Source organism: Diabrotica undecimpunctata, chromosome 3 (assembly GCF_040954645.1).
Source record: "Diabrotica undecimpunctata isolate CICGRU chromosome 3, icDiaUnde3, whole genome shotgun sequence".
Lineage (NCBI taxonomy): Eukaryota > Metazoa > Arthropoda > Insecta > Coleoptera > Chrysomelidae > Diabrotica > Diabrotica undecimpunctata.
This window is the reverse complement of record NC_092805.1, coordinates 152,398,890-152,687,247: the sequence shown is the minus strand read 5'-3', so window position 1 is coordinate 152,687,247 and position 288,358 is coordinate 152,398,890. Positions and strand designations below refer to the sequence as shown.

The 288,358-nt window shown below is 32.9% G+C and overlaps 5 protein-coding genes and 1 long non-coding RNA gene across 8 annotated transcripts in view; 3 read left to right on the top strand and 3 right to left on the bottom strand.

Annotated features, from left to right (window-relative positions):
• Positions 1–12,808, top strand: part of LOC140437594 (probable metabolite transport protein CsbC) — a 15,731-nt gene extending 2,923 nt beyond the window's left edge. For both annotated transcript variants that reach the window (XM_072527197.1, XM_072527198.1), the window contains exon 2: positions 5,914–12,808. In XM_072527197.1, coding sequence (XP_072383298.1) covers positions 5,914–7,250 — 1,337 coding nt within the window. In that variant the 3' untranslated portion in view covers positions 7,251–12,808. The remainder of the gene's footprint in view (positions 1–5,913) is intronic.
• Positions 12,809–15,035: 2,227 nt separating this feature from the next.
• On the bottom strand, positions 15,036–17,523 carry LOC140437597 (uncharacterized). Its single transcript, XR_011950391.1, has 2 exons — positions 17,262–17,523; positions 15,036–17,196 (listed from the first exon to the last, which is right to left on the bottom strand). It is a non-coding gene; the product is annotated as an uncharacterized lncRNA (long non-coding RNA).
• A 4,362-nt stretch (positions 17,524–21,885) lies between these two features.
• On the bottom strand, positions 21,886–47,372 carry LOC140437595 (facilitated trehalose transporter Tret1-like). Its single transcript, XM_072527199.1, has 3 exons — positions 47,279–47,372; positions 27,787–27,887; positions 21,886–23,600 (listed from the first exon to the last, which is right to left on the bottom strand). The coding sequence occupies exons 2-3, from the start codon at positions 27,875–27,877 to the stop codon at positions 22,267–22,269; spliced, it is 1,425 nt and encodes a 474-aa protein (XP_072383300.1). The 5' UTR covers positions 27,878–27,887; positions 47,279–47,372; the 3' UTR covers positions 21,886–22,266.
• A 2,582-nt stretch (positions 47,373–49,954) lies between these two features.
• On the top strand, positions 49,955–61,612 carry LOC140437593 (facilitated trehalose transporter Tret1-like). The gene is made up of 2 exons (XM_072527196.1): positions 49,955–50,224; positions 57,289–61,612. Exons 1-2 carry the CDS (start codon positions 50,077–50,079, stop codon positions 58,623–58,625), a joined length of 1,485 nt encoding a protein of 494 aa, XP_072383297.1. The 5' UTR covers positions 49,955–50,076; the 3' UTR covers positions 58,626–61,612.
• Positions 61,613–63,536: 1,924 nt separating this feature from the next.
• On the bottom strand, positions 63,537–69,977 carry LOC140437592 (facilitated trehalose transporter Tret1-like). The gene is made up of 2 exons (XM_072527195.1): positions 69,750–69,977; positions 63,537–65,308 (listed from the first exon to the last, which is right to left on the bottom strand). Exons 1-2 carry the CDS (start codon positions 69,877–69,879, stop codon positions 63,954–63,956), a joined length of 1,485 nt encoding a protein of 494 aa, XP_072383296.1. The 5' UTR covers positions 69,880–69,977; the 3' UTR covers positions 63,537–63,953.
• Positions 69,978–134,340: 64,363 nt separating this feature from the next.
• On the top strand, positions 134,341–283,918 carry Gld (Glucose dehydrogenase). 2 transcript variants are annotated; one of them, XM_072527193.1, is made up of 11 exons: positions 134,342–134,513; positions 207,146–207,186; positions 257,349–257,610; positions 262,577–262,722; positions 268,690–268,948; positions 270,343–270,606; positions 270,671–270,901; positions 272,620–272,808; positions 280,076–280,207; positions 280,266–280,453; positions 283,566–283,918. In XM_072527193.1, the coding sequence occupies exons 3-11, from the start codon at positions 257,349–257,351 to the stop codon at positions 283,764–283,766; spliced, it is 1,872 nt and encodes a 623-aa protein (XP_072383294.1). In that variant the 5' UTR covers positions 134,342–134,513; positions 207,146–207,186; the 3' UTR covers positions 283,767–283,918. The 2 variants fall into 2 exon arrangements, with proteins under 2 accessions (XP_072383295.1, XP_072383294.1); XM_072527194.1 differs by lacking the exon at positions 207,146–207,186 and having other exon boundaries at positions 134,341–134,513.
• Positions 283,919–288,358: the final 4,440 nt, after the last annotated feature.

Here is a 288,358-nt window from a genome sequence, read left to right as displayed (position 1 = left end):
GGACCGGGAAGAAGACGCATTTCCTGGCTTCAAAATTTGCGAAAGTGGTATAACACGACTACCACTGAACTGTTCCGCGCTGCAATAAGCAAAGTGAAGATAGCCGTGATGATCGCCAACGTCCGGAACGGATAGGCACTTTAAGAAGAAGAAGTTCGTACAAGATTCGTAAAGGTTCGTGTAGGTTTGTTATAATGCGAACCTCTTGCTAACAGGGCGAATTTATTCATTAGTCATGTATTTGAAACGGTACATTACAGAGTTTTTTTTTTTTAAATTTCACTAATATGGCATGGGTGGCAGAAAAATCACTAGAATTTATTGAAGCGTTGCAATTAGAAGAAGTAATATGAAATCCAAAACACGCGGGCCATAAGGACAGAAACGTGTACGAGGCATGGACAAGATTACAAAATACATTTGCAATACCAATGAAAGAACTAAAAAAGAAAAAAGATGGATTATTCGCTACATATAGAAAACATGCAAAAAAGTGGCAAAATGCCAAAAAAGTGGGAGTGGATTAGATGACATTTACACGTCGACTTGGAGTTTCTATGAACCGATTGACAGATTTTTACATTCAATTTATGTTCCATGGAGGACAATAAATTCAGTGGTAAGTTTTTACTTTATAATAATTTATTTCGAAAACTATAGTAAGTTTATTATGTATAAAATTCAAGGCTTTTTACTGATCTTCTTGCCACGGTACTTTTCCATCGTTGGACTGGAAATATTCTGAAAATTTATCACTAACTTCTTTTGCGTTCAAAGATGCTTTTCGAGGTTGCTTTTGTATGGGTAAAAAGGAGTTTATTTCACCTTGACCCTCACGCCATAATTCTAGAATAAGTCCTCGATTTTCCTCAGAACAGAAAGATACTGGTGGCGAAATGTTGACCCGGATACGTAACTTTTTCTCAGATAAATATGAAGTAGGACGCAGTTCATAATAATTAATGAGGCCTTTTTTGGTTCAAGCAGAATAGGTTTTCGAAAAACTCTAAATACCGACGACAATAATGCCAAAGACATTTTCCACTATGCGTCTGGCTCTTGATAACCTGTAGTTGAATACTCTACTAGCACTACCCCATACTTGAACACCTGGGTATGGCTTCATAATATTAGGACTAAAGGCTTAAAGGCATTGGGGGTTTTGCAGGAGGTAAATGCAGTTAGTTTGTGTTCAATTTCTTAAATAGGACTGTATTACGAAAAACTCCACCATCACTAATTCGTCCCTGACATTCTACGTCCGCAAGTGTGACTAAATAATTGGCATTTACAAGTGCAAATAGAACAATACTGAATGTTCCTTTGTAATATTATGTAATATAATTCTAATACTCTGTTGCCCTGTTTTTTGGTGCTTGTATTAATACATGTTTCCCATCCATTGCACCTACGCAATGCGGGAAATTCCACCTTTGTTCAAAATCTGCAGCTTCTTCTATCCATTGTTGTTCAGTTTCGGGAATCTAAAAAGAAATAATAAATCATCGTAAAAATAAACAAACTACTGATAAATTATTAAATATTATTTATTGTATCTTTTCAGGAGAAAACAAATGAGGGCTCTGAAGACGAGTCTGTTTTAGAACCTATTGAGAACGAATATGCACCATCACATTCACTTTCTGCTTCTAGTGCTATTTAAAATCAGGATGATATAGAAGGTGGAGATAAAATAACTGCCACACCAGTTGTCATAAAAACGGCTAAAGGAAAAAACAGAAAAGTAACTCCAAGAGAGCAAGTACAACATCAAATGGATGAGGCCCTTCAAATTTTAAAGGCAAATGTTGATTGCAAGCTGAAAAAGGATAATTTGCAATTATTCGTTAAACTGCTTCTCACCAAATTAAGGGCAATGGATGGTAACACTCAAGAATTAGCCATACATGAGATAGATAACATGATGTTTTGGTTGAGAAATTCAAACCTTTATAGGTCAATTCTAGAGAATAATATAGTACAACAAACATCAGCTCATACATCACAATCACATTTACATTATTCTCAACCTTCCCCATTCTCTACCCTCTCAAATGTCTGAACCAACTACCTATTCTCAAAACTTTGGTGACTCTACACAATGGCAACTTCAAGCATATGATCCACGCTATGATGGATCATCCCAATTAACTTTAAACAATCAAACAAACGATTCATAGAATGCCTATTAAAACTAGGTTATTCGAACTAAATATTAATATTTTTCGTTTATAATTTACTGCTAAATGTTTAGTTTCGCTTACGTTGTAATAAAAAATAGATGTTATAACTAAAATAATATACATACCATTATTTCATCCCTTAGTTTTTGATTTAAAGCTTTACATACTTCTTGAACACAATTTGCAACAGTTTATCTGGAACATTTGAAGAGAAATCCCAAATTTCTATAACTATTACCTGTAGCTAAAAATCGTAACGTAATCGCCAGTCTTTGATCGATTGGCACACTCATGTGTGCCACTCACATTGCCACTTAATGGTAATTTTCAAAATATCCGGAAGGCTCTATTAAAAACTCTGATAACATGTGGGACGCACTGTATCTGCAGTATCATAAAAACTCAAATAAGTATAATATTTTTTTTTTATAAAATACAGTCTTAAACCATTATTGGCATAGTCTAAAAAATAAATTTACAATGGATGTAATTTAGGTTAGGTACACAATTTAAAAGTCTTATTTTTTTACTTACCTCTGCCGACCTCTCATACACGATGCCACCCACCACCTCTTCTTTTTGCGTTTTTTCATTTTATTTTGAAATATAGTTCCCGCATAAATAATGCACAAGCTAGCAGACGCAATAACTTGTTGTCTAGCGTCAATGGCCGTTGTTGCATCACTGATTTTGGTTTCGCATTGGAAAGGCGAACTAAATGCGTCTCATATCTGTACGAACCACATATCATTTTGACACACCTGGTGTGCACAATGGCAAGCCAATGCGAACCACGCACCACTTCGCCGAACCACACGCCTTGTAACTACGCCTTAATGGTGAACTCGTGTACAAGAGCTCTAAAGGCCTTGAAGAAGTTGTCAGGCATTTATATTGACTTCAATATTCTTCCAATTATTTTTTTTTTATTTAATTTAACGTGCTTGTGACAGCTTTGGCCATTAGCACGAGACACCGTGGATACAATTATAAAGGTACAATTACATATTATATACTATAGTTATATATTATTTAATAAGTTTTCTAGCTTCAGGAACTGGATAGCTGTGATGACTTGGCTCTGGTTCGATAATATATCTGTGATGTCGCCCTTCATGCCCAGTTCTTGGCGTCGTTTATTGTAATGAGGGCAGTCCACAAGGATGTGTAGAACGCTTAGTGGAGATTGGCAATAGTGACAGATTGGCTTAGGTGTAGAATTCATTAGGTGACCATGTGTAAATCTGGTGTGACCGATACGCAATCTTCTAGCAACAACCATCTCATTTCTAGTTATACCAGGGATAACGAACCGCTCAATCGTCTGATCTATTTGGTGTAAAAATGTAGTGGATTGGTTCCAATGATTCTGCCAGTAATTTCGTACGAGTTTCTTTATACTAGTTTTTAGGTCACTGGCAATTTGTATATTACGTGGTGTACAATTGGATACAGCAGCTTCTTTGGCAAAGCGATCGGCGTTGTCGTTACCCATAATCCCGATGTGGGAGGGAATCCATATGATAGTGATATGGATGTCGTGGATGATAAGATTTTGGTAAATATCATGGATTTTTTCTACAAGAGGGTGATTAGTAAATAGATTATTGATGTGGCAATATGTTGATTGGGTGCTGTACAGAGTTTGAAGGCTTGGTAAATAGCATACAGTTCACCAGTGTGAACGCTGCATGTGGCAGGTATTTGACATAAACTAACGACTGTTTCCCTAGTGGTAACAGCACAACCAACCCCCGTTTCGCTCTTTGATGCGTCAGTGTAGAGTACCCGATCGAATTTCTTAAAATTAAGAATTTCTAGTAAGGATTTCCTAATCAAATCCTGGTTGGTTTCTGCCTTACTAAACTTTGTAAGTGACACATTAAATTTCGGTAAAGTTTTGGTCCAAGGAGAATTCTGCGGGATCGGGAGAGGGTTAGTTAGAGATAAATTTATATGTGGTATTAAAGTTAGAAGTAGGAGGGCGATAGTGTGTATGCGTGGAGCAGAAGGGTGTGTACTAGTATAGTTGGGTAATGTCAGCAGTGTGTGTACTGGATTAGAAAGGTTAGCTGAAGTAGAGGCAGCAAAAGAAAGGAGGAGATATTGGCGCCTAAGCCAAAAAGGGGGTTCGTTGGCTTCGCCGTAGAGGCTCTCAGCTGGACTGCTACGAAAAGCTCCTAAACAGAGGCGGATAGTAGTATTATGCACTGAATTAAGGGTTTGTAAGGATGTTTTGGATGCTGACATATATATAAAGCTGCCGTAATCGAGTTTAGAGCGAATAAGAGACCTATATACTTTTAATAGTGTACATTCGCTAGCGCCCCATTGGTAATGGGAAAGTGTTTTGATAATATTTAAACGTTTTAGGCACTCTGCTCTAGTTTCCTGAATATGTAGTTTCCAAGAAAGTCGGGAGTCGAATATTAGTCCTAGAATTTTGCGGTGATCGAGAGGGGTGATCACTGGGAGAGGGTGGTTATTCACTAAGACTTTAGGGACAGTGGAGAGTGTTTTTCTGGTGATCTTCCAATTATTGTTCCTCGGCATTCTGTAATAAAGCGATAAATAGTTTAGAAGAGATGTGTCTCGTTTTCTAATACCCTTCTCCAAGTAAAAATTTTACCAGTTCCTCTCCTACAACATGAAGTAGTACCAATAAGTGCCTCCTTTTAAATTTAATATCTGTTTTGTCCTTTTAATTGTGTTCTGTTTGTCCCTAAGTGTCCTTAATTGTTTTAGTTTTAATAATTTTAACATATCTGACATCACAATTTTCTGCCAAAACAGAAATCAAATTCACTTTGTCAAAAAATTTGATGATTACAAGTTAAAGAAATTGCACACCCACAAAATTGTACATCTAATTTCATTCATTGCCGTACAACTGTCCTTTTATTAAAAAAAATTCAATAAATTAAAACACATTTCTAAAATATATCTTTCGAATAAATATAAATATCATCATTTAATTTACTTTGTACCGTTTGACCTGAAGATGCTTTGCAAAGTGTAGAAAGCGAAACCGGTCGTTTTGGTAGTAAAATTAAATTGATTGTAAGTCTTATGTCTTTTTACCTATTTGAAATGGAGTCACACAGGCAACACATTTATGATTTGTATTAGTAGTTTATTTTATTTTGTTTTAATTTACTCGGTATAACGTAAAACAATGATCATGAACATTTACTAATTGAAATTATTAGTAATACTAAAAACAATGTTCATATAATAAAACAGAACATACAACAAAGTTGATTAAATATCAATATAAATATGAAGTTAGAGATGTCTTTTTTCTTTCTACACGCAATTTGACATGTTATACCAAAATAAGGATTCTTTAAATAAAAGTTCTCTGGCCTGTATTCCATTTAAATACAAGCGGCGTTTATTTTATTAAACACAGATATGGTAAGATGATTGTATTAAAGGATGACATAAAATAAATAAAATTTAGCGCACTATGAATACCAAAGGAAGCTATGATTAACAAAATAAATAGAGAGTTATTAAAGACATTTAATGGTGATCAAATTTGGTGAAATCGTTCTGAAGTGATGCCCGTACAAACATTTCAGCGATTCATATATTTATTAATATAGATAGAAGATATTTCACTAATATAGATAGATCGAAGATCGATATATTAGGCAAACATCCATTAAGTCAAATGTAGGCACTCATGTTATTATTAAAACCACTGTAATACCTTTTTGTATTTCAGCAATGCTAGTTATGTTTTCTGGTGCAACGACTCTGGCTTGGCCTTCTCCAGCATTAGTGAAGCTGAAATCTAACGACACTCGTGAAAATCCACTAGGAATGCCGATCAAAACTATAGAAGTATCACTGTTAGTAGGAGTTCCGTACTTTATAGCAATATTTGGGTCACTTTTCCTACCCAAATTATCAGACTTAGTTGGACGAAAAGGAAATCTTCAAATTTTGGGCACTGCAATATTTTTAAATATTCTTGGAGTAGCTTTCAGTACTAGAATAGAGTTAATAATTATTTTTCTTTCGATAGGGACAGCTTGTTTTTCGGCTTTGTATACTGTTATTCCTGTGTATTTCACAGAGATTTGTGAGGATCACAATAGGGCAAAATACGGTTGTGTAATGTTAGTATTTTTACCATTAGGGTCCCTTTATACGTATGTTCTTGGAACGACATTTTCTCTTAAATTATTCACTATTTTAACAGCAGTTCCACTAATACTTTTTCAAATCCTTTTTCTGTTCGCACCCGAAAGTCCAACCTTTTTGTTATCCAAAGGAAAGACAGCTGACTGTATTAGCACAATAAAAAGACTAAGATGCAATAAATCTAAAGAAGAACTCGCTGAAGATTTTAATAAAATTATGTTAAATTTACAAGCTATAAATAGAAATATAAAACCAAGTTTTTTTGCTTTTTTAAAAACAAAGGAAGGAAGGGTTGGTTACTATTTGTCAATAGTACCAATGATAATACGTTCTTCATCTGGAGTTCCTGTTGTAACTGCACTGTTAGCTCCAATTCTTAACGAAGCTGGTACAAAAATATCAGGTAATACAGGTGCTATTATTGTTGGAATAGTGTCAGCTCTTTGTTCTGTTTTTCCTTGCTTTGTAGTTGAGAAATTTGGTAGAAAAGCTTTGTTGATTCCATCTACTTTAGGAACTGGATCTTGCTCCTCAATTCTGGGTGTATTTTTCTATTTAAAATATATAAAATCTCCACTTTGTGCTTATATGCAATGGTTACCTATTGTGTGTGTTTCACTATACATCGTATTTTATTTCGTAGGACTTGGACCAATACCTGTAACTATACCAGGTGAATTGTTTTTATCAGATGTAAGATCAGTTGGAGTAGCTTTTGTTATGGCATCATCGGCTATTGCATTATCTCTTATAGCTTTTACGTATCCACTTTTAGCTGATGCCATTGGAACATATTGGTGCTTTTGGATATTTGCTATATGTTCGTTTTTGGGCGTGTTATTTATATACTTTGTACTTCCAGAAACAAAAGGAAAGACAATAATTGAAATTCAACAAATACTTAAAAACTACTAGGATTGATCGCGGTAAAATATAAGGCTATTCGAAATGATGTTATTAGACAGTATTTATTAAACAATATTATTTTTATAATTTTTACAATTTACTCAAGTTCGTAAAGGAAATACAACTTACTGCCTCCATACTGCCACCATATTTACTGGTAACACGTTTTACTCTTGGAACATAAACAAAATTTAACCATCTTCACGACTTATCAATAGCCGGAGATTTGAGTTTTTCCGTTAATAAAGTGTGTTTTTTTAGAATTAGAAATATAAGTTGGCAACACTTTTTTAACTGTCGGTCATTTTGACAGCTGTCAAGTGATTTATATTAAGTTTGGTTTGGCATTTCGGCATGAATGGACTTAACGCCCGAACAGTATATCAAAACAAGTAATTCAATTATTAATCATGGAACGTTTTTGCACCACGTTGACTCTAAATGATAATATGCATTCACAGACATGTCGTACAGTGCGTACAGAAGAAGCTGTTGCTATTGTAGAGCGTAGCATACAGGAAGACCTAAATCAGTCTACCTGCCATCGTGCACAGCAGTCGAATACGGATACGGAAGGCGTAGATTCGGTGAGTGGGTCCAAACGATTGCCGTTGATTTTCATAAGCGAATTTTGTTAGTGATGAAGCTTACTTTTGGTTTAATGGCTACGTCAACAAACAAAACTGCCCTATTTGGAGTTAAAATAATCCTCAAATGTATGTTAAGAAACTATTATATCCAAAAAAACTGACTGTTTGGTGTGCTTTATAATCTGGTGAAATCATTGGACTATACTTCTTCAAAAACGACGATGGCCAGAACGTTACAGTCAGTGGTGACCGCTATAGAGCCATGAGTACTGCCTTTTTCATTCTTTAATTGAACAACCAGGATGTGCAGGAACTGTTGTTTCAATAAGATGGCGTAACATATCACACAGCTCGTATCACAATCGATTTATCGAAGGAAACGTTTGGTTACTGCATAGTTTTACGTTTCGCACCGTGAATATGCCTCCAAGATCGTGTGATTTAACACTGCTAGAATATTTTATGTATGTATATGTTGTTCTAGTCTACACCGATAAGCATGAAACGATTGACCACTTGAAGAACAACATTCACCGCGTTATTGTCGATATACAGCTACAAATATTGGAAAAAGTGATCGAAAATTGGATCTCCAGATTAGACTACGTCAGAGCCATAACGGTCATATGCCAGAAATCATATTTAAATTATAATGCCAGAATATTGTCTTTCGAATAAAGTCAATTTCGTGTCCATTTATACAAATCATCTTTGTTTTATTCCATTTCAGTTCTATACCTCTAAAAAACACCCTTTATATACCTATAATAAGCAAACCTATACGTATTCTTCAGAAATTTAGGCTTGGTTTTTTTAATTATTAACAATTTAGCGATTTCTTTAGAATTTTTTTCACCGTTAAAAAGTTACCTATTTATATATTTTGTAAGAATTTTGTTTTTTAACAAGTTAACTGCCGTGCCGGGCCCATGGGACCGGCACCACAATGTTTCAGCACGCCACATCGGTCCGATGGGACCGGCACTACAATCCTATTTTTAATGCAGCTTACCAGGCTGCCGGCATAACTAACTGTGTATAAATCGTATGTAATGGCCCGGCACAGCCTGTGCAAACATTATGCACGGAATATTTTCAATGGTAAACATTTTTTTTTAAATAAAAATGATATAAAAATTAAGCTTAAAATTTATTTTTATTTTGAAATATGTTTACAAAAACATTACATTTTATATTTCATGTATCTATGTAATTTATGTATTATGTATGTAATTTATTAAAACATTGTAAACACAAGAATGGTGTTCCTTCACACTGTGTAGTAACTTTTTAAGTTTTATTCTTTACTACTATACGACCTTCATTTTTCATATTTGAGAATATTTGAGAATAATACCAAAGAATATAGACGCTTAAGCGTCTATATTCTTTGATAATACTGAACTATTTGAGCGATTCAACATGTATCGACAAGTACTCTAGCTACACTTCACTTATGTTAGGTACACGGTACACTAATCTCTGCGTGGCTGTGGCATACCAAAGCCAAAACTCTCTCCCTACTACCGTCTACTACCTCCGAAAATGGACCGGCGTGGCGTGAAGTGACTTTCAAACTCAAGTGACAAGCTAAAATCAACAGGGGCTCCAGATCTGAGCTTTTCCTACCGTTCCGATCGTCTAGTTCTTTAGTAACCTTAAGGGTACCTACAAGTCTACAAGTCTCCTAAGGGGTACCTCCTTCATTCAGTTCGGTTGCATAAAGGCCGAACCCAGGGTCTGCGACCTCTAATATACCAGTACCAGTATTAGAGGATATGTGAGGACGTTTCTAGATGTGATGTTTTTAAGAGAAGCATGTAATTTCTCTTGAATCTACACTGGTCGGTAAACATACTGATCACCAGAGATCATCTTTTACAGTTTAAAAGGAGAAATTAGGCTCTATGATTTTTTAATGGCCCCGCTTTATAGAGGCTAGCCTACCTCATACGTCCACCAGTAGTCTAGGATTCCTGTAATTTTCGCAAAGGAAGATTCCACTGACAGGGTGGATGAGCTTTGTCGTCCCAGAGCGTAAACCTGTATTTCCCAGTACCCACATCAGGTTGACCGTGGTGCTCAGCGCAATATCAGCCAGTGCTTCCTTGCACTTAAAAACGAGCTTAGAGCTGACTATGGGGGCTTCTAAATTCCTTAGCGTTGCTTAATTCTAAGATCAGATAGAGGTGATCCTGCCTAAGTAAACTCTATCTATTATTTCATGGGCATATACCAGGATCGCTAAGGTCTTGGCCTGAAAGATGATGCATGAAAATTGAGAGACAAGGTAGACTTAAATCTGATTCCACTGCCATGTATTCCAATGCCTGCCTGCTCGTCAACGTTGGACCCATCTGTGAACCAGGTGAGCCCAATCCGACGGATCAGTACAAGTTCTCGTTTCATTCACTCATTTCTGCAAGGAAATTTAACCGAGAGGACGGATGAGAACTCAAACTGTCTTTAACCGTTTTCCTATCGATCACCTTGAGACGCGCCTAAATCAGTTGGTTAAAAAGTAATTAATTTTTTTTTATTGTAAGTAAAGTTAATACTTTGCTTTTAATGTGCACTAAAATAGTTATAAAAACATTTTTATAGTTAAATATTGTTTATATGGGATTAGGTCACAATTGATTGTAATATAAATTACATTTTTAAGTAACATTAGACGTTTCGATTTTCACTCCGAAAATCGTTAAAAAAAATTTTTACTTCTGTGGAAATGTATAACCAGCAAGTTGTTAATGGATCATGTTTTTTAATATTGATAATTGATTTACATGGCCTCGATCTTGTAAGTAATAGCCAGCTTTTGGTTAAAAAAAATCTGAGGGTGGTGTTTTTACACAAATTACACAAACAACTAATACGAAAAACAGTGGTACAGTAGTCGGTACTGTAGACCAACGCGATGATTTAAACTATGTTTTTTTTTGTATTTTTAAAATTTTATATATTTTAATATAATAAAAAGTTTACAGGTTGTTTAACCGACATCCCTCGTCACGTAAATGGACTCTTCACAATTATTTAATGTGACTACTATTCCTTAAACAGTCATATATAATAGATGCTAGTTAGAAACCTTTTACAAAGTATAAATATGAGAGTTTAACTTAAAATGTCGCACAAACTCTTTTTGTAGCAGGTTAATACTACTTTTGAAATGATAATTGCAAAAATCCAATATTTTATTTATATGAAATTATTTTTTAGTAGTTTTGCAAAGCTACTGTTTTTTAAAACTCATAAACAATTAGAAAGAAAATAAACGACATTAACGAAAACACGTCGGACATAATAGAGAGATGGGATAAATCGAGTGAAGCAATCCAAACAACATGCGCGACTCTATTAAAGCGTGACAGACAGAAGAAGAAAGAATGGATGTCTGATGAGATAATGGATATGATGGATGAAAGACGTAAATTTAAGAATAAAAATGCAGAAAAATACCAGCAGATCCACAAAATCATAAGAACGAAAATTCGAGAAGCCAAAGAAAAATGGTTTTCCAACGAATGCAGGGAAATAGAACAATACGAACGAAAATACGACAGTTACAATATGCACGAAAAAATAAAATCAATGACAAACAAGAGGAAATTCAATAAGTCACCCAACAGCATAAAAGATGGCGATGGAAATCTTATCTCGGAGCCATCAACGATCTTAGAAACATGGAAATCATACATAAAAAAATTATTTGCATCTGACAGGACTGATGATCACCTATATGGAGAAGGAGAAACAGGACCTTCAATCCTTAAATCGGATATAGAAGATGATATTGCAGCACTAAAAAACAATAAGTCAGCAGATCCGGACAATGTACCCTGCGAAATATTAAAGATCCTATGTAAATCAGATAAACAGTTCCTTGGTAATCTAGTTTAACTTTTTAACAACATATATAATAGCGGTAAAATCCCGGAGAACTGGCTGCAGTCAACATTTATTACAATCCCGAAGAAACCAAATGCCCAGATCTATGATGACTATCGGCTTATAAGCTTGATCAATCATGTCACTAAAGCGTTCACTAAGATCATTCATAGAAGAATATATGATAAATGTGAGTCAAATATTGATAGATCGCAGTTTGGCTTTCGGAAAGCACTTGGAACTAGAGAAGCAATTTTCGCTCTCCAGGTGCTTATACAGCGGTGTAGAGACGTTGATAAGGACGTGTATTTGTGTTTTGTGGATTTTTGAAAAGCATTTGATAATGTCAATCATGAACAATTGATAGATATTCTGCGAAAGACAGGTATTGACTACAAGGGCATTCGAATTGTGGCAAACCTATACTGGGGTCAAACAGTAAGAGCAAAAATTGGCAACGAACTCACTGAAAGTGTGTAGATCAAAAGAGGTGTCCGTCAGGGGTGTATATTATCCCAACTCCTATTCAATATTTATTCCGAAGAAATATTTAACAAATGCATGGAAAATGCAAATGAGGGCATAAAAATAAACGGCGAGTTAACGAACAATATAAGATATGCCGACGACACGGTGATCCTTGCCAGTACCATAGACGAATTACAGCAGGTAATGGAAAGAGTTTATTCAGTTAGTGAGGAATACGGCCTGAGCCTCAACTTCAAGAAGACAAAGTCGATGCTGATAAGCAGGAAGCAACAGCCTGCTCCACAGTTACGGATAAGTAACATACTAATTGACCATGTAGAATCTTATGTGTACCTTGGCACCAACGTAAATGCAAAATGGGAACAGGCCACAGAAATTAAGGCGAGAATAGAACGAGCTAGAGCAGCATTTAGCAATATGAAAAAGCTCCTCATAAGCAGGGATTTGTCTCTTCCCCTAAAACTACGTCTAGTTAAATGCTACATTTTTCCGATCTTACTGTATGGTGTGGAGGCCTTGACGCTGACGGAGACGTTTTAAACTATTATAGATGAAATTTTTTTACATATTTGAAAAGATGAAAATTTTTACATGGACTTTTACATGGACAAGAAAAATATAGTTATTTTGGGACGATTAGATAAAAAGTAGGATTTTTTTTAATTGGGCAGCTAATTTGTTTAGAATAATTAAAGAAGTAATTAGTCTCATTTTAAAGATAAAAATTTTAAGTTTTATTACACAATAAAAAATCAATTAAAATACAATAAAAAATTTTAATTTTTTGGGAAAAATAGATTTTTTTAATTGTTTAAATAAATAACATTGTTTATTTATTAATAATATTACTAAAAAACATTGCATATTTGTAAAAAAAGGTCAAAAAGAACCGGAGATACAGAAACTTTTACGAAGCTACTTTTAAGTTCTTTTTCAATCTTTGAACTCTTGAATTTTTCATCATCACGCTGCGACTTAATTTCATTTCGGTCCTATTTTTAACGCTCACAGACATAAAATGATTCTAATGGTTTACAAGTTAAGAATAACTTTCACAAAATATATAATTTTTGGTTATAAAAATGACTAAAAATTAAAAGTTTTCATCTTTCATATGGTTTCAGTCGAATTACCATATCAACATTATTTTGTGTCTTATGTGATAACAAAACAATTACCTATGCAATAAACAATTTAAGTATCTTTCAAACTAATATATAGATCGGGCTAAAATTTTAGCGGTGCATAACAAGTGACCTCTTTGGGAGCAACCACAAAACTGTAAGTTAACTTTTACGAAAGTTAGAAACAATTTACGATTTTTCCGATTAAAAAATAAATCATAATAAAATTTATTTGTTAAAAGATACAATTTTTATAGTAAAGTATAAACAGATATCTTTTTAGTGATAAGCGGAATTCGAAATAATCCCATTTTTGCACTAAATAGTTAATAATTAAAAATTTGCCATGAATTTTCTGTAGAAAACGGACATATTTGCTTACCATATGTATATAATTATCGGTAAATACCTGGCTTTTAACGTCTTAAACTTAAAATCTTAAACTCTTACAGCATAACTAATAAACCAAGTATAAAACTTATACTCAGAATAAATCAGGTATAGGCAAAATCACTACCAATAAACATGGAATAAGATATAGGTTATACTTGATATAAGAATTTATTACAGGATTATACCGACCCACACCCTTGTTTAAGTCTAGTATAACCTATTTTATGAATGTCATAGTCATCAGTGACACGAATATATTATTTTTTGTATTGTTTTGTGAGTAGCTATATAATAAAAAAATGTGTTTAAGAGGTGTTGCGGCTGTCGAGGAAGTTGATAATTTAATTAACATGATGGAAAATACACGAAAAAGCAAAACTTTTAAAGAATAAATCCCTTTTCAAAATACACTGATCGAGAATTTAGAATAAGATATCGCTTTTCTAAAGATGGTGTAAGGTTTTTAAAATACTCAAACTCAACATATAAGATAACAAATAAAGATATATTTGGTGTCAGTTTCAAAGAAAAATTAAAATCTCTATCTATTTAACTCAATATGTCGTTATTCTATATATTTGTGCAAAAGATTGCGATATTGCCAAACTATTATTTCGGAATAAAATGGGAATACTTCTAACTAACATATACCGAGTTTATTTGTAAAAAATTTAAATAAATAAATAAAATAAAAATAAAAAATATAAAAAATGTTTTCAAATTATTTTAGTATTGTATTTACCTTATACTTAGGATAAATATTCTAGGTATAAATACGGAATAACCTTAGAATACGAGTGTTTTATTAGTAAGATAGTTAAAATTAAGACGTCCTGAGAAAATCTTATTTAACTGGACTATTTCGCATTATAACGCGTACCGGTTTAAGGCTCCCCCAAACCAACGCGGAAAATTCGCATTACCTGCGGAATTCCGTACCGCATACGATTCGCATTGAATTGTTTCCACTGTGGTAAGTATACAAGTTCAGACAAGTACGATTTTCGTCGTTCGGGCATGCGTTTTGTCTGCGTATTTATTCGTTCGGAATCTTAGTTCGCACTCGACAGCGTTTTTATCAGTTTCGCAGTGGTTTCGCATGTGAAAAAATTGAAAATGGAGAGAATTATTGAGTTGGTTCGAAAGTATCCTATTCTCTATGACCTTTCTCATGAAGATTATAAAAATGTAAGGAAAAAGGACAAGATTTGGACTAGAATAGGAGAAGAAATAGGCGAAAATGGTGAGTAGTTTTACGATTTGTATTGGTTTATTTTTCTACATCTAAGACTAAAGAAAAGCAGAGGCCTAAACAATACTATATTTACTGCAAGAAGAGTCCATTATTTTCATCGTGAACAATCTATTCATAGTCCTGAATTAAAATACGTGGCAAATTTTTCTCGAACAGAAAATGCCAGTCTTGCAGCTCTCCTTGGGTTATTGTCCAAATTTTGAAATGCTCCAAGTTCAGGCTCTGGTGGATCTAAAAGTTCTATGAATCTATCATCACATTTTTTTGTCCTTAGAAAATTATGCAAAATACATGCAGTTTTCACAATGAGAATACTAGTATCAATTTTTGTTTCCATTGGTCTGTAGAATATACGCCATTTTTGTGCCAATATTCCGAAAGCGTTTTCTACTACTCTTCTCGCTTTACAGAGCCTTACATTATAATTTTCCTTGAAAATATCTGTTCTGCTTTGACTGTATGGAAAGGGCCTCAACAAGTATGGTTTTAGTGCAAAGGCTTCGTCTCCAATTAAGACATGGGGGGAAAGTTCATTCTGGCCTGGGAGATTTTTCGGCTCAGGTACACCCATCTGATTTGTTTCAAATCTTCTTCCCATGTTGGAAGCTTCGAATATTCCACCGTCGCTGTTTTTACCAAAACCGCCAATATCAACTGAAATGAATCTATAATTTGGGCCAAAAATAGCCATTAATACTGTAGAAAACTTATTCAAATAACACCAATAATTAGATCCTGTTTTGTCTGGACACTTGATAGTAACATGCTTGCCATCCATGCTACCAATACAATTTGGGAATCGCCAGGTATTTCTAAAACCTTCTTTAGATTTTTTCCATATTTCTGTAGTTGGTTCGGGCAATTAAATATGTTGCAAATTTCTACATAAAGCTTCACAAACTTCTACAACTATGGCACTTACAGTCGAAAACCCGACTCTAAAACTATGGCCTATTGTATAAAATGTATCTCCGGTAGCCAGATACCTAAAAAAGAGTATTTTGTTTCAGGGGATGAGATTAAAAAAAATGGAGGAATCTGCGCGATACGTACGCTAAGTACATAAGAACTAATAAAACTAGAACTGGACAAGCGGCAAGCGATAAAAAAAAATGGATATGGGCAGATCATATGGAATCGTTCAAACCGTTCCTAAATTTTGCTAAGACTGCATCCAATGTCACAGATGTTGATACACAAGAATCTGAAGCATTCCCAAATATAGAATCACCCGAAAATATATTAACGGATGAAAATTCCGCAGTACAGAAACCAACGTGTAGTAAAAATCTACTAACAACTCAGACAGATGATTCCCAGAATAAGATTCAACCCTCCTCATCGAAACCTACTCGAAATGAAGCTCCTAGGGTTACTCTTTCAAATGAAACTCCTTCTACAGGCAGAACAAACAGAAAACGCAATTCTGAGCCATCCACATCTGTGAAAGATATGATCAGTTATTTTGAGAGCAAAAAGAGAGTAGTGCATGATGCTACCGATCAACTGTTTTTGGCTCATGCTTCTACGGTAAAATCTTTCTCTCCTAGAAGGCAAATTGAAACAAAAATGAAGATTGCGCAAGTTATCATGGAGCAGGAGTTGCTTTAATTGGAGGAAAGTTCTTTGAATAGCCATCAATCTAGAGCTGAAAGTACAGACACCTATCAAAACCCCTCTTCCGTCGGAAGTATTTCGGTTGTATCCCTACCTTCACCAAATGACACTGCATTACCTAAACAATCGAATACTTCTGGGTTCTATGAAGTGAATTGTGAAAATAATTATGTTACACTACACAACTTGGCGCAGAGTTGCAACCAAGCAGCTTCTCATAATCCATCAGTTTCCAACTATGTCAATTCCTTTGACCCTTACAATACATAAAGTATATTTTAGAGTTATTTTGATCCTTATTCTCTTTGACTGTAGTAAATTAATGATATAAATAATGCCTGCAGTTTTTTTTTTCATTTTCTTACCTTAATGTTATGGCCAACCGTTCTTCGGGAGAAATAGCTTCTCGGTAATTCGTGTCTGATTTTCTAATATCATTTTCTACAAGGTGCAACAGTTCATCTAAACAATCTATTGTCATTCTAAAATAAATGTAGCATCTTTTATCGTCTTTTCGTAATTGAGGCATCAGCGTGTGATATTCCCCACATTTCAGTCTTTCTAGATTGATATCATGAACCCATTTTCTTCTTTTCCTAAGATTAAATTCATAATATAGTCCATATTGTTGTTTTAGGATAACTATAGATAATAATTTTACCTTGAATTGTCGTCCTCCATTGCTAACATTACAAGAGCTTCTTCTTCATCTGATGATGTATACATTTTTGTGAAGAATTGAGATCACTGAGTAGTATTCTTTGTTTTTCGTTGTCACCAACTCTTCTCAATACTAGACACATACGAGTATGACGCGAATATATTCGCTTCAATATGAAGTTCTTTACGAATTCCGTCAGGAATTCGACTGCGAACTTTCCGTCACGAATCCGCTGCGAATAATTCGCGTTGGTTTGGGGGAGCCTTTAAGCTGATGTTCTCCAAAATGGTTTCATGACCGATCAGTAACATATTGTTTGTTTTTTTATTAAAATATGTTATAATGAAGTACTGTACTTTATTCGAACAATAAATTTATTCATTAGCAAGAAATAATTTTATACCACCAACCGTTGGGAAATTCCATAATTCCAGCAACGTCGTTATATCATTTTTTTAATTATTTTTAGAACTGAACTTCATTATGATGCCTCTGTGGGTAGGGGAATATCGACTAAGACACCAGTAATGTATACTACCAACACAATCTTCAAAATACCGTGTTTAGGCTGCGAAGGTTGTTATATTGGACAAATAAGCTAGGGGTTAAAAGTGTATAGTGGTTAAAAGTGACTGCCATAAAAATAAAAATACATGCGCTATTGTCGAACACTTCATCAACACAGGTTACAAAATTAACTATACTTATTATAGTATTGTTATATTACCAACAAAAAAAATGTAATAAATTACAAAGCAGATATGAATCAGTTAAGCAGCATCTACATCAATATTCTGCAATCCATTTTATTCATATATGGTAAATTAATTTACCATGTACCTGCTACTTTATTTTATGTATACAAATAAAAATAAACTCGTCTATCCCACTATACACTTTTTGTGTTTTTATGTGTATTTTTATATGATTTTAAAATTATCAGTCTAAGTGTAATAAGTGTAGTAGAAAAATTAGTGTTGTTTTTTTTTGTGAACAGTTCTACTTCTGTGAGTAAATATCTATGTAATTTTATCTTATTGTTATTTATCTCTTTATTTTAATAAATTTATGGTGCACTTCTGATGAAGCCAACAATCAGTAGGCGAAATATTAAGTGACCAAAATATTTCGACAGAACCTGAAATACACCAAAGAAGATTATATATATATATATATATATATATATATATATATATATATATATATAATCTTCATTATATATTGGGTTTGCAACAATAAAAAATGAAACGTGTACTCTTTTAAATCTTTATTTCAAGCTTTCGGACATTGGTTATGTCCTTCATCAGGGAGCTACAAATGTGATGAATAAATTGTTGGCGTTGGTATAATTAATTAAAAATTCACTACTTACAAACATCAAGATGCCTTAAAGACCGCATTACATCCCACAAGTCAGATAATAGACTGCATCCTGAAAAAAGTGCATTGGGTGAACATACATTTAAAAATGGGCATCAAATAGATTCTAATAACATCAAAGTAGTAGAACAGGAAAGTAACATCACCAAAAGACTTTTTCTTGAAATGGCCTACATTTGCCAAAATAACAATGCAATGAATCATAGAACGGATATTGGTCATCTAAATGAAATGTTCTCCTATTTTGTTACTACTAGACAAATGCAATAATAACACAAACAATAATTTATCAATTGACATTTAAAAGAATTTTGTCAGAATAATGTCATTTATGTATTTAGAATAATTAAGTGTTTTTGGATGTAGAGTAATTTTTAAAAAAAATATAATTTGTTATAATATGTTTTGTATATTAAAAAAGTAGGAGTAAGAAACGAAAGAGGCGAAATACTTACCAACTTTCTACTGCAACACAAACTGTATGCAATGAACACCTTTTTTAAGAAGAAACAGAGTAGAAAATGGACGTGGGTTAGTCCAGATGGAAGAACTAAGAGCGAATATGATTATATAATAACAGACAAAAAGCAAATTATTCAAGATGTCACTGTACTTAATAAACTATCAGTAGGAAGCGACCACAGACCAGTAAGAGCTAGAATAACGATAAACCTACAAAAAGAAAGGAAATTTGTTTGGAAAAAGGTTTGGAATTCACCAAATCAGCCAGAAGCGTACATAAAAAATATAGCAGAAACTTTACAGAGTAATAATCCCAAACCTCTAAGTATCGACGATCATAATAAATTAATTACAGACTCGGTTAGAAACCCACAACTCAAATTTTGCAAGAAAAATTACACCAAAAGTGCAAAGATTAGCAAAGACACAAAAGCTCTCATGGAAATACGACGAAACCTAAGCGAGAAAGAAAAGGGAAACAAAGAAGAATATAGAAAACTAAATAAAAGAATTTCAGCGGATATTAGAAGAGATATAAGAAGATATAATACTAATGTAATTACTCAAACAGTAGAAAAGAACAAAGGTTTAAAGATAATGAAAAGAGAACTCACACAAAGTAAAAAAGAAATATACAAGCTAGAAGATAAAGACGGAAAGGCAACAACAGATAAACAAAACATTCTGAAAATAACTAGAGAGTTTTATAAAGACCTCTATACCAGCCAAAGATCACAAGAAAATTTACCGACACGAGTAAAGACTCTCATAAATCAGGGATCGGAAATACTTTTACCCATTACTGTGTCAGAAGTAAGATCAGCTTTAAAGGAAATGAAGAACCATCGATCGCCTGGTGACGATGGACTCGTTATTGAGGCAATAAAAGCAGGAGGAGAAATTCTATTAAAATCAGTAAGCAAACTGTTTAATAAATGCTTACATGCGGGTACGATTCCTAAAGACTGGAACAATGCAGTGATAGTCTTGTTACACAAAAAAGGTGATATTACTAAATTAGAAAATTATAGACCCATCAGCCTCTTGACACATATGTATAAACTCTTTATGAAAATCTTAACAAAGAGACTAACACCTAAACTTGATTTCTATCAGCCCAAAGAACAGGCAGGCTTTGGGAGAGGATATGGCACAAATGACCATTTGCACACCATAAAGATCTTAATTGAAAAATGCATCGAGTACAACATACCACTGGTTCTTGCATTTGTCGATTACGAGAAGGCTTTTGATACTGTAGAGTTTGAAACCGTACTGGAAGCCCTAAATCAAAGCCGAATAGATTACAGGTACACGTCACTAATCAAAAACATCTACGAGAACGCTACATCAAGTATACGACTACACGAAGACACAGAAAAATTCAGCTTAGGTCGAGGAGTAAGACAAGGAGACAATATTTCACCAAAATTGTTCACAGCAGCTCTAGAGTCAATATTTAAGAACACCCAATGGCAAGATATGGGCATCAATATAGATGGAGAAAGATTAAATCATCTGAGGTTTGCAGATGATGTCGTATTAATCGCAGATAACTTACAGGATACGGTTTCTATGCTACATTCGCTTAAAAGTCTGTCTGAAAGAGCAGGATTAAAGATAAACTTTGAGAAAACTAAACTTATGACAAATCTCGTAATGAGTGGAAATATAACTATCGACAATAATACCATACAACAAACAGACACTTACAAATATCTGGGACACGAGATCAAAATAAACAGAGACAATCAAACAAATGAAATACAGAGGCGAATAGGCCTGACATGGGCAGCATTTGGCAAACTAAGCCATATTCTAAAAAGTTCAATTCCCATGTGTCTCAAGCGAAAAGTTTATAACCAATGTGTTTTGCCTGTACAAACTTATGGAGCAGAGACTTTAACACTCACGCAGAAATCTGCGAATAAACTAAGAGTTACACAACTAGCCATGGAACGTGCAATGCTGAATGTGAGCCTCCGAGACCACATAACAAACCGACAAATCAGGCAAAGATCAGGAGTTCAAGACGTCATCGAAAGAACCACGAGACTTAAGTGGAACTGGGCAGGACACTTAGCCAGAACACAAGATGGACGATGGACAAGATGAATTATGGAATGGAGGCCCAGAAATTATAAAAGAAGCCGAGGACGACCACCGACTAGATGGACCGACGACATAAAAAGAGTAGCGGGAAACTGGCTACAAGCGGTCCAGTGTAGAGAACACTGGAAAGAACTGAGGGAGGCCTATGTCCAGCAGTGGACGGGATTGGCTGATTGATGATGATGATATTAAAAAAAGATGAGAGACTGTGATAAATTTTATCAACATTGTAATACATCTTCGTTGATACAACCTCATTAAGTTTGTAAGTAGTGAATTTTTAATTAATTATACCAACGCCAACAATTTATTCATCACATTTGTAGCTCCCTGATGAAGGACATAACCAATGTCCGAAAGCTTGGAATAAAGATTTAAAAGAGTACACGTTTCATTTTTTATTGCTGCAAACCCAATATTTAACGTTTACTTCCTTACGTTGTCAGCAAATACTTCTGATTCATTATATATACATATATATACATATACATATATATATATATATATATATATATATATATATATATATATATATATATATATATATATATATATATATATATATATATATATATATATATATATATATATATATATATATATATATTATATGTATATATCTTCTTTTGCTGTTCTATGTTTGAATCAAATTGTAAACTGTATTTAGTTTCAATTAATTGTTTATACAACCTAACTATTTAATATCTAGTATATTAAGCTTCTTTACATATGAAGTAACACATTTATAGTGACTTTTCTATGGATGTTTGGTTTTTCATATTGTGCTTTTTAGATGAACTGATCATGCTTTCTGATCAGAGAGCGAAACGTCTTCAAATTCAGAGAGCGAAACGTCTTCAAATAAATAGATGAATCTATAAAATCTCAAAATGAAAAATAGTTGATGGTAATTATTGATATATAAAAACAAATAAACATTAATTTTTTTTTATTTTATTCATATAAGTAATGGTACGTATAAAAATATTTTGCATAATATAAAATTATATGTAAATAAATTTAAATATTTTGCAATAGCAATAATATATTATTACATTTTTTTTAAAATGTCTTGTATTTCTTCTATACTCTTTCCTTTGGTTTCTGGTAAAAACATGTACATTAGAAAAGAACCAACAAAAGAAGTTGTTGCAAATAGCCACATGCACCAGTAAATTCCAATAGCTTCAGATACTAAAGGATATAGTGCAAGGTACAAAGCAACCAGCGAGTACGTAGTGGTGATAACAAAAGAAGTCGCAGTAGATCTAAGCTCTACCGTGAACATGACACTGATCATACCTAGAGGGATTAAACCTAGTCCTAGAGAAAAAAAAACAATAAATGATAATATGCTTATCAGAGGTATCCAGTGCATCTGGGTAATTAAAGAGTAATTTATATGTTTCAGATAAAAAAATGATCCTAGAATAAAAATGGAAATACCTGCACCGATAGACGATAAAAGCAATAACGGTTTTCTTCCAACTTTCTCGACTACTAAAAAGGTTAAAAAATAGCATGTTAGTTTTGTCGCTCCTACACATATTGCTATGTTATTTCCTGACATATTTGATCCAGACTCATTAAAGATAGGAGCTAAAAGTGGTAGTATGACTGGCATCCCTGATAAAAATTGTGTACACATTGGGATTAAAGCCAATAATACACCAATTCTGCCCTCTTTGGTATTAAATAGCTTAGTAAATGTGTTTCCATATTGTACATTTGCGTCTAATCCCGATTTAATGCAAAGAAAATCTTTTTCTAGTTCTTCATCAATTTTATTGCTTCTTAGTTTTCTTATAGCAAGCATGCATTCATTTTCCTTTTCATTTTTTAGTAAAAACACTGGACTCTCAGGTACAAGAAAAAATAGTGCCATAAAAGGAATTAAAGGTGCTGCTAATAGAAGGGTGTACCATTGAATACTCAATAAAGGTCCAATTAAAAATGTGTATAGTTGACCTAAAGGCAGACAAACGGCCATAAGACAACCATATTTAGCCCTATTATGATCTTCGCATATTTCAGTCATGTACATTGGTAATACACCCATAATACCAGCAAAAAAACTTGCCGTCAGTGTATAGAAAATGATAATTTGGTTTATATTGTCACTAAATGCTAATGCTAACATACTAAGAAACATTGCTGATCCCATTAGATGTATACAGCGCTTCCTTCCCAATATATCAGCCAGTTTTGGTAATAAAGCAGAACCAAGTAATGAGACTGCGCTCTGGGTTCCAAGCAACATTGATATTTCAAGGGTGGTAATAGGTTTGCCCAGGGGATTTTCGGCTGTTACATTTGATTTTAGTTTGACTATAGCAGGGGAGGGCCAAACAATTGATGAACCTCCGGAAAGCCATGTTAAAATACCTGAAAATAAAAAATTGTTAAATTAATATTATATTAATATTTTGTTTATAAAGAATTAATGAAATAAAAAAGTTGATTAAATTTTAAATAAAAAATCTATTATACCAGTTTCTATTGGTCTGAATTCTTCTTAGATCCTTCTTTTAGTTATCCATTTCTCCGAGTAATACTCGTCATAGGTAACTCTATACAAAAAATTGTATACTAGTGAATATTTGTCAAATCAAATTAACAGAATTGGTCTTGTAGGCCAGATAGTTATAAATAACCTAAACAAAAATGAAATGGTCAATGTTTGGCAAAACACTAAGAAACAGTGTAAGAAATAAGAAGATAGGTAGATTGTCAAAGATGCATAGTGTTTTCGAACGCATTACAAGACTTGTAGCTGGACAGGATATGTAGCACTTTTACTGGATAGAAGATGGACAAGGAAAATTCTGGAATAGAATACAAGGAATGCTAAACCTATCCAGATAGACCTCTAACCGCATGGTTAGTTAACATCAAGGAACTCTCGATAATTTGGAGTGCAACATAGAAATGACAGAAATAAATAGAAAAATCTTGAGGATGCCTATGGCCCACTATGGACGCAAACAGAGGCTGTGTGATGATAATGATCCCTATCTTTCCCTATTCATCGTATAATTCTTTACAAAATTTTGATCATTATTAATTATGAAGATTGTAGCATTTCGATTTGCCGCGTATATATTAAAACACCGAAAAATATTTTCAATCTTTTTGCGTCGCTGAAATTGATAATATAAATATTTTTTATGGGAGAGGAGAACGCCTCATAGAATTCTGCCTAAAACATAATCTTGCGGTAATGAACACTTTCCTTAAACTACCTAAACGACGCCTTTACACTTGGAAATCGCCAGCTGACAAGGTCAATAAAATCGTTAGAAACCAAATTGACTATATTAATAAACCACATGTACTGAAACGCAATACAATCGGTGAAAGCTTAACCGTGCAGACGTGGCGTTGGACCAAAATCCTCTTGTAGCAAAAATCCAACTTCACTTAAAAAAGATACAAAAAAACTACAAAAGTGATAAACTAAAGATATAAAAATTAGAATCAGAAGACATCAAAGAAAAACTGTAACAAGAAATTAATGCAAACCTAGAATCTAGCCCGGAATCAATTGATGGTGATGTAGAACAACAGTGGCAATTCTTTAAAAATGCAATTATCGAACCAAGTCGCAGAGAACTCACAACAACCAGATGCAAAAAAGGAGACTGGATGACAGAAGAAATCTTGGAAATGATGGAGGACAGAAGAAGGCAAAAGAATATCAACATAACTCAATATGAATAGCTGCATAATAAAATAAGAAGAAAAATAAGGGAAGGTAAATAGACTTATTTTTCTGGAAAATGCCAAGAAATAGAAGACTTACAAAACAAATATGATAACTTCAATCTCCATAAGAAAGTTAAAGAATTAGCTGGCTAGGCGAAATTTATTTCTAGCGCAATCAGTCGCACTTAATAAGACTTGCAAAGTATTTTTTCAAACCTTGAGCGGAATGGCTGCTTTTTTTTTCTAAATCGTCCAAAAGGCCACATGCTTTAGATGTCATTTTTCAGAAAAGGTTCCCTCGAGCAGATAGAACTACAATGGGAGATTAGTAAAAACAGTTTCCCAATATCGGCAATCCCTATAGTGTATTTTTATGTATGAGAGAGTAATAAAACAATAAATTATGTATGCAAATCACTAAACTGTTGATACGGGTGACTCAATGAAAAACAGATATTTGTCAACAAGTTTACAGAAGTATATAGGAAAACAATTTTAAATTGACTATGACCACCAGGTATAAAGGTTGGAGCAGAATAGAATACAATAGTTGTGAGGGTTACTAATCCCTAAATAAGGTTGCCAGTGTCGGAGTGATGGAGGTTAACAGGTACTAATGAATTTGCAAGAAATGTAAGATGTTTATTTTATTGGTTATATATAACCAATAAAAGTTTAATAAGTACCTACCTATTTGCAAAATAAAGTTTAATTCTTTAGATAAAATAAAACGTTTTATTTTATCTGAAATGAGTGCATTCCACGAAGTAAGGGTTTCAACAATCAAACATTTAATTCTTTAATTCCAGGAATCTACGACAGTAATTGACTAGATAATTACCTTCTAAACTTATTCCACAGAAAATGTGATAGTGGGTTTTTCCATTTTGTAGGAAGGTCCAAGTGGCGTATTCAAAATTCTTAACAGTTCACTAAAAGTAGGTACTTCAGTTGCAAGGTGCAGTTTATTGTGTATACTAGTGTTATGGAAAATTTGGAAGCGCCGTGTAAACGCCGAAAAATTCGTCCTTTAACAGTTAATGAAAAAACATTAATATTTAATTGTTTTAAATCATTTACAGACAAACGTTTATGTGAAAGTGTTGATGAGACCGTTGAGTTAGTTAGCAGTACACTTGGTGTTGGGAAATCTACGATTTACAGAGTTATTAAAGAAGAGAAATGTGGTAGTTTTCAAATGCCACGTAATGCTCCAGGGAAACCAAAATTTCAAATAGAATATCATTTTAAGAAGGACTTCTTTATCTGAATTCTTCTGAAACTGTGAATTCCTCAAAAGATTATTTGAAATTAGTCAAACGAGATTTTGATTTTAATTTTTTGCTTCAAATATTTTCTTATACAGACATTTTATTTGATGTATTGCAGACTAAATCGAATGCTATTGGATTTTGTGTTATAAAAAATTAACGAATTCGAAGTCCAAATCAACAGACAGAGGGAGCAATTTGATATCATGTGGCAAAAAACTTGCGACCTCGAAGAGATGGAACGATAAAACGATTATGTAGGCGACACAAAAATATCTTATAATCGACTTTTATGTGAAATAATAGATAATATTTCTCAGCAGCTTAAAGAAACATTTAAAAACCTTTGTGGGTTAAGATTTGTGGAGTTATGCAACTATAATAAATATGTCAACTGTAGTTTCCCGGAAGAGGCTTTTAATTGTCTAAAAAACATTATGCAAACTTTTTTGACATTTTTGCCCTGCTTTCCTAACTGTGCGTTTTGTATGCTTCTTAACACTCTGTACAAACTGATACTAGTTCTAAAATGCTGACATTTCTTAAACAAACTAAACTGGATGAAGCATATAGTGAAGTTTCAAAATTATTTGACTTAGTGATGACAATACCTGCTACAAGTGCGTCTGTAGAACGAAGTTTTTCTGTACTAAAGCGGATTAAAAACTTTGTCAGAAATTCCACAAGTAAGAAAAGGCTAGCTAACTTAGCGATTTTATCAACTGAAAAAGAACTTATTAAAGAAATGTCTGATAATTCCAGTTTTTATGAGTTTGTCATAAACGAGTTTGCCAAGGATGACAGAAGAATAGAGCTGCACTACAAGTAAAAAGGTTAGTAAGTCTTTTTATAATTTTCTTTAATTTGCATCCCTTTCTTCAAATGTCACGACACGCCACTGCTCCATACCATAGGCACTGCAAATCTTAAAGCTTTTTTTCTTTCTTCGGCCACTTCTTTAAATCCTCAACACAAACATAACATACATTGTGAGGAGCCCAACCTTTGTCTTTGTCACCAATTTTCACACCAAAATATGAAAAATACACCTTTTTACAAAGTAACTAATGTTTCTCTGATGTTTTTTAATAATAAAGTCACCACATATGTAACAAAAAGCGCATGAGTCAAACATTTAAAAATGAGGTTATGTTTATTAGAATAAGGCTGTTAATGAAGAGGATGAAGAACAAAGAGTGTTGTACAAATAATTAACAGTGCTACCAACCAAGTAACATTAGATTTCTCTGCTCGTTAAAAAAATAAAATGTAATTATTCAATTTTAAATGTTAAATTGTGAAAGAATGGTGGGTGATACAGCATTTTTAATATGATTTTCGGACTCAGCACCTTTAGGACTCAGTACCTGTATAAAATTTGTTATGATGTAGTCTATTTTGTTCGGTTTTGCTACCTGGGGTTTGCCAAGTCCTTTTTTATTGTTTTTTTGTAGAAGAAGCTGTTCATTTGGAATAATTTATTCTGAAGAAAAAAACCAACTGGGGTTTCGCCTCTTTCGTTACGTTGGTCTGACCCCATTTTTTCTATAGATGTTGATTACTTATATATGATTAAAATTAATCAATAAATTTACCAGTTATCATGGTAAAATAAAGAAACCAGGTGTCCCGTTTTTGATCCTTTAGATTCTTTAGTTGTTCTTGTCTGACCGGTACATATACCATTATTTGGATCCTAAAACAATTAAAATACTTGACGTAATCTTAATATTTTATTTGCGATAATTCAAAATATGTAAAAATAATAAAAAATAAAATCCGTTAGTATTTAAAAGTAAAGTTAATTAAAGTTAGTTATTTAATAATTAAATATTAAAGTTTATTATTAATATTTAATTTAATCAATAATTCGGTACTAAGAAGCTGAAAGATAAAAATATTTAAATGAATGCCGGTGAATCTACTAACAGAAGATTGAAACAATGAAAGAGGTGTACGATAGATATTTACACTGCCTTCATTAAAATTTAATATAAGTACAGAGCACTATTAACTTAATAGATCTGCAGGTCTTACCTTAAGAATGAAAGAAGAAAGAAGAATTCTTTTAAAATCAAAAAAATACCATAAAATCTTGACAACCATTAACCTAACCAATAGTTAACAGCACAGACCATCAACTACTGCTATTTTGATATGATTTTAAACGAAAAGTAGGAAATAGAAAAGACAGTTAACTTAGTCTTCTCGAATAGTACCTCTACAATTCGCTTCTGAGAATAAAATCAAAATTCAGATTTTTGCTTATAAATCTGTGCCTTCAATAATTTTCAAAGCAAGTAAATTCTGAATAGACTGCCATAGGGATCTAAAACTGCACTTCTTATTAAGCCGATTCATCTAGCCGCCATCAGATGGCGTATACGTCTGTATGAAGTTATTTTATTATTACTTCTTTGACTTTGGAAGAGTATTGATTTCACGTTCCGGGTTTCTTACCAGTTCTCAGAGGATGCCCCAGATGTCCAACCTAGGGAAGAAAACAACTCCAAAAACAACAAGCCCTACAAAAAAAGGCCGTAATAAACATCAAGCGGACCTTCCTACAGCTATAGGAACAATAACACAGGAAGATCAGGTGGCACAGCAATATTAGTGAAAAAAGGCATAAGACACATTAGAATTCTAACACCACAACCAAATACTATGCAAGCAACAATAGTAACATGACTTAAACACGTTCCTAAACGACGAACCCTCAATTATAATAGGAGACCTAAATGCAAGATCCTCAAATTGGAACGACAGAGCTACCAACAGAAATGAAAGACTAACTACTAAATACATATTTAAAAACCAAGAACGACGTTATAGCAATGGGACAGAATTACAAACATTAAATGAAGGCACAACAGACCACAACCCCATCCTATTAGAACTAGGAACGTGGGAAGAGGAAAATATAATCAAAAGAGTAAAAAAGAAAACAAAGTGAACGAACTTCAAAACACTCAGGAGCACTGGAATAAACATAGCTCCAGTGATAGAAAATTCACGAGAAATAAAAGACAGAGTCTTAGAGTTGGAAAACATCATCAAACAAGCACTCAGAAACATCACTACAGAAGAAGAAGTAGAAATGCACACGGGAAGATTTAAGGATATACCGCAAGAATTAAAAGATTTGGTAAGGGAAAAGAACAGAGCAAAGCAGACAGCAAGAAGGACAAAGAACCAGAGCAAATAGATTAAACAGAGAAGTCAAAACAGCACTACAAAAACACCGTAGTGAAAGCTGGAAAAACCATATCAGAGACATGGAAAAACAAGACATTTCAAAGAATACTTAGAAATGACAGAATGCCAATCCCTCCACTACACAGAAAAAATGGAATAGTGTATTCTACCGAGGAAAACGCAGAAGTAATGAGGAATACTCTCGAGAGAGATTGTATACTAAATTACCACGCAGACGAGGACATCGACTTCGTAGAAGAGGTCAAAAGACAAAGAAAAAACCCAAAAATCCAAATAAAGTCATCCCCCCACGTCACCGGAGGAGTTAAACGAGCTAATTCAAAACAGCTCGCCGAAAAAAGCACCTGGTCCAGATCAAATAACGAACAGGGCTCTACAATACTTACCAGCGAGAGCCATAGTATATTTAACAAATATAATTAATGCGATGCTAAGATTGAGAAATTTCCAAACAGATAAAAAGAGGCCCATGTCATAATGTTACCAAAGTCCGGAAATATAGCACATTCCTGCAAAACTACAGACTAATAAGCTTGCTACCTGCAATCAGCAAGATTGTAGAGAGAGTAATACTCAGCAGATTTCAAGCTAAAAGAGACAGATTAGATATAATACCCGAAGCCCAATTAGGTTTCAGATCAGAACACTCCAGCGAGCTACAAGTTCTCAGAATAACAGAGGACATAGCAGCTGGATTTAATGATAAACAATATACAGGAGCTTGCTTCCTAGATGTAAGCAAAGCTTTCGACAGAGTCTGGCATAAAGGACTGATCTACAAAATGAAAATATACGGTTACAGCGGGGCAATGACAAGACCCATCTCTTCATACTTGAGCAATCGCAGTTTCAGAGTTCGAATAGGACTATCAGAACTCGGAAACCCGGAGGCTGGAGTGCCACAGGAAGCAGTACTGTCACCTCTACTGTACACAATATGTACAGCAGACATACTCACAGGTACATTACTAAGCCTCTATGCCGACGACACAGCAATAGCGGCCCAACATAAAAACGTAGACATAGCGCTTACTTACAAACAGCGCTAGATGATATAGAAGAATGCAGCTTAAAATGGAAAATCGCTATAAAATCCGAAAAGACGTAGGCTGTGCTTTTCAAAACGAGGCACCAACAATCAGAAAAACAAGTGACAAAACAATCCCATCGAGTGGAAAAGCGAAGCAAAATACCTCGGAATAATCATGGACAAAGGCTTAGCGTTTAGTAAACACGTTGATGCTACGATACAAAAAGCCAACATGGCGAAAGCAATAATAAAAGGCCTAGCAGGAAGAAAAAGCAAACTTAGAATGAAAACTAAAATAAAAATATTATAAATAGTATAATTCTTCCTATACTAACATATGCATCTCCCGCATGGGGACACACATGTAACACAACAAAAAAGAAAATACAAGCGGCACATAACAGCAGCCTAAGAGAATCAGTCAACGTACCGAAATACGTTGCAGAAAGATTCATCTTCCGAGAATTGCAACAAATTAGACTGACTGATATAATGAAGGAAAAAGTAAGGACAAAGCTCGCGGAGATAGAGAACCATCCAAGTCACATATTTCGAGAGATCATGAGGTACGACGCTTTCCACAGATGGAAGCACAAAAGACCCAAACAACAAATAGTAGAATAAAATTACACGTACAAGAGAGAAAAATCAATAAATACACTAGAGAGAAAACACCAGAGAGAAATCACTACAAAAAACAACAATAACAACACAAAGAAGATAGTTCGTAGCTCAAAAGACTAGTGCACAATCGCAACGTACAGCGTGGACCCAGTTGATTTTAGGTAGATAATTATTATATTAATATGCACTAATTCTGATTTTTTGTTTCAGGCATCCTACAAAAAGAATCCAAAAAAATCATAAGAAACGGCTTCGGCCACCAAAAAAAAAAAATTAAAAAACTACTAACAAAAATCCGACACAAGCCACAAGCCACAAACAAATATTAACAAAAACCTTTAAAAATTTTTAGTTCGCGGATACGCCACATAAAGATAACAGGATCATAGCGACAATGCGCTGTTTTAAGTTTGATTTCGGTTAGGAAACCATGTTGGAGTTCTATTACCCAGGACTCCCACATGAAAAGCATTTGGCTGATAGTTGTGCCCCTATCGCTCATCAGAGTGCTATAGGGGGGAAAGGGATGGTCTGGAGCATTGGAGCGCGGTGGAGTGACTCCTGTTTTTTCTCGAGTTAATACACCTCGCTCCAATTAATTATTACACCCGAACGTAATTCTTAGGGATGAACATGTCTCACAGGCTGGGTTTAATTAAATTGCTTGCTTGCTTTCTTGTTTCTAACCAGTCGTTTTAATAAGTCCTGGTAGGGTGAAATACGTATAAGCGAATCGTAAGGGCACTATACGTGAAGTCAAAGCTTTACTGTTTTTTTATATCTTTTTTATTCGTATTTTGAGTATAAGAAACCAGTTCACGAAAGGTTCTTGTTTAGATAAATCGATATGATGTAGAATGCAATTTTAGATTCACCTTGCCAGTCCATTTATCGTTTGCTTGGTTTGCAATTTGTAGATAGATAGATAGATAGTTTATTTGACTATAAGTTACAACAAGGTTTATAGCAAGTCAAAAATACAAAATTATGAATATAATACATTACAAAAAATGGAACAATACATTTAAAAAATTTAAAACAATAAAATACACATAAAGCATACAATATAGAGAGCGCAATATAATAATAATTAAAATAATATTAAATTTGGTTTTGTTGCAGCTTGGGCATTCACAGATACACTCTCGTACTTAAAATATCAGGACACATGGTCACTAGATACTCTTTACCTTGGTTTTTAAAGGCTGTAGTTGAATTAATGTTTTTAAATTTTTAAGGACGTTGATTATACAGTAGTAAACCGCAGGCAGTAGATGACTTCCTACTTATTACTAAATGTCGATAGGGTACTACAAACTGTCTCTTATTTCTTGTGTGAGTGAATATTACTGTTACATAAAAAAGTTATTTGATTCTTATAAATTAGTATCAATAATTCCAAAATGTAAATTCCATACACTTTTAATATATTTAAATCCCTAAATAGGCTTTTACAAGACCAACCATACGAAACACCTGCAATACATCTCACAAAATGCTTTTTGGCCTTTTTACTAGGTGGGCCACCCCAGACAGTTATACTCACTTCAGCAAAATAAAAAATCCTAAGATATTGTGGACTAAGTATTATACACAAATTTCTCAATTGAGAACACTTAGAGTTGTGTTTTTACACACATTCCAACAATAAGTCTTAAAAGTTTAATGAGAGTCGAAAGTCACTCCTAAAAACTTCACATTACTACTATACTTCTTTTCTTTGTATAGCTGTTTTCTCTTTTTTAACGTTTCCCTTACTTGTGTTTGTAAGACGGTTATTCTATCTATTTCTCTATCCTCCAAAGCATCCAGGATAATATTTGAGAGAATTAGCGTTTTCCATACGAGGCAATAAAATTCATTGATTAATGGTATTAAACACCTTTACTAGTTTGTTTGATTGGTCTTCCTGTGGGTGCGTATATTTGGATTTCCTCGTATATTGGAACAAAATATGTACCGTGCTTTTTTATTTGTTTATTTAAAATTATATCAGCAATACGTCAACTGAATAGTATACTTTGGAATAACCACATCACCCGAAACACAAAAATTAGGATATACAAAAGTATCATAGAAAGCATTGCTACATATGGTTCAGAGCTTTGGGTAATAAATAAAAATGACGCATCCAAAATAAAAGCAATGGAAATGAATTATTGGAGAAGATGTTGCCAACTCACTAGAAGAGATAGAGTAAGAAATACTGAAATCAGAGAGCTTATGGGCATAGACATTGACGTCCTGTAAACTATAGAATGCAAAAGGCTGAAATGGTATGGCCATGTAGAAAGGATGAATGATTAACGATGGCCAAAGAGAATATTACAGTGGATCCCCACCAACCGCAGGAAACAGGGAAGACCGAGAAGATCGTGGAGACAAGAAGTAAAAGGTGCAATGGAAGATAGGGGTCTACAAGTAGATGACTGGAACCATCGCAAGCGTTGGAAGCTGGGTTGCGAGAAACGGCGGCAGCTGTAATAAACTCGTTATATATATATATATATATATATATATATATATATATATATATATATATATATTGTTATGATGTGTTTTTTGTTTGAATGATGAGCAATGAGTATTTTTAATAATATAATATATAGGGTTTTTATCGCGGTTCTCAAAGAATTAGCTTGTAAGTACTTTTTAAATTATCTTTATTATAACTATTATGAAACACACATATATATCTAACCTAGTCAATGTAAATTTAAAATAAACTATCTTTAAACTGATATTCTTATAAAACTAATTAAATTCTATAGACAATCTAAAATTTAAACAAACTATCTTCAAAATTGAAATTGTTATGACACTAACTAAATTATATTAACAAAATTTTGTACCTTTCTTTCACTGAATGCCTAAATGAAATATTATCCACTAAGTATATATATTCTAATCACCACTGAATGTCTTCGTACTTCAGTTATCCTTGTTTTTTTGTGAAATTACTTTTTTCAATTATCAGCTTCTACCAATTTAAGATATATTTTTCTTCACCAGCATCTATACACCACCAACCAAACCAGCAAACAGCATTTATATTTATTCTTCTTTTCAATATACCAATATCCAATTATTATAAGTTGATTTATACTAATCTCCAACCATAATATAATTTAATTTCTTCCAATATACCTTTTTTTATCTTCAATAATTATTTGTGTATAATTATAAATGTGCATTAAATTATATGCATAATTTTTAAGCTTCATTTAACTCACTATATTAAACTATTGGACTATTTGTACTTGATTCACTGACTCTAACTAACTTTCATAATAAACTGCTTGACTTCTGACTAAAAACTTCTAAAAACTGCTTGACTTCAGACTAAAAACTCAAAAACTCCATCTTGAATCCAAATCACGGGTATTTATATCTTTTGGACATTCTAGAACCATCTCGTAAGATATCATGTTCTATTCAGTTCTATTTAATACATGTCTGAATTTTCTGGAACAAACCATTTCGCAAACATGGCCATCTCCGGAGATCCAGAGAATTCCATTCTTTTCTATTAATAATTTTGTTGACATTTAGGCTTTTCAGATCAGAATATATAATTAAATTAGTAACTAACACTCTAATTTAATAAAATACACATTTCAAACAATATATTATTATAATAACCCCACTTATATTCGTATTATGATTCTTAATTTGACACTTGGAGTATGTATAGTTGGTTGCCTAGGCACATGGCTCACTTAAATCTATTTACAAAATTAAAATTACTAAATAAAACTTTTTACAATTATTATATGCTAATTTATTAAAAATGCCCTCACATAAATATATTTTTATAAAATTCTCTAGTATATAACTTATTTAAAATAATCAAATACTTTTTTATATCTAATATTATGTAGTATATAACTTATAAATTATTTTCTATAAACCCCAATCGTTACAATACCCCAAAAATAATATTTAAAATAAATAATTTACATATTATTTTTTAAATATTAATTTTCTCATACCTTATTAAATTTAATAAATCAAAATTTTTTTTTTTTATTTATTTAAAATGTGTTAAATACATCCCTGTTCGCTGTCTATGTCAAAACAGAGAACAACGGAGCACAGTTCGGCTATTCTATGGTCAAACTGTCATGTCAAATGGAGCAATGGATGCGATATCAGAGAATAAAATATAACCTTAATTAAAAATATAATAGATATGGTGTTCTGTTTATTTATAGACAAAATCTAGGAATTATTTCCATTCAAAATAACTTTCATCAATATAAATTGGTAAGTTTTTCCACTTTATTATACTAGAAAGACATTTTTATAGCAATTATAGTATCAATTTTGTGCCTAACCCCAAATTATGATTTTTAGGGTACCAAACAATTTCCATATGTACAAAATTCAACAAGTATGATGTCAAATTTATTCACAACAAAGAAATCTACCATCTATCTATGAAATGGATCTATCAGTAAGTTTTTTTTTTTTACATTCTTTTCTTTGTTTAGTTGACATATTGGGCATTGGGTAGTAATTTCTTTTGATATACTTATGTCATTCTTTGCAAAATAATTGTCCCTAAATAGCATCCATAGCTTTCTTGAACCAATATGCATATAATCGTTATGTAAATTTTTCAATATTTTCTTTGCTAAAGTTCTAGTTATTACATATACTTCTATGCCATTTATTATTTTATAATATACTCCATCTTTCCTAAGGACTTTTTGTTTTTCACTCAAATTGATCTGATCTCTTATAATTTCTTCTTTAGAATATAATCCAGTACTTTCTACTAATTGATTTAATCCAATTTTTATTGTTCGCTGCCCTTTTTGTGGTGTATTTTCTAACCTTGATAAAGCATCTGCCACTATATTGGATTTTCCAGAAATGTATTTGATTTCAAAGCAGTATTCACTAAGTATTAGACTCCACCGATGTATTCTACTGTTTCCATATTTGTTATTTAATATAGACGTTAAAGCTTGGTGATCTGTTTCTATTGTAAATTCATTACCCAACAAATAAAATCTTAATTTTGTGACACAGTGTATTATACTTGCTAGTTCTAATTCTGAAACTGAGTAACCCTTTTCATGTGGCTTTGTAATTCTTGAAATGAATTGTATTGGGTATTCGACCCCATCATGTATTTGTAATAATACCCCTGATAATCTCTCTATGGATGCATCTGTTCTTAATATTAATGGCTGTGTGTAGTCAGGATAGTATATTTTCAAATTTGACAGAAAAATGTTTTTAATCTCTTGGAATGCTAGTTCTCTTCTCTGATCCCATCTCCATTTTACACCTTTTCTCAGTAGTTCAAGTAATGGAATTTCTTTTATACTTAGATCTGGTATCATCCTTTTATAATAATTAATTATTCCAATAAATCCTCTTAAAGTTCTTAAATTGTGTGGTGTTTTATATTCCTGAATGACTTGTGTCCGTTCTGGATCCATTTCGATTCCCTTAGTGTTAAGTTTATAACCTAGATATATGACTTCTTTTTGAAAAAATGTACATTTTTCTTGATTTATTTTTAGTCCAACTTTGTCTAATCTATTTATTATAATTTTTAGGTGTTTCTCATGATCTTCAGCCGTTTTAGAAAAAATTAATATATCATCAATGTAGTGAATTACAAAATGTTCATATTGATCCAGAATATCATGAAGACATCTACATAGAGCACTGCAAGATGATTGAAGTCCAAATGGTACTACTTTGAATTGATATACTACTCCATCTATCTGAAATCCTGTATACTGTCTACTTTTTCTTTCTAGAGGTATTAACCAGAAACTATGCTGTAAATCAATTTTAGTGAAAAATGACATTCCTGTAATTCTTCCTAATATTCCATCTATACTCATTGGTGCTTCAAATTGCTTTTCAGTAATCTTGTTAATATTCCTTGCATCCAAACATAACCTGATTTCACCTGATCTTTTTCGTACTACTACTATGGGGTTAATAAAACGTGTGTCTGCCTTCTCAATGATCCCATCTTCTAACATATTATTAATTGTTTTGTTTACTTCTTCTCTGTATTTATATGGTATTGGGTATGATTTTGTTTTAAAATCTTTTTCTTCTTTAACTTTTATACTATGGATATAATTTTGTGCAATTCTATTTTCTTTATTGACAAGTCCCTTGTGTTGCTGCAATATGGAAATGACTATTGATTTATATTCTTCAGGGCAATTTAAAACTTTCATCATATCTTCTTCTTTACAAATAAAATTATTCTTCATTATGTACTCATTATTCCTTGCTTCCAATTTTACGCACTCCGCCTCGTAGGCATCCATCTGCTTAAAATTTCCATTCCTTAAATATTCACTACAATAATTATTCTTTACATTCTTTTGGGACATTTCCCTATCATCAAAATACATTTCTTCTTCATAAACATCATTATTTTCTTTTAATAATATCCTATCAACTCTTATTCCTTCTTCTACCTCATCTTTCTGCATAAATTTAATTATTTGCCCTTCCAAAGTTACCATTTTTTCTTCAAAATCTATCTTTACTTTCTTCTTTTCCAATTCATCATTTCCCATTAATATATCAACACATAAATCCTTGACAATAAATCCTTGCATATTAATTTCTTTATTAAGAATATTAATTTTAAAATTGGCTAGTTTATCAATTTCACCCAACTTCTTATTATTTGCACCAATAATTTTAATTTTTGGAATCTTTATTATATCTGATAGTTTTAATGTATTAAAAATAAAATTCTCCGAGACTAAAGTACTTTCTGAACCAGTATCTATCATAATCTTAATCATTTTATTTTTGGCCAAAGCATTTATATAAATTAAATTAATAGATTCAATAATTTTATCTTCATCTAAAGAAATAAATTCAGAAGGTTTTTCATAATAGCAATGGCCTAACTTGTAATTCAGAAAGTTTACTGCACAAAATTTTGATTATTAGAATTGTCAGATTGTATCTGACCACTTGGATCTGATGTACTATGTCTTTCCCTACTATGACTTCTACTCACATTTTCTTGCCTTGTACGATTTCGTTCCCTGTCTTCGCAGCTTCTATTCCTTCGAACACAATTTACCTGTCTGTTATAGTTAGGTCGCTCTGTATTTCTTCTATTATTAAAATCTTGTCTATTATTATTAGTACTGTCATTAAAATGTTGTCTATTATAATTAGTATTATTATTAAAATTTTGTCTATTATAACTAGTAATATTATTAAAGTTCTGTCTATTTGGATTACTGTTAGTATTATTAAAATTTTGTAAACTATCACCATATCTATTATTATTGTTTTTCCTGTTGTTATTATTACTTGTCATATTGCCTCTTTGTATTCTTTGAATAAAATTAATAAAACTATCTATTGTTTGAATATTTTGTACAGTTACGGTTTGCACAACATCAGCATCAAAATGTCTAGATACATTTAAGACTGTTTCATCCTCTCTAAGTGGTGGTTCTAAATATTTTGCAACTGTTATCAGTTTTAATGCATAATCTACCATATTTGATTTTAAATTTTGATTATATTTTCCAAAATATAGAATTTCTCTAAACTTGGCTTGCTCTAATTCACCCCAATAATAATTTAAAAATTTATTTTCAAATGTTTGAAAATTATCTAAATCATTCTCAATACTAGCAAACCAAGTTGCTGCATTGTCATTTAATGTCATTCTAATATAATCTTTAATATCATTAATATTATTCACAAATCTTAATTTATGTTTTAAACTATTTATGTATACTCTAGGATGCAAATTTTTTATATTACCAGAGAATTTAATCCCAGTCTCATTTGTTAAATTTAAGTAAGGTCTCCCTATGTCTCTCATTTGTGAAATATCATCTATTCTCTGTTCCACATTTCTTATTTGATTACAATTTATTTGGATATTTTGTTGTATATCGTCTAATTTTTCTTCTGTGTTTCTCCTGTCTTCGTTAATTTTTACTTCTAAGTTACATTTCTGTAACTCTATTTTCTGTTCTATATCTATCTTATTATCTTGAATAATCCTCTTTACTTCTGTCCTCTCATTGTCTATCCTTTTCTTGTAGTCATTCCGTATACTTTTTATTTCATTTGCTACTTTTTTCTCTGCAGCTTCAAGTTTTTTATCCATTTGTTTTACAATTTTATTATTATTATCTTCTATTTTCTTTTCTAATTTTCTATAATTCTCTTCCAATTTCTGTTCCATTTTTTTCATGTCTTCTTTGACTTCTTTTGAACTCTCTTCCAATTTTTTTATGTCTTCTTTGATTTCTTTTGAATTCTCTTCCATTTTTTTCGTATTCTCTTCCATTTTCTGTTCCATTTTTTTCATGTCTTCTTTGATTTCTTTTGAATTCTCTTCCATTGTCTTGTTCATCTGCATCATTAATGACATCAAAGCTGCCATATTGACATTTTCCTCTCTTTCTGGATTCATTTCTGCAGTATCTTGTGGAACTTGAACTAAACTCTCCTCTTGTATAGGTTGTGTTTCTACTTCCACATCTTCTTCATTCTTTTTGCTTCTTGTACCTTTCTTTCCTTGAGACATTTTGAGACTTTACTTGTTCAAATATAATTAAAATTAAAATCTATACTTTTTTCTTTCTACTGATAATTAATTTAATTATATGAGAGCACTTATCTTCCCAAACTAATTCTTTTAAATAGAGAGCCACCGCGTTGGGTGCCAAAATTGTTATGATGTGTTTTTTGTTTGAATGATGAGCAATGAGTATTTTTAATAATATAATATATAGGGTTTTTATCGCGGTTCTCAAAGAATTAGCTTGTAAGTACTTTTTAAATTATCTTTATTATAACTATTATGAAACACACATATATATCTAACCTAGTCAATGTAAATTTAAAATAAACTATCTTTAAACTGATATTCTTATAAAACTAATTAAATTCTATAGACAATCTAAAATTTAAACAAACTATCTTCAAAATTGAAATTGTTATGACACTAACTAAATTATATTAACAAAATTTTGTACCTTTCTTTCACTGAATGCCTAAATGAAATATTATCCACTAAGTATATATATTCTAATCACCACTGAATGTCTTCGTACTTCAGTTATCCTTGTTTTTTTGTGAAATTACTTTTTTCAATTATCAGCTTCTACCAATTTAAGATATATTTTTCTTCACCAGCATCTATACACCACCAACCAAACCAGCAAACAGCATTTATATTTATTCTTCTTTTCAATATACCAATATCCAATTATTATAAGTTGATTTATACTAATCTCCAACCATAATATAATTTAATTTCTTCCAATATACCTTTTTTTATCTTCAATAATTATTTGTGTATAATTATAAATGTGCATTAAATTATATGCATAATTTTTAAGCTTCATTTAACTCACTATATTAAACTATTGGACTATTTGTACTTGACTCACTGACTCTAACTAACTTTCATAATAAACTGCTTGACTTCTGACTAAAAACTTCTAAAAACTGCTTGACTTCAGACTAAAAACTCAAAAACTCCATCTTGAATCCAAATCACGGGTATTTATATCTTTTGGACATTCTAGAACCATCTCGTAAGATATCATGTTCTATTCAGTTCTATTTAATACATGTCTGAATTTTCTGGAACAAACCATTTCGCAAACATGGCCATCTCCGGAGATCCAGAGAATTCCATTCTTTTCTATTAATAATTTTGTTGACATTTAGGCTTTTCAGATCAGAATATATAATTAAATTAGTAACTAACACTCTAATTTAATAAAATACACATTTCAAACAATATATTATTATAATAACCCCACTTATATTCGTATTATGATTCTTAATTTGACACTTGGAGTATGTATAGTTGGTTGCCTAGGCACATGGCTCACTTAAATCTATTTACAAAATTAAAATTACTAAATAAAACTTTTTACAATTATTATATGCTAATTTATTAAAAATGCCCTCACATAAATATATTTTTATAAAATTCTCTAGTATATAACTTATTTAAAATAATCAAATACTTTTTTATATCTAATATTATGTAGTATATAACTTATAAATTATTTTCTATAAACCCCAATCGTTACAATATATATATATATATATATATATATACATATATATATATATATATATATATATATATATATATATATATATATATATATATATATATTATTTAAAATTATTTCGACGCCATTCTTATGTTGAATGTCTGTACTTCTGTAGTAAGATATTTATTGGTACTCGTTTATTTGACATTTTTCGACATAAAGACCATAGATGTGTTTTAGTATCCAATAAATAAAATATATAACATAATATTTGGTACTTATATAATAAACAAATTGTAAAAAGCTTCTATCGACACCTCAGGTCCTATTTTGGAAACGATATTTTTAATTCTAACCTAGTTATGATAAGAAATATACGTTTGGTTCGGTTAAATAGTAGTAGGTAAATATATTTAGAAAAATTCATGTCAGCTTATCAAAGCCAACGTATTTATTAGCACCAAAGCCAATTAGCATTGTATTTACCAAATCATTATTTTTGTTTTATTACCATAACTATCATCAACAATTTAGATGTTTATTTGCAGATATTATACATTGAGAATAGTGTCTACGATTTTTATATCCAATGCTTTATGACTTAGATATGTTATCATTTTTTCAGCTTTTATCAGGAGTTGCTAAAATATTCTATTACTTGCCAAGCAAATTTTTTGAATTTTTACCTCGTTTAAACGCACATTTTACGTCAAAGTGACGTTAATTACCAATGGCGAATCCAGAATAGGTTGACTAAAATTAAAAAATCAAAATAAAATATATTTATTTTACAAAATGTAACAAAATGGAAATTATGGAGTATTTTATTATTTAAAAAAATATGGATTATGTTTTTAATAATGACAATAAGAAAGTTTGGGTTAAAAATATCCATTTATCCATTTAAATCTATTTTATATTACTTAATGATAAAAAGTAACACAATTAGTATTTGATAGAAGCCACATTATTGTCAATAAAATTTTGCAATCTTCTGTTGACTCCGGGAAAACTACTGAAAAAAATTAACATGAGTGTCTTCCAACGATTTTTGAACAATTCTACTCGTATGTACCGGGCAGTTGTCATATTGAAAGATGAAGTTGTTATTGGAAAATCTCTGGATCACCGATGGCAACATTATGTTCTCAAGAATGTGTTTGAAATACAATCCTGTTAATTTATCTTCTATATCATAATAAACGCCCGAGCCTTTAGCACTTATCGATCGCCATACGTTGACTGAGAATCCTCGACTATTTCTTAAATTATGAGTATACCGTTCATCAGACCTATGATTTCTTGGCTTATAAAGTCTTATTCGAAAATTGTTATATGACTGAAACACTTTTTCATCGAAAAATTCAACGTTAGACTAAAAGTTGTCTTCACGGTTTATAATTTCATTATAAACTGTAACTCGTCTCCTCTTATCATCCTCACTTAAAAAAGGTTTCCTAGCAGCTTCACAATTTATCAATTAACTTGCTTTCTACGTGCAGTGGGAATGCCGCTCGGAAACGCTGTCTCTTCTCTAGCTTTTTGAGCTGTGGCTAAAGGAGCTTCTCTCAGATTATCTACTAAAGTACATTTGGATAGCAAATTCGCATCTGTAAACACACTCACGTGTTGATATTCTCTCTCTCATTCGTCAAGAGGCTATTAAATATAATTTATTGCTTTAAGCCAGACGGATTCTCATGTTACAGAGCCAAACTTGCCAGTCTGTTTAAATTCAAATTGTACCGTGTTGGTTTTTAAGTTATATATAAGTGTTAAGTTATATAAGTTAAGTTATATAAGTGTATTATATTGTTTGCTATATGTTATAGTTATTGATAAGTTATTTATTGGTCGTGTTATTTTTTAGAGTTTAGTTTAATTGTTTAGTATTAAGTTTTATAGTGTGTAATGAACTTTTGGTATCCAAAAACAAAGTATTTGTTAATTAAAAGTAAAAATAGCTTGCAATAATCACTTTACTAAAGGTAAAAGAAACCAATATTTTAATTTATTAATGTTTCGAAAAGTTTTATTTCCTTTTTAGTCCATTTATTCACTGTTTTTGCTGTAAATATTAAAAAAACCGCTTGGATTGACATGAAATTTGGCATATACATAGCTAACGGCCAAGTAAAAAAGTGATATTGTGCCGATGTCGTGTGCTTTTGCCATGGAGGTGAGTTTCATCCCTTTTCGGGTGTGAAAAAACATGCGTTCAAAATAAGTCCAGAATAGAATAAACTGACTAGTTTTAAGCAAATTTTATTTTATATAGTTTTTGCACAAAGTCGATACTTATCGAGTTATTTGCGAGAAAATATGATCATTTTTCAATAAAAAAAAACAAGTTTTTAGATGGTTTTCCGCAAATAGCTCAAAAAATAAGTATTTGATTGAAAAACATATTCTTAGCAAAAATATATCTTATAAAAAAGTTAAAAAAATGATGTACTTAACCTTATATGAAGTCTGTCGAATCAGTAAATGCAGAGTTGTAGCTAATGAAAAGTAATTCAAATTTCAAATCGAATATTTCAACGAGAAATATCAAAAAAATGAAGCACTTTTCGGGGAAAACTCTCTGTCAGGGATAGTAAAGTGCTTGTTTTTTTTTATTCTTTCACGTTGAAATATTCGATTTGGAATTTGAAGAATAAGAACCTACTTATCATTAGCTACAAATGTGCTTCTAGCTTTATACGTACACAATTTTTTTTGCTATTCTATAAGCTATATTTTTGCTAAGAATCTTTTTTCGATAAAATACTTACTTTTTGAGTTATTTGCAAAAACCGTCTAAAAACCTTGTTTTTTTTTGTTGTTGAAAAATAAACATATTCACTCGCAAATAACTTGAAAAGTATTGAATCAGTGAAAAAACTCTATAAAACAAAGGTTACTTAGAATTAGTCAATTTATCCAATTCCTGACATATTTTGAAAGTATGTTTTTTCACAACTGAGAATGGGTGAAACTCACCCCTAGGGCAAAAACACACATCGGCACAATATAACTTTTTGAAGTTATACTTCTATGCTCCACGTTGGAAATTTGTATGGGAGTGAATCTGTGAAATCATTACATATGTAAGATAATGAGTAAGAGAGAGACAGACGATATATTTTCTCTCTCTTCCTCTCTCGAATATAAAAATGTCCCTTTTGTATATATAATTTAATATTATATAAAGATATATATATATATATATATATATACATATAATTATATATATATATATATATATATATATATATATATATATATATATATATAATAAAATATTTATTAATAATATTATTTATGTGATATGTTTTGTATTATTTATTAAATGTTCATAATTATATTAGTCTTTTGTATTTCAAAATAATCATCTCAATAAATCACTGTATGCTGCAGAACTGTCAATTTTGAAATACATTTGTGTCATGTCCTCGGTAGTATAGTAGTCAGTATCCCGGCATGTCACGCGGGAGACCGGGAATTTTACTGCAGAGTATGTGTAAAAAAATTTTTGCATTCAACTTCTTTCATACATATATGAAAATAAAAGTATATATTTTCATCAAAATGTTGATTCAATCCTTCATTTACTACTCATATACTCCTATTAAAGGTTAAAAGTTGTTTATTAATTCTGTTTCTCTTTCTGCTATGTCTTACCTATAGCATTACATATGTAATGATTGTGCAGATTGACTCCCAAATAAATTTGTAACGGCGAATGCGTGTATAGAAGTGTAACTTCCACCGGCAGTCCCACTGGACTGTCACACCCGTTTTTTTTTATTTAACATGTTAGCTATGTGTATGCCAAATGTCATGTCAATCCAAGCTGTTCTTTGGGAAGGTTTTATCGTAAGTGAATAGAATATTTCTGGACTTGAAAAAGTATACATGTTTCATGTTACATGTTACATATACAAAAGAATGCAGTTTCATAAGTTTACCGATATTATATTATGGCAAGCAGTGATACAGCCGATGAACTCCTTGATATGGATTTAACCCTCACTCCACCTAAAAAAGACCAGTTAAGGGACATTTTGACGTTAAAACGAAGAAAATGATTATAAATGTATTTAAAACGGAAATACAGGAGAACCCTATAATGTCGAAAAGTGCGATTTCTATTAAAGTAGCAGATAAAACAGGTACTGATATTGTTTCCCCATTATTTATTTTAGAATGCGCATTTTCACTTTATTTAATAAATATTGTTACTTTTTATTCATTGCAGGCGTGTGTAGTCGTAAAGTGGTGCATGAATATGCAATAACGGGAACATTATCAACACCAAAATCAGTTGAGCATCGTAAAAGTATTGTTAACTCGCTGGATGAATTTGACAGAGAAGCAATAAGAAGAATAATCGATCAATTCTTTTTTAGAAATGAAATACCCACAATAGACAAAGTTCTGGGGGTTTTTAATGAAGATACTGTTTTGCCTAACTACAAAAGGACTGAGTTTTTTAAATTATTGAAAGAAATAAATTTTAGGTTTCAACGTCGTCAGCGAAACAGCATTTTGATGGACAGGGATGAAATCGTCTTGTGGAGACGAGAATTTCTGATAAAAATTAGTCCTACAGAAATGAAAACCGCAAAATTTACTACTTAGACGAGACTTGGCTAAACGCTGGTCACACTAAATTTAAAGTATGGGTCGACAATTCCGTAACGTCTTATAAACAAGCGTTTTTAGATGGAGTTTCTACAGGGTTAAAACATGTTTATGTGCTTTTTCACTTCAAGTAATTTTTAAAATAATAAAATTTTTGAGAAAAAGTAAAAATACTTTTCCTGAAAATTTAGTACGACCCAGAAGGGCTGTGTGTGTTTGAATAAAAAAAGTGGGGTCTACCATGAAGAGATGGACAGAAAATCTTTCGAAAATTGGTTCAAAAATATACTGCCCCGATTAGAAGACAACTCCATCATCGTATTGGATAACGCGTCTTATTATTCCAGAAAATTGGAAAAATTCTTACTACTGCTTCTATAGAAGTTGACATCCAAGCGTGGCTGAAATCAAAAAATATAAGGTTTGAGGACTCCATGTTAAAAGTGCAACTGCTGGCTATCGTTAAGGACCATAAGGGATAATATAACAAATACATCATGGATGAAATGGCAAAAAGCCAAAACAAAGTAGTGTTAGGGCTGCCCCCATACCATTGTGAGCTCAATCCAATTGAGCTTATCGGGGCAGAAGTAAAAAATTATGTAGCAGCCAAAAACACTGCTTTTAAATTTTCAGATATGAAAACTTATATTAGTCTAACTACGTGGCAGAAATATGTGCAACAAGTTCAACAAAAAGTCGAGTCCAAATTGTGGAAGTTGGACAATATAATATAGAACCCATAATAATAAATCCAGACGAAGTCAGCAGCACATGTAGCTCGGCAGACTCTGAGTAATTTAAATGGTATGTTTTTATGCTTGGATAAACTAATGACAATGCTACTTTATTCAAAATGTTCACTTTGTTATGTATGTCTCAAGTAATGAATCTTTTATTTTAGCACATTTTTCTTCAATGGAACATTAAATTCTGCTCACAATGATTAAATTTCGAGAAAGTCTTACACTAATATTTTCAAAAGTATGTAAATATTTTTAAAAATCATATGATACACCTTAATACGACCCTGTTTGGCTTTCACGTGCGTTTGTTGACAATTGGAAATATGTAAAATGAATGTAGTTTAACCTTGTGGCTATATGGAGATCTTCTTCCCTCTTGAACCACCCAACTATACTATAGAGTTAAAATGATCCCTTGTTTGATTTTTCATATGCACATATGGTTCACATTCAAATCGGTATCAACTTGATGCAGATTAAGTCAAAGCTCTTTGACATTTAGCAAATCCGTATGACACTGCAATTTTACAGTATTACAATGTAAAAATGAAGATGTAAACTCTTCAATGATCGTAGCCGCACAATCCGCGTGTAAGTTATATTATTTATTAAAATATTTTTGAAAGAAGATAATGAAAATTACATTACAGTTTTTGTTTAAAGAATTCTAGGTAGATATTTATTAATCCAAGAATTTTTCAGATTTGATAGACCAGAACTAATATCAAAACAAGATTACACTGACAATGAACACAACCTTACAAAAAAACAAATACTACATTCAGAAATCACCTACCTCTAGATGCTTCACGACAGTACTTTAGTTAGATATAAAATTCAGCGCTCCAAGAGAGATTTGCATCAGAACTAATTCAAGTAAAGTTTAAAATATTTAAATATAATTTGGAATATTTGAAAACAAAATTGCATTTGAAATTTTAAAATGTGCAAATTATTTTTAAATTCAAATATGCACAATACCATTTACGAAAAAATTAGACAAAATATAATTTATTTATTTATTTAATATATGTAAAACAACTTTATATACAGTGAACGGCTAAATTATGGAATATTATCCTTATTTCGAGAACCGTCGAGTTTTGAGGGAAATCCCAAAACAGGTCGATTTTTGTTATAAAAACCCATGTTATAACGTACATGGAGTAGTGATGATGTCACCGGTGTAGATGTAGTGACGTAATCGTTAATTTTTTTAAATAGAAATCTGTATAATGCGACACTTCATTTAAACGAGAATTTAATTCTCTATTTAACGACATTACATTTTTAATTAAAATATTTTTTTAAGGGTACAAAAACAATTTTATTTAATTTAAATTCAACTAAATTACAACTAATGGTTTAACTAATAATGTACTTTAAAGTAACCAAATTATGCATAATAATTATTTTAAATTAAATGTCCGAAATGCCATCTATCGGTTTCTTGCCAATATGCGAATCTACGGACACATTCATCAAGTACATTGCAGACTTTCTGGAGTAATTAGACTCTTCATGCCTAATTCTATCGTTCAAGTCCTGTAAGTTTTGGGGTAAATTGACATAAACTTTTGATTTTATGTAACCCCACAGGAAAAAGTCTAGAGGTGTTAGATCTGGCGACCTTGCTGGCCCCTCTATAAAACCTCGTCTTCCGATCCACCTCCTGGGAAAGCAATGATTTAAAAAATTGACGTACTTTACCTGCGTAATACGAAGGGGCGGCATCTTGTTGAAACCAGATATTTTCACTAGGTAAATTTGGATTATTGGCATTTGGATACATGCTAGCAAGGACAGTTATAAGTTGATTTCTCAAAAAAGTTAAATAACGTTCTCCTGTTAGATTTTCTTCAAAGAAAAAAGGGCCAATGATTCTGTGATTAATGATCCCTGCCCATACATTTACTTTCTGAGGATATTGTGTGTGTGACTCAGTCATCCAATGTGGGTTTTCTTGACTCCAATATCTGCAATTTTGACGATTCACGGTACCATGTATAAAAAATGTGGCTTCATTGGAAAAAAGGATTTGATTGATGAAATAATGTGGATTGCGGATACATAAATCCTGCATAATTTCAGAAAATTGAAGCCGGCGATGGGGATCGTCGTCGTTTAATTCCTGATGTAGTTAAATTTTGCAGGAATGGTATTTTTCTGTATTTAAAATACGTAATACCGATCGTTCGGAAACTTCAGCATATTCACCCATTTGTAAAAGGTAAAAGAAATAATAAATTAGACTTACTCACAATCAATTAATTTAACTATCCATACGACCGGTTTCGCTTTCTACAATATGCAAAGCATCTTCAGGTCTCGATACAAAGTTAAATAAATGATGCCGGTACTCTATTAATTGATGGTTGAAAGAACATGGTTCAAACTATCCTGTATTGTTGATTGGAGAACTCAAGTCTACTATTGTAATTGTTTGACAGTAAACGGGAAAGTTCTTGAGGAGACAGATTTTATCCAATGAAGTAGAGATAGGTGTAATGTAATTGTTTGTTTGATGAAAGTAATGTTCTATACCATTGAGTTATTTAAAAGTTATTTATATTTATTCTAGAGATATATTTATGAAATATGTGTTATTTATTGAGATTTTATTTTTGAAGGTGACCACTGACCACACGTAGCACTTAGTATACCTTAGTCTCAGTTGAAGATCGAACTCTGAACAAGTCAGTACCTTCTTGAATTTTACGAAAGCTTGTCGAGCTTGCTCAATGTTACATTTTACTTCCCTGTCCGATGCCCAGTCTTCAAAAAGCCACGATCACAGGTGTTTAAATTTACTCACTCTTTCAATGGACTTAGTATTCAGTGTTATGGTGGAGTTTTCGAGTGCATCCAAGTTTCTGGAGATGATCATAAATTTGGTTTTTTTGGTATTAATCTCTAATCCCATTCGCTTACTGTATTCTCCGATTATAGTGACAAGTTGTTGAAGATCGACTATGTTGTCACAAATTAAGAAACCATCATCAGCATATCGTATGTTGTTGATCAATACTCCATTCACTTTAATTCCCATCTTTGCATCCTCCAAAGACTCTTGAAATATGGCTTCCGAATAAATGTTAAATAAAAGAGGGGAAAGCACACATCCCTGTCGAACGCCCCTTCTTATATGTATGGGTTTCAAAGAAAAATTAGTTGACGAAATTTTATACCATTAACAAAATAATTAATTATTTCAAACTACGGCATTTAAAAACACAGTTAAGATTGTGCTTAGTAATATTAACCTAGTACAATCCTAAGCTTAAAAAAATTTAAATGGCTCTTCTGAAACAACACGAATTTTGATTTGTGGCTTTTTTCTTACGAAAAGCGATAGATTGTAATTGTAATAGTTTTTAACTTGTATCTGCTTTGTTTAAATATATTACATATTAATTAGTGGATAACCCTAATTAACATTGTAAATCCACAACACACATTTTCCGTTATATTTATTGTTAATTAGTAACTAACGGAGGTTTCCGTTGTAAAACTTATTTTACACTTATAACTTCTTGAAAAAATGAGACAAAATAGACTGTAAGTAAAGAAGGTAGCGACGAATTACAGACGAAAATGGATAAAGTACAATATGTACACTATTATGAGCATGCAGATAATGAACATGAACAAAAACTTATTTTAAAGAAAGATGAAAGTGAGCAGCAACAAAATAATTTGAGGCGACCAGATACGTTATTTTTATACTTTTCAATAATCTCAGGTAAATCTTTATTTTAATTTACAGTATTTTGTATAATTTTTTAATTTGTTTTAATGTGCATGCAATAGTTAATTGTTTTAAGTATAAACCCTATATTATAGTATCAATAAAGTCGTGTCATAATAAATTGCAAATCAGTGGTATTCAAAATTTTTCTAATGTAATAATTTTTTTTATTTAAAATTAGACGCTTTAACCACCTGGGTCATTAGTTATTACATTGTATTAAATTATCTAAAAATGTATCTTTAAGAAAGCCAAAGTTTTTGGTAGTTAAATGTTCATCTAATACTGTTTTTAAATCTTCGGAAATATTATTATTTTGTTTGTTCACTGTATATTTTCCACATTCTGTTAGAAGATGTTTAACAGTAATGTTGACTTGACAATATTTATACACTGGAATGTCTATTTTAGTAATTAGGTACTTATGCTGTACATTGTTTCTTTGAGCAGTATTTGTTCTTACGATTGGTACCCTTTCCAATCACCCTTCACATTTTATCCGGGCTTGGGACCGGCTGTGGTAACCGCAGAGCCACTGAATCCACCCCGCAATCACCCCAGGCAGTGTATGAAAAAGTAAAAGTGGAAAAATAACTAACCGATTTTATTGAAGCTGGCAATGGGACAAGACAGGGGCCCTGATTCTAATTGAGATTTCGACTCAAAACATGTCGAAATTAATATGGCGACGTCGAAATGCGACTTTGCGAACCTTGTGGATTTCAGCTGAACTAACCAAACGACGTCACTAAATTTCGATTTATCGAAATTAATTTCAACTTCAAGAAAGTGGTTGAAATTTAATTTCGAGTCGAAATTAATTTCAACTTCAAGAAAGTGGTTGAAATTTAATTTCGAGTCGAAATTAATCTGACATGACTGACTGGACTGGGAGAAGTGAACTTAGGTTCAGTTTAGGTAGGCGGTGTTTTGATCCTTGCAAGGAAAACTGAGGCAAAAAGTATTAATATGGCTGTGTTTTACGGACATTTGCTAGTTTTGGAGGAATTAGAGAGGATAGATATCCGACGCTCATAACGGAGGATAAGAAGAATGTTACGGGGTACTCAAAATTCTTTTTCACTAAGTGATGCTCAATTTAGGCAGCAATTCCGGCTTAATAAACAAGCTGCAAATTATTTAATAAGGGTATTAGAACCATATTTGGAAGAAGATGTTTATGCCTCTAGGATACCTAAAATGTTTAGGGTTAGTATTACTAAGCTGCAGTAAATTTAAAAATATATTAGAATATAACCACTAAGTCAAATCTTAGTGGTTATAACTTAAGGATCTCCCACATCGCCTTTTTTTTCTTGCCATCTTTTCTTTCAATTCAAAATATAATTGAGAATGGCCACTATTTATGATTTAACAACTCAAACAAGAAAAAAAAAGACGTTCACGTAACGTAAACAAAACAAATATTCAACAAGCGTAGTGCAGCCAATAAACAACAGGGCCAACCCAAATGTTCAGCAGTGTCAAAATGATAAAGTAAATATCCCCAGTTTTAACTACAATCGAAATGAATCAGAATCGCTAGCGATTGCGACTGTCATGGCGTAGTCGCTTTTAAATTTCGACATCGAAATGAAATAGAATCAGGGCCATGGAGATTCCCTGAGTCCTCTATTGTTCAACCTGATGATTGATGAAATAATAAAAAAGGTAAGAACTAAAAAGGAATACCAAATGGGAGAAAAACAACAAAATAATCTGCTATACAGACGACGCAATACTATTCTCTCAAAGTTAAGACGATTTACAACGTATGCGGCACCAATTTATTATAAGTGCCAGAAAATTGAACATGTTAATTGATCCAAAAAAGACAAAATACATGGTTACAACGTCAAATTTAATAAGATGTAAATTGGAGCTGGAAGGTCAGATAATAGAAAAAGTGATGGAGATTAAATATCTCGACATCACATTATCTAGCTAGGGAAAGCTCGAACCTGAAGTGGAAGATCAAGTAAATAGAGCAAACAGAGCCGCAGGCATCTGAGCACGGAGATGCAAGGTTGAGAACATCAAGAAGTGGGTAAGAAATAAAAGAATAGAATGGAATGATCATATAAGTCGAATGACAAGAAATAGAGTAGTAAAGACGGCAAGAGACGGTTCCCCAATAGCAAGACGATCAGTAGGAAGACCACAAAAACGATGGAACGACAACTTACTGGAGGGAGATTGAAAAACACAGAATCATGTCTACATAAAAAGAAGAAAAAGAAGAAGAAGAGGTACTTATGCATAATATTAGTATGACCTAATCGAAGTCGAGAAATTTTGACTTGGTAAGCTCTTTTAGGTTTACTAGAAGCCACGGTTTCACTGACGAATTAATTTCTTTTAATATAGATTTCGATAGTTTTGTTAGCTTCTTTTGCTTGCAGGTCTGCTTTTTCATTACCTTGTATTCCAATGTGATATGGAACCCATATCAATTTTACGTCAAAACTTCTTTTAAAACTGCAAGTTCTTTCTTACATGTAAGACTATAGGGTTCTCAGTATATGTATAGTTGACTAAGTTGTTAACGGGTTTAGAGAATCTGTGATAATGGCAGAGGAAGAATGGTTTGTACTTTTGATATTAATGATGGCTTGTTATATTGCTTATATTCTGCTATGTATATAGAGGTGGCTGAAATTAATTTAAATTGGGAAGAGTCCAGATTGGAAGGCATCTGTATAAATGCAAAAACTTTCGCTTCTACTTGTGTTGTTTAGTGTTTTTTTACCCTCTCGTCCTATAGTACATAACTATGTTTCTCAAGGTAAAGGATGGTGTTGTACCTTGGGACAAAAACTAAATTTAAAAAAAAAATTTCAGTAGTCATAATCAAAATAGAAATTTAAATGATTATGGATGTGTGACAGATACTATAGGAAATAGGTATGCGTCAATTTACAGTACGTAAATCTTTAAGCTGGGCATAGGTAATATACATTGAGGTATTTGTGGCAACTGCGCTTTTTTAAGCCCACTGCTGTTGTCAAGGCTACCTGTTGAACAATCATACAATTCCAGAGGCGTGGTTATTTCATTATTTTTTTAAAATTGAATTATTTTATTCTAAATTAATATTATGTCTCTCTTAGTGCCTTTGTCGATCTGTGACTTTCGTAATTATCTGATCTTACTTTATTGTTATGGGAATATAGGTACATGACTTTCTACGATTAAAGCTTTTACCGAATCCATTTCTTAAATCCACACATATCATTGAAAAATGATTCATGTTATCTAAAAACTGTTATCGAAAAGTAAATACATGCTGCGACGGTGAAGATAGTACTACCATGAAATTCATACTTATCATTGTATTACATTTTTGTTGATTATTGAGAATTAAATGGTCTGGATAATATTTTAGTGGGAATTGTATAATTGGTAAATGATCATTATTATTCGGCAAAAATTCGGCTGTTAAATTTGTGTTCGAATGCTTGGTCTTAATAGTTTTCGTACTTATTCTGTTAACTAGTTTTTTATTTTTATTTTAAAGTTAGACAAAGTAATAAATTAAAGTAACACGATTTTTAACATCCACGTCATATACTCGTCTCGCAAGAGATAAAACAAATTTTGTGGAAGGTATATGATTGACTAAAAAACACTACTTTCAACTGAAGCTGTTAGTCGCTATTCTTTTTTAATAGGAGTATCAGTGGCAACAGTTCAACGTATTTTACGTGAGAAAAAACTAACAAATGATTTTAATTTAAATCTCCAGTTGCAAATCAGCGCTAACGAAAACCTGTTAAGATGGATGAAGACCAAAAAAATCCCCCGCAGAACTGTATCTTTAATATTTTTCCTTTAAATAGGGCTCCATCTCTAAAATCTACGTGAATTATTATGAAAAGCATTATAAGATCATAACTTTTAATAAAGAAAATGATCCGGAATTCCATGTTAACAGACAAGGAGAAAAATATATCATGGCGGCGTAATTATCTACGCCCCATTTGGAAATATTGTCCAGTAAAACGAAAAATGTATTACCTCGACGAGACTTTAGTTAACGCTAAACATACTGTCGCCAAAGTTTGGCAAGACACAACAGTAACAATGCACAACACGCCATTGGTAAAGGTTTATTAACAAAATCCACAAGGAAAATAATTCCTGCAGCTGGCTGTATACCACGTATCACAAAAAAGAGGTTAATCTTTGTAAATGGGTATATTTTATAAAAACCCTTAAAAGGGCTACATCAAAAACACGAACGTTTTCGGAACAACAGTTCCATCATCAGATTAAAAATACAGGTTACCATGCCTGAGCCACCAAAATATTAGGGTAAAAACCCTTTAAAATATATAAAGTTACCAAAGATTGTACATGATGTTATTAATATTATTTGACGTTTAATATTTTAATTAAATTTTACTTCAGGTAACATACACCCATACTTTGAGTGAGTTCCAGTGTCCGGAGAGTAAACCTCTTCAAACGGACTTCAGCTGGTAACTGGAGCTGGAGTTACCAAATATACCCATTTACAAAGATCAACTTTTTTTTTATTAACAAGACTTAGACTAACTATGTCATAGTATTGGATAATGCATCTTATCATAGACGCCTAGTTAAATGCATTCCAACGTTGATTGATACAAAATTTATCATGCAGAGCTGGCTACGAGAAAAATGTTTTTCATTTAGAGAGCACAGAGGATATAGTCAAAGCAGAATTAATGACAATAATCAAGGAGCATCGTGGTAGACTTCACGGTATTACTATTTTGGGACTTCCACCTTACCATGGTGGACATTAAAAAAAAAGCTGTTACAATTTTAATATATTGTGTTTGTGTTTTAATCTTTGTGTCATCCACAGAAAATTTTTATTTAATTAAATTAATTTATACATATTGATACAACAGCTAAAGACAAAATATACAGTACAAATAAAAAAGAATAAGAATAACATCTTGATATTCAGTGTGATTTGAAGATTATCTCGAAATTCATAAGTACAAGTGAATGTATTCTTTAAAGGGGAAGGTGATTCTCAGAAGAGCTTTCCTGTATCTGACCTCTTTTAGTATTTAATACATATAAAAATAACGCACTGGGGCCTGATGAAGGGGCAAATATTGTAAGCTTTGAAACCGATAGCCCAACGGTTCATCAACTTTATTAAATAAAAACTACTTAAGATTGTAAGTATTGACTTATTTTCCATATACTAGATTTCAATTAGAACGATAAAAGTACGCAAGACTGCATACCTTGGACACATACTAAGAAATAATAAATATAGTCTTCTGCAGGTCATCATGCAGGGTAGAGTCGATGGCAAAAAGGGAATAGGTAGAAAGAGGAAGTCATGGCTGCGAAATATTCGAGACTGGACAAACATGACTGTAGACGAATTATTCCACGTTGCAAAAGACAGAGAAGCTTTTAAAAATGTGGTCGCCAACCTCCGTTAATGGGGATGGCATAGGAAGAAGAAGAAGATTTCAATTGAATTAATTTGGGCTCAAAGAAAGAGATATGTTGCCCAAGAGAACGTAACATTTAAAATTGGCGATATTAAGCGCCTATTACAAACCAGTATAATTATCGTATATGCTACAAATTAAAAGAACGCAGAACGAAAAAGAACGAAGAATAAAAGAGAAAATGTGGAAGCTGGATAGGATAATGGAAAATATTATTAAATCTGTAATAGTAAGGATCGGCGGCAACGAGTCAGAAGATTCCCAATGAATTCTCAGGATTCTGGTGATTTATAAACCAAGCTGTAAGTAAAAAATTTATTTTTTAATATACATATTTTTATTGTTGTAATATATTAGATAGTAATATTTAGCCAAGACGGTTAAGAATGGATTTACTTTATTTGTGCTAAATATGCTAGATATGATAACGATAATTTTAAATTACAAAATAAAAATTAATTTTTATTGTAGGATTATCTATTTAACTATTTATTAATCTTTTAAAAATACATAGAAGGCTTCTTTACGACCAGAATAAAATCGTGGGTCAGATAGACAAGAGGCTGAGACTTCACTGTGAATGATCTATTGAATTGATTGTTTAAATCCTGACCAGAAAACAAAAAGTGTTACGAAACAGTATAAAGATTAAATAGATTGTTACTTGGCCTAGAATACACTGGTGTATCGAAATATCTATGGATAAGCAATACTACAAAGGATAGGAGTTTGCAGCTTAGTGTTCAAATCCCATCCAAGTGTTTACCGCAAAAAACCAGAATATAAATAGTTAAATAAAGACGTTTTTACTTACAATCGTTATAATTGTTATTTGACAATTAAATATTATCTAAACATATTATTAAAAAACCTGTTGTCTACCTATTTTCATTTTATAAAATAGATACAAATCTCTTAAATAAATTCAAATTTCGATACAAGACTTTTAAGATGCCTTTATGACTCGCCACTAATAAAGAGTAAATAATAATTAAGAATTCGCATAAATTGTGCTGACCAGATATTAATTTGCTAAAACGTATCGTGAATTCGTTTATTGTTATAGCTGGCTCACTGGAAAAGACCGTATATTACCCATTAAAATGTAAGGAGAACTATCAAAATGTAAACCGATATTATTTTAATTCACTTATTAGTAAACGGCGTATTTGATTTACACCTCGTACAATTCGAATATCGTATTACATTCATTATTCACATTTTTTTAAGTTATTGTCATAGTATTTGTAGGCTATCGCTTAGAGTTGTAGGATATTGGCATAGACTCGAGAAAGCGCAGTTGCCACAGTTACCTAAATGTTTATTACCATGTCCAGCTGAAAGATTTACGTACTGTATATCTAATTTATTAAAAAAATATATTAACATGCGCTTTTTTTTGAAAAGTGCCCCACAGTACTCTTCCCTATTTAAATTAAGTGCACATTAGGTATAAAAATTATTATATTTTGTACACCTATAAGCAGCTACTCCTGAGGAATGAAAACTTGACAATAACTATTTCTTATTTTCTCTTTATACCTAATCAGTTTTAAATAAGTAGGGATTAATATTTCTAATAATTTCTTATTTTAGGAATATTGTTATCGACAAGTACAGGAATCTTAATGACATGGTCCTCGCCAGCTGTTGTTTTATTGTCATCCAAAAATACTAAAATAAATCCTCTCGGACGGCCCATAACCACTGTCGAAATTACTATGCTATTAGGCATTCCTCAGTTGTGCTCTCTTCTAGGTTCCTTAGTGTTACCAAAATGTGCGGATATTATCGGACGCAAAAGAATTCTTCACTTTTTAGCTGTTGGAATGGTAATAAGTACTGTGGGATTGGCACTAAGCAATAACGTTGAATTGCTGATCACTTTTTTCACGATATATTCCTTTTTGTGGTGCGGAGTCTTGCCTATATTGTTTATTTATGTGTTAGAAATTTGCGAGGATCATAATAGAAACAAGCACAGTTGTTTTATAACAGTTGGATTGACTCTTGGACAAGTGTACAGCTACTCGCTTGGATCTTTTCTTAGTTTTAGATACTTCACACTTATTTTAGGAATACCGATAGCGCTTTTTGTAATATTTTGTTTCTTTTTAGTAGAGTCTCCTACTTACTTAATGATAAAAGAAAACGTAGACGAGTGTAAACAAGCTTTATGGAGACTTCGTAGTAATAAATCAAAAATTGAAATAGAACGAGATTTTATCGCTATCAAAAATTATGTTAACATAGACAAAACTTCAAACAAATTCTTTATTATTGAACTTTTTAGAAGAAAAGAACTACGAATAGGTATATTTTTGGCCATGGTTCCAATACTCACCAACATTTTGTCAGGTGTACCTACGTTTCTATCTTTACAACCTCTCATTTATAACAAGATTCAAACTATTTTTTCGCCAAATGTATTTGCTATATTAGCAGGCGTAATGCAAATAATCTCTGGTATACATATCGCATATACTTTAGGAAAATCTGGAAGGAAAACTCGTTTATTAATATCTTCTTTTGTGGTAGGAGTATCGATAGCAATTTTTGGAATAACTTTCTATTTAGATCATATTCAATCTCATTTTATTAACAAACTTCCTTGGTTACCTCTTGTTGTTTTTATTTGTTATTCGCTTTTATTTGCCGTTGGTTTAGGTCCCATTCCTATGGCAGTTACTAGTGAATTGTTTTCTCCTAAAGTAAGGACTTCTGCTCTAGCGTTTATTGTAACAATAAGTTCTATATTTTCATCAATAACTACTTTTGGTTTTCCTTTTCTTGTTAACATAATGGGAATTTATTGGTGTTTGTGGATATTTGCTATCTGCAGTTTTGTTGGATTCGTACTGATATTTTACTTTTTACCAGAAATAAAGGGTAAATCTCTTTTAGAATTACAAGATGTACTTAGAAATTACTAGCATAGTAAATATATATCTTATTGCCGTCTTACTGCCAACAATATTATGATTTTTTTACCTTTAACTGTATGTTGAGTCAACTTCTTCCTCCCCATTCCTTGAGGTCTTGTCAGGGCGTAGTGGTGCTTTAAATGCATTTGCGATTCTGTGCCAGATGCGTTATGAAGGGATTTCCCCTACTACCTTTCTTTCTTTCCTTACCTTTCTTTCTACGATCAATAGTTTCATGGTCAGCGTTCTTCTGGCTATGTGGCCAAAGTAATGTATGTACGCTCGGTTTAATTTTTGTAGTAGACTATGTAGACCCAAATTTTAAAGACTTCGATCTTACTTCCATCGATTTTTTAAAAAAATCACGTTTCAGGTACCTATGTAGCAATAGGAAAAATAAGGGCAATGAGCAACCTGAACTTAGTATTCAACTTATGGTGATAGTATGTAGCCTTGTCTAGTTTCTTTTTTTGTTTTGAACGTATTTCAAAATATTCGTGTAATTTAACTTTGGCTGAGTTTTTATCGTACAAATTTCTTAATAGGTTAGATTAGGGTTTACCTTGGATAAAACCTGTGCTAGCAGTATAAAGGTAGACTATTATTATTTCGTATGTTAACTAAGTGGTTAGATACTCCCATATTTCTTATTATATAATATATTTTATCAAAAAGGGATCCCATTTTACTGAATCAAGAGCCTTTGTGTTCCCTCACTTTTTCTATCATCTATCTCGTGTTCAATATCTTTTCGCGCGTTTCTTTTTCTGCTACAAATTTGCATTGTTCTTTGGCTATCCCTGAGAGTAGAAAGTTATTTAGCCACTGATTGATGAGTTGCAGCACGATTTTGTTTATATGAGGAATAAAGGCAATGGTTTTCTAGATTCGATTTTATGGATAGAAAAAGGATAGGGATAAAGGTTAATTCCCACCACTTATGCCCACACCATTTCCCTGTGTTCCATTTGATGTTGCTCATATCCAGTATTATATCTACTCCAATATCGTCCATTGATTTTAGAGTCTCTGCTAGTATGCCACCGATGCCTGGGTTTTTTTTTGTTTTTTAGTTGATTGAAAGCCTTCTCTCCTCCTACTCTTAAATGATTAATTCTGTCTCTCTCATTGCACGGTTCTTGTGTTCTGAGACTGATACATCTTTTGAAGTCTTTTGCATAATTATTAGAAGTATTTTTCCGTGTTTGTGCTTAGCTCCGCTATTTCTTGTATGTTATTTTTGTGGTTTGTTGTATTATTTCTTCTCTTTTTCACTAATTCTAAGGTTTACTCTGATATCCAATGTTTGTTTTTGGGGGTTTTGCGCAGTGTGCTTTCTTGTTCCTCTAAATGTATCCAGATTTTTATTCTATTCCATGTTTAATTTATTTTTCTGTCTAACATTTGTGGTATTTTCTTGTATATTAGTGTCATCTGAATTATTCTGCATAATTTACCTTTAGCTGTATTGTCTGACGTATTTTTATAGTTGTGTGTAGTTTGAGCCTGCAGTTCAATTTTATCAACTTATGATCTGATCCGCAATATGTTTGACACCGTTAATTAAAATTTCACCTCTTCAGGACGTGGTTTGTTTTGTGAATAGTGGCACTGGGATCGTTGTGTATCACTGATGGTGTTGGCTTGGTGGATGTTGTTGTTTTGCGGAGGAGGTTGTTTTCAAAGGTTGTCAGAGGTAAAACGGCTTAGGGCTTTTAAATTTATTATTGCGTTGCGGGTAGCTGTGGCTCTATCGTTCGTAAGGATAGGTATAATTGTGCGATGCGATCAGGAAACCACACAACACCGATCACTCTCCTTCCGTGGCAAAGCTTGAAGTAAGCTATTTGCGGTAAAAAAATGGAGTTGCTTCAAGGTGTCCATGTATTCATTAGGGAGTTCTTTGCTGGCTAAGATCAGCAATTTTGTTTGCTAGGAGGAAGGTTAGTTTCATTTTAAGTGTCTGATGAATACATTACCGAAGGATGGGCATATAGTTTTGATTAGTGAGCCACTTATTTATGTGCTAGATGTTCGATACTAGATAAATCTGGGCTAGGATATAATCGTATCATTTGTAGTTTACTTTACACATTATTTTTCTCTCCAGTTCTAAAAGATGTGTTAGGTTGCAACTAAACGAGCCATATATTAGCCTTGTAATTAATTATGGGTTTGATGTACGTTTTGTATATGAATATGAGTTTACATGAATATGTTCGTCTGAATTTTCTACATAGAGCGTTAAATAAACCAACTTTTCTCTTCACCCTTATACGGGTTTCTATCGGATTTATGCCTCCAGCTCAGTGTTTCCGTAAGCACTACGCCAAGTACTCGATCTGACCATGGAGTTCTTTGTGTGATCTGAAGGCTGTGGGGAGATCAAAGTCGATCTCCCCACAGCCTCTGGGCAACTCTTTGAACAACATTGTGTGTGAATTGTACTCTAAGATTAACATATCTAAAGAGTATCATTTGTTTTTTATATAGGTTAGAAGTTATTCTTTATCTCTCGCACCACCTATTGACAAGGTTAAGGTGATTTTGAGTAAACCTTAAGAGGACATCTGCGTCTCGAAATGTTGTTACGAGAACAGTGTCATCTGCGTAATGTTAAGTGCATGTGCCTGTATTTCTAGGGTTAGGAAAGTCTCTGTTTTATAAAGTGTAAAGAATTGGTGCCAAGACGGAACCCTTTGACACTCCTGCAGTAGGAGTGAAGGGAGTAGAGAAATAACTTTTCACCTTTACCGTGATTTTGCCCTGAGAGACATATGGATTCATTAGTCTGACAAAAGGAAACGGCAGGCTGATGTTCAGTAGTTTCTTGACCAATCCAGAATGCCAAACTTAGTCAAAGGCTTTCTGAATATCGAAAAAAAATGCTTACTGATAATTTTTTGTCATTTACACTTTGTGAATGATCTTCTCCAAAGCCGAATTGAAATGGAGGGATAATATTGTTTTCTGTGGTAAAATCCATGAGTGATGACTTTTCACTGTGATGGAAAGTAGCAGAGTTTAAGAGTAGAGTTAACTTTTCGTCAGGTAGAGTGTGACGCTTGGTCAAATCTATGGTCGTTTGGAATGGTAAATATGTTTTGTAGATATGTCTGGAGGGCATCGGCCTTCTGTTGATCTGAATTGATAATTAGTCTGTAACAATCAAAACTCTTCTCACCTTGCTTATGTTCAGTTAAGTAAGGATTTTGAATTTAATCCAGAACGTATCACCGTTATTATAGTCAAGGCTAGAGACGGCAGCCCGCCATTGACTGTTTTGACAAGCGAGTCACGAGTACGTTTAAATAGACGTAGGAGTATTCTCTTTTGTTTAATTATATTGACTATGTGAAGTGGAAGTGGCGGTCTAGATGGGTTGGTAAGTCTATTGGAGACTGATATCTCAATTTCTTGATCAATCCGTTCTTAAATGACCGTGATACTGTTGTCGATATCGATTGGGTAGTCTTGCAAATATCCTGCAAGTTCCCTAACTGTCGAATATTATTAGACAGAAAATGTTTGTAAAGGTTCTAGCCGGCGTGTTTGCTAGTCAAATATATGTGCTTACTTATAATCTTAATTACTATTTAAATGGGAATAAGCCACAATTAAAGGTTAAAGTACGTTAATTGACGTTTCAATTTCCACTTCGAAAATCGTTCTCGAAATACAAACATTAATAAAAATAATTTAATAATAAATTAGTCAATTTACTGATGTTTGTATTTTGAGAGCGATTTCTGAAGTGGAAATTGAAATGTCAATTAACGTACTGTAACCTTTAATTGTGGCTTATTCGCATTTAAATAGTAATTACTCTAACATGCCACAAGAAAATAGCTTCAGAACTTATAATCTTAGTTGATCTAGCGGTAACAGTAGGACAAGAAGTGGGAAGAAGGTCTTTAAAAATGGCATACGCATTAGCTACTTTGCGGCGCAGTAGCCATTGATTAACGAAACTACAGAATAGTTTCGTTTCCTTCTAGTTAAGATCATATGTCTTCAAAACTATAAGGTAGTTAAAAATCAAGCCAATATAGCAGTAACAAAATCTAAATCTAAAGCGTATAAATCTAAACGATCACCTTAAAAGATGAAAGAACAGATGAAGCTATAAAAAGAAGAAGCTAAATAGGGACAAAAATTTCCAAACTTTTCGAACCGCCTTGATTTGTTTTGGAAAAATGCCATTGTATTCAATTCGGCACGTAAATTCTCTCATAACATCAAATTCCTTCTAGAAAAAGTGAATTTGCAGTTTACGGCCTCATTGCCTGTCCAAGCCAGTTTAAATAAGCAACGATGAAAAAACTTTTTTTGTGCTCCACCGGAGGTTTCCTCGTCTTAGCTTTGGATGATGTTTAATAGTTCTTTGGTGGATAATGCTTTTGAACTGAGTTTTCTTTTTTCTCAAACACCTTGAAGCTGCCTCCGCTTGGTATTTCTGACAATTGGTTCTTGTATCATTTGTGCTGAAGTATTCTACATTAATTTTACAGACGACCCTTTATAGTCTTCGCCATTGCCTTTTTTCATGTTAAAGGCATAATCCTCGAGAATGTTTGCTAGTTCCGTTATGGTAGTACATCTTTCAAATGTAACATTTCTCACCCGTAGGGATTCCGAAAATTGGGTCCACATAGAGCTTCTGGACCTGTGCATGTGCAAAGGTACATTTTCAGAAACCAATTTTCTGATGTCTTTACCTGACTGGCACCCAAATCTAGATTTTTCGTCTGGATTCATTATATCTGTCTAAATTTGATTACGCCTCAATGACGTTTGTCAAACTGACAACAATGGAATTACCAGACACGGTACTCCAACAAAATAAGTGTTTTGTCAGTAGGAAACGTGGCGTTGATATGACGTTTTATCAGTTTTCGTCGCATAAATAAAACATAAATGCTAATTTAAAATTTTTTATATTTATTAAGACCAAAGTGTGTATATACATCATCATCTCACAGAGATTGCGAATAACATAATAATAAATAAACTTATAATACTGAATAAATATTGTACAATAAATGTTAACCTACTTTGCGGTGAAGACATTTAACAGAGAATTCAACGTTTTTAGTGACGACAATTAAGCCCTTAATGAGTCTATTTAGAAATGGATCTATTAACAAAAATTTTATTATAACAATATACATATTGTTTCTATAAACTGTATAGTATAAAATAAAGTAATAGCACAAAATCAATTTATACTATGCACTATTATAAATATAATGTTTTTGAAAAAGAACATCTCTATAAATGTACACAGCCTTTATATCTACCTGTTCAAATATGTAGTACATTTCTGATAATATAAATCTATTTTTGCAAACCAAATTTGTAATTTTTCAAAATATCCTGAATCTCAGCCAAACTCCTTCCTTTTGTTTCGGGTAAAAAGAAATAAATTGAACCTGCTCCTACCAAGCAGTTGATTGAAAACAACCAGAAACACCAGTGCAGTCCAATTAGCTCAGCTGCAATAGGAAATATAGTAGCGACTGCGAATACAGCGAAACCTGCTACAGTCATAGTAATAGCAGATGCGGCTGCCCTTGTATCTGTTGCAAATAATTCTCCTGTGAGAGACATAGGAACCGGTCCAAGGCCAGCAGCATAAGAGAATATCACTATTATAACTGATATAATAGGAAGCCAACTTAGTTGTTGCGCAAGAGGAGACTTTATGTGTTGAAGGTAGAAATAGGTACCTACTAAAATCATAGATATACTGCATCCTAAACTAGAACAAATCATTAGTGGTTTTCTACCCGTTCGTTCTACTATAAAAGTAGGAATAACGAATACAAAGCATTTGACTGCTCCTACAATGATAGCTATAGTATTGCCAGACAAACTGGTAGCAGCTTTATTAAAAATGGGTCCTACAAATGGCATAAGTGTCGGTGCCCCTGACAAAAATTGCGTCATCATGGGAATAAATATTAAAAACAGTCCAACTCTAGCTTCTCTTATTTTAAACAGTGCAAAAATTCCTGGATTTACAGTATTTACTTTGATTTCAATACTTTTGGTTATCTCGCTAAAATCATTATGTAACTCTAAATCGGACTTATTATTTCTGAGTTTTTTTAAAGTTTTTATACAGTCTTTATCTTTTCCCTTAGATACCGAGAAGAAAGGAGATTCTGGGGCAAAAATAAATGATATTAAAAAGATAACTGCTGGAATATTTGAAATCAAAGTAAAAACTTTTACACTAAATAACGGACCGAGAATGTAGGAATACAGATTACCCAGAGGAGAAAATAAGCCCACAAGGCATCCATACTTAGCTCTATTATGATTCTCGCATATCTCTGTAACAAATATTGGAACTACAGCCATTATACCAAACATACCGACAAAAAAGATGCATCTAAGTAATATTATATATAAAACCCTGTTACTGAAAGCAATGAATATATTGCAGAGAAACATTACAAATGTAAAAATTTGCATGCATTTCTTTCTTCCCAATTTATCCGAAAGAGGCGCTGCCAAAAGTGAGCCCATTAAGCCTGTAAAACATGGCAATCCTATTAGCATTGAGATTTCTACTGTAGTTATTGGTCTATCAAGAGGATTGATAGATGAATCGTTTGATAGTAATTTCGGCAAAACTGGAGATGTCCATGAAAATGCTGATCCACCAACCAATATTGGAAGAGTACCTACAAGAAAACACCAAATAATATTATTTTAAAAATAAACAAAAATTTTGAATAATCAAAGCTTTAAGTGCATTCTTCAAGTATATTTTAGGGATTATTACGATAGTTGACTGTGTTAAAAACTTAATAATACAAATTCTAGATGCAAAAAGACTAGACAAGAATGACAGACATGCCCTGCTTTACCTAGACACCAAGTGATAAGCGGATTGGTTAAGTCTTAGGCGTTGATGCTAATTGCTTTATGCAGATAAAGTAAAATTGAACTCTTAAGATATGGCAATGAAAAAGTGTCTAAATTAATGAAACTTAACTTAAGTTCATTGAGTTTAAAAGAAGAGAGGTAAATATTAAAATTTAAGACAAGTTCATTCTGGTTATAAAAAGTACTTGCAGTTAATAGTGTTGTATGGTTTGGATTCAACATTTTCTGAAATTAGTAAAGTTTTGACACATACACTCGTAAGTACAGACCAATGAGGGTCTTGAAATTATTCCACCAGTCATCTAACGGTGGAATGGCACTGCCGAATCACCAAAATTCGCAGAAATAAACAAAAAAATCGGGCGGACTCAAGTGACTGAGCAGAAATAACACTTTTCCGTTAACTTATTATTCGATCAACAAATAAAAGTCCGGAGCGGACTTAAAATTGTTTGTTGAATAGTAAACAAGCTGAAGACGTCACCCTACTGTTCGTTCACTTTTATTGAAATACAGAAAAGTCTAAAAGTCTTGACAATTATTTCATATATTTTGGTACTTATATGACATTTTCATATATTTCCTATGTTGCCTTTGCCGATATTCCTTATTATTGAGGAAGAAGATAGCGAGGAAGATGGAATCGAAAAACCTTTTTCTACTTACGGTCTTTATTATGTCTTTTTTATCGAATCTTGTAATTAAGGTTTTGATAACCAAATTTAATTGGTCATGATGGTGTTGTAAATTCGCATGTAAATATCTTTCTCTGTGTATCGGTTTTCGGTATACTGTATATCCTGTGCTTCCGTTTTCCTTTTGTATAGGTAATCAATGGATCTAAAAATTTAAGTTGTTGGTTCTTCTCTTGTTCCATGGTAAATTGTATTTCCATGAGATGAGGTATATTGATGTGTTCCAAAAAATTGTTATCAATGTATCAAAGTCATAATTTGGATTTATGCTCTAATATTTTTATTTCTTGTATTTTTATATCCTGTATGAAAATGTGTGATATTGTGATTGATGTGTTATTCAGTCAGTGCCTTGGCAGATTAAGCTGTATGTTATAGTATTGGATATATTCTGCGTATATTTTCTAATGATTCTTACAATGGAACATCGGTAAGTTAGACTGCGTCGAAATTAACAAGTGTCCGGGCTAGGGAGTAATATCCTTTATGCAGTCAATAAAACGGCTTCTTAACTAAAGCCGCGTTTACACGATGACAATTGGCGACACAATTGTCATTGGACAATTGTCATCACGTGGTTGCGAATTGTCGGAGGCCAGTCTAGTTGAACGAGAAGATGTTTATACGGGGCCAACTATTGCCATGGCAGTAGACAGCTAAAACCTGGCCGACTGCTCGTCATCTGTTGTGTCCGGAGAGGGAACTGGCAAAAAACAAGACAGCACTACTGGCCTACACCGTTCACACAGCGCCAATTGTCGCGACAATTGAGATTTCGAGTGGTGGGGGGCTCACTGGGCGCAGCTCATTGTCCTCAGTCTACTCCCGGAGACAACTGAATTTTGGGCCAATTGTGAGGGCAGTTGGCAAGGCAATTGGCCTGAAGTGTTTAGACGAAGACAATAATTTCATGCCAGTCAGTTGTCTTCTGACAATTATCTCGCCAATTGTCATCGTGTAAACGCGGCTTAAGAATCCGTTGTAGCTGGTGAGTCGGATATTTTAGCTTTATTGAGATGATCCGAAAATTATTCGAAAGATGCTTAAACGGAGAAGAAGTTCCAGAAGAATGGAGACAATCGTATATCTTTCCAATACATGTCTCTACAATACAAAGATGGATCCTAAAAACTATAGAGGGATCGCAGTGATTGCTACTATAGGCCGACTATACTCAAAAGTACTACGAAACCTGATAGAAAATGATATTAAAGACAAACAACCCGAAGAACAAGCGGGATTTAGGGCCGGACGCTCCACTATGGATAATATCTTCACATTAAAAATTGCAATGAAAAAACGAGTGCAGAGAAATAGAGAAACTCATATAGCTTTAATAGATTTGGAAAAAGCATATGACAGTGTACCGATCTCCCAACTATGGATAGAAATGGGTAACTTGAAAATAAACCCAATTCTTATTAACGCCACTCAAAAATATTACGAACAAAACTTTGCAAGAATTAAAATGGGACAAGAAATCACCTCTCCTTTTCAAACAACAAAAGGACTAAGACAAGGCTGCTGTCTGTCACCCACCTTATTTAAAATCTATTTGGACATATCCTTAGTGAAATGGGTAAAAAAATGTAGAAACATGGGAATAACGGTGGAAGAAAACAAGCTATATACACTTTTCTTTGCGGATGACCAGGTAGTAATTGCCGAAGATAGCTACGATCTTAGCTATATGGTAAGAAAACTACAAGAAGAATATGAGGTGGCAGGTCTAAACATGAATATGACAAAATGTGAATATCTCTCAGTGGGAACAGATGAAATATGTGACCTAGTCTTGGAAGACGACAAAATCAAAGGCGTGCAATCCTGCAAATATTTGGGGGTCATTTTCAACAAGAAGGGAAATCGCGCAGATGAAATCAGGGAAAGAATAAACAAGGGCAGAGCAGCGACCCATGCCTTAAACTCTCTTCTCTGGCAAAAAACAATTCGACGAGAAACCAAAAAACACATTTACGGTAGTATAGTCCAAAGTATTACACTTTACGGTTCGGAAGTATGGGACGTCACCAAAGCTAATAGAAACAAACTTATGACGACAGAAATGGATTATCTGAGACGAAGCTGCGGTAGATCGAAACTGGAGAGAGTTAGAAACGAACAAATAAGAAAAAAATGAAAATGGAGAGGTACTAGGAGAGTACTGGTATGGATCCCTCCTGAATGAAGAAAGAGAGGACGACCACGGAGAAGTTGGCGCAACGATATTGATGAAGCAATGGCGGCAAGAGACTTAGAAGAGGCAATTGCATATGACAGAAAAAGATGGAAATTGGGAGCGGAGAAGCGGCGACAGCCGTAATAAATCCGTTATTATATTATATATATATATATATATATATATATATATATATATATATATATATTATATATGTAACGCCGAGCCGATAGAGCCGACTATTAGTCGCAATGGTAACTTTGCCTTATGAACCTTGGGAAAACCGTAAAGTTGTGGTTGTCTTGACAATTTTTTTGTGAAATAAACTGGAAACTATTATTTTTTTCTTAATTATTGGCTTATTTTTTGGCTTTTGTTCTTTTCTCCAGAAATGTTCTTCGGTCTGACAGATATGTAGAAGACGAAACAGATACAGCTTGTGTCCGACTTCACGAAAAAACCAAAAAGATTTAGATAGAACGTGAAATTAGCCAGTGTTTTACTATTTTTACCAAATTGTTTAGAGCTGTACTTATTGTTTCATCACATAAAACGTAAAAAAATGAAAAATATTGAATTGGTGGGAGTGAGTGCATTTTGCCTTTTTTTTTGCCTACGGCCTACGGTGGTACTTTTTAGGACTAACCTTGTAGTAAAAGACAAAAGTCAAGTTAAAGGTCATAGCGAGGATCAAGTAACAGCTTACAAATATCTAAGGCATAAGATTCGGTTAGGCGCAGACAATCAGACAACTGAAATACAGGATAAGTTTCACATGGACTACTTTTGGCTGATTAAACAACATATTTTTAAGTTAACAACATTAAGTTAAAAAAAGACATATTAGAAATATTTCAGCCTATTTAAAGAGAGAGATTTTTAACTAACGTGTTCTACCCATTATCATATATGACATTAGTAAATTGTTTGATTGTTTGATCATATATGACGCAGAAAGACTAACTCTGACGGAAAGAACAATAAATAAAATAAAGGTTACAGAACATGTGATGTAAATATCAATGTTAGGCATTACCATCAGAGAAAAAATACAGGACCTAGAAATAAGAAAAAGGGTAGGAGTTACAAATTTAGTTTAAAGAATAGCCATGAAAAATTGAGCAGGGCGAATAAGTTGCCAGACTGATGAATAATAGATGGACTAGAAATATTCTGGAATGGCGTCCAAGACAAAACATATCAAAGCAAAGATATGGACGGATAATATAAAGCGCATCACTACAAATTGATTGAAAAAGTTTAAGATACAAAGAAAGATGTTGAAAAGTTTACGGAAAACCTACATTCAGCAGTAAAGAAAAATAGCTTAATTACTGTGAAATAAAATTAAAAGTGACTTACCTGTTATTACAACGAAATAGAAGTAAAAAGTATCAGACTTCTTTTCTTCACCTATAGGTTTTAGCTCACCATTATCTACTGGTATATATTTCACCTGGTTTAAGTCATTAACACGGCCTTTGTCCACCATATTTTATGGTATAAAATAAAATAATGTTTCAATATTGTATTAAAAATGTTGAGGTATGTATTTATATAAGCAATATTTTTGTAATCTCTTGAAGATAAACGACATTTATTTTGACTTAATTTAAATAATTGTTTTAGATAAGTAATTTTGCAGAATAAAAGTTCTCCCGTTTTAATTGTGGAAGATAAAAAAGTTAGCTATAACGTTCTTAATTTGTCTCATTTATTTTATTATTTGCTGAGTTAATTATTTGTGTGCTGTCGTTTTTTTTTGACTGTGGACTTATCCATTAGCACAACTGAAATGACTTTAAAATATCTCTTATAATTTGTTGTATTATAGAATGTTAATAACGTATATCATGATCTTTGTCTTTAATAGGTTTAACAGCAGACCAAATATTTGACTTTTATTTTCAACCAGTCGTATGACATCAATTAACTCTTCTTGACTATTTGCAACAAGAGCTGCATCATCTGCAAAACGTAAATTGTTTATTTTTTGGCCATTTATTAAGTTTACCTTTTCCCATCCTTCAAGTCCCTCTCTCATAATATGCTCCCCATGCATATAAAATAATTATTCTGGTTCGAATTCGTATGAGAGTGAATATGTGTTCTATGAGCTGGTTCGTTGGCTGTAGGCAATAGTGGTTTAACTCAAAAATTGACAAAATTGAGTTAACATCACCAGAGGGCTTGAAAAAGCTTTATTTATGACCTGCAAAACTGGCACGATAATAATAGCAAAAATGTACCCTAGAGGTCAATAGTGTCGCTACGACATGTTGTCGGTTAAGATAAATTGTTTCTTGCAGTACTGACCCTTTTTAGCTGTGCAGTAGAAGTCGAACCGTGTCGATATCAAGTTTTTATGCAATACCGGCACTTTTGAGCTGTGCCACTATAGCAGACAATTTAAGATATTTTTAAACTGTAGCAGTGAGAATTTTGGAGTTGTGTCACATTAAGTATAAGGAATAAATTTATTGTTTTAAAAATGTTACATTCAAAGGGTTATCAGAAAAGAAGTGAATTAATCCTATCTCGTGCAGGACTAACGTAAGTAATAATATCAATATTATTTTAATGTATAATTTCAAATAATCGATTTAGTAGAAACCTCTCAGAAGTACCTTAGTTTATAGAGCTTTCATGTATCTGATATCTTGTAGTTTTTAATAAAAATAAGAATCACGTACTGGGGCCTGATCATGGGGCAAACATTGTAAGCCTTAAAGTCGGTAGCACAAAATTTACCAACTTTATTAAATAAAAACTACTGTTTTGTATTGTAAGGTTGTGAGTATTGACTCATTTCCCATATACTAATAAAAAATAAAAATTTTAATTAAATATTTAATTTTGTGAAACGAAATACCCGGCGTGGACCAAAATCTAGCAAAACAGTAGCGTCTGATCCAGAGTGGACGGCTACGAACAGTATCTGACCCAGAGTGGGCGGCTGATACAGAACTCACCAGCCCGTCTGGCAAGCGAGGTGTTTTAATGCCAAAAAACCCTCTTCTGGAAACATGTCAAATTATGAAACAAACGGAATAGGACCCCAGGTGGGTAGAGTTACTAACTCAGAATCCCACACCGGGAAACCGGTCCGCCTCAAGAATTCTGGGGGAGGCAAATATTCGACAAAAATAAATGAAGGAACGTATAACATCAGATCTATGAACGAAGACACTAAAATCCACGAACTAGAGAAAGAACTGATTAAAATACAGTGGGATATTATCGGCATATCCGAAGTAAGAAGAAAAGGAGAACAAAAAATACAGCTAAAATCAGGAAATTTGCTATACTATAAAGGTAATGAAGAAAACACCAAAAATAGAATAGGATTTATAATAAATAAAAAAGTAGTTAAATACATACAATCTACCAAGGGCATATCAGATAGAGTAGCATACACGACGCTTAAATTAACAAGAACGTCCTTAAAAATCATACAGGTGTACGCTCCAACAAGTACCTACAGCGATGAAGATATTGAACATTTCTACGAAGACATAACAACAGCTATGGAAGAAAAGAAATCAAATTTAACGCTAATAATCGAGGACTTCAACGCCAAAATAGGAGAAAAACTATTTAAAGAAGAAGACAAACTAGGACACCATGGATACGGCAAAATAAATGATAGAGAACACACATTGATGAAATACTTTGAAGAGAAGCAACTATATGCAATGAATCCATTCTTTAAGAAAAAACCCTAAAGAAAATGGACATGGATTAGTACCAATGGTGAAACTAAAAACGAAATTGATTATATTCTTTCAACGAAAAATCCATGGTCCGTAATAGGGATGGGAAAAACCTACCGGTTTTAACCGAAAACCGGTTTTTTTATTCCGCAATAACCGGTTTTATAGGTTGTTTTTTTGTCCCGGTTATAACCGGTTTTTTATTTTTAAAGTAAAAACCGGTTATTAGGTTTTTAGGGGTGATTAGGATTAGGTTCGGTATTATTTTGGACCCCAATCATAATTATTATTCTCAAGTAATTATTCCAAACAAAACTATAATTCACATTTTATTTTATTTTATAAATACACAAGCAAACTTGTAACCTATTGGATTAAAAAAACCGAAAACCGGTTTTTGCAAAAACCGGTTTTTTTGGCCGGTTATAACCGCCAGGTTAAACCGTAAGCACAAAAAACCGGTATAACCGAAAACCGGTGTTTTGTCAAAAACCGCCATCCCTAGTCCGTAACAGTCCTAAATCACTTCTCAACGGGTAGCGACCATAGACTAGTCCAAGTCAAGCTGATTATTGATAGTAGATTTGAAACAAGAAAGAAAATGGAAAATAATCAGAAATTAAACATGGAAAAACTAAAACAAGAAAAACAGATGTACGAAGAGAGAATAAAGGAAAAATTGCCGACCAAGTAAGATATAGAACACAAACATATCGATGAAATAAACATGATATATACTGAAACTCTAATGAAAGTGGGTAAAGAAATAGCACAGACAACAACAAAAAAAAAAAGTTTCATATCCCAAGAAACAAAGATTCTTATAAACACAAGAAGAACATTACTAGAACAAGGGGATAGAAATAAAATGGAATAAAAAGAAATAAACAAAACTATTAGAAAAAATATCAAAGAGTGTAAACGGAGAGTACAGGAAGAAAAGATAGAGAAAACAATTGAAAAAAAAATAGAAACATGAAGTGCTAAAGCAGAACCTGGGAAACCTACAAATTAATAGCATAAAAAACAAAGAAGGAGTGGAAACCAACAATATAAAAGAAATTTTACAGATAACGCACGAATATTATACAAATCTCTATAAAACAGAACAAAAACCAACCCAAGAAATCCGTAATCAGTTACAACTGAAAATAAAAAACGTTAACTCTGACCTACAATTAGAAATCAGTAAAATTGAAATAAAAAAGGCACTCAAAGAAATGAAGAATAACAAATCTCCTGGGAAAGACGGAATAACTATGGAAATGCTTAAAAATGGGGGGAAAACTGCAGTGGAAGTCCTTTGTGTACTAATGAATAAAATATTGAACACAAAACAAATACCCACCACATGGAACGAGGCAATAGCACTATTACTATTTAAGAAAGGCGATAGAAAAGATCTGAAAAACTATAGGCCCATAACGCTACTGAATGTAATGTACAAACTGTTAACTAAACTACTAACAAACAGATTAACAACTAAGTTAGATAATTACCAGTCAAGAGAGCAAGCCGGTTTTAGAACAGGATATAGTGCAAGCGACCATCTGCTTAAGATAAAAATATTAATTGAAAAGGCCAAACGGTAGAATAGACTATAGATATACGGACTTAATTTGCAATGTATATGATCAAGCAACAACATCCATCAAAATAGTTGAACAACGACACTTTATCACCCAAACTATTCAATCAAGCGAAGACATTAAGAGGAAATTACAATGGGAACACTGGGTATTAACATAAATGGCCAATACTTGAATCACTTGAGATATGCAGATGATATTGTATTAATAACGGATAAAAGGAAGAATTTCAAAATATGATGGATGAATTAAATAGCGAATTAACAAAAATAGGTCTACAAATGAATTATATTAAAACGAAATTTATGACCAACCAACCAGAAAAATTAATAATTACAATTACACAAAAAACAATAGAACAAGTATATTTGGGACAACTAATTAAATTAAATAAAGAAAATAAGACCTGAGAAATAAAGAGCGGAAAACATTTCTATATACTAAAAAATAGAAAATATCCCCAATATTTGAAAACAAGAGTCTTGAACCAATGTATACTTCCTATTCTCACTTACGGTTCTCAAACTTGGGCGTTTACAAAGGAAAACATGGAAAAAATAGCAAAAACCCAAAGAGCCATGGAAAGGCAAATTCTAAACATCAGGCTATCAGACAAGAAAAGAAATACTTGGATCCGCAACAAAACAAAAGTGACCGGTGTATTAACGCAGATAGCAAAACTTAACTGAAACTTCGCTGGACATATAATAATACAGAAAGACGACAGATGGAATAACATGATTATACACTGGAGACCATATAGTCACAAAAGAAAAAGTGAAAGGCCACAAATGAGATGGTCAGATGAACACGCAGGCCCGCAGTGGATACAAACTGCCTACAATAGAGAGATGTGAAAAAAGGAAGAGGAGGCCTATGTTTAAAATTAGACAGCAAAGGCTGTATAGATAGATAGATGGATTTAATTATGTACCAGAAAAGTTTAGCCGCCGCACGATAGCTTAAAGCAGAACTAAGCAAAACCTATCTTAAGATCTTAAGAGATAACGAATGTCAACTCAGAAATACTTCCTAACATAGAATCCTTTGAAATAAAACAAGCTATGGCACAACTAAAGAACAATAAGGCTCTGGGCCCAGATGGAATACTTGTAGAAATGTTGAAGGAGGGAAGTGAAATTATTCTTAAAGAATTCAAAAAATTTTTCAACGAATATCTTCACAGAGGAGAAGTCCCAGATGATTGGAATGAAAGTTTGAGAATACTTTTCTTCAAAGAAGGAGACAGGGGAGATCTGAAGAATTATAGACCAATCTCCCTGCTGTCTTAAATGTACAAACTGTTGATGAGAATAATAACTAACAGGTTAACGTCCAAGCTCGATAGCTATCAACCGGTAGAGCAGGCAGGATTCCAAAAAGGTTATAGTACAGCGGATCATCTTCTTACAGTCAGAATGCTAATAGATAAAGCCAATAAATATCACTTGAACTTATACATTGGCTTCGTTGATTATGAAAAGGCATTCGACTTCACAGTACTTTGGGCAATAGAGAGAGCTATGAACAACTGCAGGATAGACTTCCGATACAGAATGCTTATACATAATATTTACAAGAGAGCTACAATGAAAGTACAAATAGATGCGAAAACTAAAGCTATACCAATCAACAGAGGAGTTCGTCAGGGAGATGTTAAGACTAACAAAGAAAATCAAACTGCCGAAATTACCAGAAGAAAAAGGTTAGCGTAAGCAGGATTTGGAAAACTGAGTTGGATCTTGAAAGGCACTAAAATAAAACAATATTTGAAAACCAGAATTAACGATCAGTGTATCCTCCCTATACCCACGTATGGTTCACAGACGTGGACACTCACCAAGTCTAATATGGATACAATAGTAAAAGCACAAAGAGCGACGGAAAGATCAATGCTCGGGGTGAGACTTATATCCAAAAAAACAAACAAATGAATTAGAAGCAAAACCAAAGTAAAAGACGCAGGAGAACATGCTGTCAAATTAAAATGGAGCTTCGCAGAACACAATGCTTGAAAGAAAAGCAGAGGAAGGCCACAAAGGAGATGGATTAATGACATTAAGAAGATCGGAGGACACAACTGGAAGCAAGTGGCTCAAAATAGAAAACAATGGATTGATTTGGAAAAGGCCTATGTCCAAAGTTTGATTACTTAAGGCTGAAGAGAGAAGAGGGCGATAAACATATTAAAAATTATCGACCCATAAGCCATATATGACATATTAGCCTCTGTTCCACAAGTTATGTGACTTTCTGATCGTAATGCTTTATTACTTTTTCCTAATATCCTTACTAACTAAATCCTTCTATTTAACTGTTCAACAATTATACAGTAATGCATTTACGTATTGGTTATAATATATCGATAATTTTAGTTGAGATAATATCTTAAAAGTAACTTAGTTAAAAAATTTAATAGATTCTTTTATAAAAACTCCTTTTGGGTCCTTTAAATCCTTTAATTTCAATTATATAACTATACACATGTATGGATTAAAATAAAAATATAATTTAATATTAGGTACATATTTGTAGATAATTAAAATGGCTAAAAATTAATCGTTTTTATTTACATACTTTTATGTAACGCTTTTGTGCGAAATTTATTTAAAAATTAGCGTTAATTTGTCAAGCGTGTTACCCAATAACCCATATATTTTATCGGTCATACTTTAACAAAATAAGCTATGAGTTAGATAAAGTGCGAGTGACATCTGTATTTTTTACATGAAACTGTATTCCTGAAAACGTACCAAAACGTTTTTTATAGCGTGTCTTTCAATTGAACTGCTACTACAAAATAAGTCATCGAAATACCAATGATGTTTAATATTGTTGTCCTGCTAATCCGATAAAATCCAGCTGCTGTAAACTCAGGCAGTTCAGTGGATTTTAATTCTATGAAGTCTGAAATTAGGTGGTAACTCTTCGAATTTATGGATAATTTGCTGCAAATGACTGCGCAGTTTTTATGAAAGTTTCTAATCTCCTTATGTGCAAGATCACAAGACCATATAAACATTATTGTCGCCACCTAAAAACAATAGATATGAGGGTCCTAGTACCAAAGGCGGCAATCACCATCATTTTGACTTTTGAGTAAAACGCAGTAAAACAATGATATGCCTTTATTTTAGGTGATATCGAAACAAATATAGTTTAATTTATAAGGCAATGGCAAATGACAGCAAATAGTGAAGAAACTTTACCTTAATTATTCACAGTTTTTTTTTTAATTCAAAAAAATAATGGAGAATGCCGGTTTTGATACTAAAAGGTGAATATTGCCGGTTATGATGCTAAAATTCGGTAAGAAAATAATAAAAGGTTTTTATGTTACCTTGGAGAGTTTTAGAGATAATTCTATTTCTGATAGCTCATTAAAATAAAACAGGAACATTTTGTTTTCAAAATAATGTAATTTAAGAAACAAAATATTGTATATTATACTAAAATAGAAGGAAGTTCTTCAAAAAACTCAAAAGCTGCTTTCTCTATGTGAAGATAATATCTTTATAAAACTTGAGTTCTTTTATGGTTCTCCAAGTATTTCCAAAGTGCTTGATGAGAAGATTATAAACATCTTGTAACATTTTTTTATAATTAAAATATTAAATAGTTTTTAATACCTTTACCCCTGTTGCTGAGACGCCCATTGCCATATTCGCGAATATATACGCGGGTCGCCCATTATTGGGAAATTTTATTGGATCCTACCGACTTCTCAGATTCCGGAAGAATCTACTTATCAAAATACACCGATTTGTTTAATCCTTGAATAGTCCTTTCCGGTCAGGCGGTTTCTTTCTGATAAATTTCGTAAATATCGTCATAGGCACGTTATAGTAATTTTGTGAGAGAACCTAATCCAAAAGGATTTATCTTTCATCACGTCCTAACTATAAGAATCCTGTTATTTTCGATATTCGTTCGAACCTTTTATCTTCTTAGAAATGGATACTGGCTGGCCTGTCATTTTTAAGTGGGAATGTGACACCTTATTTTTGGGGAAGCTTGCGAAATTTTGAGAGGAGGAACTTCACTTCTCGCAGGGCGATCTTTGAGTAAAGCAGCTTGCTTATATTACCGTCTCTGTGAAGTTTTTCTTTAAGTGTGTGTACACTTAAATGTTTCAGTTTCTTAATCTAATACCATATTAGATTAAAGATTGGTATGAACTACCTTTAATTTAATTAACTTCAGTGTTTAATACAAGTAAAGTATTTAGCTTCAGTGAGGAGTGCGTCAGTCATCAACGTTTATCGTTGTCATAATCATATTATCTTTAACTATCTGGGCGAATCTCCGTCGACTATTTCTTCTCCTGTAGTTGCATTTACTATTACAGTACTATTACATAGTTAACATTTAATAATTTAATACGACCTTTAAATCAGCTATTAAGAACTTCTAAATTACGAACATTTAATTCTCAGTTAATCATTAAACAACAGTGCGAAACAGATTACTATCTTAAAACCAAGTGCGGTTGGTTTAATTTTTATAATACAGAATTCTTGAGACCTTTTTGTATTCTTTAGAATTTAAATTTAATCATTTTGTTATTTGCTATAATTGTTGTACATTTTTAACTCGTTATCTCGAGATAAGCCCATAAACAGCAAAGGGAGACTTCTTTAATCAACTGTAGTTGAATATTTTTAAATACTCTCTTCGTTGATAATTTAATTTGTGCCTAATTTTATTATACTGCATTTGTAAAGATATTTCCTAATTATAATACTGTTTATTGTTATATGTATACCACCGTTTAATAATCGATGGTGCATTTTTTTACATGTGTGTACATTCAGCTGCCTATATCATAGTGGTATTAAATATATTTTGTTTTTTGAAAAAATTAAAGGCAAATATCGACCACAATTTTAATAATCAAATCTTACCCAAGTACTTTCGCTTTCTACAGTATTATCAGGGGCATCTGAAATAAGCCAAGAAACGTTTTTTTTAAATGAAGAAAATTGATTAACTTCGATAAAAAACTCGAAGTTAATGGATGATAAAAGTTTTTTGTGATTAACGTTTTAGACTTACTTCGTCAAATTTGGGCTATCCAGCAAGCGCAGAATGTAATAAACAAAAAATAAACATAAATTATACATAACACTACATTAAAACAAGGACAAACAGTTTAAAATTATTTAAAAATTATTCTACGCTACATTCTTGTCGGCAACAGGAGAGAGAATGATATTTAACGGAAATGTTAAGGTGACATGTGACATATGACAGCTTTTATGGGCAGTCACACTCATGGATATGTGATCTGTACATATTAACATTCTGTGTAAGTAAGCTGGCATTGACCAAAGGTCCAACTAACACTAATATAGAAAATCAGCCTATGAAATATGGCATATAGAATATTTTAATTTAACTAGATTGCATAATCCAGATCTCACACTTACACCTGTCTGTATGTATGTCTCTAATTTTTCAAAGTTCATTTATTCGAGCATTCAACCTTATATTAATATTTTGTTTTGTTTTATCAATGAATTTTATTTTTCGACTCCTAATAAGTTTCCTGATATAACAATACCTCTGAATGTTTGTTTATTATATTAAATAATTATTATACCTTCGACTAGAAGAAGATCAGGCTGATTAAGTTTCGTAGGTAAGTAGGTGGACGAAGTCCACCTAACATATTTATTATTTGTTTATATAGTATGTTGACCAAATTTATTTAATAATTGACTGTTGATATTTTTCCTTGGATTTGGTCTCAGAACCTAAATATCTGTCCTTATCTCTTTTTCGTTTCTAAGGTTTCTTAATTTTCTTCTAGAACCCAAAAAGTTAAATGGCGCCCTGTTTCTATCTTATCTTATTTTTGGTAATATTACCCGTCTATTTTTTTGTTTATTTCTATATCTTTTCTAATATCTCTTATCCTGTTCTACCTTTACTTATTTCGTCCGTTGGACCCATTCCCGGTTCCAAAAGCTAGTTTCGAACCCACGACTCGCTCTCCACCAACCATCTGGCTGTCGTCCGCAGTGTGTCTATTGGTGACCTTTCTAGCACCATCCAAAAAAGGTTTCCGAGGTTACAATCTTTAAGCTTAAGTGAATTTACTTTTTGAAGACCGCTTTCTGTAATAACGCCATCAATCATATAGATCGTACAACCTATCTTTAAGACACTTTTAAATGTTTGCAAATCATTTTTGTAATTAATTTCTCTTCTAATGGTAATATTTCCAGTTTTGCGCTTTGTATTTTTAAAAGAAAAATGGCATATACCAGTGGATCTAAAAACACTTGAGACTGTTTCTTTCCAATTAAACACTTTGCAATTTTGTCCTAAGTGAGTAACTGTAGCTATTTTTGAAAATAATTCCAAACACGAAGTTAAATGTATCGATAGCAATTAAAGTAAACTATATACCCAAGCTTAATCAAGCCATTCAGAGCGATGCTGGGAATATTTATACTCCACTATGCATCAACAATTTACCCATATAAATTACTATCATTCTTGTACTCATTGCGTCGAGTAAGGACCATAAGTATACGAAGACGGTTGCGTTTCGATTTAATTTGAGTCTCTTACCACTTCCTAACGCGTGTTTCTGGGTCTACCCGTCATCGGAGAGAGTTTGTAAGAAGACTCAAACTAAATCAAATCGCACCGACTACTCTGGCAATTATAGGAAAAATAATTACCAGAGTAAGTAAGTAAGTAAGTCCTTACTCGACGCAATGACTACAAAAATGATGGGAATTTATATGGGTAAATTGTTGATGCATAGTGGAATATAAATATTCCCAGCATCGCTCTGAATGGCTTGATTAAACTTGGGAATACAGTACTTTAATTACTATCGACACATTTAACTTCATCTTTTCTCACTAGAGGTCTCTAGTAGCATACTCTGGTAATTAGTTTCCTATAATTACTAAAGTAGTCTGTGCGTTTTGATTTAGTTTGAGTCTTCTTACAAACTCTTTCTGATGACGGGTAGACCCAGAAACACGTATTAGGGAGTAGTAAGAGACTCAAATCAAATTGAAACCCAACCTTCTTCGTAAATTCCAAATACGTTTTTACAACATATTACAATTAGCGTAGTGTTCTTATTTTGGCCACTGCAGCCATCCGCCATTAGCCTAATGGTGGTTACTTCAGAGTGAAAATCAATTTTGTTAAACCTGTCAAAAACGGCGAAAGAAATTTCTTTGGAACCTTTTCCAAATTCGTTCTCTGTCCGATAATACGAAAATAATTTTTTTTGAGTAAGCTTTGATTGAGAGGTTTCCTGAACTACAGAAATTATACAAATACAGTTGCCTAGAGTAGTAGGGTAGGCACTTTGGTCGGGGACCTTAAGAAGTACAAAGTTTTGTTGGCAATCGAAATAAAGTGTTATCAAATCATCTCTTGACTCTTTAAGCAACTCAAAAATCACTCATCACTCTTTCTGATATTGGGACAAAATCCTTTGTTGACTTGTTGACCTCTGTATCGACAATAATTGCTACTCCACGTCTATGCTAATTGTCAATGTTTTACGAGTAATATTAGGTACTGGTTTCTGTCGAAAGGTATCCTGAGTTAGGCCACCATGTTTCGCTTACACCTAATATATTTATATTCATTCTTCTTACTTTTTGAAGGATGTTATGCATTTTACCAGGTTGATATATGCTTCTGATGTTCTACTTACCTATTTTTGCTTTGATATGGATATGATTTGGATAATTTTGCCAAGAAAAGACAAGACAATCTAACTGCCAGTGTGATTTATACAACACAAATCAAAAGACATAAAACCTAGCCGGTAAACAAAAACAAAAAGAAAAAATCTGGACCTGAGCGAAAGTACTCAATACAATACTTTTTGTAAACTGTCTCTGACGCTAAAACTTCTGCATGTTTAAAGTTTTTTCGCACTGTTATTGGTTTTGGAAAAACTGAAATAAAATACTTAGCCAAGCGCCAAGCAAAGCCAAGCCAAAGTGCATTCTGGGTTTGCTGTTAAAGAGAAAGGAGGAGGGGACACTATCAAAAATAAGAACTATGTGAAGAAGGAAAGGGTTAAAGAGTACATAAAAAGCTCAGAGGAACTAAATAACATAACAGTAGAAAGAGGTCCAAAAGATTATATCTGAGTAGTGAGTTAAGTATTAGTAAACTAAGTAAAATATATAATGATCAGTGTGAAGAGGAGTTAAAATTGAAATGCAGCATATTTATGAGGATTTTGTATACGAGTTTAACATAGGTTTTAAGTCTCCTGCCTTCAATACTTGCATACTTGCAGTACGTACTGTGCTGCCTTCTCAAAGAACAAATTAAAAGTGTACCAGCACAGTCTGCTTAAAGTGGCGCAGCTAATATCTGAAAAGCGGATTTATTCAAGAATAGCAACGAGCACATGAAAATGGATGTTCCTAATTCTGTTAGCCTTTGTTTTGATCGTTAACAAATTCAGTCACTACCAAAAAGTCCAATTCAAGAATCTTATTACGCGAGATAAATTGGATTTTATAACTTTTATATTACTGATTATGCAGGAAAAGGCAGTGTGGAAATATCATCGGCTCTCTTAAACTATTTAACTAAAGCTGATTTTTATCTGATGATGTTTCAGCTGATGTTCATCGAAGAAATTTTGTTGATCCTAAAATTTTGGCCCAGAATATGGCGAATAAGCTTACTGATAAGACGACGTCACGCAAAAGTATATAGAATCAGAAAACTGGAGGAAGATACGATAAAACAGAAGGAAGTCAGAAAAAATTGAGTGTATTGACTGTATATGGCAATTGATCGGATCCCCTGCATAACGACGGGCAAAATTACTAGTCGATGATAAATACCTTGAGTGATTCAGATAAACCTATAACACAAATCACCAACTTTTGTTATCTGGGTGCAAACTTAAATGAACAGTGAACAAAAATGAAAAAAATCTTTAACAGCCACGATATAAAATTGGAAATAAAAGTTCGTGCTACGTATTCTCCGTTCTTTTATATGTCGTGGAGTCATGGACCTTAACTGAAACATCACTGAAGAGACCCGGAGCATTTGAGATGTGGTGCTATAGACGCATGTTGAGGATTTCTTGGATAGACAGAGTTACCAACGAATAAGTACTACATGGAATGGGTACAGAGCGCGAACTAGTCATAACTATAAAACGTCGCAAACTAGAATACCTGGGCCATATAATGCGCAATGAACAACGATACAACCTACTTCGGACCATACTTCAAGGTAAAGTGCATGGGAAAAGAGGTCCAGGACGAAGAAAAATATCCTGGCTGCATAACCTGCGAAAATGGTTTAACTTAACCACTACCGGACTTTTCAGGGCAGCAGTCAACAAAGTCAGAATATCCATGTTAGTGTCCAACATCCGTAACGGATAGGCACCATAAGAAGAAGAGGATTCAGATAAAGAAGAAGGACAATTTCGTCAAAATATGCACAAAAAATAACCGTTCAGTCTTCTTCTAACAGAAATCTGATATTGACTAACCAAAACCAAAGAACTAGGTTCTAAAACAGGCGAAATTGTAAGGAATGCTATAAAAAGATGAGCAATCAATGAAACGTAAAGACGGCGACAGAAGGGTAAATAAAGTCACTACATATTGTAATATCTATGAGGGAAAACCAGCTTTGTGTATATCGTGTTTTAATCACAATGTATACATTTTAATATTAATAATAAAAGAACCATTTATTTTTTTTAGAATGTTTTATACAAATATGTATTTTTTGCACAACATTTTACAATATTTATTCACAATAAAATTTCAGTTTTCTTTGTTTCATGTGTTTTAAAGGTGTTAAACAAGTTTAAATACTAAAACGCCTTAATGAAATCGTGTTACAAAACAGTAAATTTATTAAGTATTTTCAAAATTAAACTCAATTGTATGGTAGTCAAACAGGTAGTATAACGTAGAAAAATAAATAATAGTACTAAGAAGAGTTAAAATCAGACAACTGCACCTAGTAATTTGGATTAGGAAACACAAAATAAAAGTTAAAAAATGATATTACAGGAGTATTGTAGAACAGATTGCGATTTACGGATCGAATGTGTGAAATATTATAAAAAAAAACTAAAAACAGATTACAAACATTCGAAATGCAGTGTTGGCATCTAAGTTGCTGGTTAACTAAGTTGGACAGAGTCCAGTCTAAGAAATAAGAGTGGGTTTCCTCAAGTTTCCTAGGGCTCCTGGTCTAGATGGTGTCAATTCTGAGGCGGTTTTACGTCTGGACCGTTTGGAGGTTGATGGAGCACTTGGACGCTCTTCTTGCCCCTCAGTCGTTACCGGATCCTTGCAAAATCTCGAGGCTCGTGCTCCTGCCTACATTCAAGGCGGAAAAATATCGACTCTCTTCCTCGCATCGGAAAGTTGTATGAAAGAATGCTGCGTGCACGTACCAAAGAGATGCTTGTGAGTTCTGGAGAGTCTATGAGGCAATATGGGTTCTACTAGAGAAAAAGTTCAGTAGATAAAAGCTATGCTAGATTTTTACTATATTTTACCAGCCTAGTCATTGTTTCCTTAACTACCCTAGTTAAAAACATTCTGTTTAAATTATTATCACTTTTGCTAATACAAACCATTTCCAAAAAAGTCCTTTTGAATTTATTAATTTCACTACATAAAATTTTAATGTTATCAAAATCCATAATATGGTCTTTATCGATTACATGCTCTGCCAAAGCACAAGATGGTTTTTTTAATTCTGCAATCACTTTTGTAAGAAATAATGCGATTTGAAAGATTTCTTCTGATCTCACCAACATACTCAGCTTCACACTGAGTACAACTAATGCTGTATACTACATTCGTTTTTTCAAATTTGTCTATAGGATATTTAATTTTGGAATATAAAGATGAAAAAAAATAACCTTTAGTGTATGTATTAATTTAGGTGTTAATGATGGTATAAAAGGTAGTGAACGATAGTAGATGTTCTCATTGTTAGATACAATGTTTTGAGATTTAGCAAAAAATGGTGTTAGGTTATTTATATTAACAATATTAGAAAAAAGCATCCTATGTAGCATATCTGGAGGATAAGAGTTTTCAATTAAAATATTTTTTAACAATTGAAGATCTTTTTGTAGATAATCTAGATGAGAAAGCTTTAAAACACGTTCTTTTAATCCTGTTATAAGGTCCATTTTCATCTTATTTGGATGATGAGAGTAATAGCTTATAAATCTATTACTACATATGGGTTTTCTGAACCATCTGGTTTTCAACATATTGTCTGTATTTCTTACAATTCTCATGTCAAGGAATGGTAGAGCATTATCTACCTCTTTCTCAACTGTAAATTGTATATGTTGATTATGATTGTTGAAAATGTTGACTGTTTCATGAATTTTGTGTTTAGGAAGTGCCAAAACTAAATCATCTACATATCTTTCAACAAAAGGAATGAAAAAAGTGCAATTGTTGATACAATCACTGATGACATCATCCATGACATAACTACTTAGAATGGGTGAAAGACTAGATCCCGTAATATTATCATTATTATCTCTTGATAATAATTGTAAACACAATTGAAAGCTCGAGATAATAAATAGTTAACCAATAGCCCCTTTTATTGACTCCAACCCATCCAAAACATTTATATATATATATATATATATATATATATATATATATATATATATATATATATATATATATATATATATATATATATATATATTGTTATGATTCATTTTATCCACCAAAGATAAAATTAAAATTACTAAATAGACCATCTAAATAGATTTTCAAGATATCCTGGAGAGTTGTTATGCTATGTAAAATTAAAAATAATATTGGTTTGCTCTTAATATATTTCAAATTATAAAACATAATAATTCAAAATATTTCAACTGATAAACTATGAAAGATATTTCAAAGAAATGAAAGTCCATTATCTTTGGATTACCTGTAGTAAACAAAATTTAAGATATGCATAAATTATTTTCTTTGTAAAATATATTTGAGTGAACGTAGTGAATTGAACAATACGACCGAGTTTTCCAAATGGACTTGTACAGTGAATAAAGACAATAGGGTAGAATTTAGAAATTATATTTCTCCGTTAGTTTTTAAGAATTTGTAGAAACGATTATTATGTTAATAGTTTTTAGGAAAGTTATAATTGTAGTTAAGGTTGTTGTTTGTTATCTAAATGGGGATAAATATGACGAACTTTGATTGGCAAAGAGTGAAAAAAAGTGGGAGAGATAGATGAATGAGAGTTTAGCTAGATTTTAGAGGAAAAAAAGATCATCAGTTGTTTTCCAAGGGTGCAAGGCGAACAGTCGTAGTTCTTTGGCGGTTCTCAAATGATAGTAAGCATTAGAAGTGAATGTTTGTGAGTTTTCGTGGACTAAGTGTATCCTGACGGAAGCTGATCCAGTAAAATATTGTAAGTCATACTTTTCTACTTATATATTCCAAGAGTCACTGTTCAGGCCGGAACGAGAGATTCAGTTTATCGAGAGGAGAAGAGGGTAGTTTTTTTTTTTAACGATACGTGCATCTGAAGGAGATCATTGAAGACGAGAGGCTCGCAATAATTTGTTGTAAGATTGCTGATTAGCTAGGGAACTGCTAAGAATAGATAGTGTAGGCTACAAGGAACAAGGATTTGGACAACTCATCATCACAGAGATAGTTTTTTTTAACATTCGTCAGTTTTTGAAATTTTGAAGGTTCACGTACGTAGAACAAAATTTTGATAATCCTTATATGAGATATTTTTTGTTTAAGATATTTGAGTGTGAATTTTATTTCAATATATAATTTTGTATTATATATGACTATTATTCCGATATTCCTTAGACCTTACCTATCATATGTATAGCATATATATTGAAGCACGACTATAACCCTGAGATAAGAGAATTAAATAGTGTGATAAAATCATAATTGCATCATTTAAATAAGTTTAATTAATTAATTAATTAGCTAATTAATTGCTTGGCGCACCTCTGTCTTTTAATATCACATTAATAGATATATATATATATATATATATATATATATATATATATATATATATATATACATATAAAATTAACACTTCTTACCACCGACATACTCATCATAATCCAAAATCTTATAAACGTTTTTATAGTGAGATCATTTGTACTGTATAACAATAAAGAAGCTTGATTAAATACTTGTAAAATTACATAAAGATGTCTAAACAATAATCTGAAGCCGAATACACGATTAAAGAACTCAATGTTCTTTTCCAGTTGCAGATATTTGCTGAATATAGTCCACAAAATATCAAGTTTTCCACAGTCAGTTGGTATTCTGATAGCTGCTTTCAGATTCTTAGTTAGTTCTTTAAATTGATTTCTATATATCAAAATCAGATGGGAGGTTAAAAGGCAAATATAAATAGTATTGTATTTTGAAACGAGAGCTAATGAATAAACAAAATTGTAATTGTAAGTTATTGACATATAGACCTCTATTGGTACATATACACCAAAATATATATGGTAAATAACTTGCTCGAAGGGAACTCTTTTTTGTTCCGGTAGGTTCTTAAAAAGTTGTAGCCATTCTCGTCGGTATAACAGATTTGCACAAATTCTTGTTGTATTTACATCCAACGTCGGAACCAAACAAAGCAACAAAACAGCGTAAGTTTTCTTTGTCCCAAATTCTCTTAAATAAGTTACACAATAAGTTATTAGTATAGAAATACCCAACAATATCATACATATGCAGTATAATTTGTTGACTATTTCATAATTAGTCCACGGTACCACCCCTAATATTTTACCCCAAGTAAAAAGAATAGTATTTGAAATTTTTTTAATCCTAGGATTTAAGCCTACGTGGTTATACATTTTTATTTCAGATTATTGTATAATAAAATTAAAACTATTCTTCAGTTGATACTGGATATTTTGTGGACACTATTCTGTGGAACATGCAAATTAGCGTGAGAGATTTTAACGATACACATAACCATCGAAAATATGTAGTTAAATAGACTGTGTTAAAATAATAACATGAGCAAACAAAAAAAATGAAATATTCAAAAGTGAAATAATGCATATAGTTAACTGTCTATAATATGCACCAATATGCCTTTTTATTGATCGATAACATATCGCTGTAGATTGTCTCAAAGTGACTAGTCTGTACAGGGTAAATGCACAACATCGATGCCATATTTCTTTGCAAACTTGCATTAAAGTAAACGTCACTTCTTTCTACTTTAATTCTAATCCATCTTTTGTGTTGAGGGTAGATTAAATACTAATGCCCACTAACGACCCTGCCTGGCTTCCTTCTGTCAGTGGTTCTCAAACATAAATAATATTTGCTACAACATACTTGGGATAAATTAAAATAAAATAGAAATTAAGAAATGCCTTTTATTTATGTCTCACAAGCAGTTTGTTTTTAATTCTACAGAATATGTTAGCGATACAAACCATTTGTTTATAGATTTAAATAAAATCGAATTAAATAAAACTAAACTATAAAGAAACATTTTATTTATGTATTGTTCCGTTCAAAAGGTAAGGGGGAAAGTTGGCAGTAATAAAACGTAGGAATATCCGAAAATAAAACTAATAAATAAGTTGAAAATAAAAGAAGTCATTGTATTTAATTTCGTGTGTAAGTAATCGTTATTGTACACCATTATATTTAGTTCCTTTTTCTGTCAATCGCTGCCACATTTAGTTTCTACTTCACTATCATCATCATTATTATCGTCACTGTCATCACTATCTCCGTTATTTATATTTATAATAATTGGTTCGATATCATTCAACAAATTGTCAATTTCCCACATTTTTTTTTCTGTTGCTATTGCGTGGTTTACTTAGTGTTTCCATTTCTCTGGCGTAATGACCTGGTACGCTGCTGTAATTAAATTTCGCATTTCAGCTTCTTTAAAATTTGCGTTGCGTGTAGCTATATACCCTTTCACTTCACTCCAAACCATTTCGATGGGATTGAGTTCACAGTGATAGGGTGGGAGCCTCAGAATCTTCACATTGTGATTTTTGGTAATATCTTTTATTATATACCTATCATATTTTGCTTAAAGGCCTTGACTACATCAAGTAACTTGCATTTTAGCTTCACAGAAGCCATTCTTAAATATCTTTTTTTAGTGTTGAACTGTTGGGAATTTGTTCTGGCTTTTTGCTATGATAGAAGGCATTGTTCATTACCGCAATAGTTTTTTTCTGGCAAATTTAGCATTAAGTTATTTTCGAACCAATCTTCGAAGGTCGGTCCATCCATTTCGTCGTGGTAGTCCTGAGTATATTCCTTTGCCAAAAACGTGAGCTCTGCTCCATCCACAAATCCACTGGTAGATCCTGCGTGCATTAAAACGAATCTTGCACCACGAACTGTTAAAGCCTTTAATCTTGTTTTCAGACCACGAACAAAAGCATTGAGATGAGATGTTTTCACACTGTGCCCGATATTTACCCATGATTCATCCAAATGCACTATGTTGTATCCTTCTGCACGGTATTTATGAATTGCGCGTAAATAACGATGAGGCCACGAGATGATTTTTGGGTTTTCAATCAAAATTGAATTTCTGCCGCGTTTTATAAACACAAAATCCATATCATTCAGCAACGATGTAGCGTGGCCCGTAAAAAGTTGGGCAAAGTTTCTTCGACATTTACAACAGCTAATATGGTGTTTGTTGTTGGTGGTATGTTGTCACGAAAAAATTGATGAACTATTCTACGAATTTGACCCCTGACACCTTCATCGTACTTGTTGTCACGAGAATTACCAACCTTTCGTTTCTTAGGCTTGCTCTTTGGAGATTGTAATTAAGCAGATGATGAATATTCCTGTCGTATGTGAAACAGAGCCTTGTCGCAAACACCACTCATTTCTGACACTTTTCCAATTACACTTGATACAGAACCGTTGTTATCCTGATTAAGATGATAATTAATAATATTCATTAGTCTCTGCTTGTCTGAAAGTTTCAGAGATTTTCCACGTTTCCATTGAACAATGTTCTCCATTTTGCGGTAAAAATTCGGCGTCAAATATAACAATAGCCAACAACTAAAAATAACAATAATTGCCAACAGCAAATCACTACAATAGCCACCAACAAATAATAACAATAACAAAAGAGTAACAGTACATCCAAGATGGTACAAATAATCGTAACTCGAATATGTTTACGCGCTCCGAAGAAAAAATAAAGACTAATTAAGACCCTGGATGTATTAAGCTTTTAAACATATCCTGTACTAGAATTACACTTTTTGCTTTTTAATTACTGAATAACTTAGAAGAAAGTATTTGCAGTTGATATCAACCAAAATTGCAAATTCCTTACACATTATGACAGTAATTAGCACCGCAGGGACATAAATAACATTTTAAATTTGGCAATTAGTAAAAATTACCGGAATTATTTTAAACTTTGAAACAAATGTTTATTTAATGCATTTTATTATGCTACTGCTACTAATAAAAGATAAAAGGATAAGTTACTATTAGAAACAAATAGTGTATAGTATTATGAAAGATAGAAAGATAGACAGATAGAAAGATAGAGAACGCCATCGCTCACTGCATAAAACTGGCAACGTCTTGGCGAAATTCCCATAAGGTAAGCATTGCATATTTTACCCTGTACAGACTAGTCACTTTCGGACAAAGTATAGTACCGTCTTTTCATAAATTATGCTCTCCATTATATTTTCACTTTATGCTGTCAATAACGCTTTAATTAATTCGTGCTTTTACGCACAGATATATACACTTACCCATATACAAATTGATTCTGAAGGTATATATATGCCCAATAATTCTCAAATGTTTACTTTCTTATTTTAAATACACCGCTCTGTATATTATTACATATTTCAATAGAACATTTTTTTTAATTTTTACAATATAGGGTAATAGTACTTCACAAATATTGTTTTACGAGATATAATCAATTATATTAGGAGTCAGCAACTTTTTTCGGTCGCCATGGCATTTTCAACATAAAACTTATTTATGCACGCCGCACATTCAAATGTAACTTAAATAGTGCTTTTATATCTGCATCGTCATCAATCTGGCTGTTCCAGAAATGAACATATCGTTTTAAAATATAAAATAAAAATATAATTTCTTAGACTTAGACTTCTTAGAATAAGTAAAATAGTCATTTCATCAAGTTTGCTCGGGATACCCGACTCATTGGCGCCACAGCCTCTTAAATAGTTTTCACACCTAAATACAAGAGGGATAATCTTCACTTTTACGCATCAAGTAGTATTTTATTAGTTCGTTCTCACACACCGCCCTTTAGGCATGTGCATTTTAAAACACTCTCAATTCATGTATAAAATATTTCTCTACGCCGAAATCGGGCATTTTTCTCATAAATACGGTTTTCTCTTTTACGTGTGATAAAGAAAGAATTATTTGATATTGTACAGTCAGCTACGGCCATGTTGAGGCTTCTTTACTCTAAAAATAGTTAATTATAAGTCGATAAACTTAAAGTGAATTTTATTCTCTGGAGCTATATTTGCTCACATTAACAATCCTTATCCTTCAACGGTCACTGAAGAACCAAACCTATGGAGATACATCCACTCACAAGTCCTTTGAAGTAAGGCTTGGAATCAAAAGATTTCCAACCCTCTTATGTAGGGAGCCAGTTACAAGGCTCCCCACTCACTGGCTTTACAACCCTGCGTGGGTCCTAGCCTTCTCAAGAATTTCTCTGCAGTCGTCACTATCCATCGCCATTCTCCGCCAAGCACGTATTCCCATATTTCTCATTGTTCATTGATGTTATCACGGAACCTTGTTCGGGATCATTATATTCTTCTCTGGCCAATGGGTCTATCAAGGAGCGTTTTTCTTGCTGGGACATTTTGTTCCATCCGCATTATATGCCCTATTCACCTCAGACGTCCTATCTTAATATGTTGTACGATATCAGATTCCTGGTATATTCTATAAAGTTCGAAGTTGTATCGTGTTCTCCACACTCCATTGTCATTCACTGCTCCATAGATTCGCCTTAGTACTTTTTTTTCGAAAGATCCTAACATGTTTTAATAATTTTTTGTTAGAGTCCAGATCTCTGAACCATATCTTACGACTGGGCGTATTATTGTTTTATAGAGTTTTATTTTTGTATTTCTCGATGTAATTGTGGATTTAAGGGGCAAATTCTGCGGTTCATCTCTGCGATGTTATTTTTACAGTGATAAGGAGCGCTCCCAGGTATAAAAATTCGTTCACTGCTTCGATGACATCGTTTTCTATAACAAGTGGTCGTAGAATTTGTGGTTTCGTGCTTATTTTCACATAATTTATTTTGTTGGTATTTATTATTAAACCTATTTTTATAGCTGACTCTTTTAATGCCTCATACGCCCCTCGTACAGCGTTTTCCGTTTTTCCAACAATATTGATATCATCAGCATAGACCAGGATTTGCACTGATTTATTATATATTGAACTTCTCCTTCTTCTTCCTTTGCCCTATCCGTTTCGGATGTTGGCTATTAACAAGGCTATTTTGACTTTGTTTACGGCACCTCTGAACAGTTCGGTCGATGTTAGTCCGAACCATTATCGCAGGTTATGCATCCATGAGTGTCGTCTTCTTCCCGGTCCCCTCCTACTGTCGATTCTTCCTTGGACTATTAACTGTAGCAGCCGGTACTTAGTATGTTTCATGACACGAAGTACTCAAGCTTCCGTTTCTTTACGGTGAAGATTATTTCTTTGCTTTTGCCTATTCTCTGCATTACTTCCACGTTAGTGATGTGGTCTGTCCAGGATATCCGAGGAATACGGCGCTATATCCACAGCTCAAAGGATTCTAGTTTCTTCAGGGTGGCTTCCGTTGTGGTCCATGCCTCTGCTCCATAGAACAAGACCGGGAAGACATAACACTTGACCAGTCTTAATTTTAGTTCCATTAAGATTTTGCTTGTGAACCACTTTTTCATATTGTTGAACGCGTTTCGCGCTTTTTCAATTCGTGATCTTATTTTTGTTGACTGGTCGCATTTTGTGTTGACTGTGGTTCCAAGGTATGTGTATGTCTCCACTTGTTCTATTTTTCGGTTGTTTAATGTCAATTGCATCGGAGGTTGTTGTGTTCTGCTGATGAGCATGCATTTATTTTTGGTTGTATTGAGTTCTAAACCATATTCTTGACTTGCTGTGTGTATGCTTTGCATGAGTCTTTGAAGCTCGTTGCAGTCATTTGCGATAATAACTGTATCGTCAGCATATCTAATATTATTGATTACCTCTCCGTTTACTTTGATACCCTCCGAAACTTCTCCCAGTGCTTCTCTGAAGATTTGTTCAGAGTATATATTGAACAGGAGCGGCGAGAGGACGCATCCCTGTCGTACACCCTTTTTAATATCTATCTTCCCACTGTGTAAGTTACCCATCTTTATCTCAGCACTTTGGTTCCAATAGAGACTGGTTATTATGCGCAGATCCTTGCCATCAATATGCATCTTCCTGAGCATTTCCATGAGTTTATCATGTTTGACCTAGTCAAACGCCTTGGAGAAGTCGATGAAGCATAAGTGGACGTCCTTGTGCATGTCTCTGCATCTTTGAATTAAAACTTGCAGACTGAAGATGGCATGGGCCTGCGTAGCGCAAGCGGTAGGATGCTTGACTCGCAAGCCGGTGGTCCGGGGTTCGAATCCCACCGCCGGCAAGAACATCTAGACATTTTAAAAATGTCTATAGACCCCAGGTCGACTCAGCCTGAATAAAAATGAGTACCTTGGGTAAAACCAGGGGTAATAATAGACGGTTGAAGCGTAGCACTGGCCATGTTACCTTCCTTGTATACCGTAGGCCCTAGATATAGCAGACTACCCTGCTATACTCCCAAAGCCGCGACAGCGGTATAAAACGAGAGACTATTATTATTACTGAAGATCGCCTCTCTTGTACCCAATGCGCTTCGGAATCCGAACTGTGACTACGATATATTTGCTTCGCATTTGTTATTGAACTAGTGGTTGTGATTTATGACATACGTATTACTTGTTCCAAGAGCCATATTGAACAGTATACAGGATAGAGGGTCTCCCTAGCGGCCAGTTATTTGTTTTAAAAGTTTTAGACAGTTCCCCCTAAATTTTTACTCTACATTCAACTTTGATTACTGATCGTTACTGATTACTGAATAAGTAGTATTAATTGTAACATAGTGTATTAGTGAATCGCTTGTTTTAATAAATCAAAATAAAAATTTATTATTTTACATTTTTACCTCTGGTACTAGTATTAATTTGGTAGCAGTTACTCATGCGAAGAAAAACTATTTTAACCCAACTTATGTGTGTGAGATTAGAACGAGACTCCGCAGAGAAAAGATGGACAAGATATTAGTAAGAAAGAACTTAATGACATTTTTTAGACACCCAGCATAAAAAATAAGTAGAAATACATTTTTTAAGAAAACGTTGAATATTTGAAATAATTCTTACCCCAGAAATAATCATCAGAATCCCAAACCGAATAAACTTTGGTAAAGTGAGACCATATCTACTGATAAATAATATATAAGCTTGATTAACTATCTGCAAAATTACAAACAAATGGCTAAACAATAATCTAAATCCAAATATATTATTAAAGAGGCCTATATTTTTTTTCAGCTGTAAATATTTGCTTAAAATTTTCCACAAAATATCAAGTTTGCCGCAATCAGTAGGTACTTTAACAGCTGCTGATAAATCATCATTTAGTTCCTTAAATTGACTTCTGTATATCAATACCAAATGAGAGGACAAAAGACAGATATACATTGTTTTGTATTTTGTAAAAAGACTTAAGGTATAGATAGGATTACTACGATGAAAAATTGAAAAATACGCCTCCAGTGGCAAATATATGCCAAAACATACATGATAAATAATTTGTTCGAAGGGAAATCTTTTTTGTTCCGGTAGATTATTATAAAGTTGGAACCATTGTCTTCTGTAGAATAGATTTGCACACATTCCCATAATATTTACATCCAAGGTTGTAACCAAACCCATCAATAAAACAGTGTATGTCGTCTTGATCTCGTATACTGTTAAATAATACACACAAGAAGCTATAAGCATGGTTATATCAAATAATATCATACAGAAGCTGTATACTTTGCCTAGAGCTTTATGATAAGGCCAGGGCACTACTGCCAATATTTTACCCCAAGTAAAAAGAAAACCATTTGAAAAGGTATTAACGTTATTATTATGTTGAGTTTTAAAACTCCAGTGGTGGTACATTTTAATATGAGTTTTTTAATAGAATAGAAAATATTCTTCAGATAATACTGGATATTTCATGGAAATACTTGTATAAAACATGCAACTAAGCGTGAGAAGTTTCAATAATATCCATCAAAAATAAATAAATAATTTATTTTATTTATTGACATAAAGTACCCCGACAACTATTGATACATACTAAATAAATTGTTTAGTTTTGATTTATTATTACAGATATTAAATAATACGTAAACAGTAAAAAATTTAAATATTTTGTTTTATTTCAATTAACCGCATCAACTAAATAATGGAAAGTCTTTTTTCTTTTGATGCACTCAATAACTGGACTTTTCAATCAATAAATTAGTTTTCTGTCTACGTCTCAGTGGCCTTCTATCTTCACTTTAAATATTAGTCTTTGCAAGTTATATTTGTCATTTCGCGTTGTTTGGCCTAGGTACAAGATTTTTGTTATTTTCTTAATCGTTAATATTAATTCTAGCTGTCTATGTGTATTGTTTTATGTAAAAGGTTCAACATAAAAGCTTGTAGATATATTAAAATGCAAAAATATTGATAGTCATGATATGAAAATTATATCTAATCTATATTGGAACCAAATTGCCAAGTTAAGAGATAGCAAATAACCAGAACACCTAAGATATCAAAATATAGAGACGTGTCCGCCAGGATTGCGTGCTGTCCCCACTACTATTTAATGTCTACAGTGAAACTAGAAAAAAGTTGTTTTTGATATGAAAAAAAAAAACTAGAAAAAAATAGAATTAAATATTATTAAGCTAATGCCAATAAATAATGAGTAAAACGACCAAAAAATAAATAAAAATTTCGTCAAAAACCACATAAGAAAGCCCTGAAATTAGTACTTGCACCACTTGAGAAAAAACCTACTACCTTCTGCTGGGAAAAAGAAAGGAATAACACCAGCCTTCAGAGCAAATAATAACTTATTAGGCAAATATATTAAAAACAACAAGAACAAATAAAAACCACTTATACAGTGGTGTATACAAAAATTACATCGATCAGACTGGTAAAACTTTTAACAAACGGGTAGCAGAACATAAAAGGGTTTTTAATAATAGAAAAACAGATTCTAGACCCAATTAGACCCTAGAATACCCAATTTCAATATATTGAAATATATATATATATATATATATATATATATATATATATATATATAAGCTTGTAGCTGGCCGTTTCAGGCTCATAGCTTAGTAAATTTCTTCCATCTTCTTCTGTCTTTAGCTTTTTTCCTCCAATTTTCTATCTTCTTTACTTGTAGATCTTCCGCAACTGCTTCCCTTTATCTTTACCTCGATCTGCCTCTTTTCCTTATCTTCCGGTGTTCTCCACGCTATGATATTTACCTCTTTGCTGTCTTTCATTCTAACAAAATGACCTAGCCACTACAATATTCTACCTTTGACAAAATCGCTTATTCTCCCTTTGCCGAACATTTAATAAATTTCAGCATTTGTTCTTCGCTCCCATCCTATTTCTGTCAACTTTCCTCCAAAAATTCTTCTTAATATTTTTCGTTCCCATATTTCAATTTTCTGTTGTAATTTCTTTGTTAACACCCATGACTGGCACCCATACGTTAGAGTAGCTCGCAGGATAGTTTTATACAGCCTTATTTTTGTATTTCTCGATACCTCTTTCGATTTTATTATTCTTTGCAAACTGCCTGCACATCTGTTTCCTTTTACTATTCGTTGATCTATTTCCTTTTCTTTTTCGCATTTATTTGTCACAAGAACTCCCAGTTGGGGAGTCTAGGTATAAGCGGGAACACAAGATGCATAAATACTCATACGCTTATGAAACGCACCTGGTGCATCATAAGGGCCTTCACAAATTACTCTTTTTCAACTTGTCTTGAGTGATATGTCTTTAATCCTTCTTATCAGCCTCTCTTGGTTAACTTTTGTTTCTTCCGACCCCGAATAGCTATTAGATTTTCGAGGGCAGACGGTTCACTATATTTCCTTCTACCTCATACTCTTCAGTGTGGCGAGTCATGCACCTAGCAATTGCTGGTATAAGCAATCCCCCATTTACTGACCAACGGCTTCGGACGCAGGAGTTGGTAAGTGGTAGGGCACTCTTTTGTCCTGACGTTGTGAAATCGGCCTCGAAGGCAGATGAACCAAAGATTTGATCAACGGCATAAGGATGGGGAAACACAAGTAGGGCAAACACTCCATTAAAGATTCACAGCGATACGCCCTAGTCAATCAATTATGGCAATGCTCAATACTTAAATAAATTTCTGAGTAAGTCCTTCGATCGGGTCTCCGGGAAGGAAAGTTTTGAGTTTACCAAATGATAATAAATTAAAATGCAGAAAGGATATAAAGATCTGCACATGTAATGCCAAAACTTTATACACAGCAGGAAAAATCCACAATGCAATACAGGAGATGAAGAGAATGCATATTAAAATCATGGGAATAGCAGAAATGAGATGGCCAGATTCTGGAGAAATACAAATAGAAGCTCACAAGGTATATTACCCAGGAAAAAGTAATGAATCACATGAATATAGAGTCGGAATAATCATATCACCCAAGGTTGCCAAATGCTTAACTAACTTTACAATAATATCAGAGAGAGTGATGTTACTACAAGTAGAAGCCGACCCTATTAATATTAACAGCATCCAAGTCTATGCTCCCAATGCAGACAAAGGGGAGGAAGAAGCTATGAGAGCATCAACAGGATCATACACAAAATTCCTCGACAGGAAGTTCTCATCATTATGGGCGATTTTATTGCCAAGATTGGAGCTGAAGATACTACACTACTTGGAGCAGAACTAGTTGTCACCAATACATTCTTTCAATTACCACCTCGCAAGCTGTACAAGTGGAAATCCCCTCAAGATGCACCCGGGAGAATTATTAGGAATCAAATATACTACATTTTAGTAAATAAAAGATTCCGAAACCTTTACATCTGTCAAGACTTATACTGGAGCAGACTTACTGGACAGACCACGTTCCACTGGTGGGAGTATTTCGAGTCAAACTCAAAACAGTACAGAAAAGGAAAGCACAATGATACGACCTACGTATAATGAAAGACCTTGATACAAGGATGAGATGCTGGGATGGGACTTAGACAAAGGCAGAAAGGAAATATAAGTGATTCTGACGATAACATCATCTTGGACAAACAGAGTAAAATAAGAACGTGGAAAAAATATCTAGAAAAACTATTTGAAGACCAAATAGATCACCAAAGAGAACACATTTGAGCTAGAAGAAGAGGCGAATTATGGACCAAGAATATTACAGCAGAAAGTTTATTCCATAATAACATAGTTAAAGGATGGCAAAGCGACAGGCCCTGACAATATACAAGCAGAACTACTCAAACTAATGGAGAACGAATCAATAGCAATAATTGCATAGATATTCAAAAACATATACAACTTTGGAGAAATACCAACAGAATGGCTGAAATCTGAGTTTATTGCACTCCCAAAAAAACCACGAGCCAAAAAATGTGAAGATTACCGTACTATAAGCCTTATGAGTCTTCTCCTAAAATTGTTCCTAAAGGTAATTCATAAGAGAATTTACAAGCTATGTAAAAGTTAAATTTTCCCCAACCAAAATTTTTACAAATAGTAAAAGAAACAGGAATTAATAACCACGATCTGAACATGATTAGAAATCTTTACTGGAATTAGAGAGCAAATATCAGAGTTGAAGGTGAATACATAGACTATGTGAAAATTATGCGTGTAGTAAGGCAAGACCGTATTTTGTCTCCTTTAATCTTCAATCTGTACTCTGAAAGAATATTTAACGAAGCTTTGCACGAAACTGAAAAGGGTATTCTACTAAATGGTTACCGGCTAAACAACATCAGATATGTAGCTGACACCATAGTATTTGCGGACAACTCAAAAGACCTACAAGTTCTTATGAAAAAAATCACGTATTACAGTCAACAATATGAACTCAATATAAACGTTAAGAAGTCGATAATTAGCAAGAAAAGGATAACAGAAGGTCAACTCTACGTCAACCAATCCCCTGTAGAAAGAATGACGCACTACAACTACCTCGGCACCATAATAAATGAAGTATGGACCAACAACCTGGAGATTAGAGCACGCATCGAAAAAGCTAGATCGACCTTCAATCGGATGGGGGCCTTCTGCAAGAGTCACAACCTCTCTCTTAATACAAAAGTAATAATGCTGCGTTTAAGTTTGTTTGATTTAGTGACGACGAGTTTGTAACAGGACCAAAATGAACCCAAGCGTACCATTCAGGTGACAATTGTTAGTCAAACAGTGCACCAATAAACTCTAATCATCATCATCATCCAGCCTCAAGAGTCCACTGCTGAACATAGGCCTCTTCCTTATGTTTCCAACCCCGTCTATCTTGCGCCGCTCTCATCCAGTTTTTATTGAGTCTTCTTAAATCGTCAGTCCATCTTGTAGGTGGTCGACCGATGCTTCTCTTGTCTTCCCTTGGCCTCCATTCCAATAACCTCTTTGTCCATCGCCCATCTGTCATTCTGGCTATGTGTCCTGCCCATCTCCATTTTAGTTAGGCTATCTTTTCGATGTCAGTCACTCCGGTTCTTCTCCTGATGTCTTCGATCCCTAACATGGACCGCTCCATTCTTCTCTGCGTGACTCTCAGTTTAGTAGCTGCTTCTTTTGTTAAGGTAAGTCTTTCTGCTCCGTACGTCAAGACTGGGAGGACGCACTTGTCAAATACCTTTCTCTTTATGGATGTAGGCAGCTCACTTTTAAAAGTTTCTCTCAGTTTTCCAAATGCTGCCCACCCAAGGCCGATTCTTCTCTTCAGTTCACGTGTCTGGTTATCCCTGCCAATCATAATTTCATATCCCAGGTATTTATATCTATCTACGAGTTCTATTTCTTTCCCATCAATACTGATATTCTGGTTGGGTACCAAATTGGTCATGATTTTTGTTTTCGAGATATTTATATTTAAACCTACACTTTCTGTAGCCACAACGAGTTCCTGTACCATCTCTCTTGCCAAACCTAGATCTTAATAAACTCATAAACTCTAATGCTAATAGCGATCTCTAACGAGGATAAATGAAGTGAAAGTCGATAGCGGTTACAGTAAACTTTGAACCTTAAATTGTAATCTAAATTTAAATCGTTACACTTTGAATACATAATTCTACTACTGATAGTATCATAAATTTAATTCTATTGTTACCTTCTTACCAGAGACAGAATCATCAGGGTCCAGCACCGAATATAGTTTGCTAAAGTGAGACCAGTTTTATTATAAAACAATATGTTAGCTTGATTAACTACCTGCAAAATTATATAAAGATGTCTTAGTAATAATCTAAAACCATATATCTTATTAAAGAAACTTATGTCTTTTTCCAGTTGCAAATATTTGGTGAAAATTTTCCACAAAATATCAAGTTTTCCGCAGTCGGTGGGTACTGTCATAGCTACTTGTAAGTTATTACGTAGTTCCTTGAATTGACTTTGAAATATCAACACTAAATGCGATGATAAAAAGCAGATATACATTGTTTTGTATTCTGATATTAGGCTTAGAGTTAATATAGGACTGTATTTATAAATTACTAAAAAATACGCCTCTATTGGTAGGTATATACCAAAACACACATGGTAGATAATTTGCTCGAAGGGACACCTTTTTTGTTCGGGTAGGTTATTAAAAAGTTGGAGCCCCTGTTTTTTGTATAATAGAGTTGCACATATTTCTGTAATATTTATATCCAAAGTGAGAACCGCACATAACAATAAAATACTGTAAGTTGTCTGCCCTTCAAATGCTATTACAAAATATAAACAAAAAGTTGTTATTATACAAATATCGAATAATATTATACATATACAGTACACTTTGTTTACAGTTGTATGGTGGGTCCAAGGTACCAATGCTAATATTTTACTCCAAGTAAAAAGAATAGTATTTGATAATGTATTAAGTTTAGGTTTGAAACTTTCGTCATCGTTCATTTTTGTATGTGATCGTAAATTAAATAAAAAATATTCTTGAGTTGACACTGGATATTTTATAAAAGCATTTATATGAAACATGCAAAATAGCGTGAGAGGTTAACTCCTATCCATAAAAAAATTACATGCACTTTGAAATTATGGTAACAATAACTAAAATATTACATGAATAAACTAAAAGAAAAGTAGAAAAAGGATTATATTTCGTATATATAGTTTGGGTCCTTTCTTGTTCTGTATACTGTATATATTTTCTCTTTTTTCGTTTTTTTGACAAGCCATTGTAGGTTAGAGTGTGACAGTTCTTCTTTTATTTATTAATATTTTAAATAAGGTTAACCAGTTTATGATTTGAAGTAAATAGATAACTGAAATAGTAATTAAATATTTAAACAGAAAGTTGACATGAATAATATTGGCATACTTTTAACAAAGACTAAATGAATTAAATTTAACAATTGAAATAATTTCTTGTATAAGAGATATACTTGAAAAGTCAGTATTTGGTAATAAAATATTAATATTATACAAGAAATTATTTCAATTGTTAAAATTAATTCAATTAGTATTTGTTAAAGTCTGCTAATATTATTTATATTAGATTACAACTTTCTATTTAAATATTTAATTACTATTTCAGTTATCTATTTACTTCAAATCATAAAACTGGTACACCTTATTTACAATAATAATAAATAGAAGAAGAACTGTCACACTTTAACCTACAATGGCTTGTCAAATTTAACTTTTAAAAATCTAGTAGACAAACAAAAAACTAACTTTTTGCCAGTTCCTCTTCTATAAGTCATGTAGTACCACTAAGTGCCCCCTTTTAAATTAAAAGTCTGTTTTGTCATTTTGATTGTGTTCTGTTTATAACTAAGTGTCTTTAATTGTTTTAATTTTAATATATTTGACATTGACATCACAATTTTCTGCCAAAACAGAGACCAAATCAATTTATCACAATTTGATAATTACAAGTTGGAGTTATTGCACACCCACAAATTATACATCTACCTTCATTTGTTGTCATATAGCTATCCTTTTTAATAAATGATTCAATAAATTAACACACATTTCTAAAATATATCTCTTGAATAAGCGTAAATAAGTTTTTAAATAGTATAAAACATCACTTTCCTTTTAACAAACAATTACTCAATACCTACTTCCTATTTTATTTGTTAGTATCTCTCCCCTTAAGAACTTGCCCTCTAATTGTCAAACAGTTACAATAAAACCAATGATCACCCATCATCAGCAGTACAGGATAGTTTGAACTCTGTTTTCCAAATCACTAATTAATAATTCTTGTACCGACATGTAAGTAGTATTTTTTTGGTTATTTACTCTTATATTTCAATTTATTAGATTATTTCGTGCCATTTATTATTGTTACTTTGTCTGCTTTAATCAATTTAATTCATATTAATATTCGCAGACATATATTGTTGACATAATTGCTGTATTGTTCTTTATTAGACAGTACCCTAATGTGGGTTTTTGTAATTTCAGCATTTAATTTACCAGGTAACGTAAGACCTGAAGATGCATAGCAAATGGTAGTATGCGCAACTGGTCGTTGGTGGTATCATTAAATAGATTGATAAGTCTTATTTTATTTCTTTTTACCTATTTGAAATGGACTCACACAAGCAACACATTCAAGATTAGAAAAGAAAATATCGTTTGCTCCATTTTTCAAACACAATCCTGCCGTCAGGAATAATCGTGCCAACCTCAACCGAAACCAAGTCATTTTTCATCGACGGTATAAATGAACCATCAGCTGACCCCAGTCAAAGTAGGGCAGTGATTGGTGAACAATGAAGTAGTGTCTGGGGGCTCCGGAAACTGACCTCGGAAGCTCTGCAAAAGACGTCAGAAAAGATGTCGAAAACTCTGTGCAATGATAATTGACGCGCTTTAATATGGAAGCCTGGTGATTTTAATATTTACTTACCAAAGAAACAATCATCACAATCCAAAACCGAACGAAATTTTTTAAACTCATTCCAGATGTTTCGTAAGCGAAAACGCTAGCCTGATTAACCACTTGTAGGATTAAATAGAGGTGTCGAAATAACAATCTAATACCAAAAATATTATTAAAGGCTGTTATCTCTTTTTCTAGTTGAAGATATTTGCCGAAAACTTTCCACAGCATATCCAATTTTGCACAGTCAGTGGGTACATTAATAGCAGCTTGTAAATCATTACTTAACTGTTTAAATTCACTTCTATAGATCAACGTCAGATGTGTTGATAGGAGACAAATACAAATAGACATGTATTTTATAATAAGACCTGAGGCATAAATATTATTATAATTATATACCACAGCAAAATAAGCTTCGATTGGCAAATAAATACCCAAACATATATGGACGATAATTTGTTCGAAGGGAAATCTTTTACTTTTCGGTAGATTTTCAGCAATTTGGTACCACTGATTTCTGTATAATATGTTTGCACAAATTCTTGTAATATTTACATCCAAAAAAGTAGCAAAAGTAAGCAACAATATAGCGTAATTATATCTAAGTTCAAATTCTTTTAAAAGAGTTAGACAATTAACTATTAGTATGAAAATACTAAATAATATCATAAATATGCAGTACATTTTGTTTAAAGTTGTATGAGTGTTCCAAGGAACCAGTGCGAGTATTTTACCCCAAGTGAAGAGAACAGGATTTGATAATTTATAAGTTTTCGTTAATATTCCGTTGCCGTACATGTTAACAGACATGTTCGTATAGTATATTATGCAATAATTGTAATTGGTTGCCGTTAGATATTTTATGGAAACACTGAATTAAAAAAAGGCATTTAAAAAATTATAATTTTTAGCTTAAAACCTTTCGTGTTTATGTACATTAAATCGCAATTTATAATAAAATGAAAATTATAAAACAAATTACTAATTTTGGCTAAATATTTGATAGAAACATTGGTCATCAACATGCAAAATAGCGTGATTTATGAAATATATATTTCACTTTAACGAAAATAATTAGTTTAGTAAATAGTTAATATAATAAAGTCTCAGTGAATATTGAGGTCTTTAGAATATGCGCGATTTTTCGAAATAGAGCAAGTGTTGTAAAGACCAGTAATAATCCATGAATACTTTACGCTATTTTGTTTTTATTGGTACACTTTGAAATCATGTACTATTACTACAAAAAATTGAAATAGGAGCTAATGTAAAATGGTTGAATTTGTTATGTATTCAAGGAAGAAGGAAGAAGTTTTACAGTTGCTGATGTTTTTTCTTTGTTATTTTTGGTATTTATCTTTGTAACTATCCCCACTCCCATTGTTTCAGTCACTTATCCATGACCCAATTCTCCAAATAAACCCTGAGAGCCGTTCGCAACAGTTTCGTTTATTTTACTTGCCCTATCTCTACACTAATAACTTCTATCCCCAATTTTTAACCCCCTATAATAATACCCTATGTCGTAGGCAAAATATTCGTTAAAATATATATATATATATATATATATATATATATATATATTTATATATATATATATATATTATTTTATTCTTTGTCTTTTATTTCTCCACTTTGACCGAAAAACCCACCACTCTTCGAGTGTACCTTAGTTTATTTTGGATTGACGGTCGTACTCCTTTTTTCGATATATATATATATATATATATATATATATATATATATATATATATATATATATATATATATATATAAAGATTTAAACTTTTTTTCCAAAAAGTTCGCTTTGACAATAAAAGTTTACGGAAGCTAAGTGCTATACAAAAAAAATTTAAATATAATACACTAAACTTTAAATATTCTGTAGAATTTATTGTATACTTTATATTTATATAATATACCTATGTACCTATATATTGTACCTATTGTACCTATGTTGGAAAAGTACCGCAGGTTATGTTAAAAGTTACTTGGCAGAATAGTGGAACGGGTGAAAGACAAAGTACAGAGGTTCTTTTGAACACTCCTTTTAGTCTGATGTGTCCAGTTGTGTAAGTAACAAGGTAAAGTTTGTTTGAATTTGTGGCACCGAGTCGACCAAGAAACCAACCAGACAATTAAAAAAGAAATACGAAGAGCCAAGGAGACATGGATGCAAGAAAAATGTAAACTAATCGAGGAGCTCCAAGAGAAACACGATCATATAAATATCCACCGAAGGATTCGTGAAGCCACTGGTCAATACAAGAGGAGAAACACACACCTCCTCATAAATAAAGACGGTAATCTGGCGACAGTGAATGAGAAGTTGGTTACCTGGAAAATATATATCGAAGAACTTTTCTGGGACGACCGCGGCAACCTTCCGGAAATAAATTGCATGACAGGGCGGTCAATTCTAGAAAGCGAGGTAAAGGCTGCTTTAAAACAGTCTAAGAATGGTAAGGCTACAGGTCCGGACGAAATACCCGTTGAACTTATTAAGGTGATGAGTGAAGTGAGCACGAAGGAGTTAACTGAACTGTTCAACGCCATATACGATTCAGGTAATATCCCAGCGGAATGGCTATTGTCAACATTTGTAACGCTACCAAAAAAACGATCTGCGGAAACGTGCGAAAATTTCCGAACTATCAGTCTTATGAGTCATGCACTTAAAATTTTTCTTAAAATCATACATGCCAGAATTTACAAGAAATGCGAAGAAAATGTCGGTGAAATGCAATTCGGATTCCGCAATTCTATGGGTACACGTGAAGCACTTTTCACCTTACAACTCCTACTTCAGAGATGCCGCGATGTCAGTTGTGATGTCTATATTTGTTTTATTGACTACGCCAAGGCATTTGACCGTTGTCAGCACCAGAAGATGGTCACCGCACTACAAAGAGTAGGATTGGATGAGAAGGACATTCGGATCATCATGAATTTATACTGGAACCAGCGTGCTCAAGTCAAGGTCGAAGACCAGCTGACCGACCAAGTGAAGATCATGCGAGGAGTAAGGCAAGGATGTGTGCTATCGCCGACTCTTTTCAATATATACTCTGAGGAGATTTTTAACGAAGCCCTCACAAACCTAGACATGGGAATCCGAGTGAATGGTGAATACATCAATAATATCCGCTACGTCGATGACACCGTGTTACTAGCAACCAGCCTAAACGATCTGCAGGCCTTACTAGACCGAGTGCGAACTGTGAGCGTAACATACGGACTGAACCTTAATATTAAGAAAACTAAATTCATGGTTGTCAGCCGTACAAATTTAGATCCCGGGGCACTAATGGCAGGTAGCGAAGAGATCCAGAGAGTCGACAGATTCACTTACCTCGGAACTACCCTCAACGTACAATGGGACTACGCTCAAGAGATTAGATCCAGAATTGAAATGGCACGGTCTACATTTATTAAGTTGAGATCCTTGCTGTGCTGCAGTGATCTCAGTTTGGGAACCAAGATGCGGATAGTGAGGTGCTACGTTCTTCCAGTGTTACTATATGGAGTTGAAGCCTGGACACTGACGCAAGCCACTGAAAAACGAATTGAAGCCTTCGAGATATGGATATACAGAAGGATACTAAAAATATCTTATGTGGACCATGTCACCAACGTTGAGGTCCTACAGCGCATGACAAAAGAAAAAGAAGTGCTTAATTTAATTAAACAACGTAAGCTTGAGTACCTCGGCCACGTGATGCGGAACGAAGAAAAATATCGAATTCTTCAACTTGTTATGCAGGGTAAAGTATTTGGCAAAAGAGGACCGGGACGCCGTCGTATCTCGTGGTTGAAAAATCTCCAACAATGGTTTGGGATGACCTCAGCGGAGCTGTTTCGCAGAGCAGTCAACAAAACCATGATAGCCTTGATGATCGCCAACATCCGGACCGGATAAGGCACTGAAGAAGAAGAAGAGTCGACAAAGGCACCGATTGTTAATGGGCGACAATTTGTAACGGAAAAAATTAGAATTGAAAAATAGCTATTTAAATAAAACTATGGATAGAGGTTAACCCTTTCTAAAAAACAAAAACAAAATCTCAAATATGATTAGGTAATTACCAAATTTCAAAAATAGTGCTAACTGTCATATATCAATACTAAATCTTAAAACTGAGAACAATTGAAATGACAGCTAAGCCACACCCTAAGATCTACAATTTTAATTGTTACAATTTCCTAACCTGTATGATAGCAATTATTAGTGAAAAAATTTCTATTTTTACTTTAAAAGTTCAAACAAAAAAAGTTACCTGGGTTTCACTAAAATTTCTGGAGTTAGAACTCGAGTTACGTTCACCGCCACACGAACAAATTAATCTCCAAACTGCGAAAATTGATGTTGAAAGTTGGCACTAGATGCAAACTTTGAAAATCTGCTTCTTAAAAAACTGGAATAGGTACAACTGAACACAATGGCTACATGTGGTTATCCTTCAAAGTTGTTGTAGACGACACAAATCTCTTAGATACTTAGGAACATAGAAACAGTGAGTACTCTTTCAAAACTTGCACATTACATTGAGTATAATTTACTCGCTCAACTTGGTATAAACAAAACATATAAACGGGAATATTTATTTACCGCGCAATTTTAGGCGGCTTAACGATCAAAGAATACCGAGGAAATACGCCTCTGTGATATATAAACAAACTTTAAAAATGTGTTTATTATCAACTCGTCGACGCAAAAAGGATTTAAAGAATATTTCAGTGTTTTAACATATACGGGGTGATTTCAATACATATCAAAGAATTTAGAAATGATACAACCTCAACCGAAACCAAGTCATCTTTCATCGACGGTATAATTGTACCATCAGCTGACCCCAGTGACATTAGGGCAGTGATTGGTGAACAATGAAGTAGTGTCTGGGGGCTACGAAAACTAACCTTGGAAGCTCTGCAAAATACGTCAGAAAAGATGTCGAAAACTCGGCGCAGTGATAATTGACGCGCTTTAATACGGAAGCCTGCTGATTTTAATATTAATTTTGACTTACCAAAGAAACAATCAACACAATCCAAAACCGAAATAAATTTTTTAAATTTATTCTGAAATTCTAAAGATGTCGAAAACTCGGCGCAGTGATAATTGACGCGCTTTAATACGGAAGCCTGCTGATTTTAATATTAATTTTGACTTACCAAAGAAACAATCAACACAATCCAAAACCGAAATAAATTTTTTAAATTTATTCTGGATGTTTCGTCAGCAAAAAGGATAGCCTGATTAACTACTTGTAGTATTATACAGAAGTGTCGAAATAACAATCTAATACCAAATATATTATTAAAGGCTGTTATCTCTTTTTTTAGTTGAAAATATTTGCCAAAAACTTTCCACAGCATATCCAATTTGCCACAGTCAGTGGGTACAATAATAGCAGCTTGTAAATCATTAGTTAGCTGTTTAAATTCACTTCTATAGATCAACGCCAGATGTGTTGATAGGAGACAAATACAAATAGATATGTATTTTAGAATAAGACCTAAGGCATAAATATTATTATAATTATATACCACAGCAAAATAAGCTTCGATTGGAAAATAAATACCCAAACATATATGGACGATAATTTGCTCGAAGGGAAATCTTTTAATTTTCGGTAGATTTTCAGCAATTTGGTACCACTGATTTCTGTATAATATGTTTGTACAAATTCTTGTAATATTTACATCCATACAATTAGCAAACATAATCAACAATAAAGCGTAATTATATCTAAGTTCTAATTCTTTTAAAATAGTTAGACAATAAACTATTAGTATAAAAATACTAAATAATATCATAAACATGCAGTACATTTTGTTTAAAGTTGCATGAGTGTTCCAAGGAACCAATGCGAGTATTTTACCCCAAGTGAAGAGAACAGGATTTAAAAACTTATAAGTTTTCGTTAATATTCCGTTGCCGTACATGTTACGTGGCATATTATCATGCACGTTGCGTTTCCAGCACGTATCGTTTAGTTTCGGAAAAATATAATTTAAATGGTTTTAAATATGAACAACTCACACTGTCCGGAACGTTAGTATCAGACACCTAACGTTCCCGTTCAGTATACTCGAAAACAATATTTTACGAATGAGGACGACTACGTCTACGAACGAGTAAAAACCTGTTGGTACGGATAATGTGAATTGGGTGTCTGTCGTTGTATCCTCATTGTTTATTTAGGTATTTGTTCGATTTTGATACAGAATATTTAAAAAAATAATTTTCGAGGCTATTTTGTCATTTTGTGACAATAGAATCCTATTCATTCTAAAATATCCATAATATTTTTCATCGTCATCAATTAAGTCTTTGTATAAAGTCTTTCTTTATATCTTTCTCTTAGCATTGGATGTACTTCAAACCTTCTTTCTTCATCGTTAAGTAGAAGAGCAACTGCACATAATTTTTATCGAGAAAAGCGAAATCATATCTTCACCGAACCAAACTGAAACGTACTGTGTATGAAAATGTGAACGTGCAGTCCGATTGCTGGACTGGCGATGCTACATGCCGGAAACTATATGTGCATGATAATGTGCCGCGACCTTACAGACATCTTCGTCTAGCATATCATGCAATTGTAATTTATTGCTGTTAGATATTTTATGGAAACACTGAATTAAAAAAGGCATTTAAATAATTATAATTTTTAGCTTCAAAGCTTTCGTAGATATGTACATTAAATCGCAATTTATAATAAAATGAAAATTATAAATCAAATTATTAATTTTGACTAAATATTTGATAGAAATACTGGTTATAAACATGCAAAATAGCGTGATTTATGAAATATTTCACTTTAACGAAAATAATTAGTTTAATAAATAGTTAATATATTAAAGTCTAAGTGAATATTGAGGTCTGTAGACTACGCGCGATTTTTCGAAATAGAGCAAGTGTTTTAAAGACCAGTAATCCATGAATACTTTACGCTATTTTGTTTTTATTGGTACACTTTGAAATAATGTATTATTACTACAAAAAATTGATATAAGAGCTAATGTAAAATAGTTGAATTTGTAATGTATTTATTGAAGACGATTTGTAGAAGTTTTTCACAGATGCTACGGATATTATTAATTTATTTTTGAAGGTGGTGGCCATTTGCGGTGTCTTTGGCTCCAAAGGAAGAAGTTTTACACATGCTGATATGTATGTTATTAAGTGTGTGGATTTGGCGAAGAAGTATTTATTAGTGCGCCCCAAAAATGTAAGTAGAGATAGAGTTTTCTTCTTCTTAGAGTGCCGTCTACCTACGGAGGTTGGCACTCATAATGGCTATTTTTATTTTTGAACTTGCTGCTCTAAACAAATCAATCGATCTGCATTGGTACCGATCACGTAGATTCTTTAACCATGAGTACTGCCTTCGGCCAACAGATCTTCTTCCTTGAATCTTTCCCTGTATTATGAATGAGTCTCAAAACTTGATATTTTGGTCCCCTCATCACGTCACCTAGGTATTCCAGTTTTCTGGTTTGTATTGTGGTGATTAGTTCTGTTTCTTTACCAACCCTCTCCAGTACTTATTTATTTGTAATTCTATCAGTCCATGATATTTTTATTACTCTGCGTTATAACCAGAGTTCGAAAGCCTCGATTCTTTTTAAATTGCATTTTTTTAATGTCCAGGTCTCAGCTCCATATAATAATATTGATAATATATAACAGCGAATGGTACGTAGTATGATCTCCAAATTTAGATTTTTGCACGTTAGGAGTGCCTTCATTCGTATAAATGCTGATCTGGCAATCTCTATTCGCCTGTTTATTTCTGTAGTATGATCATTGGTTTCATTGATTAAAGTTCCCAAATACTGATATTTTTCTGCTTGTTCTATCACGTTACCATTGATTATCAATAGGTGATGTATATTTTGTGGTCTTTTGTAATTAGCATGTACTTTGTTTTTTTAGCGTTTTTAGTAATTCCCATCTCAGCACTATTTATACTTAAGCTTTCGATAAGATGTTGTAGATCATCTATACTCGTAGCTATGATCACAGTGTCGTCTGCGTATCGTAAGTTGTTAATTAATTTTCGGTTAAGGGTAAGTCCCGCTTTGATATTATTGAGCGTGTTTTGGAAAATTTCTTCAGAATACAAGTTGGTCAAAAGTGACGATAAAACATATTCCTGTCTAACTCCTCTACAGATCTTCATTTCTTCTTAGTGTTGCCCATCAATTTGAACTATAGCACTTTGGTTCCAATATAATGCCTATGTTCCTATATAGATTGCACTATTTTTATGATTTTAGTGTCAATGCGCTTGTTTATAAGTATTGATATTAGTTTTTCATGCCTTACTTTATCGAAAGCTGTTTCGTAGTCAACAAAGCACAAGTGTAAATCAACGTTTACATCCCGGCATCGCTGAATCAATATGTTTATGGCGAATAGTCCTTCTCAAGTACCCATTCCATTTCGGAACCCGAACTGCCTCTTGCTAATATCTTTCTTTAACCTTTCGTATATTCTCTTATGTATTACTTTCAGCAGTACTTTTAAAGTATGACTCATGAGGCTCAGTGTTCGATAATCAAAGCACTCTTTTGCTGCTTGTTTTTTAGGGATGGTTATAAATGCTGACTTCAGCCACTCTTGTGGTATTATTCCCGTATCGTACACCGTGTTGAATAAATCTGCCAATACTTCCAAGTTATCCTCTTCCACTAGTTTTACCAGTTCTACTGGTAATCCAGCTGCCTTATTGTCTTTAGAGTTTTTGATAGCATATTTGATTTGATCTATCGTGATCTTCTGTCTCTCTAAAGGATTTAATTCTTGTATTTTCTTCATTTCACCTTTCATCTGGGAAAAGTTCTCTAACGTACTCCTCCCATCGTATTAATTTATCTGGTAAATCTATTAGTAGTACTGCTTTTTTGTCTTTTATGTATCCTTGATGTCTATTTCGACTTATTCCAGTCACTTCTCTTATTTTTTTGTGCATGTTTCTCATATCATATTTTGTTTCTAGTTCTTCTATCTCTTTAAATTGTTTCATCAAATAGATTTCCTTAGGTCTTTTGATTTTTTTCTTAATTATTCGTTGTATTTCTTTTTACTTCTGTAGATCTTTTCCTTTATATTTCCTTCTTTCTTCCATCTATAATAATAGTAATAGTATTCCTTCTGTCATTCACTGCTTTTTAGCTTTGACCTATGTTGTATCAAACTTTCTTGAGCTGGTTTCAGTAATGGGTTTTTTTATATTGTACCACTTTTTATTTACATCCAAATTTTTTGTTTTCCGAGTTTTCTTATGGTATGACAAAGGGAGGTGCACTAATCTAGTAGTTGGTATACATTTGAATCATGACACTTGCAAATTTCACGGTATTTAAAATTGGACGATCCTTAAAAATATATATGACATGCATTTTGACGTACATCCGCAACAATTATGGCAAACAGTGGCATTACAATAGATCAAATCCAACAAGTAGGATGGAAATCGGCAACTGTGGTGACTGGGTACGTTGAAGAGAGTATTACCAATAAGAAGAACATTTCAAACAGTATTAAAAGTGCTATTATTGGAAGTACAACTAAACTGGCTGTTTTGGCAAAGATGGTGAATTTGAGCTACCAAGTCAAGCATACCATGGACCATTACCAATTTCCCAGGCTAAATATAACAATTTACAAGTTTTACAACAATTTTGTCTTTCAAATGCTAAAGAATTTTATGAAACATTGCTATGCAAATGAAAAGTCTGTATTTAAGTTATGTCGAAAATGGACAACGTTGGTTTTCAACAAGTTATTTGGGACCTTAACGTGTAATTTTATTTGTTCAACTAGAATCTAATAAAAGTAAATTCAAATCCTTTTGTTAAGAAGTTAACAAAACAGTAATAAACTACGTTCAAAATATTGGCATACAGTTTTATTAATTTCTAAGATCGCAACAAGCGGTTTGGTAACGAATTAACTTTTGTCTGTAAGTTAATTTTGTTACATCGTTTGTTTTTTCATCTTACCCTTTAAATAAACTAGCCTGACACGTGGCGAGAATTAATGACTCTAGATGAACTAAGCACATAATGGAGTTGCATCGTGGATTTCAAGAACAGAGAGAAAGGAATGGATCCCTGACACGGAGGACAGAGGATATACAGAAAGTTATAACACACTAGATTTGCACGGCATAAATTTAGTACACGAGACACAACTGAGAGAGTTCCGATATTCAGCATTGGTCGCTCCAGAGATCAAACAGATGTTGCGATGATTCGTTATAAGGTTATACCCCCATCCTTCTTGAATATTTTTTTAATATAAAATAACTGGTAGCTCGTTTTAGTGTATCATACTTTTTGAATTATTAATTTAACTTTGTACATTGGTCAAGTATTTAATTAGGCCCATATTTTGAGTTTGTTCTACACCATTTTCCAAAAACAAACTATTTTTTTGTTTAATTTAATAACAAAAATGTAATTTTTTATTAAATGCGCAAATTATTGTTAGTCCATTATACCTATTATATTATTCAAAACTCAAGTATGGTTGCATACCTCTTGGGTATACTCATAAAACAATGTTCATTTTAATTAGCAGTAACATTAATTACATTACTAATATTATTTCCAATTTTATAATATGTAAATCTGTAATAAATATGTGCGATCTGCTGAATTGTTTTTAGTTTAAATATATTAAAAATTACACATATTAAAGACCATATCTAATATTTTACTAAAACTATATTTGACTTAATTGTAATTTTTGACACTGATTCGAAAAGCTCTCTTTTAGCAACTTTTTAAGAAGATGCAAATTTTTTTTTAATATAAATCCTTTATAATTCATTTGTTTTAATTATATCTTGGGTTAAACTATAGTACTAATAAGACAATATTTTATAAACCTTCAATTTATTAACAGTTATTAAAATTGATAAATAGACAATAGTATATTAAAGTCTACAAGTGCATATTAAGGTCTTTAAAACACGTGTGATTTAGAGCACCTAAGCCCAAACAAGTAATAGATATCAATCGTTTAAATGATGAAACAATTAAACATCAGGTAGAAACAAGCATTCAGGCAAATCTTGAAAAACTTGAAAAGACAGAGAAGATACCAGAACTAGACATTAATAAACACCGGGCCACTATTAAAAAGAACGTGCTGGCGCCCGCTAAAAATATTCTGAAGAGAGAAAAACCAAAGAAACAGAAAGAATGAATGAGTGACGAAATTTTGTTATTGATGAATTCTCCAAGACTATCGAAAGGCAAAAATGATGAACACTAAAAGCAAATTAACACAGAGATCAAAAGAAAAATCCGCGGCGCTAAAAAACAATGGTTACAAGACAAATGTAAGGAGATTGAAAACTTGGAAGCCAAATATGATTCGTTCTATCTTCACAAGAAAGTTAAAGAAATGATCAACAATAGAAACAGGAAGCAGACAGTACTTATAGACCAACAAGGGAACATGATAATAGAAACAGTGAAGAAACTAAAACATTGGCAGACATGCATAGAAGAACTGTTTGACGATCAAAGGCAGCCTCCTTGTGATAATTTTCCAGAGGAGACAGGTCTAGAAATAAGCAAAGAAGATGTAATGCAAGCGGTGAAGTCATCAAAGAATAGCAAAGCTCCAGGAACAGACAAGCTACCAGCGGAGATACTAAAGTTGATAGACAAAGATCGAATCCATTTGTTAGTAGACTTATTTAACAAGATTTATGAAAACAGTATAATTTCTGTGTGAGATACTTTGAACATATTTCAAGATGATAAGCCATAGTCTGGTTCTTATTTTGTAATATATGATTTTCAAGAAAACAATGTAAAATACTTTCTATACTACTAATAACAAATTTTTTGCTATGGTTTTCTGGTGCATAAAATAAGATTTCCCGGACCTGCTCTCTACAACACAAAAGTTGTATCATTAGATTGTATGCTATGCAGAAGATGCTGTATTGCTATGCCGACGATACTGTATTACTGGCCAGTACCGAATATACATAGAGGATACTATTAATTTACCAAAATATCAAAAGAATACCAGATAAGAAAATTAACAGATAAAACCGAACGTATATCCAAAAAACCAATCATACGTTAACTAGATATCGAAATGAAAATATTAAACCAAGTTATATCTTTTAATTATTTGAGAGTAAATATAACAAGCTACCGAAATATCTAAAGCGAAAAAGCAGCAAGTACTGCAGGCCAGTACTACATTAGAAACACAAGCATCTAGGATTGAAAACAAAAACAAGAGTTTATAAAATCTTCGTTAGACTAATACTTGCGCGATAGAAATAGGAGCTGATACTAAGAAAACAAAACGGGGCCCAAAAAGAGCTGATATGCAGACGTAAATCTATCGTAGGTAAACTAAACGGGATCGAACAACTAACGAAGATATTAGACAAAACCCTGATGTCCAAGATCTAGTGCGATGGGGAAAAGAACGAAGAAGAAATTGTACTAACAAATCAGAGGATAAGTTTAGAAGATGAACAACAGGATTTTCGTAGTGAAAGATTGTGTACAGATGCAATATTCGTTATAAAGCAAATTACTGAGTAATCACTAGAGTACAATAGACCAGCATATCTCTGTTTAATTGACCTAAAGAAAGCGTTTGACAAAGTAAAACTCAAAGATGTAATCCATCTTCTGTATAATAGAGAAGTTCCTCAAAATATTATAAAAACTATCGAAAACATCTAACAAAACAACAAAATGGAAGTCAGAATAGATGGACAACTTACAGAACCTCTAGAAATAGGCAGCGGAATAAGACAAGGGGATTTATTCAGTTCCATGCTCTTTAATTTGATCGTGGATGAAATCATCAGAAGCGTTTACAAAGGAAGAGGATACAGAACGGGAAACAAAGAAATTAAAATAATATGTTACACAGACGACGTAATTTTGATAGCCCAAGATGAAGACTGTCTGCAAAGACTGGTCCACAGATTTAACGTAAGAGCAAAAGAATTTAATATGACAATCTCATCTAATAAAACTAAAACCATAGTAGTCAGCAAAGAACCAACCAGATGTAATAGAAATTGATGTCATTAATATTAGACAAGTAATGAAAATAAAATACCTGGGAATTTCACTGTCTAGCTATGGAGACCTGGAAAAAGAAGTGAGAGATCAAGGACAAAAAGCAAATAGAGTGGCAGGATGTCTTAATAACACTATATTGCGAAACAGGCATATTAACACTGAGATAAAGTCAAGAATTTATAAAGCCAGTGTAAGACCAATAATGACATATGCCTCAAAAAATAAGAGCCGACACAGCCACAACGCAAAGGCTACTGGAAACGGCAGAGATGAGAGTGCTGAGAATAATTACAGAAAATACGCTAAAGAGAACTGAGGACACTAGAAGAAAATGTAACGTACAGTGTATAAATGATTAGATACAACATAGAAGAAAAGAATTAAATAACCAGATAAGCAGAATGAAGGAGACCCGTGTCTTCAAAATAGCAAGAGATAAGTCACCAATCGGGAGAAGAAGTATCGGACGAACGGGCAAAAGTTGAAGTGGCCTTCCATAGAGGTATTAATCCGACAATATACAAGCAAAATTACTTATAAAGAGAAACAAGCAGAAGAAGAAGAAAAATTGTAACAAATAGAGAACCAATCAGAAGAATGCTTTAAGAAATATTATTAAAATGTCTACCAGATGGACTTCGAAATCGCAAATAAGACAAAAAGAAGACATTTTAAGTTCCTCATTTATTAAAATTGTAAAGTTTTTTTCAGAATCTATAAAATGCCAAATATTTTATTATAACAAATATTTTCCAATACCTTAATTTTTTTCTCATTATTCACTTATTTATTACCTATTGATTTGTCCGTGGTCCGTCGTTTTTAATTATATTGGCGAGGTCATATCATTTAAAGTAGATCAGTGTGTCTGTCCGACTTGATTTTAAATTTTAGTACGACACAATTAAAGAAAATCAATAAAGCTTAATGTTTTAACAAGGTTTACCTAAAAATTTATCTCAGATAGGTCACAACAACATTTATCGAAATTTAATGAATTTAACAACTTTAAGGAGGTCAGTTATAAAATTTTAATAAGTACACTGTATTCCGTATTGTTCGCTTTATTTCAAACACAAATATTTTTTATTTTCACTGATAAAGGTTCTTTTCACTGGTAAAGGTTAACTTTGTGATGTTGGGTATCCATGTTGGTCTTTTAGTCGTTATCTGACATTTTATCAATTTATATTTAAAAGAACCTTTTGGTTTTTTTTGCGAGAGGTTTTGCGTTAGCTTCATTTATTTTTACTTTCTCAAAAAAGCTTGAAGAGAGAATTTGCGAAGGCAAGAAAATATATTACGAGATCTTCATAATTTAATAACACAACAGCACGAGTGGTTATAACTTAATCATCGCTTTTAGTTTAAGAGTCCATGCAATGTAAGAAATATTTAGACAGATTCTTATTTTATATATTGTTTCTTGAAACACAACAGAAGCCTGTGATATGTCTTAGGGTACAAAGACAGTGAAAGCAGATTTTCGCTCACCGGCAATCAGGGCCGAGCCACGTCTATAAATTTTCAAAATAAATGCATGTTTTTAGATTTAAAAGTACACAGTTAAAGCAGGTCTGCGCCAGTAATCTGTTTTAACCAGCGTTCTTACTTTTACCGGAATGACAATTTAGTTTATTTCGGCTTGAAGTATGCGCTGGTTTAGTGGTTATACTATGGATCAGAAGGCATCTATTGCTGACATTTTTGAAAGACTTGGAGCAAGAAGGATTGCAACTATTGCTAAAATATAATTAAAAGTCTCTGTCGTCGTTCACATAAATATATAGTAAAAATCATTTATTATTATATTTTTTTAAATTTTGGAATCGATGATGATATTCTCCCTTAATTATTCTTTCGTGGTTTAGAGATGTATACCAATTGTTTTTCTTTTTATACCAACTGTTTTTCTTTTTAGTTTAGTCAAAAAAAATCCAAAGTATTTACGTCGTCATCAGAAGACTACATTTTATTAGATATTGTTAACGCAACTAATAAATTTATATGATTTTTCACGCTTTTACAGGTATTCACTCTGATAACACATAGGCGCGAGACAAAAGTGCAGATCAGCGCTGATTACCGGTAAGTGGAAATCTGCTTTCACTGTGTTTATACTTTAAGTTTACAAATCATTTTTGTCTATGTATTTAGCAGAGCACCTCGCATAGAATAATCTCATAGCTGCGTAACTTGGGAAAATGTTACGGGTGCACATAAATCGAACTACTCAGTGCAATCGAGTCTAAGATTAGGATAGCAATGACGATTGTCAACCTTCGTCGAGGATATGGCACGCAAAAAAGAAGATTTACTATTAGCGCTCAACCTGTGGTATTTAAAATATTATATTCAAAAATTTAATCCGTTTAATTGGAACATAGAGGTATTTTACAGAGGATCGGACGTCTTCTTTAAAATATCCACATCGAGCGTCATAGACGGGAGATGATGCTAGATAACTGGTTCTTGTATGACACCTAATTTGAACTTGAGGCTTCACAAACCAAACCTTGAGCAACTTTATTCAAATGCATTTTAAACTAAGCTAGAATAATCAGATGTAGCGAAAAGTGATTATTATATAGGTAATCTTCCACTTACTGGTCAACTGGTAAAGGAACTAATAAGTGGGAAGACAGCAGAAGGTATAAAGGTTCAGAAGGCAGTAAAAAACTACTTCATTAAAGACTCCTACTAAAGTATCTCTGTTATAACAGGAATGGTTAAACGTATGAATGTTCATTATGTAAATCAGAAATGAAAATCTGGCAGAGAAAGAATATTAAAATATCACAAGACTAAAAGACTTTCTCTGCCCTAGCCCTAAAAACTCATTGTGTTAGAACAAGCAAGGCACAGCCTTAACGATTTAGTTATTAAGATGTAGATATTAGGTACTACCGACACACATTGCATAGAGTCTGAAAAACATTCAACACGAAATTACGGAATGTTTGACTATCCCGGAATCGATAAGACTTTTTAAATCTACGAAGATGGAGTTATTATATAAAAGAAATGGAAAGCTTTACCAATACATTGAGATATATTCTGTCTAAATCTAAAACTAACAACTTGCTTTGAGTCTGTCCAGCGTAGACTGTTTTTCTTGTATCTGTATCCCGTCAGCCAATGTAAGTGCGGTTCTGGCGATCGGAGGATCCATTCGACAACACGAGCAGCTCTAATTTTATGTGCAGTGCTGTAGTAGTTTGTCAGTCCAACCTGTTAGTTAATTTAATGTTTTTTTTTATGAAAATTCAAAAGAAATCTGCAGTACGATATTTTTAATACTTAGAAATAGTATGTTTTATTACGATAGGGATAGAGGGAAAGCAGATAAAACTTCAAGGATGAAGTTGTAACAGATGTGGAAAAAAATTATTATTTGATTATGATTAAAATTACGATGAAAAGCATCGTATCTGAGCCACGTAATTTAAATCGATAAATAATACTCTCTTCTACACGTCATCATGCAAGGTAAAATAGAAGGAAGAAAAGGCTTGTAAAGAAAGAAGAAATCTTGGCTGAGGAATAACAGAAATTGACTACCCTAAGTGCTGAACAGATATTTTACGTTAAAAAATGGGACACGTTTAAAGAAGTGATCGCCAACCTTCGTGAAAAGACGGCACAATAAAAAGAAGAATCGCGTTAAAGAGTCTGACTTAGATCAGAAAAGAAAACGTGGGATCTGTCTAACCATGGCTGTCTTCCTACAAGATCGAAGACGAGTAATTATAAAAATAGACAGTTTGGAAATGATAGAAAACTGAAAAAAAAGTGAAGAATTTATATATGCTAACAACCTAAATGAAAGAACTACAAGAAGATCAAAGAATATAAAGCTGAAAAGACGGAAGACAATGAAAATCTGAAACAGAAAAAGAGAGAAACCAAACAAAAATTGGAAGAATTCAAAAATAAAATAGATAGAATGAAAAAGGACAAAAGGTTAAATAATATAATACTACAAGGAAATAGAAATAGATACAGAATACTAAAATGTAGTATAAGAAAATGTCTAATGTTTCTTGGGAAAAGGCCTAAAAATTAGCGGAAAAAAAAGAGAACAAGATAAATTAAAAGTAAAGTCTACTTAATTGAGCTCTTAAACTCACTGGACAAAAAACAGTAATTAATGAAAGTAAACTGAGAAAAATTAGGGGAAAAGAAATATATATTGATGATGACATAGACAAAACTGAACGTATGATACTGGGAAAAATAAGAATCAGGCAAAAGATGTTAACGCCAAGGGAAAGAAGGTCAAGGCAGGATTCCAAAAAATAAAAATAAATGATGAGATTTACATATGGAATAAGGAATAATAATTTACCAAAACACAAAACTAAAGCAGAAACCAAAAAACTAACGAAAATATGTCACAGAAGAAGAAAAAGATGGATTGTATTAACAACTAGACAGAGAATATAAAAAACTACCAGGATTTGATATGTTGAGCAATGTCAAAAAATAGCAGAAGCAATAAGAAAAATTAGAATAAAAATTTTGTAAAATATAAGTGACAGTATCAGATAATAATAAAGAAAAGTGAGAAGAATTGTGAAGAAAATATGAAAAAACAAAAAACAAAAAGAAAACAACTTCACGTGGAGCAAGGAGCAAATACATGCATGTTAAGAGTTTTAGAATTTTTTTACCTCGATGTACAATTAGATGAAAAGAGACATGAAGAATAAGAAATAAAGGCCAGAATAGCAAAAGGAAACAAAAATTTTGAAGTATTGCGATCATTAGTGAAAATCAAATAGGTTTCAAGAAAAACAAAACTTGGAATTTACAAAACAGTTATCAGGCCTACAGCTACACATGCATGCGAAACATGGGTGCTTAAAATCAGAAATAAACCTTTTAGAAGGGGGGGGGGGGAATACAAAAAGCAATATAGGGGAATGTGAAAAAAGATCAAAAGTCAATGGAGAAGAAAGAATAATAAAGAATTATATAACGAACCAAAATAACGACGGTAATCAAAGCACAGATAATACAATATTTAGGACACATTGAAAGAGTGGGAAAAGAAAGAATGTCAAATATGGTGTTCTTACGAGAGATAATACAAAAAAAAAGACAAAGGAGACTGTACCGATGTGCTGAACGTTCAACAGTTTGAACCGTGGGAGTGTCGATAATCACGCACCCATTTCCACGACAAGACGACGAGGTGGGATCCAGAGCGGCTATTTAAGGCGAGCGACTGGCGGAATTAAAGGAGTCTTGAGGTTCACGCTCTAGGCTCCCTGGCTCCCTAGTGTATTAAATCTGCGTGAGGACCCAGACAAAGAGACTTCCGTAGTGAGGATTATACTTTGTCCTCAATCAAGCAGAACCCGTGGGTATCGTGCATTGAACATTACCGTCAACTCTGACTTAAAGTATAGCGTGGATCTGCACAACCGAATATTTCGATTGCGAGTACGTTTGGCGCTTCCGCTAAATTGAGTTGGAAGCGAGTATAAGTCTGCGTGCAATTGAATTCGCGTATTCCATTTTTTTTTGTTAGTTATAATAATTTTTCTTTTACAGGCGTCCGCCAAGGAATTCACTTTCGCGGGATCCAGACGGGGACATAGAATACATTTTATTTTTATTTTTGTATGTACATTGAAATTAATAGATTTATTTTTATTTCAACCTGTGTTTTACTGAGTCTATCGCTTCGAAAGAGCTACCCGTTACAAACTGGCGCCCGAGCAAAATTGAGGAAGTGCTAAAAGAGACCGAAAATTAATAACATGCCGACAGATAAAGACACAGACTCAGTAACAGGTACATCGTGGATAAACCGCCTTTGCAAAGAGGAATTGCAAACAAAAAAATTTCCAAGGGAGTAGAAGGTCCGAGGTCCGAGGTCCGACACACTGACCCAGGAAATTTCGGTCATCCGAAGACAATTACAGGAATTAACAATACCAAAACAAATGGGGCAATCAGAATTGCTAAATCAAGTACTAAAGTGGAACACACACTTCGACAAGAAACATTTGGATTCAATAGAATTCTTAGAAAGGATAGACGAATTAAGCTTGGCCTACAAGATCGATAAACAAGATCTACTAAGAGCATTACCAAAATTGTTAGGAGACCACACATTGTTATGGTACCGAAACAATAACAAAAATTGGAAGTCGTGTACAGATTTCAGCAAAGATTTTAAAAAAGCTTTCTATCCCAGAAAATATTTGCTACAACTAAAGGAGCAAATCCGAAACAGAAAACAGAGACAAAACGAGCCAGTGGATAGATATATCACGGAGATTCAAACATTAATCAGACGCGAAGGATCATTTTCCAGAAACCAAGAACTCGAAAGGATATACAAAAATGTGTTACCAGAATATAAGCTTTATGCTCGCCGCCGGGATTTCGGAAACTTAGCCGAATTACAAGATTTAGCCCAAGAATACGAAGCTTTAGAAGACGAAAAGACCCGAGCAAATTAGATTTGTCGTGGAAACTGGAGACGTACGGGCCAAGCATAGTACGATGCCAAAACGACATGCTTTAGATGCAAGATGCCAGGTTACAGCCGTAAAGACTGCAAAAACCCATGGAAAAAGTTTTGTTCGCGTTGCGTCAGAGAACGGGTTTACAGCAGAGACTGCTGTGTCAGTCGTCAGGGAAACGAATTCCAGACTGGAGAAACAAGGAGTCGTCCCTGTCTGTAAGGCAAGATTCGACTCCATTCGTTTTCGCCATTACACAGCCAGCAAGCAATGACGTTCGACTGTTCGCATCACTGAAAATAGGGCAAAAAACACATACAGAGCGCTCATCGACACAGGAACCACTAAAAATTACGTCGGGGATAGAATAGCTCAGATATACAATGACTCTTTAGATAGCTACAGCGGAAGAACAAGACTAGCAAATGGATCGTCAAAGGAGCTTAACCAAAAGTTAACAATTGACTGCGAGATCGATAAGTTACAAACCCGACAAACATTCATAGTAATGCCAGGGTTGGCGGAAGACGCCTTACTAGGAGTGGAATTCCTCAGGAACCATTCTATCGAACTTAAATTCGATAAACATACGGCCAAACAATACAAACAACATCAAGAAGAGACAAGAAAGAGATGAAAAGAGAAAGGACAGCATAAATGAAGAATTACAAATAAGAAATTTTGAAAATTAAAAAAAAGCATTCGACAGTAATCAATGGAAGGAAGTGGGTAAGAAAAGCATGGAAGGTCTATAAGAATAATTAAATTTGTTTTATATAAATAAATGTAAATAGTAATTGTAATGGAAAAATAGGATTTTTGTCTCTATGCCTTTAAGTAGTGTTGAGCTTTATAAATAAAGTAAATAGATATCTTGTTTTCTTATTTTATGTTAAAATATGTGTCTCTCCAATGTTTTATACAACCCAATGCAATTATCTACATTAAAAAATTCAAAATTTTACTTTGCTGTAAATATTTGGATCATTCAGGTCGATCTATATCTGTTAGTAAACTAAATCAGATACGAAATCAAATAGAAATTCCAGAGAAAACTTTTTCTTAAAATATTCCCCCGTAAGGAAGTAGATAAATACTTTTCAATATCACAAAGTGTTTCTTTTAGGTACTGTATGTTAACGATTTGTTATTGCAACTTAATTGTTAATATTGTTGTTAATCATTTATTAATATTGCTGACGTGAAGTCATAAAACCTTTAGAAAATAATATTTACCTTGTGTAAGCGCTTCAATGTTAATGATTGGCTAATTACACATTTATACAATTTTTTTTATTATTTTGTGCTATTACCTAAAGTAGAAATCCTCATTAATAAAATTATCATTCATTTTTTAAAGAAGATTAGTTTTATCTTAAAGGAGGATGTTGAATTGTTTTATGTAAATTCTTCATTGTTTCCGTCTTCGCAGATACCATCAGAAGCTATATAAACAATCAAATAATCGAAACTTTGTTGACGTGTAGACCTTGTTTTCTTCTAAATCCTGATCACGATCTTGTTTGAAAGGGAAAGTCATAGATTTTGGATTGACCTTAAATGTACATTTAAACTGCTAATATTTTTATTTAAACATAAAAAATAAATTATCGAGGCTTTCGGATAGTATAAAGATGAGGGATTACCATTATAATAAAATAATTATATTGTCAACAAGAAATTCCAACATAAAAGTAACATATTTATAAGATAACGCAGTGGGCCATCATATAGATCAAAAATACTACTCTGAATAAAAACAATACGAAACAAAGTATATTAGATCATGTAGAGAAGAAAATGCTGATTGGGAACACATATAAGTTACAGCAAAACTAAAGATAAAAATATTAATTCAATATAACAGAAGTAAAATCTAGAATTTAGACAAACTAAAAAGTAAAAGACGTAACATATGCGGAAAATTTTACCAGAAAGCTAAAAGCTTCAAGCGGAATGTCTAGAAAATCATTAAAATAATATCAAACAAAAAAAAATAGAAATTGCTAAAAAGAAAATAAGCCATAGGTTTAACTAGAAGTGTATGGCAAATCGACGAAAAAAAAGCAAACAAGGCTTGCATAGATAAATTCTGCAATAAAAAAAGTGATTAAAAAACGAAACAACCAGATAAACCAAAGTTAAGGAAATGTATACTCCATCAAGCACATGTCAAAATGAATACTGAACGGACATGTACTAATAGAATTGAAATAAGTACTGCAGAAAAGGGCAGAAGTCAACTCAGATAGAGCATAACAAGATTCTTTGTTACTAGACATGCCCCAGTTGAACAAATTGACACAGAAAGAGACTATTTCATGGTGATTTAAAATGCAGATTCGGAGGCATAGAACTTAAAACAGTGAACAATATTTTGTACGACTGGGAGGCACTAGACCTTAGGCGAAAAACCCATTTTGAATGCCACTAATGGTCATTAAAAGGGGCACTAAAAACAATATTTACATTATTTCGGTAAATTTTATAAATTTTTATAAAGTTTTGATACTGTTATTATGTATATAGTGTGTAAAAGCCAAATGGAATAAATTCATTATTTAGGTTACTGTACATATTTATAAAAAATCCCGAAACACGTCAAATTTAAATTATAACTTGACATTCTTTAACGTGAAAATGCAACCCCTACCTTCAACCCCCTTAGAATGACAGGTACAACCCCCAATTTTTAAAATAGGAAGTATAGGCTTGTGATATATCGTTTGAAACGTCTTTTCATTTTCCATTCAAAAATGTTTGTCGCTTTTAAGTTTATTAAGATTAATTAAGATAAAATAAATTAAAATCATGTGGTTACCGAAATTCGCTAAAATATACTCAAAACTTATTTCCCGTTTAGGTCTTGATAATGAGAAAGTGAACAAAAACCATAGCAATGTGGTTCTTAGATGGTAACCATTAAAAAACTTTAAAGAATTTCCGTGGCAACGTTATTTTAACACGCATTAGTAAATTGTTTAATTTAAGTTGTCAGTATTTTAATTTAAGTAAAAAGTTCGTTCAATTCAATTCTAAAAAATGGTTAGATTAACGGAAATGCATAAAATAACAGTTTTACACATGATTGGTTACGGGGATGACACCCGAACACAACAGGAAGTAACTCGCCTATTTTATGAGAAATTTCCTAATTTACCACCTATATCCCAAGGAACAATAAGTAAAATAGAGAAGCAGTTTCGCGAGTTTGTTCATGTAAGGCAGATAAAAAAAGCAGCTGCCAATGCACTGAGTGATGAACTCAAATTAGATGTGTTGCTTGAGTTTCAGGAAAATCCACATACATCGAGTAGACAGGCATCCACTACATTCAATGCTAGCCATACATCGATAGTAAACATATTAAAAGAAAATAAATCGCATCCCTATAAGATGATACCTACTCAGGAGCTCATGGAAGACGATTTTGATAGGAGAACTTTTTTTGTGAGCAAATGATGGACATGTTGGATAACAATATTATCCAATTAGAAGACGTTATGTTTTCTGATGAATGTACTTTTTCACTTAACGGTCATGCTAATCGGCAAAATTGCCGCTACTGGGCCACGAAAAATCCTCACTGGATGAGAGAAGAATACACTCAATACCCTCAATGTTTGGGCAGGGATTGTAGGAAACAATATCATTGGTCCCTTTTTCATTGAGGGCAACTTGAATGGCAACAATTATTTGGCACTACTTCAAAATGATGTCATTCCAACGTTGGCAAATTTATATCCTGATCCAGGAAACCCTCAAGTTCCAGCGAATACGATATGGTTTCAGCAGTATGAAGCACCACCACATTACCAACTTAATGTCCGGCAGTACCTCGTTACAATATTTCCCAATCGGTGGATAGGGAGGCGAGGATCGATTGAATGGCCAGCGCGATCACCTGATCTTACATTATTAGATTTCTTTTTATGGGGATATGTGAAGAGCCATGTGTACAAAACTAAACCTTCTGATTTAAATGACTTAAAAGAATGAACAACGCTTGCGATTAGGTCGATCACGCCTATTATGTTAAATAATGTTAGAAGACACTTTTATTTGAGATTAGGATGTTGCCAAGACGTTCGCGGTGAACATTTTGAACATCTACTTCATTAACATTCATAGTTCTTTTTCGTGTTCTACATTTTATTACGTTTTGCATTATATTTTAGTTTTTGATTGTATTGTAGCGGATTTCGGTAACCACATGATTTTAATTTATTTTATCTTAATTAATCTTAATGAACTTGAAAGCCACAAACATTTTTGAATGGAAAATGAAAAGACCTTTTAAACGATATATCACAAGCCTATACTTCCTATTTTAAAAATTGGGGGTTGTACCTGTCATTCTAAGGGGGTTGAAGGTAGGGGTTGCATTTTCACGTTAAAGAATGTCAAGTTATAATTTAAATTTGACGTGTTTCGGGATTTTTTATAAATATGTACAGTAACCTAAATAATGAATTTATTCCATTTGGCTTTTACACACTGTATAAAATTTACATATATAAAAATATCACTAAGGGTACTACTAGTATTATGTCCACGTTGCATGAGACTTAAAATATTAGATTTAAGTAGAACATGCTTCATGAAAAGGCATGTGTTAATAGAGCGTTCAAACACTGGTGGATTTCCAGAACTCATGAGGTAACCATACCTAAGTCCAGTGTGGTCTATTCTTATTGTTATAATTATTAGTTAGTCTCTTCATTTTAATATACGAATATAGAAATATTGTATTCTTTGTTGAATTTGGTGTAATTTGAACGAGCTTATATTTCATTGATTTTACTAATTTTCCAATACCAATTGCTTGAGGGTATATTTAAGGTCTTGACATAGCTGTATTCTTTTGACTGAAAGATTCAAACAATTAGCTTTTTTCACTGCTTGATCCGCTTTTTCATTACCAGTGACACCTACTTGTAAAGGTAATCAGATTATGGAGTGTTATTCGCTCGTAGATCACCGGAGATAGTGATTGTTTGTCTCATTAACTACTCGGTGTTGTAAGCTTAAAAACTAAAATAAATCAACGTAATGGCAGTACGTCCGGTAGAAATTTGCATATTGTAGTTTTGAACATTCAAAACAATTTACTTTAAACTTTTAATACCATCTCCAGTAACTAGGCAGCGTAATGTAATCTCCAATTTCACTTTCGGTGGAATAGCTAGTGGACATGTAGTATACTGCTTTAAAATGTGAGGATAAATATTCATAAGCAAATAACCAAAATTTTCCGGCGTAGTTCGTAGCATTTATTTGTAGTTTTCTAACACAATCATTCGTATCTACATTTTTTTTTAGGTTTAGCCAATACCACTATGTTATGTGCATATATTGGGTTATTTATCACAATCCCGTTGATTTGGGCAGCTTCTGGGTGTTTCCCGAAAGATTTCTTGAGAATATGTGCCTCATATACGTCAAAGAGAAGTTGAGATAGGAGGCACCTTTGACAAACTTCTCGTTTTATGTTGACATCGTTTGACTTGCTCTATTCATTACGAACACACACCTATTATGATTTTAGTATATATTAAGGATAATAATTATGTTCCATTCAATCTCTTACAAGATTTGAGTCATTCTGTCGAGCTTTATACGGTCTAATGCCTTCCGGTAATCAACAAAGCAAAAAAGCTTTGTGTTTCCAGATATCTTTTCACCAACAGGGCTATCTTCCCAATTAATTGCTTCCCTAGTGGATGTTCTTTTTAGAAAACCACAGTAGGATCGACTAAGATATCGCATTTATTATGAATACTGTTACAGGACTGAACGTCCCTGTATTATATATGTCATTGAAGAAGTACGTTAATTTATTTATTGCTGTTTCGCTGAGATATTTGAAGTCTTCTGCTACTAGAGAGTTTTCTCCAGGAGTTTTGTTGTAATTTGTTTCTTTTGTAGCGAATACAATTTTTGCTGTCAATATGGGAAGATTGTCTGCTTTTTCTATAGGTAGCTATCATCTGGTCTGTTATCTGTATCATTTTTTATTTTCGTCTTCAATTATAAAGACATTTTGTAAAAAGATGAAGCGAAGTTGTGTACAGGAACAGGCAGTATATGCCTAATCACTGGAATGAAGAATATAAAGCTCTTTTTTTTAAATCATACATCAATAATATCAAATTAAACATTATAGTTACTTATTAAAATATTGAAGACGACCTACAACGACTTATAAACAGGGTAACCGAAGCATGTGATGAATATGGGCTAAAACTTAATACTTCTAAGACAAAACTTATGGTTGTCAGCAAAACGGAGTCACATCCAACGAACATCAGAGCGTATGGAATAGAGTTAGAAAGAGTCCACAATATTACCTATTTGGGTGCAAACGTTAACGATAACTGGGATATAAATAAAGAAATAAGAATGCGCATTGAAAAAGCCAGAGCCCCCTTCTATAAAAAAAGAAAATTCTAATCAATAGAGATATTATACGTTAAACCTTAAAATCAGATTAATACGCTGCTGCATCCACATTGCTGTATGATATGAAGAGCTGGACCCTTACAAAGACATAAATAAAAAAATGGAGGCCTTTGAAATGTGGATTTATCTACGAGTATTGCGGATAAGAAATGAAACAGTTTTACATCGAATGAAGAAGGGCACAGAAATAACAAAAACGATAAAAATTCGAAAGTTACAATATTTCAGTCATGTAATGAGATATCCAGAGAGGTATAACCTTCTGCACCTCAGAGTACAGGGTAAGATCGCCGAAAGGAGCTTTCCAGGTCGAAGAAGAACACCCTGGCTCCGAAATCTCCGAAAATGGTATCAAGAGACCACCGCTAATTTATTTAGAGCCGCCGTAAATAAAGTTAGTATTGCCAATATTGTCGCTAACGTTCGATAATCGGACATGATGTTGAAAGAAAACGAAGATTAAAATATGACTACAGGAGCAACGCAGCTATTTTATGTCATTAATTCTAGAAAATTTTGTTTTTTAGAACAATTTTAAAGTACCCAATATAATTTATCAAAAAAGGATAGTGTTACGGCACTGTGCCTTCGGCTGCAATCGATTGCGTAGCACTCGACGCATTTGACAAAAACAGATCACTGTCAGCCATAGAACGAACGGCATATCGGAGTGAATTGTTTACATTTAAATTAATACAAACTGAGTTTATTCGAGAAGTTTTATTTAGAATAGTCAAACTAATAAAAAACGTTGTATTCACACAACATAAAATGGTCCTTCGAGCCAGATATTACCAGTAAGTAAACAGTTTACTGTAAGCTCCGGTATTTTCAACTCAAAGGCAAAATACATCACAATGGCTGGCATTGCTTAGCCTCCTACAGGGGACTTCACAGCGACAACATTTGGAATATAATTTGGAAGATAATTAACACGACACTTCTGCGCCGCCACAGAGGCTAGCAATCGGTATTTATTACAAAAATCTCACAGCAGTGAATTCATGGTTTATTATGGTTTGAAAACAGCTGATGACTTTGGAACAAATTAAAGTATTTCTGGTAATAGTGATAGGTTTACTCAAATATCAACTAAGAAAAAAATTATTACCGTAAAGCTCACATAAATGGTACGTCAAGGGTTGAAAACCATAGGGTTCCAAGCTACAATTCCAATATTTTTAGAAAATCGATTTTTAAAGTTTGTAGTACGATATTATGTGCTTTAATAGAGAAAATCGGATTCAAACGGATTTAATCTAATTTTAAATAATTTAAATAATTTCTAAATTTATAAATCTAAATAATTTAAGTAAAATAAATTAATTTAATTTAAAAAATAATATTTCGAAAGAAATTAAAGTAGAAATGGAATCACAAGATAATGAACTTTTCTTTATTATTTTATTTCATTTTAACAACCAAAAAACAACACAGAGTTTTTAAATTTTAAGTTTTTATAGCAATTATTGCTAATCCTTTATCCGAGAAACTTGCCATCTTTTCAACAGATCGCTCGCCGAAAATAATACATTTCAAGTGTGTACGAACAGATGAAAGGAATAGTTCTGTGACGGAACGGTACTGGTTCGGCGCCGGAACTGTGGCATGACTGTGGCATGATATGTTAGAATCGACCTTAATTTCTACAATACAGTCAAGTCCCCCAGTGCGACAGAGAAACTGACGAAAAGCAGTCCCTGCAGCTCTTTCTAATGGACTTATTTTATCGACCACGTGATTTTCCCATTGGTCATTTAGGTCACCTGGTGCTAAACCTGGCAAATTAGAAAGAGATGCAGTTTTCTCTATCGCATTGGGGGAATCTAACTGTATTGTAGCAGTCAGTTTATTTGTATTATATGTCTATATATAATAAAAATAGACTGACTGTTGCAATACACGCTTGTTCCCCCAGTGCGACAGAGGAAACTGACGCAAAGCAGTCCTTGCATCTCTGTCTATTCGGCCGGGTTTATCGTCCACGTTACCTTCTCATTGGTCATTTAGAGCACATGGTCGATAATCTAGCAAATTAGAAAGAGATGCAGGGACTGTTTGCGTCAGTTTTCTCTGTCGTACTTGGGAAACGGGCTGTAATTGCAACGATCAGTATATTTTGTATTGTATGTCTATGCTTGATACCTTATGATTCTAACAATACAGTGTACTGGTAACCATGTTTCCCTATACATTTTGATGCCATCTATTAACGTATTCAAGAGTTTCTTGGAGGAAACGATAGAGAATGTTTGTTACAACAGATTTCTGCAAAAAAGTGAATTTTGTAAAGCTTGTCGCTTGGAACCGTATGGTTGTCGGCCCTCGATATATAAAAGTATGTTGACTGCCACATAAAAATGTTTTAAACAGTCCATGGTGCCAAGTTGAAAAAAGTGCATCTGGCAACCAACTGAAATACTTCCATTACTAATATTTCACCAATTTCATTAATTAGTCCCAATTTTTGAAAAAATAGGTCAGCGGTCGAATACGACCGCCTGGGCGTAGGCGGCATACTTATTCCCCTGGTGCCAAGCGGTCGGTCGGGCGGTCGTTCTGTTCATGATGAGACTTGTCGAGTATTATTTTGTTGAGTGGTTGTTTTGACCAATATTTTTTCTGTAGAGGTTTGATTGTTAGTAAGACAAGTAAGTTAATTGTGCTCGTGTTATTTTTAGAGTTAGATAATAGTAAAAACAATTATTATTTCTTGAAATAAAATGGGAAGTCGCGGTAAAATGATGGTTGGTATGGTTTTGGAAAGCAATGAACGTTCAGGTAAGATATAATTTTCATATTTTCATATCATATATTCCTATTATGTTTTCAGATGTAAATCATTGCATAGGATTACTGTTTGAAGTACGTACCTACACAATAAGCAAGATAATATTCTGAAAAATACACATTTATTTATTAGTAGAATAGCATAGAAATATGCTTTATTGTCATTGAAAGCTATATAGACAATATAGATATCGAAAGATTTATAGCAAAAGTTTACAAAGCGTCAGAAAATAACAATAGCTAATACCATTTACTAAAATCATACAAATCGTTAATATAAATAAAAAATAATGAAGTAAAACAAAACCAATTTATTGCAAAATTTAAATAAGTTGCAAATAATTTACGTTTTTTTGACAGTTTCACGGTTAAAAATTTTGTTTTTTTTTTCAGATGACGAACCTAATGATTTTTCCTTTGATTCTGACCTAGACCCTCTGTTCTTACCGTCCAGCGATGAAGAAATTCTATATAGCTCCGATGGATCAGAAGCGGAAGAAGAAATAAATTTGAAAAATAAACGTAGAAAGCTAAATACTCTTGTTAAAAAAATGGAAATTGGTAATGAGCCATGCTGTTCTAAGTCACTTTCCAGCCTGGATAACATTCATAAAGAAATACACTCTTTGGATGAAAATTCAAAAAATATTGTCCAACTACAGCCTTTGGAATTGAACAGCGCTATTTCCTTAGAAGAATTAGATGACTTTTTTTAAGTTACAATCGATCAACAAAACCAACAAAACATATTATCATTTGAGCAAAATGAAGATCACCAAAGCCAGGAAAATTCTGCTGATGATCTAGCCGATAACTACTATACAAGCCTAGAGTTAGCTAACATTTTACTTGACAAGGAAACTCACTATATTGGGACGCTAAGAGCAAGTAATGTTGTTCATAAACCTCAGGCTGTAATCGAATACAATGAGGCAAAGTCCTCAATTGACCAGTCAGACCAGATGGCAAGTTATAATTCACTTCTACGAAAGTCACTTAAATGGTACAGGAAGCTCGCTGTAGAATTTCTTCTTGGAACATCCCTCGTAAATTCTCACATTATTTTCAACCAACTAGCCGATATAAAGATGAAAATAACTAAATTTAGAGAGCATGTAATAAAGTCGCTCTTAAGTTATAAAGACAACATTGAGTCACAGAATGATTCCGAAAGGGAACAACAACAAATACGAACTACAAGGAGATCGATGCAAACTCATACTTTGGTGAAAAAAGAAGGACCATATGATAAAATAAAGAAATACCGTAAAGGTTGTTATAAAGAGAAGATTCGGGGAAACATAACAAAAAATCAGGTCAAAAAAGTAGTAACTTACTGTGACACTTGTGAAGGTCAACCACACCTTCGTTTAGATTGTTTCAACAAACACCCATATAACAAATAACCGATAATTTTTAATTTCTTTTGTGTTCTTATTTAACTTTTGTATGTATTTCAGTTTGTAATGGATATTTTTTATAGTTTTATATTTTTTACTCTAAATAAAGATATGTCAAAATTTCAATATCATCTTAGTCTCCCCTATTCAGCCAAAATGAAAACTGATATGTATATACGACGACTGTATGACACAATGGTCGAATACTGCAATAATTTCACTTCTCTACACGATCTCTGGCAAAACAGGAACTATATTGTCACCTCGGGGGAACAAATAAGGGTCTAACCACCTTCTGTTGTCTCCGGGTGCTCTGTAGAGGGCTTCGAATATACTGTCGAGAGCTCCTCTACTTTAGTCCATTTTCGGGTTATGGACTTGGAAAATATTTATCTTCGGTGTCTTGCCTTGAAAAAGGCAAGATATTTCTTACATGACAATTTCTTCGTCGAAATAAAACACCAAGTTAAGTTGAAACAATTCTCAGCCACAGAGTATGGAAAATAAATGCAGGAAGTAGAGCCCCGAGAGCATTAAGCTCTCGGAGAGCCCGTGAGGGACTGACCTGAAAATCGCCAATATTTATATGCGCTGTTCGAGCGATAAATAGAGATTTCCAGGTCAAGAGCCAATGGGAAAATTCGAGGCGAAGCGATGCGCATCGAAATGCGTACTAGTCCACAGACTATCGCAGTCGATGACAATATCACAGACCGTATCAAATCGGTCGTATACGACCGCCTGGCAGTCAACCTGTTAAAAATAAAATAGATATTTTTTATCATTTATTTAAATAGTTAAAAAATCGTTTTTGAGAATTATTTTCTAGTTGGTATATTTTTAGTTTCGTTATTGTGGTTTGATCCTCAGTTATCAGTAAAATTGTTTATTCCCTTGTGGTTATTGCACCTGTTCTACTTCTGTACATTTATTCAAAATATATTTTAATTTATTAATATACATTATAATACAACAGTAATATAATATTTTAAGTTATACGAAAGTTGTAACTATAAAAATAGTTATGTATACCTTTATAATCAAATTCCATGTAGTTTTACAAAACTCTTTTTTGCAAGAGTACTTTGGTAATCTTCGCACTATCTACTGTTCCGTAACCGTGAGAAAAATCATCCCACCAGACGGTACCACTAGAAACAGAATCGAGATAGTAAGTGAATAAACTCTTCGCCGGTACTCCTTTCATTTGTATTGAATACTTCGCATAGTGGTACTACGCGGTACGATACGCACACTTAGCTAAATTGCACGTGCACGCGACTTAAGTGACTGGCTACCTTCTGAAGTGTGGGTGCAATTATATGCGTTTGTAAGAATTAAGGTGAGTTTTTAGTTTTATTTATTGTGAAAGTGGTGACATTTTCGAATCTATAAGCATACAACCGTAAAACAATTGTTTTCATATCAGTTTTTTTATAGACATTTATTATTTTATCGTCTTTTTTTTATTGCAGACATTTTATGGTATTCTCTTGATTATTTGTCTTTTAATTTTTATTTACATTTTTTTTTATTTTGCTACTTATTTAATTATTTTTTATTTATATTATTTTTCGCCACAAAATTCCACCTTTATAAAACTCAAATTTATATTATATGCTTCACATAAACGTGTAAAATTTTATACTTTATCACAAGAAGATATATAATTTTATAATTGAACCATAGAATGTATTATTTATTATTATATATACAACAGCGCTACAGATGTTGTAGGCCCCTAGCTTCCAAAACCTTGATTATTTCCTTCCATCTTTTCCGATCACTTGCTTTTTTGTTTATTTCTGTTAAATCTTGCTTTTCTGCTTTTCGAATGATCTGACCAAGCCATCTAGCTCTTTGAGCTCATATTTTTGCTGTAATTATTGGTTTCACACACATCCTCATTATTTCTTCATTTCTTCGTATTCCTCTTGATTATTTGTCTTTTAATTTTTACTTACATTTTTTTTTCATTTTGCTACTTTCAACCCATGTTTATATCACATTTATTTCTTTCGTTTTGGTCATACGACCAATTTCAACTTATAAGTAAGTTCATAAGGTCATAGGTGTTGTAATAATTGTCTTACACTTACAAGCGCTTTTTTTTATATATTTTAGCAAGCATAATTCTAAATTATTTTTTATTTATATTATTTTTCGCCACAAAGTTCCACCTTTATAAAACTCAAATTTATATTACATGCTTCACATAAACGTGTAAAATTTGATACTTTATAATAAGAAGATATATAATTTCATAATTGAACCATAGAATGTATTATTTATTATTATATATACAACAGCGCTACAGATGTTGTAGGCCCCTAGCTTCCAAAACCTTGATTATTTCCTTCCATCTTTTCCGATCACTTGCTTTTTTGTTTATTTCTGTTAAATCTTGCTTTTCTGCTTTTCGAATGATCTGACCAAGCCATCTAGCTCTTTGAGCTCATATTTTTGCTGTAATTATTGGTTTCACACACATCCTCATTATTTCTTCATTTCTTCGTATTCTTCAAATTATCTCTGCCGTCTGTATTCCCCCGAAAATTTTTCTAAGCACCTTTCTCTCTTAGATCTCTACTTTTTTTCCTGTTAGTTCATAATCCATGTTTCGCTGGCGTACATCACTATCGATATTATTACTGTTCCGCAGACTCGCAGTTTCGCTGTCCTTGACACATATTTTGCATTCAGTATTGAATATAGTGACCCAAGCAAGCAAGCAAGCAAGCAATTGAATTAGACCCAGCCTATAAGAAATGTGTATCCCTAAGAATTACGTTCTGGTATAACAATTCATTGGAGCGAGGTGTGTTAACTCGGGTAAAAACAGGAGTCACCCTCCGCGCTCCAATACTCCAGACCATCCCTTTCCCCCCTATAGCACTCTTATGCGCGATAGAGGCACAACTATCAGCCAAATGCTCTTCCTGTGGAGGTCCTGGGTAATAGAACCCCAACATGGTTTCCTAACCGAATGCAAAATCAGGACAGCGCATTGTCGCTATATTCCTGTTACCTTAATGTGGCTTATCCGCGAACTAAAATTGCTCACTTGGGCCTCAAGTCTCTGCTCTGAGCTAGGCTCAGTTCGGTGACTTGGTGCTCAAGGAGTTGGACCCTACGTGCTCGGATTTTGGGGTTTTTGTTAATTTTTTTTGTTGGCTTGCGCCAGTTTTTGTTAGTATTTTTTAATTTTTTTGGTGGCCGAGGCCGGTTTTTTGTGTGTTTTTTTTGTTTTTTTTTTGTAGGTAGCCCTGCAAACAAAAATCAAAATTAGTGCTATATTTATACTATGACACTGAAAAATATATAAAAATATAAAACAATATATTAATATAGAGCTTGTCCTCTTTAAGGCAACTGGACCTACTTTGTATTTGGCGATTGTTCATGGGTGTTTTTGAGCTACGAACTGTCTTCATTGTGCATTGTTGTTGTTTTTTGAAGTGATTTCCCTCTGGTGTTTTGTTTTTCTCTGATGTAATTTTTAATTTTCTCTCTGGTGTTATTGTTTTAGTCTACTATTTGTCGTTTGGGTCTTTTGTGTTTCCATCTATGGAAAGCGGCATACCTCATTATCTCTCGAAGTATGTGACTGGGGTGGTTCTCTATCTCCTCGAATTTAGTGACCCTATCGTTGTGCATTCCTTCATTAATCTTTTATTCCTTATTTTCCAGTGTTTGTAATAGTTACTCTTAAGTATTGAAATTCTGTCACTTTTTTCAAAATTTATTGACAGCCTCTGCTCCTTTCATTATTGTATAGTATGTTTGCTATCATTTATTGTGTCTTTTTTCATTTCCGTGTACTGCATTTTAGATTGGTTTATTATTAGTCCGTATTATTTCGCTGCTTTTTCAGATTTCTGGAAAATCTTTTCCAAATGTTTTTTTATGCACTGTTACTTGCTATTAAATATGGTCCTACTTGTGCTCATATTTGATCTTCTTACGATTTGTTCTAATATTCCTCGTGTTCCTAAGTGCCATTTTTACTAGCCTTATAAGCTTTTCTGGTATTTTTAAATTTCTCATGGCCTCATATAATATCTTCCGGTTTATAAAGTCGTATACTTATTTATATAGTCGTATACGGTTGAAGCGTAGCACTGGCCATGTTACCTTCCTTGTATACCGTAGGCCCTAGATATAGCAGACTACCCTGCTATACTCCCAAAGCCGCGACAGCGGTATAAAACGGGAGACTATTATTATTATACTTATTTAAAATCGATAAATAGCATAGCAATTCTAAATTTTGTTCATAGCTATTGTTTTTTATTTATTTTAACTTATCTATTTACTCAGTAGTTGTTCGTCTTGGTCTAAACCCCCCTCGTATTCTCCGATAACTTTTTCATATTTCAATATTATTTTCCTGATAATTTTTCCTAGTATATTATGTACCACTTCTAATAATAGTGCTATACCTTTATAGGTTTTGCCCTACATTTTATCATCTTTTGATAAATTGTGCAAATAAAAACGCTATTCTATTATTTCGACATTTCCTTCTTTTGCCAAACTGCTAATTTTAGGCGGAATAGTTAGACTTTCTTGTCTTTCGCAGTATTCCTGAAAATCTCAACCACATCGGGATAGTATCTTGAGGTATTTTACTGGTTTTTTTCCTTATGATTTACATGGGATCACTAACAGGAGAATTTTACTGGCATCATTTCATGTGGTGGTCTTTTTGAGGACGAATCACATGCTATAATTTTTTCTGATGGATATTCGTAAGTTAAATTTGATTTCATGTAATCGAATGAACTATCTTACAATAAAGTTGTCCAAGTATTGCAATTAACAATATCATTGGAGAGTCATCTACTTAAAAATGTGTAATATATGGTTGAATTGTCAATATGTTTGAGTCAGATAAAAATTAAATTATTTGAAGAATTTTTTAACCAAAATTTGATTTGTATTTTGAGATGTTAAAAATCTATATGCTCTATATGTTAAAAATCATTACCACGAAATGGTTGGACCATCGCATACTACACAAGGTCTAATACAAGGCTCACCTTTAAGCCCAATATTATTCAATATTTATCTTAAAAATATATACACAATAATACCTGAAAATTGTGTACTTCTGTCATATACAGATAATCTAATTATCTTAACAAAAGGTAGTAATTTTAACCATATAGCAAATCAGGTAAACTTTATCCTATATGAATTATCCAAATGGTTTGATACACATAACCTTAAACTATCCTCATCAAAATGCGAGACTTTGTGGTTTAAAATGAACCGTCCTATTAGTAATCCACCAGATATAAAAATTAATGACTATATAATCCCTAATGTTCTGTCGAAAAAATATTTAGGTATAATATTTAAGCACAATCTAAATTGGTCAGACCAAATAGATAACATGATTAATAAAGCCCAAAAGGGCATTAATATAATACGTGCTCTTTGTAGAGTATGGTGGGGATCAGACCCAAGAACACTAAAATTAATATATAATGGCTTGATACAATCACAATTAGATTATGGCGCTAGTATAATTAATAACTTCTCTCAACAAAATTTTATGAAATTAAACAGAATACAATTCCAAGCTTTGAGAACAACACATGGGATGATGAAATCTACTCCCACTAATGTCATTTTAGCAGAAAGTGCAACTATCGATCTACACCATAGATTTAAATGGATTGCCACGAAATACATAGCAAAGATTAGCACAACTCCAAATCACACATTATTAAATATGCTTCTAGACTTAAAAAAATATCATGGTTATCAACAAGGATATTGGAAGGAAAAAAATCCAACATATTTGATTGACGCTCTAACAGAAGTTAAAAAGTTTTTACCATCAATGAACACAAGTGACATACCAGCCTGCTACTCAAATGAATATGATATCTACACTTATAATGTACCAATTATACAAACATTATTAAAAAAAATAGTTCCCATAACCTTTGGAAATATTACAATTTTGTAAATTCGTATTACTATAATTACATACAAATATTTACAGATGCTTCAAAAAAACAAAAAAATCAAAACCTTGAGGAAGCCAAAACGGGCATAGGAATACACATACCTAGTATAAATTATTCCTTTTCTGAAAAAATTCTTTCACTTATTAATATCTCTACAGCAGAAATAATAGCTATTCAAAAGGGTCTAATGATTTGTGAGGAAAAAAGTTTTGATAAAGCTATAATATTTACGGACTCAAAGAGCGCTATAGACAACATTAATAACAATATGATAACTGCAACAAAAGATTACAGAGTCTTGCAAGTTAAAAAGAAACTATACTATTTAAATAAATATGGGAAAGATATTAGATTATGTTGGATTACTGGACGTAATGATATCAAGGGAAATGAAATAGCTGACAAACTGGCAAAGATTGGGGCTGAATTAAATATTCTTGCTAAAATTCGATTAAGTAACTTGGATATCATGCCATTATTAAAAAATAAAATATGTTCTATGCATCAAAATAATTGGTTAAATTCTTTTCAATATAAAGGCAAATGGTATAACAACATACAAAATTTTTTTCCTAATAAACCATGATTTGACACAATCCCATACATAGATAGGCGGCATATTACTACCATTATTAGAATGAGGAGTGGTCATTGCCTGACAGGAGTACATTTATATAAAATCAACATTCGCGATAACCCATACTGTGAATGTGGGCAAATGGATACACTAGAACACATATTTTGGGAATGCCCAATAAACAAAATAAAAGATTATGATGTCTATCAGGAGCTGATCAAAATTAATATTAAAACCCCAATTAATATATCAATGCTTCTATGCGAGATTAACCCTAAAATTATCAAAATTCTTCTCACATTCCTACAGATCAACCATATAAAATTATAACCTTAATAATAACCTATCCAATATTAACATTTAAACCTTTAAACCAACTATAAAAAAATAGAAAACATAAATAAAATGTAGATATGTAGAAAAAATGTCTATATGTCACTGATAATTGATAATAGGGCATGAGATATTCTCAGACTCACGACAGTGGCCCAAAAATTAACAAAACAAATGTACTGGCTGATTATTCAGAAGAATAAAAGCCAAAAAGAAGAAGAAGAAGAAGAATGTATTTTGAGAACTATTTCCGTAGAAAATGTGGAGTGGATATTGAAATGTCAAAATAAACTTATTTTAAAGTAATATTGTGAATTTTTATTTCCAATAAAAATGGTAAATTGCAAGATGCCACAATAAAAAAGCTTTAGGACAATATTTCATCTGTCGTGGACCTTCTTTCACGAAAACCGCTTATAAATCAGCTATTAAAATTAAATTATTATTAAAAAATATTTTTGTTTTTCCAAGTAACAAAATTCTCTCTGCTGCTGTTACCCACAACGTAGCTTCTTAAATTTTGAAAAAAACTTTAAACTATTTATAGAAATACTGGATAGCCTACAATTTTGACGAAATGTCCCTGAAGATGGTCTGTAAGTACTTGGGCAAGATTTATTAAAAAACTGTGCTCGATATCTGCCTTTTATTTGATTAAAGTTCATTTATTCGAGCATTAAACCATATACTATAAAGTAGTTTGTTTAGTTTAAAATTTTGGAAAGCAAAACACCAAAATAAACATATTTTCAACTGAAATTGTGTTTAGTTACCATTAAAGATAGTTAGCTCCTGTATGTTATTTATGATATAAATGTTCGGAAATAATCAATCGAATCCATGAAAATTAATTTACTTTAATTATACGAGAATAGTTAATTAATATAAATATGAACTATAATACAAGACATGAAGAAGTTTTCCACGCCATATTTTGCAATTATTTCACGTTCTTCACCTCTGGGCGTTCCTTGCCAATATACGTTACGAAGTTTGTTGAGAGAGCTCACGTTATATTTGCGCAAGATGTGTCAGCAGGCAGAGACGATAGTTATCAAGATTTTAGTTTACCTAAAATTTAGCGATAATATTGACAATGAATTGCAAATTTTATGCATCGTGTTTGTGTTAGCTAACTCTTGCTAAGGTAATAGTCAGTGCAAAGCAAATCAGTATAATATTAGTATAGATATGGTTAAAAATAAAGGGAAATGGTAATCGTTTCATAAATTACCAAAAATATAGACTTTCTTTCCCGATATCTTTATTTATTTATATAAGAATAGATAAGGTTTGCGTGCACATACAAACAAATAGGTTATGTATAAAAGTTTATTATAATGTCAATGGTTAAGTGAAACACTACTGCAGCAACTGTAGAGATAATTAATTAACTCACATAAATTTTCATTTGTGTTTTTTTTTCATTTACTGATGTTTTTTATTTCCATCTTATATTCATTATATTCGTCTGCGTGTCTCAAAAGATTCGTTTTCTTTAAAGAAGAATCGTCATGTGGTATAGGGTCCTCATCGGCTAAGACAACCGATTATCTATGTTTAACTTTGGAAAAATAAAGATTGTACTTTTTTTTCTTTATTGATAAATTCAACAGTAGAGCGTAACCTGGACCAAGTTCGTTGGCGTAAATAAGAAATGACGCCGACGTCTTAACTCTACTTACGTTTTAAAAAACTAATAATAAACTTGCTTTCAAATACGTACTTAATCACACATATTTTCTGTTCACTCTACATGATCGCGCAAGAAGTTTCATGAATGTTTATTCACGTTTTGTTTATTTGACATTAAATTGAATCAAACTGTGTTTTGGTTATTACGATATATTCCCAAATATATTATTCATCATGATGATCATCATAAGTGGCTCGACAATCCGTTGTGGATCTTGGCCTGCTCACAAAGAAGTCGCCACTCCTGTCGATTGATAGCAGCTTTCATACATCTTCTGACCCTTAAGGTCCACGTTTCTTTGGTTTTAAATGTTAATCTCTTCGTGTATTCGTGATCTGACATCCTAGCAGTGTGTCCAGTTCAAAGTTGTATCTTCGGTGCCATAGCCCATTTTCATTTACGGTTACAAAAATCTTTCTAAGAATTTTTCTCTCAAACATACCGAGAAGTCTTTTATCATTTTGAGATAAGGTCCACGTTTCAGCTCCATATATCAAAACCGGTCTTATTAATGTCTTCTATATATTGAGCTTTACTGCAAGTTTTATATTTTAATTTTTTAAATGTTTCTGGAGAACTTAAACAGTTCTGTTTGCTATTGCTATTTGTCTTTTTATTTTGCTTGTCGTGATTGTTGCGTTTACTAGCGATCCAAGATATGTGCATTCTTTGACTTTCTCAAAGGTATGGTTGTTAATTTGAGTTCTCTGTTGGATATTTCGGGGGATTTTATAAACCAACATATATTTGGTTTTTTCCTCGTTTACCATAAGTCCTAATTCACTTGCCGCGTTCACAAGCCTTGTGAAACACTGCACCATGCCTATCATACTTCTGCCCACTATAACTATATTGTCAGCGAATGCGAGAATTTGCATAGATCTATTAAAAATAGTGCCATTCATTCTAATATTTAATTGCCTGATTGCCTTTTCCGAAGCAATATTAAAAAGGGGACGCGCCAGCGCGTCCTCTGTCTTAGATCATTATTAATGTCAAAGAACTTACTCCTTCAATTCTAATGCATGAGCTTAAATTTTGGATTGTTAGTTGGATCAACTTAACCAACTTAGGTGAGATCCCAAAGTCTATCATTGCATTATATAATACAGTTTTTTTCACACTGTCATAGGCTACTTTAAAGTCAACGAAGAGATGGTGTTATATTCTAGTGACTTTTCTAGAATCTGCCTATGCGCTTAAATTTGATGTGTAGTTGACTCTCCAGAAGTGTATCCTCATTGATATTGACCAACAATATCTTTTGTAAAATGTTTAAGTCTTTCAAACAATACATTGCCGAAGATTTTGTACGCAGATGCTAACAGAGTAATGCCTCTATAGTTCTTACACTCCAGTTGATCACCGTTTTTATGCACTGGACATATTATTCCCTTTAGCCACTCTTCTGATACCAATTCATTATGTCATATAAATACTAATAGTTTATGGATTGTTGCAAAAAGTTGATCACTACCTTTTTTATACATTTCCGAACAGATTTCATCGATTCCTGGACCTTTACAAATGGGGATTTATAAATATACCATTATGTCGTCCATATCTACTAAAAGTCGGCTACAGTTTTCTGATCTTTATTAATAATTTACCTACCTAGTCACCCGGAGTTTCCTATGAGTGTGTGTAGTTTGTGAGATCGTCGGTTAATAAGTCCCGTGCCTAAACATGAGATAAGGACTATTTATACGACTTTTTGGTAGTGTCAATCTTCATAATTATTATTTACTGAGTTACAGTGCTTAAAGTGACGCTACTTTTGTAATTTTTATAAACAATGGATCAAAGCAATTTGGGGTGCTGATTTATCACTGTTACTTTAATGCGAAAAAATACCGTTTAAACTAAACAGTGGCTTAAAAGTGTTAACTGGACTGTACCTTATAGCTTGCAACTATAAAACGATGGTTAGCTGAATTCAAATGCGGTCGTTCCGACACCAATGATGCCGATCGCTCTGGAAGGCTAAAATAGGCCGAAAAACCCTAAAAATTATTATGCCACATCGCAATGTAATGTAAAGGAGTAAAATATAGCTAATACTCTAAAGTTATCAAATAATAGTTTTTTTACTATTATACATAAACATTTGTGTATTGAACGCTATTTTCCAAATGGGTGGCGTTTTCCACGTTTCCATGGCATAAAGCAAGATGGACCATACATAGCGTATTTTGAAATTTAGGTTTTGATTACATAGGAGCGGTCTGAATTTCACAAAAGCTTGTCTTGCCATTTGTATTCGGGTTTTTATCTCTTGTTGTGGATCCGATTGGTCATTGATTGTGGTGCCAAGGTATTTAAAAGTTTTCACGCGTTTTATGCGATCGTCACCAATGCATATTATCGGGTTTTCTGGAGGGTTTCTGCTAATGACCATATATTTCGTTTTCAAAATGTTGATTTTGAGGCCATATTTTTTACCTATGCTATTCACCCTATCAAGTAATAACTGCTGATCTTCACATATAATCACTGTGTCGTCCGTATAGCGTAGGTTGCTAATTAGTATGCCGTTCACTTTAATGCCTAATTCCGTGTCTTCTAATGCTTCCGCAAATATATTTTCAACATATAAATTAAAAAGCATCGAAGAGAGTATGCAGCCTTGGCGAACACCTTTTCGGATTTCAAATTCATCCGTATATTGGTCTTGATCAATCCTCACCTTTGCCATTTGGTTCCAGTATAGATTCTGAATAATTCTGATCTCCTTCTGGTCAATGTTGGCCCTATGTAGTAGTTCCATCATGATATCATGTTTAACATTGTCAAATGCCTTCTCGTAGTCGATGAAGGTGAGGTAGACATCTTTTCGTTGATCTAAACAGTTTTTTATTGAGGTGTTCAAACATAAAATTGCCTCTCTTGTTCCTAGTCCTCCCTTAAAACCGAATTGTCTTGACCCGCTAAGTTCTTCTAGTATCTTGTACATTCTTGAGTGTAATATCCTAAGGAAAAGTTTCTGCAAGTGACTCCTTAAGCTGAGTTACTGATTAAGCGATGTTCATTGCATTTTGTGGCATTAGCTGTTTTTGGGATCATCACAAAGGATGACCGCAGCCATTCTCGCGGAATGTAACCAGTATAATAAATTCTATTGAACAGCTTTACCAAGATTTCGATATTCTCCTCGTCTAGTAGTTGTATTGCTTCTATATTAATTTCATCTGGACCTGTTACTTTATGCATCTTTGTGGTTCTAACTGCATATTCTATTTCACTTCGCATTATTGATGGCTCTGATAAGTTTTCGGAAGGAAGTTTGCGCGTTGGTTGTGTTGGTCTTTCGTCATTAAAAAGTCTTTCTGCGTATTCGTTCCACGCCATTGCTATCTCCTCTTCTAACTATGTATTCGTTTCTGTCGTTGCGTATTCTTGTTGTGTGGTGGCTTTTGTGTATATTCGATATTTCTTTGATCTTCTTATGTAGTCCAAAACTATCTCCTTTTTCCTGCAGTTGTTCTATTTCGTTGCACCGTTCCACCATCCAACATTCTTTTGCTTTCTTAATTTTCTGGCGAATTTCTTTGTGTATCTGTTTGTATTTATCTTGATTACGTTGTTGTTTATGTTGCCTACGCTTTTCCATTTGATCCATATTTTCGTCCGTCATCCATTCGTTATGCTTTCTCTTTCCGATCTGTGTTTTAACTTCCCTGTTTACTGCCAGAATCGTTACTTTAATATCATTGACCATCTCTTCGATATCATCATTTTGTTCTATTATTCACATTCTTTCATTAATTTGATTTGCATAACTCTTGTTCAGATTTTCGTCTCTCATCAGTTCTCTTGTATTTATAGACGTGCTGGTGTTTGTATTTGTTCTCTTAATTTTTGCTAGTTTTAACCTCACATCTGCTATTAGCGGGTTATGATCGGATGCAATATCAGCACCTGGATATGCTGCGATTCTTTTGATAGCGTTACGAAATCTTCTGTTTAATAAAACGTAGTCAATTTGGTTTCTAATTATTCGATTTGGACGGTCTTCTGGTGATTTCCACGTATATTTATTATAACTTACGAAATTTCCTACTCATCTTCCATTTCAAAAGCACATTCTGTTATGATTTAAAAAAATCTATTTGTTGTTTAATATTCTTTGATACTCTTTCATTCTCCATTTTTACCTGTATGTAGAACATATTTTTTATCTTTTTTTGTCGGCGTATTTTATAGCTGCATGTACATTTATTAAGTTAGTGTTTCGATGAATTTCCTTTTACCTTAATAATACACATTATATCAGATATTGTTTGGAAAACCATTATTTTTTTTTACAATAATTCCTGTTTCTGGTATTTTAGTGTTTCCTATTGTCATATCCATTTTGCTACCTTATTTCTCTGAAACTATAATCACTTAATACAAAAGTCACTGTTTTTTAAGTTCAGGGAAGAAGTAGGATAGAAACGTCAAAGAAAACATGGTTACATACGGTTATACACGACCTAAATGAAAATGGTATTAATAATGATAAGATCCAAGATGGATCTTGGCAAATTGATCGAAAAATGTAATTAAGGAGGCCTACTAGAGATGATGATATTTATCTGTAACTTCCAAGTCACAAGAAGCACACTTTTTAAATAATTCCTTCATTTTCACTGAATCTTATATTTCTTAGGTACCTAACTAAAATAATAAATATCTTTGAATTCTATCTTTATGATTAAATTAAGCAAACTTTTCTCCTAATATGATGGTGATTTTAAAATTGTTAATATGCCTTGAAATAGCATTTCAAAACAGTTTAACTTTCTCGTTAATAATGTTTAGCCTCTAACTAAGATAAAAAAAGACAACTTTGTCCAGCTTGCAAAACACAGTTGATGAAAATAATTTGTTATAATAATTGATATCAAATTTGTTAAATCAATATTAATTTTTGTTTGTTAAGAAAATCTATAAAAGTTAAATCAGATAATTAATATCTATTCACGGTATGTAGCACACGAATCAGTTTGCGTGGAAGAAGTAGATGTTCTGGCTAATGAAACTCAGTGCTAATAAAACAGACATATTAAATAAAGCATCAGATTTGCTGTTTAAAAAACGATAAGAAAAAAGATATATTCATACTTCTGGGACCGCCATATACTATACTTAACCAAGTGAATATTTCTATCTCATCTACTAGTATCTACGAAATTCGTACTTAAAATATCCTTGAACGTTCTATTTGATTGAGTACTATGAAAGCAGACAACTATTTTAAGTAATCGTAACATGTAATTTAAATTTTAACGCACTACTAACAAACTGTATCTTAATGCATTTGTACCAAACTATGCTATCCTATAAAATGTTTTTAATAATTGTTTAAAATGACTACCATTCACTTCCATACAATAGTATAATATATTTTGAAATTCTTTTGCATTTTATTGACGACAGTCCTCATCTATTCTTTGTTGTAAATCATCCAGATCCTCTGGTTGAGTAGCATAAACATTTTTGTTTTTTAACATCTATAAGAAGAAGTCTAAGGTGGTAAATCCGGTGATCTAGGTCGCCAATCCATCATCTGTCCTCTTCTACTTATCCAACGTGCGGGAAAAGTTTCGTATAAAAATTGTCGCACAAATAGATCACAGTATAGAGGAGCTCTATCATGTTGAAATACCACCAAATCTTCGGAAAAATTATCACCATTTTCTACTACATATTATTCTAATACGATCAACCACTTGCCTAAGTAACTCAAGATATGATGCACGATGTAAGTTTCCAGTGATAAAGAAGGGTCCGATAATGTGATCAACTAGGATACCACACCATACGTTTAAGGATGCTGTGTTCGAAAATCATGTACAATATATGGATCACTCTCAGCTCAGTATTGGAAATTACATCTGTTTACCAAACAATTTAATGAAAATGAGCATTCATCCGAAAAGCAAATACTGCTTAACGATTGTGGATTGTTAACCCGCGATAAGTCCCGTTAAGTACCGTTACGTCATAGGTCCCGTGTAGAGATTTTTTCTCTCTTTGTAAAAAAAATTACAGTCAGCATTCTTCTTCTCATCGCGCCGTCTCCTTTCGAAGGTTGGCGATCCAAATGGCAATTGAAGTTTTGGAAACTGCTGCGCGAAAGATATCTGCGGATGAGCGGTCGAACCATCTCCTCAGGTCTTTCAGCCACGAGTTCTGGCGTCTTCCTACTGATCTTTTGCCCTGTACTTTTCCTTCCAGTATAACTTGAAGTAATTCATATCTTTCGCCTCTCAGCACATGACCCAAGTATTGCATTTTCCTCTCTTTGATTATTCTTAGTAATTCTTTTAGTTTACACATGCGACGAAGTACCTCAACTTAATAACTCTTTGTACCCATGGAATCCTCAACATTCGGCTGTATATATACATCTCAAAAGCATCTATTCTTTTTTCTATTTCGGAGTCCATTGTCCAACTTTCACAGCCATACAGTAAGACAGAAAAAACGTAACATCTGATCATTCGGATTCTAAGCTGTAGACTAAGGTCTGATCTTGTAAAAAATGTTTTAATGCTCATGAATGTTTTCCTTGCTTGTTCGATTCTTGATAGGATTTCTTTTTTTGGATTACACTGACTATTGATATTTGTTCCCAAATATTTTATGGAATTTACCTGTTCTATTATTTGACCCTTGGCGTACAGGTGTATGCCAAGGGTCAAATAGACCCTTGGCATACACCTGTACGTTTATTGGTGTCTTTGAAAATACTAAAGTTTTAGTTTTGGAAACGTTTAGATGTAAACCGAACATTTCGTAGTGAACTACCGCATTTATTATATTTTGTAGTTCTTGTGCATTGCTTGCTATTAACACGGTATCATCAGCATATCTGATGTTGTCTATGCTGATTCCGTTAATCTTAATTCCGCCTTGGACCTCGTCTAATGCTTCTCTGAATATAGACTCTGAATGCAAATTAAAGAGTAGCGGTGATAAGACGCAACCCTGTCTCACTCCTCGTCGGATTTGTATATCTTCGGATGTTGTGTGCTCTATTTCAATTGTTGCCGTTTGGTGCCAGTATAGTTCTGAGATAATTCGCAAGTCTTGTTCGTCAACTCCAGTTATTCTCAGAATTTCGATCATCTTTTGATGGTTATCGCAGTCAAATGCTTTTCGATAGTCAATAAAACATGCATATACATCTACATTCATGTCTCTGCATCGTTGCGTTAACACATTTAAAGCAAAAAGAGCCTCTCGTGTTCCCAATCCGTTTCGAAATCCGAATTGAGTGTCACTCATCTGGAACTCGCACTTCTTGTAAATTTGTGTATGGATAATTCTGAGAAAAGTTTTAAGGACATGAGACATCAAGCTTAATATTGGATAATCATCGCATTGTGAGGAATTCGATTTTTTTGGTAATGCTACGAATGTTGATTTTAGCCAGTCTGTTGGTATTTTACCTGTGTCATATATCTTATTGAATAGTGCTGTTATTAAATCTAGGCTTTTACTTTCATTATCTGCAATTAGTTTAAGTATTTCGACATTGATATTGTCTGGACCGGTGGCTTTTCCATCTTTCTGAGATTTTACTGCATGAATCACTTCTTCTTTGGTTATTTCTGGGCCTTTTTAATTTATTCGATTATCTGTGGATGGTGGAGAACAAGGTCTATCGTCGTCAAAAAGAGTTTGTATGTATTCTTTCCATCTCTCTAGTTTGTCTTCTGTACCCATAATTATTTCGTTATTATCATTTTTTAATATTGTTGCTTGTCTCTTTTTGTGTCTACCTGTCATTTCTTTTACTTTTTTATGAATATTAAAGGTGTCGTATTTTTCCTGAAGTTGTTCGATTTCTAGGCATTTTGTTGACATCCAGTTTTCTTTCTCTTCCCTGCACTTTTTTCTAATGATTTTGTTGATTCGCTTGTATTCTATTGGGCTTGTTTTATGTTTTCGTCTTACGTCCATGAGGTCCATGATCTCTTGCGTTATCCATTCTTGTTTTTTGTTGTGTTTTATGAACCCGATGTCTTCTTCTTGTCAGAGCAGACAGTCAGCATAAAAATGCTATTTTCCTGTCTAATTAAATATATTCTTTTTCTTTATATTACAAATTTTCTGATTACAAAATTTAAACCATACAGCTAATTCGAACCACGTTTGGCAGACAAATAAGTATAAGTATAAAATAAATTAAGTATAAAATCAATAATGGTCCTATAAAATTGAACTCTGTGGGCTAGTTTTTGAAGGTTAAGTCAAAAGTAAACAATATTATATTAAGCACAATGTATTACATTTGTAATATAAGTAACATAAGTTTTTATGCAGTAACTTAGATTTTACTATTATAATTTATAATTATTCAGATGCCCACTCTCAGGAATCAGAATGCAATCACTACACACCAATGTTGTTTTTCCAGTGTGTTCTTTTGCATATTGCCTTTGTGCAAGAACTATAAGAGTGTTGTGTGTATCTATTTTTCTTGGTAGGACAATATGAGCGCTTTATTTTGATATTTGAAGTTGTCGGTAGTGAAACTGGATTGATCCTGATCTGTAGAATATCCCGAAGCTTAGGCTAATGGAAAAAGTTGTAATTGAAGACAGTTTTTCTAAATGTGGTTTTACCAACTGTTTTGCTAAGTTTGAAATAAAAGTTCTTCTTTCTAATAAGGTCTTAGTATTACTCCTATAAATTATTTGGCCATTTGCAATAGCTATGTTGAGAAGAGTACAAAATAGAGTAAATGGCCATCTGTTACTAATTCTGGTTACATTGTATTCTGAGTTCATCCTATCTACAACATCCACGCCTCCTTCAGTTAAATTATAAAATGTTATCATTTCTGGTTTCTTCTCACTAGACTCTATATCAATTGAATCATCATCGTGCATCTTTGCGTAGATTTTAATGCCATACTTCTGAGGTATATTTGCTATATATTGACGAAAACGGCAGTTAACACGAAAACCTTCCAGCATCTCGTCAATTGTGATGCGTGACCCTGGCGTATAATATTGAGAACATTTATTTTCAAAGTTTTCAGATAGCTCTCTAATAGGAGCTGAATTATCAACAGCTCTTCTTTCTGGTCTGGTTTGACGATCATCAAAACGAATACCTCGCACAAGGACATGAAAGCGCTTCTGTGTCATAGTGGCAGCAAAATATGCAGGTGCTGTTCCATCGGTCGCCCACAATTCATGAGTGCCCTGTTTTATTCCAACCAAATTAGAAGCCCAATAAACGCACATATTTCATGAAAATCTGTAGCCGGACAATATTTTTTCAGTTTATACGATTTCCGCATAACCGCAAGTTGTTTATTTGTATATTGTACGATATTTTCTAGAGTACTTTTAAAAGAAAAAATGTTTTCAACAGTCAAGAACAGTACAACACTTTGATGCTACTGCTGTTACACCTGGTAGTTGAATAACAATATTTTGTCTTTTTGTTTTGATACAAGTTTTGTCATTTTATGTTTTAACCAAACTGTTCCATCTTTGCCAATAAATTGAGGAAATTTTGAGGGAACTGTAGTTATTGCTATAGGTTCGTCAATTGCGTCACATAATTCAAAATTCGCATCGTTTTCTGACTGCTCCGTGTCCGTCTCATGAATGCTATATGTAGAAGAAGCGTCATTTTCTGAGTCAGAATATTCTGATAATGGTTCTGCTTCTACTTCTTCGTACCACTTCAAAAGTTAATTCCTGGTTGTAATGTCAAAAATATCCATTCTGGAAAAAAATTAATTTATTTATACTATAAGCATGGATTATATTAAAAACAAATAATATATTCATTAAACAAAAAATAAGTAAATAAAAAGCATATTAAATATAATAATAATTGTTAATATTAGGTAGGTATTCTTAAAAATCTTACTTATTTTTTTTTCAATCAGCTTTTTGTGACAAATCGTTAACTTAACAAATTTACGTACGCACACAGTCACGTGTAGATATTTTTTCTCACCGTCCGTCACCCACAAGATATCGATAGGCACTAAACAATAACGGTCGTCTTCACACCACTCAAAATATTACAAGCCTGATCCCATAGACGTAACTGAGGCATTGCTAAAGGCCCAAGACGTTAAAAAATATATTATAAAATTTATAGCAAGAAATAGTAAAAAGTGAGATTTTTTCTCACCGCGGGATCGATCCCGGGTTAATGATACATTATGTCATCAATTCGCAAAATTCAAGACAACAATCAAAATCTCCTTTATTTAACTCTTGAACCAATTTAATTTTATATGGATGGAACATACATTTATGGAGGATACGGAAGGTTGTAGAAGGTAAAACACCTATTGCTCTGATTATTGTTAACAGTGACTGTGATTGCTCAGCCTCTAAGTTAACTTGCCCTAAAACGGCTACTGGATTGCTTCCTTATTTACGAGTCCCTGGCTGTTATATTTTTTGTTGCAAACTGACCATGTTGCTCTAAATTTGTGCATCAATTCAATCACATACTTATGATTTGCATATCTATTGTGGTGTGTTTGATTAAAAATTTTAGCAGCAGCTCTTACACAATTATTATTTTTGTAGTAAAAACCCACAATTTCGATTCTTTCTTGCAAATTGTAAACCATTTCAGCGATCAAATTGCACACGTATCAAAATACTCGTTTATCAGTTATAACAAATAGTCATTGACTATTAACCGATTTAAATTAATGTCCAAAAATGAAAAGCTTTGATCAAATTTTAATAAAAAGTGAAGTTTTTTGTTCCTTGTTTTTTAAAGGTACTACAAATGGTACGGTTAAATATTTAAAAAGTTTAAATTATCCTACAACCTATTTGGTTACAGTCAATTAAGCTTAGAGATACTAATCACTTAAAATCAAAGGTATTATACATTTTTGAAATCAGCACAAAAAGAAGAATCCAAATATAAAATAAAAATGGGAAAAGTAATTAAAAAAATTAAGGGATGAGACGGGGGTGATAGGATGTCTTTCCCAGCAAGCCAAATATGACATAATGTCTCCCCCTTCAAATATTAATTGACGTGTTTTGCGCTTTTGCTAAAAATTAGAAGTTGAAAAGGTATTTGACGGCGACAATTTTATCTGAAAAACACTGTATTTATGTAAAGTCCAATATTACTGGTGTAATAATTTATAAGTATTTAATTCTTTTGTTTACTTAAGCCAGTATTACTTTACCGGTGGCAGCTTCTTGCTTAACCTAACCTTATCCGCATAATATAGATTTAAAACAAGTTTTTACTACTTTTGAGATAAATAATTCAATTAACTTGTGCAGATATGTATGCAAATTATTGCAACTACCAACATTTACTGTTAATGACTTAGCTACGCAACATATTAGTCAATTATAACATTGGTTTTTAGCACATACATTTATATGTAATATGTCACGAAGATATCCGTTTATTATAGGTAATTCAGCTTACCTTTCAGGTAGCCTTGTTTTTTTGAATTATCTTCACGGTACAAAAAAAATAATTATATTTATTAAGTTATAAGTATATGTAAGTTATTAAAAGTTAATTACCTTATTATAATAATTAAGATAAAATTCTATAATTAAAACTGGTTTAAAATTATTCTCTCTAATTTGAGTATCAGCGAATAGATGCATATCGAGGGTTCAAAGACAGTACCTCGTAAGTGACATTTTTTATTAAAATCTGTTTTGTCATAGAATCTAGTTTAGGACATACAAATCCATCTATTGGCAGTTCTAAAGAACCAAATATTTCAGGCCTTAGGTAGAAAACTGTAAGGGAACGTTAACTCCAGGACCTCGTATAGTGCAGTTTGTACAGTAGGTACGTCAGTGGGCATGTTTGAGTGTTGTTGTTTTGATCGCCGTTATTTGAAGTTTAAAGGTAAAATGGAGATTTTATTGAAATCAACTGTATTTATTCTGTTAAATACAACATAATTTGGCTGTCTAAAGCAGTGTTTGTGTTGCTGTTGATTAATATTTCTCTTATAAACTGTTTTATTTATGGATGCCACTTACGAGGTCCTGTATTTACAGCTACGAGTTACTGCACTTATAAATTAAGTTTCGGTGGCCATTATTGTTGTGTTGCTCGACGCAAGCGCAGAAAAAATTAAATACCCAGTCTAATTCGGTTTTATTGGAAATAGATAATGCTCAGTCTATTGCACCAGTTCTTTTTCCAAACTAAATGGAAGACATAATTAACAACGCTACTGTGGTTTTTGATGACAGTTTTAGTTGCTTGGAGAATATACACGAGACATTAGACTTGCTGGAAAATAATAGTATTATAGAAAATTCTTTAGAAAATAATCATACAAGTCTACAAAATGTTATGGAAAAAACTACCAACAATGAACTGATCGACATTAGCCAACAAAATTCTCAAAGTGAAAATAATACTTTAGTTGAATCTACTAATCAAGATAAAGAGGATAGTTGCGAAAGTTATGAGCCAGAAATGGACGATGAAAGATCTGACACAAAAAAAGTTTCGAGATTGAACGTGACGCATCAAATGCAACAGATCAAGAAATCAATCAACCAAAGAACAAGAAAAAACAAAAAGGAGAAAATAATAAGGAAAAGATCAAAATGCTAAAAATGCGTGGTGAAAAATATTTAGGATTTAGAAAACCTGCAGGTCAGTGAAATACATTTCATGATAAAAATAGAACCGATAGAAAGATGAAAACAAGATGCAAGTGCAAACATAATAAATCTACACCAAAATGTTTTCTTATCTCGGAGAAAAACCGTAACAAGTTATTTAAAATATTTTGGGAGAAAATGTCTTGGGATCAGCGCAAAATTTTTGTGTCCAACACCGTTGCTGTAACTAACAAAACAATGCCAAAAAAATTAGACCATGAGTCTCGCCGTAATGTAACATTTCAGTATAGCCTGAAAGTTAATAATGAAAATGTTCCTGTATGTAAATCTATGTACCTTGGAACGTTAGCTTTAGGAGAGTGGTCTGTAAGATCTTGGGTGATGGAAAACCAAAATGGAATGAATGAATAATTTAAAAACAAAGTTAGTACGCGGAAGCCACGAGTAAATATATTTAAAGAAGATCAAGAATTTTTAAGTAGTTTTCTGAACAATCTCAATAAACTGCCATCTCATTACTGTCGCAAAGACACCGATAGACTTTATCTGGAGCAAGTGTTTCAGTCTGTTCAGATTTGTAGAGCACTCGTTTAAAAACTATGATGGACACAATGAAGTTGTCTATTTTTCATCCACGCAAAGACCAGTGTGACAGTTGTTTTAAATTTAAAAAAAAAAGTTTCCAAAACCTAAATTCTAGTATTTTTAAAGATACTAACAAACGTAAATTTGTAAACCAAAGGGACAAATAATAGAAAGGTAACTTCCATAAAATATTTGGGAGCAAATATCAACAGCTAGTGTAACCCAAAAAATGAAATCCTATCAAGAATCGAACAAGCATATGTCGAGAGGTGAAAGATATGAATTACTCCAAATCATATTGGAAGGTAAAGTGCAGGGCAAAATATTAGTTGGAAGACGCCAGGACTCGTGGCTGAAAGACCTGAGAAGATGATTTTACCGCTCATCCGCAGAAATCTTTCGCGCAGCGGTTACCAAAGCTACAATTGCCATTTGGATCGCCAACCTTCGAAAGTAGACGGCGCAATAAGAAGAAGAAAAGTGAATAAAATTTTTCATCTTTCTAAAAATGTTGCAAATTGCGTGAAACTTTAAATACTCAACCTTTGTGAGTGTCCATTATATCTGTCATGATAGGAGATACCAAAAAGTTATCTACTCGTACAAAAATAAGTAACTGTAAGCTTCATATTTTAAAAATTTTAAGATTAGTTGCAAATATACAAGGTCTTCCTATAAGGGTCTATAACATCTAAGATTGGTTTTTTTAATAAAAACTTTGTATTTTATTTTAATTTAAAATTCACTTCACTTCCTTGTTACAATCGTATTTAAAAAGTTAAAACCAAATTCCAATGAAAATCGTAACAAGTTCAACGTCTTGTACCATTGAGCAAAAAGCAACAACCGATTATAGCTATACTTTTTGAATAATTGTCAAAATTCATAAAAATAATTTATTTTTCTAATATTCTTTACAACCAATACAGGGTAACTAAAAACACAAATTTATTGTTTGTTTAGTATTTCTAGATACAAGTTATTTCACAATAAGCGTACACTATCTATGTATACCATGCGGCCCATATGTATGGAATAAATTCATTTTTGGCGTTAATATGTACTATTTGAAAAAAACCTGAAATAGGTCGATTTTTATTCTTAAATTGACAATTTACAGTATGAAAATATTATCCCCTTCCAGCACTCCCTTTGAATTATAAGCACCCCCTTTGAATTATAAGCACCCCCTCAAAAACTTTAAATAACAAAGGAGGTCGTGTGGCACCTTGTTAGAAAGGGATTTTAGTCCTCTGTTCAGAAATATCAAGTTTTTTAAGTTTGGTGCAATCATCACTGAGAAAATTGATTTTGAAGATGTCAAATTTTGATAATCTCTCTTTTACAAAACTTTAGGTTGAATAAAGATAATAATGTCACATAATATTTAGAATGTATTTTTCTATGTAATTTTCAATTAAATTAAATGTTCAAAATGACCACCATTCACTTCTTGACAATAGCCGAGGCGATTTTGGAATTCTCGCACAACATTTTGTACGACCTCGGGGGTTATTTTGTTAATTTCTTCCGTTATCCTATTTTTTAAATCAGCAATACTGTTTGGTCTATTAAAATATACTTTAGATTTTAAATAACTCCATAAGAAGTAATCGAGAGGAGTCAAATCGGGGATCTAGCCGGCCATTCGATCTTTCCACGTCTTCCAATTCAAAGGAAAAAATCTTCGTAATGTAGGCACTAAAAAGTTAATCAAAAAATCTAGATAAACCTCACCATTAAATGAAACGTCGCCTCATCAGAAAAAACTATTTTGTTTATAAACTGCAAATCTGTGTTCATTATGTGCATCATCATTTCACAGAATTCTTGCCTTCTATCGGGATCATCTTCATTTAACTCCTGAACCAACTGAACTTTGTAAGGGTGGTATTTTTCTTTATGCAAAACTCTCAAAATGGATGATTTCAGTTTTCGAGTTGTCTTATGCGGATTTTCCTCAATCTCTAGAAGTACATCTAACTTTTTTTCATCAGTAAATTTAACATTTCTACCTTGTTTTTTAATATTTTTTACATGTCCAGTATAACGAAACTTCTGTTCAATTTTTCTAACTGTAGATGGCGAAACTTGTTGACCAGGGTATTTATTATTAAACATTTCACAAACCTCCTTTTGAGTTCCTGTTTTCTTACCAAAACCAATCATAATTAAAATGTCTATTCTTTGAGTCTCATAATTAAATTTAATATGCGCACAAATATTATACTGACGTCTTTTAGTAACTTTAAATACCCAAATGACAGCAGCCTACTAGATTCATATCAATTGTTTATTTGGCTTTATGACTAATATTTTATTATCTTCAAAGGTTTTTCCCTAATGTGTAGCAGAACAGATTCGAAAATACCTGGTTATTTCTAAAGTATATTTTAATAGACCTGGCAATATTGCTGATTTAAAAGTTAGGATAACGATAGAAACTAACAAAATAACCTTCGAGGTCATACAAAAAGTTGTACGAGAATTCCAAAATCGCCTCGGTTATTGTCAAGAAGTGAATAATGGTGGTCAAGTTGAACATTTAATTTAATTGTAAAAATCAATTTTCTCAGTTTGCACAAACTCAAAAAAGTTTATATTGATGAACAGAGGACTAAAATCCTTTTCTAACAAGTTGCCACACGACCCCCTTTGTTATTTAAAATTTTCGAGGGGGTGCTTATAATTTAAAGGGGGTGCTGGAAGGAGATAATATTTTCATACTGTAAATTGTCAATTTAAGAATAAAAATCGACCTGTTTCAGGTTTTTTTCAGATATTACATAATAACGCTTTATTCCATACATATGGACCGCATGGTATATCGAAACTGTTTGGAATATCTAATGGTGCATTTTATTGAACAAGATATTACTCTAAATATATAGATAAAAATAGTGTAGTTGACGAATTTAAAAAATCGTAACATTTCAGCGACGAATAATATTTTAATGTGTTATTATAATAAATTTTTGATGTCAATCTGAATTTTTATCTTATTTTTTATATATGTGACTGTTGCTACCCATATTTTTCTTATCATCACGCAATAATTTAATACAAAAACCAACGTAACTCGTTTCAAAAATTTACTGTTTTAACAAATATAAAAAAATTATTTCAAACAATTTTAAACTGTTATTTATATATGAAAATATCAATGCTGCGAATTAAAAAAAAATATATGAGAGGGGGGCCCCGATTAAAAAACTTGGCTAAGCCTATGATTCTACCTAAAGTAAGACTGGAAACAAGCAGCTTTTAAATGTTATTCATGACTTAAAAAAATTGAAGAGGTCTACAAGATCACACTTTACTTTACGATTAAAAGCTTTTTTATATTCCCTATTTTTTTTATTTCCTGTTAGTTTAAATACATGCTTGGTTATCAATTTTAACAAAAAATAAATATGTAAAACATATATTGTGCAGGTTTAATGTTAAAATATTTCATTTTTTTATGGGCCTGATTAATGGCGTGAGATTAATTACATATTTGGAATAGACAGCAAGGATAAATATTCAAACTGTGTGCAGCGAACCAATTAAGTTTGGTAACCTCTGATATAGGAGCAATGAGAGCAGAAACATTGCCAGGATTTTAAAACAGAACAACCAGGAAGATGGGTGAAAAGAAAAACTTAAAATATTAAATACGAAATTTAAAAAGAAAAAATATTTCCTTTTTTAGATTTTTATTCGAATTTGAAATGATTTTTCTCCCATTTGTAATTATTTTTACCCATTGTTTAATTTTCACTTTATTTTGGGAAATAGTGAGAGCTAACACAATAGCTCTCATCTTCAATTTCAGCTTTCATATTTCCTGTAATAAATTATACATTTTGAACTGTTGATTAAGTTATAAAGTTGCTGTTTGTCAATAAACCGTTTTCAGCTGATCTTTAAATCGATAAAACGTAACTCTTTTTCAAAACACAATGGGTGCTTAAAACGCAATACCCTTCTTTATATTTTTTTACGCAACAATACTTTCTAACGTTCGAATGATTATTGACCTACACCATTAGAGTAACCTTAACAGAAATAAATCTTTAAATTATTAGTTTCAACTAATTATTTGTTGATTTGACAACTTTAAACTTAAAAATTATAAAATTCGGTAATCCGTAACCACAAAACAATCAGTGACATCAAAATTTGTAATAAGTTATTTAATTGCTACATAAAGTCAAACTGTTGATGTTTCAATAATTAATGTATAGTTTGTTTCACGAAAAATGGTTGAGTGTTTAATGATTACCTAAGTTGATCCTATTGTGTATACAAGAGTCTCTCAATAAACTATCGAAGTACATAGGGTCGCAATTCAAAAAGTTTGTTATTTAATATATTTCATTGGTAGCTGTGTAATACACGATTATAAAAATTTATTAAATTATTTCATATGGTATTTTCAGGTTGTTCAAGTGAATATACTTGATAATTGAACAATTTTTAACATGAAGAAAGTAGTTTTTTTGTTCTACGTGAATAATTGTAGTACATGGTTTTAAATTCAGAAAGGAACTTTCCTTCACACTTTTTACAGGCTTAGGACTGTCAGCAAAAAACTGGCGTGTTTAAAAGGTTTTGCTCTTCCTAATCGGATATCGTTAAAAATGTACAGTAATAACAGTTCTATTTACAGTATATACATACAAACAAATACATTAATATTTACAAAAAAAAATACCCAAAATAACCAAAATATATTTATGAATTCCTAAATACCTAATTCTGTTTCGCTGTCGCTATCCTCTTCAAGATTAATAACAATTGGTTTAATTATGTGATTCAAAGTAACATGAATTTTCTACGTTCATTACATAGCGTACTGAATTTTTCCATCTTTCTGGGGAGATATCATCAACACATTTCCTTATTAATTCGACTACACTACCACTTAAAGTCGGAGAAACATTTTGTGACTTAACATTTGACTTTAGTTGGTGCCACATATGCTCTATGGGATTAAATAAACAATAGTAGGGCGGAAGCCGTAACACTGTATGTCCCATGTCCTCGGCCAATGCGTCACAAACATATACTTTTTTAATAGAAAATGATTTAACACTTCTAGCAGTTCATTTTTTAAATAACTTTCTTCAAAATATATATCGTTTTCTAACAGGTAGTTTTGAATTTCAATTTTCGTGTTATTTGCACTTGGAGACTTATGTAATTGACGACTGTGGTAACTTGCATTGTCCATTACTATCACACTATTTTAGATATTTTATCGCACTATTTTGAGGAAGGTTAGGTATAAGACAATTCTTAAACCATTGCTCAAAAAGCTCTGCCGTTGTATTCTCATGGTAGTCCACGCAGGAGTCTTTAATGTTCTTTGCAGAAAGCCATAAGGCATTTGGGACCCAACCATTTTCTGATCCTGCATGTAAAATTGTTATTCTTTTCCCTTTGTTTGATGGAGCTTTTGTTTGACACCTGTTGGAAGAATCGGACCATCCTTTGGATGGTGTTTCATGAGTGTCAAACCATGTCTCGTCCAGATAAATTATTGGTCGATCTTCTGTACGGTACTTTCTTATGGAAGTTATGGAAGTGTAAATTTTTCGTCTTATTAAGTCCCTATCACTTTCGTCAATACATTTGGTAGAACCGGCATCCTTACGCTTCCTTCTTGACTTAATGGGATTTGATGTAATTCTTTTCACTGTGGTTAGAGGTATTTTCGTTAAATCAGATATTTCACTGGCAGCAGTATTAACAGTAAGTCCTCTTGTAAGTAAAGAACTATATATTGTTTTTACGATTTCTCTAGCGTCAGCAGATAAATGTTTTGTCTTTGCTGGAACACTGGAAGAAGCACCATCAATGTTTTTCCACGGACGCCACATAATGCTGTTTTATAGGTATAAATAGGTATAACACTGGTAACACTTGTAACACTTTCAACTAAATGAAACAAAATGTATATTTAAAAATTTCTCATCGGTTTTATATACTTTTACAAATTATACAGAATAGAGCGAACCTGTATAATTATTCCAGGAAATACTTAACGATCAACAAATTTATTGTGGTCATTAAAAGATCAACCATTGATAGTGAAACTCACTGTTAAAATGTTTACAACTTTATGAAATAAAATGTATTCTAATCGTTTTTATAATTTTATACGATTTTTTAATCGTTTTTATATTACCAGGAATTTATTATACAAACAAGATAACGACACTCCACAGTAGCTTCAATTTTACCTGAATACTTACCTGCTTAACTAATGTTGACTAAGCTGGGGTACTTGCGGTCGGGTTTTATTGCAATCATTAAGCACTCAACCATTTTTCGTGAAATAAACTATAAATGAAATCAACATGTAAAATATATATATTTTTGAGAAATTTATATTCTCCTCGATGATATTAGTAATCGTTATTGAATACTGTTTTCTATGCTATAAAACACAATTAGTAAAATCTTTTAAACGTCTTAAATGTTGGAATATTTTAAATTTCTACATTGCGGCATTCATCGGCGTCATTGGCGCATTCCTAAAAAGGGAAAATAATTATTGTGAACTTACATTAAGATCATGAGAATTGCCAAAGTCTAAAGTCTGTCGACTGGGCCAGTTAGATCAACAATAGATGATAAAGCCATGCGTTTAATCCTGCGGTCGTTGGGCCTCTTGATAAAAGAGAAACGTCGGTTGTAGCGCGAATTCTGGGCAACATAGGTAATGTTTTTAAATGGCTTACAGAAAGATGCTTTTCTTTTGAAGTTGTCGATACAAAATCCGAACTTTATGCAAAAATTAAATTAAATAAGTCAACATGAACATTATGTAGTAGACAAAATACAGTGATGAGTGCCTTAAGAACCGGCAAAATAACGCAAAAGATAGAAAACATAATACGTTGTGAAAAAAAAAAGAGATGAAAGTAGTAGAGGTGGGAAATTATCGATAGAAACGTCTAATTTACATTAAATTACATTAGGACTATCGATAGTTTCCCACCTTTAGACGTTAGCTTATGAGCTAGTTGACTTCAGTCATAATATTACAAGTATGACGTCGAACATTTACATTTTTTAAATTTCGCATAAAATAAAAACTGATTGAAGGCAATAAAGCAAATGTAAGTAAACAGTTTAATTAGTAGTTATTTGATAATTAATTCTGTGTTGACGAATACAGAATAACAAGCTATGATAATTCTGTATTGAGAAGAGTGTATGCGACGTCTCAAATCATAGTTTATTATTGATCAATACTTTAATTTTGGATAAAAAAATACTCCTACTTAAACTGTTTTTACTTAAATTACGTGATACGTATTACTATGACTGAAGTCAACCAGCTCATAAGCTAACGTCTAAAGGTGAGAAATTTTCGATAATTCTAATGTAATGTAAAGTAAATTATCTTTTGCGTTATTTTGCCGGATCTTAAGGCATTCATCCCTGTATATCCGATACAACGAACTATATCCGATTGAGAAAATTTGGAGAGTAGTCAAAAATCATGTAGCATCAAAAAATGTGTCGTTTAAAATATCAGATGTTAGGCAAATAGCCCAAGAAAAATTCAACAATCTCGGAGCAGATGTGTGGAAAAAAACTTGTATTTTACGTTACTGGAGTAGAAAAGAAGTACCTTAGAAAAGAACATTTAATGTTTCCGGCAATTCGTGGTCGTACACCGGCTACTATGAAGATGACCTAGGATGTGAATTGTTATAGTGACAAAACCAATATTATTTTCTTTGCTTTTGTAAAAACTTAGATACTTTTTATTGAGATATTGATGTTTTGATGTTTTTAATACTAATATTGCATTTTTTTCTTATTCCTTCTCTTTATAAGCAATTCTGCTTGTTCATTGGCGGATTAATACCTATATGAAAGGTCGTCTCTCCATCTTCTGCGCGGTCGTCCGATACTTCTCCCAATTGATGACTTATCTCTTGCCATTTTGACGATACGGGTCTCCTCCATTCTGCTTATTGTTATTCCATTCTTTTCTTTTTCTAGATACTGTATGTTACATTTTCTTCTAATTTCTTCACTTCTTTTTCGATCTCTCAGCGTATTTCCTGTAATTCTTCTCATTACTCTCATCTCTGCTGTTTTCAGTAGCCTTTGCGTTGTGGCTGTGTCGGGTCTTGTTTCTGAGGCATATGTCATTATTGGTCTTATACTAGCTTTATAAATTCTAGCTTTATAAATATTAGTTATACAGTCTGTCTCAACTCAAACTACCAAATTAAAAATATAAACTTATAAATTACATATAAACGATCACCAATAATTTTTCAATAAATAATAATAGGGATTGTGTCACGTTTAGTACCGAAAGTTCAAAACAAAATAACAAATAACAGCCAGTTTTAAAAAAATAAATTTTGAACAAAAATCATTGAAAATATAAACTAGATGCACTTACAATGCATTTTTGTTATGCACCGATGCAATTTATTTATTCTTTCTTCTTCTTGTGGTGCCTATCCGTTACGGATGTTGGCTACTAGCATGGCAATTCTAACTTTATTGACCGCAGCTCGAAATGGTCCTGAAGTGGTCAAGGAAAACCATTTTCGTAAATTCTGGAGCCAGGATATTCTCCTTTTTCCTGGTAGATTCCCCTCTTTCCGTAGACCTTTCCCTGTAATATAAGTTGCAGCAGGTTATATCTATGATCGTTTCGCATTATATGTCCAAGATATTCTAGCTTGCGCTGTTTCGCTGTGGATATAATTTCACATGTTTTATCCATCCGACGTAGAACCTCAATGTTTGTTATTCGGTCCACCCAGGAAATCCTCAGTATCGGTCTATAACACCACATCTCAAACGCCTCGAGTTTTCCCATGGATGCCTCGGTTAGTGTCCATGATTCAACCCCATAGAGTAGCACTGTAAACATGTAGCATCTCAATAAACGGATTTTCGTTGTTAAGGGTAGGTCGTGGCTCTTAAATATCTTGCTCATTCTGACAAATGCTGACCTGGCTTTTTCAATTCTTTGTTTTATCTTAACTAAGTGGTCCCATTGGTCGTTTATGGTGGTTCCTAAATAGTAGTAACGGGTCACTTGGAGTATTGTTGCTGAACTATCAGTATGATGACCATGTACTTTGTTTTCCTGATGTTAAAATCAAGCCCGTATTCTTGACTGATTCTCCACAATTACGTTACTAGTGTCTGTAAACCTTCTAAACTGTCTGCAAAGGGGATGGTGTCGTCTGAATATGTGATGTTACTCAGGCGCTCACCATTTATGAGAATACCGTCTTCGATATGCTCCAAGGCTTGGCTCATGACGTGTTCCGAATAGACGTTAAATAATAGGGGAGAGAATATATAGCCCTGTCGTACTCCTCTCTTTATTGCAACTTCTTCTGTTAGTTGGTCTTTCACCCGAAGGGTTGCTGATTGGTTGTAGTATATGTTCTTGACTAGTCGAAGATCTTTGTTACCCAGAACAGTTGCCTTTAGTATATCCATGAGCTTATCGTGCTTGATTCTGTCGAAAGCTTTCTGGTAGTCGATAAAGCATACATAAATATTGCAGTTGAGTTCTCTGCACCTTGAAAATAATACCTGAACCGCGAACAAGGCTTCTCTTGAACCTAACGCATCCCTAAATCCAAACTGCGTTCGTGAGATCTGTGACTCGCATTTCTGATCAATTCTTCTTTGTATTATCTTTAAAAAAGGTCTTAGGAATGTGGATGATTAGACTGATAATACGATGCTTTTCGCATTTTTTTGCAGTTTAGGTTTAGCAATAAATGTAGATTTTAACCAGCTCTCTGGGATTTTCCCGAGTCATAGATTTTATTGAACGTTGTCATAAGTCATTTTACTCCTTCGTCTCCCATGATTTTTAGAAATTCTGAATAAAAGTTGTCGGGCTCTGGTGCTTTACCTGCTTTGGTTGCTTTAATTGCGGCTTTGACTTCGTCTTGAGTGATTGGTGGTCCTGTGTCTTCCATAATTATTATCTGGTTGTTATATCTCTCGTCGATTTATTTATTACATGTGTAATTACTATTAAAATGAGAATAAGCCACAATTAAAGGTTAAAGAAAGTTTATTGACGTTTCAATTTCCCATTCGGAAATCGTTCTCAAAATACAAACATTAGTAAATTAAACAAATCTTGTTTTTGTTACTTGGTGATAAATTCTTCTAATAATTTAGTTTTATCTGACTCATTTATATTGACCTACATATTATAATATTCAGACATACATTATACATTTTAAAGTAAATGACTTTAAAATAATCTTGCCAATATTGTTGACTGGCGTTCCTGTGACGATTTTACTTGTAAGATAGTTTATTCGATTACATGAAATGTTTAACTTGAGAATATCCGTCAGAAAAAATCACAGCATGTAATTCGTCTTTAAAAAGACAACCACATGCTATGATGATATTAAAATTAGTTAGTGATTCCGTAGTAAATTATAAAGGAAAAAACCTCATAATACTATCCCGACATGGTTAGTATTTGGTTGTATATTTAGTTTACTCTCAATAAACACCAAATTCTGATTTTATAATCTTTGTCATTTAAAAAACCTACTAATACCTACTAATACTGGTTTTTCTTTTAATAAGTTCCTCTTTTAATATGGGTAACCAGATCCTACTACATTCTGCCGAAGAATTTTCGACACAATTGGTAAATAAAACACAGATTGAAGAATTGAGATACGAATTGGACGCCAACTATTTTTAAAATAAAAATAGTAAAATAAAAGATAAAGTTAATAAATACAATCAAAAGAAATTGAAATAAAATAATTGTTAAAAGAAAAATAACAAATATGTAACGTTTATAATGTTACACACTGTAAATTCATTGGCGTGGGATTTTTTTATTCTTCATTTTTGACTAAAAAAAATTATCCTAGTATGCCCTGGATATTTAAACATACACTTTAAATTATGTCCTAAAGTAGACCTTTTATTACATGATATTTAAAGAAAAAAATAGTTAAAATCGATTAACGACCCATTTGTTTAAAATATAAATGGGTCACACTGTACAAAATAACAAAAAGAGTAACATGTAATCAATATACTTACTCATTTTACAGTACATTGGTAAATAATATAATTTTAAATAAAATAATTTTTATTGTTTTTAACAACTAACTTTTGAACTAAATTTACATAAAAAGTTTCATAATGTGATATTACCGCCGAACAATAAATTAACCTTATTGTTTGATCTCTCAAGGTACCAAACTTGATAGTTCTAGATAGTTCTAAATCTAGATCTAATCTTCTTGGCAATTGCAAAATTAAAGATGAAGAAACAGAGCATAGTAAAAGTGACCTTTTATATTTAAGCTTTTGTTTTCAACATTCCGCCCGTACACTTTTGAGAAAGTAGTTTCTAAAAGTGTATTAAATAATCACCGGTTATTGAAAAAGCAGATTTGTGAATTGACGTGTTGAAAATTAATTTGGAGAACACCTTTATTCGATTAGTTAGTGCGTGGTGAAATCAGAACATACTTTTTGGAACTATTTTGTAATATTTAAGTATTCACACCTATATGAAAACTTACGATCTAAAAAAACTATTTACTGTTTGACTGTATATATGTATGTTATGTTAACACAAATTTACTTTATTGAAAAGTGTACCTACTGTTTATAATGAAAAATACAAAAAAAAATTAATTTGATGAATTATCAAATGTCTCACTTCTGTATTGCAAGATTCATAGAAGCCAAACAAAAATAAAACCCAAATATTAAAAGAAAACACAATTTATTGACATTCATTTACTTTTAATAGTCTACAATGAAATGAGTACTAGTTTTCTTGTTAAATAAAATTATATTTTTATCCGGAGAAACTGACTTTACCAAGTCAAAAAAACAGTCAATACTTTTATATGGAAAGTATTTTTCTAAATAACAAAAAAAAAATCAATTTCCCAGTAATACGACATTCAATTTCTGGCCTCGGAAAAAAAATCATTTTTTTTTCAAAAATTTGTCAATAGTTTGTCTCCTCTGAACAAAAAAAAGCAGGATAAAAAACTTCTCGAAAACAATCAAATAATTAAAGGAAATTATTTACAGTTTATCTTCCCTTCTATATTTTTAGACTTCTTCAGCAAAGATACACCAAACACTTTCACTAAACTCTTTTTCAATTTCTTCCAATATCCCCTGTATCTTTTTATCGTTCTCCGTATTTATTTGACATTTCTAATTGTCACTGTCAAAACTACATTGTAACATTTTTTTATTTTATTATTTTGTTACATAGTTAATATATTAAATTATTTCTAATCCTTTTACCCCTGTGGATGATACGCCGATGGCCGTAATTGAAAAGATATACGCTGTTGTTCGGTTGGCCATTAGGAAATTTTATTGAAAATTACCGAAATATTAAGGAACAATCTACCTACTTATTTAAAAACGACAGTTTAGGTAATCCTTGGTTAATTCCTTCCGGCTCTAAGGCCGGGTTCCTTTATGATAAATTTCTTAAATATCGCCGAAGGCATATTGCCGTAATTTTTCTGAAGAGAACGTAATTCTGGGATTTTATATTTCATTACGTTCCTAGCTAGAAGGGTACCGTTAGTTTCGGTGATCATTAGAATCTTTTTACCTTCTTAGAAATTCATCTAGGCGGGCCTATCATTTTTGGGGGGAGATACCCTCACCTTTTCTTGGGTAGTTTGGTAGAATTTTAGAGGAGCCAACTTATTTTCGGGTGGGCATTCGTCGAGTAAAGGTGCTTTGTTCATCATCATCTCTGTGTCACTTTATCTGTGCATTTTCTTTCTAAGTGTGTATACACTTGTATATTTGAGTTTTTTGATCTAATAGCATAATTAGATTAAATATTGGTATAGAGTACCTTTAATTTTAATTAACAGCAGTGCTTGATACAAGTAAAGTATTATAGTAAATTAAATTAACTCCAGTGAAATAGTGCAGTAGTCATCAGGAATTACTGTAAGTTACCATAATCTTAGTATCTCCTATTATCTGGGTAAATAATATGGTATTCTATCATATTTTTTTCAATCATCTGGGAAAATCTAAGTTCATCCATATCTTCACCTGTAGTTGAGAGTAACTACTGATTTTTACATTCAATATTTTCTTACAAACTTTCCACCAGCTACTAAGAAATTTCAATAAACATAATTACGAACATTTAGTTCTCCATCATTAAATAACAGTGCGAGATAGATAATCAACTTAACCAAGTGCTGTTTGGTTAAATTTTTATTTCGGTAACCTTTTTGTATTCTCGTAAATTTATATTTGATTAATTTTTGTTATTTGCTATAATTGTTATGCATTTTTAACCCAGTGTCTCGAGATATGCCATTAAACAGCAAAGAGAGACCTTTAATCAACCTTGGTTGAATTTTTTCTTACTCACTATCAGGCTCTCTTCGCTGATAATTGAACCTGTGCATTATTATATTGTTGTATTTGTAAACATACTTATTATTCATATTACTGCTTATGTGTACACCACCATTTCATAGTTGATGGTGTATTTTTATTACTTGTATGTACATTTAGCTACTGTCATCATTGTGTTGTTGAATATATTATTTTTGTTTTATGTATGTATTTTATTTGTCGACTCCTAACAAAGTTTCCTAATATAACCATAACTCTGAATAGTTGCTTTTTACCTTTAAATATTACTATACCGTAGACCAGTAGAAATATCAGGCCGATTAAATTTCGTAAGTAAGTAGATGGACCTAGTCCACCTAATATATTTATTATTTGTTTATGTAGAGTGTTGACCAAATTCATTGAATAGTTAACTGTTGAGATCTTTCCTTGGATTTGGTCTCAGAACCAAAATATCTTTCTTCATTTCTTTTCTTTTCTAAGGTTTCTTAATTTTCTCCTTAAACCCCAAAAAATTAAGTGGCGCCCTGTTCCCTATCTTATCTTATCTTTGGTAATTTTACCCATCTATATTTTTGTTTACTTCTGTTTTTTTTTTCAATATCTCTTATCCTATCTTTACTTATTTCGTCGGTTGGACCCATTCCCGGTTCCAAAAGCTTGTTTCGAAGCCACGACTCGCTCTCCACCAACCATCTGGCTGCCGTCCGCAGTGTCTCCATTGGTGACCTTTCTAGCACTATCCAAAAAAGGTTTCCGAGGTTACAACATATCTACATAAATACAATAAATAATTTGTTTTTTTTTTATTAATATGTCCACTCCATTGAAGCACTCACACTATTTTTGAAACGTGACAACTTCCCGTCATTTGATGAACCAACAATTTGCCTCATATAACAAATTTTGTGAATTAAATATTCTATTAAATTTGCTCATTATCCTAGAGGTATAAATTACTTTATTTGCAACTCAATTAAAACACCTTCAAAACTTATAACAAAAGAAATCTCCGCCCATGACCATATTTCTTTTTAATCTATCCAATTTATTCATAATATTTGTCGATGTCCTGGATATTAAAAATTTCACGAACCTTTCCTGTTTCGATATGTTCCAAGACATAACTGTTTATCACATTTTCTGTTTGAACGATATAGGGGCTTTCGAATACCGGCAAAAGTTTGAAACATACGATACTCGTGAGATTGAACATTCGTAAAGCTCTCACCATTAACTTTCCCCCTGTCTGAAATATCAGTGGTCTTTGTTTTCTATTTCTTTGCTGTATCTGCAAATATTTCTGACTGTTTCGACGTAGCCATCTTTGAAGCATTTCTATAACCTGATGATATTTTCGTGGTTCCCGATCTTTCCATGGCCTTGCAGGCGTCATTCCTCTAATGATATAAATAGGATTTTCTTTTGTGACCGTGTTTGGCATGTAATTTATATAATTGTCAATTTCTGTCATTTTTCTGTTCCATCGCTTGTGCTGTCCATGTGTTGCAATTCTAAGAAATTTTGTAACTTCTTGGATAAACCTTTCAGAAGGGTTACTTTGAGGATGTCGAATGCTGACAAATTTCGTGTCAATTCCTCTTTCTCGCAGTTTTCCTTTAAAACAATAATCCTAAAATATGTGGCATTATCCAAAAGAATGTTCCTATGTGTTCCCAGTGTATTAATGAAATCATCGATTATTCGCAATATATGCACGCTTTTCTTAGTTCTGCAACTGTATAAACGCACACATTTCGAGAAAATGTCGAGTATGACTAGAATGTGCTTATTACGTTTTGTTGTAACGATCAGATCGCTCAGCATATATATCGCTACAATATCCAGTTTTGCTCTAGAGGCCACACTTTTTGTCAAGTTTTGATTTTTAATGTTTCGACTTTTGTATCTCTGACATCGACTGCATTTTCTATCATATTTTTGGTTATTCAATAACCTTGTTTACAGATATAATTTTTTTCTCTAAAAACCAACCAGACTTTTCTGCTGCCAATATGTCCATTATTTTTGTGGTATTTTTCATCAGTTTTTCTGCCAATGTCTCTATAATAAAATATAACTTCTTGCCACAATCCTTTTGAAATAGATCTCATTTTCTCTTTCCGCTTTTCTGTTCTCGTCATCTTTTAACTTTTCCTGATCTTGTTTTTAACGTATTTTACTCAAAGAAAATAAACCGTTCTCGTCATCAACACAATTTATTGACCTATTAACAAATATAGAAATATGAAGTATACCGAAATAAAAATTTACACAAATTACAGTATTACTTTGTAAATGTAAAAAAAAATAGATTCCTAACAATTATCTGATCAGATTTCTAAAGCTACTTAATGACAATATTTTTTATCCTTTAAATATTACCTAATAATTATAATTGCTTTTTAAAAGTCTACAATGAAACAGTAGTACTAGTTTTCTTGTTGAACAAAATTATACTTTTATACGGAGAAACTGACTTTTATAACCAAGTCAAAAAAAGTCAATACTTTTATATAGAAAGTACTTTTCTACATAACAATAAAAAAATCAACTTCCTGATAAAAAAACCTACAATAATTTCTGGCCTCTGATAAAAAAAAATTTTTTTTTCTTCCAAAATTTGTCCAAATGTATTACAATGAAATCCGCGATAGCTTGTTTTATTCGGACACAAAAATCAGAATAAGAAACTTCTCAGATCTAGTCAAATAATTCAAGGAAATGACTTAGAGTTTACCTTTCCTTCTAATATTTTCAGACTTCTTCAATACACGTACATCAAACACTTTCACCCAACTCTTTTTTAATTTCTTCCAATATTCCCTTTATGCTTTTATCGTTCTCACTATACTTTTGACATTTCTAATTGTCTCTGTCAAAACTATCCATCTACATAATATTCGCTCCGTGCGTAACCATGGTAGGGGTATCTTGAAACGATGCCAGCGTGCGTAGCGGCGAAATATGACAAAATTGAACCTATCTTTTTAGGCATAAATTATATCAAAAATGGGTGCAAATACATGTTGCGTATTTAATTGTGCTACTAATAGCAAAAATGGTGAGTGTAATTTTTATAGGTTTCCAAATATTACAAATAAATTAAAAAAACAAAAAAGATGGATTCGTGCTATTAATATGAAAAAGTAAATATCACATAATTTCATTTTTATGCAATTGAAATAGAAAAAATTTAAATAATTTACCTTAAATTATATTTCACAAGGCTTCAAGCTAACTGCAGCGTGCCTGATGACTTTAGCTTTTATATCATAACTTTTACTATTATTGTTTTTAATTACATGCTCTTCCACATGAAAAACTTAATTTGACAGTACTAGATTTTTTCCTTTCTTTTCCGTTTGGGGTTGCAAAGATAAATTACGATAAATTTTTAGAAACCCAGTTTTTAATACTACATTTATTTTGTACATAAACTATAATATAAAACATATAATAAAAAACTAATTATTAATAATTATCAATTTCGTATGTATTTAACATAATATGTTTAAACTCAAATTGGGAGGTGAGGTCCAAAACTGTCAGATGAAGGCGGTAGGTGTCACGTCAGTCACGCGAAGCGAATACAATAGATATTTTGTTTTTTTTTAATAATATTAATTTTTAAAGCATTGAAACACACACTATTTTTGAACCATGACAATATATATTCACTAGCTGACCGTATTTACAATTAAATAATGTGTCTATAAAAAATTAGAAAAACCAACCAAAAAATACTTAAATATATTATGTATGAAAAAATGAAAACAGAAAAATTTAATGTATTTTAATTTAATTAAATATATATGATAAACAATATTTATATTTATTAGAAGACTCTGCAACTGTTCACAACTGTGTGTACGTGTGTGATAAATAAAACAATTGTTAATATTTTTCGGTTTAAAATAGTAAACGAAAAGCTTAAAATTTTATTTATTAATAATTCGCTTTGTAAGAAGCTAAGCAAGTACCGATAAAATAGTTGGTGTAATTGACCTATAAGTTTATGGAAAAAGAATTTTTTTAAAAGTTGCAAAAGTATTAATATTAGCTGCAGGGATATTGTATTATCATAATAATTGTCCCATAAGCATAGAACTAGTGAACACTGAACTAATTATAATTAATGACAATTATTTCCTGTCTTCTAATTTTATAATGACTATAATACAAATAAGCACACAGTTATAATAATTGATCATTAATTATTGTCACAATTATTATTGATATTGTTTGTAAAGGTCCAAACTGTAGACATAAAAAAATATATACAAAAATCTGCCGGGTCTAGAAAACAATATAGGAAAATTTGATATTTCTTCTTTTGAGTTCACTGCTAAAATAATTGAAATGATTCGACAAATAAGAAAAAATATGAATAATATCTGAAATACAAAAACACTGCAAATTTCTTAAAGTAATGTAAAAAATGAGTATAATTACACCAGTATCTATAATTGAAAGATACGAGTAAGAAATAGCATACAAGCCACAACTGTATTAAACATATTATATGAGGTATCATTTGGTGCACCCCATTTTTACCCTTAGATCTTAGACTCCGAGCAGGGCCCAACCATGTTATATATTAATCCTGCATCGAAACAGTAGACACTTCGGAAAAATTAGGCAAGCTTGGGTGAGGTTATGTTATGTCGATGAGCAGCTCAGAATGTCCACGCTACTACGAATTATATGTAACCGTTTTATAAGTTAAATAGTTATGTTTTGTTAGTCTGTGCTTCATTAAATACATAACAATTTAGTCTATCAAACCTTATTTTATACATTTCTGGACATAAACTTCATATTATTTCTTTCGCTGATCTAATTTGTGGACTTTCTTTCTTTTATTTAATTGGTCACCAAAATTATCTCCTTTTTTATCACACATAACTAAATTTTTTAAAACATTCAGTTATTTTGAATCTTTATTATTTTTATGAAATATTACACGTTTCTAGTTATAGTCTACTATAGACTAACTAGAAGAAAAAATTATCCGCTAATAATAGAAATGAAAATATTTCACAATATAACTGTACAGTCTGAGGAAAGCTTAGTTGTCTGAGGTTACCCCCATATCTATCGTCCACCCCTATAGCACGCTAATGCGCTATAGAAGCAACTATCATCAAAATGCTTATTATATGGGAGTCCCCATATGAAACCTTCCCTATGTTCTGCAGGCACCGTAAGACGTTATAGCCCCGTTATCTTCTTAAACTGACGTATCATCGATTTGCTGTTGTTTGCTCGGGCGCCAAGAATCCACTTAAGTACTGATTAATAAACAGATTTTGAAACTGTTCTAGATTTATAGACTTCAATTATGAGATTATAACAAAAAAAAGCAATTATAGATACTCAATAGTATTCTAAAACCGAATAAGGAATATTATAGGTGCTTCTTGGTATATTTGTATATAGATACGTTAAAGTCGAATATACTCAACTAAAATTAAGAAAATATTGAGAAAATAAAAAATACGCTTTACAAATATCCTAAGCTTGAAATGTTCTAGCTTCTTCAGAACCAACCCAAGATGAAAAACACAAAGAAATAAACCATTTGAGCTTGTGGCAGGAATGAATGAGTATAAGATAGTACTGTGTATTGTAGCTACAAAAATTAATAATGCGTACTGTCTTGTGAACGCCTCAACAAGTGAACAGTGAAAGCTAATAGCAGAGTCAGTGATCTGCAGTGTAACCATGCCAAAGAAGTAAGCAGTCTAGGTAAAGGAATTGAATGGATCTAGAATGGACATGAATAGATAACAGCCAGATTTAAAAAAAAAATCTTGAAATTTTATTTAAACGAAAAATACTGAATAAAGTTGTAGATTACGTGATTTCTTATTGCCAATAAAAAAATTAGCTGCACGCTTGAGAAAAGCTTATGCGTTTATAAAATATGCGTTTATTTCGTCAATTTTCTGTTTGTTCGATTTGAATTTTTTATTTATGAGGTATCTCTTCAGATTTAAGAATATAATATTTAAAGGGGGCTCAAAAGCTGGATAAGAAAGCAACTCAAATCCCAACTCATAAATGTTTCACAACATTTTTTTCTTTTGCTTATGAGGCGGTTTTTGACTCAGTTCCTTCTTCAATTTGTCTAAGAATATGCAAACTTAAGCCTTTGCAATCCCAATTTATAGTGGACTTTTCCGACCCAATGTGACACTCTTCAGTGCACTTTTACCGGCTTCAGTCCACTGTTGTGCTTCTATTCTGCTCTTTATTGTATGGTATTGGATCCAGTTTTTATCAACGGTTTCCAATCGACACCAAAAGTCTAATAAATTGCACTTCATAAGGTCCGAATACTGCTGAGCAATTGTCACTTGTTCATGTTTTTGGTCAAATGCTGCACTCATCGGCAGAATAACTTTTCTTCTTCTTCTTATTCCTATTGTTACCTCTATGGAAGATTGTTACTCCATCTTTTGCGCGGTCGTCCGATACTTCTTTTGCCGATTGGTGACGTATCTCTTGCTATTTTGACGACACGGGTCTCCGCCGTTCTGCTTATGTGGTTATTCCATTCTTTTTTTCTATTTTGTGTGCATTAATTTATACACTATATGTTACATTTTCTTCTAATGTCTTCACTTTTCTTCCTATCTCTCAGCGTATTTGCTGTAATTCTTCTCAGTACTCTCATCTCTACCGTTTTCCAGTAGGCTTTGTGTTGTGGCTGTGTCAAGTATTGTTTCTGAGGTTTCATTATAATTCTTATACTGGCTTTATAAATTCTTGACTTCATCCCAGTTTCATGTCTGTTTGTCCAATGTGTCTGTTTGCTTCTTGTACTTGATTTTCACTTCTTCGTCCAGGTCTCTATTGGACAGTGTAATTACTCCACCTGCAGTAGTTTTTTTGTGTCAATCGGGTAGCTCGACAGAACTGTTGCCGGCCCCAAGCCCGGATAAAGGAGGAGGGGGTCTATAGCCAGGTTAGGACCCTACTGATAGACTTTAAAACTATACAGCTCATAAAAACAGGATTATGCTAGAATGACTGTCCAGGATAACTTTTTAATATTTAAAATAACGTTCAACGAGCAAACATTAACAAGGTAAAACACGTAAATCGATATAAATTTGATTTTATTGAAAAAAAAAATGTTTATATAATAAAAAAAAATAATTATTATGCTATATCTCGAGTTGTCTTGTGTTTAAATGTCATGAGTAATTCTTAAGAAAATCCACAGTAATTAACAAAAAAAAAACAAGAAAATCCACACCCATAATAGTAAAAGGCATATGGTTGAGTCCAATTATTAACATATTATAATATATATGTATCAAAACAATATAACAAATACTCATATAATACAAATACGTAATAACAATAATTATTTCACAAGTTCTTTCCCATTTTATTTGAACTTGGGTAAGTACCGCAAATATGTTTAATATGATTTCACGACCTTCAAAACTTAAATTAAATTGCAATATAGGCAATCAGTTGTTATATCCAAAAATGAAACAATTCATCTTGAAACCCAAGGTCCATTACGAATTACAGTCAAATACCCACCTACAATTTTCAAGTTGGGTGGAACAAATTGATATTTTAAATCGTGAAATGAGATAGGTAAGATTAAATAAAAGTAATTGCTTTAAAATTAATACACTTATTATAGAATATATAAATAGGATAATATTAGTGGTTTTGCAACAGTAAAAATGATAAACATTAGTTTAATATTGCCTCGGAATTATCAAATATTATTCACCCTTTTAACATTTTGTTCGATCCTTTTCGATCGGGACATTTACCCATAAGCAAATTATTACATGTTAATAACAAAACTAATAAATGATAAAAATTAAACAATTGCAGAGATCCAATAACCAACCATAATGATAGAACACGATTACCAAGCAGTCTGAGTGAAAAGCAAAACCACCGCTAGGTAAAGAAGTAAAACATCTAATAATATTAAGTTAAAAAAATCGGTTGCCTGTAAAGTCGGTTTTACGGGCGAAGATTTTACGTGACAACGTCTTTTTCTCGGTAGAATATTTATTGATATGAATATTATTAAATTGCACAATAGGAACAAGGAATTGAATGAAAATAAGAATTGCATTACCGATTTATTAGGTATTTTATATATTATTTATATTTTATATATTATATTTTTATATATTATTTTATATATTATTTATTTTATATTATATTATTGATCTTATTATTTTCTACAAAATTTATTTGAAAATTTTTTCGATATATCAATTAGTTGCGGAGATATCGATCATTGAAGTTATTGTTTGCTACCAGTATTTTATATATTTATTTTTTTCAGTTATAAAAAATTACTATTTCCAATTGTGTCTACCAAGTATGGTCACATGTATTTGCCTACATATTAAATAATAATAAGTACAGATAATGTTATGTGACGTTCATTTCTGATTATATATATTTTAATATTTTTAATTTTAAAGAATCAATTTGAAAATCAAGACACTTATTCAGATCGAAGGTTCAAATTTTTGCTAAATAAATTTGAAATTAATTAAAATTTGTAAATGTAAATGGTAAAGTTGAAAATTAAAACATTTACTAAAATTGGAATTTGAAATTCTTGCTAAACACAGTTAAATTCTAACTCCGCGCGTGGTGATTGGTCGGTTTAGTTCGTTTGTTTGGTCGCCCTGTTTTGACAGGTTAGAAGTTATAATTTGTTATTTTAAATGTTTGACTAGCAATACGCGCTGTTTCTTCCCAATCGACTGAATTACGATTGATTGCAGAGTGATTTAAACTAATAATTTACTTAACACTATCAACATTTGTCAATAGTATGACATAACCTATAAACTCAGTTTCTCAACTTTTGTGTCAATCTAACAATTAATCAATCAATCATAGTTTACGATAATGAAATATTAGTGTACAATTATTTACCTTTATTGTTGTAGTTGTTGTAAATGACGAATCTAAGCACTCCACATTTTCACTACAGACACAGCTGACGATACTTTCAACGATTTTCAACTTTAGCGATTCAACGCGCCTAATTCTCTAGTGCCGCGCGCAGCGGACCGATCATGTTTGAGTGGGAGAGAGACGCAAGGCATTCGCCGGTCCGGCGGGCCTCTCTCTCGTTCGGCGACTCACTGTAACAGACGTGAGCGGGCGTTACACTTTTTCTTAAATGACTCCGAGCCACAACCTAATTTAAGACGTTGTCACGTCAAAATGTTGGATATGAAAATATCCTAGACATAACAGATTAAGTACTGGTGATGAACACTGCTAAATAGGAGGGGCTTATGGTAAAAAGAAATAGTAAAGGGTGTTTTTTTAGAGGTATAGAAATTTGAAATGGAATAAAACAATGATGATTTTTATAAATTTACATAAAATTGATTTTATTCGAAAGATAATCTTTTGGCATTATAATTAAAATTTGATTTCTGGCATGTGACTATCATGGCTGGCTCTGACGTAGTCTAATCTGGAGGTCCAATTTTCGACCATTTTTTCCAATATTTGTCGCCGTATATCGACAATAACGCAGGTAATGTTGTCCTCCAAGTGGACAATCGTTTCATGCTTATTTGAGTAAACTAGCACCTTTACATATCCTCATACAAAATAGTCTAGCAGTGTTAAATCGCACGATATTGGAGGCCAATTCACGGTCCGAAACGTAAAACTATGCGGTTATCAAACGTTTTCTTTAATAAATCAATTGTGGCACGAGCTGTGTATCACAATTGATGTTGTGCCAAAGGTTAAATCCTAGATATACTTAGAACAAAAAATCGAACTGTCAAAACATAACCTAGAGACTGATTTAAATAGATGTTCCTTAGAATAGAAGCATTTCGAAGATGTCAAACAGTCGTTGAATTAAACTAACCAAATACTTTAAAGGCAAAAGCTTTTGACCAGTATGTATTGCCGGTACTAACATATAGAATTGAAACATAGGCTTTTAACTACAACATAGTCCACACAGTTAGAATGGGCAACATTAAGTTCACCATATCTATGAGGAAATATGTATGTAATCAGATCTAATCCAAAAGTTTGCTATATTAAAATGGAACTAGGCAGGATACTAGAAGGAATGGAGGACAACCGTTGGACGAAACGAATTGTCGAATAGGTACCAAGAGCATGTACGAGGAGTAGAGACAGACCTTAAACCAGAATAACTGATGACATCAAGTAATCAACTGGTCAAGAATGGATGCAAAAAATAACAAACAGAAATGAACGGACAAATCTAATGAGACTTATATCTCACAATGGATGGGATCTCTTAGAGCGTGCCTCCAAACAAATTTAGTTATTTTTTTTACCAACAGAATGTTTGAGCTGCCTATCCCAGTAGCTTCCTAACCCGAGTCGACCTTTTAGCCTGTAATGTGTTCGGTTGCTGATAAGTTTTTGCCTGTGCGGTATCAGCTATTGTTTTTGAAACCTGATTTCTCACACCGTAGTCACTACTCACTTCCTAGTATTTTGAAATTGAATCCGTACAACCGTCTAATAATCGTACTACCTAAAAACTGAGGCAATTGGAGCAACCGGAGTACTTATTTTTGCATTATCTACCAATGAAAACTCCCCTTTGGGAAAAGGTTTTCACTGTATTTTCCCTTAAGCGGTTTCAATTTCTATTGCTTTACCTTCGTTTCGATGATTTGACTCCCAGTACAGATGGGAAGCTTCTTGATAAACTCGCTCCCATAAGAGACCTTTTTGAATTATTAGTTGTAAAAAACTGTGTCAAATTTTTCGTTGTCAAAATACGTAACTATAGATGAGATGCTACCCGGTTTCAGAGGCAAATGTCCGTTCTGTTAATTTATTCCCTCAAAACCACCGAATTAAAATTGTGAACCTGACAAGATGAAGGTTTGACAAGGTACTCCCAAAATGTGGGAGTACAACTAGAAGGACTTTTTGTCAAGAGTAACTCCCCAGCGGACGTAGCAACTCGTTTGTTTGAACCTATTAGCAGAAGCAAACGTAATGTATCTATGGATATATGGTTTACTAGTATTTCGCTATGCAAGACGTTGTTAATTGAATGTGAACTTATTATGACAGAAACTATATGCAGTGATAAAAGAGGACTACCTTTGCTTCCAAAAAAATTTCACTTAGCCCAATAAAGCCCAATTTACAACCCAAACCAGAAATTTTTCGACAGGAGCTGCAGGTCGTTGTAATGTGCGACTGGAAAAAAATCGAAAAGCTAGATTCTCCTGTAGCAAGAGTAAAGAATCTCTGTACCTTGAACACTTGATCGGTATTTGCGCAAATTGCCTAGTTTTATTTTTCCAATTATACATTATCGACATAATATAATATAATAATTCATAAGTTATTATGGTGTTTTATCTATTATTACGTATAATAAATATTTTAAAAAAGAAAATAAAATGTTTGTTCTTTTTTCTCCAAATACAAGGCTAAAGCATAAACATGGTTTGAGAGACCGTGGTCACGACTGCAATGTTTGATGATGACAATATAATAAGGTATTTGTTTAAATTCAAATATGGTTGTATAAATTAATCATTACATTTTTCCTCCCCTGTATTCATCCGATCCTAATAGTACCGCTGAGGGCTCGGAAATACATATCGCCAAGAGAAGAGCACCAGTCGTTGAAGAGAAAAGACGCAACCCGGCACGGGAACCCATGCACGCATATTAAATTGATTTCGTTCGTTGTTTTGTAGTGCAAACCCTGGTAATTAGACCCAGCGGTAAGTTTTACCTAGTTTTACCTAAACCTATAAATTGTTTTTGATTGTTTATTGCAACCATTTAAATTTTAATAATTATTTGCACCAATGAGGAAAAGTCCATTATTTTCTCGCCAGAGTTACCGAAGGAATAGTTCTGTTAATTAAGTACTATTAATTTGTAATAGTACATTTGTTTGTTAATACCCCACATTGGCCTATCTAGCCGGATTTGAACTCATTTATTGAAAAAATATTTTTTGTTATATTTAAATTTGAATGGTTGGTTTCGTCTCGTCGTATTTTTTATCGTTTTGAGGGTTCTTATCTTAAGTTTGCGTCTCTTGTCGTGGCTCGAGAATAATTTATGACCTTTTTGTAAAGTCGACCATATGGGACTTTTTAGAAGGGAATTATCGTCGTTTTAATAAAGTATCGAATTACAAATCGGTAATTTCGGGGTTTTAGACCACATTTTGTACATTTTCGTTTGTATAATATTATTGGAACTTGTTAGAAATTTAAAATGGAAAAACTTGAAGAAAAGAATAGGAAGCTCAAATTTTTAAGAAAAACTGCTTTAAATGATATTCAGTTAATTTTCGATTTAGGTTTTAAGTCCCTTTCAGACGTTTCTATTCGCCCTTTATTTAAAATTAGACTAGAGGATTTAGATTCGATTCGCGAAGAGTTCTTAAAACATCACACTAATATTATTAGTAATATTCTTTCTGTACCAGACGCGGATACGAGGGTTGAAGAAAATGTTCGGGAATTATTTTTGGAACAATTTTATAAAATAAAACTATTCAGTGCGGAATTATCTGAGCCACAATTTGAAACTCCAGAACCGTTTAGATCAGTAGTAGTTCCACAATCAAATATTCGCTTGCCTAAAATAGAGCTGCCTAAATTTAAGGGTGATTTTAAGGAGTTTAGTTCGTTTTTAGACTTATATAATTCGGTTGTACATAATAACGCAGGCCTAGCAGACGTAGAAAAGTTTAAGTATTTGAAAGGATGTTTAGAAGGGACTCCACTTAGTTTGATTCGTAATTTGTCAATAAATAGCGATAATTATCAAATTGCTTACGATCTAATTGTTAAACGTTACACAAATGTTCGTCGTTGTGCGACCGCGCATTGGGATGCGATCTTGGGCGTACAGAAAATATCGGTAGTTAATTCGAAAAATCTGGCTAAATTAGTAGATACGTTTTTAGAAAATTTAGCCGCATTGAAAACATTAGGTCTTCCGACAGAACATTGGGATTTTATTATGTTTAATTTACTTTTGTCGAAATTAGACGCGGATTCAGTAAAGTTATTTGAGTTAGAAAATAAATCGAATAAAATCCCGTCATTTCAAAAATTGGTAGAGTTTATTGAAACTCAGTACATTGCTTACGATAATTTGAATAGTAGCTTAAGTGAATCTAAGAAATCGTCGAGGGCTCCAACTTATACGGAGCCAAAGTGTAATTATAAACATTCCAATGAGTCAAGGCATAATAGTAGTTCATCCTTTGTTACAAATTCGTCGTCAATATGTTGTGCTTTATGTAAACAAAGTCATTTTCTTAACCATTGCTCGTTGTTTTTGAAAAAATCTCCAAAAGAAAGATACCAATTTTGTAAAGAATCTTCCTCGTGTTTTAGGTGTCTTAATCAGGCTAATCATTCTGTCAAGTCGTGTCCAAAGGCCTTTAAATGTAGTAAATGTAATAGTCACCTTCATAATAGTTTGTTGCACTTTGATAGAAATCGTTCCAATAGTCAGTCGTCCATAGAAAATACTAATAATCCAGGGGCATCGGGAGTCGAACAAAATTCGCCTGAAATATCACATTGTGCTGCTAGTTTTATAGGGAAGAAAAACGAGTCAAAAAACGAAATCTTGCTCGGTACCGTTTTAGTTCACGCGATTGATAGTAAGGGGTGTAAACAGCCCTTGAGATGTCTTCTAGATTCAGGTTCAATGAGTTCGTTCATTAGTCGTAAAGCTGCCAGTAGATTAGGTTGGCCTAAAACTCCTTGTTCATTTGAAGTTAACGGACTCAATTCGATGCAAACGAAACTGAATCAAGGTCAAATAAGTTTTTCTATCCAACCTCGTCATCAGGAGTCACCGGTGTTTCACTTGGAGGCTATTATTACAGATCGGGTTTGCTCGGATTTGCCGAGCACCAAAATTGACATATCGACGTGGAATTATATTAAAAATTTGAAGTTAGCCGATCCCGAATTTAACTGTAGTCAATCTATAGATTTGTTAATTGGTTGTAGCATATTTTCGAAGGTGTTGTTAGAAGGTAAAATTGAAGGTAAAGCGGGACAACCAGATGCCCTAAATACCGTTTTTGGTTATATTTTGTTAGGACCTACTAGCACACCTAACCTTTCGTCGACTTCGCTTGTTTGTCTTTCAAATATTGAAGACCCACTAGATACTTCGTTAACGAAATTTTGGGAACTGGAAAACGTACCGGAAAAGCCAGTTTCAGAACCAGAAGACGTTCTGTATGAGAACATTTTTCTGGAAACGCATAATCGGGACGTCTCGGGTAAATATGTTGTGTCTTTGCCTTTTCGTGAATCGCCGCCTTGTTTGCAAGATAGCTATGATATTGCTTTAAATAGACTGCTATCATTAGAACGGCGCTTATCTCGTCAACCAAGTTTGAAAAAAGAATATTCTTTTCATATGCAGGAGTATCTTGATTTAGGTCATATGCATTTAGTCTCTAATGCCGAAAAGAAAAGGGGAAAGTATTATATTCCACATCATTGCGTTGTGAAACCAGATAGTGTTTCAAGTAAAATTCGAGTTGTATATAATGCGTCTCAGAAAAGTCCCAGTCGCGGTAAATCTTTGAACGACTATTTACTGGTCGGTCCTAAGCTGCAACAGAACATAGTCTCGCTGTTGTTGAATTTTAGACTTAATCGTTTTGCGCTGTGTGCGGACATTCGTCAGATGTATCGTAATATTTTAGTCGCTCCTGAACACACGGACTATCAACGCGTGTTATGGAGATTTTCTAGCGCTGAGGAAATTCAGGAATATCGTTTATTAACCGTTACTTTTGGAATAGTATCTTCGCCGTATCTCGCTTTAAGAACTCTCCAACAATTAGCATTAGACGAAGGCTCTCGTTTTCCTAACGCCGTCTCGCTTATTCGTCATGCTTCGTATATTGATGATTTTGTTTTTGGTGCTTCGACTCTCGAAGAAGCACAAACTTTAGTTGACGAATTAGTCGCTTTGTTAAAGTTAGGAGGCTTTGAATTACGGAAATGGTGTTCGAATGAATCCAAATTGTTGTCGCAATTTCCTGAATCCCATATTAATCCTCACTCCATTAATTTTGATCCAGAAGCAAATGGTCCTTCATTAAAAATCCTTGGTTTGAAGTGGATTGCACAGTCCGACGTCTTTCAATTTTCAGTCAAATTGCAAGACGTCCCTTGTACCAAAAGATCGTTTTTGTCCGAATTAGCTCGAATTTATGATCCTTGTGGTTACTTAACACCTATTACCTTTTTTATTAAACATTCAATCCAACAACTTTGGGCAACCGGTCTTAAATGGGATGATCGTCCTCCTTCGGAAATAATTCGGGTATGGGAACAATATAAGAGCGAACTATCGCTTATTTCACAGTTCAAAATTCCTCGTTTTTTGAATATTTCCTCATGTCCCATCTTGGAGCTTCATGGATTTGCCGATGCTAGTGAAAAGGGATATGCTTGTGTCGTTTATATTCGTAGTATTGATACTCGTAACCTAGTTCAAGTTAATTTACTGTGTGCCAAATCGAAAGTAGCTCCTATAAAACAGATTACTATACCTCGATTAGAATTGTTAGCTGCTGTTCATTTGGTAAAACTTATGTCGTTTGTGTTAGAGTCGTGGAAGCATATAATATTTCAAAATGTGTATGCTTGGTTAGATTCTCAAATCGTATTGCACTGGATCAAAAGCTCCCACTCGAGATTCAAAACTTTCGTCGCAAATCGCATTTCGTATATCCAGTCCCATAGTCAAAATTATTCTTGGCATTATATCGAATCTCGAAATAATGCAGCCGATGCGCCTTCGCGAGGCATGCTACCGGCTGCTTTTCTATCAAAATTAGACTGGTTAACAGGTCCTTCGTTTTTGTATAATATTCTATTAATTTTTCCAGAGGTTCCTCCCTCATTGCAGGAAAAATCCTCTTTGGCAGAGATAAAGAAAGCTTTAGTGTTTGTTTCCACTCGTGAGGAACATTTTTTGTCTTGTTTTTTAAAAAATAAATCGTCTTTTACCTCGATCCAAAGAATTTTGGCTTTTATGTTGCGATTCGCGCACAACTCTCGTTATAAAAGGTCGAAACGGTCAGGACCCTTGACTTTCGTAGAATTAGAAGACTCGTTGATTATCCTCGTCAGATTTACACAAGAAAAGTATTTTGAAGAACATCTTCAATCAAATTCTTTTTCAAAACCATTTCGTAAGTTGGGAGTATTTTTAGATGATAGTACTCAGTGTTTAAGAGTAGGTGGTCGTCCATCTCAGTCTTCGTTATCGTATGAAGCAAAACACCCGTTTTTGTTACCAAAAAAATTTCGCCTTACTACTCTTCTAGTTCGTCATTATCATGAGAAGTATTTACATGCTGGATTTAAGAGTACTCAGTTTTTGGTTAGTCAAAGCTTTTGGATAATGTCTTCTAAACAAGCCGTTAATTCGGTATTGTCCAAATGTATTAGATGTTGGAAACAATCTCCTAAAAACTTACAACCCCCTATGGGTAATTTGCCCAAATTTCGCCTCGGTGCCATTAAACCCTTTTCGATTTGTGGGTTAGATTATGGTGGACCGTTTTCGATAACCATGTCTCGTTACAGGGGAGTTAGAACTCAAAAGGCCTATTTGTGTCTATTTGTATGTTGCGCTACAAAGGCTTTAAATCTTGAATTAGCTAGTGATTTGACCGCGGAAGCTTTTTTGGCCGCTTTACAACGTTTTTATTAATTTTGTTTTGTTCGGCTTTTGTCAATATAACCGCGACGAAACCACCATTTTAATTTTAATTTTTTTATTGTAGTTTAAGCTTTGAATATTTGTTTAAGATTTGTATAGGAATTGTTTGTAATAATTATCGTTTTAGTTGTTTAAGTAATGATAGTATTTAAAATTTTAGAATTCGTTTTGTTTTTTAAAGACCTTATGGCCTTTAAAGGGGGGAGAATGTTTAAATTCAAATATGGTTGTATAAATTAATCATTACATTTTTCCTCCCCTGTATTCATCCGATCCTAATAGTACCGCTGAGGGCTCGGAAATACATATCGCCAAGAGAAGAGCACCAGTCGTTGAAGAGAAAAGACGCAACCCGGCACGGGAACCCATGCACGCATATTAAATTGATTTCGTTCGTTGTTTTGTAGTGCAAACCCTGGTAATTAGACCCAGCGGTAAGTTTTACCTAGTTTTACCTAAACCTATAAATTGTTTTTGATTGTTTATTGCAACCATTTAAATTTTAATAATTATTTGCACCAATGAGGAAAAGTCCATTATTTTCTCGCCAGAGTTACCGAAGGAATAGTTCTGTTAATTAAGTACTATTAATTTGTAATAGTACATTTGTTTGTTAATACCCCACAGTATTAATGGGGAACTGTCGTAAATTTTTTACCATTTCCAATCTTCGTTAAATATCTTTTCTTTCAACGCTATTTTTATTTTAGATTATCTCATTTCAGTTTGGTGTTTTTCTAACTATAAAAAATTTAATTAGCACTGAGAAATCATTATATTTAAACTTATAGATACAATTAATTGCGAAAAGATTTAAATGATTATTTTGACATTTGTAAAAAGATAATAACTGGTTATTCCAGTGTGATTTGCAGATAATTTAGTTAAAAAAACAGCTGCGAAATTACTTATAATTGCGTAAGAAAAGTTTAGGTCAGCGCTGATCTAGTTTTTTTTATTATTGTTATTCGAAACCAAAGTAAACAACGTGTAATTTTTTAATAAGCAAAAAATGGATTTTAAAACATTCAATGTAACTCACATTCCATTTAAATGATCGATTAGTTACTCTGTAATCAATTTGCAGAATTCATAGGATTATTTTTTCTTTGTAAGATTCCTTAATTATTGTAATTAACCAAATATATAAACTAAGGTAGAACAAGAATGTGGCTATAATTGGACAAAACTTTTACATATATATGTCAAGGCGAATATTTTTCTTCCTTATTTTTAATTATTACTAAATTCTTAAATTTTTTTAACATGTTTTTGTGATAAATTATAAATTGTAAAATATATTATTTCTTTAATGCCTCAACAAAAAAATTAAAATATACTTTAATCATTTTATAAAAAATATAAGCAAGTAAATGATAAAAATAAATTCCTAAACTTCCTAAAGTTTCTAAACTGAATATACAGAGCTAGCGAAAAGTTCCCTGCCCTTCGTATGTTTTGAACGGTTATACTTATAATAGTAAAATTTGATGAGCAGGTAACGTAATAGTCATAGATTACGTTACAGAGCCGCTGTGATCAATAATTTTAAATGGGACCTTATGTCAAGTAATATCTTTAAAAGGTATTGAAAATATCTATCTATCTATCATTTAATTAATAAAGATTTAAGAACTAGTTCTTATATTTGGGTTCAAAATACCCTTCATCTACTTCCTGAGAGTAATGCATCCTATTGCTAAACTCTTATCGTATCTGTTTAATTATGTCGGAGGAAATTGACCTATATTCTTTAACAATTCTATCGAACCTCATCATCCAATGTATCTACCACGATATTACTAATCTAGGTAACTGTACTAGAATAGTATGCAGGTGCACTATCTTGTTGAAACGTTATTTCCAAGTTGCCGAATTCCTCTGGATTATCATCCAGAATTTCAAGAATTAACGGCTTTTGTAACATCTCTAGATACACTTCACCATTAAGTTAGCATGGAAAAAAACAGGTCCGTCCAACTATGTGGTTTCCCAAAATCATCATTATCATTATTGGTGCTATAGCCCTATAAAAGAGCCTCGACCTTCCCAAGTCTATTACGCCAGTCAGTTCTATCCATTGCCAACTGTTGCCAGTTTGCTGCGCCTATTTGTCTACCATTCTCATCTTCACCATCCCTCCATCCGAGTTTTGGTCTACCCCTACTTCTACTTCCCACAGGTTGTAACATAAGGATTTTTCTAGGAGGGTTGTTCTGCTGTGATCTTGCCAGATGCCCTGTCCATCTTAGTCTTCCTATTTTTATAAAGGATACTACGTCTTTACCACCAAATATATGTTTATATCTGTGATATATCTCTTAGTTGTACCTCCTTCTCCAAACACCATTTTCACAGAGGCCATCAAATATTCTTCTCAGGATCCTTCGTTCAAATATAAGCAGGAGATTTTCATCTGCCTTGGAAATGGTCCATGTCTCCGACCCATATGTTAACACTGGTTGTATAAGGGTTTTGTATATGATTATTTTTGTTTTTTGGCTTAAGTTTCTGCTTCTCATATGTCTACTCATTCCAAAATAGCATTTGTTTGCTAGGATTATTCTTCGCTTGATTTCTTCCGTCATGACGTTCTCCTTGATGATCAGGGAGCCTAAGTATGTGAATTTGTCCACCACTTCAAAGGTAGAATTATCAACCGTGAATTGGTGGCCGATGTTTCTGGCTCTATTGTTGGGTGTTGATGCCATTATCTTAGTGTTATTTTCATTTACTTGCAGGCCCATATTTTTTGACGCGTTTGACAAGGTGGTATACATTTCTTTTAGCTTGCGTGTTGTGCGGGCAACTAGATCAACATCATCTGCATATGCCAAAATTTGGGATGATTTACTAAAAAGGTTTCCCAAAATACCTACCTAAATATTTAGTTTTTCCGAAAATTGAGTATGTTTTTCACAAAAGACTTGAGGATGTGTGTCACTCTAATACTTTACTTTGTATGTGTTAATATTTTCATTGAGAGAGAAAAGTACTTTTGGCACTTAAACAAACTATTTTTATGTAATCTTTTTATTGGTTAATTTGATTGGATATACTTTCATAGAATTCTAGTCTTTGGTCGGGGACATCTTCTGAAAGTTGATGCACAATTTTTAATTTGTATGGATGAATTTTGTTTTTAGCCAACATTCGGTGAACTGTCCTTTGGCTGATTCCACAGATAAACGCAACAAAGGCTGTAGAAGAAGAAGTAGGGTTCACTACCATTTCTGCAATCATGTCTTTTTTTTTTGTCGTCACGAATGGTTGGCCGACTAGATCATTTGGCATCTTGAACATTACCTGTTTCTTCAAATTTCCGAAGAAGCTCCCTCAAATAAGTCCTTGATATAAGGCAATGAAGGTACCTCTTATTAAAAAGACGTTCCTCTACATGGAAATTGTTTCTACATTCTCCAAATATTAAGACAGCTGCTACTTTGTTGGCTACTGTATGTACAATTCTGCATATATAAACATTTAAAAGTATCGTTGCACAATCAATAAACGAAATGTTCGAGCTTTAAACACTTTTTTGCAAAAACTTAGCTAAGTAAAAACAACTAGAGAATTAAAAAACGTTCGAATCTTTATTAATTAAATGTAAACTATAATTTTAGTCTTTATTTAATTTATTTATCAAAATCAGCTTAAACCCAAACAAAATTAATATGATTGGATGGATAGGTATGTTCAATACCCTTCAAACGAGATAAAACTTGCCAAGTCAAAATTTCACTATTATAAGTATTACCGTTTGAAAGACACGAGGGGGAAATGGACTTTTGGCTAGCACTATATTACTACAAATTATTGATACATTTGTTGGGTTAGTTGGTTTCCAGATTTTTAAATACCAGGTTAAAGTATTTTATTGTGTATAATCTGCAAAATAATGCAAATAATATAAATTTGCTACTCATTCATAGACCAAACCGACACTTTGAGGGCCATTAACTTAGATAACACCACTTAATTTGAAAAACGTCTATAACGGACTAAATACATACGAAAACCATCACGCTCCATTAAATCCAACCTTCATTTTAAGTCCAACAAAAAAGGAAAGTATGATGGTAAGGATATCTTAATTACTGCAGTAAAATCATTTGTTAAAAAGCAAAGATTAACTCTTTTCCCATGGGGCATTAGCGTCCAGTCAATGAGAAAATAAAGTGAATGTAGAATTTTAAATGGTATTGTGTAGGTTTATGATATTAACATATACATGAATGGGTTAAGCAGTTTATGTAAAGAGTCATTATTAATAACTTTTATCTTAAAATTAAGTTTTAATGGTAAATGTTTTATGGTTTAATTTCACTTTAATAATTTTCGCTAAATTCGCTTGAATTATGTGACCATCTAAACATGATTATCATTTGTTCTATTATCGTGAACAAGAAAAATTAGTTTGTCAAAAGAAGCTTTATAAATCATCAAAAAAAAAATAATTAAATAGTGCAATACTGATCGGATGTGCTAAATATAAATATTTCTAGCTGAAATGAGTAAGTAACTAGGTACATAGGCAGTTTTTTTATGAGGGGAGTGGTCCAAATATTCTAAATATATCTCGGTCCTAGTAGGTGGGCAGAACCGTCTTCCAGCGTCGAATATACAGGACTCCTCCATTGTGGCCACGATGATATCCGAGATCGCACGCAGGGATTGACCATCGCCGTTAATGCCAGAGACTTACCTGCTAAAAACACCCTCCTCAACCGTGAATTGCCGGCCAGACCGCTCTTATTGAGACGCAACGTCGGCACGACATTCACCCGATCTCTCATTCACGCATTCTTGCATTTTTTCACTACTTCTGAATCCTTCTCTTCCTCTTTTTCTCCCTGTTTATGTGCAATCTCGCCTCTTCTTATTCTGTCTTATTTTGTTACTTGCTATGCCTTCGGGTCGCCTTTCTTCCTGTTCCTTTCTCTCCAACATTCTCTTCACATATCTCTGAACTGCTCTTCACTCAATCTGATGACCCAAGCATCTCTTCCACAAGTTTTGTGACTGATTGCACCCTACTTTTTAGCTCTCTTTCTAACTATGACCTGTGATCATCAGCATCAGGAAGTAATCCAATCGCCGATACCCACAGTCCATCCATCTTTTCAAATTAGGAATCAACGACTTCATCCACTGCGCCACTCTTGGCCTTGGATTTTTGGTTACTAGTACGTATTTCATCTTCTCTTCATTCATTCGAAGACCCCGACTCTCTGTTTCCTCCTCGAGTTATGAAAACATCTCTCTCACGTCATTTGGAGAATGAGAGAATATGAATCTGTCACACATATTAGTGCTAGCTCCATTAATTTTCTATTCCCATTTCTAGCATTACTTACCATAGTCTACTTCTTTTTATCGAATCATATGCTTGCTGCAAATCTATGACAATTTGGTGTACATGTCGGGTAAATTTCCAGTTTTTTTCAGAACCAAACTCATTAAGTACCTCGAACTACTTCTCTCTCGTAAAACCTTCATTAGCTGGTTCCATTTTAATGTGTTAAGCGCATTCCGTACGTCAAACGATAGTAGGATCGCCCACCTCTGGTTAACTCCCACCCCGAGCAACTTCCAGAAGACTTCCATCACCGCATCATTATATATCTATGTATGGGTGAATCACCGCAATTTGCATAGTCAGTCTTCAGCAAGACTATAAGGGAAGGTATTGTACCTTGGGTATGCGTGTACCTTGGTCCACTTGCTAATACTACTACAAAGAAAGGACTGTTAACGGCAATAGCTTATTGTTCCTACCAGTCATAGAGGGCGATAAAGTGCTATTTGAACGTTATGATTGAATATTTGGATTAACAGTGCTGTTTATGTTTATTTTGGTGTAGCTGTGTAAAAATTTAGTTTATTTTAAATCTGCAATCATCCTATCTGATGGTAAGTAATTTGTACTCAATTTTATGCCTAATTATAAATTGTAGTTTACATTTTTATTTGCCATAAATAGTTTTTCTTAAAAGTATATTTTTCACATGTTTTATTTTATAAAAAATCAGGACGTCACCACTTTGTACCTCGGACCTAGTTTAGGGCTTGTACCTTGGACCGGTCCAAGGCACAATGCCATAATTTTTGAATTATTTCGAATTTCTTTTCGAAGAACACTAATTTCTCACCTCTTATGTTTCGGATCGTCCACTAGAAAACAACAACAATGGTGTTAATGCTCAATCTGAAAGTACCGAGAACTTTGATGTTCAATCTAAAACTTCAAATGGTTCATGTGATGTTGTAGCCTGTTCAAATGTTGCTTTAGCTAATCAGACAGAAATTATAACCGAAACCAAATTAATTCTCCTTCGACATCTGTTGCTGTTACTCCAGAAATGCTACGTCCATTTCCTAAAGCACCTCCCCGTAAAAAAGGTCAGTGGAGGAAGACCACGAGGGAAATCTCGCATATTGACACACACTTCCGAAAAATAAGAAACATCACAGTTAAAAAAAGTTAAACCAACTACTCTTAAAAATACTAAATGGCAAGTTTTTGGAGATTCTACGCAAAAGAATTTATCAAAAAGAAGAAAAACTTTTACTTCTAAGAACACCAAGAAGGAATTATCATCAAGTTCAGAATCCGAAAATGAAAACTTATCCCTAGCAGTGAAAGCAGTGACGAAGAAAATTGGAAGGAGCATATTCAAAGAGAGAAAGAAGCAACACTGTTGGAGAACAAGTTTGGAAATGCTGATTTAAAAGCTGCGACTTTGTATTGGTGAAAGTTCAGGGGGAATCCGTTATTATTTAGCTGAAATAATACATTGTGACGACGAAAATTAACTAAAATATTTACGTCGATATAAAAACACCGATAAGTTCTTCAATAATGCAACTACAAGCTTTAATTTTCTCGAAGAAGATGTAATTGCAAAATTACCCCCCCCCCCCCATTTACGTTAGTTACGAACAGCTCGTCAAGCTGTTCAGCTCACAAATGTTGAGATTTGGAATAATTTTTAGACAATATGGCGTTGAATGACCACAAATATATTTAATTTTGCTTTTTTTCTTTATAAAAATAATTTTAAGAGTTTCGTTTGAATAAAATTTAGATCTGAAAGAAGCAGTTTATTTATGCTTGTCGAAAATGTTAACCCTATTTACTATTTTCATTTTTATGCATTTTAAGTTGTAATATAACTATTTTTAACATCATTTTGGTAACTGAATTAATGTTCCAAGGTACAATACTAGGAGGTCAAAGGTACAAGACCAAATTGTACCTCGCTCCATTCTACACCAAATTAAAAATGAATAAATTTATTTCTTAAACATATTTCTTTAAATCTTTTAAATACATTGGTGCTTAAGAAACATATTGCTAATTTGCTATGTTAAATCCCAAATCAATACGTTAAATAGTAAAATAGTTACAGGTCATTAAAAAAATGTGTCCCAAGCAACACTCTCCCCTACTTTATTCAAAACCAAGATAAGCTCGAGTTCACACCCTAAAAAATATTGACATGTATTAAAAGTTTACAATAGTATTAAGATAGTTGATTTTCAAATTTATTTTGTACTCTTGTTACAAAATTTTAATAAATGTTAATATTTATTGGTAATTGTAAGTAAGTAAAATATTTATAAGTGCAATAGAGACGCGTCATATAGAGCGGCACGGCGGCCTAAACATCGAATGGACACGCATAATTAACAGTAAAAAAACAACGAGCTAAATTGAAATAAGCTCCGATTGTTTTTCAGAATCTTGAAACAGGAAACTTCAATTTAGGCATTTGGCACTCTCAAAAATAATAATTTACATATATGAGTTTTCAAGCCTCGAAAATGTGTATTTTCGCATTTTCCATATTTTAAATCGCCTATAACTCGATAACTGTCAACTTTCGAGAAAAACGTCAAGAGACCTTTTATTTAGAATAATACAAAAACCTAAAAAAAATTTCGAAGCAAAAAGGTGATTTTTAAAATTTGTTAAAAACAATTCTTTAAACAATTTCTGACCAATTATTTTGCCTGGGACCCTTCAGATTTGTTTAAAGGGGACATTTTTGAATGAAAATCCGTAAAAAAAACCGAATCACAAACATTCTTTCTACGGGTGCGGCCTTAGAACATGGACTATACTACTACTGACTGTTTATTGATTTATCTTCTCAGAAATTTTTTCTTTTGGTGTAATTTACATCTCTACTTTTTTTTTTGTTTTTTTGATACTCAGATCTGTCCTAAATTCGATGTTTGGATTATGACACGTTTTGCTTACTGCACAATTTTTACTGCTTATGTAGAATGTAGGAGCAAAAATTGAATGCTTATTCACGATACCACACAACGTTGCCAACCAAACACATATTGTATACATGTAAACAGTGCCGGATTTAGTTCATGGACCGCCGGCGGCTAAGTCATACTATACCGCCACTGAAAGAGAAAGAAATCACGTTATCCTCTGAAAGAGGTAGAGAAAATAAAAATGAGAAAGTGATGGCAAGATCTTCATAAGCTTTTGCTCTAGATTTCAGATTATTTGCTAAATAATCAATTGTTTTATACAGAACTTGAATTCTAATCTTATTTTGCGGTGTAAGGATCTCTTTTGTATCTGCTTCGTCAAACTGTAATTTTCTTTTGCGACTTCTAATTTCTTTGCTGTATTCCGTTTGTTGTGATAAGAGCTGTCCCTTTTGTTCAAATAAATTACATTTATCACGAAGAGACTCATAAAAATGTTGTAATGAGCTATACAAAGACGAACATGTATGTAAGTCCATATTTGCGCTTTGTAAATATTTACTCGCTAGGTCAGTTCTTTCCAGTATTTCGAACCAAAAGGCAACATAAATACCAAATTCTAACGTAGCCATTTTTTCGTGTAAATTGTTTGCTTGACAGCCAACTGGCATCTTCTTATCGTCATTAGAGGATAACTCTAAAAGTGCTTGCTTTATATCTTGATAGCATAAATTAAGAGCTTTTAATGCATTAAATCGTCCTGACCATCGAGTCACATTATCTCTTTTTGGAACAAATGTTGTATGGCCACAATTTTTCAATAGATCAGTGAGTCGTTTCTATCTGTAAGTTGAAGCTGAGAAAATCAAATTTCTTCAGCAACAAAAAAAAAGTACTTTCCATAGTGCATTCTGTTGCATAATCAAATTTAGTGGAAGCACATGGTACGTATTTTGCCAAACTATTCCTAGATTTTATTCGAGCTTGAAGACCGCTATAAACGCCAGACATGTTATTCGCATTGTCATCTGCAGTCATCGATATTTATATTCAGGTCGGACAAAATTTTTACAATGCTAGCCGAAGATATGGAAATATCTTTGGCTTTGTGGCCAGTTTTGTCTAAAAACTGTATGAACCTCTCGACAGGTGTTTCGGTGTCCGAGAAATACCTAATAATGAATGTCAGTACGTGTTATATTAGGTGTAGAGTTAACACTGATTGAATAATATTTGCCACAATTAATTTGTTTTACAATTTCTTCTAATATATGGTTCGAAAGCACCTGCAAACATTCAAAAAAAATCGTTTTTGATAAATAAAATACTGAACCACAGCCTTTTGAAGCATATTTTCTTTTAAACGAGGATCATATTCCGCCAACAACTCTAGTTATCCAAGGTAGTTGCCACTGCTAGTAGAACCAAAATTTTCGGTTCCTCTAAAAGGTAGTCCCCTACTAGCTACGAATTTTATGATAATAACGACTCTTTGTAATATGTTTCGCCAATATGTGGTCTCATATTTAATCTGTTGCCACAGAGAATCATCGATCTTCCTCATACTCAATGAATTTCTTGAAATAAAATTTTTAAGATGTTCTAAATGAACGACTGACCTTTCGTGACTGTCACATTTTTCTTTAGCCTTTTTTCAGTCGTCAAATCCAGTAAAAAAGGAAAAAGTACAATTTCCACTTGAAAATCCTTCCACAATATAAGCAAAATAAAGAGCCTGTACTTTTGGAATAAACTAACCACTCACTCCGAATTTTTTCACCATTCTTTAAAACTTTATAGAATAATGATTTAGTGCAGTACCTGTTTTGTTTTCCTATTTTTCTTTTTAAAGATTCAAAGAGTTAAGATCCTGTGTTTTGAATTCTTTCAGCACTTCGTCTACACAATTTGGACAGAATTTTGGATCTTGTAAATCAACTTAACACCACTTTCGATTAGAATTTGACGTTCAGGAGAACTCTTTTCAGGATGAAAAATTTTCAGATTTGGTAAAAAAAAGCTGAATCTTGGGTTTTTTTTAATACTTCATTTAATTTTTGCTGTTTATCTAACTTTTGTCGTTTCCAAAATGCACCTCCTTCCTTTCCGCTCATTTTTTCGAAACGTCACGAAAACACTTCACTAATAAATAAGTAAAATTTGAGACTAGTCTCGAAAACTGCTCTAACACGACTGAGCACTGACGACATGGCGTGTTGGAGCCGGACACGCTGCCGTCAGGAGCAGTGGCGCTAGCCGATTTCCCGGACACATGAAACGAGTTTTTGTGCGACCTGCTACCGCAGGCACGGATCTTATCGGTAACGAGTCGAAGTTTTATTACCATGATATTTCAGAAAATCAACGCCATAAATTTGAAATATCCACATATAGAATTAAAACGTACTGGGAGCGACGTACCGCCTCTCAAAATTTACCGCCAGGGGCTAATAGTCCCATAGCCCCCCCCCTTAATCCGGCACTGCATGTAAATGATATGAACTTTTCGTTTACAAATATTAAAACATCTTAATTCAAGAGACTTCTCGCCTTTGGTGTTTCTGCAACAGGAAGTATGATTATTTTTATTACTGTGTAAGTTTATAATTTCTCCGAACAATTTACTTATATAACAAAATCTAGGCATTACCAAAATAGTGTCGATTTAAAACATTATGACGAATTTATTTCAAAGATAAATAATAGCCATAAAAATTGGATTTTTAAATTCAATTGTGTAGTGTGTCTAACGAAGATACCCACAGATCAATCCTAATATATTTCTTCATATTACCATGTGTTACTCAACAAATACATATACATCATTTGCTTTCTTTTTCAACTAATAAAAGAGATCAAGCACTAAATACGACATAAAAGAGTCACGATTTGACTTTTAGCAATATGTTGCTTCAAGTAAATATATCGGTGTCTCGTCTTTGTAAATTTAAATCATCGTGTGGCTGAATCAATCAATAACTTTCAAAAATTAGATAATAATCGTCACAAAAGAAAATTATAACAGACTGGTTATCTTTTGTATAGTGCAGAGGGAAAAAATATAACCAAACTGAAGGTTATTATAAAAGCAATATATAAAAAACGGTTTTATGAATTACCAATATTATAACGTTAATAACAAAGTGCGATCAAATCAAAATGATTTGTTGATACTACTGCTCAACTGTTCAAACAGTCAAGTAGGTGTCACTGTTACCTTCAAATAAGTTTGTTCTGTATTCTCTTGTATACGCATGTTTTATTGACTATAATAAAGCATTCGATAAAGTACGATACAACCAATTAATGAATGTCCTGAAATCAAATAAGATTGACTACAACGACCTCAGAATCAAATATCAAATTTATACTATAAACAGCAAAAGTACGTGTTAACGAACAGCTGTCAGAAGAAATTGAAATTAGACGTGCAGTGAGACAGGGATGCGTATTGTCGCCAATTCTTTTTATTGCCTACTCCGAAAAGATCCTGAAAAACGCTCTTGAGGGTGAAACAGCTGGAATAAAGGTAAATGGAGTTCCCATTAACAACATTAGATATGCGGACGACACTGCGATCTTAGCCGAAAATATTGAAGATCTTCAGAGACTGGTGAACAGAATAGCGGAGTATGGAAAAGAGTACGGTCTAACAATGAACGTCAAGAAGACGAAATTTATGAGAATATCGAAAACTCAAAGAAATAACAAGAATCTTCTAATAAACGAAACCAACATCGAACAAGTGGACAAATATGCATATCTGGGAACAATGATTAACTCCACAAATGATTACATTTAGGAGATCAAAATCAGAATAGAAAAGGGTAGAGAAAATTTCAACAAAATTAGAAGAGTGCTATGTATAAGGGATTTAAAATTGGAACTATGAGTTAGGTTGGCGAGGTGCTATATTTTTTCGATTTTGTTTTATGGAATGGAATCTTGGACCTTGAATCCGTCATCAATGAAAAAACTGGAATCATTCGAGCTCTGGGTGTATAGAAGAATTCTGAAAATATCGTGGACAGAACACGTCACAAACAAAGAGGTTCTGAGAAGGACGAATAAAGAAATAGAAATTTTAAATACAATTAAAACAAGAAAATTGGAATATCTCGGACATATTACACGTGGAGAGAAATACACCTTGCTCCAACTGATTATGCAGGGAAAGATCCAAGGAAAAAGTAGCATAGAGAGGCGTAGAATGTCATGGCTGCGCAACCTGAGAGATTGGTATGGATGAACATTAAATGAACTTTTCAGAGCAGCCGTCTCAAAAGTCCGAATAGCTATGATGATTGCCGACCTCTGACAATTAGATGGCACTTGAAGAAGAAAAATGATACTCTTATTTTCTAGTATTTAGGACACGATTTCCCTACAAAGACATAAATAAGGGAACTTGGATATCTTCCGATAATGAAACGATTAACCCAATAGATTATATATTCATTGAAGCAAGCAACTGTTCCAATCTTTTAGATTTTAGACCTTTCAGAGTAAACATAGACAGTGATCACTAGGATTACTGCTGAAAGCCATCCTCAGAGCTATGCTACGCATGGCCATGCTACTTCTGAGGATGGCTTTGTAAGGCCATAGCACTCAGCTGGGAAATAAATTTTAAACACTTCAAAAATAATTTTCTTTTCCATTGTTGAGCAGAAGTACGAAATACGTAGTGCAGTGTTTTAAAAAGTTTACAAACGCGGCAAATGAACTAGATTTTTGTAAAACAGAAAAAAACGTATGTTGGTAACTAAAAACCCTCAACATGTTAAACAGAGAATCCTTTGTGCTATAGTTGAAACAAGTATACCTCTGAGCAAGTCAAAACATTGTCATTATCAAAACCCTTGCTGTTTGTGACATACGTGGCAGTTAGATAAGTGCTTAGCCTTTCCGCCCGATGGCGCCACTATCCCAAGAGAAATCTACTATCGCGCAATACGTTCCTAGCAATAATTCCTAGCATTCGAAACGACGGCGAAATAGGTCGGTCTAGTCATCAACGAAGATGTAATTAAGTTCATGTTGGTGACTAAGGATTCTATAGCAAATGAGGAAAGGAAAACAGCTTTTGGAAGTCATATCTTTGACGTGTCGACAGCTGCACATACCTTGGCTCACTACCGACTACTACCAATAAAACAAGCGAAGAAATTAAAAGACGAATAAACCTTACAAAGGCGGACTATTGACTACAAAAACAATTCCATTCAAGAAATATCCAAAAAAAACTAAAATTATTATATACAAAACACTGCTGAGGCCGGTTGTCACATACGGGGCGGAAACATGGACTTTAACGCAGAAGGATGAAAGTTTTCTGAGAATATTTGAGCGTAAGATACTCCGCAAAATATTTGGAGCTCTAAACGATCAAAGACAGTGGCGCAAAAGATTTAATTTCGAATTATACCAACTCTTTAATGTACCAGATGTCGTTATGTTCATTAAAACACAGCTACTTAGATGGGCCGGACACACAATACGAATGCCGCGAACATGATTGCTAAAAAGCTAACAACAGGAATAGCTATAAGAAGAAGAAGCAGAGGCCTACAGCGAATTAGGTGGTTAGATGACGTTAAGACCGACTTAGGGATACTAAAGATCAGAAGAAACCGAACATAATGGCGGCTAGTCTTAGAGCAGGCCAGGATCCACAGAGGATTATCGAGCCAAAGATGATGATAAGCTGAACGTAAATGGTCATAGACAACGACGTACGTTTGTTTAATGGGCTCTGAAGCAGTTGGGAACTGACCCACGATTTTTATCAAAAATTGTCTTCAGCGATGGGGCCCATTTTTTGATTAATATTTCAGTCAACAAACAACATTGTCGAAATGGACGATAACAATCCAGATGAGATCCAAGAGCGTCCATTGCATCCCGTGAAAGTCAATGGTTGGTGTGGATTTTGGACTGATGGCGTCATTGTCTTATATTTATTTAAGAACAACGTCTTTCAGGCAATCGTCCTCAATAACGTGCGCTATATATACAGATAAAAAGCGTTTAATTATAGATCCTATAGTCTATACAAAATCTCTTTGACAGTAAAGTTTATCGATCTAAAAAAATAGTAGAATTTTTAACAACTAATTCAAATAAAGCTTGACAACTCAATGTGCTTTTTTTGTACTACTAGCAACCCTTTCTTTTCCAATGAATACAGTTTATCCCATTTCAGATTACAGCGTCAACAGTGCTCTGGTCAAAATCTAGCTGAAACTTTCAAACCTTCTGTTCAGACATATTTAAACTAATTCGCGTTGGTCGGATCCCAGTAGTTCTTGATTAGACTGCGTAAGTCTGGTATCTCTAGTTAAAATTTAATGATTTAATTGATATAAGCCGCATAAACATGAATAACGATAATCCCACTAATGTAACGAGCAAAATGAACTAAAATTTTTTCAGTCAACAACTTCCAGTCATTTCTAATTGGTATCAGTATTTATTTATAATTACATAAATATTAATAAGCAATATATAAAACGAGGTTATTAAAATAATCAATGCTACCGAATAGTAATAATTGGTCCCGCTTACTTCCATGATTTTAAGTAGATTGTATGCATTCCATATTCGTATTATAATCTACATTATTGTAAACATTTTGCTTAATTTCTATGTTTAAACTAAAATAATGGGTATTCGTAAATAATTACTGGAAATTTTCTTGCCGGAAATGAGATGCTCTTTATACATTTGGTTGTTACCTTTTCGAGAATTACAAAATTAGAAATTATGACCTAAAGGTACACTAATCTACTACTAGAAATCAGCTAACCAAGTTAAAAATATAAATTACTTAAGTAAATATATACGGTATTAAACTGTAGTATAGTTTCAAAATCGTAGACAACGAATTTCAAGAAATTGTGATGAAGTTACTGCGTTATTCTTAGACTTTCAGTGAAGTACACAAAATTTTTCTAAGACTAACGCTAGATGTATTGAAGAATTTTAACAAATTATGCTTACCATTATTCTCTTCCTATAATCTCTTCCTACAAGCTTCTTATGTGTACTAGTATTCTCTTCCTGTGCACCAGCATTCTCTTCCCTTATAACGCCAAGAAATTTTTAAACAAATATGTGAAATCGACCATAAGGCCACTGAAAAAGTTAGACATCGGATTACATGGACTAATAAAAAGGCAAAATTTGCATACAGTATCCTCAAATAAAATAAAATAATCAAATTTATCAAAATAAGATTTACTAGATGTGTAAGAAGTAAAATGATTGGATCAGTTACTGTAATAAACTTTGGCATGACGTCAGATCCAAAAAATCTGTTTTTTTTTGTGGTATCGTCAAAAGCATTATCAAGGTCCTACACATGTAGGACCTTGCAGTGTATCTGTCACTCTAGTTAGCGAAAAGGCATTGTCAATGAACCCATACAGTAAAAATATTTAGTCTATTATGTCTATTATGTTTAGAATTTGTTTTATATGAATCGATATTACAGCAATATAAATCCACAAAATGTATTTATTTACTCTTACTCTTTACGGCAGTTTCGGAACATGCTTTCAAACAGTTAGAGTGGGACATCAAAGGAATAAATATCGACAGCAAAATGTACGTTCGATTTAAGGACGACATAATTCTAATAACAAATAACTTAAAAGAGATTGGAACTAAGTAAGATCTCGCCAGTAAGGAAATTGGTTTGAACATAAAATGTGAAAAGACGCAATAGATGATAGATCTGGTACCAAGCAAAAATCCAAAAGTCGACTGCAACAAAATAGCATTAATTCACAAATACAAATACTTAGGTCGTGAAATTCACATTTCGAGGAAAAATCAAACCGTTGAACTGCAAAGAAAATCACTTTAGCATGGGCCGTATATGAAGCTCTATCAGACACCCTCAAGAGCATCATGCCAAATTATTTGAAAGAGAAGACGTTCGATCGATGTGCGCTTCCAGTCATGACTTACGGCTTTGAAATACTTTCTTTTGCCCAGGCTACAGCAACCAAACTTGAGAAACCACAGCAATCAAACATAGAGTGAACAAAGAAGAATGAAATGGCCGTTACTTGGACTGACTCAGAAACAGGGTTATAAACGAAGAAATAAGGAGAAGGACAGGCGTCACAATGTCATAGAGCGCATAGCATGCTTAACGTGGAACTAGGGAAGCCATGTAGCCAGAGTGAATACCGCTCAATGGACCCAAAAATTACAGTGTGAAGATCAAGAGCAGATAGAGCAGACAAAAGAGACAGACGATGGATAGACGACGTCAAAATATTTGCTGGGAATTGGCTGCAGAAATCTCAAGACCGACAAAATTTAGAAGAAGAAATTTAATGGATACAGAAACCTAAAATATGACGATGATAGATGCACCAGTTGTGCTATAAATATTAATAGAAGGTATTTAACTAAAAAAATTCAAACTACTTGTTTTATTAAATAAAAATTTGCATAATTTATTACTTATATAATATAAAACTTTAAAATAGCCACCATTTGCATGAATGCAGCATCAAAGTCTATAAGGCCATTCATCGATTTCTATACGAATAAAATCTAGAGGAAAATTGTCCACAGCTTCTACCAGCGCTTGCTTCTGTAACTCCAGATTATGATGAGGTCTTGTATAGATCATGCCTTCTAAAACTGATCACAATTTTTAGTCAAGTGGAGTAAGGTTTGGACTTGCTGATGGCCGATGGTCACTAATAATAAAGATTGGGTTTGAGGTTTGAATTTGAGAACATAATTTTTAAGCCACTTTTAAGCGAGTAGTTTTGACCTTATCTGCAGGTGGAAAGGTCTATTTTGCAACACAATGTAGTTTGGAACCCCCACTACATTTATTAAAATGTCCCGCAGATAATTTCTAGTAGCTGCTTTAATGCCCTTTTCACAAGAACTTAAAGAAGTCATGCTATCTCTGGACACTCCTCACCAAACCATGACTGCTTACGGCAGGATAATGACCTATGTTCGATCCTCGTCACCAAACTGTATCGTTTTGCTTATTACAAGTTTCCTCCATAGAAGAACTTTGTTCATCTGTAAAGATGACTTGCTTGTAACGTATTTTACAGTAAAATGATAACAGGAGTCTTGATTTCTGTTCCTATTTTGTTCTAATACAACGGTAAGGTGTTATCCTGTTTGTCGTTTGAAAGCCTTAACTCCCAAATTGTGTTTAAAAGTGCGACTTATGGTTAATAGCTACTTTAAATTATAATGGAATGCAAATATAAACGGTATAACCAGATTATCGTTTTAGAAATTCTTTAAATTTTTGCAGTTATATTGTAGTAATAAAATTATATATTCTAATAAAAATATAAAAATTTCAAGTCGTTAAAACAAATAGCTATAAATGAACAAGCCTTTGTGTAATGGAAAATATATTTGTTATGTTAAAAGTATAAATAGGATTCGTGTGACCGTTACGCTACTATTATTGAAATTAATTGACTGAAACAGTATTGTTTTGGTTTTTACATTATTAAACTACATCCCAATTTTCACTTTTAATTACATTTTACTCTGGGAAATCGGTGGCAATTGGAAATTTAAACTAGTTAATTTATGAATTTTACTATACAGGGTCACACAATGTACTATGGGGTTACAAGTAAACATAACGGAAGGAATAGATCTACTGGCAGCATAGTTTTAAATCCAGTATTCTATAGAATGCTCTAATATCACTGGTCATCTTCCTCCAAATTATAATTGGACTTTTTTTTACATTTGTTTTTTATGAACTTTTTTGTTTAGTTTGGCTTTTCACTTCGCTACGAATGATTATGTTAATAGTTAACAGTTAAATCCATTCTTTCATATGAAAATTCATAGGGAAGTACAATGAATGTCTATCTGGGAGCATTTTCGGTAAAATGAAAAACAAAGTTACATATTCAATAACTATCTAACTATAGTTCAAAAAGTAATTTGGTAACATCTGAACTCTAGAAGGTGTACACACGTGCTTTAATAAAGTTTGTAGAGTGTTATGGTGAGTAAGGATATTCAAAAAGAGCAATTTTGGGTAAAAAACAGGTTTATTTGACATGTCAAATGATTTTTATGAAATTTGAAAAACATTTTACGAAAAAAAAAATATAAAACCAAACAGCAGAGATAAAAAGACGAGTTAGACTGGCATGGGCGGCATTTGGCAAACTAAGCTACATTCTTAAAAACAAAACAGCATCTTAAGACCAAAGTTTACAATCAATGCGTACTCCCTGTTCTCACTTATGGTTCCCAAACGTGGACATTTACAAAAACGTGGACAAAATCATAAAAACCCAAAGAGCAATGGAAAGACAAATGTTGGACATAAGATTAATGGATAAAAAGAGAAACGAGTGGATAAGAGAAAAAACAAAATCAGGGATGTTAGACAAGAAGTTGCAAAATTGAAATTGAGATTTGCAGGACACAATATAAAACAAAAAGAAGAGCGATGCAACAAAATTCTTATAAGTTGGAGACCGTGGGAATATAAACAAAGCAGACGAAGGCCCCAAATGAGATGGGCAGATGATATCAAGGAGCACGTAGGCTCTAGGTGGATGACTATAGCGACAGACAGAGAAGAATGGAAAAGGATTGGGGAGGTCTATGTCCAAAGATGGACCGAAGAAGGCTAATTAGATAGATAGATAGATAGATAGATAGATAGATAGATAGATAGATAGAAACATATAAAGAATTAAAATTTTTGTGTATTCTTGGTAACTCTAAGCCAAAACGATAAAAAACTGAAAGATTTTTTAAACCTAGACCCAAATTTAACAACAACCCAGAATTAGTAAAATCAAAACAAAAAAAAAAACAAGTTGTTTATTGTTTTCAGCTTCCTGTGTACGTACAATGTAAACTGCACTGTCAACTTTATTTCGATATTTTCTATCCGATCTAAATAATTTATACACCAAGCGATCAATGAGGCATTATTTAGAGACAGTTATTATTTGCGGTAACTACGAGAGTATCGATTAATTAAATAATTCATTAAAAATCAAGGTCAATGCCAATGGGTAATAAAGCACTTTTATTATTTACTGGTTCAAATAACCGGTTCAAAATTGCATATTATTGTACATATATATCGTATGAATCAATACTAAACAATTAAAACAATTTAAATTTTATATGCAAACTATTCTACTACAAAATATCGATGCAAGAGACAAAACAAATCAAGTTATGTTATACTGTTTATGATGTTTAATTACTTACCATATAAAAATATCAACTAAAATGTAGTAAACATTAATAAATTAAAGAATAATTGTGTAATTGTAAATTTAATCTAGTAAAACAAATGTCCACAGATAGAAAAACCTAGATTTTTCTATGCTGGCGGCTCAAATTTTTGTTTTTTTTTTCGTTTGGTCTTTTTCAGAAACTTCTAAAAACTGTCGACCACTAGTTATTCTGCTGCGTTTAATCTTGATTCTTAAGGTCCAGATCCAGGTAAAATAAATCTCGTATTTATAGGTAATAACTGAAGGAAATCTTAACATACAAGTGTGGAAATATAGACCAATAACTTACTGTTTATTATACAAAGTGATGTAACTTAATAACTATTAATCACATTATCACATATTAACACATTAGTGAATGTTTATATTTTGAGAACGATTTCCGAAGTAGAAAGGTTTATCCCATTTAAATAGTAATTACTTTAAAATGCCACAAGAAAACAGCTCCAGAACTTGCTAAGGAAGTCCTAAGGAACACTAGTATATTACATTCAGTTAATCTGCTATTTCGAAATCCAAATTGTGGGTCTACTAGCTGTTTTTCAAGTGAAGCTTTAAGATAGTCACATACAAAACATTCAAAAATTTTTTTCTTATATATTACACTATTACACTAATTATACTAATGGGCCTGTAATTAGTCGCCAATGAATTATCCCCCGTTTTCAAAATAGGTGTTAAAAAACTGTTTTTTCGGCATTCTGGATGTTCACCCTTATTAAAGGATAGTTAAAGTATGTAAAAAAGAGGTCTGAATAATATAAAATAACAATTCTTGAGGAAGCTGGAAGGAAAATCATCAGGAACAGGACCCTTATTTTCACATCCAGTTCTAATAATTTTATATAAATATCAGATATAGTTATGTTGAAACCAGCCAATTTAGTAAGACTAGGTAAAGTTGAGTCACTGGGTGTGTCACATATTTGAGTAGAATAGACCGTAGAAAACTATTCTGCAAAAAGATTTACAATATCTGGTTCTTGACTGGATTGAACACCACAATACCCCAATGCAGCGGACAAGAAGGCTTTTTCCCTCTGTGACTTCACAAACGACCAACATTTTTTTTCTCAACTATTAGGTTTTTCAACTCTGGGGAGAACCAAGAAGGGAATCCACGTTTCGAATTCTTTTTTGGGGGAATAAATAATTCTATAATATTCATTTGATTTAGCGGTTTTCTCAAAAATAAATTATCCCAACACAACTGTGACAAAAAATAAGTTATTTTCACATTGTCAGCCGACTTAAAGTCCCTATAGAAACCATCACTAACCAAACCACTATTATTGGAGCATCTTATTGTAATCTTCATCTCAAATTTCAGAGGTGGGTGGTACATACTCCAGGTGGGTGGTGCTTGCAAGCAAGAAAGCAATTTGATTAAACCCAGCCTGTGAGAAATGTTCACTCCTAAGAATTACGTTCGGGTGTAACAATTTATTGGAGCGAGGTGTGTTAACTCGAGTAAAAAGAGGAATCACTCCACCGCGCTCCAATGCTCCAGACCATCCCTTTCCCCCCTATAGCACTCTGATGCGCGATAGGGGCACAACTATCAGCCAAATGCTCTTCATGTGGAGATTCTGGGTAATAGAACCCCAACATGGTTTCCTAACCGAATTCAAAACTCCTGTTATCTTATTCACATATTCCTGTTATCTTAATGTGGCTTATCCGCGAACTAAAATTGCTTACTTGGGCCTCAAGTCTCCGCTCTGAGCTAGGCTCAGTTTGGCGACTTCGTGCTTAAGGGATTAAGCCCTACATGCCCGAGTTTTTAGTGGTTTTTGTTAATATTTTTTTTGTGGCTTACGTCGGTTTTTGTTAGTAGTTTTTTGATTTTTTTGGTGGCCGAAGCCGTTTTCTGTTGCTTTTGGATTTTTTTTTGTAGGATGCCTGAAACATAAAATCAGAATTAGTGCATATTAATATAATAAATTATCTACATAAAATTAATTGGGTCCACGCTGTACGTTGCGATTTTCCACGAGGGTTATGAGCTACGAACTATCTTCATTGTGCGTTGTTGTTGTTTTTTGAAGTATTTTCTCTCTGGTGTTTTGTTTTCTCTTTGGTGTGATTGTTGATTTTCTCTCTAGTATTATGATTTTATTCTAATATTTGTTGTTTGGGTCTTTTGTACTTTCATCTGTGGAAGGCGTCGTACCTCAATATCTTTCGCAATATGTGGCTGGGGTGGTTCTCTATCTCCGCGAACTTTGTCCTAGCTTTTTCTTCTATTGTGTCAGTTACTCTGATTTTCTGTAGTTCTCTAAAGAGGAATCTTTCTGTTACATATCTCAGTACGTTGACTGATCCTCTTAGGCTGTTTTTATGTGCCGTTTGTATTTTCTTTTTTTAAAGTATCGCATATGTGTCTCCATATTTTGGACTTTTTACCAATATACAACTATAAAAATATTTTACATTTTACATTATTATGCTTTCTTTCTAATGCCTTTTTATATTCTCTACGACACTTACAACGCATTTTTATTTTTAGGACTTAAAATCGCATTTTGAGGAATATTACATTTAATCACGGTAAGCACTCTTTTTTTTACATAACTTTACCTAATTATAACTAAAAATCATTTTAGCTTTGTGTCTAATAATTTAGATATCAATTATGTTAAAGTGACATATGAAGGACGTTTGATATCGATGATACGTGTTTTAAATTTATTACTTACGGAATTCATTTTATTGATTTTTGTACCGAAGTATATAAAAGCATCCACACTTTAAACCTTTAGTTGCTTACTTTGATATTGACTTTATTTTTAGTTGTTCTGTTTACATTGATAAACTATTGGTCTTCGTATATTCACAGTCCTCTTTCATATACCTCAAAATCAATAATAATAATATACTTAAGAAATACTAACAGTTGGTTAGATCACAAAATTGTGTTCATTAATCTAGAAAACACCAAGCACGTATGTTTTACTTGTAACATGCAGAACGGTATGGTCCACTGCAAAAAGTCTTACGTATAGATCTCTCTTCAGTTTTGACCCCCTGAAGGAAGGGTAGTGACAGTTGTAATATCGTGTTTGGTCCGTCTCCATAAATTTCTCTTTCAGGTCATTTTTATAACATCATGCACAGGTCTTTTGCAACTTCCTGTGATCTGGTCACTCCATCTCGTTGGCGATCTTCCTCATGATCTTCGGGCATCTACCTTCCCTTTGATGATAAGTCTCTCCATACTGTCTATGTCTGACCTCATGACATGTCTCATGAAATATTTTAATTGTTGTAGTTGGATTTTGCCAAAAAGCATCTTATAGATTATTAGTTCTTTCAAAATATAATTATTTGTTTTACGGTCGACCCATGTAATTTGCAATATTCTTCTCCAGCTTATCATATGTTAGCTGGAAATATTTATCGGTTGATCAATCTCATTGTTAAGGTTTTTGATATATTGGGTGTTTCCATATTTTAATTATCTTTCCCATAGCTATCTTGGCTAGATCACATCAACGTTTTATGTCCTTCTGGGGCGTCCTAGAGCTGATTTGCCATCAATGATTGAAGTTACAAGAATGGGTTGACAACAACAAATGGGAAATTTTGGTTATATGTGGATGATTATTGTGTTGCCTATCCTCTATAATGTTTTTTTTTTCGCTATATTAAATTCCAGACCAAACTTTTACTTTCGTTTTCAACTAGCCATGTCATATCAATTAGGTCGCTTAGGTTGTTGGCAAGGAGGGCTATATCATCGGCAAAATGTAGATTCTTTATTTTTCGATCACTTATTGAGATATCTTTTTCCCATGCTTTAAGCTCTCTCCTCATAATAGGTTCTCCGTAGATATTAAATAGTTATCGAGACAGTATACATCCTTACCTGACACGGACACATGGAATTAATGATACTTGAGTGGCCTAATGCCAGACCCATCTATGGTAGCCGATCAGCACTTGTGTTTATTCGAGGCAATATGACGTCCTTTTTCGGCAAGAAATCGCGCGTCCCCATATTGCTCGTTAAACTATGGACTTTCTCCAAGAAGCTTAGTTTAATGTTTTGCCGTGGCCGCTCCGTCCTCCGGATTTAAATCCTATCGAACATTTATGGGATATGATGGGACGGAGATTGTCCACTTTGCACTATTCTTTACCCACTCTGGCACAGTTAATACATAAAGTTCAAGTTGCTTGGAACGAGGTGCCACAAGTAGACATCGATCATCTCATTTTATCAATGCCTAGACATATACAGGAGTGTATTCAGCTACGGGGTCGCCAAACCCATTATTAATTTATTTTATTACTTAATATCGTTCTGAAGCTATTTTATTGTGGCATTTTAAATTAATTACCATTTAAATGGGAATAAGCCACAATTAAAGGTTAAAATACGTTTATTGACGTTTCAATTTCCACTTCGGAAATCGTTCTCAAAATACAAACATTAGTAAATTTACTAATGTTTGTATTTTGAGAACGATTTCCGAAGTAGAAATTGAAACGTCAATTAACGTATTTTAACCTTTAATTGTGGCTTAATTCCATTTAAATAGTAATTATTTTATTACTTGTTAATAAAAATTATTGACAACGTTATCGCTTCATTCTTAATGTAAATCTTTCTGGGTGTAACACTTCTAATGTCACTGAGTATATTTTTTGTATTGTTCTGCTATACTCCCAAATTTAGTTCCATTGGATTTATATTTAACCAATATTGATATAATTTCCGTATGCTTTCTTGTTTTAAACGTTTTTAAAACATCTTAAATTTCGATAAAATCTCATACATACTCTTACCTGTAAGACTTTTAAGATTCTAAGACCGTATCCTGCTTGTTCTAACATGTAAGACCCTTTTTTCTGAAATAATCATTCGAATCAATAATCGTAAAATACAATTAATAGTACTCCGTATTTGCTTAAATTTTTCTTACACATCACAAATCTGATATTGTCACCTCGGCGGAACAAATAAGGGTCTAACCACCTTCTGATATCCCCGGGTGCTCTGTAGAGGGCTTCGGAGTAAACGTCGGGAGCTCCTTTACTTAAGTCCATTTTCAGGTTATGGACGTAAATATTTCTGTGTCTTGCCTTGAAAAAGGCAAGATATTTCTTACATGATAATTTCTTCGTCTAAATAAAACACCAAGTTAAGTTGAAACAATTCTCAGCCACAGAGTATGGAAAATAAATGCAGGAAGCAGAGGCCCGAGAGCACTAAGCTCTAGGAGAGCCCGTGAAGGACTGACTTGCTGACCTGAAAATCGCCAATATTTAAATGCGCTGTTCGAGCGATAAATAGGGATTTCCAGGTCAAGAGCCAATTGGAAAATTCGAGGCGGGGCGATGCGCATCGAAGTGCGTACTAGTCCACAGACTATGGCATTCGATGACATCCCCCCTCCTCTGGAGACTCTGCGGCTGGGAAAAATATTTATTGAATAAAAATACAATAAAAGATACATGTGAAAATACACAAGAAAATATGCATAAAAATATAAGTAAAATTGTTCATAAAATATTCAAAATAATTCACACAACTTACGGGGGGAGGTCGGTGGTGATGACGGCATCTCAAGCTCCCACAGGTCCATCCTCGGTCGGCGTGCCAACTCCTCCAACGGGTTCGTCTTCTTCCCGGTCGTCCGGATCCCATCTGCCATATCCAACGGGGTTTCGTAGGGTACCAGTGTGCCGAAGCCTACGTGGTCGTCCAACCACTTTCGATAGGGGGCGATGACTGGGTCTACTCCGGGACTTCCATCGGCATCTGGGGGTTCTAACTTCGAATAAGCCTGGCTCGTCAAAGGTGTCTGCACGTCGAAGGCATCAGGTCTGCAGAAGGTCTCGATGTCGGAGTGTTAGATTATTGCTTTCTAACACTACGTGGTTCTCCCCATTCTTGTCTTGACTTCAACCCATGTTGAAGTCAATGATGTGTTGCCTTCTGTGAATTCGAGCTGGGTCGTGGATTCGGATTTTAACCACGTTGTCGGGCGCCATGTCACCTCGCCGGAACAAATAAGGGTCTAACCACCTTCTGATATCCCCGGGTGCTCTGTAGAGGGCTTCGGAGTAAACGTCGGGACCTCCTTTACTTAAGTCCATTTTCAGGTTATGGACGTAAATATTTCGGTGTCTTGCCTTGAAAAAGGCAAGATATTTCTTACATGACAATTTCTTCGTCGAAATAAAACACCAAGTTAAGTTGAAACAATTCTCAGCCACAGAGTATGGAAAATAAATGCAGGAAGCAGAGGCCCGAGAGCACTAAGCTCTCGGAGAGCCCGTGAAGGACTGACTTGCTGACCTGAAAATCGCCAATATTTAAATGCGCTGTTCGAGCTATAAATAGGGATTTCCAGGTCAAGAGCCAATTGGAAAATTCGAGGCGGGGCGATGCGCATCGAAATGCGTACTAGTCCACAGACTATGGCATTCGATGACAATATAAGGACTGTCCTGTTAGCTACTGTACTGTAGCCCACTAGGAACCAAGTACGTTATATGTAAAATATATATACATCATACATAAACAAAGCAATATGGCAACATGAAGACTTTAAAATAATTTGTGAACACTAGTTTGTTTACTAAAATTACAGTTTTGATGATAACTTTTAAAATATTATTGATGCTCAACTAACAGATGTTTATCGCCACAAAATAGTTATAATAAATCCCGATTACAATTTGAAAGAATAATTACTGAAGCAGAACAAATAATATTAATAATAATAATTTGTTAAAAACAAAACGGTAGAAAGTAAATCAATCACCTCTAATTAGCCATTTTATGCGGTGAAACCACTATGTTTCATATATATTAAGAAGTCCTAATCTTTTGACTATAATCTATCTTTATGCATGAGAGAGTAATAATTAGGAATAATATACTTCTAAATATAAATTTGCAGTATATCTTGTGTAGAAAATATTTAAATTTCAATGTTATATTTACTAGACTGTTTACAGAAGATTTTTAAACTGTAACATTAACAATCCCTGTACTAACAGAGCTATTTAATAGATGTCTCCATAATAGCAAGATCCCTAAAGACTGAAACGAGAGTCTAGTAATACTCTTACACAAAAAAGGGGACAAATGTGATCAACAGAATTATAGACCTATATCGTTGCTCAGTCAAGCAACGATATACAAATTATTTATGAGAATTATTAACAACCGGTTAACCTACAAAATGGACAATTACCAACCGGTTAAACAGGCTGGCTTCCGCAAAGGATATAGTACATCAGACCATCTGCTGACAATGAGAACATTGATAGAGAAGGCAAATGAATACCAACTACCCGTATTTCTTTCCTTCGTCGACTATGAAAAGGCGTTTGATAGTACCGAGATGTGGGCCATAGAACAAGCTATTAATAATTGTAGAATAGATTCGAGATATAGGCAACTAATACATAATATATATGAAAATGCAACTATGATAGTACAACTAGACGAAAATACAAATCCCATCCCCATTAAGAGAGGAGTGAGACAAGGAGACGTAATATCACCAAAGCTTTTCAACCTAGCCCTAGAAGACGTCTTCAAAACTACACAAGTTAAACCACCTCAGATTCGCTGACGACATAGTGATTATAGCGAGCACATTCGACGAACTGCAAATTATGATGGGGGAACTAGCAGCCAGCTCCCAATACATCGTCCTAAAAATGAATATGAAAAAAACAAAAATCATGACAAACACAGATGACCCAAGACGTATAACTATAAATGGCAGTGAGGTAGAACAAATCCAGAAATATATCTACCTAGGCCAAATCCTGAGACTTGACAAAGAGAACCAAAGAGCGGAAATTACTAAAAGAGCAAGACTAGCATGGGCAGGATTTGGAAAACTTAGTTGGATACTTAAGAACCGCAAAATACCCCAATACTTGAGGAGCAAAGAGCAATGTTAGGTATACGACTGTCAGATAAAAAGAGGAACGACTGGGTAAGATCCAAAACAAAAGTCGAGGACATAGCAATAAAAATTGCCAAACTTAAAAAGTAAACGACCAAGAGGACGTAGATAAATCCAAAATCTGTACACCTATATCAGTAAAATGAAAAACTTTATTAGTGCATAGAATATACCTTTAATCTGAAAATCCTAAATCAAATCTTATTAAAAATAATAATTAAAGACCTACGATATGTAAACAAACATTTTAACATAATTATTCATCATTGACTAGTCTGAACAAAGCATATTTTCTCGTTTGAAATTATAAACGCAAAACATTAAGTGTTTATAGGAACTTATAGAGGTTTTTGTGATACACAGAATGAGAAAAAAATACTACACTCTTTTATTATGGTTTTGAATAGCTTTCAACTATTGATATTTCTTTTTTCTCCGACATATGTATTTATTCTATAATATGTTTCCTCCCATTTGTAATTTTTTTCTTACAGATTAATTTTTGAGTCTCTAGCTTAGGCTTCTTTAAATTTTATTTTATCGGCCACCGTTTGCGACCTTAGGTAATTGTGATATTGTTTTCTTTTTTATTCTATTTCTTTTTCAATTAATTTATCACACCAATAAGACTTATTGGTTTTAAATTTTTATAAAATCTTATACATTATTCTTACCTGTAAAACTTTAAAGATTCTAAGACCGTATCCTGATTGTTCTAACATGTAATGTCCTTTTCCTGAAATAGTCATCACTCGAAAATTCGAACAGAGCTTCTATTTATTTCCAAAACTTTTTACTTTAGGAAATGGTATTATTTCAGTATATCTTTTGTTCTGAACAAAAAACAAAACACAGCAGACGTGCCTGGAGGTTCATTCGGAATGTTGCCAACGATCAAACAGGGTGAGAATCCAACGAAATATTGACAAAGGGATGTTCTATTTGTACCAATAACCGTAGATGTGTTTGTACGAATGATGAACTGCTGCATCCGTTCATTACAAATCCCCAAAATCTGGAGGAAAACGAGAGTGACCCTTTTCAAATCAAGGAAAGATCTAACCAGTACAAAGAGTTTTAAATTCGCCTCATTTTATAATCACCCATAGATAAATAATATAGTATATACAGATAGATAGGCAACTCAATGTATAAATGTCGTCTGTTAGCACCATTTGCTAGTGGAGTCATTACTAATCAACATTTGGCGGGAAATTCAAATGGACACCACTTTCTCCATACGATTTAGCGCCTCTTGCGGGCTATTTCGTTACTAATTAAAATTAACTGGAAAATTGAAAATGTATTATTATTTTCCGATAAAATAATCTCACATATATTATTAAAAAATAAAAGGATATATAAAAAAAAACACAATTTTTTCTAGATATACGTGTATTTATTTGTTATTTAAGATAAAACAGTTATAAACTAATTAATAATATTATTACATTTATAATTTGAAGAAACAAATGTTAAATACTATTATTGTTTGCTTCCTGAAAATTTTTAAAATTGATGCTTCTACTGGGAGCTATTATTCAAACAATCTTTTAAAAATAATTCACACCATTTGTTACTGGAAATGACATTTCTAATGGCTTATTTCTGATTATTAAATTGGGTAATCCAAATTTGCTGGAATCCTATGCATTTTTGTAATTTTTTCATGATTTGTACACAACGGTACAAAACAATAATTCACTATGTTTTTACTAGCATAACACAAAAATTCTTTCCCACAATCCCACAATAGGTAACTAAAACTATATTTTAAGAACCAGGTAACCAACTTAAATGAAAATTACTAAGAATAAATACAAACGAAAGGTAAAGATAATAAAATAAAACTGAAACCTGTAAACCAACAGAAGATTTTTGACACAATATACATTGCGAAATTAAGCTTCATTGATTATTTTATTTGTGACACCCCCAGATAGTGTTAAAATAAATGATTGGTTAAAGTCTTCGTGAGCGAGATAGGCTGTCATTTCTCTTTATTATCTGACTGGGTTCCAAGGTCATTCATATAAGTTTCCGGGGCATGCTAATCACCTTTTGAAGACATTAGAAAGATTGGTACTGAATTGGGCCGCGGAGACTAAAATGATTCCAGAAAAAGCAGGGTTCATAAGGAGCTTTTTGACTAGTACAATTATTTAGGATATTTTTTATTTCAAAGGGGACATTTGATTATCTTTGATCTTTTTAATTTGGCTGCTGCCATTATAGTAAATAATGAATACTATTGCTAGATGCTTTTTAAAGCCACTTAATATCGCCTGTTCTACTGATAACTCGATTCGAAAAAGTATTGTTTAAGTACTCCCTAATTATTCGAACGTTGTAAACTGAACAACCGTCTTGATGGAACCAAACTTTCTCCAGATTTCTTCTTCTTATGGTGCCTATCCGTTACGGATGTTGGACACTAACATGACTATTCTGACTTTGTTGACTGCTGCCCTGAAAAGTCCGGTAGTGGTTAAGTTAAACCATTTTCGCAGGTTATGCAGCCAGGATATTTTTCTTCGTCCTGGACCTCTTTTCCCATGCATTTTACCTTGAAGTATGGTCCGAAGTAGGTCATACCGTTGTTCATTGCGCATTATATGGCCCAGGTATTCTAGTTTGCGACTTTTTATGGTTACGACTAGTTCGCGCTCTTTACACATTCTATGTAGTCCTTCTTCGTTGGTAACTCTGTCTATCCAGGAAATCCTCAACATGTGCCTATAGCACCACATCTCAAATGCCTCGAGTCTCTTCAGTGATCCTTCAGTTAAGGTCTCCAGATTTACATCAGGAATATTGAGAATAGCAAGAAGAACATGATTCTGTAACAAATCAAGGTATACTCTACTTTTTAAGTTGCTCTCAATAAAAAATGAACCTATTATGTGGTCTTCTAAAAGTTAGTCGAGACTTTAAGTTTTTGAGGAAGTTGAGTTGGGTAAACAACACTTCTGTGCTCGTTTTCTCTCGCCCAATACCTGGTAATGGAAGGATTGTGTCTCCTCACTAACGAAACGGAAGATTCATCAGTAAATAATATGTTTTTAATAAAATTGGGTTCATCATTGGCCTTAGTTATTAAAGATTCACAAAACTCCATTCTTCGAAAGTAGTCGTCTGGATAAAGACGCTGCGTTTTCGAATATTTAAAATTCGTATAACCGTACTTTTTCCATACTTTTGATACAGTAACATTGCTAACATATAACTCTCTAGCAACGCTTGTACTTGAACATGTTGAACCTACCGCGATTGTTGCACAAATTTGTGTATCCCGGTATTCTCTTTTCTCAACTTTTTCTGATGACACTTCTTGAGCGTGACATTTTCTGCAATTTTTGAGGCAATAACAACTCTCAAAATTTTTTACAATATTATGAGCTGTACGCAAGGAATTGGTCTTCCCTTAAAACAACACAGAAAATAAATCTGCACACTGTTGTCCAGAATTACCATCAGACATTTTATTATTTGAACCTTTTCTGCCGGCGTATAAACAGACATGTTATTTAAAAAAATAAATTAAAAATCTACGCTCTTATTGCTTTAACCAACCACTGTATAATGACAAATTATTGGCGACAGGGCAACGGAGGATCGTGGAAAGTCGACGGTGCACAATGTTGCCATTTATAGTGTATATAACTAATTTAAAACTTAACGGACTGTACGTATATATTGTTAAAACTAAAGCCTACAGTCTGGATGAACTTCTGTCAACTGCTGGAATATTTTCATCCAGTAGAAATGAGAGTTATTGTTGTTCTTGTAGTTCAAAACTTATACCTTCACTGAAAATAGTTCTAAAATAATAAAATATTTTCTTTTTTAGAAACAATGATCTCGCTATAGCGATACTTTCGTGTGTTTACCAACTTATTTATTATCTTTTCTAATTATGAAGTTAACACCGTTAATAACGAATCTCGTGTTGTCATTTAGTGTTTTAAAATATTTTTTTCTTTCTCTAGCCGTTACATCTAAATTATTTTATAATTGTGTCTGTCACCTTGTATAATTTTATAGTGTTTATGGTAATTTTTTTATTGACCGGAAGGTTCCTTATGTTATGCCGATGGTCTTTCACAAAAAAATATTAAATATGTAATAAACTTGGCATAACTATGACTTTTTGTCTCTAAATTATAGTTATAGAAAGTATATTATAATCCCTTGATTATTCATCTTTATACGGTGAAACGCCTGTGATGCATATGTCTTAAGAAATCGTAATCGGTTGACTAAATGGGAATGAAATTTCATTTTTTGTTCACGATAATAAACGGCGTGTGATTTTTTGAACTTAATAACTGTGATTATCTTCTGATGAACAAATAAACATAATTAAGGTTGCTTTGCAAGAATTTAGGTGGTTTGGAGTTTGTGTTGTTTCTCTTTTCTCGCTGGGTTTTAAAGGTAATTGTTTATAAACAAAAGAGTGTTGTATTCGTATTAATAAATAAGCACTACCACATGTTTTAAGCAGCTTAAACTTTTCTAGTACCTTAACGCATATTGACTTAATTAATTTTACTTTTATTATTCTTTTAATACCACGTTAGTTATTTTCTCATATATGCAATTATATTAAACGCATATCTTTTAAGAAATCCATATCTTACTTCTTCTTCTCAAGACGCCCTCTCCTTTCGAAGGTTGGCGATCCAAATAGCAATTGGAGTTCTGGAAACTGCTGCCCGAAATATTTTTGCGGATGAGCGGTCGAACAATCTCCTCAGGTCTTTCAGCCACGAGTTCTGGCGTCTTTCTACTGATCTTTGGCCCTGTATTTTTCCTTCCTGTATAACTTGAAGTAATTTATATCTTTCGTCTCTCAACACATGACCCCAGTATTGCATGTTCCTCTCTTTGATTATTCTTAGTAATTCTTTTTGTTTGCACATACGCCGAAGTACCTCAACATTACCTCTTTGTACTCATGGAATTCTCAACATTCGTCTGTATATATACATCTCAAAGGCATCTATTCTTTTTTCCATTTCAGTGTCCATTGTCCAACTTTCAGAGCAATACAGTAAGAAAGAAAAAACGTAACATCTGATCATTCGGATTCTAAGCTGTAGACTAAGGTCTGATCTTGTAAAAAATGTTTTCATGCTCATGAATGTTTTCCTTGCTTGTTCGATTCTTGATAAGATTTCTTTTTTTGGATTACACTGACTATTGATATCTGCTCTCAAATATTTTATGAAATTTACCTGTTCTATTATTTGACCCTTGGCATACACCTGTACGTTTATTGGTGTTTTTGAAAATACTAAAGTTTTAGTTTTGGAAACGTTTATATGTAAACCGAACATTTCGCTGTGGTGAACTACCGCATTTAATTTATTTTGTAGTTCTTGTGCGTTGCTTGCTATTAAGACGGTATCATCAGCATATCTGATGTTGTCTATGCTGATTCCGTTAATCTTAATTCCGCCTTGGACCTCGTCTAAGGCTTCTCTGAATATAGACACCAAATACAAATTAAACAGTAGCGGTGATAAGACGCAACTCTGTCTCACTCCTCGTCGGATTTGTATGTCTTAGGATGTTGTGTGTTCTATTTCAAATGTTTTCCGTTTAGTGCCAGTATAGTTCTGAGATAATTCGCAAGTCTTGTTCGTCAACTCCAGTTGTTCTCAGAATTTCGATCATCTTTTGATGGATAACGCAGGCAAATGCTTCTCGATAGTCAATAAAAACATGCATATACATCTACATCCATGTCTCTGAATCGTTGCGTTAACACATTTAAAGCAAAAAGAGCTGGTGTTCCCAATCCGTTTCGAAATCCGAATTGAGTGTCACTCATCTGGAACTCGCACTTCTTGTAAATCTTACTTCAACACCCGATATTTTTGTGGAACTTCATGATCATCTTTTTAATGTTTAGCAAAATATTGTTTATCGCCTTTACCTATAGTTGAGGAGCAACTGAGCAAAACGTAATAAATCCAAAATATATGATTTCTACTTATCGACAAAAAGTAATTTAATTAAATCTAGTTAGAAGTACAAATTTTATTGGCTACATAAATCTATTAATAACATTTTTTTTAGCAGTAAGTTTCATTTTTGTGAGTTTTTAATTTATAAATCTTTCATTTTCTTGGTCCCGTTTCATAAATCTTTCATTTTCTTGGTCCTATCTCATGGTCCTGTTTATTTTATCATCCCAACTCTCGTAATGTTAATGTTAAACTAGGTTGAATTTCTGGTAGAGTAGTCATGATTAGGTCCTGCTGGAAAAACATTTAATTGTTTACGAATCAAGCAAACAGTTTCTTAAATATATAAAGAGGAAAGAGTTAAAATTCCGTAATTTTTTAAGTAGCTTCTGCAGTATGTTATTCTACTGAGGCCAAAAAGATACCGTATTGCTCTTTTTGTAATTTAAAAATAACATCAGATTGGGCAGCTCTACTAGAATCCCAAACAGGATGACCATATATCGACGATACGGTAAAGACTCGAACAAAGAAAAATATGTTATTCTGGAAGATGCTAAATTGATTACCTTCGAAACATATCTTATTACATAGCAGCCTGAGGCTAGTTTTTTACTTAAAAAATCGATATGAAGGGACGTTTTAAGGTTGCTGTCCATAAAAATACCAAGAAATTTTACAAAATCAACGATACTGATCTGGCTGTTATTAAGAAACAAGTGTTGAAGAGCTCCTTTATAGGATAATGCTACTGTCTTATCTGTCATGTTTTTATTTTAAGTAGATCAGAAGTTATAGTTACGTGAAGAGTTGCAATATTAGAGTTCCTCCAGGTGGTTCTGGTATCATCAGCAAAAAGAACAAATTGTTCCATCTAGTTTTAAATTAGTGATATCATCTATAAGGAAAAGTAGAGGACCCAATTCTAAACCTTGGCATTTTCACAGAAACAGTGGCAGTGTTAGGATTATTGTTTAGTGCTTGATGGATTTCATGTAGTACAGAAAACAGAATCACTAGTATATTTATTAGATAAAAAGCCGAACTGACGTTGTGATAAAATGTTGTTTTCTACGAGAAAGGACATAAATCGGGCTTTTTTAAGTCTCTTAATAATTTTGGGTAAAACTGGTAGTAAGGCAATAGGTCTCTAAGAAAAATAATAATGGCCGTCTTTAGGCACTCTTGGACACTTTTTTGAATTGGGGGCCAGCCAATATTATATAAAAAATTTAATATGCATTAAAACAAGCTAAAAGTGATAAATCAATGAAGTTCTCATCGAATTACTCAAAATTGTGGACATTGAATCTATTGACCTACTTTTGAATTTATTTAATACCATATATAGGACAGATATAATACCTAAACAATAGCTTCAATCGACATTTATACTGCTTCCCAAAAAAGCAATACAAAGGAGTGCATTGGACATTGCACCATAGCCTTAATGAGTCATGTCTTGATATTGTTTTTAAAAATAATTCACAATAGAATACATAAAAAATTAGACGTAAGCATAAGTAATACACAAATGGGATTTAGGAAAGGTCTGAGAACATGGTATGCACTGTTTGCAGTGAGTGCTCTTTAGCAGAAATGCCTAGATATTAATCAGTAGGTTTATGCACCTTTTATTGATTTTTAGAAGGTATTTGACAGCTTGCAGCATAATCAGCTTAAAAAAATGCAATAAATAAAAACATAGACATCGGAGATGATAGAATTATGTGTAACCCTTAATGGAATCAAACAGTGAAAGTGAAAGTTGAAAATGAACTGACTGAGTTCATCCAGATTCGCGATGGGGTGCGCAAACGGTGTATTTTGTCACCATTGTTGTTTAATTTATACAGTAAAGCCATCTCAGAATAAGTGTTGGCTAAAATCACTGAGAACCTTATAATAAACAATAAGCCGCTTAATAACATCACCAAGAAAACCAAGTTCGTGGTATTCACAGAAGAATGGCGTTTTTTAATTGCATTTTTTTCTGTAAACGCATTTTTCGAGTTACTTGTAACTACATCTTTAGAAAACTTGTCTTTTTCTTCAAGTTTTACCTAAACTTCAATCTCTGGATTAGTTTCCGTCTCTTTGTCTTCTAATTTACACTGGACTTGTACCATTTTGTGTTTTTGGTCATCTGTGTCCACACTATCGTCTATCATATCTGGTTCTAAGACCTCTATATCAGTTTCTTCGGTTTTTTCTGATTCTAAATGTTTTTCTGTATCGTCTTCCTTAACGTCTTCTTTGGATTTATTTCCTGGACCTTCCGTTATTTGTTTGATGTTATGTTGTAATAATATATGTTAATTGGTGTCTTTTATTAGTTTTATTGCTACTATTTGATTCCCTGGTTTATTCCTTGTTCGACTAAAGAATATTTTAATTCCTGCAGCTATTTTCTTTTCTATAAACCATCCGATTTCTCCCACAAAGTCTTGGGACATCTGCGTTAATCTTAAAAAGTTAAACACTGCTCCTAAAATATCTGTCAAACTTAAGCTAATACTAGGTAATACAAAAATTGAGCAAATATCTTACAAATACCTAGGAACATGGATCACAGAAGATGTTAATCAGACAAAAGAAATAAGATTTTGCATTAAAATTGTATGGTCCACTTTTAACAAATTAAGAAAACTTTTCTGCAATCGCAATATCAACATAATGCTCCGGATATGAATGCTCCGATGTTATATTTTCTCCACCCTTTTGTATGGAGTTGAGGCCTGACACTGAAACAATTCCATTAAAAACCTGGAAGCATTCGAAATGTGGTTATTACTCACGTATTCTGAAAACCTCATGGATAAATCGCAAAACAAACACACTAGTAGTGCTCTCGAACGACAAGGAAAACAAAGCAAAGTTTAAAGTTCCATAAAAATCAGGAAGTACTTAGGTAGACTGGGGCAGCGGTTTTCACGGGCCGTAAGCCGTGGATATCCGATAATACGTGGACTGTGATTCAACGCAAAAAAGAACATAAAACGGAACGAACGATGAATACAGAGCATTATCGAAAGAAAATAGAAAACAGTGCGGGAAAGACAAAGCTGATTACATCTCCCAAATATACTGAGAGATAGAGGAACATGACTGTCGAAATGAACCGAGGAATTTATTTCAGATCAAACTCCTTACCAGAGAATTCAAATCTCAAATGTGGTCTGTAATGGATAAGAAAGGTAATCTACTAGCCTAGACTATCCTAGAGAACCTACTGCCTTACTTGCTTAAGTCAAAGATGCAATTAAATTGCTGAGAAATAAATACCCAGGCATTGATTCAGTACCAGGTGAAATACCACAGTTACTAGGTAACAAAGGATTACATATCATCCATTTTGCCTGTGTCGCTGTTTGCAATTCAGGAAAATGGCCATCTGATTGAAGTACTTCAATTTATATTCCGCTACACAAAAAAAGTACTACTACCAGGTGTGTAAACTACCTCACACTGTTACTAAATAACACATGCTAGTAAAATTTTGTTGCATATCATCAAAAACAGATTCAAAAACCTATCTACATTACCAACTACCTCAGGAACAAGCGGGGTTTGTAAAGGGTAAAGGTACATGGGTACACCTTCATGTACACCTACACAAAGGAACAACTTCATTGAAAAGTCTAAAGAATTTTAAGTACCAATGATTATTGTGTGTGCCCATTTTAATAAAAATAGTGACACCAATTCACCTGGTGACACTTATTAAAAATCTGTACCAGTCCAATATAGCAACAGTATGACTAAATTAGAAGTTCTCAAACCAATTCAAGACCGAGAGAGGTGTTAGACAAGGATGCGTGTTGTCACCTGACTTATTCAACATTTATGGTGAACATGTCACGAGGATGGCTTTAGATGGATGAGCAGGTGGAGTAACAGTGGCTGCTAGGAAAATCTCCAATTCAAGATTTTCTGATGACACTACACTTATAGCAGCAAATGAGCAAGAAATGTTTTAGATTGATTTCCAATATCCGATAGAAGCGGAGTTAGAATAAGAATAAAGAACAGTGTTAATTTTCTGTAATAATGTGAGTTGGTTTTAAGTCCTTTTTCTATATTGGTAAAATCATGCTTGTTCTTCATTCTTCTAGTATGGAACCATATCTTATTATTTTTTGAAATATCTGTGTCAATTCTGTCACGATTTCTGGTCTATTCTAATTAAATACTGAGGACTTTAAAATAAACCATGAAGCACTGGTTTTTCTAGGATGTTGAAAAGCAAATGGGTTATAAGTACGATTCCTGGATAGCAAAATAGTTAAGTAGAATTTTTATAGTAGTTCAAGTGTATACGATGAGGCAATATGCTAGAATTTCTTGTTAAGTTTTATACTATATCAAGAAATACGTTACACATAACCACCAGAACTCTTTTTAAGAGAGTTCTGTTGGAAACAATTTAAATAGATTTGGAAAATTCTAATGTTAAAAATTTTTAATTAGGTTAAATCATTGCTGCAGTAAACATTTATTTATCTAGTTAGATAGGAATGTTATCTTTATAATTACTGGATCGGGATCTCTTGCAATTATTCAAATACATCAATTGTTTTACTATTAACCTAAAAATAAGAGCGAATCTAATGGGAAAAATGTTATTGTATAACTGACAACAATGAGGTTGCCATTACGTATTTATTCCTCCATGTAACAGAATTAGATTCGAATCATACACAGAGCTGGACTTGATATACGTTTGTTTTAAGGAGTACTATATTTATTAGCATCATTAGCATTTTTAATATATTTCTAGCTTATTATAATATACAATTGAATCGCTATATGCAAAAACAACAAATGTCCAAAAAAACGAATTTTTCAGGAGATGCAAAAAACATTATATTGTAAACGAAAATAGATTTTCGGTAAATTTGATGGTTAAAAATGGTAAGTAAAGGTAGTTTTAACACCGCACAATAATGGTTTTACTTTACAAATATTTACAAATGCCCGCTTACATCTCAATACTCTGAAGCGTTTACTCTAGAAGAAATTAACTCAGCAATATCACAAGTTAAGTCTGGAAAGGCACCCGGCTTCGATAAAATTCATCCAGAATTTTTACTCCACTGTGGCAAATATGCTAGGAAATGGCTGGTTGATTTCTATACAGATATGATAAAATCAGGGGAAATCCCCCACTCACTAAAAAGGGCCTCCATTATAGCCATATTAAAACCGGGACAGGCAAATGATCAGCCTCAAAACTACCGACCGATTGCACTACTGAGCTGTGTCTATAAACTGTTGGAACGATTAATCTACAACAGAATTAGTAATAACATATTTGAATTGATACCTATTGAGCAAGCAGGATTCAGACCTAACCGCAGCTGCACAGATCAGATCCTATCCCTAACAACACATATTGAAGCAGGTTTTCAAAGAAAGCAAAAAACATCCGTTGCTTTCATTGACCTATCAGCTGCATACGACACCGTCTGGAGACAAGGACTCATCTGCAAACTAATCCGTGCCATCCCGTGTCAAAAGATAACTAGACTCATTGATAGCATGCTCACCGACAGACCTTTCCAAGTCACAATGGGCAACTCAAAAAGTGTCCAAATGAAGCTCAGCAATGGACTGCCACAGGGATCTGTTTCGGCACCCTTACTGTTTAATTTATACATCGCGGACCTACCTAGGACAAATTCGCAGAAATTTGGCTACGCTGACGACTGGGCCATTGCAGCAAGACATAATAACATGGCAGTTACAGAAACAATACTAACGGATGACCTTGCCATTATGGGAGAATACTTTCGCAAATGGAGGCTACGGCCTAATGCGACGAAAACCGAAGTGTGCTGTTTCCATCTAAATAATGCCCAAGCCAACAAAAAACTGTCCGTTCACTTTGAAGACAGACTACTAACTCATAACTCAACACCAAAATATCTTGGAGTGACTCTTGACAGAACTTTAAGTTTTAAAGAACACCTACAAAGAACGGCAGCAAAACTGAAAACGCGAAATAATATAATCCAAAAGCTATGTGGTACCACATGGGGGTCCTCAGCCTCCGTACTCAGATCATCTGCTATCGGACTTGTATACTCGACAGCTGAATATGCTTCCCCAGTATGGCTCAATAGCAAACACACGAAGATTATTGACACCCAATTAAACCAGACAATGCGAATGATTTTAGGTACAATTAGACCAACACCCAACTATTGGCTTCCCATCCTGAGTCACATTCCACCGCCGAAACTACGAAGAAGTCACTCCCTTCTCAGAGAATATCGAAAAATCCAGTCTAACCATCAACTACCCATCCACCATGATAGGCGTGATATTGAAATGAACAGACTGCGCTCTAGATATCCTGTCATGTTAAGGGCCACCTCCTTACATCAGGAACATTTTGACCTCACCAACGCTTGGAAACGACAATGGGAGCGCGACTCACCACAGGAAGCACAGAAAATTGCCTGTATCGAACAGAAACTGCCGGGCTTTGAACTGACCCGGAGTACATGGACAACGCTAAACAGAATAAGCACAAGAAGCGGTAGATGTGCTGACAGCTTACATAAATGGGGAAAAGCCCTTACTCCGGAGTGTGACTGTGGTGCGCAACGACAGACCGTCCGTCACATTGTTGAAGAATGCCCCCGAAGGCGGTTCCCTGGAGTTTTTGACGAGTTCCTGAATGCGACCGAAAATGTTTTAGACTATATTAATGCATTAGAAGTTCGTTTGTAATACTCCATGTAATGTTTTATATTGCTTTTTAAATATGTGTTCTTATTGTATGCCATACGATAAATAATATTTACAAATAAAAGTTGTGGTTTCTGTGATACATTCTTTAAGTGGACATACTTTAAGAGCTTTCTGCATAGCATTAATAAAATTAATAGATAAATTTAACTCATTCGCTAAATTTTATTCATAAACCTTACAAAAGACTCACAACAGTTAATTATTAGCAGTAGTAGACCAAAGAAGTATTAAATTATAAAATTCTTTGTATTGTTCTTCAACAAATACGGAACATTTTTTGATGTCCTCCATTTTTTTTTCAATTTGATGGGCACTGTTCCTAATAGATAGATAGGTTTCGACGGTAAAACGATACCAATTTTTCCAGGCTGTTGTAGCTGAAACGTATGTTTAAAGGCGCCATCTATAAACTCGGAAGCAGTAAAAATCCCCCTTTTTCCACTGTCGTAAATAAACTGTGAAAATTTGCTGATATTGAAGTGTACTTTGGCATTGCTTGCTGTACTTCTGGAAGCAGTTTCTTCTGATATGCAGTTTTTTCTTATATAAAGTAGGCCACCAATCTTTAAAATTAATCAGATCTTCTGCTTTTACTTCTTTCACAGAAAATTTTCTTATGTTACTGCTAGTTAAAATTATTTTGGTTATTTGATTTACCGTAATAATTCTATGGAATTTTCTCATGTTTCCCTTTACAGTTGCAAAATCCCTATCACAGGGGAGAAAGGAATGTCCTCTAACTGGAAAACAGTGTATAATTTTCGAAAATATAGCATTGTTCATTAGAGAAAGGAGCATGCGAATGAGAGTGTGATTTTTATTTTGTTCCCAGCAGTTGTCACTATATAAATGAAGTTCGTTTATATTGTCTGAAATTTCGTTTAGGTAATCCAAAATAAACGAACAAATTTCATTACTGGTTTTTTTACCTTTTCCTTCATGGTAAATAAACATTCTAGCAGTACTGTCTTTGATATTGTGGATACAGAATACAGACTACTAATTGTTGATAATAAAAGTCATGTTTGTTTCTTCTGTTTCTTCTTAAATAAGTTAAACATTATTTTAAGATTTAACTGACTGTCAAGTTATTTAATTTCTTGATTGAAATAATGACTGATTTTAACCGAAAATGATTCGATATGCTGGCGAACGGCCGATTGGACATCTTCTCCCAATTTATTGAAACTTGGATTAAGACCACTCAGATCTTTTGGAGATTTTCCGAAAACATCAAGATCTCTAAGTCTTCTAACTCGATTTATAGTAATAGCAAAAGCAAACACTGAAGTAAAATCATTTAAACAAACTTCAGTTCTAACAGTGCTTTTATATACATAATATTTAAAGGCATTGGACGGTTTATTTCCAACCTGAAGCCTAGCATGCCGCCTCTGTATGTTAAAAACTTCTATTAGTTCTTGAAAAAATATGTCTTGGTTATTTTTACAATCCAAGTAATAAAAACATCTTAAATTTTCTTGCAATTCCTCGTTAGCAAATTTGTCAAAAAATTTTCGTTTTTACCTTAAAAAAAAAGGAAAAATCAATAAATTAACGTACGATAAAATATTATGTAAGTAAAATTACCTGCAAGATGGACCTAACTGTTTACCAGGAATATTATCTCTCTTGTAATTTCTGTATGGTTCACCTTTTGAACGTGACATGTTTATAATATTTCGTTGGTAATTTTCAGGAACTGCTTTCCTCTCTTCGTGGGTATTAACTTCGGCACTCATTTCCATTTTACACTATTTTTAATAACAAATCACTTCAAACAAGAATTCAAAACACACTACGTGTAACGACTATTTAGGTAAATCATGATTGAATTTCTCATAGAAATAACTGATTTCACAGCTGTTGAAGCGCATGCACATCTAATATCTTACTCAGCAGAAACGACACATGTCCAGGACTCATGTTGTTTCTGCTGATTACCAAATAAATATATCGTTGACTACTAGATAAGTTAAATATGGACATGTGTTATTTTGCTGTAATGCGATGTTATTACGTGTGTATACTCATATTCTACCAAAAACCAGATTTACGAAAAAATGGACATAATGTTTTGTTTCACACCCATATATCTCTTTATATAAAAAATCTATGTTAGTATGTTTGTCCACGATAATGTTCGAAACCACTAAACCGATTCCAATGAAATTTTGTGTTTAGTCTCGTTTTAAGTTATAGGATATTTTTTATTTCGGTGAATGATTTATTAATTTAATAAATCATTATTAAATTATGATTAATTTAATTATTATTTTAATTATAAATTCAAGATTCAACCTCTACATTTTTAAACAATTTAATCTATATATAAAAATTAAATTAACTTTAACAAACGTTATTTTAATTTTTTATAACCACTTGAAAACGATAGGTCCGATTTAGCTAATTTTCTTAATTAAATCATTCAGAATTTTTCTCCCGGAAAGTTGTTTTCATTCAAATCGGTTAAAAGAGTTATAAATCAGGATGACGTAGTTAACTATCCTACATAGTTTTTGAATTCACTGGAATTGTCTGGACTCCGTGTAAAGTAGAGTTCTTCTTCTTTTTATTCAGCCTGTATTCGTCCAACTGCTGAACATAGACCTCTTCCATTTGCTTCCATTGATTTCTCTTTCCAATTCTCATCTACTGCTTGCCCGCGACTTGTTTGATATTATCTGCCCACCTCTCCTGTGGTCCGCCAATTCCTCGATTGTTCTCTCTTGTCTCCAGTTTGTTAATCTCTGTGTCCATTTCTCAGGACTATCTGGGGCAACGTATCCGATTCATTGCCACTTGAGCCTTGCTATACGTTCTGCGACATCAGTAATCTTTGTTCTTTCACGAATGTCGATATTTGGAATCCTGTCTCTTTAACTAATCCCTAGCATGGCCCTCTCCATCGCTCTTTGAGTTGTACTGAGCTGCTGTAAGGTTTTTTTTTGTAAAGTCCATGGTCTCCAGTCCATACCTAGTTACAGGCAAGATACATTTTTCATAAACTACGTTTTAGACACATTTGTACCTATTATTCTTCAAGATAAAGCTTAACTTACCGAAAGCTACCCAAGACAATTGTATGCGTCTTTTTATTTCGGCTATTTGGTTTCCTTTGCCGATTTTAATAGTATATCCAAGTGTATATATATATATAGTGGTCTGCATTTTCAAGATTGACGTTGTCAATAACAATATTAGTTTGTAAATTACTCATTATTTTTTTTTCTGAAGGTTTATTTTAAGATCTATTATATTTGACTGCTGATTTAATTCAATGACTGCATTGTATTGGATCTTTTATGGAATATTTCTGAACCTTATATATTTATGGAATAATATGGAATAACATACTCTGGAGGACCTAACCACATGCTCTGGAGGACCTATCCACATAATCTGAAGGCCACATATATTTAGAAGTAAGCAGAATTAGGCAGGGTTGTTTTTGACATTTAAATATTATGTTTTATGTGTTAAATAAATATGGTTAAAGAATTAAATGTTTTATTTACTACCAGCTAAGGATTTATGGTTTAATTCATAGTTTAAGACAAGACGAATTCACACTTGAGAGACTGAGCTAGGCGAAGTATAGGTGATAAGCTCTCATGGTTGATTGAGGTATTATTTTTATAATAGTATTTCAATTCTCTTTGGTAGTCTTATCGTTACACATTGGCAAGAGTAGAGAATAGCAAACAGTGGATTAGATTGGCACAGTAAAGAGAAGGATGGACATTAATACAATCATGGAAAAATTAAATGACATATAATACCACGTCCTAACACCTTTTACTTCTAAATGTTAAACAAGAAACATTAAGATAGCGAGCAAGCTAATAAGAATAATAGCCATGGCAATGAAAGACGTACAATCAATAATTGATACCGGAAAAGAGATAATGGAAAAGGGCAAATAAAACATTGAATGGGACAAAATAACATCCTAGTAACGGTATAATTTTCATATAATAAAGAAGAGAAATATTCAAATGATAGGATATGCAAATTACATAAATATAATAGCTCGTACGGACACATCATTAAAATAGTATTTAAGAAGAAATAATCCAAAACCAAATTAATCGGACAATTACCCAATGAAGAAAAACAAAGAGCATACACTCATAATTAGAAAAAAAATTGTTGTTCAAAAACATTAAAGGATGGACAAATAAAAATTAGATGAGTTTGCCGTAATAATCACCCACCTTAAAACAGAAAGCAACTAGAAGAAGAAATACCAATGGCTTACTGAGGTGTCATAACCAATATTATTGAATTATTACCATAGCTCCATAACTCATATTTTTCTTTATTAAATAATTTGAAATCCGGTCCTGCTATAACTAAGAATAATCTGTTTAGGAGTACACTTTCACTGTATCTGAGTAGCGATGCGCTCTGATGCGGCCTGCTATGGTGTTAAGGCCACAAAAGGATGTTCATGTGCTGAAAAGCTTGTTTCCTATCTAGTAGTCGGCAAAACACCATTTATAGGTCGCATCAATTAAAATTCATTTGGATGAATACTGTGTCGACACCATCATTTGTTTGATTTTTATGCAGATGCTAAATAGCAAAATGCCGAGTAAAAGTATCGTCCGTTGAATGACCAAGAACTGCAGTCGTTTAACGGACACAAGAGGTTCAAGGAAAATGGTATACTCTCACTGCACTAGTTTTTATTAAGATTTACATTTATCGTCATTTTGTTATATTTATTCAGAAGTTAAATAATATACGAGATTTTTTATGAGACAATTTTAATACATGATCACAGTGTTTCTTGAATATTGTGAAAACTGTGGACTATTAGTATCGTGTTGATAATTTATTTCGTTGTCAAATATTAGTACAGTATCACATATCATTTATACATCTTTCTACTCAGTAATATTTTTTCTTTATTGAAATATGATAATTAAAATATATAGCTAGCTGTCAGGCAGCACCTTGATCATTTAACATAGTTTTAAATAAAATAATGTAACGTCATAAACGTCACATGTTTGTTATGTTTCTTCAAATGATTATTTTATTCTAATGCTTTTTATTTTATTTATTTATGAACTTTCTGTTTATTTACTACTTTTTTTCTAAAAATAGTACTTTAACTTTAACCAAATATTCTGTTTATTCATTATTCTTCAGTTTAAATATTTATTTATTTCAGTTCTATTCTTACTTATTCTTGGTGTATTCCCTGTATTTATTTTCAAAAAACTTGTTTGTGTGTTCGTAATTCTGAATTCTGACTGTCAAGTTTCAAAGCAAAGCATTTATAGTATTGGAGATTTTTCTGTATATCTTTCATCTATTAAAAGTAGAATTTTTGATCCGAAACCTATTTGTATTTTAGAATATTTTTATATGGTTGTGATGGGTGTAAAAAAGTTGCCCAGTTATAGAGATTTTTGGTCTGCAAATTTTGTTATCAGAGATCAGTTTACTTCTTCATGTATGTCGCGGGACAGATTTGAATGGTTGCTTACTCATCTTCATATAAATGACAATTCATTGCAACCTAAGAAAGGTAATGACAACTACGATAAATTCTACATAGTGCGGCCATGGCTAGAGGAACTTTCAACCACTTATAAAAGCTCATTTTATCCCAGCAGACAACAATCAATAGACGAATCGATGATAGGGTTCAAGGGACGAAATAGTTTACGCCAATATATGCTGATGAAGTCCATAAAAAGGGGATATAAGTTATGGGTACGTGCTGATCAGTCAGGATATGTTTTACAATTCCAAATATACACCGGAAAAGTAAACGATGTAAGGGAACAAGAGCTCGGGGCAAGAGTAATAAAAGATCTTACAAGAGATTTAGTTGGAAAAAATTATGAAATTTATTTCGATAACTATTTCAATTCTGTTGCATTACAACGCGACTTGATAAAAGACAATATCTACGCATGTGGAACAACTCGAAATGATAAAAAAAGTTTTCCAACTGAATTTAAAACAAATAAAAAAATGAAAAGTAGTGACTCAAACTGGAGAATGAGTGAAGACGGCGTGCTAGCTTTGCAATGGATGGATAAAAAACCCATTCATTTTCTAAGCAATTTTCACAAATCTGAAGAAAATGTCACTGTGAAGAGGAAAGAAAAGGATGGGACATCATTGGAAATTAACTGCAAACAATTAGTACAAGATTACAACAAATATATGGGCTATGTAGATAAGTCTGATATGTTAGTATCTTGCTACGAATTGGATAGAAAATCCAAAAAGTGGTGGCATAGATTCTTTTTCCATTTTGTTGACCTAACATTACTAAACTCATATATAATTTTCAAACAATCAACAACTGGTAAGAGTATGCCTTTGAAAGAATTTAAAATTGTTGTGGCCACCGGTTTGATTGGAGCAGACTCCCAAATGCCTAAATTTGGAAGAAGAAGCATGGACAAACAAAGCACCAGTAACAGGTTCAAAAAACAAGTTCTTGTAGAAATAAGAACTGACAAAGTAAGTAGCCCATATTCCTCAGCATGGAGCCAAAGTACGTTGTACACACTGCAGTACCAAGACAACTCCTCTTCGTACAAGATGACACTGTACTACATGTCAAGTAGGTTTATGTCTATCTGAAAAAAGAATTGTTTTATTCCATTTTACACCAAATAAGTTTTCCATTTGTGGTCTAGTGGTTCCACATGGAACCACCTTTTTTTGTACTAATTACAAAAGTATAATATAAAAAACCTTTGATTTGTCCATGTTTGCGCTAATATGTCCTAAAAACAAATTATTTGCCAATAAATATAAACAAAAAAGAATCCGTCCACAAAGGGTTAATATAAATATTGGTGTATTCTACTACAAGTTCAATGATGTTTTATATTAGAAGATCCCAAGATATTGAATCTTTGGGACTCATTGCGTTTTTTTACTTCTTGGATAGTTCCTGGTAAATAAGCAAATATATTCTCCAGCATATTTCCATCCGCATAATAATATAATCTCCTGTCAGATTGTTCTTCGCCAATTATTTGTTCTATAATCGTTGGTGGTGCTTCCGTGATATCCTCTTATTCCGCGATATCTGCGGATTGTAAAATGTTAGATATACTCAACGCTCTTCTATGACACTAAAATCTGAAAGTAGCTACTATAAATCGTCTAGAGACCCTACAGATGTGGTTTCAGCGGTACCATGGGTCGAAAAATAATCAAACGATGAAGTGCTACAAAAGGACTCTTAACATCCATAAAATATCGAAAAATTTCCTATCTTTGAAGTAACCACTATCGTAAAGTAATATCACAATCTTTGAGGCAACCGGTATCGTCTTTCACAAGTAACAATAAAGGATACGATGGATGGGAACAGAAGAGTTCGTAGAAAATAAGTATCATGGCTAAAGAACCTTCGCTACTGGACAGGTATCCGCAATGTCGACAAACTCTTTAAACTTGTGCAGGATCGGGAAAAAAATAGTCAGAAAGATGGCCAACGTCAGGGAAAAGAGACAAGGCATATAAAGATGACGAAGAAGCAGCCACAACTATTTTTAAATAAGCTCAACAATCCATAAACTTAATATAAACCTTGTTTGAACCGTAGTGATGTAAATTTTGACATTTTAATTAAAAAATTTAATACAAAATTCGTTAAGAGCATCTGCACACAGAATGGGACTAAATATAAATGTTCAAAAGACCAAAAATATGTGTTGCACTAGGTCAAGCAACCCGACACCTACACAAATAATAATTGATGACCTAGAACTGGAAGGTGTTGACACCTTCATATACTTAGGGTCGCTGCTAACCAAAGATAACAACGTCAGTGAAGAAATAAAAAGAAGAATAGTGCTCGCCAATAAGCGTTACTATGACTTAAGAAGACAGATGGCCTCAAAAATGCCTAGAAAAATTAAACTGACTGTATACAAAACACTAATAAGACCAGTGCTAACATATGGTTCAGAAACTTGGACACTAACACAGAATGACCAAGAATTGCTCAAACGTTTTGAGCGAAAAATACTAAGACGAATATATGGAGGCATAAAAGAACAAGGTTTGTGGCGCAGGTGTTACAATTTTGAGTTGTATAGAAGATTTGGAGAACTTGACGTTGTAAAATTCATTAAGGTAGCACGCCTCAGATGGATAGGTCATGTAATCAGACGAGAGGAAGATGCCATAGTCAGAAAAGTTTTTGACCGAAGAGGGCCGATCGGACAACGCAGAAGAGGAAGACCGAGACTTAGGTACCAAGACAAACTAGAAAATGATTTGAAGTCTATCGGAATTAGAGCATGGAGAAGAGTTGCCAGAGACAGGGGCGAATGGAGGATTGTTCTGAAGAAGGTTTTGGCTCATAAAGAGCTGTAACGCCACTGATGATGATGAATACAAAATTAATTTTCTAGTATTGTTAATTTTCATAAATACTGTATATTAGCTCACGATAAAAAAATCATTAAATGAGTATTAACTGCAAGATCGACGTATGGTAATGAGATAAACAGCTTATGTCGATTTAAAAAGTGAAATATTTTATTGAAAAATCTACTTTTTAAAGCTTTTTAATCAGAAATGTAGCTATTAAACTCACAAAAGAAAATAAATATATAAATTTTTAATATCCTTCTGAAAATAACTAAAACAATTTAATGGTATTAATAACCGACTATTATTTTAAACACTAAATTATATAAATTTTAGGAAGGAAGGATTAATTAGTTGTTTTAGCGTATGTTTTAATAAGGATAAACGTGGAAAAATATGAACGTTTTAGTTTAATTGACACTTTATCATAAGACCTAATAGAAATATAAAGCCAGTACATTAAACCTCAGAGGATCCATTATTTAAACGATTAACTGATTCGTTAATTCAGTCTTATTTACATTGATAACCGTTGTTAGATTGAGTTCATATAATTCATATAATTAAGTATTATTACCATTAGGTACTATTGGGGAGACGACGCATGTCCTGGTTGAAAAGTTTAAAGCAGTGGAGTAGAAAAATAATACAACTCTTTAGAACTGTTGCAGACAGAGTAAAATAAGCTGTGATGATCGCCAATATCCTTAAAGGATGAGGCACACTCAGAAAGACAGGATTAATATCTTTTTCTTCTTAACGTGCCCTATCAAGTCCCCTTGACGTTGGCGATTAACATGGCGAAAATGTCTCTGTCTTGAGCTATTCTAAAGAGTTGCTCAGCTTTCCTCATTCCTGTCCACTCCCTGATATTCTTCAACCAAGAGGCCTGGTTTCTACCAATTCCTCTGCGTCCTTCGATTTTACCCATCATAATAAGTTGAAGAATATTATATCGGTCTCCCCTTACTACGTATCCAAAATAGGCCATCTTTTTCAATTTTTAGTATACGTCTGTGCAGCCACATTTCAAAGGCCTCCAGACGATTAATGGTGGATATTCTTAATGTTCATGCTTCGACACCGTGTAAGAGGACTGACCAAATGTAGCATTTAACCATGCGCTTTCGAAGTTGAAGTTGCAAGTTATCATTACAGAAGAATGACTTCATTTTTAAAAATGTCGTGCAGGCTATCTCGATTCTACGTTTTATCTCTTGATCTGGATCTAGTTGTTCAGTAATATGGCAACCAAGATAATTAAAACTGGACACTCTTTGAATTATATAACCATCAACATATAATCGTGCATCTTGATGTGCTAAACGGCTAAACACCATGTGTTTTGTTTTTGAACAGTTTATGTTTAGGCCAAACTCTCTTCCCACTGTATCAATGGCATTTAAAAGGCATTGTAATCCATTCATGTCATCACTTAAAATAACTGTATCGTCTGCATATCTGATTGTATTTATCAGAATTCCATTAACTTTCACGCCCCATTCCAAATTATGCAGCGCTTCTTTAAATATTCTAACTGAATATAAATTAAATAACAGTGGGGATAGTATACAACCCTGTCTGACACATCTTTGTGTTTTACATATTTCTGTTGATTTTCCGTTTATGCGAGCTGTCGCTGTTTGACGCCAGTATAACTTTTCTATGAATCGTAGGTATGTCTTGACTATCAACTCCTTTATCTTTTAATATTGTAATTAATTTGTGATGCTGTACTCGATCAAAGGCCTTTTCATAGTCAATAAATACAGCAAAGACGTCTTTCCTTTGATCTCGACATTTCTGCAGTAATACATTTAATGCAAAGAGGGCGTCCCGAGTTCCCAGTCCATTTCTGAAGCCAAATTGTGTTTCATCCTGGACTTCTTCACATTTATCTCTGATTCTACTGTGGATGATGCGTAGAAATATTTTCAAAGTGTGGCTCATAAGGCTTATCATTCTATACAGTTTTTCGGACGTTGTTTTTTTGGTAGTGTTATGAATTCGGACTTTAACCAATCTTCAGGGATATCACCAGTCGAATAAACATCATTGAAAAGCTTGACCAGTATTCCAATGTTTTCCTCATTTATAAGCTTTAACATCTCTGTCGGAATGTTATCAGGGCCAACGGCTTTCTTGTTCTTTGCTAACTTTATAGCATGCAGTATTTCTGATTTTAGTATTTCTGGTCCTTCACCTTCAACTAAAGTCTCCAGTTCTTCGGGTCTATCATCATTATATAGTTCACTTATATAATTACACCAGGTTGTTCGAATTTCATGTTCGTATATTATCATTTTTCCCGACGAATCGGTTATAGTATGTGGAGTTTTCTTATGATAAAGACCAGCTACTTCTCTAACTTTTTTAAACATATTAAATGTATCATGTTTTTCATTTAACTTTTCTACTTCCTTGCATTTATTCTCCATCCCTGTGGATTATTATGCTCCTAAAAAATATATAGGCTATCCTATTTCATAGTAATTGAGATGGTCAGGAAATAAGCAACTCTTTTTTGTGTTTTCACCATTTTGTTATGTTATAAAGTTGAAAAATAAATAATCTTAATAATATATACGTTTGTTATCAATAAAGCTTTATAATAGTGCACATTTGAAAATAGTACTTTTTGTAACTATTGAAGAGATGGCCATGGTTCCAACGGTCCCCCATTCCTTTGTTCTAATTTAAAGTACTCAATTAAATTTAAAATGAGTTCTTGTGTTTGTGAGGTAAGAGCTTTTCCAGCTTTTCTTTTTGTCTTAAGTGAGAAACAGTTCTCCCCTCCTCCACCTAGTTCGTTAAAGACTATAAAGTGTAAACACATACCAAAAATAGATTACTTGAGAAAGGCACTCTGCCGAAACAGCTGTAGTGATAAGATATTATAATGAAATTTGTGGATGTTTTGAAAACAAAGTTTTCAGTGTTTTATTATTATATGAAATAATCAAGTTTGAAAATTAATTTATAAAAAAAGGGTTTATAAAAATTGGTACCACTTTTTAAGATAGGAAAACTACATATATTCGTATTCAGCGAATACCTTCCATGCATACAAAAATATACCCAGCTGGCGGACTAAATAATGTAATACCAAAAATTTGTGTATAATTTTCAAAACCTGAAATGTTATCAGGATAGACTTTTAGAAGAAATATCTCTTGTTCTTTAGTGATTCTAGCTCTATTAGCTTAGTTTTACGATATTCCCACTGCATTTACTGGACTTTTTTTGGAATTTGTATTTTCATAGGTCATTTTTCTTTATTTATTCTATATGTTTTTTTTTTTTGTAAAACTTTATATCAAGCACACATTTTATTATTACAAATATTCGCTAATTAATAACCGAGGTTTGATTTTAATTATGTGTATTAATTAATCTGAAGTCAAAGCCGGTTTAAAGGATTTAATAGTTATATTATACAAAATTTAACAATATCCTCTTAATCTTTTAAATTATGATGAGTCACATGATGGGTTATTTTGGACACTTATAAAGTTGTTCGACTTTGTTTCTGATCGAAATAATTTTTTAATGATTAAACTTTCGTATATTTTACATAAGAAGATATATGACTTAATCACATTATGACTCATTTAATATTGCAACTTTTGTATAAAAAACACTATTCTTATGGTATTACGATTTTTATATAAATGGGTTCCCGTTTGTCTTGACCCTTACATTCACTTTTATCCATTCTGAAATAAATATATTTATAAGTTGAAAACCACTTCCAATAATATTAATCAAGTTATAGTCACTCATATTATTATTGTTTTTTTTTTTATTTTTGGCCAGCTTACGAAACAAAATAATTTTGTTTAGTTACGGGGTACCAATGTGTTTTTCGAAATTGCGAAATGTAGCTGGATGTAAGTGATGTTTCGCACATATCGTATCTGTAGCAGGAGAACATAATGGAACCTATCACAAGTTCATGTCCGGCAACATTAATTTATTTTTATGGTTCCTTTCAAGTTCAGGTTGGGTTTGAGATTCGATGAGGACAGGTTTGTTGTTTTGAAATGTTCCATGTAGATATTAGCTATTACGGGAAGGAGGTGGGATCCCATTGGGACACCTTTGCTGTGACCTGAGAAATTGCGTACAACAGATATTCAATTATTGACATATCCAATTCAGCTACCAAAGCTTTGTCAAAAGGCTTTAGTTTTTCTGTCACTCCTCTTTCCATCCTAACTGAGATATTTATCAAACTGAAGAAGCTATTTCCCATCTTCCTTCCGACCTAGCCGAAATTGTCAGACAAGAAGTCGCCAGAATTATTTGTAGTTCTAAACTCCCACCGTCAAGCATTGGTCTTTTAGAGACACGTGCCCTCAAAGGACTTAATAACAACCCTGACAATGTCATCCTTTAGGCCGACAAAAGTAATGCTACCGTCATTCTCAACTCTTCTAATTATTTCGACAAATTTTTCAAAGGTCTCAATTTCACAGAATACAAATGCATCCCAAACGATCCCACCACCTATTTAGAAAGAACTATCAAATCCGTTATAAATAAGTCCACTCCAGACATAAAAAAATCTCTTATATCCAGGGAAAAATTATCCTGAATTTTAATTCCACAAGCCCAATTTCCCCCTTATTCCCATCGTCAGTGCATACAATGGCCGCACACACAAATTGGCAAAATATTTCGCCTTATCCTTAGTGGCCTTATCGCCACAACCATTAGCAAATTAATAGCAGCATTTAAAAATATCTAAACCTCATTTCATCCAAAAAAGGAACCTTGCCATCGGATGAACCTAAAATCTTTCTACCTTTTACCAAAGGTATCACTGACCAGATCAGTAGAACTCTTAACCCTCTAAACATCACAACCATCTTCACTACTCACTCCAAGTTGTCCAATCTCGTGAGATCCGTAAAAGACCAAATTCGCAACGTAGACCATGGTATCTACGAGATACTTTGTTCCAGTTGCCACACGAACATATATAGGACAGACCAACTGACGAATCCACAACCGTATTTACAAACATTCTATATGTGTAAAACATTCCGATACTACTATATACTACTACTATATAATATATATATACATATATATATATACATATATATATTATATATATATATATATATATATATATATATATATATATATATATATATATATATATATATATATATATATATATATATATCAACAAAACAATAATACGCGTAACAGTTTTAACAGTAACGTTAAATCTATAAATCAATACCTTCTCTGCACCTTATTAACGATAAAATATCACATTGTAAAATAATAAGTAAAGCTACCCAATAGGCAGATGCAACGGGATATAGTCTAATCACTAATCTATATATCGTGAAGCCCAAGGTAAAATACAGCTATCAATTTATTACGTCTATTTGAAAAAGATGATACTGCAATAACACTGCTGGGTACGAACCTTCTATATACATTATGCAAGAAGATTCATGATGTAACATTGACCTTTTTAGTTAAAGTTCAGAGCAAACTACGAGAATTACCAATTCATTTACGATCCTTTAATATGATTTGTATTCAGATCACTAATTACAAATTGTCTCAAGTGTTTCGATTCAAGCTACAATGTACTCAATAAAGTTATGGTTTAGGATTTTTGAACTATATAATAAAATAATTTTTTAAGTAATATTTAAACAATATTATCTATTTTTCCTTTGATTTATTTATCTTTATGATTTTTGTTGTTAATAGTTAATAAAATAAATTTTAAAGATCTTGTGATTGATATAGATCATCTTTCGAAGCTGTCCAATTTCCAAACTTTATTTCTATTTTTTACCACAGGTCGTACCTGAAGGATCTTGCACCTATCATTTTGCAGTTTCTCAAGCATTCGTCCTTAATGCTTTCAATGTTCAGGAAGTTGGAGTTAATACGCCGTAATCCTCTCGAGTTACGTGTTCCTTCCGCGATGCTCCTTGATTATTGTCATTAATTCTGCTTTGGCGATATCTTCTGTAAATAAAATGCAGTTTTCTCGTAGTCAGCTCCGCTTGTCGAATTTTCGATCAGGTTATTTCAATCAGTACAAATTAAATCAGTTACAAATTTTTTGTAATTATTTGATTTTAAGCACAAAAAAGTTAAAAAAACGTGAGAAAATATATCTTAATTTTTGACAAACCAAACAATAATAATTGTTGATATAAGGTTGAATGCTCGAATAAATGAACTTTGAAAAATTAAAGGCAAATATCGAGCACAATTGTAATAATCAAATCTTGCTCAAGTACTTTCGCTTTCTACAGCATAATCAGGGCCATTTCGTCAAATTTGGGCTATCCAGCAAGCGCAGAATGTAATAAACATGAAATTGAAACATAAATTGTACATAACACTACACTAGAATAAGGACAAACAGTTTAAAATTATTTAAAAAGATTCTACGCTACATTCTTGTCGGCAACAGGAGAGAGAACACTCTCTACTTAGGACCTCCTAAGGGCCTTCTTCCTGTGGAGGGTTCCTCCCATATTAACTTGGAAAGGCGGTTATTAGAGAGTCTATGGACATGGCCAGCCCATCTTAGACGTTGGGATTTAATTGATATGTGGGTGTTTACTTGATTATATGTTGTTCATTTATTGTGTTGTTCTACATACCGAAAGGCGCGCAATGTCAGAAATTGGTGCCACCCAATATCTCCTGTGTGGAGCACAGTTTTAAACTCCTCTTATCGTAAATGGTATTATGGCCTTAGTTAAGCCCTGGTCTCCTTGGTTCTTTTTACCTGTAGTTCTTGTGGATCTCGGGAAAAATTGCATTTTGCAATTTTTATTTCCACTTTCCACTTTTTTATTCACACATTGTTTCTTTTATGTTGTACTATTTTATCAGAAATATAATTTTCATCCATGAACTGCTACAGCTTACATCTTAGCACTGTGTCATACACTGATTTAAAATCCACAAAAAGTAGGAAACCATCAACATTAAATTCTTTATGTTTTATACTGTTTATTCTTAAATGTCTAGAATTTTTATAGCTGACCATGTTTTTTTGTTATAAATTAAATTTTTGTCAAAAATTATAACTTTTTCTCGTATAATCGTTTCTTGCAGCACTTTTTATCAAACATACTTGGTCTTTCTTTAATACCTATACAATTAAATAAAACTCTTACACGAACACAGATTTATTTCAGTTTATAAGTAGATCGCCAAGGATAAAGTATTCACAAAATAATTGTATTTGTTTGAAAGTACGTTGGTAAAAACATTAATTAATTGACTATTTTTGGAATCTAGACCAATATTTCTTATTCTTTTTTCATGTGCCACTTACTACCTCTCGAATATTTGTTTGTCCACTTAAATATTGACCACAAATCAATTGCGACAATTATAGTGACAGTCTCGTTTATTAAAAATAGGCCAATTTCTGAATAAAGCATGAACAAAACTGGAAAACAATAATAAATCAATGAATGTATTTTTATTTGAATGATAATTTAATCGAGAAACAACAGTTTTTCCATCAACCCTTAAACAACGGCGATCAATTAATTTATGGAAACGCGTAATTTTTAGTAAGTAAATGTATGTTTTAAGGAAGAAATAAATAAAAAACCTATTTACGTATACCTGTAAACATTATTAAAATAAAGAATAAAACAAACAAAATTCAAAGAATTAAAACAGGAAAATTAATTTATGTCTTCAGTACAATGCGGACTTGATATGTTTGTCACTGCTTTTATACTTTAAGCAGATACATTTTTTGTAGTTAGCACATTTATAGTTCACTTTTTATATCACCTTCTTCGTGCACCTTGCTCATTCCTTGATGAGAAACCTGGTTTATTAGCTACCTATATAAAGAAACTATTTAGGGTAATAATATTAAGAAGGTCCAGAAACAGTTAATAAGGCCAACGAGAAATGCGTCCAGCACACGTGTATTCCCGAGTTGGCCTATCTCCAGCCAAACTTTTCTCGACATCTTTTAGTTTATGTGTGACACATTCGAGTGGAGTGACATAATTAAACAGTTTAGACAAACGATAAATACGATTAATGTGAGAAAGTATACGTTCAACCTGTGTATAGTACTGGACATGATGTGGAGACCTAGACCTAGCAGTGGACGCTATAAGATATATGAGAACCCTTAGCATAACATCAATTTTTCTCTGTCCTCGTATTGTATTTATTCTATATCACATGATACCCCACACTTTTTAGGTTAACAAATACTACAAATATTAGGTTAATATGTCATTCCACTTGATTACTTATTTTTTTAAGCATGTTACTTTTCTGTATCTTCGTATTTACTTATATGCATTTTTTATGCATAAGGCTCCTTTGGCACACGCTATATTTAGTTTTTCTATGTTATTATATTCTATTCGTTAAACCCTCTCACTTGACACCTCAAACGTCACCATCGGACCAATAGAGACAAAGATGCGAGCGCAGTGTCTATATTGCATGTTGTTATATTTTATGTTTATTAAATTATTTTGCACGGCTCTAAATGTTTCATTTAAAGCTATATCGCGCCGTAAACGTTAAATGACTTAACTAAACAGCTGTGTAGATTTATGACAATTTTAAAAATAATATTACATAATCTCCATCCCCAATAATGTTGCTTAGCCACATTCCTAATAATATTGTTTACCCGTATTAAAAAGCCAACATATTACATATTCCGATGAAAAGAAGAAGACAAAACGTCACGAGATGAAAAGAAGAAAATGACTCGCCGCGAGATGTCAGATGTCAAAAATATTTTATTTTGTTATCCTTATCACTCGTTACGATCAGAATAATAGGCGTGAAGATACGTACCTAATGCCTTTGTGGCATGATGTTTGATTTTTTTTGCCATCACATTCTAGCGCTAAATCGTCTCATATGATACCTTACACGACACGATTTACTCGATAATAGTAAAGATACGTGTTTAAAGCCCCTTCAGCATACCAACATGTTTGATTTTTCTTTTTCATCGTATTTTATTCGTTAAATCCTCTCACATGACACCTCATACGTCACGATCCAACTAGCCGTTCTACTCTTACCACAAAAATCGTCAAAAATGAGAAGAATATACCTTAGAGTTTTTTACAGAGATTTAAATACGAAAAGTAATATTTTGAGGCAGTAGACACATAGCCGAATTACTCACGATAAATCTGTTAACTTAAACTTATTTAAACACTAGTTATTCATCATGGGTACCATGAACGAATTATACCTTCGAATTATTTTAAATTATCTTTTATTCTATTATTATTCTATTATAATTATCTATTATTTAAAAAGTTAAATCTAGAAGGTTTTCATGGCATGCAGCTCTAATTTATATACATATTATATACAAGTTAGTGATGGATGCGACCATTACTTGTTAGAAATTCATTTTCTTAACAATAAAACTTTAAGAGCCAAACGAGAAAGCACTTACACAGTGGTGTATACAAACTTAAATGTGACGACTGTCCAAAAACTTACATCGGTCAAACTAGTTGAACTTTTAACAAACGTATAGCAGAACATAAAAGGGTTTTCAATAATAGAAAAACAGATTCTACATACGCACTTTACCTTCTAGACGATAGATAGTTATAGACATAATTCTGAATAACCAACTTGATACAAACAGTTCTTCCCTCCTTAACCTATTTGGTTAAAGACTATAAAGTTTAAACACTTACCAAAAATATATCACTTGAGAAATGCACTCTGCCGAAACAGCTGTTGTGATAAGAATTTATATTAAATTTTGTGGAAGTTTTAAAAATAAAAGATTTTAGTTTTTTATTGTTATATATTATGTACAGATTATTAAATATCATTTATTGAATAGAATTCTTTTTTTTTTTTAGTCTGTAAGAGTTGAAAAAAGTTTTCGTTCACTTTAATTTTTTCGTCTATCTGAATTTTTGGTAAAAAAACGGGTGTGGCAGTCCAGTGGGAATGCCGGTAGAAGTTATACTTCTATACACGCGTTCGCCGTTACAAATTTTTATGGGAGTCAATCTGCACAATCATTACATATGTAATGCTATAACATTAGTAGAGAGAGCAGAAAGAGAAACAGAATTAGGTATATAGGTATATGGTGCATCGTTTGCTGTATATAAACAACATTTGACTTGTAATAGGAGGATTTCATCAAAATATAATATTTTGATGAAAATGTATATTTTTATTTTCATATATGTATGCAAGGAGTTGAATGCAAAAAAATTTTTTACACATACTCTGCAGTAAAATTCATTGTTTATTTTGTTATTAATATAAAAATATAATACAATACACTGCAACATAATTCAATATAATAATATAATACAAATTAAAATGCAATAGTCATAAGTATTTAGAAATGACAATATACATAACTTACTTACGCATATGTTTAATATACGCATATAACTTCAAAAACTGAGCAATGAATCGCTGTTGTAAAATTTTTATTCTAAACTCCATTAAAAATTTGTAAAATCGTTATTTTTATATAGATAAACAAAAGTATCATTTTTAATCCTACCCTATCATCGAATTTATCGTTTCCAACAATAATTTTTTCAAAACAAATTTTTTGGAGCGGGTTAGAGTATTTTTATATACACCTGTTTGTAAAAATTTGTTCAAAATACATTTTATTGTTTTAAACACAGTACTTAATTAATATTTTTTAATATTTTTTAACAAAAAAAAAAACAAAAAATTGCCACACCGTGACATGTTAGCACATTGCTGTGACCAGAATTCGAACCTGGGTTACCACGGCCACAACAACTCGGATTATGTTGTAAATTTTCATTTTATTTTAAAATTTAACATTTTTGCGTATATTACATATATTTAATAAAATTAAGGTGGGGTTTTTAAATATTTCAAAAATTAAAAAAAAATTCATATTGGGATTCTAACTCACATACACCAGCGTATGAACCAAACACGTAAAATATTTGCCAATTAGACATGAAACAAACGTATTTCAAAATAGACAGTTCTCGGTCATACAGTGATTTATTGAGATTATTATTTTGAAATACAAAAGTCTAAAATAATTATGAACTTTTAATAAATAATACAAAACATATCATATAAATAATAATATTAACAAATATTATATTATATACATATATATATATATATATATATATATATATATATATATATATATAATATAATATATATATATATAATATAATATATATATATATATATATATATATATATGTATATATATATATATATAATATAATATATATATATATATATATATATATATATATATAATATAATATATATATATAATATAATATATATATATATATATATATATATATATATATATATATATATATATATATATATATATATTTAGAGAAACATTTATATTCTCGAGAGAGGAAGAGAGAGAAAATATATCTTCTGTCTCTCTCTTACTCATTATCTTACATATGTAATGATTTCACCGATTCACTCCCGTACAAATTTCCAACGTGGAGCGCGCATATAGAAGTATAACTTCAAAAATATCATTTTATGTCTTTCAGATCTAGAAGCAAGTTATTTTTAAATGGCTGTTGAAGCTGGCAATGGGATAAGGCAATAAAAAAAGTAAGAATAAAAAAGGGTACCGATGCTTAAAATTACTTAAATTAATCTGCTATGCAGACGACGTTAGATTACTCTCTCAAAGTGAAGATGATTTACAACGTATGCTGCCTCAATTCAATATTACCGCCAGAAAATTTAACTTGTTAATTTCCCCAATAAAAGGCAAAATGTATAGGCACAACAGCAAATTTACTAAGATGTAAATTGGAATATCTAGACATCACATCATCTAGCTATGGACAGCTCGAAATAGAAGTGAAGGATCAAGTGAATAGAGCAAACAGAGCAGCAGGTTCCCTGAATTAAATATTATGGAGAAATAAAAATATCAGAAAAGAAATGAAAGGCATAATTTTCATAACAGTCATCCAGACCCATAATGACATACACGGCAGAAACAGGATCTGACAGAGAAAGGACAAAAAGGATGTTAGAAACAGCAGAAATAAAAACATTTGGAAAAATTGATGGTAAAACACTATGCGACAGCGCTAGAAGTACAGATATACGACATAGATGCAAGGTGGAGAACATCAAGGAGTGGGTAAGCAATAGAAGAGTAGAATGGAACGATCATTTAAGCCGAATGACAACAAATATCGTAGTAAAGACGGCAAGAGACGGTTCTCCAATAGGAAGACGTTCAGTAGGAAGACCACGAAAACGATTAAACGACAACCTACTGGTGGCACATTGAAGAACAGAGTCATACATAAAAAGACGAAGAAGAAAAAGAAGATAATTTTGGATCAGTTTCTTTTTAATGTGTGGATACTTATATACATGTTTCCCTTTTTTCTATGTGGTGTTCGTTTAACGCTTTTTTTGACCAATATTCATTCATTTGATTTATTTTTAAATATTTTAATCTTTTTGGCACGATATAAACTTCTCAGTAAGCCGTTAATGTCTTTAGCGTTGGTACTGCCTCTTCAGTTTCTTATTACTTATTACTTAATTGGTCGAAGAAAAGGTTAAATGGTAAATAACATTTTATTTACTTCACCGGTCTACAATAAATATAAATTATTGTTTACACAGACCATAAACCAGTTCATTGATCTTAAGGAGTGAGCATATTGGTTTTAACTATTTATTGTTACATAAAAATGGTTACGGTTAAAAGGAGATAGAGGTTGTATTTTATTATTGTTTTATTCGGTGTGTTTCCTAAGCAATTCAATTATATAATTATTGACGTGTGAAGATGTTCACCGCCAGGATCTATAGAAATTTACGATTCTACATGTATTTAATAGTTATTATCCATGCCGCTCTATGCAGGTGAATGGGTATTGTGCATGAGGTATGTATTTTGCGATTGCTGAATACTCACTTAACTATCATTTATAGTACTTTTGCTATATAAAACATTTATTCTAATTTAAAGTATTTGAAACATAAAAGTAAACGGTAGAACTAGGTAGTTTATTTGTACTTTGACTATTTTTTTGATCTATATAATTATTTGTGGCATGTTTAGTTTAAACATTTTGTTTATATGGAATTAAGCCACAATTTATTATAATTAAAATTACATTTTTAATTAACTATAGTTTCGATTTACAACGGACGTCATTCCCAAAAAAAGGTTATTTTTAAAAATTCTGGGAAATATAATGGTATAACCAATGGAGTGTTGATAGGTTATGTTTTTAAAATTGACATACTTGGCCTCGGTCTTGTAGGCTACAGCTTGCTTATGGTTAAACATTTTTTTTTAAATTGATGTTTTTACCCTCGGAATATCAAAGTTTTGACTGTTTAGCGTGTTTTTTGTGTTATACTTTTATGTAGTGCTTATCGTGGTAGTAGTTGTGTAACGTAGGTTGTATAACATGGATTATAATATGATTGTGTATTGTGTGTTGCATATGTATTGTGTGTGAGTTGTAGGTGATGTCTCCGCTTCCTAATATTCCACTATTATTGGTATGTTTTTGTTGATGACTTCTACTTTTACAATGAATTGGCAATGAAAGCCTGCTACATTCTGCTGATGAGTTTGCTACACATTTTTCTTCATTATGTACTATGATTATTCTTTCATGATTATTGTTGATTGATCTTTCGTGTTAATTGTTTTGAACGTTGTTGTGATGCTGTACTTTTATTCTGTTTTGTTTCCTATCCTTTTCAATTTTTCTAATAAGCCCTTTACATATGATATTGTGATCATCTTTGAGTCCTGTCTTGTGAGTGTTCTTAGATTTCTTGTAGAATTCCGTATTTTTAAATAACGACGGGTGATCAATCTTTTCAAAACCCTGTTAGTAGGTTTTTTATTTATGAAATGCATTTTCATTAGGGCAGGTGCTTCGGGCTCTATCATATAAGGATTTGACAATTCCTTTTGTGATGTTTACGTTAAGGTTGAAGTAATAATTTAACTACTTATGGTGTGGGTTGGTTTTCTATAGACATTGGTTGCAAATCCTTTATCTTCTTTTGTGGTTAGCACAGGAAGTAAATTATTGTTTTTGCTTTCCATGGTGTATTTGATTGATTCTTCTTTATTCTTGATGTCCACTAGAAATTTATTCTATACTTCTTGTCTGTGAAGCATCCATTTGGGGTCCAATGGAGAACACATTCATTGTCTACATAGTTGTTATTCTTGTTTGTGGACAAGGAAAACACATACATTGTCTACATAGTTGTTATTCTTGTTTGTGGACAATGGTTTGCTCGAAATCATCCATGAATGTATCTGCTAATAATGGAGACAAGAATGAGCCCATGCCTAATTCAAAATTTTGCTTATAGAAATCATTAACTAGCTGAAAATAAGTGTTATCTGAGCAAAGTGTCAGTAACTATACGATATCTGACATTTAGTTTGGTTTTTGTTGTCAATGTACCATTCCTATCTAATTTGCCTCTTATTATTTTTAAAGTTTCCTTCAATGGTACATTGGTGAAAACACTGGTGATATTAAAACTAATTAGCGTATTATCCGATAGCGTATTGTAATCTATTTCCACTAGTTTTTGTAAGAACAACTGTTTTTTTTTGCAAATAGATGTAAGAGGTATATTGTTTTGTAAATTTTTGGAACTCCGTATAGATGTGATGTATTTCTGAAGTATTTTGATAATAAATCCACAAAATAGTTTCGAAACACAATTCAGATATCTGCCTTAACCTGAGCCTTCTAAAAATTGTAAGGCATAGCCAGACGTTGATAAAGATGTTAATAGAGACATTGGGAATCTAAAATTTGCATTCCACGACATGTCTCCTCAACTAAGCAGAAATCGTTAGCGAATTTGTTTCTTGTACTCATACAGAGTAGATCCGAATAAAATGAAAAAGACAGTCAAGATTTCATTTCACGTACAAATCGTCTATGTATCTGTTTATACGTATTTCGCTTTAATAAAGCTCATCAGAACAGCTATTCATAGGCGTTCTCAACGTGAAAAATAAATCTTTCCTGTCTTTAAGAAGCAACAATAAAATGGCTTCGAAACGGACGCAATAGCGACATCTAATATTAACTCCGTAAAATAGTTTCGAAACACAATTCAGATATCTGCCTTAATCTGAGCCTTCTAAAAATTGCAAGGCATAGCCAGACGTTGATAAAGATGTTAATAGAGACATGGGGAATCTAAAATTTGCATTCCACGACATGTCTCCTCAGCTAAGAAGAAATCGTTAGCGAATTGGTTTCTTGTACTCATACAGAGTAGATCCGAATAAAATGAAAAAGACAGCCAAGATTTCATTTCACATACAAATCGTCTATGTATCTGTTTATACGTATTTCGCTTTAATAAAGCTCATCAGAACAGCTATTCATAGGCGTTCTCAACGTGAAAAATAAATCTTTCCTGTCTTTAAGAAGCAACAATAAAATGGCTTCGAAACGGACGCAATAGCGACATCTAATATTAAATCCGTAAAATAGTTTCGAAACACAATTCAGATATCTGCCTTAACCTGAGCCTTCTAAAAATTGTAAGGCATAGCCAGACGTTGATAAAGATGTTAATAGAGACATGAGGAATCTAAAATTTGCATTGCACGACATGTCTCCTCAACTAAGCAGAAATCGTTAGCGAATTGGTTCCTTGTACTCATACAGAGTAGATCCGAATAAAATGAAAAAGACAGTCAAGATTTCATTTCACGTACAAATCGTCTAATACCTTGTCTCAGTCTGCCTACTCCTCAGTGTCGAGTGACTACTGGTCTTACCCCGTGTAGCTGTTTTTTTACGCTCAGTATGATTTGAACGAGCGGATAGGAGCGATTGTTGCTGCTTTTTCGAAATTATGATGTTAGGCTAAGGCTAAAGTAGTATCGGAATGTGTTACAGATATAGAATGTTTGTAAACACAATTTTGGAGTCGTCGGTTTGTCTGTCCTATGTATATTCATGGGCAACTGGAACAAGGTATTTCGTAGACATACATTACAATGCATATATATATATATATATATATATATATATATATATATATATATATATATATATATATATGTATATATATATATATATATATATATATATATATATATATATTATATATGTATATATATATATATATATATATATATATATATTAGAAAAATATTTCTTTCCTTTCTCTTATAAAAAATATTTAATTTTTTTTCTTTCTACTTGTTAACGGTGCGCTACTTTCTTTATTTGCTTTAATTTTGGTATGATTATCATCTGGTACTTTAAAACTTAAAACTTCTTTCTTTGTTTAGTAAAGAATGCTAGAGAAAATGTTGTCCAAGTTACATTTGGTATTTTCAATGCTGTTTCTTCTGTATCTAACAAAAAATGATACATTTTAAGAACCTGCATAAAGAACAATATACCTTGCACCTATCTCACTTTTCTTTCTGACTTAATTAATGTTTTATCATACCAGATCTTGTGGAACTCCCCTAAATATCTAGGTTTCATTAAAAAAACTGGTATTAATAAGTGTAAATTTGAATTACATGAACTATAAATTTTTTCATCTGAATAATATCATCAGTATTCTGCCTTTACAATCCTGAGTGAGTCCTAAGCACCTCAAAAAATTATCGCCAGTCATCCCTATCCATCACCTTTCTCCGCCAAGCACGTATGCCCATATTTTGTATGTCTTCGTTGATGTTATCAAGGAACCTTGTTCTGGGTGTTTCCCTTTTTCACTGGTCAATGGTTATATCAATAATCATTCATATATAGCACTGGACGTGTTGTTTTGTAGAGTTTTACATTTGTATTTATCGATATAATTGAGGGTTTAAAAAGAAAATTAAAACCAAAACAGCACCTGTTGACAATTATAAAACAAGTTTAATGATCCAGTATTTGTTTAATGATCAAGTACGTAAAGGACTACTCTTCAGTAATTTATTAAATATTTTTTAATGCCTACCGTTACTCAACATTTTATATTGTATAAAACATATAAAATATATGTTCTATATCTATATATACGTGTACAAGGACCAACTTTATAACATACAGAAGTTTTTGTTAACTGCATATTCAATGTCACTTTTAATCTGATGTATTGCAGTTTTTTAGGTAAAGATATGAGACTTCACTTCATAATGAGCTGTAACTATTCATAAAGTTAATCCAACTTCTTTTTTATCTATTAAAATATTTTATTACTTTTGAAATTAATTCCTGTTCTTTTTATGACTACTTTGGCATATTTATTGTTTCAAAAAATAGATGATTTTCACATAAAATAATTACATTATCTTACTTTAAATGCAAAACATTTTAATTGCTTTAAAAAAGCAGTAAAATTAAATTACAACTTTTTAAGTGAGAGACATCCACATTAATAATACTAAACTATACAAAAATTGGAAAGGTGCATTAGCACTATTCGATTGGCTAGAGATTGACGTATTTTAAGTGCCAGCCACATAAATATCTGTACGTAAATATTCCACTATTTCTCACTTATTTTCTCCAGATCCTGTCTGAGCATTTGTCCACCTTTTTCTATGCAGTTCTATAGATCTTCCACCATCTGGTCTTTCCAAAAACACATTGTTTTTTTTTTTTTTTTTTTATTTATTTTTATGGCTTCGGCAGTTTGCCATACAGCCAGTTACATGATCTTTTAATCTCATTAGGTACAGTAAAAAGTTTTTGAGTTATTTGCAATCGAATAGACTAAAATAGATAAATTTACAACATTTAACAAAAAGAAGAGAAAAAATATAAATAATACATACACATATATATCCATAAACATATACAATTAACATGGGTCACTCGTTTCACGTCCAGGGGACCATCAGGACATTATAATATATAACATACACAGTAAATAGGATTAAACATATAAAGGAGAGAAAACAAAGGTAAAAAGTAAAAAAAAAAAAAAAAAAAAAAAAAAAAAAGTTTTTTTTTTTTTTTAACTAAAGAAAAATATTACATTTGGTCAAAAAATCGATTATGCAATCGTAAATTAATCTATTTTGAGTCGCTAGGGCAGATAAAACGTTAAACGGAGATTTAGCGGTAATACGAACTATATTATTATATAATAAGGTGGACTCCAAATTATATTTGGCACAACCAAAAATTACATGATCTAGGTCACCTTCTACTCCACATTCCAAACAGTTTTTACTCACGATCACATGAATCCTTGCAAGATGAGCAGGAAAACAAGCATGTCCAAATTTAAGCCTAGATATGGTTGTTATATAACGCCTAGGGACATTATAAGTTCTGTGCCAATGTGCAACAGGGACAGTTGTTTGTAAAGAAGTGTATCTATTTGGGTTGGTAAAACAAAACTCAGACCATAGGTCACTCCATTTATATTTTAAAACTGCCTTGCGTGAAGCAACCAAATCAGAAATACTGGGTAGAAATTCTGTGGTATCCACTGAATAAATACTTAATTTGGCTAGTTGGTCCACATGTTCATTATGTTTAATTCCACTGTGTGCTTTGGCCCATATAAATATCACTTTTTTTTTATTTTCCTTAAAGTGTTTAACTAATTTTTTAATTAATATTATGTAGGGATTGGAGTATGAGGTTGGAAAAAAAGGTTGGTTAATGGCTGTGAGAACTGACATGGAATCTGAAACAATAATAACGGAGGAATCTCTGTTAGAAACAAAAAGTAGGGCTTGATATATGGCAATTGCTTCCGCACTAAATATGGAAATATTTGCTTTTAATTTGAACATTTTTTCTACCCTCTCCATGGGGATGTAAAAGGCACATCCTGTACCGTCTTCTGATTTGGAGGCATCCGTGTAGATAGTACTGTAGTAATCCCAATTGGATAAGATGCTTGTTATAATGTTGTTATTTGCTCTTCCAGTGTTAACATAATTTGGTTTAATAAATTTAACGCTATAAAAAAGAGCTTCAAAATCATTTATATCTGTGTGTGATTTTAAATTAATAGCTTCATCGGCACAAACTGTGTTTTCTCTAAGAGCTTCACATAGGGTTGGAGAATTTTTCTTAATCCAATATTTATTCGTTAAATCATAATTGTTTAAATTTGTTAATTCGGTATAAAGGAAAGTGTTCTGGTGTTTAATTTTCAGTAAAAATTTTTCGGCCAAGAAATGTCTTCTAAGAGAAATTGGAGGCTCACGTGCTTCAACATAAAGGGGCTCAATAGGAGTTGTCTTCATGGCACCAATACAGATACGCAAACACTGGTTTATAAATATGTTTAATTTGTTTAGTAAGTTCTTGCTGGCAGATCCATATAACCAACATCCATAATCTATGATAGAGCGAATGTAAGTTCTATAAAAAAGTAAGGAAGTCTGAACATCTGTTCCCCACCAAGTTTTCGTTGTCATTTTCAGAAAGTTTAGGCCTTTTTCACATCTATTTAACATATATTCTATGTGAAATTTCCATGTGAGCTTGTGATCCAGTATAATGCCCAAATATTTAATTACCTTTTTAAAAGGAATTTCTCGCTGTTTTACTATAAATGTTTCGATATTGGGAATATTATGTCTACTGAAAATGGTCACTGCTGATTTTGTGGCCGACAGCTGAAGGTGATTTTCTTCCAACCATATTTCTACAACGTTGTAGGTATCCATTAAAAATCCAAAAGCTTCATCTCTCTTCTTTGTTTCACAGTAAATGCAGAAGTCATCTGCATATTGGATGATCTTAAAAGGATATTTTTCCAACTTTAATTTATGTAGGTCAGCTGTGTATAAATTGAAAAGAAAAGGACTTAAGACAGCTCCTTGTGGAATTCCTGTGAAAACGTATCTTGGGCCTAATAAATGGTTGTTAAAATCCCTGACATAAACATGTCTTTCTGAATATAATCCGATAATAGCATACACTATTGCCTTAGGAATGTTAAAATCAATAATCATTTTTTTACTCAAAATATTTAAGTTTAAGGTGTCATATGCTTTCTCAATATCAATAAAAATTGTTGGAAGAAAGTTATTTCTAGAGAAATTATTTTGAATATTTGTTACTAAGGTTGTAAGTGCATCTTGCGTACCCACTCCTCTTTTGTATGCAAATTGACAGGGCGTAAGCAGGTCTTTTTTATGTAGCCACCATTCCAGCCTATGTTTTATCATACGTTCGAAAGTTTTTTGCACACATGATAGCAGAGAAATTGGTCTATAAGAATGGGCCAAGTTAGGGTCTTTACCTTGTTTAGGAATCGGTGTGATTATAATTTTCCTAAAATCTTCAATGCACTCACCTGCAAGCATCTCATCAAAAATTTGTAGAAGAAAACTTTTTGCTATAATTGGTAGGTTCTCTAACATCGGATACTTTATTTGATCAAAACCCGGGGCAGTACTTTTTTTATTTCTTAAAGCATAATTTAGTTCATTAATGTGAAAATTATTTGCCAAAAAATGTTTTTTATCTAAGATCGTATGTTCGATATTTACAGTGAAAGGAACAGTCTGGGGAGCTACATGATTAAAAAACTCATCTATTAAATCATCATTATGTGGCTTACCAATGTTTATTGTTTTACGATTCATTTTTTTTTGCTTGTTTCCATATCATGCTAGTTGGAGTATTTTTGTTGAGATTGGAACACCATTCAATCCAACTTTTTTTAGCTTTTTCTTTTAATGTTCGTTTAGTAAGTGCCATGCATTTTTGGTATGCAAGAAAATTATCTTTTGTGGGGTTTGCTTTGTATACTTGCAGTACATGTTTCCTTTCAGAAATTATGTTGTCACATTCTGCATCCCACCAAGGTGAAGGTGTTCGATTTTTGCACTTAAACGGTCTGTATTCTTTTAAAGTTCTTTGTGCCGCATCATTTATACAATTGATTAAGAATGCATATTTTTCTTTGGTGGTTGGATATTCTGCATCAGTAAAGTTATAAAAGTAGTCTTCCACAAACTCTTTATATTGTTCCCAATTAGCTCCTTTTAGGTTCCATCTATATCGCGGAATTGTGATGTCCTGCGGAATTTGCTGCCTTGCAAGAGTTATTTTTATCATAAAATGATTCGATCCAAGTGTGTCAGAGTAAACTGCCCAATCTATATCACTAGCTACGTCCGAGGAGCAAAAGGTAACATCTATCATAGAATCATTGCATCCTGGTCGGGTAATACACGTGGGTTCGCCAGTATTCATAACTACAAAATCACAATTATTGCTTGCTTCAATGAGTTGTTTACCAATAGAATCGTTTTTATGGGATCCCCAAGTAGCATGATGCGCGTTAAAATCCCCACCAATAATACATGGAGTTGAAAACTGCGAAAAAATATTTACCCAATCAGTTGTGTTGGTTTTAATATCCGGTGACCTATAAACGGAAATTATACTTAAAGTTTTATTGTTGAATTTGATATTAATACCACAAACAAGAAGATCGACATTAAAATTGGAAACTATGCTTAATTCTAGGTGTGAAATCGACTTTTTGACCAAAATGCAAATTCCTGAAAAACCATCTTGTCTATCTTTACGAATTACATTATAACCTACGAAACTATATACTTTTTTGGGTTTAAACCATGTTTCACTTATTATTGCTACATCAATATTATTATTTACAAGATAATGCATTAGACTATTTTTATTCGAAACAGCAGAACGTGCATTCCACTGACAAATATTTAATGTCTTTGGTAATGGAGTGAAGGTTACTTTTTACATGTGTCCTCCAACACTTGATTTATTCCTGTTTGAATTAAATCATTATTCAAATTTTTGATATCTTCAATGGTATGAATACCTTTTAAAAATTCAACTATAAAATCTGCAATTGACTTTACAATGTTTTTGTTATTTAAATTTTGATAATTTGGTGGATTATTATTTCGAGGCAGTGGTTGATTAGGGCCAAACTGAAACGGAAACATCGGTTGTGGAGGAGGAGTGTCATTAGAAATTCGACGTTTTTTATTGCTATGGCCGGTAGGACTTCGTGTAGGATGGGTGGGCAAAACGTAATTGCTATTATTCATAAAATTTGAGTGTAAAAGGGAGTTAGAATTTCCAGACTTAGATTCAATCGCTGGTAAAGGCGGAAAATTGGAGTTGGATAAAATAGAAAAACTATTGTTTACAGATATACCAGAATAAGACATTTCACAATATTCTTTTGCCTCAATAAAGGAAATATTTTGTTCAACCATAACATTCTTAATTTTACGTTGTTTTTCATAATGAGGACATTTTCTTGAAATAGAAACGTGGTCATTTGTTTTACAATATAAACAGCGAATTTCTGAATCGTGACAAACATGATTTTCAGCTTTTACATTACTACACTTAATACATAACTCTTCAATATTTTTACATTGCCTAGAAATGTGACCATAGCGTAGACATCTGAAGCACTGTGTAACTCTGCTAAAAAACCGCTCCACCGAAAAATATACACTATTTATTGAAATATAATTAGGTAAAGTGTTCCCTTCAAAAGTTACAATAATGGTTTTTTTGGGGACATACTGTATATCACCATCCTTTTCTATTCTACGATGTGTACGTTTAACATCAACTACTGTTGAAGGAGATTTTATGTTATCTAAAATATATTTCGTATCGAATTGAGTATCAATATCTTTTATCAAACCCTTAATTTCTAATAAATGATTTGGTATAAACGCTACAAGATCATTTTCTGATAAAAGAGGATTGTTTACTAAAGCATTGGCATCAGAACATGTTTTTAGACTAACTTTTATTCTATTTTTTCCAACAGATCTAATTTGGTTAATATTGTTAACATTTAGTTTTTTGTGTAAGATATCTCCCACAAATAAGGGATGAAGACGGCCGGCATTTTCAATATTTTTTCGTTCGATAAAAACACAAATATTACTCAAATTATACTTATCTCCATTTCTTAGATTAAAAACTTTAGGTGTTTTATTTTGTTTATAAATATCCTTTTCTTTATCACTAATGACCTGGCGACTGGTTTCAGCTGTTGTCTCAGAACTTAAAGTGGTATCCATGTCTTGTACAGGGACCGATAAATAATTTCCTGACTCCGCATCACTTTTAGAGTTATTTGCACTCATTGTCTGGTTAATAGTTACACCTAACGGCGTCTTTCTTTTTAAAGCTTCCCCCATTTAGGGGGGAGCTATTTACACTCCGTACACGTTAACCACCGTACCACTCCGTTGGCTACCTTAATGGGAATCTTGAATACTTATTAATTGTAATATAACTATTAAATACTGTTTAATATACACACAATTATTAAAAACTAATAGGAGAACTTTTAATTATCAAGTTTAACTTTGACAGTTATTGAAAACACATTGTTTATAATGCAATTGTCAGTACTGCGTAATCACATATCCTGTCCATCTAAGTCTGTTGGTCATTATGTATTTTCATATTTGAACAATAGTCACAGAAATACAATCTTTTAGAATCTGTCTAATAGGTACAGTATTAAAAAGAAATAAAGCACTATAAGGTCGGTATCAGAAGAACCTTACCGTCAAATTATTTAATAAAAATAAACTATAATTTAACATGTCGACTTCCACATCACTAATCCTTCATTTATTTAATAAAATTTTGTTTAATTTATGGTACATTTATTTCAGATGGCCTGTGAATGTCCCCTTACTCAGCCTGGCCCGACTTTGGCAGCAACATGCGGTGGCGCTCCTTTTATGCTGTTTATGGGCCTTCTTGAAGTATTTCTTCGCTCTCAATGTGACATAGAAGATCCCTGTCATAGAGCTAGACCGCCTTCGCTTTTTCACGATTACGACTTTATCGTTGTAGGCGGTGGAAGTTCGGGGGCAGTGGTTGCCAGTAGGTTATCAGAAATACCTGAGTGGAGGGTGCTACTAATTGAAGCTGGTACGTTCTTTACTTAATTAAGTTTAATAAAAATACATGTAATACATGACAGGATGAACGTAAATAAGATCACTAATGATATAAATGAAGGGATCGGGTGTAAAAAATGGTGTGTGACATTTTTTAAATGTTAAAGGAGACGCTATTGAAAGTTTCAAAAATCCTATGTAAGAAATATATACTCTAATTACGACAAATTTGAGACTGAAAGTGCAGTAATACAATTCGAAAGTATAGTAACAAATTTGTGTGCACTGGATTTTTTTCAAAAATATTACAAGAATTTTTGAAAAAAACATGCAGTAGATACCATTATTTACACTTTTTTAATTAAGACACTGCAGTAGATACCATTGTTGGCATTATTTCATTTAAAAGCAAGTTACATAAACAATAAGAAAGTTTTTTAAAGAAAATATATCCTTAACTAAAAAATAATTTAAAACTTAAAATTCAAGCATTGGATTTAACACGTAAATTGGTATAATAGTCATGATGCACTGAGGGTATCCATTGTAGGCATGATAGCACATGTTCAAGTTTTCCAGACTCAATAGGAAGCTGAGCTTCATATTTCCTTTCTAGTTTGTTGAGAAACTGTTCTTTAAATCGAACCGGTCTGCCTCTTATTTTAATTGAGAAACTAGTAAAATGGCCACTATATGAGTTCGATAACTCTATCATATCAAGATGTTCAGCTGAAAATCTCATTCTAACAGCCTTTCGGATCCTCATCTGATGATTGTCGGATGGTTTTGGCTGTTGGAAATAATTCCTCATATCAGAAATTTTTAAAAAGTCTTCCTGTTTCATACGATATACTAGGAATGGTGTTTTTTTCTGCGAAGAAAGTAAAACTGCTTCCCATTCCTTTGGAGAATATACATATTGGCAGTGAGCTCTAATATATTTTTCCACTAGGGCAAAATCTCGATCTGAAGGAAGCATTGTATGCCCAACTTGAGGAAATACATGAATAATTTCTTTAAAACGGCCTTCTGCTACTAGACGAATCCAAACTGAGGCAAGTGACCAATTCTTATTTTGTCCACTGCAGTTGTCAGAAATGGCAATAAGTTTGGAACCTTTTATATCATGGGATGAAAAATGTTTAATTATACAGCTTCCAATCTCGTCAGCTCCTCTGCCAGCTGTTGCCTCATCCCACATGTAGAAATACCCCTAGGAGCGATAAAAACTATTGATGCTGAAATTGTAACAAAACAACTTCTTCTTGTAAAAGGTTGGCCCTGTCGATAATTTAGGAGTTGGCAGAGCCTGCTGAAGATCGAATGTTATAGCATAAATTCCATCAGATGTTGAGGCTTCCAGAGTCGCTTCTTTTATGGCGTCTTGGCCAGCTTTGGCTTTTCGGTGATGCAATTCTTGTTTAAATTTTAGTTCTTGTATAGCGCCTTCATCAGTTTTTGAAGCGGCATTTTTAAGAGCGACTTTTATGCTGTCACAAACACCGCAGGTATCTGTTTGTGGGTTTTTAAACTTAATATTAAATTCTTCGGTAAATATACGTCTAAATTTGTCTGAAGATACACATTTGCTGACTTGTCGTATGCATTCTTGCTTATAAACATCATAACACTTCTCTACAGTATATTCTAATGTCATGAAATATGTGCTAGGATTATCTTGACGAGAGTAGTGGCTCTCGTACTTAGGTAATGATTCAATGAAAGACCTGGCAAAATCAATTTGTTGATCAGTATATTTTCTTTTATGATTTTTATGTGAACCCCTACCATCCATCTTTGGAGTTGATAAACCAGTTTTCATAGACTTTACAACATTCTCAACTCTTCCTCTATTGTTTTGTAACCCATGTATGCTTAAGAATGCCTTCTTACAAATTTGTAATTTACCAATCATAGAGGACCTTATGTAATACATCACGGTGTGACTTCGCCTTGAAGATGTATTTTTAGTAGTACTACGAGCTTTAAGCTTTAGCTCTATGCAGCCAAATATATATGCATTTTGGATATTAAAGTTGCCCAGTTTCCAAAATGTCTCAAAAATGTTTTTCACTTTATCTTCGGATAAAAGTGTAAAACATTTATTTCTACAACAGCAGTCTGGTCCTATAAACTTTTCTTTTTGTATCATTCCCTTACCACGATAGCTGAGATATCTTTCGCCACTAATTCTTTTATTCTTTTCCTTGGTTTGTTTTTTATTTCCACGTTTACTTTTTCGTCCTTTCTTTTCAGTGTTTGTAACTTCAGTTGTTTGTCGTGTCAAATTTTCCTCATTTATATCCTTTGTCTGACGATGTTGATGGAATTTCAAAAATTCACATGCTATCTTAGATTTCTGCAAGAAAAAGGAAAATATAAATCTATGTGTACATAGAACTACCATGCAAATAACCAAATATCTACATGCGTGTAAAAAATGGTATCTGAATTCACTTACCATTGTTTACATGCAGTGTAGTTTATTCGATAATATGTCAAATTTCTTACCTTTATTGGCCCATTTTCATCGTTAGGCATATATTCCGGGTCTTTATCTGAATCATAAAACTCGCTGTCGCTATTTGTTAGCAAAGTTTCGCTTAAAACATCTTTATTTTTGTCAACAAAACATTGATCCAGCTGATCGTTAGCCGCCATGTTTTACACATACCATTATTTACGCAAATTCGATGACACTTAGCTGCCATTTGCAACTTATTTACAGCGCCATCTTTTAAACTAGTGACGAAATATCAACAGATTCCTATTTAGAACTGCATATACCATTGTTTTCATGCAAAAACTTAATTTCGACAATTTTGTCAGATACCATTATTTACACCAGAGCCCTTCAAATATCACTTTGCTTCCTTTAACAGTTCAGTCAAACGGTTTTGAAATGTTCAATTTCACAGAAATCGTTTTATTCTCTTCTGTTAAACATGAACGCGAGAAACGTCAGTATAAATACTAAAAACCTTAGCTATTTTTCGACAGATGTCACCACCATACCTGAAATAATTTTAACATGTTTGTGCTTTTGTGTGACTATTTCACTAGACTATTTTTAACTGATAAAACGTCATAACAACGTTACGTTCACAGATCACCTAATAGGGAGTTTTTGTAACTATCTAACGTAACGTATCTCCCTATACGTAAAGAACTAACGTATCGAAGAAGATGAACGTTAAATTGATAGTTTTTGTTCTGCACGTAACGTAACGATGGTGTTGCCCCCACCGAATTAGTGATTAACTAATAAATTGTCAGTGCCAGTCTTGTCCTTGTCATTTAACCCTATTTTTGATATTCAAAATAAATAACAAATATTTTTTATAATTTTTGACATGGACGCGATATTAAATGTAGGTGCCTTTATTGATGATGAAGAAGACGAAGACATAGAAGATGCCCTTCTTCTCCACATCTTGCACGACTATACGGTCGCTTTAATTTTGATACAATTAAAAATATTTTTCGCTTTGGAATTAAATTCCACCTTTCTGAATAGTCGTAAGGGTTCTTGCCTACAACTTCCTTCAACAAGAACAAATCATCTTCATTGCTGAAGTGAAGTCGTTTTCTACTGCTTTCCATTATTTATAAAAATCAAAACAAATATACGTAACCACAAATGTAAAAATACACGTACCACGTGTGCTTATGAAATGTGGATGTTGAAATTTTGGTGATCGGGTAAGATTCCCTTGCGCATTCGTTTACCTTCGGCTCGATAGGGATGCGTATGAACGTAACGTACCAGCCCGTTACGTTAGGTAATACGTATCTAGATACGTTAGTTCAACCATTAATGCGCATGCTTATATGTCAAAAAGATACGTTACGTATACGTATTTGCTTGCACAAAAACTCTCTATTAGTGGTCTGTGGTTACGTTTCCTACTGACAAAACTCCTTCCTAACCGTGATTTCTATCGACAAAATTATGATAAAAGGCAATTGTCAAGACTATAAAGAGTCGTCGGTAAAGTCAATGTGGAATACTACAGCAAAAATGGTACAAAAAAAAATATTTTGGTATGGCATAAAAATCGACCCTTTCACAGATATATCTTTCAAATGTGCAAGATTGACCAGATATACCAAGCGGAGGCAGCTTTAAAGTGTTCAAGAAAAAAGAAACTCTGTTCAAAAGCATTATTTACCAAAGAACTATTAAAACTTTCAAATTTTAATTCAAGCTTTGCTCATTTGAACTTGCTTTTTTCACTTATGAAATTTTCACAAAATTTTGACTTCTAATGATTTAACTGTCAAAATTTAATTCGCGAAAATTGCCAGGCAACAAACTTTCATACCAGTCAAAAATATTGCCGGCAAAATATTCTCTCGACAATCCTCTCTTATTAACAAAAATCAAAAACACATTTCGATTTTTGTCGATAAGACATTCTGATCAAAAGATATCGAATTTTTACCGTCGAGTAGATACAAATTTTATTTAAAAAATTGATTTCATACGCATTACTAACATTCAAAATCACCGATTGCTTCACACATTGTTTCAGAGAGAACGGTTTATTCTACACCAAAAGTGCTAGTTAACATTTTTGTTCAAAATTATTTCAGCTACATTTATTTTATGTAACTTCTTTTTCTACGGTCTACAGATTCTTCGTAAATCGATGTTTTCGGTTCCCCCTCCCCCAACGAGGAGAGTTTTAAGGGGAAACTCAGTCGTACGATTAGCAAACTTTCTTTGCATCTTTTTATCGTCTTAAAATTGACATTCACAGCAAAATTCAGCTCGATTGTAAGATATTTAGAGGTTCTCTGATGACAAATGTATAATATTTAAAAAATAAGAATATAATTACACACATTTTTGTTGAAACTGGGTTAACATTGTCATACTATTTCATATTTTTTATAAGTAACATAAAAAACGTGTATTCCTGGAAGTTTCCAAACAATTTTAAAAGTAGATCCGTTTTTACGCCCCACTAAACCTACTTTATTGTCTTTTCCAGGTCTAGACGAGCCGACAGGTACGCAAGTGCCATCAATGTTCTTAAATTTCCTGGGATCGAGCATTGATTGGGGTTATCTAACCGAACCGGAAACTCAAGCATGTCTAGCCGAAAACGAAAAAAGATGTTATTGGCCTCGGGGGAAGGTAAGCTGTACAAAATCATAAATCTACACGGAGATATGGCAAGACAATGTGGATCGATCTGACTTGGGTTGGATTTTATTAGAAGTTGGGGAAGAAACTCGAGTTTAATATTTTACAGGTGTATATACCCACATAATGTATGTTTCATAAGAAATATATTTTAATAGTTACATATTGGATGTCTCACAATGGAAGATTGTTTAACGTGAAATGTTGCGTCCATTCGTGTATATTATTTTAAAATATGTCTATGATGATATTCCTATATTTGAAGCATGTTATATCAAAATTAACAAACTCCAGTTTTTATTAAAATTGAGATTTTCTTTTAATAATAAAATTAAGAAGCGATTGTGCGGTGTTAGAGTTTAAGAAAGCTGCAGACACAGTTTTAAAATCTATAAGTTCGTTACATTTTAAAATCCTCCTTCTCCTAAGTGCCTTCTCTGTTGAGGTTGGCGATCAATATGGCAAATTTATCTGCATTCTGGGCTTGATGAATTAATTCATTTCCTTTTGTGTGGGTCCAATTTCTGATGTTTCGTAGCCAAGATTTTTTCTTTCGTCCTATGCCCCTTTTACCTTCAATCTTGCCTTCTAATATTACCTGGAGCTGCTCAAATTACCTATGGCGCATTATGTGTCCTAGATATGAGGTCTTTCTAATTTTGATAGTATTGACCAGATGAGGGCGTGTGTTCATTACTCTCAGTACTTCATTCGTAGTTCTGCTGGTCCAGCTTATTCTTAGCATTCGGCGGTATATCCACATTTCAAATGAATTTAATTTGTTGACGTTTTAAAATCAGTTAGTGCAAAAGGTTTTATATTGTAACGAATATTTTGCCTACCACATAGGGTATTATTATAGGGGGTTGAAAATTGGGGACAAAAGTTAATGGGGTGGAGATAGGGCAAGTGAAATAAACGAAACTGTTGCGAACGGCTCTCAGCGTTTATTTGGAGAACTGGGTCGTGGATAAGTGAATGAAACAATGGGATTGGATTGGGGCAACTACAGAAATGAAATAAAGGGGTATTTACATGAGTCTCCTGGAACAAACAAAACAAGAAGATCCTCTAGCTATTTAAAATAGGACGCTGCTTTAAGGAAACTTCCTGCTGGATGAAAAAACACAAAAAAGGATATGGAGACTTTTTTTTTAAATAAATAAACAAAATGGTTTAGGAAAAAAAATTACACATTTATTGTTGTCTCACCACAAACAGTTACAAATATACAGGTAATACAAAAAAAATACTATATAATTAGTTACAAAGATAAATACCAGAAATAACAAAGAAAAAACACTTACTAAAGTTTATTCGTTTAGCAAATTCTTATCTGTCAACATAAGCACGTGTTTATATTCGCGGTCTCATTCGTCAAGAGGCTATTAAATATAATTTATTGCCTTAAGCCAGACAGATTCTCATGTTACAGATCCAAACTTGCCAGCATGTTTAAATTCAAATTGTATCGTGTTGATTTTTAAGTTAATATATTGTGTTATACAGTAAAACCTCCCTTAACCGAAACCTTTTTAACCGAAACCTTTTTAACCGAAACCTCGTTTAACCGAAACGGCTGAGTTTCAACAATTTCGTCAATAAAAAGTAAATTTTTATCGCAAAACGTAAACAATTCCATTAATTTCACTCACCGATTGATGCCTATGTGTGTTGGGAAATAAAAAAAACCAAGAGGTCTAAAAGATATTTCCGAAAAAGCACTTGGAAAAAGCTCATGGATGTCAACCACTTTATTTTCAGAATGGTTCGAACATGTGTAAAATCCTTTTTAAAATCAAAAAACCTTCACGTCAAAGCATTGTTGCTTGTTGACAATGCGCCTCACCCTCAAAATCTACAAAATGGTGACAATTGCGAATGTCATGAGCTTAATTCAGCCGTTAGACCAGGGAGTAATAGAGACATTCAACAGACATTATAGAGGAACATTCTTAAGACATCTGTTATCACAGAAGACAAATGAATCCAAAAGTGTTGATTCTCAAATCTTTAACAATAAAACATGTTGTTTATTGGTATGCTGAGTCGTGGGCCAAGATCAAATCTTCAAATGATGGAACAAACTTTTTGATGGGGTTTTGATTGACGATCCTGAAGAAGAAAATGGTAAAGAAACGACAGAAAAAATTAAAACTTTAATAAAAAATTTTACCGGGATGTGAAGAAATTAACCAAGAAGAGATACGTGAGTGGTTAGGAGCCGATGACTCAGAAAGTGAATTCATCGACCAGGACATCATTGATATGGTTCTTCATTGAGACAACCTGAGCGTATCAGACGACGAAGATGACGACTCAACAGACAACAGGCAGCACAAGACCGCCGACTCGCGCTGCCTTCAATGATTGTCAATGCCGTATAGGTAAGAATTTTATACAATAGGCCTAATTAGTTAGGGACACGACTAGGTTCTTAATTTTTGTTGTCTTTGCATAAAATTTTGTCGTTTTCAGATTGCTTTACGTTACGTCGAACAATCGAATGAGGCAAACTCATGACGTTCTGCAAATGAACGATGAAGAGATATAACTGCAAAACATCGTTGTCAAACAAAAACGCAAAAGAAAATAGAAGATTTCTTTAAAAAAGCATGTTAAACTTGCTCTTTTTCCTTAATTTTATTACTTTATTCTGTATTTACTTATTAGAAAACATTACGAAATCACCTCATAGTATTTTTTAATACTAATACTTTGACCAAGAATACTATAAAAAACAATTTTATTTTTAACCGAAATTCTTCTTCTTAACCGAAAACGGCCTCCCTCCCCAAAAATTTCGGTTAACGGAGGTTTTACTGTATTTATATTATAGTTATTGTTAAGTTATTTACTGGTCTTGTTATTTTTTAGAGTTTAGTTTAATTGTGATTTAATGATTAAATTTCAAGAAATTCTTACACTAATAGTTTCAAAAGTAAATATTTTTAAAAATCATATGATACACATCAGTACGACCCTGTTTGGTTTTCACGTGCTTCTATTGACAATTGGAAATATGTAAAATGAATGTAGTTTATGTCCTATCAGTTTAAAAACTCTTGAAGTTGGAGATACTACAATACTTACAATTGTTGCTGGGCGATAATTTGTAGCAGAAATAAATTATTACAAATAAAAAATATCCTTTTAAATGATACTATACATAGAGGTTAGCTTTTTTTAAAAACAAAAACAAAGTCTCAAATATGATTAAATATTTACCAGATATTAAAAGTAGTGCTATCTGCCATATGTCAATACTAAATTTTAAAACAGAACAAATAATATGACAGTCATAGTTGACTTCAGTCATAGTAATACGTATCACGTAATGTAAGTAAAAATAGTTTAAGTACGAGTATGTTTTTATCCAAAATTAAAGTATTGATCAATAATAAACTGTGATTTGAGACGTCGCATACACTCTTCTCAATACAGAATTATCATAGCTTGGTATTCTGTATTCGTCAACACAGAATTAATTATCAAATTACTACTAATTAAACTGTTTACTTACATTTGCTTTATTGCCTTCAATCAGTTTTTACTTTATGCGAAATTTAAAAAATGCTAATGTTCGACGTCATACTTGTAATATTATGACTGAAGTCAACGTCATCATAAGCTAACGTCTAAAGGTGAGAAACTATCGATAGTCCTAATGTAATGTAATGTAAATTAGAGGTTTCTATCGATAATTTCCCACCTCTACTACTTTCATCTCTTTTTATTTCACAACGTATTATGTTTTCTATCTTTTGCGTTATTTTGCCGGTTCTTAAGGCACTCATCACTGTATAATCTATTTCTTTATCTATGTACGCTGTCGACACACGTAACAAAACACAGATTTTAATAATTATCGTGTGTCCTGATGTAAAGTATATTTTTGTGATAGATAGAATCTATTTAGGATTTTCTGGTCAAATTGTGTACATAGGTCCATAAGTCTTTTTCCGTTATTGTTTGTCGTTTCGTTGCTTAAGTTATCTATTACTAAATTATTTTGTCTTCTTTTAGTTTTTGGGTTCAGGTCGCCAATAATTACTATTTTTCGCTGATTGCCTATTCCTAAGAGTACCTATTTTAGTTGTTTATAGAATTTATTTTGTATTGATGTATCTTTATTTTGGAGGCATATGCACCTAATTTAATAATGTTTCGTTACGCAGTTACTATTATAATCATGATAAATCATAAAATGCTTCCCAATTTGTTATTTTGCTTTTAACGGTTATTCGATAGTGATTTCCTGTTTCTAAAAATGGCTAGTATATAATAATTTATAACTTTCTTTTAATACAAAATAGTAGTTTGGTAGTTCTTTTTTGGTTCTAACTGATACCTGTACTCTTATTACTTAATTTTTCATATTTTTTATTGTAATATGAAAATACTATTTTAATTTTTTAATTTATTGATGCGCCCTATAACATCACATTCAGCAGTATTTCGAAACAAGCTCAACTCATTAAAAATACGACCTAAATAATTTAATTCCAGTTGAACTTTAAAACATTTTCGCCCTCGTCCAAAGCGGAATGGATATCCTCCCAAACGAATTAAATAAAAAAGGAGTCTTACTGGCCTACACTACGAAATTCCACAATTAGAACTGACACAATCGTAAATCACCTTCAGGAGAAGATAAAGTGCTTCTTGCCAAGACCCCAGTGTCTTCACTCCATTAGATTTTATCCTTGTGAGGATTATCGGAGGTAACAAATTGTTCCGCAGGTTGCGTCAAAGTTTTTTAACTGAATTTCGGAGTTTTATATATATACCATGTATATATATATATACATGGTATATATATATGGTATATATATATACCATGTATATATATATACCATAAATATATTATATGGTATATATATATATACCATATAAATTGCTATACAGCAATTTATTTAATTTTAAATAATGTCTTTTGTAGGACTTTGTCATTTTGGATAAATTTATAGATCATTAAAATAAAAAGAGTAATCTAGCTATAGATTAATGCAAATCTTTATTACTCACTCATTTGAAATCCCTCCTTTATGGAAATATATTTAAGTACGTTATTTCTTACAAAAACTTTAAATTATATCTAAGATAAGAGAAAAATATTTGATGAGACGATCCTATTATAAAATTAAAGATCATTTTTACTGAACCAGCATGAAAAACATTACTCTACTGTTCAAACTAATTCGGACAAATAAAAAAAACATTTTTTAAAACCTTTAATCTTTTAATCCTTATCCTTAGATCCTTAGATACCATACGTAGACTGAAAAATCTATATATTAATATGAACTATGTCCTCCTTTAGCAGAAAATTGCTCTCCAATATGTCTTGGTATTGCAATGTTTGGCGACCCTTTTATAGCACTTATTATTTTTACTTTCGTAGTGCAATTCTTCTTAACTAAATCTTTCTTGAGCTGCCGTAAGTACTCAATGGGAGTTAGATCTGGTGAATTACCAGGCCAATTAAGTACTTTTTCTACTATTCACTTCATATAGTTCATACTACTATTTCAATTTCGTTTCAATATTTAATCCAATAAAACCTTTTGAAGGTCTGTGCCTGTCTTTCTTGGATTTAGTTTGCTATTTCTTATTAGAATTTTATCATTCTTGGAGTTGTTTATTTGGGTTGTTTTTTTTTGGCGATGATCCAGAATATTTAAATAATCTTAAATTTTTAAGGTTCCCACAACAACTCTCGTACCTATATCTCTAACAATAATAGACGTGTGTTTATTAAGGGCGATTACCCGAAACCGGATATTCGAATCCTCCTACTATCTGCATGAAACAAATTAAACCAATTCTCATCCTGGCATAATTTATAATTAACTATAGTTATCATCAACATGTTTTTAAGCCTGTTATTGCTTTTTATTCCTCAACATATAGTTTTCTTATTTTAAATTGCAAATAAATTTAAATTTTTTACTTTAGGTGCTAGGAGGAACATCAACAATCAATGGTATGATGTACATTCGAGGATCTCGAAAGGATTACGACGACTGGGAAGCAATGGGTAACGAAGGCTGGAGCTACAACGATGTCTTACCGCATTTTCTCAAAAGCGAAGATAATAAACAGTTAGACCAAGTAGATATAGGGTACCACAACAAAGGAGGACTACTGACAGTATCCCAATTCCCCTACCATCCACCACTGTCAAAATCGATCTTAAAAGCTGCGCAAGAATTAGGTTAATATTTATTAGTTTTTGATTTCATATTTAAACCCACCATTTTTGACTAACTAAATATCTTTTACAATCTTTAATAACTTTTTAAAACAAGCGTCAATAAAACACATGGTGTGCTTTTGTAGCACAATCTAAAGTAATAAAATTCTGTTTGATTATTACACGTCTTGAAGGTACGTTCCTTTTTTATTGGTTTATCGTTTTATCAAATAATATTCTAGCTTTAGTCACACACCTTAAAAAACAATACTTGAGCAGCTACTCATTAGTCATTAGTGGTGTAATTAATAACACACACCCAAAATTATAGTTTCACCAATCATAAAACTAGTTTTACTGATAAGACGAGTAAAAGCCTGTCCAAAATTTCAGTTAACTAATAGCAAGTTTTGGGTGTTTTTATAGCTAGACTAATAGCAAGGTTATTCATTGATATCGATTTATAATTGGTTTTGATTTCAATGAATCCCATTGGCAGTTAGGTACTTACTTTGGATTGATTTCATTTTAAATGGCAAATTACAAATTGTTGTCAATTTGGAATCTTTTTTATTATAAAAAAAATTATGTTAAAATAAAACAATATAATATTTGTCAAAGTAGTTGTTACGTGAGAAGAATATTTAGATTTAAAATTTTTTGACAAATACATCACTAGTAACTAAAATAAACTCACACACAAATATATGTATCAGTACGGTTTGTGCTTATTATGATGCTTGTTGCATTTACTGTTAAACATACGCTTCCCTGAAACTTATTTTAAAATTGTAATCTTTCATGTTCTAAACTGTTTGGATTTAATTTGTTCTTCTGTTTACAAATCGTCTATACAGCTTTTAGGTGTTTTTTCTTGGTATGCCTTATACTCTAAGAATATAGTTAATCACCGCGGCCCATTTTACTTTTTGGCAGCAGTCCTAAACCTTATAGTTCTATTTCTATTCTTGTTTATGCATTCCACTGAAAGCTGCTTTTTCTTCTTAGTGTGCCTCATCCTTTTAACTCTGTCTAAAGCAGTTCTGAAGAGTTCTATTGTTTTTTTACTCCACTGCTTTAAATTTTTCAACCAGGACCTTCGTAGTCTCCCCGGTCCTCTTTTTTCTTCCACTTTTCCTTGTATAACCAATCGCATCATCTCATATTTTTCATTTCCTAGTATATGACCACAATAGTAAGTGATATTTTGTTTGGCAAAATCAAAATCATTTATTTTACCAGCATGGTTCACCCATTGACCGTTGATTAACTACTTTGGTGCCTCTGTAATTCAGATATTCTTTGCCCTTAACTCGTGCACTTCTAATTACTTCATTTTTGTAACTAACTTGTTTCGGTCCCTTTTTGCGTTTATTAGGACCATTATTATATTTTAACCCAATATACGTTTTTAGGTTATCCAATAAGAGATCTTAACGGCAGATATCATACCGGTTTTACAATCGCCCAAACTACCAACAGAAATGGATCAAGAATGAGCACAGCCAAAGCATTTTTAAGACCTTTCGTTGGTAGAAAAAATTTGCATATTCTCTTAAATACTACAGTCACTAAAATATTAGTAAACAGCAAAACCAAAGAAGCGTATGGTGTAGAAGTTTTACGCTCTGGAATCAAGAGTTCTATTTATGCTAGTAAAGAAGTAATAGTATCAGGAGGTAAATACTTACATTTTTATATGCTCAGTTATTATGTATACTAATAATTTTTCTTCTCAATTAGGAGCTGTAAATTCGCCACAGATTCTCCTCCTTTCTGGTATAGGACCAAGGGAAGAGCTTAAAAAGGTCAAAGTTCCCGTGGTTCATGACCTACCTGGTGTAGGTAAAAACCTTCAGAACCATGTGGCCTTTTTCATAAACTTCTTCCTTAATGATACCAACACAACTCCATTAAATTGGGCTACTGCGATGGAATATTTATTATTTAGAGATGGTCTTATGAGTGGGACAGGTGAGTGACATATATAGTATAGAAATGACATTTTTTTAATTATACCTAATTATATTTTTTATATTTTTTTGTTGTGTAAAAAATCTGCACATAAATTAAACACCGTGGATTAAAAACAAGCAAAGCTGCGGATCTGCAAAATAGTCTACATACCTTAACATAGCAGCATAACAGATAAAAATAAGAAAATAATACAATTAATTAAAATAAACTAAATAAATGATACTACTACATATGCAATCCGCATCACATCACATGACTGTCTAAGCTTGTGAATCACTTACAAATAACTCGCAACGCACCAGCCACCACCGTTTATCAAGATGTTCTTAATAATACCTTTATCCAATTGCAAATTAATGATCTGCAGCCCATTTAGTGGTGGAATCGGGTTTCTATTTTATTGGAATAAGATGTCAGATGTTTATTAATGTTAACTGTTTTATTCAGTGGATATAATTTACTAGATAATGGTGTACTATAATAATTGTATATTGTATACAGAGATCAATAAGAACTTATACACACTACACCTCATATAGACATACTTATATTGGGCATTTTATTATCTAATTTTACTTCCCAGATAATATAAACTTGATTCAGACTTGCAAAAAGTTTGATATATCAAACAAGAAGGTTTACTTCAAGTTTGCCATGTCAATTGTACACACTTGCAGTAAGTTTAAGTCAAACTTACTAGTTACAATGCGACAAACTTGCTTGAAGTTTGTTTTTATAAAAACTGTAGAATGTTGATATATATAACAAACTTGCATAATATTTGTTTTGACGTAGTAGCTAGTTTTTGTTATGGCAAATTTGTCATATTTTTGTTACATTGATAATCTAATAATTTTTCTACACAATGTTTTAAGCGTGATTATCCGTAAAACCTTGGAAGTAGGAAGTGAAGAGAAGAATATAATATGTAAATTTTCACGTGACTTATTCGTGTATTAAAATATAAATTACAATAAAAAAATAAATTACAAATACAATTAAAATACATTGTTTATTTATAACTATTTATTATATACTATATATTCACGTCACTTAATTAAATCTAAAATCGTAGCTGGCGATTCTTTGCTTTGTCTTTCAGCTCTGAAACAAAAAAGTGAAATTGTAGGTAATTAACTTCTTAGACCAGTTTCGATCCGGAGAAAAGAATCTTACCTCAATTCCACCAAAAAGGATACAATAATCAATTTCACAACTAAAACAACTTTGTTAATGCTTCTTTATTTCGTTTCAATGTAGGTTTTTTAAGTCTGTGATGTAAGCTTCACCTTAGTATAGTAATATTGCGCAAAAAAGTAAAACTAATACTGAAAGAATAAATTAATAATCGCGAGCACTGCAACAACCAACAGTCAAAAACATGGCTGCTTTAGTGCTTTACCTTCTTCCATCCTTCTTCCCTTCTCCTTTAGTCATTTTGAAACTTCGAACAGATGGCCCGCATGCGCACATAATTTGCAACAGTGTTGCCACAAACTTGAAACATCATAATTTAACTCAACGATATTGCAGTAATATTATCGCAAACTTGCCTGGTCATATTTGACGCAACAATTTAGGATCAAAGAAAAATCAAACTTGCCCCAAGTTTGCGTGCTATCTGGGTTTCCTTATACTATTTTGAGTTTAACGAAATTTAGTTATTACATTACAATTTAGTAATATTAACGGATAAAATTTAATAATTTTTTTAGGTATTTCTGAAGTAACTGGCTTTATCAATACTAAATACCAAGACCCAATGGAAGAGCATCCAGATATTCAGTACTTCTTTGGCGGCTTCTTGGCGAGTTGCGCTAAGACTGGACAAGTAGGGGAAAGAACTGACAATAGTTCCAGATCAATGCAGATTATTCCAACAGTTATTCATCCGAAAAGTAGAGGTGTGTATCAATAAAATTTGCATATTTTATTTATTCACAAAAATTGAAATTAACCCTTCAATGTCTGATATAATGTTTAAGAACAATGATGCTTTTATAACAATCCTTTATCTTAGTGAAGCAGACTACACATTTTACATTCCTCTCATAAGTCATGGTGATAATTTGCATCGTATTTATTTTGTCAGCCACACAGGCTAATAGCGAGCTGGTAAGACCAGTTTTTCGTTGAACTCAAAGTTCAAGTCGTGTATTCTAAAATATCATTTTGTATTATTAGAATCATTTCACTCTATTTCGTGTGATGGTTATATTATTTTAAGGTAGTGATTGGTAATATTTACAAAAGATTGTAAAAATGGAATATATTTGTCAGAACAAAATCTGCGATTCCCATTTTTGGGTGCAAGTTTAGTTTATCTAATCACAATATTTACAGTTGCTCCAAGGTTCAAAAGTGTTTTCTCCTTCTTTTATATTTTTGTCTTGTCATTTCTATAGTTATGTACGGTACGCACATCCAGAACTAATACAAATATAAAAAAAAATTAAAATCCTCTAGTCAAACACATTTGCTGCTCGACGGATAGATTAAAGTAAATTATCGGGACTCAAAGCGTGTCCCGAGGACCCTCTTCTTCTTCTTCAAATGCCATCTCCGCGGCGGAGGTCAGCAATCATCATAGCTATCCGGACTTTTGAGACGGCTGCTCTGAAAAGTTCATTTGATATACATCCGTACCACTCTCTCAGGTTGCGCAGCCATGACATTCTACGCCTCCCTATGCTTCTCTTTCCTTGGATCTTTCCCTGCATAATCAGTTGGAGCAAGGTGTATTTCTCTCCACGTGTAATATGTCCGAGATATTCTAATCGAGGACCCTCAGTGCTTCTCAAATTCTACGGTAGGTTGGTATTAAAGTGGAACATATAAAAATAAAATTAACTAAGATTAAAATAAACTACCAAAACGAAACGTCAAGTTTAAAAATTTATTATATTGTTAAGTAAACACCTGGACTGTTAATACATCGAAATGTTATACATGCCCCACCATTAGCTTCAATTCTATAAACATTTGAATGATCTCTGTTCATTGTGCACCTTATGATTGACGCGTAGTTTAGAGAATATCGTCTGGCTGCGCTGGGGAAGTTTCTGGGGAATTAGAGAATTGAGAAGTTATCCAGATTGTATTTGCAAATTGCGAAATACGTAGCAAGGAATAACTAACTACAGAAAGTTAGTAAGAATAAATAAATAAATAGATAATAAATAAAGTTAGTAAGAAAGTATATTTTTCTTCACCTTATAATCTATCGCAAGATCACTGGAAGAGCATGTCCAGGACGAAAAATGACATTGTAGTTTCGATACCTCCGAGAGTGGATTGACAAAACGTTTGCTTATCTCTTCCGAGCTATCAAAAACGAAATTATTATTGACAATTATCCAGTGTTTAATAATTGGACCTAGTACAGAGATAAGAAGAAAGCTATAAGTGTGTGGTTATAAATTCATCGGAACAAGAACTGCTAAAGATACCGATTAATTCAACATGTTGTATAAATTTAGTAATATGACGTTTTTCTTCTTTCATCCTTTACTTTCGTCAAGGACGGATGTGTGTGTGTGTGTGTGTGTGTGTGTATTTCTGGCTGTTCAAGGTTTTAGGAACTCTTCACCGCGCCCAATGGGTCAATTTTCCTACCATCTGCTGTTTTGAGGGTCCAGTTTTCAGTAATAAAACTTGCTCTGATCAGGTTCATTCAAAATCTATAAACTTACACCTACTTTGTCACAAATTAGACATTCCAAATGTCCAATTTGTGTGTTATCAACATAAGCTCTCCGTAATTCATTTTGGTATTAATATACTTTGTCTACAAATATTAGGATATCTGTCGACGATATTGGGATAGAATTAGGATTGGGATACAAATTATTGCTAAGTATTATTTCCAAGATGATTTAGTCTATGTAGCGTATATAAAATGGCATGAATTTTTCAAACAAAAATTAGTGACATTTTAGATTTGCTACAGAGGTTAAATAATATTGTGCATAGTACGCCGTAATAATTTGTCCTTTTCAAATTTTACACCGTTAGTTAGTTCATCAAAATAATTTATTTGCTAATATCAGGATTACTTCATTGTGTCCCTACAAAGTTTAGGTCAAACTTTTTTAGCTTTGAAAAGCTAACGAGGATTACACACGTTAGTCATATTTGACCTAAGTAAATCCCATTGTTATCCCAGATAACGATATCGCGGAAGAGATTAAAGGAAGAATTCAGGCAGCAAACAGACGTATGTACAGCCTCCACAATACTATTAAATCTAAAAGCCTAACACGAACATCAAAGATTAGAATATATAAAACGGTGATTAGACCGGTGCTGATGTATGGGTGTGAGACGTGGACCCTTACCAAAGAAATTGAAAGAAAACTTAGATGTTTTGAGAGGAAAATCCTCAGAAGAATCTTTGGGCCTTATCACGATATTAATAGTAACCAATACTGAATGAGAACAAATGCTGAGGTCAAGCAGATGTATAGAGCGAGCGATACAGTCCAAGAGATTAAATTCCAACGTCTAAGATGGGCTGGCCATGTCCATAGACTCCCTAATACCCGCCTTGCCAAGTTAATATGGGGGGAAGCCCCCACAGAAAGAAGGACGTCACGAATGCGATGGAGAGACAATATATGGTCAGATCTAAGAACAATGGGGTTGCCCACTGACCCAACTTTTATGGACGACCGTTCAAGATGAAAGCAAGTTGTGCAGTCAGCCAAAACCCACCCCGGGTTGTAGTGTTACGAGAAGAAGAAGACGAAATCCCATTGGACGTTTTCGAAAGTTTTTTTATAATTTACAAAACAGATTTAGATGTAGGTATTTTACTCTCTTGCATTTTCGATTAATCCTCATAACATTCAGAGTACTTCTTTCTTTGTTCTTATTTTTCTTACAAATCCAGCAAACTCGGTGACCTAATTTACCTTAAAGGATAAGATGGTTGGTTTAAATGGTAAGAAATAAATAAAAGAAAACAAACACTAGAGGCTGAGAAAATCGTAATATAATAACCTGTAAGTATCGCCTGTTTAATACCTTAAATAAACAACTAAATGCGATGGGGGTTGCGTACCTAGTAGGAATAAAATATACAGAGACACGATGTTTATGAAGTAGTTACAGTTTTTTTCTTCACATATTTGTTAATGTAAGTCCTGTGAACGTTTTTCAGATCTTCCTCAATACATATTTTTTGTTTTCACATGATGTTTACAAAACTTTGCTTTTTTAATTGTTTGTTGTTGGCAAATTTGATGAAACTAACCTCTAATATTCTGTTTATAAACTATCCTTTAAAAACTCTCTTTATTTACTAATCCTAAAATCTCTTTATAAACCAAACCCTCACCAAATAAGTTACTGTGATGTATGACAACATTTTATTTATAATTCTGGAATAATTCAGAGAGAATACAGTATTTTATTTGTAACCACGTTTATTTGTGGTTTTTGACACAAGACATGTTGGAGACATATTACAATATGAATATAAAACAAAAAACTCAAATTATTGTAGTAGCAGAAATAGTGAAGCAATCATTAAGCTGCTCTATACAACAGTTACGTAAGTTGAAAATATGTCATAAAAGTATAAAGAAAAATTCTGCTATATTCAATAGACAAAGATCTTTTGCAATAAAATTTAATTGTTTAATAATCACTTCCTTCCTTGTTTCAAGGGCGTTAACTGACTAAAATAGTTTGCTTTTACCGAGAGAGGATTGAAGAAAACATTTACGTCTTAAAAGACTTGCTGTCCTGCTTTTGGGAATATATCGCACGGGGAGTGTCTACCTAATCGCGAATTGTCTTAAGTTACGCTCACACTCTATCGCTCATATTCTCCTCCGAAAATCTGCTTACGTTCACGAAACTTCTCACATTTTGTTCCGAAAAATAGTTGGTTTAAATGTGTCTTTTATTACAATATTATTTGAATATGCCTTTTAGGGACTACTGATTTTAGTGCTTATTTTTGTGCTTTTATTTATCTGAGATTCTATGTACCTATTGTGTAGGGGAGAGTAGTACACAGTGAAACAAAACAAAAGGTTTTGAGTTCAAAAAATTTTGAACTAGAAGGAAAATTTTCAAAACAGTATATTACACTAACTTTTTCTTATCATTCTAAGGACGAAATTCGTTAAAAATTCACCAAATTGAAAAAAAAAACGAACTTAAAGAAAAAATACCGAAAATTGTTTCACTGTGTACCACAATCGGTACACAGCGAAACATATATTATATCTAGTGTATTAAGAAAATGTTTTGGACACGTAAAGCCCTTATCGAACACCTAACAATCCAAAGTCAATATTAAATTCGTAATAACCTGCCAAGCTGATTTGAGGTTGAGGTAAAACCATTTTTATATCAACTTTATTCACTACAGCTAACTCAGGCTGTGGAGAAAAGCGAAAAGAATCACCCGTTTTCTCACATTTTCGTAAATATGAAATTTCATAATCATTTTGGCCATTACATCGGTAAGTATCTTTCCAATATAGTGGACCTTTTTAGGAAAACGTACCAACACGAAATCGCCCTTATTAGCACTTCGAAAATAATTAGGTTCCTCATCAGGTTGATCAGGAATCCAATTATCATCATTATCTGAGGAGTCGACTAGTTGGGTATCACTTTCTTTATTGGAGTCAGACTCTGTTTTTTGCCGTTTAATTAATTTGGTTGTTGTAGGGAATTCCATTAAACGATCTTTGAGTGCTTTGCCTTTTCCTCTTTCTTACTCTATCAACGCATCTTTCTACCTTTAAGGGGTGGTGCTTTTGGATACACTCTGAAGTCTTCTGGGCTAGCAAATGTGGGATGTTTATTATCCATAGTTGTTTCTAGCTGAAACCTTATGTTAGATGGTCCAGGTTCACTTTTTTCTGCAGTAATCTCGTTCTAAAGTTTTGCGCCAGATGGTCCAGCACGTTCAGTATCTGGTGTAGTCTCTTTACGAAATTATAAGGTGGCATGTCCAGGTAATTCATAATCGAGAACATCTTCTCATTGTAGCCTGTCAGATACTGCTGATGGTAAAAAGTCTGTGTCGTCAAAGATTAGAGAATTAAATGGATACATTCCACTTCTCTGGAATTCTGACATTATATTGGAAGAAGTTTAGGATTTTGCATGAGCTTTTCCAACACATTCGGCTGTTCGGCCGTCATTCAACCATTGGGCGTTGCTAATCCCAGTGTACCTGAAGGTGCTCCAGCTACTATGTGATTTTGTGATAAGGTATGTGCCGTTAGCACAAATGATTGCTCAAGTTATTACTAGAGTTCCACGTTCAGCACTGCTACATTGACTAACTTGTTTGGAACCCTTTTCAGCTAAAATTTACTGGGGTTTTGCACAGTTGCTAGTACCCGTTTCATCAAGATTAAAGATTCTAGATGCATAAGCTACTTGTGTTTTCTTTTCAAATATTTGGTCTAGATAGTTTAAAAAGGTTTTCACATTGTGTGGGTTAAACGAAGTGATTCTGCTTGAACTGCAAACTTCCGGCTGACGAATGCTAAGATTCTTTCGTCTTTTCATAAATTGTCGTAGCCAATCAACCCCAGCTTACTTGTTTTCTGTCCAAGATTTAGAAACATCCAGTTTGTTTACATCCGCCTTCTCATACGCAAGCCTTATGCACTCTTTTGTGGACAATCCATATGCCATTTTATTGCAGGTATTAATATACTTTTCTAATCTTACTTCCTGTGCCTTTGTAAAAATTGGTCGGACGGAATAATTAGGACGGAAGAATAAATAATAATTTTTATATCTGCGTCAGGATTATTGCGTTTTTGCTCCACATAAAGAAGAATTTTGCTCTAATACTAACTTTGTGGCAGCAGCCATTACATCTGAAGACGTATTCCCTATTTTCCTAGGCGTTTGCTTTCTAACCATCTGAAATACCAAAATAGCAAATTGTTGGTAATAATTTATAATATTAATTTATAATATTGCGGCACACAGTGAAACGTGTATCACTGTGTACCACATAACACTGTTTCAGTGTGTATCTACCAATAACCCAACCACACAATAAAATTTAAAACTTTGCTATGCGAGTCATTATCTTACAAATTGTGTTTTAGGTTATATTATTACATAGGTAAAATGCCATTGTAATAGTAAGAATACTGTCGGCTGTTAAAAAATAAAAATACATGCCAACTACTCTTATTAAGTTACTACATACCTTTAAAAACCATAAAATCCAATTATTTTTCGCAAAACTTATTCCACGCACGTGAACGCTCACAACAACATTCAACTCTACTGGAAAACTGTATATTTCACAATTCCCCTACCTAATCCAGTTTAATTGGGCTCAACCCTCATTGATATTCTTATTCTGGAAAATGGTAAATGTATAATAAGATGTCCTTGTCTTACACCCCCTTAATCTGATGATAAAAAATAGCAATTCAAATGCTGTAAGTTCGTTCAGTCTATACCACTATATAAGTACACAATTAATTAAAATCCAATAGCAATTTGAACCAAAACTATATACTGAAATTTTTTCTTATCTTGCCAAAATTTTATGGCACATCTGTTAATGTAACTCAAGAAGTATCTACTCTGATCCATATTCTACAGTGTTTCTATGTAAAATAATTTCAGGAATGGAAATGCTGTTTGTTGTTATCTCTATAGAGTTTATAACTAATACGGAACATAATGTTGGTTAGTCACAGCAAAACAAGAACAGGCTATGCATGTCATGTAGATTAGGATACTGGAATGAATGTTAAGCCTATCCCTCCGGGATCACATCAACAATAAAGATATAAGGAAAAGAATGGGAGTTAAGCCAATTACAGATAAGATGGGGGAAAAATTGACTAAGGTAGTATGGATAAGTACTGCGTAGTTACGAGAGCTTTGGAGCAAGAACAGCGATGCGGCTAAGCCATAAAGGACGCTGACCATGAGGGTGGCCTAAGATGCGCTGGCTCTATAGACGTAACACAAACATAAAGACCGTCAATGCTATACCAGACGACGCCCTGGATCGAACCAGGTGGAGACAATTGATTACGGAACATGTAATTAACGCTCGAAATATTATGATAATGATATACCAGTAGTGTATTCTACAGTTGTTTAGTGATTATTATACAATCGCCTTATAGATCACTTTAATAATATACCTAATATACTTTATAGGTTCACTTAGATTAAAAGATAACAACCCATTGAGTCATCCTTTAATATTTGCCAATTACTTTACACATCCTGATGATATCAAGGTGATGATAGAAGGAATCAAAGTGGCACTAAGGCTATCCGAGACTAAAGGTAAGTTTATTAGGACTAATTTGTATTAATTTTAATTAATATGCATATTCTTAATCAGCTCTTCGAAAATATGGTCTCCAACTTGATAAAACACCAGTACCTGGATGTGAAAAATTCTCTTTTGGTTCTGATAATTACTGGGAATGCGCTGTTAAGCAACGGACAGGTCCAGAAAACCATCAAGCAGGAAGTTGTAAAATGGGTCCTCCAACAGATCCACTAGCTGTTGTTAATCCAAAATTGCAGGTACGTTTCATCATTTCATTGTGTTAAAACATTCATATTGTTTATTGTATTGCCAATCAATTTCGGGTTTGGCATTTATATTTTTATTTATTTAGAATATATTTTATAGCACACTTCTGTTCCTTACGGTAGTTTTTCATTTAGCAAAGGTTGACTATAAGAGAAAGATCAAGACTTAATAATCAAGACAATTTAAAACTTATTGCAGTCAAAGCGTGAAAAAGAGTTGTCAAAGAACCTCTCTGGTGCTCTCTGGTGAATGGAGATTGCTCTCTATCTAGTGGCAACTTAGGTGCAATCTTGTATAAGTAATATATTTTGCTATTCTTGGTCATTTACGACATATTCTTAATCTGAGATTTTCACCTTATGTTTTTATATATGTTTTCTAGTTCAAAGTCGTGTCTACTCCATTATGTGTTGGGCTTCTAAAAAAAGGTTCAATAATTTTGTTTATTATATTTACTTTAAAAATTCTTATCATTAAATCTATATCTCATCATCTATTATAAACTGGTCTAAACCACAATTAATTGGCTAATTGTACATTTTTAATTTATTTATGATATCTGTTAAAGAATTTTGGAATCCTTTTGTATCAGCTTGTACAAGAGTCTCGCAAGATATGGTTTGCTAGCGCATATCCAAAATGAAAGCTAATTCTTGCTTTTTTTTGTAGTACTCCAGCTCTATTAGCATTTGTCCGTTCCAATACACATTTTTCCATGTGTCTGGTCGAATATGCTTTCTCAGTTATATATAGATTTAAAATGCATCCTAATGTTATTGTTTCAATTAGGTTTTATGTATTTTAGTTATGACGTCCTTGTAGATTCTAGGTAAAGTGTTAGTTTGGTCCCGTAAACAGTTCTCCACACTGCGACCTGAAAGATATATTATTCGTTTGTGGCTTTTAGGTAAATTGTAGCGTCTGTTGTTTATTTTGATAGATTTGTTCCTAGTTCGTTCTTTTTCTTTTTCTTCTTTTTAAGTAGACATGACTCGGTATGCTTTTCAATGTGCCTTCAGTAAGTTGTCGTTCCACCGTTTTCGTGGTCGTTCTACTGATCATTTTGCTATTGGGAACCGTCTCTTGCCGTCTTTATATTATTTCTTGTCATTAGGCTTATATTATCGTTCCACTTCTTACCCAGCCCTTGATGTTCTGCACCTTGCATATACGTCGTATATATGTACTTCCAGCTCTGCCCCATAGTGTTTTATCATCAATTTTTACAGTGTTTTCATTTCTGCTGTTTTAAATATCCTTTTTGTCTTTATTGGTCTAATATCTGTTTTGTAAATTCTGTCTTTCATTTCTTTTCCGATATTTCTATTTCTACATGCTGTTTCATTCAGGTAACCTGCGGCTTTGTTTACTTTATTTCGGGGGTTTCCAAACTAGTGGCGCATCCCCCTGAGGATCATGAGGACATGTCAGGGGTGTGTGAGACAAGTCGAAAATTAAATTAAATTTAGTAGTCTTTACAAATTTTCTTTAATTTACTGTTTGTATTTTGAGAACGATTTCCGAAGTGGAAATTGAAACGTCAATAAACGTACTTTAACCTTTAATTGTGGCTTATTCCCATTTAAATAGTAATTACTTTAACATGCCACAAGAAAATAGCTTCTGAACAACATTAAAGGGCAATTTTGAATCTCCATTTATTTCTTCGCAATTATCCAAATATTGAAATTCTAATATTTTTGCGGCTCCAACTGTGTGTACAAAATCTTCATATGTTATTGACTTTGTTATAGAAATAGTGTGATTAATACCTTTATTCGGGTCTTTGATCTTTCCTAAACATTTGGAATAGTCTATTGCTTCAGGGTTTTATGGATACAATCCAGATGCTTTGAAGCCATTAATTATGGAATCTGATTTTAATTGACTAATGGCTGTGTTTAGTACCAATGCAAAATTCTCTTTTGTAACTACTGAGTTCGGGTTTTTGCGTCTAAACTTTAATACTGCCCGGTTCCAATTTGCCTTTAATGGTCTAAATGCAGCAATATCTGCAGGTTGTATAATTCTGGTCGCATTGGAATATAATGCCACTAAAATATTTTGTAACTTTGAACATAATTCACTGGTTTGAATGGTTAAGTAAGTTTTATGTCCATCAACGAACAAAATGACTGGAAATTTAGTGTTTTTCGCAACTAGGTACTTTAAGAATATAAGGCGTTTCCTATGTATCCATAGAAGTTTTCATTCTTCATCCATCCCCTATCACTACATCCTATGTCCCATTCTCTTGGAACGGAATTTAGAAGATTGCTAGGAATTCGTTTATAATGGTAAATAATCATTGGTGCTCTTATTTCTCCAGATGCTGCAAAGGTAAACATAACCATCAAATTAACTTTGGAGTGATGCTCTATTTGATATACATTTTGCTTCCCTTTATAGCCAACACTCGTTAATTTTTGGGACACAAGAGGAAGCAGGTTTCATCGCCATTTGAAACACGTAAAAAAGGGTCGTGAAGGATATCAATGTAACCTTTACGATGCAAATATTCTTGAACACCGGTGATCCATTTTTTTATACATTTTTCAGATACAACTGAACTTGCTGCTGTTACCGCTTCTGGAGTTCTCTTACTTAAATCTGGGTGTCGCTTTAAAAAGGATCTATACCAACCTCTTCTGGGCCAATTGTCAGTAAAAGGATTGGCACGTGGATTTTCGTCAAGAAAACCTTTAAGCGAATCTTGGATATCTTCCTCACTTACTGGAAATCCTTTGTCTTGGCATGTTATGATCCAATGATTTAAACGATTCTCTTCCTCCAAACAAAGAATAGGATTGGGACCAAGGGTAGTTTTTTCATTAAATTTTTCGCTTGCTCTAAACTGCAATGTTGCTCTTGGCACAATAAATTGTTCAGCGGCTTTTCGCTGGCTCATGCCATTTTCTATGGCCTGAAAAGCCACAGGTCAATCACCAGAGACCGACCAACAACTGTATCCGTTCCTCTACTATAAACTTACTTTATCGTACAATAATTTGTTTCTCAAGCCAAATTAATGTGAAGAAAAGATAGCACATTTTTTTATGATGTTTAAAATGTATTAAGTAATGACGGTAATTTTATGTTTAGGTTCATGGTGTTGACCGTCTTAGAGTCATAGATGCAAGTATAATGCCCAAAGTTCCCTCTGGTAATACAAATGCACCGTGCATCATGATAGCAGAAAAAGGATCAGACGCAATCAAATCGAGGTGGTTGACTCCAGAACACGGCTATTTTTATTCTAATACGCCCAGCCAAAGAATAGAAAGGCATTGGGGACCGTGGTAGAGAAGTTTGTAGATATTTAATTAAAAATTTTTAATTTATGTTAGAGATAGACTTTGTTAAGTAAATACAATTAATGATATATTTGTAAAGTGATAATTTTATTATTGTTTCTTTGGTTTTGTATATAATAAAAAGTTTTTATCTATTTTTTATTCAGTCTACTTTATCTATAGGAGTATCGTCTAATTTAGGTTTTTTAAACTTACTACAGTAAAGTACTCACTTAAATAATAGCATCAAAATAAGATAACTACCAGGCAAAGGAGCAATCTGGCAAAGCAGGATATTTAAAACTCATTGAACACACTAAGCGCATTAAAGTCTCCATGACTTAGACATAGGAACAGCGGTTGTTGGCAAAACACCGGTTTTCGGTTTAACCTGGCAGGGTCAAAAAACTGGTTGTTCTAAAAACCGGTGTTTGGTTTTTCATAGACATTAAAGACATATAATGCAAATAGACTGACTGTTGCAATACAGGCCCGTTTCCTTAGTTCGACAAAGAAAACTGACGCAAAGCAGTCCCTGCATCTCTTTCGAATGTGTAAGGTTTATCGACTACGTGACCTAAATGACCAATGAGAAGGTCACGTGGTCGATAAACTCGGCCCATTAGAAAGAGATGCAGGAACTCCTTGGCGTCAGTTTTCTCTGTCGCAATGGGGAAAACTGGTCTCAGCTTGCGTAAAGGAGGGACTCTGAACTAAGTAGGGATCCTTCAGTACTCTGCCTATGACAGACTGGGCGGAGTAGTCCTCAATCCCGACACGGCGCGTCCCAATGGCTAATAGGGAAGTTCCTGTAGATATGAGGACAGGTACGAATAAGGCTTAGCCAAATAAGTACCCGCGGATCAACTGAGGACATGACACAGTCAGCAGCTGTGTCATTAGTGGCCCGTGGCTGAAGAATACAATTCCTGACAGGTGCAGTACCACAAAGTCGCAGGCGGCAATGAAGTTGACTTAACCGACTGTGATACTGCCAACACTTACCAACCCGTCTGGCAGGCGTGGTATTTTAATGCCAATATACTCCTTAAAACCGCGATGTCAGATTTTAAAACAAATACAGATTTACACCAGGTGAGTAGAATATGTACGTCCAAAATCTCATAATGATTTATCAGTCTGTCCCAAGGATTCTGGGGGAACAAAAACTAAACTGACTATACGGAAACCCCAAAACCCCATAACTCTTTACGTTAGTACATACAATGCCAGAAGTCTACTGCCCGAGGAGAGATTCACAGAAATGGAAACTGAAATAAAAAAAAATTAAATGAGATGTCATAGATATCAGCGAAGTTAGAAAGAGACGTGAAACTTTAAAAACACTGAAATTAGGGAATATATTCTGTTAGACTGACCCTAAAACTCCCTGAATCAGTTGGAGGCATCGGTTTATTAGAAGATTCTCGTTATTTCTTTGAGTTTTTGATATTCTCATAAATTTCGTCTTCTTGACGTTCATCGTCAGACCGTACTCTTTTCCATACTTCGCTATTCTGGTCACCAGGTTTTCTTGCGTCTATTGTAGAGATTCTTTGATGTCTTTTAATATTCTTAAGGGTGAGTATCTTGGCGATAAGTGGATTGCCATCTGAGGCCACGTCTGATCCAGGATATGCTTTCACGGCTTTAACAGGATTACGGTATCTTTCATTGATCATAATGTACTATATCTAGTTCCTGACTACTTTCTCCGATATACCTGTGGGCGATCGCCATGTATAGAGCCGTCTGTTTAGTAACTTGAAAAAGGTGTTTGTAAAGTTCTACTCTTGATAAAATTGTAACAAACGGTCTTCTCTCTTGTTTAGATTTCTCAGACCATAGTTTCCTATATACTTTCCGCTTTGCGCCTTTCCAATCTGCATTGAGATCACCTAGGACTATCGTGATTTCTCTTGTTTTCGGTATTCTCGGTGCCTCTTCGATATATCGGTAAAACAATTTCACTTCTTCTTCGTCAGAATTCGCCGTAAGAGCATAAACTTGTATCATATTCAGTTTGGCATGAGATGTCACCAACTTCGTACCATTACACTTTCTGACATAGGGAAATAGCATTCCACTGGTCTATTAGATTTTTTATTAACTATTACTGCCACGCCGTGTCTGTGTTGATTATTGTCGCTACCGGAATAATATATTGTGTCTGTTGAAAAACAACCTAAGTTGGGCCACCTGGGTTCACTGATACCCAGTACAGCGATATGTAACCTGTTTATTTCTTAAATAATACTTTACCAGACAGAAATATGCTCTGAATTCCAGGTTCCTATTCTAGTGTTGCACAGTCGTGTTTTCTCATCTATGATGAGATAACGTTTGATTGACATGACTAAAGCTGCAAATCTTCAGCCAATTTACTGAAACTAATTTACATAAGTACTGCTTTCTTCCTTCAGAAAACGTATAGGTTTGTTAACTGTAAGTATATGTCTCGCTATTGAGACATCTTGAGAAAAGAATTTCTTGGACCATTAATCACTGAAATGGAAACTAATGTAAATACTTGAAAGAGAAAAATACAGATAAAACCAATAGATACAATTATATTAAATTAAGACCAAACTAGACAAAAAGTCACTGAAAGCAACTGAAGAAATTAACAATAAATTACCTAGAAATGGCGAAAACTCTGCAACGCTTTGGAACAAATCAAAGACATCATCAGTAACACTTATACCTAGTACCTTAAGGACGAAAAACCACAGCCGAAAAAAGTATATAACAGATTATATAATGGTACTTATGGAGGAACGCAGTTGCAAAAAATAATATGACAATAGATCAAAGCTGCCAAAGAAGAGTGAATGAAAAGAGAATGTAACGATTGGTATTTGGATATTTTAAATATTGTACATCATTGGTAAATGTTTAATGAAGAAAATATATGATATTAATTTAAATGCAGAATTCTTATAATTTTTGCTTATAGACACGTTATTTAACATAAAGACTCATACTCATCAATATTCTAAGTACCTAATATCTCGACTCAATCCATATCGATTAAATGATATTAAATATTCAAACCCAACTTTATTTTACTTCATATTTGTTTCTGTCAGTATTACCGAGTAGAAAATAATAAGGTTTTCTCTGGACACGTTGTCTGACCTACTTCTATATTTAACGAAATATAAGATGGTGATGATTATTACCCTGTTTACTATACCAAGTTTTCAAATAAGGGCGTAATTAAAAAACATGAGCCATAAAAAGTTTTAACATTATCGAACATAAATATCTACGTTTTATTTTAGGATATCCAAGTTAATATAGTTCTAAAACTTCTTTCTCTTCGCATCCTAAATTAAATATTATGTTTATATGGGGATCAAGTGATTGTGTTGAAAATTACACTTTTCAAAGCTAATTTTCCTTAGTATCAACTGTGACTTTATCCCATATAAACATAATATTTATCCAAGTTAATAATGTAACTTATAAGTTTTTTATCCTAAAATTACTTTTGAGGTTTAGCAAAATAAATTACTTAAACTTCTAGTTGTTTTTACTAGCATTAACTTGTTATTCAAATTTTTATAACAAATCGTTTGTTGATTCATAATTTATTAGCTTTTATACCACACTAGGAAAAAGGGTTGTGGTTAAAAATAGGGGTGTAGGGTTGTGTTATAAGAGGTAGCACGTTTTATCGGAATGACCACATCGAGCGTTATGACGGAAGATTGTCCTTGATAACTGGTTCTCATAAAAACACTTTTTCTATTAAAGTAATAATGTTTAGTTTGCAAATTATAATTGATTTTGTTGTTTATGTATCAACAGGCTTAAATGAAAATAAATATATTTTCAACGCAATTGGTTTGGATTTTACACTTGATTCAACCTTAAGTGCGCATACTTGAAGCACTCTACCCTACCCATTTTATTCATCATCATCATCATCATCATCAGCAGCCCATAGTCGTCCACTGCTGAACATGGGCCTCCTCGAAGAACCTCCATTCAGATCTATCTTGCGCTGCTGCAATCCAGTTGGTACAAATCCTCTTTATGTCGTCAGTCCATCTTGTGGGTGGTCTTCCCGGGTTTCGTCTATCCGCTCTCGGTCTCCACTCCAAGATTTTTTTGGTCCACCTATTATCCTTCATTCTAGCGACGCGAATAACACATTTGGCTATGTGTTTTTAATGTCTTCTACACCACTTTTTCTACGGATTTCTTCGTTTCTTACCCTATCTCGCAACGTTACGCCTAACAATGATCTTTCCATTGTACGTTGCGTCAATTGCAGTTTTCATGTAGATGTCCTTGTTAGGGTAAGTGTCTCTGCGCCATATGTAAGGACAGGCAGGACACACCGATTAAAGGCTCACCTATCAGAAGGTAAAAGAAATAATAAGTTAGACTTACTCACAATCAATTTAATTTAACTAATCGGACGACCGATTTCGCTTTCTATAATCTGCAAAGCATCTTCAGGTCACGATACAAAGTTAAAATGCTGAAAATAATAATCCCATATTAGGGTGTTGTCTAATAAAGATAAAACATAGGTAGGTGATATAAATTATATAAATTACAGTAATTATGCCAATATTACATGTCTGTGGT

What these genes read in the sequence shown, in the direction of transcription:
- LOC140437595 (XM_072527199.1), bottom strand. Translation starts at nt 27,877, where the DNA reads ATGGTATATGTACCGGTCAGACAAGAACAACTAAAGAATCTAAAGGAT. An exon ending in TTATTTTACCATGATAACTG is followed by an intron (nt 23,601 to 27,786) that starts GTAAATTTATTG and finishes TTTTATTTTCAG; the next exon opens with GTATTTTAACATGGCTTTCC.
- LOC140437593 (XM_072527196.1), top strand. Translation starts at nt 50,077, where the DNA reads ATGGATAAAGTACAATATGTACACTATTATGAGCATGCAGATAATGAA. An exon ending in ATACTTTTCAATAATCTCAG is followed by an intron (nt 50,225 to 57,288) that starts GTAAATCTTTAT and finishes TTCTTATTTTAG; the next exon opens with GAATATTGTTATCGACAAGT.
- LOC140437592 (XM_072527195.1), bottom strand. Translation starts at nt 69,879, where the DNA reads ATGGTGGACAAAGGCCGTGTTAATGACTTAAACCAGGTGAAATATATA. An exon ending in CTATTTCGTTGTAATAACAG is followed by an intron (nt 65,309 to 69,749) that starts GTAAGTCACTTT and finishes GTTTTCTTGTAG; the next exon opens with GTACTCTTCCAATATTGGTT.
- Gld (XM_072527194.1), top strand. Translation starts at nt 257,349, where the DNA reads ATGGCCTGTGAATGTCCCCTTACTCAGCCTGGCCCGACTTTGGCAGCA. An exon ending in GTTATTGGCCTCGGGGGAAG is followed by an intron (nt 262,723 to 268,689) that starts GTAAGCTGTACA and finishes TTTTTACTTTAG; the next exon opens with GTGCTAGGAGGAACATCAAC. An exon ending in TTGTTAATCCAAAATTGCAG is followed by an intron (nt 280,454 to 283,565) that starts GTACGTTTCATC and finishes TTTTATGTTTAG; the next exon opens with GTTCATGGTGTTGACCGTCT.